We start from the raw sequence: 287,849 nt of genomic DNA, 5'->3' as shown, positions 1-287,849 counted from the left end.
ACTTTAATGTCCTTTCCTGGTGGCACCAGCTGGATCTAAAGCTGGTCTATAATATATACAAACATTGTGTCATTATTGTAATGTCCTTTCCTGGTGGCACCAGCTGGATCTAAAGCTGGTCTATAATATATACACACATTGTGTCATTACTGTAATGTCCTTTCCTGGTGGCACCAGCTAGATCTAATGCTGGTCTATAATATATACACACATTGTGTCATTACTGTAATGTCCTTTCCTGGTGGCACCAACTAGATCTAAAGCTGGTCTATAATATATACAAACATTGTGTCATTACTGTAATGTCCTTTCCGGGTGGCACCAGCTAGATCTAATGCTGGTCTATAATATATACACACATTGGGTCATTACTGTAATGTCCTTTCCGGGTGGCACCAGCTGGATCTAAAGCTGGTCTATAATATATACAAACATTGTGTCATTACTGTAATGTCCTTTCCTGGTGGCACCAGCTAGATCTAATGCTGGTCTATAATATATACAAACATTGTGTCATTACTGTAATGTCCTTTCCTGGTGGCACCAGCTGGATCTAAAGCTGGTCTATAATATATACAAACATTGTGTCATTACTGTAATGTCCTTTCCTGGTGGCACCAGATGGATCTAAAGCTGGTCTATAATATATACAAACATTGTGTCATTAATGTAATGTCCTTTCCTGGTGGCACCAGCTAGATCTAAAGCTGGTCTATAATATATACACACATTGTGTCATTACTGTAATGTCCTTTCCTGGTGGCACCAGCTAGATCTAAAGCTGGCCTATAATATATACAAACATTGTGTCATTACTGTAATGTCCTTTCCTGGTGGCACCAGCTGGATCTAAAGCTGGTCTATAATATATACAAACATTGTGTCATTATTGTAATGTCCTTTCCTGGTGGCACCAGCTAGATCTAAAGCTGGTCTATAATATATACAAACATTGTGTCATTACTGTAATGTCCTTTCCTGGTGGCACCAGCTGGATCTAAAGCTGGTCTATTATATATACAAACATTGTGTCATTATTGTAATGTCCTTTCCTGGTGGCACCAGCTGGATCTAAAGCTGGTCTATAATATATACACACATTGTGTCATTACTGTAATGTCCTTTCCTGGTGGCACCAGCTAGATCTAAAGCTGGTCTATAATATATACACACATTGTGTCATTACTGTAATGTCCTTTCCTGGTGGCACCAGCTGGATCTAAAGCTGGTCTATAGTATATACAAACATTGTGTCATTAATGTAATGTCCTTTCCTGGTGGCACCAGCTAGATCTAAAGCTGGTCTATAATATATACAAACATTGTGTCATTACTGTAATGTCCTTTCCTGGTGGCACCAGCTAGATCTAAAGCTGGTCTATAATATATACAAACATTGTGTCATTATTGTAATGTCCTTTCCTGGTGGCACCAGCTAGATCTAATGCTGGTCTATAATATATACAAACATTGGGTCATTACTGTAATGTCCTTTCCTGGTGGCACCAGCTGGATCTAAAGCTGGTCTATATTATATACAAACATTGTGTCATTACTGTAATGTCCTTTCCTGGTGGCACCAGCTGGATCTAAAGCTGGTCTATAATATACACAAACATTGTGTCATTACTTTAATGTCCTTTCCTGGTGGCACCAGCTAGATCTAAAGCTGGTCTATAATATATACAAACATTGTGTCATTATTGTAATGTCCTTTCCTGGTGGCACCAGCTAGATCTAAAGCTGGTCTATAATATATACAAACATTGTGTCATTATTGTAATGTCCTTTCCTGGTGGCACCAGCTAGATCTAAAGCTGGTCTATAATATATACAAACATTGTGTCATTACTGTAATGTCATTTCCTGGTGGCACCAGCTAGATCTAAAGCTGGTCTATAATATATACACACATTGTGTCATTACTGTAATGTCCTTTCCTGGTGGCACCAGCTAGATCTAAAGCTGGTCTATAATATATACAAACATTGTGTCATTACTTTAATGTCCTTTCCTGGTGGCACCAGCTAGATCTAAAGCTGGTCTATAATATATAAAAACATTGTGTCATTAATGTAATGTCCTTTCCTGGTGGCACCAGCTAGATCTAAAGCTGGTCTATAATATACACAAACATTGTGTCATTACTTTAATGTCCTTTCCTGGTGGCACCAGCTAGATCTAAAGCTGGTCTATAATATATAAAAACATTGTGTCATTAATGTAATGTCCTTTCCTGGTGGCACCAGCTAGATCTAAAGCTGGTCTATAATATATACAAACATTGTGTCATTATTGTAATGTCCTTTCCTGGTGGCACCAGCTAGATCTAAAGTTGGTCTATAATATATACAAACATTGTGTCATTACTGTAATGTCCTTTCCTGGTGGCACCAGCTAGATCTAAAGCTGGCCTATAATATATACAAACATCGTGTCATTAATGTCCTTTCCTGGTGGCACCAGCTGGATCTAAAGCTGGTCTATAATATATACAAACATTGTGTCATTACTGTAATGTCCTTTCCTGGTGGCACCAGCTAGATCTAAAGCTGGTCTATAATATATACAAACATTGTGTCATTACTGTAATGTCCTTTCCTGGTGGCACCAGCTGGATCTAAAGCTGGTCTATAATATATACAAACATTGTGTCATTACTGTAATGTCCTTTCCTGGTGGCACCAGCTAGATCTAAAGCTGGTCTATAATATATACAAACATTGTTTCATTACTGTAATGTCCTTTCCTGGTGGCACCAGCTAGATCTAAAGCTGGCCTATAATATATACAAACATTGTGTCATTACTGTAATGTCCTTTCCTGGTGGCACCAGCTAGATCTAAAGCTGGTCTATAATATATACACACATTGTGTCATTACTGTAATGTCCTTTCCTGGTGGCACCAGCTAGATCTAAAGCTGGCCTATAATATATACAAACATTGTGTCATTAATGTAATGTCCTTTCCTGGTGGCACCAGCTGGATCTAAAGCTGGTCTATAATATATACAAACATTGTGTCATTAATGTAATGTCCTTTCCTGGTGGCACCAGCTAGATCTAAAGCTGGTCTATAATATATACAAACATTGTGTCATTACTTTAATGTCCTTTCCTGGTGGCACCAGCTGGATCTAAAGCTGGCCTATAATATATACAAACATTGTGTCATTACTGTAATGTCCTTTCCTGGTGGCACCAGCTAGATCTAAAGCTGGTCTATAATATATACAAACATTGTGTCATTACTGTAATGTCCTTTCCTGGTGGCACCAGCTAGATCTAAAGCTGGTCTATAATATATACACACATTGTGTCATTATTGTAATGTCCTTTCCTGGTGGCACCAGATGGATCTAAAGCTGGTCTATATTATATACAAACATTGTGTCATTACTGTAATGTCCTTTCCTGGTGGCACCAGCTAGATCTAAAGCTGGTCTATAATATATACAAACATTGTGTCATTAATGTAATGTCCTTTCCTGGTGGCACCAGCTGGATCTAAAGCTGGTCTATAATATATACACACATTGTGTCATTACTGTAATGTCCTTTCCTGGTGGCACCAGCTAGATCTAAAGCTGGTCTATAATATATACAAACATTGTGTCATTATTGTAATGTCCTTTCCTGGTGGCACCAGCTGGATCTAAAGCTGGTCTATAATATATACACACATTGTGTCATTACTGTAATGTCCTTTCCTGGTGGCACCAGCTAGATCTAAAGCTGGTCTATAATATATACAAACATTGTGTCATTATTGTAATGTCCTTTCCTGGTGGCACCAGCTGGATCTAAAGCTGGTCTATAATATATACACACATTGTGTCATTACTGTAATGTCCTTTCCTGGTGGCACCAGCTAGATCTAAAGCTGGTCTATAATATATACAGACATTGTGTCATTACTGTAATGTCCTAGATCTAATGCTGGTCTATAATATATACAAACATTGTGTCATTAATGTCCTTTCCTGGTGGCACCAGCTAGATCTAAAGCTGGTCTATAATATATACACACATTGTGTCATTACTGTAATGTCCTAGATCTAATGCTGGTCTATAATATATACAAACATTGTGTCATTAATGTAATGTCCTTTCCAGGTGGCACCAGCTAGATCTAAAGCTGGTCTATAATATATACACACATTGTGTCATTACTGTAATGTCCTAGATCTAATGCTGGTCTATAATATATACAAACATTGTGTCATTAATGTCCTTTCCTGGTGGCACCAGCTAGATCTAAAGCTGGTCTATAGTATATACAAACATTGTGTCATTATTGTAATGTCCTTTCCTGGTGGCACCAGATGGATCTAAAGCTGGTCTATAGTATATACACACATTGTGTCATTACTGTAATGTCCTAGATCTAATGCTGGTCTATAATATATACACACATTGTGTCATTAATGTCCTTTCCTGGTGGCACCAGCTAGATCTAAAGCTGGTCTATAGTATATACAAACATTGTGTCATTATTGTAATGTCCTTTCCTGGTGGCACCAGCTAGATCTAATGCTGGTCTATAATATATACAAACATTGTGTCATTACTGTAATGTCCTTTCCTGGTGGCACCAACTAGATCTAAAGCTGGTCTATAGTATATACAAACATTGTGTCATTATTGTAATGTCATTTCCTGGTGGCACCAGCTAGATCTAATGCTGGTCTATAATATATACAAACATTGTGTCATTACTGTAATGTCCTTTCCTGGTGGCACCAGCTAGATCTAAAGCTGGTCTATAATATATACAAACATTGTGTCATTACTGTAATGTCCTTTCCTGGTGGCACCAGCTAGATCTAAAGCTGGTCTATAATATATACAAACATTGTGTCATTACTGTAATGTCCTTTCCTGGTGGCACCAGCTAGATCTAAAGCTGGTCTATAATATATACACACATTGTGTCATTACTGTAATGTCCTTTCCTGGTGGCACCAGCTAGATCTAAAGCTGGTCTATAATATATACACACATTGTGTCATTACTGTAATGTCCTTTCCTGGTGGCACCAGCTGGATCTAAAGCTGGTCTATAATATATACAAACATTGTGTCATTAATGTCCTTTCCTGGTGGCACCAGCTGGATCTAAAGCTGGTCTATAATATATACAAACATTGTGTCATTACTGTAATGTCCTTTCCTGGTGGCACCAGCTAGATCTAAAGCTGGTCTATAATATATACAAACATTGTGTCATTACTGTAATGTCCTTTCCTGGTGGCACCAGCTAGATCTAAAGCTGGTCTATAATATATACAAACATTGTGTCATTACTGTAATGTCCTTTCCTGGTGGCACCAGCTAGATCTAAAGCTGGTCTATAATATATACACACATTGTGTCATTACTGTAATGTCCTTTCCTGGTGGCACCAGCTAGATCTAAAGCTGGTCTATAATATATACACACATTGTGTCATTACTGTAATGTCCTTTCCTGGTGGCACCAGCTGGATCTAATGCTGGTCTATAATATATACAAACATTGTGTCATTACTGTAATGTCCTTTCCTGGTGGCACCAGCTAGATCTAAAGCTGGTCTATAATATATACAAACATTGTGTCATTACTGTAATGTCCTTTCCTGGTGGCACCAGCTAGATCTAAAGCTGGTCTATAATATATACAAACATTGTGTCATTACTGTAATGTCCTTTCCTGGTGGCACCAGCTGGATCTAAAGCTGGTCTATAATATATACAAACATTGTGTCATTACTGTAATGTCCTTTCCTGGTGGCACCAGCTAGATCTAAAGCTGGTCTATAATATATACAAACATTGTTTCATTACTGTAATGTCCTTTCCTGGTGGCACCAGCTAGATCTAAAGCTGGCCTATAATATATACAAACATTGTGTCATTACTGTAATGTCCTTTCCTGGTGGCACCAGCTAGATCTAAAGCTGGCCTATAATATATACAAACATTGTGTCATTACTGTAATGTCCTTTCCTGGTGGCACCAGCTAGATCTAAAGCTGGCCTATAATATATACAAACATTGTGTCATTACTGTAATGTCCTTTCCTGGTGGCACCAGCTAGATCTAAAGCTGGTCTATAATATATACACACATTGTGTCATTACTGTAATGTCCTTTCCTGGTGGCACCAGCTAGATCTAAAGCTGGCCTATAATATATACAGACATTGTGTCATTACTGTAATGTCCTTTCCTGGTGGCACCAGCTAGATCTAAAGCTGGTCTATAATATATACAAACATTGTGTCATTATTGTAATGTCCTTTCCTGGTGGCACCAGCTGGATCTAAAGCTGGTCTATAATATATACAAACATTGTTTCATTACTGTAATGTCCTTTCCTGGTGGCACCAGCTAGATCTAAAGCTGGCCTATAATATATACAAACATTGTGTCATTACTGTAATGTCATTTCCTGGTGGCACCAGCTGGATCTAAAGCTGGTCTATAATATATACAAACATTGTGTCATTACTGTAATGTCCTTTCCTGGTGGCACCAGCTAGATCTAAAGCTGGCCTATAATATATACAAACATTGTGTCATTATTGTAATGTCCTTTCCTGGTGGCACCAGCTAGATCTAAAGCTGGTCTATAATATATACAAACATTGTTTCATTACTGTAATGTCCTTTCCTGGTGGCACCAGCTAGATCTAAAGCTGGTCTATAATATATACAAACATTGTGTCATTATTGTAATGTCCTTTCCTGGTGGCACCAGCTAGATCTAAAGCTGGTCTATAATATATACAAACATTGTTTCATTACTGTAATGTCCTTTCCTGGTGGCACCAGCTAGATCTAAAGCTGGCCTATAATATATACAAACATTGTGTCATTACTGTAATGTCCTTTCCTGGTGGCACCAGCTAGATCTAAAGCTGGCCTATAATATATACAAACATTGTGTCATTACTGTAATGTCATTTCCTGGTGGCACCAGCTGGATCTAAAGCTGGTCTATAATATATACAAACATTGTGTCATTACTGTAATGTCCTTTCCTGGTGGCACCAGCTAGATCTAAAGCTGGTCTATAATATATACACACATTGTGTCATTACTTTAATGTCCTTTCCTGGTGGCACCAGCTAGATCTAAAGCTGGTCTATAATATATACAAACATTGTGTCATTAATGTAATGTCCTTTCCTGGTGGCACCAGCTAGATCTAAAGCTGGTCTATAATATATACACACATTGTGTCATTACTGTAATGTCCTTTCCTGGTGGCACCAGCTAGATCTAAAGCTGGCCTATAATATATACAGACATTGTGTCATTACTGTAATGTCCTTTCCTGGTGGCACCAGCTAGATCTAAAGCTGGTCTATAATATATACAAACATTGTGTCATTATTGTAATGTCCTTTCCTGGTGGCACCAGCTGGATCTAAAGCTGGTCTATAATATATACAAACATTGTGTCATTACTGTAAAGTCCTTTCCTGGTGGCACCAGCTAGATCTAAAGCTGGTCTATAATATATACACACATCGTGTCATTAATGTCCTTTCCTGGTGGCACCAGCTAGATCTAAAGCTGGTCTATAATATATACAAACATTGTGTCATTACTGTAATGTCCTTTCCTGGTGGCACCAGCTAGATCTAAAGCTGGTCTATAATATATACAAACATCGTGTCATTAATGTCCTTTCCTGGTGGCACCAGCTGGATCTAAAGCTGGTCTATAATATATACAAACATTGTGTCATTACTGTAATGTCCTTTCCTGGTGGCACCAGCTAGATCTAAAGCTGGTCTATAATATATACAGACATTGTGTCATTAATGTCCTTTCCTGGTGGCACCAGCTGGATCTAAAGCTGGTCTATAATATATACAAACATTGTGTCATTACTGTAATGTCCTTTCCTGGTGGCACCAGCTAGATCTAAAGCTGGTCTATAATATATACACACATTGTGTCATTACTGTAATGTCCTTTCCTGGTGGCACCAGCTAGATCTAAAGCTGGTCTATAATATATACACACATTGTGTCATTATTGTAATGTCCTTTCCAGGTGGCACCAGCTGGATCTAAAGCTGGCCTATAATATATACAAACATTGTGTCATTACTGTAATGTCCTTTCCTGGTGGCACCAGATGGATCTAAAGCTGGTCTATAATATATACAAACATTGTGTCATTACTGTAATGTCCTTTCCTGGTGGCACCAGCTGGATCTAAAGCTGGTCTATAATATATACAAACATTGTGTCATTACTGTAATGTCCTTTCCTGGTGGCACCAGCTAGATCTAAAGCTGGTCTATAATATATACAAACATTGTGTCATTAATGTCCTTTCCTGGTGGCACCAGCTAGATCTAAAGCTGGTCTATAATATATACAAACATTGTGTCATTACTGTAATGTCCTTTCCTGGTGGCACCAGCTAGATCTAAAGCTGGTCTATAATATATACACACATTGTGTCATTACTGTAATGTCCTTCCTGGTGGCACCAGCTGGATCTAAAGCTGGTCTATAATATATACAAACATTGTGTCATTACTGTAATGTCCTTTCCTGGTGGCACCAGCTGGATCTAAAGCTGGTCTATAATATATACACACATTGTGTCATTACTGTAATGTCCTTTCCTGGTGGCACCAGCTGGATCTAAAGCTGGTCTATAATATATACAAACATTGTGTCATTACTGTAATGTCATTTCCTGGTGGCACCAGCTAGATCTAAAGCTGGTCTATAATATATACAAACATTGTGTCATTATTGTAATGTCCTTTCCTGGTGGTACCAGCTAGATCTAAAGCTGGTCTATAATATATACAAACATTGTGTCATTACTGTAAAGTCCTTTCCTGGTGGCACCAGCTAGATCTAAAGCTGGTCTATAATATATACACACATCGTGTCATTAATGTCCTTTCCTGGTGGCACCAGCTAGATCTAAAGCTGGTCTATAATATATACACACATCGTGTCATTAATGCCCTTTCCGGGTGGGTGGTGGAACCAATCGGAAGCTGGTCTATTATATACATTATACCAACAAGTTTGAAACATTTTTACATTCAAAAAGTATTTGTTCTCGATGTGTTTTGTATGTGACCATTTCACTGTGTTCCACTGGCACCACATTGGGTTCACTGGAGCACATTGTATTACATACGAAAAGATGATACTGGCACCAAATAGGGTTCACTGGAGCACAGTGTATATTATTACATATGAACAGATGACACTGGCGCCGAATCGGGTCCACTGTATCGCAGTGTGTACGAAAAGATCTTAAAATGTATGTAATATATTTGTATTTTATATCATTGTGATCTACTGGCGCCAAATAGGGTCCACTGGAGCACATGCAGTGTATATACAATAAACACACGAACAAATATCAAAGTTTAGTGATTTGAATTATATTTGATATCAATGTGCTCCATTGGCGTTAAATCAAATACAAAAATACATTTATTTCTTTTCTCTTTCAAGGTAAAAAAATACAAATATAAATATATATATATAATAAAGAGGCAAAACCCAGGAAGTAACAACATTTGAAGGTCTCCCTCCAAAAAACTTGTGACGGGTGGCCAGTTAAGAAAAAAAAAACAAACAAGTTGTAATCATGTTAATGTTTAATTTAACATGAATAAACAAACAGGACAAACAAGAAAAACACTCAACAAGACAAGATAATGTTAACACTATGGAATCACATAAAACCAAATAAATGTGTTTACTTCTTTTTTTTATTTAAAAGAAAATATTTTGTTGAAGGTGTCATTTTAATGGAGATCGGTATATAATTTGGTGCCACTTATATAACGGATATTATGTTGCATAATGTTAATTTGGTAAGTGGCGGGTGGAGGTTACAAGAGGATCTAGTGTTATAAGTATGAATGTTGTTGTTTTTATGAAGCTGCAAGTAATTTTAGTTGGAAGTAGACAATTGACGTTCATAATAGACGAGTGCACTGTTGGAGGATATATTGATGTTCGGTTAACGATTTAAGATCAGAGAAAAGCACACTAATGTGATCTAGGCGTGATGCATCAGAGATGAGGCGAATTGTTTCTTTTTGAAGAATAAGCATAATTGTTGAGGTTTGAAATATAGTTGTTTGCCCAGACAATATTGCACTAAGAAATAAAAGGTAAAATAAGTGAACAATAAATAATGCAAAGGATTTGTTTGGATAAGTAAAAGGAGAGATGATATACAATTCGAATATTTTTAGATATCTTTAGTTTCGATGTCTTTAATATGTATTTAAGTTTAACGGTTTTTCATCTATTTCTACTCTAATAAATTTGGTATGCTTAGCAAGAGGAATTTTATGGGTAGCGAGGTAAACATTATGTGAGTCATTATTCAAGTCTTGGTGTCGAAAACCAAAAAGCATAAATGGCATTTGCTAATATTTATGGAAAGTTTGCTTGCATTGAAGTAATCATTAACGTTCTTCAATTCCCTATTCAAAGTTTTAAAAATAAAATCAAAATCTGTGTGTGACTACAAAGTATGGTAGTGTCATCAGCAAAAATTTAATGAAATGCTTAGAAAGGTTGATTGTTTCTAGACTTAAGGAAAATATTGGTAATGTAGATAAGAATCAATTTGCATACAAGAAAAACAGAGGGGTTGACGATGCTGTTAATTCTTATCTCCATGATACATATCATCACCTTGATTTAAAAAGAAATTATGTACGGTCTATATTTTTCGATTTCTCCAGTGCTTTTAATACTATTTTACCACATGTTTTAATTGATAGATTATTAAGTTTTAATGTCTCACCTCAGCTCGCCAAAGTTATATATAGTTTTTTGATTAATAGACCGCAGATGGTTAAGTGCAATGGTATCCTATCCAACAAAGAATCTATCAGTGTTGGAGCTCCTCAAGGATGTGTTATTTCTCCAATTTTGTTCTCTTTTTATTCAAGTAGTTTTAATATTTTAAGTAAAGATTGCAATATTGTAAAGTACGCTGTACGATACTGTAATTAGTGGTTTTCTTTGCGATAGTAAGCATAATGTAAATAAATTTGTTAATGAAGTTTGAAGATTTGTAAATTGGTGTGAGGATATGAACTTAATACTTAATATTACTAAAACCAAAGAGATGATAATAGATTTTCGTAAAACCGCAGTTGAACATAATGTAATAACTATTAAAGAAACCGAGGTTGAAAGAGTAACCCAATACAAACTTAGGTACTATAATTGACAACAAATTAAATTGGGAGTCAAACTCTCTCATGATTTCCAAGAAGGCATCTCAAAGGCTCTATTTTCTCAGAAAACTCAAGCAAATTAGAGTTGATAACACTAGTATTATTCAAAGTATTTTATCTTTTAGCATTGGATGTTTTTATGGTAACTTTACTGAAAATGATAAGAAAAATATTGAGAGACCACGTAAAATTGCACAACGTATTATTAAAGCTGATCTAACGACTTGTTCATTTATCTATGAAAAGAGTATTTTTAAAAAAGTAAACAATATTATGAAAGACCCCACTCATCCGTTACATTACTGTTATAACTTAAATAGATCAGGCATTAGGCTACGACCTCTAAGAGCAAATCTTTGTAGAACTAGAAAATCCTTCGTTGTAAATAGCATTCATATTTTTAATTCTATATTTAATGCAATTTTTAAATAGTTTTACATTTTTAACAGTATTTATAACTTTTTATCTTGTATTTTTATCTGTTATAATACTGCACGTTTTAAATTGTTGCAATATTGTTGTTTTAATCTACCAAGCAAAGTGGATTTCCATTTTTATGGACAAATTAAATTTCTTGAATCTTGAATCTTGAATCTTGAATATAGAGAGAAAGGATGTCAGCATTAGGTAAACCATTGATATACAATAATGATAAAAAAGAACGACCTAATTGAAGTAGGCCTAAACCACAAACAATAGGTTTTAAAATAAGAACAAACATTGTTGATATATACTGTATGTGCATTGAAGTCGATTGGACATATAATCTTTGAATAGGTCAAGAGTAATGCCAGGATACCATTAGTTAAAGAGATTTGAAAGTAAAATAGTGTGATCAAATTGAGTCCAATGGAGCATAGTGTACATACAGAAAGATAGTACAATTTAGTGACTTTTCACTGTGCTCCCGCTGTGCCAAATTGGTTCCACTGGAGCAGTTACACCGTAGTACTATTTTTATTTTAAAAGTTTAAATGCATAAATGGCTCTCCGTATATAATAAGTAGAGAATGCCAGTTTCGTCAGCATGACGATTTATTTTCCGAAAGAATGAAAGGTGTAGGTGTGTTGTGCATTCTTTGGTGCAAAGGGATTAACACACCCGGAAATAACTACCGACGCTTAACAATCTACCCATGAAATCAGACATTTCGTTTTAAAACTCTTCATGGTATCTTCTATAAGATAGAATGGAACAGTAACTACAGTTACTCTCAATCTAAATTCTACGCAACTGCATGAGACAGATAGGATAAGGTAGGTACCACCATGGAGGAGAACACAAAGTTGTGCAGCCGATGTTCGTGCTGCTGCTGCTACAGAAGTCATCTTGCAGCTCTCTAGAGATCAAAGAGGCGATTGATGCTCCCACACTTTCATTGGTAAAATCATAGAGAATATCTCTATGGTAAAATGTAAAAATCACACTCCCATTATTCGTATAGCGTGCGCACTAACTATGAGAGGAAAGTAATATTTTTAGCGATGTAAGTAGGGTTCCAACTAGGACACAACGCAAGCCCAAATATTACTAAATCTTTTCCTCATCTTTTATCATCTATTGACTCTTTCCTTCATGATAATAATCTTTAATTCTTTTTTTTTGTATATTATATTTGTTCTTTTTTTTTCTGTATACTCGCAGCTTTTTACTTTATTTGTTTATAAAATTATATATTTATTTTAGTTAAGATCATGGGACTGCTGACTCTTGTAGTTACAACTTACAGTAATCGTATTACTTAGCAGTCCCTGACCAATTCATCTTTGTAGGCCTACATTGTATATTATGTTTTGTTGGTCAAATAAATAAATGAAATGAATGCAAGCGAGTTCATCAATGACAAATTATTTATAGTTCAATTACTCCAATGCTTGTCATTGGTCAATTGCGTTGTGCTTATGTCGTACGTTTCGTTCGTCCTAATATTCAGGGTCCTCATGTATTTCCGTAGGATTTTAATGCCCAAAGTGAGATATTTCACTTGATTTCACTTTATTATGGTGCTAGGATACCAAAAATGCTAGGTAACAAATTTTCACGATCCCGTAACCATGGTAACGGCCCCAAGTTCAAAATGGCGACCAAATGGCCATATCTCCATAACCCTTTTAAAACTTAGAAATTAAAATTTTACATTTTACAGTAAATTTTATTTTATGTGGGTTCTTCCCACTTTTATTTCCATTACATGTTCCTCTTTACATATTTTTACTCTTAAACACATTTTCATTTCTATACACTATATATATTATTCTATTATTCTATTTACAATATTTGTTTTTATAATCTGTTTACATTACATACAACTTTTGTTTTAAAGTTGTATTCATTTCTTACATATTATCACTCTTTCCATTTTTTTTCCATCTGTTTAACTTAGTACATTTACTAATATTGCATTCCTCTTTTTATATATATCATTTTGAACACATTTTCGATTAAAAGCAAACATTATTTTCCTTAGTAACATAGTTATTTTTTTACATCATCTACATACATAATTTATACTCGTATACATTTCTTAATACAGATTATCTAGTAACCTATTTTATGTTAAATAAATCCATCCATTTTAACATCTCCTCTGAGTTTGTCTCATTTTATTTTTTATCTGTACAAATTTGGCTTTGGATTTATATAATATATATGCTTTATTTGTACTTTGCATAGCATGCTCATTGAGTTTGTGCACTCTTTGTGTTCATAATCAGTGTACCATGTCCCACATAACTGACTCAGCCTATACAGGTATTGTTTATTTTTAATGTCAGGTAATTAACAAAAGTATATAGGTTGGGTGTTAATACAAGCCTGTTGTTTATTTTGAGTGTCTAATATTACTATTTAACAAGAGAGTCCATAGGCTGGGTGTTAAGCCTGTTGTTTATTTTGAATGTCTAATATTACTATTTAACAAGAGTCCATAGCCTGGATGTTAATACAAGCCTGTTGTTTATTTTGAGTGTCTAATATTACTATTTAACAAGAGAGTCCATAGGCTGGGTGTTAAGCCTGTTGTTTATTTTGAATGTCTAATATTACTATTTAACAAGAGTCCATAGCCTGGATGTTAATACAAGCCTGTTGTTTATTTTGAATGTCTAATATTACTATTTAACAAGAGTCCATAGGCTGGGTGTTAATACAAGCCTGTTGTTTATTTTGAATGTCTAATATTACTATTTAACAAGAGTCCATACATATTGAATGTCTAGTGCTTTTAGGCGAAATAATATTTAGTATCACTTTGTACCATATGACAAATATTGTTAATATTTATTTTTGTGGTCAATCTATTGAAACTGATAATCAGTAACCCTAAACAATTAGCATTATAGATAATAAATAATAATTGATTATTACGTAAAACTATTTGAACCCTTAAAAACTTAACTAATGCCTAAAAAGTCTCCAGAGAAGAATTATTCAGAGAGAAAATAAGAAGAGAAGAGATTACATAATTTACACCTTGCTTTTCCTATTTTTTTTTTCTAAGTCATTGGCACACAAATACTGGTAAATGAATACGCAGTATGTCTTCAATTGAGTTCCAGTGGTATGTTGTTTTTATTTTTTACTTCAAATCAAGCAAAGATTTGATGTATACGCTAACATTAAAAAATATAGAAATAATTAAAATGTAAATAAATGAAAAGATGGGATTTTTAAATTTTATTTTAAATCCACCATGAGATTCATTCTCAAATGTTACTTTGACGTGCATAATAATTGAAAAACAATGTGAAATGAGTTTACTAATATAAATTATTATACAGCAGTATTTTTAATGTTTTCTTTTGTGTCTATAGGCCTATATTGTTTATTTATGGCTGTGCCTGAAAAACATCCTTGGCTGAATCAAGTGTAACCAAGCATAATTATTTAAAAGATTAAAATTAAATTAATGTTCATATGTTACACTGAAAATAAGAATTATAAATATTATTATCATTCTCATCAAATCTCTGGTAATACAGTAATGCATTATTTCTTGCATTTTGACAGGTACGATTTGAAACAAGCTGTGCATAATGGGGACTTGAAAACAATTGAACAAATTTGCAAGAAACATCCAGATATTTTAAAAACTACTGATGAGGTATATAAAAAGAATCATACATTATGCATAGTTTAGATTTACAGAGAACGTTTCCTTTTTACAAAACACACTTGTGTGAAATGACGTTATGCTATACATTTATTGGTTGTCTATTTAGCACTTATCAATTACTTATATAGCTGTTATTAATATTATTGAACTTATGATTATAATTTTGTTTATCAAGGATGGAAACACTCCACTTCATTTGTGTGCGAGAAATATATATTGTACCTTGGAAATAGTGAAATTCCTCATACAACAGCATGGGGCATCATTGTCATTGCAAAATAAGGTAATTGTTTTATTTACAATACACAATTACTGTATGACAGTACATACACAAACTTACATACATTTATTACATACTTTTTTGTTGTTGGCTATTTAGCATTTATCAATTACTTATATAGCTGTTATCAATCTATTGAACTTATTATTATGATTTTATTCATCAAGGATGGAAACACTCCACTTCATTTGTATGTGATTATTAGTATTAGATATTGTACCTTGGAAACAGTGGAATTCCTCATACAACAGCATGGTGCATCATTGTCATTGCAAAATAAGGTAATTGTTTTATTTACAATAATACACAATTACTGTATGACACTATACATACACACATTTACACATACTTATTACATACTTATTTGTTTTCTTGTATTGGATTAACAAAAAAGAAATAATTTACTCTTTTCAAAATGAAATTATTTTCACGACTAAGTATAACAATTCATAAGATTGCATAAATTACTATAAGACTAGATGGCACGCTCGCTTCGCTCGCGTACCATCTAGGTCGTGCCCACAGATGGTTCTCGAATACACAGTATTTCCAGCGAGAAAAAAATGGAGATTTCAAATGTACGTACCGCAGGACTATAATACATTGTCGTTTACAGAAACGAATAAATATACACAATGATTTATGTAGTCAACCAAAATTAGCACCCTGGGAATTACTTCCGAGAGAGAAACAAAATGAGTCAAACAAACCCAATTTGTGTTTTGTATGTAACATTAAGGGTTGAGAGATGGGGGAAGAAGATAGGTACAAAGAGGAAACATTTTAAAATATATTCTTATCCACTCAGTAACGAAATATTGTTTTTAATGTTTTATAGGCCTATAAATAATATACCACTAAATACAGTAAAACATTTACGATTTAATACGGTATTTTGTTAAAACTCTCACTGTCATAGTCGATTGAAATAGTAAAGTACATGTAACGATACACCACTACGACGTTTATATATTTTTAAATTATTAATTAATACAAACGTTGAGAAGCAACTGTCAGTAATAACGTTTATTTATTTGTATATTATATGTTTATAATCTAACAGTAGGGCCTACCCACACTCACAGTAATAAAGTTTATTTGTATATATTTTTATACAGTATTACATCTAACAGTACCAACACTCACAGTAAGAAATTTGCGATTCAAATTGCGATCAAAAGTGGTTAATACCTTAACAGTATTGTACAGCATTGCAATACTATTTATGTTTATTCTCCAAGGGGGCCCATAAATCTAAATCTATACCTCTATGGTTAAACCAAATAATTTGGAATGTTTATTTGTATATTATATGTTTATAATCTAACAGTAGGGCCTACCCACACTCACAGTAATAAAGTTTATTTGTATATATTTTTATATTACATCTAACAGTACCAACACTCACAGTAAGAAATTTGCGATTCAAATTGCGATCAAAAGTGGTTAATACCTTAACAGTATTGTACAGCATTGCAATACTATTTATGCTTATTCTCCAAGGGGGCCCATAAATCTAAATCTATACCTGTATGGTTAAACCAAATAATTTGGAATGTTCCATTCATCACAAATCAATACATTTGTAAAAACGTATATTAAATGTATCAAAATAGTATTTTTTAAAGAAAATCGGCCTGTCTTCAACATTATGATGCTGTACTCGAACTGTTCAACCGGTTTTCAGCTATTAAAAACAATTATCGTAGGAGGAGATAGGAAAATGCGAAGCCTCCTCGCATTTTTGTGGCGGGTATTTTTCAAGATGGACATCCATTAGACAGTGTATACCACGATCGGAAAACACCCCTATTTGGGGCAAATCGTTGAACCTAAATTCGTTTTAATCGTCAATAACTAATTATCTAACTTAATTTAATTAGTAAACAGGGTAACATCAGGTGGTTAAAATCAGTACCGAAAGTACGAACCAACTTTATATACCATCGAGTAAAAATTCTAGAAGTAAGGCGCGATTGACCGAATTTTGCCCTTACGTAAATTTATATATAGATACTGTAACAAAGGTAGACAATGACGTAAATTATAATGAACTTAACTGCAACAAATTTACTACAGGAATAAGTTGCAAGAGAATACACACAGCATACTTTACCATTTGTGATGAGATGTGTTTTGCTATACATTTATTGGTTGTCTATTTAGCACTTATCAATTACTTATAGCTGTTATCAATATTATTGAACTTATGATTATGATTTTGTTTATCAAGGATGGAAACACTCCACTTCATTTGTATGTGAGAAATATAAATTGTACCTTGGAAATAGTGGAATTCCTCATACAACAGCATGGTGCATCATTGTCATTGCAAAATAAGGTAATTGTTTTATTTACAATAATACACAATTACTGTATGACAGTACATACACACATTTACACATACTTATTACATACTTATTTGTTTTCTTGTATTGGATTAACAAAAAAGAAATAATTTACTCATTTCAAAATGAAATTATTTTCAAGACTAGGTATAACGATTCATAAGATTGCATAAATTACTATGTAAAGATACTGTAACAAAGGTAGACAATGATGTAAATTATAATAAACTAATAACTGCAACAAATTTACTACAGGATTAAGTTGCAAGAGAATACACACAGTATACTTTACCATTTGTGATGAGATGTGTTTTGCTATACATTTATTGGTTGTCTATTTAGCACTTATCAATTACTTATATAGATTTTATAAATATTATTGAACTTATGATTATGATTTTGTTTATAAAGGATGGAAATACTCCACTTCATTCATATCTGTGTTATCAATATTGTACCTTGGAAATAGTGAAAGTCCTCATACAACAGCATGAGGCATCATTGTCATTGCAAAATAAGGTAATTGTTTTATTTACAATAATACACAATTACTTTATGACAGTACATACACAAACTTACATACATTATTTTATTACATACTTTTTTGTTGTTGGCTATTTAGCATTTATCAATTACTTATATAGCTGTTATCAATCTATTGAACTTATTATTATGATTTTATTCATCAAGGATGGAAACACTCCACTTCATTTGTATGTGATTATTAGATATTGTACCTTGGAAACAGTGGAATTCCTCATACAACAGCATGGTGCATCATTGTCATTGGAAAATAAGGTAATTGTTTTATTTACAATAATACACAATTACTGTATGACACTATACATACACACATTTACACATACTTATTACATACTTATTTGTTTTCTTGTATTGGATTAACAAAAAAGAAATAATTTACTCTTTTCAAAATGAAATTATTTTCACGACTAAGTATAACAATTCATAAGATTGCATAAATTACTATAAGATACTGTAACAAAGGTAGACAATGACGTAAATTATAATGAACTTAACTGCAACAAATTTACTACATGATTAAGTTGCAAGAGAATACACACAGCATACTTTACCATTTGTGATGAGATGTGTTTTGCTATACATTTATTGGTTGTCTATTTAGCACTTATCAATTACTTATATAGCTGTTATCAATATTATTGAACTTATGATTATGATTTTGTTTATCAAGGATGGAAACACTCCACTTCATTTGTATGTGAGAAATATAAATTGTACCTTGGAAATAGTGGAATTCCTCATACAACAGCATGGTGCATCATTGTCATTGCAAAATCAGGTAATTGTTTTATTTACAATAAAACACAATTACTGTATGACAGTACATACACACATTTACACATACTTATTACATACTTATTTGTTTTCTTGTATTGGATTAACAAAAAAGAAATAATTTACTCATTTCAAAATGAAATTATTTTCACGACTAAGTATAACAATTCATAAGATTGCATAAATTACTATAAGATACTGTAACAAAGGTAGACAATGACGTAAATTATAATGAACTTAACTGCAACAAATTTACTACAGGAATAAGTTGCAAGAGAATACACACAGCATACTTTACCATCTATGATGAGATGTGTTTTGCTATACATTTATTGGTTGTCTATTTAGCACTTATCAATTATTACTTTATGTAGCATAAATATATTAAACTTATGATTATGATTTTGTTCATCAAGGATGGAGACACTCCACTTCATTTGTATTTGCGTTATGAAAAGTACCTGCATGATACCGGATCTAACTTAGAAATAGTGACATGCCTCGTACATGATGGTAAATCACTATCATTGCAAAATAAGGTAATTTTTTTTCACAATTATACACTTACTGTATTTCATTCATTTCATTTCATTTATTTATTTCACTTTACAAATATATAAATATAAAGTGGAGGAGCCTAAAAGAAAGCAAAGCTTGTGGTGAATAGGCTCCTCAAAACAAAACAAATAAAATATAAATAATATAACACAATTAGAAACTCCAAAAAAACAACAATTAAACTAATATCTTTTCTCTAACACAAGTTTAACATGTTTAGAACTAAAAAAAACAAGTGAAAAATAGATTATATAAATTATTTAAGAAATATCAAATATGTCAATAATAAAAGAATTTACAAAGAACCTTCAACCAATAATAGTTTAAATTGACGTTTAAATAAAGCACAGTTATGAGATTTTTTAAGAGATAAAGGAAGAGAATTCCAGAGTTTAGGTCCAGTATATACAAGGGTATTCATTTTAAGTCTAGTTCGAGTAAATGGCAGGTGATACTGATCTTTTTGTCTTGTTTGATGAGTGTGGTATTGTTTATTTTGAGTGAATTTACTGGATATTATAGGTGGTAAGTGTCCGGCGGTTAATTGAAACATGATGACACCAACATTAAATCTATAGAGATCCTCAATTTTTAATATTTTATTTTTTTGAAAGAGATCTTGGGTGTGAGCACGAAAAGTTACCCCTGAGATAATTCTGACAGCTCGTTTCTGGATTAATAAAATTTTAGTAATAATTGATTTTGAAGCATTTCCCCAAGCAAGAACACCATAATTTAAGTACGATAAAATAAGAGTAGAATATAAAATATTTAATACTTTTTGAGGAAATATTGATTTCAATTTATACATCATGCCAACATTTTTTGATAATAATTTGCAAAGGTAATTAACATGAGCTTTCCAGTCAAGTCTGTCGTCAATAAATATACCAAGAAATTTTGTGTTGGTTATTTGATTAATAGGAACATTGTTGAAAATAATATCTTTTGGTAACATACTATATTTGTTACTAAACAACATAAAATTGGTTTTTAGCATATTTAGTGATAGCTTGTTTGCATGTATCCAAGTAGTAACCTTTTTTAGTTCTTGATTAACGATGTCACAGAGATGGATCATCATGTGAATAAAACAGACTTGAATCATCCGCAAACAGTATTGACGACATGACATTAGATATATTATTGAAATCATTTGCATAAATTATGAAGAGAAGTGGGCCCAGAATCGAACCCTTGGGGACACCACATGTAACAGGTCTGCAGCTTGATATGACAGTACATACACACATTTACACATACTTATTAAATACTTATTGGTTTTCTTGTATTGGATTAACAAAAAAGAAATAATTTACTCATTTCAAAATGAAATTATTTTCACGACTAAGTATAACAATTCATAAGATTGCATAAATTACTATGTAAAGATACTGTAACAAATGTAGACAATGAAGTAAATTATAATGAACTTAACTGCAACAAATTTACTACAGGATTAAGTTGCAAGAGAATACACACAGTATACTTTACCATTTGTGATGAGATGTGTTTTGCTATACATTTATTGGTTGTCTATTTAAGACTTATCAATTATTACTTTATGTAGCATCAATATATTAAACTTATGATTATGATTTTGTTCATCAAGGATGGAGACACTCCACTTCATTTGTATGTGAGTAGAAGCTATCCACAACCTACCTTAGAAATAGTGACATGCCTCGTACATGATGGTAAATCACTATCATTGCAAAATAAGGTAATTTTTTTTCACAATTATACACTTACTGTATGACAGTACATACACACATTTACACATACTTATTAAATACTTATTGGTTTTCTTGTATTGGATTAACAAAAAAGAAATAATTTACTCATTTCAAAATGAAATTATTTTCAAGACTAGGTATAACAATTATTCATAAGATTGCATAAATTACTATGTAAAGATACTGTAACAAATGTAGACAATGATGTAAATTATAATGAACTTAACTGCAACAAAATTACTACAGGATTAAGTTGCAAGAGAGTACACACAGTATACTTTACCATTTGTGATGAGATGTGTTTTGCTATACATTTATTGGTTGTCTATTTAGCATTTATCAATTACTTATATAGCTGTTATCAATATTATTGAACTTATGATTATGATTTTGTTTATAAAGGATGGAAACACTCCACTTCATTTGTATGTGAGTAATAGATATTGTACCTTGGAAATAGTGAAATTCTTCATACAACAGCATGGGGAATCATTGTCATTGCAAAATAAGGTAATTGTTTTATTTACAATAATTACACAATTACTGTATGACAGGACATACACACATTTACACATACTTATTACATACTTATTTGTTTTCTTGTATTGGATTAACAAAAAAGAAATAATTTACTCATTTCAAAATGAAATTATTTTCAAGACTAAGTATAACAATTCATAAGATTGCATAAATTACTATCTAAAGATACTGTAACAAATGTAGACAATGAAGTAAATTATAATGAACTTAACTGCAACAAATTTACTACAGGATTAAGTTGCAAGAGAATACACACAGTATACTTTACCATTTGTGATGAGATGTGTTTTGCTATACATTTATTGGTTGTCTATTTAAGACTTATCAATTATTACTTTATGTAGCATCAATATATTAAACTTATGATTATGATTTTGTTCATCAAGGATGGAGACACTCCACTTCATTTGTATTTGCGTTATGAAAAGTACCTGCATGATACCGAACCTAACTTAGAAATAGTGACATGCCTCGTACATGATGGTAAATCACTATCATTGCAAAATAAGGTAATTTTTTTTCACAATTATACACTTACTGTATTTCATTCATTTCATTTCATTTATTTATTTCACTTTACAAATATATAAATATAAAGTGGAGGAGCCTAAAAGAAAGCAAAGCTTGTGGTGAATAGGCTCCTCAAAACAAAACAAATAAAATATAAATAATATAACACAATTAGAAACTCCAAAAAAACAACAATTAAACTAATATCTTTTCTCTAACACAAGTTTAACATGTTTAGAACTAAAAAAAACAAGTGAAAACTAGACATGAAACTCGTCACTTTGACGAGTTAGTTATCCGCACGACAAACGCCACGAGCACGTCATACGTTGGAATATTGCACACGGAAAAAGATTATGGCATTATGACCTGGACTGAAGAATATGATTATGTTGTTATTGCTGAATTCTGTTATTTTGTGTCATATAGTATACACAGTATAATCTGTATACTGTACATATCACAATCACATACAGTGTAGAATAAGGGAAAATACGGGACCCGCTATTTATTCCAATTTTTAACATGCTGACGGTTTCAAAATGAAACGCGAAGGTAGCAATTTCGGAAGGAAATTATCTCAGCAACAACATATTACCGTGTACAAGAAATTTGAATACGTGAAATATTGATGTGCGCTCTTTTAAATGTAATTAATTATAACGCAAAAGATGAAAATACGACTTTTTTTATATAACTGGCCATATGATGACGTCACAACATCCGATTAGCAAAATGTTCACATGATTTCGTATCTACAATTCAATAGCTTCCAGAAAACGTTTTAATAATGATTATCACATTTCATTCTTACGAGCTATAACAGATTAAATTTTACTGTAAATATGAAATTTATGCCACACGTAATTTAAATTTTTAGGCATGATGACGTCATAAAAATTAAAATATTTTTAACTCATGCGTAAGATAGTTGATTGACCTAGACAATATTAAAATCTCAGAGAAAAAGGATTACAGATAGGCGTGATGCGCTCCATTGAATATGATGAGCAATAACGAAAGAGACAAAAATCCTATATTTTACATTCGTGTGGCAATACGATGACGTCACAATGTCCGGTTAGCCATATTGATTCATGATCCGATTTCTACAACTCATCAACTTCCAGAATATGTAATTAAAAAAAAGTTCACCTCGTTGTTTAGAATCTATGACTGTTTAAAAAAAGGCATAATTTTGACAAATTTTTGAACTTTTTCATAAAAAACGCACGTAAAATATCCAATTCAACGTGCCCGTATGAAGTAATTGTAAGTCGAAATTGTTTTAAAATTGGTAAAATTACTATAAAAGGCTGGAAAAACATAATTCAATAAAAAAAAAATACTTTTAGCGCTACGTGCGCACCACGCGCATAAAATTGTTCGCGCGCGTGGGAAATTTTGACATGGTCAAAATGTCATGATCAGCGTAGAAAGTTGATTAAAAATTAATTTTGCGCATTTTGAATTTTAAATGCGCGTGCGCGCGTAACTTTGTGTAAAACACGCAATTTTTTTTCCACAGAAAGTTAGCGCATGATATAAATTAAACTTTTGCTAAGTTTCAATTTAAATTGTTATATGGTTTTAAATCTATGTTAAATACGCGAAATTCATAAAATCGTGCGTAAGTCACGTTGCGCATTTCTGACGTCATTCACAATAGGAGGTACACAACTTCACGTGAATGCCCATATGTTGACAAAGTTATGAAATGTTATGTTTACACGTTTTTGAGATACGCGAGATACAAAAATAGAGGAGAAATGCGCGTGCGCGCGTAACGTCTTGTAAAACATGGCATTTTTAATCCACAAAAAGTTTGCCCTTGATATGACTTAAATTTTCACAAAGTGTCAAAACAAATTTATGCTTGGTTTTTAGTCTATGATCAATCATAAAAAATCATAAAATCGCACGTAAGTCACGTTGCGCAACTCTGACGTCATTCAAAAATAGGAGGTGCACAACTTCACGTAAATGCCCATATGTTGACAAAGTTATGAAATGTTATGTTTACAAGTTTTTGAGATACGTGAGGCACAAAAATGGAGGAGAAAGAAATAAGAAAAAAAGTAACAGGACGATTACAAGAAGTTATCCGCTACTAAGCGGATAACTAATTATCCGCTACTAAGCGGATAACTAATAATACAGAAAAACTAGATTTGAACTCGTCACTTTGACGAGTTCGGGTTATCCGCGCAAACGCAACATGCACCTACTTAACCATATGAACCTCGACAATTATTATTCCATCCTATGACATGAAATAAATATGTTTACAGTGCTGAATTGTACCTATTTTGTAGCATACATCATATTACAGTGTTTACAGAATATGCTGTATATGTTATATACAGTGTAGCATAGACGATATTACGAGACCCATCTTTTAAATCCAATTATTAACACGATGACGTCATCAAATCGACCTATAAAGATAACAATTTTAGAAGATAATTATCTAAATAATTACATTAATACAAATTTTAAGAAATTTAAATCCGTAAAATACAGATGCGCGCTCTTTTAAATGTGATGAACTATGACGCAAAATATGAAAATACGACTTTTTGTATTCAACTGGCCATATGATGACGTCACAACATCTGATTGGCAAAATATTCACATGAATTTGTATCTACAATCCAATAGCTTCCAGAAAACGTTTTAATCATGATGATCACTTTTTATCCTGACGAGCTATAACAGATTGAAATTTACTGTAAAGATGAAAATAGGTGACCCACGTTATTTACATTTTTAGAAATGATGACGTCATAAAAATTAAAATATTTTTAACTCATGCGAAATATAGTTGATTGACCTAGACAGTATTAAAATATCTGGGGAAATGGAATACGTATAAGTGATATGCGCTCTATTTAATGTAATGAGCAATAGCCAAACAGTCAAAAATCCAATATTTTACATTCGTGTGGCCATACGATGACGTCATAACATCCGAGGGATAAAGATTCTGCATGAATTCATATCTACAACATATCTGCTTACATATTAAATTAAAAAAATTGGGGGTAACGGTTGATCCTGAGGAGCTATAATAGATTCAAAGTAAGCATAATTTTGACAATATTTTGTCACTTTTGCAACTAAAACGCACGCAAATTGCCTAAATCAACGTGTTCATATGACGTCATTTTAATTTGAAATGATGTCAATCTTTTTTAAAATGACTAGGAAAGGCTGGAAAATTACAATTCAAGAGAAAAAAACATGATTTTCGTACTCCGTGCGCACCATACGCGTAAATATTTTCGCGCGCGCGGTAATTTTTGACATGCTCAAAATGTCATGATCAGCGCAGAAAGTTGGTTAGAAATTAATTTTGCGCATTTTGAAACTTCAAATGCGCGTGCGCGCGTAACTTCTTGTAAAACATGCCATTTTTAATCCATAGAAAGTTTGCCCTTGATATGACTTAAATTTTCACCAAGTGTCAATACAAAATGACTTTTGGTTTATAATCTATGATCAATCGTTGAAATTCATAAAATCGCGCGTAACTTACGCTGCGCGACTCTAACGTCATATAATGAAGTTTCCTGCACATCTACAGCTACAGGTCAATCTTATGACAAAGTTATAAAAAGTTATGTCTATAAAAATTTGAGATATAGCTGCAACAAAAATCTGGGAAAGAAAGAAGAATAAAGATGAAAAAAAAGATTTTTACAATAACAAGGGTTATCCGCAACTTACTAGTTGCGGATAACCAAAAAAAAAAAAATGATGATCCCATACAATCACAAGGAGTTATCCGCCAAGTGCGGATAACTAAATAGATTATATAAATTATTTAAGAAATATCAAATATGTCAATAATAAAAGAATTTACAAAGAACCTTCAACCAATAATAGTTTAAATTGACGTTTAAATAAAGCACAGTTATGAGATTTTTTAAGAGATAAAGGAAGAGAATTCCAGAGTTTAGGTCCAGTATATACAAGGGTATTCATTTTAAGTCTAGTTCGAGTAAATGGCAGGTGATACTGATCTTTTTGTCTTGTTTGATGAGTGTGGTATTGTTTATTTTGAGTGAATTTACTGGATATTATAGGTGGTAAGTGTCCGACGGTTAATTGAAACATGATGACACCAACATTAAATCTATAGAGATCCTCAATTTTTAATATTTTATTTTTTTGAAAGAGATCTTGGGTGTGAGCACGAAAAGTTACCCCTGAGATAATTCTGACAGCTCGTTTCTGGATTAATAAAATTTTAGTAATAATTGATTTTGAAGCATTTCCCCAAGCAAGAACACCATAATTTAAGTACGATAAAATAAGAGTAGAATATAAAATATTTAATACTTTTTGAGGAAATATTGATTTCAATTTATACATCATGCCAACATTTTTTGATAATAATTTGCAAAGGTAATTAACATGAGCTTTCCAGTCAAGTCTGTCGTCAATAAATATACCAAGAAATTTTGTGTTGGTTATTTGATTAATAGGAACATTGTTGAAAATAATATCTTTTGGTAACATACTATATTTGTTACTAAACAACATAAAATTGGTTTTTAGCATATTTAGTGATAGCTTGTTTGCATGTATCCAAGTAGTAACCTTTTTTAGTTCTTGATTAACGATGTCACAGAGACTATCTGGATCATCATGTGAATAAAACAGACTTGAATCATCCGCAAACAGTATTGACGACATGACATTAGATATATTATTGAAATCATTTGCATAAATTATGAAGAGAAGTGGGCCCAGAATCGAACCCTTGGGGACACCACATGTAACAGGTCTGCAGCTTGATATGACAGTACATACACACATTTACACATACTTATTACATACTTATTGGTTTTCTTGTATTGGATTAACAAAAAAGAAATAATTTACTCATTTCAAAATGAAATTATTTTCAAGACTAAGTATAACAATTCATAAGATTGCATAAATTACTATGTAAAGATACTGTAACAAATGTAGACAATGATGTAAATTAATGAATTTAACTGCAACAAATTTACTACAGGATTAAGTTGCAAGAGAATACACACAGTATACTTTACCATTTGTGATGAGATGTGTTTTGCTATACATTTATTGGTTGTCTATTTAGCATTTATCAATTACTTATATAGCTGTTATCAATATTATTGAACTTATGATTATGATTTTGTTTATAAAGGATGGAGACACTCCACTTCATTTGTATGTGTATTATCAACATTGTACCTTGGAAATAGTGAAATTCCTCATACAACAGCATGGTGCATCATTGTCATTGCAAAATAAGGTAATTGTTTTATTTACAATAATTACACAATTACTGTATGACAGTACATACACACATTTACACATACTTATTTGTTTTCTTGTATTGGATTAACAAAAAAGAAATAATTTACTCATTTCAAAATGAAATTATTTTCAAGACTAAGTATAACAATTCATAAGATTGCATAAATTACTATGTAAAGATACTGTAACAAATGTAGACAATGAAGTAAATTATAATGAACTTAACTGCAACAAATTTACTACAGGATTAAGTTGCAAGAGAATACACACAGTATACTTTACCATTTGTGATGAGATGTGTTTTGCTATACATTTATTGGTTGTCTATTTAAGACTTATCAATTATTACTTTATGTAGCATCAATATATTAAACTTATGATTATGATTTTGTTCATCAAGGATGGATACACTCCACTTCATTTGTATTTGCGTTACAAGTACGATCCAGAACCTAACTTAGAAATAGTGACATGCCTCGTACATGATGGTAAATCACTATCATTGCAAAATAAGGTAATTTTTTTTCACAATTATACAATTACTGTATGACAGTACATACACACATTTACACATACTTATTAAATACTTATTGGTTTTCTTGTATTGGATTAACAAAAAAGAAATAATTTACTCATTTCAAAATGAAATTATTTTCAAGACTATGTATAACAATTATTCATAAGATTGCATAAATTACTATGTAAAGATACTGTAACAAATGTAGACAATGATGTAAATTATAATGAACTTAACTGCAACAAAATTACTACAGGATTAAGTTGCAAGAGAGTACACACAGTATACTTTACCATTTGTGATAAGATGTGTTTTGCTATACATTTATTGGTTGTCTATTTAGCACTTATCAATTACTTATATAGCTGTTATCAATATTATTGAACTTATGATTATGATTTTATTCATCAAGGAAGGAAACACTCCACTTCATTTATATTTGTGGAATGAACATTGTACCTTGGAAATAGTGAAATTCCTCATAGAACAGCATGTGGCATCATTGTCGTTGCAAAATCAGGTAATTGTTTATTTGCAATAATACACAATTACTTTATGACAGTACATACACAAACTTACATACATTTATTACATACATTTTTTTTCTTGTAATAGATCAACAAAAAGATATGTATAATTTATTCATTTCAAAATGAAATTATTTTCACGACTAGGTATAACAATTATTCATAAGATTGTATAAATTACTATGTAAAGATACTGTAACAAAGGTAGACAATGATGTAAATTATGATGAACTTAACTGCAACAAATTTACTACAGGATTAAGTTGCAAGAGAATACACACAGTATACTTTACCATTTGTGATGAGATGTGTTTTGCTATACATTTATTGGTTGTCTATTTAGCACTTATCAATTACTTATATAGCTGTTATAAATATTATTGAACTTATGATTATGATTTTGTTTATCAAGGATGGAGACACTCCACTTCATTTTTATCTGCATTATCGAATATACTTGTATGATATCGAACCTAACTTAGAAATAGTGGAATTCTTCATACACGATGGTAAATCACTATCATTGCAAAATCAGGTAATTTTTTTTCACAATTATACAATTACTGTATGACAGTACATACACACATTTACACATACCTATTACATACTTATTTGTTTTCTTGTATTGGATTAACAAAAAAGAAATAATTTACTCATTTCAAAATGAAATTATTTTCACGACTAGGTATAACAATTATTCATAAGATTGTATAAATTACTATGTAAAGATACTGTAACAAAGGTAGACAATGATGTAAATTATAATGAACTTAAACTGCAACAGTGGAGTTGTGGCTTGGTGGTTATGATGCTTGTCTACCACTCCAATGGTCCTGGGTTTAAGTCCCGTCACATGTCAGGATTTTTTCTAAGGACCAAATTACCCCACTCCCAAAGACTTGTATAAGACTTTGTTTATGTAGAGCATCTTGTGTATATGTTTGTCTTGTGAACCTCTGAGGGTCCCTAATGATCAGCAACAGCTGGATGGATCACCCTCATTAAATATGGTTAAAAAAAAAAAATAAATAAAAATTTACTACAGGATTAAGTTGCAAGAGAATACACACAGCATACTTTACCATTTGTGATGAGATGTGTTTTGCTATGCATTTATTGGTTGTCTATTTAGCACTTATCAATTACTTATATAGCTGTTATCATATTATTGAACTTATGATTATGGTTTTATTCATCAAGGATGGAAACACTCCACTTCATTTGTATGTGAGTAGTAGATATAACCCTACCTCAGAAATAGTGAAAGTCCTCATACAACAGCATGGGGAATCATTGTCATTGCAAAATAAGGTAATTTTTTGTTTTCTTATATTGGATCGAAAAAGAAATAATTTACTCTTTTCAAAATGAAATTATTTTAAAGACGAGGTGTAACGATTCAGAAGATAGCATAAATTACCATGTAAAGATACTGTAACAAAGGTAGACAATGATGTAAATTATAATGAACTTAACTGCAACAAATTTACTACAGGATTAAGTTGCAAGAGAATACACACAGCATACTTTACCATCTGTGATGAGATGTGTTTTGCTATACATTTATTGGTTGTCTATTTAGCACTTATCAATTACTTATATAGCTGTTATCAATATTATTGAACTTACGATTATGATTTTGTTCATCAAGGATGGAAACACTCCACTTCATTTGTACCTGCGTTATCAACATTGTACCTTGGAAATAGTGAAAGTCCTCATACAACACCATGGGGCATCATTGTCATTGCAAAATAAGGTAATTGTTTTATTTACAATAATACACAATTACTGTATGACAGTACATACACACATTTACACATACTTATTACATACTTATTTGTTTTCTTGTATTGGATTAACAAAAAAGAAATAATTTACTCATTTCAAAATGAAATTATTTTCAAGACTATAGGTATAAAAATTCATAAGATTGCATAAATTACTATGTAAAGATACTGTAACAAAGGTAGACAATGATGTAAATTATAATGAACTTAACTGCAACAAATTTACTACAGGATTAAGTTGCAAGAGAATACACACAGTATACTTTACCATTTGTGATGAGATGTGTTTTGCTATACATTTATTGGTTGTCTATTTAGCACTTATCAATTACTTATATAGCTGTTATCAATATTATTGAACTTATGATTATGATTTTGTTCATCAAGGATGGAGACACTCCACTTCATTTGCATGTGAAAAATATATATTGTACCTTGGAAATAGTGAAATTCCTCATACAACAGCATGGGGCATCATTGTCATTGCAAAATAAGGTAATTGTTTTATTTACAATAATACACAATTACTGTATGACACTATACATACACACATTTACACATACTTATTACATACTTATTTGTTTTCTTGTATTGGATTAACAAAAAAGAAATAATTTACTCATTTCAAAATGAAATTATTTTCAAGACTATAGGTATAAAAATTCATAAGATTGTATAAATTACTATGTAAAGATACTGTAACAAAGGTAGACAATGACGTAAATTATAATGAACTTAACTGCAACAAATTTACTACAGGATTAAGTTGCAAGAGAATACACTCTGTATACTTTACCATCTGTGATGAGATGTGTTTTTCTATACATTTATTGGTTGTCTATTTAGCACTTATCAATTACTTATATAGCTGTTATCAATATTATTGAACTTATGATTATGATTTTGTTTATCAAGGATGGAGACACTCCACTTCATTTGTATGTGGGAAATCGATTGTGTACCTTGGAAATAGTGGAATTCCTCATACAACAGCATGGTGCATCATTGTCATTGCAAAATAAGGTAATTGTTTTATTTACAATAATACACAATTACTGTATGACAGTACATACACACATTTACACATACTTATATTACATACTTATTTGTTTTCTTGTATTGGATTAACAAAAAAGAAATAATTTACTCATTTCAAAATGAAATTATTTTCACGACTAGTACTAGTAGTCCAGTAAAGATAAGTAAAAAATAGGGTGAACCTAGAACAAATTGCAACAGAATTTTTTTTTGTTTTGTCTGGTAAATATGGTTCAAATGAATATCATATCCAAAGTTTACCAAAATCGGACATCGGGAAGTGGGTTAATTAGCATAATTTCAAAATGGCCGCCATTTGCTATTTTGAAGCCTCATATCTCTCTAACGGTTGGATTTAGACCACCTAGGTGCATTACGAGTAGATATAAATGTGATATTAAACATTCTAATTAGCATATTTATATTTCCATATGACGTAATTATGACGTCATATGGTAGTTGTGACGTCATATATTATGTTATAACTGTTTAAATGACATTATACTATTCGAACAATTTAGGAACTGCAAGAAAACATGTTTCTTGACATTCTCCTTGTTAAAATGAACATTATTTCCAAAATCGGACGTCAGGAAGTGGGTTAATTAGCATACATTCAAAATGGCCGCTATTTATCATACCATTTTGAAGCTCCATATCTCCTTAACGCTTGGTTTTAGACCACCTAAGTGCATTGAGAGTAGATATAAATGTGATATTAAACTTTATAATTAGCATATTTAAATTGCCATATAACGTACCTATGATGTCATAAGACATATGACGTCATGTATTTTGTCACAATAATGACAATTGGCATTATTCTAAGGGGAAAATATAGAAACCGAAAGGAAAAAATGTTTTTAATCTCATGAAAATAGTACAACATTTACCACATCCAGGTTAAGATCATGGGTAATGGATGCACGTAGTCTTCCAAAACACTTCGACGAAATTAGCATTATGTTAGATACCATAGGTCGTGCGTTTGATGTACTTGGTTTCTCGGAAACCTGGATAAATAAGAACACGCCAATTGACTTATTAAATATCAATGGATACAATATGTACACTTGTAATAGAGAAGGTAGAGTCGGTGGTGGAGTTTGTCTATATTTAAAAGAACAAATCAACACCGTAACACGTGATGATTTTGTATTTAATGATAACTCCATTGATTCACTTTTTCTAGAAATAATAAACACAAACGGCAAAAATACTATTGTAGGTATGTTGTATCGACCACCAAATTCAAACGTCAACTCATTTAACTCTGATCTGGAAGAAATCTTACATAAACTTAATCGCGAAAACAAAAACTGCTATATCTTAGGAGATTTTAATCAAGACTTATTAAAATATGACATTCAAAAAACAACACAGGAATTCACAAACATTATTTACTCAACATCTTTTAATCCATTAATCAACTTACCCACGAGAATAACATCGTCTTCTGCTACAATTTTAGATAATATTATTACAAATGATGATAACATTTCGCATTGTGGAGTAATAGTCACTGACATTACCGATCATCTACCCATTTTCATGACAACACACTTGTCATTAAATACTAACACACAAGCTCCAATTACAAAACAAAAAATAATTAATGATACAACATTAAATAACTTGCTTATTGCTATTTCTAATGAGGATTGGGGTGAACTATATTTATGCACAGATACCAATACATCATATAACCTATTTATTAAAAAACTATCCAATCTCATAGATAATAACATACCTACAAAAAGTAATAAGCCAAATGGTAATACAAAGAAAAAACCATGGATCACAACAGGAATTTTGATTTCAATAAAAAAGAAAAATAAACTTTATAAAAAATACCTTAAAAACCCAACACAATTATTAAAAAATATATATAAAAAGTACAAAAATAAATTAACTCATTTAATTAGAATTCGGAAAAAACAATATTATTCCAAAAAACTGGATGCAGCTCGACACGATTCAAAGCAAACATGGAAAGTTTTAAATGAAGTTCTAAATAGAAAAAAATCGAGTGTTAAGCCAAATGAGGTAATTAACCATAGTAATAAAACTTTGGTATGTGATCCAAAAGGTATGTCTGACGCTTTTAATGACTTCTTCTCCAACATTGGAAATGAATTAGCAAACAAAATACCAAATGTAAACAATTCTGACTTTAAACAATATATGAAAGAGAGTCAATCCCAATCCATATTTTTCAATCCTACGAATGAAGAAGAGGTCATTGAAATAGTTAGTCAAATCAAAAATTCAAATTCAGAAGGTGTTGATAACTTAAGTAATCGCATTCTAAAACATATTATTGCTGCTGTGGCATCTCCTCTTGTACATATCTTTAACCTCTCTCTTGAGACAGGCATGGTCCCTGATAGTATGAAAGTAGCTAGAGTAGTTCCAATTTTTAAATCTGGCAATAAAAGTGACGTCAGTAATTATAGGCCGATCTCTATTCTGCCTACCGCTTCAAAAATTCTTGAAAAAATTGTTCAAATTAGAGTAAATAATTATATCACAAAGTTTAACATCCTTAATAATGCACAATATGGTTTCAGAAAAAACAGTTCTACTTTTATGGCCGTTATAGATCTGGTTGAACGAATAACCGATGCGCTTGATAAGAAAAAAAATACCATCGGAATATTTATTGATTTGTCAAAAGCGTTTGACACCATCAACCATGATATACTTCTTAAAAAATTGGAACACTATGGCATAAGAGGCACGGCCCTTAAATGGTTTAGAAACTATATTAGTGGAAGGAAACAATTTACGTCTATTGATAACACAAGTTCGTGTTTGATGGATATAAATTGCGGTGTACCACAGGGTTCAATTCTGGGGCCTCTACTTTTTATTTTGTACATTAACGATGTATTTAATTGCTCAAACTCGTTATCTTTTGTTTTATTTGCTGACGACACAAACATATCTGCATCTCACGAAAACTTGGATACGCTCATAGAACTAGTTAATGGTGAACTAAAAAATGTTTCGGATTGGTTCATGTGCAATAAACTATCAATCAACGTTAAAAAAACTAATTACATAATTTTCCGCAATCAGCGAAATCCAAGTAATTTAGAGAATGTAAATATTTATGTCAACAATAAAAGAATAGATAGAGTTAAATCGACTAAATTCCTTGGAGTACATATTGATGAATTTCTCACATATAAGAACCACATCAATGTTACAGCTAGGAAAATATCTCGATATGTAGGCATACTATATAAAGTAAGACATTTTTTACCAACCTATGCTCTCTGGACAATATACAAATCACTCATTGAACCAGTATTAAATTATTGCAACATAATATGGTGTAGCACATTTCCAAGTTATTTAGATGAGTTATTTAAACTCCAGAAAAGGGCATTACGAGCTATAACATGGTCAAAGTTTAATGATTCAATGACTGAATGTTTCTATAAATTTAAACTTCTTAAAATTGCGGATATCAATAAGTACCAAATTGGGCTTTTCATGTATAATGTTACTACTAATCAGGACGTGCGTTTTTCATCGCTCTTTATTAAAAATGGTTCTTACCATAATTATAATACAAGATCTAAAGACAAAATGAGACTCAGAAAACGTAATCGTACTTCTACTAGTTTTACTGTGTCATGTGTGGGACCCAAATTGTGGAATGACTTGAATTACGAACTACAAAGTACCAAATCAATATATATATTTAAATCATTGTTTAAAGAACATTTATTATCATTTTACAAATAATTTTAAAAATTATACTTGTTGCAGGATTTAGCTTTTTTTTTTTTTTTTTTTTTTTTTTTTTTTTTTTTTATTATTATTTATGTTTTAGTTTTTTAGGCTAGTTAGGGACATAGGGGGACACAACTAATCAAGCTCTTTTGAGTTTTTATGTGTTTCCTTTTCATCTTTTTTATGTTCTCATATATTGTTGTTGTATATTTTCATGATAGAGGATGAATAAAGAATATTTGAATTGAAGGGTATCAGAAGTTATTCGGCCACTCTTCACAACATGCAATAGAACATTCCAGTTAATTTTCTGCAACTGCAACTTTTTATAACTGCATATATATCTCATATATCTCATATATATTTAAAGAAATAGGATTCTTAATTAAGTAATGAGTCTGGGATTTAATAATTCGACCCCATCCTAAATATGGAGTTGGATCACAGTAAGTTTCCAATCCAAAGTACATACATAGAAAATGTAATGTTGGCGCCGTCAAAATACTTCCACCATACATGTAGGCACAGCAAGTCTACTTCATTGGCTTTTCTGATGTCTTTTTAAATTTTGGACCAAACAGTTCTTGCTTAGAATAGAATGCATCCCCCTGTTTCTTTGCAAGTGCAGAGCATTACAAAGATGTTGCAAATTTGCTCCTTAAGATGTTTTCTTTAAGTACCAATTATTCCACTATTTTTTGCTTCTTCTGTCTTAACTTAAAACGCAATCGCTTTTTTTAATTAAGGCAAAGTAAGATATTTAATAGATCCCCATCTGCATTCAAAGTTTCTATTCCATTTTTCTGACATTTTTTGTCAAGGAAGTTGAATACTGTCTTGTCGAAAAATAAAATACTGTAATTAGTAGTGGCAAGTTTGAAAATTACTGTATTACCTTAACAACCCCTTTTTGGATTCCGTTGATGTGTATCTTTTAACTGATGGTTCTTCACCCTAGTTAACACTAGGATGAAGTGTCCTTGTTATATGCTCATTGAATCGTGGAAACAGCATTCAAAAGATAAACATTATATAAAACATCATAAAAAGTTGTTGTCTCATAAATGATCGACACCAAACAGATGCAATGAAATAGCAAATTTGAAAGAGCAGAATGGAGATGCTGACTATACAGAAAACTACAGTATGACATTTATCATTTTCATTTCAATTGAGATGAGTTAGTGGGAATGATGGGTTTGAATAGCCTGATCCACAATCAATCGCCTCATTACAATATTTTTTTTATTCCTTTACCAATTTAAAGAGATAAAGTTCTAAAAGATGTAGTTTTAGAAAACACAAAACAAGATGTGCGCTTGAGTACAAATCAGTTTCGGAAATACAGTTGATGATCACCTTTCATACGGTTCTGTAGAATATCTATTTTCATAAGATTTTGTAAATGGAAACTTAATGATAAATTTCAATGGTTTTTACATGTATATCTACTCGTAATGCACATAGGCTGTCTAAACCCAACCGCTAAGGAGATACAGGGCTTCAAAATGGTATTTTGAATTTATGCTAATTGACCCTCTTGAAGTCTGATTTTGGTGAACTTAGGATATCATGTTCATTTCAACAGGAAATTGTTAGAAAATTGTTTTCCTGCAGTTTCTAAATTTTTTAGCATGGGATAATGCCATTTAAGCAGTTATAACATAATATATGACGTCACAACTACCTTATGACGTCATATTTACGTCATATGGTAATTTAAATGTGCTAATTGGGAAGTTTAATGTCACATTTATATCTACTCGCAATGCACTTTGGTGGTCTAAAACCACCATTAAGGAGATATAGGGCTTCAAAATGATATAGTAAATAGCGGCCATTTTTAATTTATGCTAATTAACACACTTCCTGACGTCCGATTTTGGTAAACTTTGGAAATTATGTTCATTTCAACAAGGAGAATGTTAGGAAACTTGTTTTTCTGCAGTTTCTAAATTGTTCGCATAGTATAATGTCATTTAAGCATTTATAACATAATTTATGACGTCACAACTACCATATGACGTCATAGGTACGTCCTATGGAAATTTAAATATGCCAGTTAGAATGTTTAATATCACATTTATATCTACTCGTAATGCATATAGGTGGTCTAAATCCAACCGTTAAGGAGATATGGGGCTTTAAAATAGCAAATGGCGGCCATTTTGAATTTATGCTAATTAACCCACTTCCCGATGTCCGATTTTGGTAAACTTTGGATATGATGTTCATGTTCACCATATCAACCAAATAAAACAAAAAAAAATTCTGTTGCAATTTGTTCTATGTTCAACCATATTTTTACTGGACTATAGGTATAACAATTATTCATAAGATTGCATAAATTACTATGTAAAGATACTGTAACAAAGGTAGACAATGATGTAAATTATAATGAATTTAGCTGCAAAATATTTTAGAACACACAGTATACTTTACCATTTGTGATGAGATGTGTTTTGCTATACATTTATTGGTTGTCTATTTAGCACTTATCAATTACTTATATAGCTGTTATCAATATATTGAACTTATAATTATGATTTTATTCATCAAGGAGGGAGACACTCCACTTCATTCATATCTGTGTTATGAACATTGTACCTTGGAAATAGTGGAATTCCTCATACAACAGCATGGTGCATCATTGTCATTGCAAGCTAAGGTAATTGTTTTATTTACAATAATACACAATTACTGTATGACAGTTGTTACGACCACTTTTGGCCTAGGCCGAAATACCTAAATAAATAGCAACAACGAGGCTTGGAACAAACAATAGTCGACACTCAGAGTATTATGCAAAGAGCACGAGCTCCATTTATTTCCTTTCACGAAGCACAAAATACATAACAACACAATTATAGATACGTATGATACCGAGTGGTTGGTTTGCCTGGCCATCTGTACACATCACAACCTCCCCATTCTTATCGTCCTGCCTCGCTTCCAGTCTCAAGCACAGTTCTAACCGCAAGCGTCCTTAGCTGGCCCTGTCTCCTGAGTGACTCCCTTTTTTGTATCCCACACCCAGCACAGCTTTCCAAAATACCGCGCACCACCATGCTCCATTCTGATTCGTCCACTTGACCACCGGCGACTTGATTCATTTGCATGTGACATGTGACACCTGACTCTCGTCACACGTAACACTCTCCCCCTTAAAGTTAGTTTTTCGTCAGGAAAACTTTTGGTGCCTCCTCACCAACCACTGGTATTTACAAAAAAATCTCTAATTTATTACCCAATTTCAATTTCACATTACATCATATATTATCATTTTATTCATCTACTTTTTTTTTTTTTTTAACACTTCAATTTTTATTGCATTTCCTACTTTTTCTTTACCTTAGGGCTACATATCACTATTTTAACTTGTATTATTTACTATTTTTTTTTTTTTTCACACAAGTATACATACATTTTTTTTTTATAATTCTTAATTTTACACATCTTTATTCATTTGCATTACATTCATAACATTATATTCATTTGCATTACATTCATAATATTTATGTTCATTTGCATTACATTCATAATATTTATATTCATTTGCGTTACATTCATAATATTTATATTGTTCACACCCCACGAGACAGAGCGTCGGCAATCACATTTTCCTTTCCTTTAACATGCTTAATCTCAACATTGTATTCTTGTAAAGTTAGTCCCCACCTCAGCAACCGCTGATTTTTATTTCGCATTTTATAAATAAAGGTAAGTGGGTTGTGGTCAGTGAACACAAGTATTGGGTCTACGGTAGTGCTTAGATATACATCAAAATGCGTTAACGACTCCAATAGTGCCAGACATTCTTTCTCAATAGTCGAATAATTCATTTGATGTTTACTTAATTTTCTAGAAAAATAACATACGGGACATTCTATCCCATCAACGTTCTTCTGCATGAGAACGCTACCAATCCCCACATCACAGGCGTCTACATACAAACGGAATTGTTTCTTAAAATCCGGTGCTATAAGGATTGGTTCACACATTAGCATAGACTTAATTTTCCTAAAGGCACTTTCACATATATCTGACCACTTAAATTTTACATTCTTCTTAAGCAATTCTGTAAGAGGACCTGCTACGCTAGAAAAATTGGGACAAAACTTCCGATAGCACCCCACCATCCCTAAAAACCTCATCAACGATTTTTTGTTTGTGGGTGCTGGGTACCGATAAATACTCTCAACCTTAGCCCTGATGGGTCTAACCCTTCCCTGCCCCACAACATGACCAAGATACGTAACCGTAGCATGACAGAATTCACTCTTACTTAAGTTTACAGTTAGGTTTGCTTGTGACAAAGCTTTAAACATTTCATTTAACTGTTGCATGTGTTGCTCCCAAGTTTGACTGTATACTATCAGGTCATCAACATACGCCTCGCAGCCTTCTACGTTAGCTACAAGTCGATTTACCATTCGCTGAAATGTCGCGGGCGCATTCTTAAGGCCAAACGGCATCACCCTGTATTGATAAAGCCCGAACGGGGTACAGAAAGCAGAAATTTCCTGGGCGCGCGGCGTTAGTGGCACTTGCCAGTAGCCTTTTAAAAGGTCAAATTTACTAACAAATTTTGCGTTCCCCACCTTATCTATTAAATCTTCAATTTTCGGAATTAGATACGAGTCTGTTTTTGAACAACGATTAACTGCTCGCATATCCGCCACGAGTCTATATGAACCATCAGACTTGGGAACAAGCATGCATGGCGAACTCCAGTCGCTTTTACTAAGCTCAATTATACTATTTTTTAACATATATTCAATTACCTTATGGAGATACTTCATTTTAATTGGATTCACCCTGTAAGGATGTTGCTTAATAGGTTGTGTATCCCCAACAATGATATCATGGATTGCAGCATTTGTTACACTAGGGGTGTCAGAAAAGATACCGTTCCATTTATTCACCAGTGTACTCAATTGACTCTGTTGTTCTATTGATAAATGAGTTAACTTTTGTTGTAAATTGTTCATTACATCAGAGTTGCTTAGTTTTAAATCATATTCCTTGCCCTTTTCTTTTAAATCATTGTGAGAGCCACCGTCATTGTTACAAGCTACAGCCGCACAATTTGGTTTTACATCGCTAGAACCATGTTCGGCATATTTTTTAAGCATATTAATGTGACATAATTGTCTACTCTTCCGTCTCCCTGGTGTATTTATGACATAATTTAGATCATTTATTTTTGAGTCGATTTTGTATGGACCGTGAAATCGCGCTTGCATTGGGCTCCCCTGAATGGGAAACAACGCCAGAACCTTGTCCCCAGGTTTAAAAACCCTGCTTTTTGCATTTTTATCATACCAAGTTTTCATCTTAGTTTGTGCTTTTACTAAATTTGCTTTAGCAATGACGGTCGCCCTGTTAAGTTTATGCCTAAAGTCACATACATAATCCAATAAATTTACATTATTTAGTTCTCCCTGGAGCCACTTATCTTTCAGCAATTTTAATGGTCCCCGCACGGAGTGACCGAAGACCAACTGAAATGGGCTGAAACCTAATGTTTCTTGTACAGATTCTCTGGCTGCAAAAAGAACTAAATGTACCCCTTCGTCCCATTCCCTTTGAAACTCTACACAATATGCCCTTAACATGTTTTTTAACGTTTGGTGAAATCTTTCTATAGCACCTTGAGACTCTGGGTGATACGCACTAGATGTTGATTGCTCTATGCCCAATTGTAACATAATTTGTTGGAATAACCCTGATTTAAAATTAGTGCCCTGGTCAGATTGAATTGATGTAGGCAAACCAACTAATGTGAAGAATTTAATTAAAGCTTTGACTACCGTTGCTGCCTTAATATTTCTAAGTGGGACTGCTTCGGGAAAACGCGTAGAGCAGCACATAATAGTAAGGAGATATTGATTTCCGGACTTTGTTTTTGGCAATGGACCAACGCAATCTATCATAACTTTGCTGAATGGTTCCCCAAAAGCGGGTATTGGCTTAAGCGGTGCTACCGGAATTTTCTTATTTGGCTTTCCCACAACCTGGCATATGTGGCACAAACGGCAATAGTGTGATACTTCCTTTTTAAGAGATGGCCACCAGAAATGTTGAATAATTTTATCATGTGTTTTTCTAACACCCAAGTGCCCTGACATAGAGTTGTCATGGGCTATGCCTATTACATCGTCGTGATAGACTTTCGGGACTACAATTTGATGTACCACAGCCCACACATCATGTACCTGTGCATGACGTGGCCTCCATTTTCTCATAACAACGTTATTTTCTTTATAGAAGCAGACCGGTAGTTTTGCCGCCTCCTCCTTAGGTAACACCCTAGACCCCAATTTCTGTATAAATGAATCATCTTCTTGTTCCTTGATCAACATTTCTGTACTTAAAGGCTCTCTTTTTCTACTTTTGGGTTCACCTGACCCTACATTTAAGGAAGCGTCCTTAGCTGGCCCTGTCTCCTGAGTGACTCCCTTTTTTGTATCCCACACCCAGCACAGCTTTCCAAAATACCGCGCACCACCATGCTCCATTCTGATTCGTCCACTTGACCACCGGCGACTTGATTCATTTGCATGTGACATGTGACACCTGACTCTCGTCACACGTAACACAGTGCATACACAAACTTACATACATTTATTACATACTTTGTTTTTCTTGTATTAGATCAACAAAAAGATATGTATAATTTATTCATTTCAAAATGCAATTATTTTTAAGACTAAGTATAACAATTATTCATAAGATTGTATAAATTACTATGTAAATATACTGTAACAAAGGTAGACAATGATGTAAATTATAATAAACTTAACTGCAACAAATTTACTACAGGATTAAGTTGCAAGAGAATACACACAGTATACTTTACCATTTGTGATGAGATGTGTTTTGCTATACATTTATTTGTTGTCTATTTAGCACTTATCAATTACTTATATAGCTGTTATCAATATTATTGAACTTATGATTATGATTTTATTCATCAAGGATGGAAACAACCCACTTCATTTGTATGCGCGTAATAGATATTGTACCTTGGAAATAGTGAAATTTCTCATACAACAGCATGGGGCATCATTGTCATTGCAAAATAAGGTAATTGTTTTATTTACAATAATACACAATTACTGTATGACAGTACATACACACATTTACACATACTTATTACATACTTATTTGTTTTCTTGTATTGGATTAACAAAAAAGAAATAATTTACTCATTTCAAAATGAAATTATTTTCAAGACTATAGGTATAAAAATTCATAAGATTGCATAAATTACTATGTAAAGATACTGTAACAAAGGTAGACAATGACGTAAATTATAATGAACTTAACTGCAACAAATTTACTACAGGATTAAGTTGCAAGAGAATACACACAGTATACTTTACCATTTGTGATGAGATGTGTTTTGCTATACATTTATTGGTTGTCTATTTAGCACTTATCAATTACTTATATAGCTGTTATCAATATTATTGAACTTATGATTATGATTTTGTTCATCAAGGATGGAAACACTCCACTTCATTTGTGTTTGGGGAATAAACATTATACCTTGGAAATAGTGATATTCCTCATACAACAGCATGGTGCATCATTGTCATTGCAAAATAATGTAATTGTTTTATTTACAATTACACAATTACTTTATGACAGTACATACACAAACTTACATACATTTATTACATACTAGTCGACACTCAGAGTATTATGCAAAGAGCACGAGCTCCATTTATTTCCTTTCACGAAGCACAAAATACATAACAACACAATTATAGATACGTATGATACCGAGTGGTTGGTTTGCCTGGCCATCTGTACACATCACAACCTCCCCATTCTTATCGTCCTGCCTCGCTTCCAGTCTCAAGCACAGTTCTAACCGCAAGCGTCCTTAGCTGGCCCTGTCTCCTGAGTGACTCCCTTTTTTGTATCCCACACCCAGCACAGCTTTCCAAAATACCGCGCACCACCATGCTCCATTCTGATTCGTCCACTTGACCACCGGCGACTTGATTCATTTGCATGTGACATGTGACACCTGACTCTCGTCACACGTAACACTCTCCCCCTTAAAGTTAGTTTTTCGTCAGGAAAACTTTTGGTGCCTCCTCACCAACCACTGGTATTTACAAAAAAATCTCTAATTTATTACCCAATTTCAATTTCACATTACATCATATATTATCATTTTATTCATCTACTTTTTTTTTTTTTTTAACACTTCAATTTTTATTGCATTTCCTACTTTTTCTTTACCTTAGGGCTACATATCACTATTTTAACTTGTATTATTTACTATTTTTTTTTTTTTTCACACAAGTATACATACATTTTTTTTTTATAATTCTTAATTTTACACATCTTTATTCATTTGCATTACATTCATAACATTATATTCATTTGCATTACATTCATAATATTTATGTTCATTTGCATTACATTCATAATATTTATATTCATTTGCGTTACATTCATAATATTTATATTGTTCACACCCCACGAGACAGAGCGTCGGCAATCACATTTTCCTTTCCTTTAACATGCTTAATCTCAACATTGTATTCTTGTAAAGTTAGTCCCCACCTCAGCAACCGCTGATTTTTATTTCGCATTTTATAAATAAAGGTAAGTGGGTTGTGGTCAGTGAACACAAGTATTGGGTCTACGGTAGTGCTTAGATATACATCAAAATGCGTTAACGACTCCAATAGTGCCAGACATTCTTTCTCAATAGTCGAATAATTCATTTGATGTTTACTTAATTTTCTAGAAAAATAACATACGGGACATTCTATCCCATCAACGTTCTTCTGCATGAGAACGCTACCAATCCCCACATCACAGGCGTCTACATACAAACGGAATTGTTTCTTAAAATCCGGTGCTATAAGGATTGGTTCACACATTAGCATAGACTTAATTTTCCTAAAGGCACTTTCACATATATCCGACCACTTAAATTTTACATTCTTCTTAAGCAATTCTGTAAGAGGACCTGCTACGCTAGAAAAATTGGGACAAAACTTCCGATAGCACCCCACCATCCCTAAAAACCTCATCAACGATTTTTTGTTTGTGGGTGCTGGGTACCGATAAATACTCTCAACCTTAGCCCTGATGGGTCTAACCCTTCCCTGCCCCACAACATGACCAAGATACGTAACCGTAGCATGACAGAATTCACTCTTACTTAAGTTTACAGTTAGGTTTGCTTGTGACAAAGCTTTAAACATTTCATTTAACTGTTGCATGTGTTGCTCCCAAGTTTGACTGTATACTATCAGGTCATCAACATACGCCTCGCAGCCTTCTACGTTAGCTACAAGTCGATTTACCATTCGCTGAAATGTCGCGGGCGCATTCTTAAGGCCAAACGGCATCACCCTGTATTGATAAAGCCCGAACGGGGTACAGAAAGCAGAAATTTCCTGGGCGCGCGGCGTTAGTGGCACTTGCCAGTAGCCTTTTAAAAGGTCAAATTTACTAACAAATTTTGCGTTCCCCACCTTATCTATTAAATCTTCAATTTTCGGAATTAGATACGAGTCTGTTTTTGAACAACGATTAACTGCTCGCATATCCGCCACGAGTCTATATGAACCATCAGACTTGGGAACAAGCATGCATGGCGAACTCCAGTCGCTTTTACTAAGCTCAATTATACTATTTTTTAACATATATTCAATTACCTTATGGAGATACTTCATTTTAATTGGATTCACCCTGTAAGGATGTTGCTTAATAGGTTGTGTATCCCCAACAATGATATCATGGATTGCAGCATTTGTTACACTAGGGGTGTCAGAAAAGATACCGTTCCATTTATTCACCAGTGTACTCAATTGACTCTGTTGTTCTATTGATAAATGAGTTAACTTTTGTTGTAAATTGTTCATTACATCAGAGTTGCTTAGTTTTAAATCATATTCCTTGCCCTTTTCTTTTAAATCATTGTGAGAGCCACCGTCATTGTTACAAGCTACAGCCGCACAATTTGGTTTTACATCGCTAGAACCATGTTCGGCATATTTTTTAAGCATATTAATGTGACATAATTGTCTACTCTTCCGTCTCCCTGGTGTATTTATGACATAATTTAGATCATTTATTTTTGAGTCGATTTTGTATGGACCGTGAAATCGCGCTTGCATTGGGCTCCCCTGAATGGGAAACAACGCCAGAACCTTGTCCCCAGGTTTAAAAACCCTGCTTTTTGCATTTTTATCATACCAAGTTTTCATCTTAGTTTGTGCTTTTACTAAATTTGCTTTAGCAATGACGGTCGCCCTGTTAAGTTTATGCCTAAAGTCACATACATAATCCAATAAATTTACATTATTTAGTTCTCCCTGGAGCCACTTATCTTTCAGCAATTTTAATGGTCCCCGCACGGAGTGACCGAAGACCAACTGAAATGGGCTGAAACCTAATGTTTCTTGTACAGATTCTCTGGCTGCAAAAAGAACTAAATGTACCCCTTCGTCCCATTCCCTTTGAAACTCTACACAATATGCCCTTAACATGTTTTTTAACGTTTGGTGAAATCTTTCTATAGCACCTTGAGACTCTGGGTGATACGCACTAGATGTTGATTGCTCTATGCCCAATTGTAACATAATTTGTTGGAATAACCCTGATTTAAAATTAGTGCCCTGGTCAGATTGAATTGATGTAGGCAAACCAACTAATGTGAAGAATTTAATTAAAGCTTTGACTACCGTTGCTGCCTTAATATTTCTAAGTGGGACTGCTTCGGGAAAACGCGTAGAGCAGCACATAATAGTAAGGAGATATTGATTTCCGGACTTTGTTTTTGGCAATGGACCAACGCAATCTATCATAACTTTGCTGAATGGTTCCCCAAAAGCGGGTATTGGCTTAAGCGGTGCTACCGGAATTTTCTTATTTGGCTTTCCCACAACCTGGCATATGTGGCACAAACGGCAATAGTGTGATACTTCCTTTTTAAGAGATGGCCACCAGAAATGTTGAATAATTTTATCATGTGTTTTTCTAACACCCAAGTGCCCTGACATAGAGTTGTCATGGGCTATGCCTATTACATCGTCGTGATAGACTTTCGGGACTACAATTTGATGTACCACAGCCCACACATCATGTACCTGTGCATGACGTGGCCTCCATTTTCTCATAACAACGTTATTTTCTTTATAGAAGCAGACCGGTAGTTTTGCCGCCTCCTCCTTAGGTAACACCCTAGACCCCAATTTCTGTATAAATGAATCATCTTCTTGTTCCTTGATCAACATTTCTGTACTTAAAGGCTCTCTTTTTCTACTTTTGGGTTCACCTGACCCTACATTTAAGGAAGCGTCCTTAGCTGGCCCTGTCTCCTGAGTGACTCCCTTTTTTGTATCCCACACCCAGCACAGCTTTCCAAAATACCGCGCACCACCATGCTCCATTCTGATTCGTCCACTTGACCACCGGCGACTTGATTCATTTGCATGTGACATGTGACACCTGACTCTCGTCACACGTAACACAGTGCATACACAAACTTACATACATTTATTACATACTTTGTTTTTCTTGTATTAGATCAACAAAAAGATATGTATAATTTATTCATTTCAAAATGCAATTATTTTTAAGACTAAGTATAACAATTATTCATAAGATTGTATAAATTACTATGTAAATATACTGTAACAAAGGTAGACAATGATGTAAATTATAATAAACTTAACTGCAACAAATTTACTACAGGATTAAGTTGCAAGAGAATACACACAGTATACTTTACCATTTGTGATGAGATGTGTTTTGCTATACATTTATTTGTTGTCTATTTAGCACTTATCAATTACTTATATAGCTGTTATCAATATTATTGAACTTATGATTATGATTTTATTCATCAAGGATGGAAACAACCCACTTCATTTGTATGCGAGTAATAGATATTGTACCTTGGAAATAGTGAAATTCCTCATACAACAGCATGGGGCATCATTGTCATTGCAAAATAAGGTAATTGTTTTATTTACAATAATACACAATTACTGTATGACAGTACATACACACATTTACACATACTTATTACATACTTATTTGTTTTCTTGTATTGGATTAACAAAAAAGAAATAATTTACTCATTTCAAAATGAAATTATTTTCAAGACTATAGGTATAAAAATTCATAAGATTGCATAAATTACTATGTAAAGATACTGTAACAAAGGTAGACAATGACGTAAATTATAATGAACTTAACTGCAACAAATTTACTACAGGATTAAGTTGCAAGAGAATACACACAGTATACTTTACCATTTGTGATGAGATGTGTTTTGCTATACATTTATTGGTTGTCTATTTAGCACTTATCAATTACTTATATAGCTGTTATCAATATTATTGAACTTATGATTATGATTTTGTTCATCAAGGATGGAAACACTCCACTTCATTTGTGTTTGGGGAATAAACATTATACCTTGGAAATAGTGATATTCCTCATACAACAGCATGGTGCATCATTGTCATTGCAAAATAATGTAATTGTTTTATTTACAATTACACAATTACTTTATGACAGTACATACACAAACTTACATACATTTATTACATACTTTTTTTTCTTGTATTAGATCAACAAAAAGATATGTATAATTTATTCATTTCAAAATACAATTATTTTCAAGACTAGGTATAACAATTCATAAGATTGTATAAATTACTATGTAAAGATACTGTAGCAAAGGTAGACAATGATGTAAATTATAATGAACTTAACTGCAACAAATTTACTACAGGATTAATTTGCAAGAGAATACACACAGTATACTTTACCATTTGTGATGAGATGTGTTTTTATCAATTACTTATATAGCTGTTATCAATATTATTGAACTTATGATTATGATTTTGTTCATCAAGGATGGAGACACTCCACTTCATTTGTATTTGTGTAATGGAGAGTGTACCTTGGAATTAGTGACATTCTTTATAAAGCAAGGTGCATCATTGTCATTGCAAAATGAGGTAATTGTTTTATTTACAATACACAATTACTGTATGACAGTACATACACACATTTACACATACTTATTACATACTTATTTGTTTTCTTGTATTGAATTAACAAAAAAGAAATAAGTTACTCATTTCAAAATGAAATTATTTTCAAGACTAAGTATAACAATTCATAAGATTGCATAAATTACTATAAGATACTGTAACAAAGGTAGACAATGACGTAAATTATAATGAACTTAACTGCAACAAATTTACTACAGGATTAAGTTGCAAGAGAATACACACAGTATACTTTACCATCTGTGATGAGATGTGTTTTGCTATACATTTATTGGTTGTCTATTTAGCACTTATCAATTACTTATATAGCTGTTATCAATATTTTTGAACTTACGATTATGATTTTGTTCATCAAGGATGGAAACACTCCACTTCATTTGTACCTGCGTTATCAACATTGTACCTTGGAAATAGTGAAAGTCCTCATACAACACCATGGGGCATCATTGTCATTGCAAAATAAGCTAATTGTTTTATTTACAATAATACACAATTACTGTATGACAGTACATACATACATTTACACATACTTATTACATACTTATTTGTTTTCTTGTATTGGATTAAAAAAAAGGAATAATTTACTCATTTCAAAATGAAATTATTTTCAAGACTAGGTATAACGAATCATAGGATTGCATAAATTACTATGTAAAGATACTGTAACAAAGGTAGACAATGATGTAAATTAATGAACTTAACTGCAACAAATTTACTACAGGATTAAGTTGCAAGAGAACACACACAGTATACTTTACCATTTGTGATGAGATGTGTTTTGCTATACATTTATTGGTTGTCTATTTAGCACTTATCAATTACTTATATAGCTGTTATCAATATTATTGAACTTATGATTATGATTTTCTTTATCAAGAATGGAAACACTCCACTTCATTTGTATGTGAGTAGAAGATATTATACCTTGGAAATAGTGAAATTCCTCATACAACAGCATGGGGCGTCATTGTCATTGCAAAATCAGGTAATTGTTTTATTTACAATAATACACAATTACTGTATGACAGTACATACACACATTTAGTAATACTTATTAAATACTTATTTGTTTTCTTGTATTGGATTAACAAAAAAGAAATAATTTACTCATTTCAAAATGAAATTATTTTCACGACTAAGTATAACAATTCATAAGATTGCATAAATGAATTACTATGTAAAGATACTGTAACAAAGGTAGACAATTATGTAAATTATAATGAACTTAACTGCAACAAATTTACTACAGGATTAAGTTGCAAGAGAATACACACAGTATACTTTACCATTTGTGATGTGATGTGTTTTGCTATACATTTATTGGTTGTCTATTTAGCACTTATCAATTACTTATATAGCTATTATCAATATTATTGAACTTATGATTATGATTTTGTTCATCAAGGATGGAGACACTCCACTTCATTTGTATTTGTGTTATGGAAAGTGTACCTTGGAATTAGTGATATTCTTTATAAAGCAAGGTGCATCATTGTCATTGCAAAATAAGGTAATTGTATCATTTACAATAATACACAATTACAGTACTGTGTGACAGTACATACATGAACTTCAACATACTTATTTCATACTTTTTTGGTTTTTTTTTTGTAGTGGATCAACGAAAAAGAAGTAATTTTACTAATTTCAAATTGAAATTATTTTCAAGACTAGGTATAACATTTCATTAGGTTACAAAGATAATTCTTAATATAAAATATGGTTACAGTAACTGTAACCATATTTTTTCTCATGATAATGATAATCAATTAATCACTTCCCGTGACTTGTTTATCAATAAAAATACTGTAATTAGGATTATTTACTGTATTGAGAATGGTATAATATCATAATATGAATAATATATAGTATATATTGTAAACCTAACACAACAGAGTAAAATGTATTATTATTATTAATGTGTCAGAAAAATATTTTATCTAGTTTTTTTTTAAACTTCATGATTATTATAATTATATAAAGATTTTTTCAGTTCTACTTTTAGTCTTTAACTATTTGTAATACAATAACAACAAACTAGCAAATAACATAATTTACATCATAAAATATATAAAAATGTATCATAAATTGATTACGGTAGTTCACTAAAAAGCAGTTTGCCCTTTGATCATCGCATTGCCTTTATAGACTTCTTTCTATAATATGGGTTCTATCCGATTTATCTCCGATTTCCTTTCCAAAGGAAAAGAAATAAATTTACACACACCATTATATGCAACTTTGTAGTGTGAAGAGATATGGATATTTTGGGTGTACCACAAATAGATTTGGAAAGGGTCCCTACCATACCTTACCAATATGTTTTTATTGTTTAACAAAGATACCAATATATTAAAAAGTGACAATATGCGTTTTTAAATTATTATTATTCATTTGATGTCGTTGAATTGTTAAATTTAAAAATTACTTTACTAATAATAAATAAATACAATAAAGGAGTTTGCTATTTAATCTGACTTTGAGATAGCATGAAATCACCATTGGTTTAATGGTACAGTAGTGTCTGTATATGAAGCATACTAGCATGTGTGTCTCTTTCACACATTATTAGCATACTAATATGTGTTTATTTTCATATTTATAGATATCATAGTCTACTATTGATAATGGTTTTTTATTTGATAAGGGTGTCTAGATAGACTCAGTAGCCAATATTATCAATTCATATTATTTCTTAATACTAACTAAAACATTAATTTGTTTATAGGAAGGAAATAGACCAATGGCTGTTTTAGAAAATAATACTAGATACACAGACCCAGATGAAAGAAAGAAGATTTTAAAATTTGACTTTGACAGTAAGTGATGCCTTACTTTGTTATTTTTAACTTGTAGGAGGTTATTTATGAACAATAAAAATTTATTTGAAATTGTTTAAAATGTTGATATTTTTATATTACATTTATTAATTCCAGCAGTATATTCCAATCGTAAATAAGCTTGTTCACTTTGACCAAAAATTGGATTGAAAAAAATAAGGATTTACAGTAGCCTACTTGAACAAAATTTTATTTTTTCTTTAAAGCAAAAAAATAATCATATTTGTCGTCTGTCAGACATTATTTTGCTTGATAAGCGAAATTATTATTTTTGTTCTTTTTTTTTCTCCACGAAAGTGAATAACTTTATTAAAACTGCATAATGGCTTATTCAAATTGTTCATGTTTTGGGGGGAAAAATACATCTTTGACAAAATTTAAATTATTTATCAATGACTATTTAGATGTTAATATTATTAGGTTGTAAGAGGTTATGTAAGAAAACAAATAATAAAGTAAATTTGACATTTTGAAAGTGTTATAATATTAATGTTTTTATATTAGAATTATTAGTTCCAGCAGAGATATATTCCAAGGGTAAATATGCTATTAAAATATACAAAGATGAGCTTCAAAATGGTGAAATTGCAGTTGTGAATTCAAGATGTATGTTTCTTGGGAAAGAAGGTGCTGGCAAGACTAGTTGTGTAAAGGCTATGCTTGGTAAAAGGTAAAAATAACCAGGGAATACTAAATACTTTTCCCTGAAAAAATCGATAAGTGATTCCATGTTGAATTGAATTGAATTTTCAGACAGAATTATTGAAAACTTAGAAACTGTAAAATATTAGTATTTTTGTATTTTTAAAATTATTATTTGTTTTATTACCTTTACTCAAATGCATAGTTGTATAAAGTAAACCTATGCTAGCTAGGATTGCCTTTGTGACAAATGGCTCCCACAAAAACACAGAAATGAATATAAGTGTCAAATGTCATTTTATTCAATAATGACGCAAAATAGGGAAGCACTCAATTCTAAATTACATCTAAACATATGAGAGTATTGTGCTTCCCTACAAAAGGCGAGTCACTCTCTACCTTAAAACATAATAGTACAATATAATAGTAATAATATTAATAGTTAATATAAATTAGTAAATTAATTGATCACATAGATAGATATAACTTAACGGGAAACTAAAATTAGTTAATTAAACCTCGTAGTTAACATCCACCATATAAAGTTAGATATAAATGATATAATGATAAATGCTTGATAGTGGGTGCCAAAAAAGGCAATACTCCCTCCAGAACTTCCGTGTCCTAAAATGGAAGGAGTAAGGGGTGGAGGTGGGAAATTGTGCCCAGCTAATGTATAGTGCTCGTGTTAAGACGGCTATGGAGTGAATGCCTCGCCCTGCAACACAATAACCCCGCACCTAATATAACGAGGTTGACTGTCACTCATTAAATACCAATGTACTCTAAGGAGATCATAAATCATTAGCTCCATGGTCATCAAACACATGCAATGACCCTGAGAGGCAAACCGATCTAAACCAATAAACTAATAAGTGACACAAATGTTTCTTCCTTGGTACTGTCGACTCATAATTTCTGTTTTCAGTAAATAATAGATGTTTCAGTCTTGAATATTCTTTAATTATGTTTAACTTTACTATGCATTATTATTAGGTTTAATTCCAGAGAGCCATCAACAGATGGTATTGTAACAACTACAGTGTTTCAAGCAACAAAGAAGGATTGTAGAAAGTGGAAGAAGGTGGAAGATGTAGATGGTGAGTTAGCATCAAACAAACTCTTGAAACTTTAACAAATAAACAAAGCATTGTTCAATTACATACATAGTATAAAGACAGAATGATTGAACAATGTTAGAAAGTATTTAAACATGTATTTAATTTGTAAATATTGTGTATCTATAAATATACATGTTTCATTTTTCTTGCTTTGTAAAGGTGTTGAACTATCGAAGCAAATTCGTGCAAATGCATTGGAAAAGAAATTAGATGAAGGTAGGCACATATACTAAAATATTAAAATGTTGTCATTTTTTATATCTGCAGATTTATGTATATCAAGCAATATTACCATAGTGATTTTTTGTTATTGTGTTTAAATAGGCAATGATAAAACCTGGGCTAAAGTTGTGAATATTGCAAGGAAAAGTGTTGCAAAGGCAACAGGAAAGGTAGATGTGAGTGACATAACTACTATATGGGACTACGCTGGTCAACTAGACTACTACATAACACACAGGGTATGCTTGTTTAATGCATTGTTTTGAGATAATTGGTGTTGTACTAGATGTGCATCTTTTTTCTTTTAGGTATAGATAAAATAAGTGTAAGAGTTGCTTCTTTCTTAAGGCCCGACAAAACGTCTTGACTTGTTGGTGCTGTCTGAGTTGAATTCTGACAAGACGAGGCCCGACGAGTTGTCTTGTCTATCGGGGATAGTTTTTAGATCGTTGGGAGAACATTAAAAATGTTTTAATTTTCTCGTCGGGCCTCATTGTACGATGCTGTCTGAGTTTGCCTTTATGGGTATACTGTAGATAAAACTAATTGTATTTGTTAACTTCTTAAGTTAAAATAATATATGGAAGTATTATGAACAAACAATGTAATATAGGCCTACAAGCTAAATTCCATTAACCCATTAACATACAAAAAATTGTATTTTTTTATAGTTTTTCCTCACAAATAAAGTGGCGTATTGTGTGGTATTTTGTGTTACGGACAACTTGAATGAATTAGCTAATCCACGAGATTCGTCAATAGTAAGTAACGTTTATTCACAGTCAATTGTTTAATTTAAAACATAACTTGGTATTGATTATAGTTATAATGTTAGTAAACTTTAAATAACAATTTGATTTTCATTTTGATTTCAGGATTCACTCGGAATGACAAATTTGGATATGAATTTGTTCTGGATAAGGTCCATTTATGAACATACTGTGTTACAGCATCTTTCAGGAAACCCCATTTTAATTGATGGCAAGAGCATAGAGTCACCTCCTATCTGTTTGATTGCTACACATATGGACAAATTATCAGGATCACCAACAGAAAAACAGATAAAGGTAATAACTGTAGTATACATTTATATAACTATTCAACAAAACTGAACAGATTTGTAGTATAAGAAAGAAAAGAAACATACTTTATTAGTTAGTAATGTTATGATTATACAATTTCATCAAATAAAGGCTGAGGGGATGTTCATGCAGATGTTTGATGCAATGAAAGGAATGCCGTATGCCAAGCATGTAGATCGTGAAATGTACATGGTGGATAACACTGTAAAGTCACATGAAGGTATTGAAAAACTTAAACGAAACGTTGGTAGATACATGAAAGCAATGGTGAAGAAAGTTCCTGTAAAGTGGGTTAATTTGCAGGAAAAGTTGCAAATAATTGGAAAAACAAGATTGTACATTACCTTGACAGAGGTAGGGGTTGAATGAATTTGGTTTTCAATGTATAGTTGTAGAATTTTATCATTCAACATGTTGTATGTGTACAGAATATTTACAGTACTTGTATAATAATTGTAATCAAACATTGTCAGTAATGCGGACATGAGCAGACTGTATCCAATACTGTGTACTTGTAGTACTGTAGTAGTGGCTATTATTATTGTACTACTAGTACTGTCCTGTTTAATTATTTATTTGTCGAGTGAATTTAGTGTAATAATAATAATAAAATGTCAATTCTGCATTAGGTTTCTAAGATTGCAACTCAATGTGGAATTCTTCAAGATGTACTCACCACTGCCATAAGTTATCTGAATGACACTGGAATAATCATGTACACCGGAACTAATGAGAAATTAAGAAACATTGTGATAACAAATCTTCACTGGATGATTAAAATTTTGATGCAAGTCATCACAGTAGTTGAACCAACGTTTGAAATGGTTAGTAAATGCAAATTATATAATTATATTTTAACATACTAGATTGCAAATAAAAGTAAAACAATATAGTTCTTTAAACTTGGTATTAGTTGTATATCAGTAGGTCTATTGCATTTGGAATCTGTTTGTACTATAATTTTTTGTACACAGATCGATGCAGAAGATCGGAAGCAATTACAGAAGCTATGGGAAAAGCTGAGCAATGAAGGAGTTCTTGAGGAGAAGTTACTACGTTATTTGTGGCGAAACGAAGATGAAGGTCTCTTTGATGTCTTTGTAGAATTAATGAAAGTTTTTCATTTGCTCTTTGAGAAAACAAAGGTACGCACATACTATACACTTTTAATGTTTTTTTTTATTAAATTGTTTAGTTCTTACTAATCACTAATTTATGTGTAATTGTGATGTTTATATTAATAGGGAATTGAAGAAGGTAATCGGGTATTCCTGGTTCCCTGCCGAATGAAAGTTGACAAAAAAGACATTCTGAAAGTCACAGCAGATGACACACAAACTGTATCTATTTATCTGACTCCAACTGACTTTCTCCCTGATGCAGTGTACAACACTTTGGTTGTTGCATTCCTCGAATTGATGACTGAAAAGGGTAGTGATGATTCAGAAGTGTTCCGTAATCGTAGTGATTTCAAATTTAGTAATCACACTGTCAGTTTAGGTTCTGTCAAAATTAACCATGAAAAGGAAAAACCATACGCATTAAAGGTATGAAATAAATTACAGAATTCATTCATTATTATTATTATTATTCAAGGTATTTATTTAATTTATTCAATAAAAGAAACCATACAGGCAGCCAAATTTGACAGATATAAAAACTTTAAATTTAATATACATTATATAATAATAAAATATTAAAAAACAATTAAAATATACATTAAAAGCATAAAAAAGACAATTAGAACAAGTTTTTGTCACAATTTGCATTCAACACCAGATAACTAAAAGATTATATTTCATATTTTTATATATACTAATTATATTACTAGTTTTAAGATTTGGAGCATTGGCATTTAATTATTATAACCGATTTAAGTTGAAATGTAGTGTGTGCAATTTGCTTTCTGTCTGTTTTGCACACTTTTGCTTTCTTTATGATCGTACAGTACATCATAATGCACAAACTATGCAAAATAAATTAAATCGTGTATTATTACCAATTAAATCTGTTGAGTTTATTGTTAATTTTTGTTTAATGAATATCTTCCTTAATAGCTTGAAATATCATGCTGGAATAAAATTAAGCGTCGTGTTGGTACAGCAGGTAATGAGACCGAACAAAAGTTGATATCTGAACCACAACCTAGTGTCTGCATAGAGGTAATCAATATTAGATTATTACTTTTGAACAAAATAACAAACAAATAACACATTTGTTTTAGTTACGGCTTTAAACAGGACCATATTTAAAATCACCATATTTCTGAATTGTGTTATCCTGTATTTTAAATTTTAAAAAAATGAATAAAAATAAATTTAATATGTAACACAAAATTAAATGTCAATCCATGTTTTAGGTTCTAAACTATCTGAAGGAGCAACTGAAAACTGTTTGCAATATATACGAGGGCATTGGCTACAATCTACGTGTGTTATGTACTGCTTGTGAACCATATGAGCATCACTTAATTGATCTTGACAAGTGTTTGCAAAATGATTCTGTTCCATGTGGAAGAAAGAATGCTATGGATACTGCTCACATCAAACACTTTTTTTCAACTGGTGAGTTGTTCTTTCTTTGTTGCTTTATTGTTGTCATCACAGCTTTGTCATAATTACATATCAACCTTTGTTATCGTTAATTGCTAAAAAAGCAACCTCATCTTACAAATATACAATCTCTTGTTTTAATGTGCACCAACGTTATCTAAGGAACACAATACTTGCCAAGATAAGAACTTGTAACAGTCCTCTCTCTTACTATCGTTCTGTGATACTATTGCTGTTCGTCATCAAATTATGCCCACTGTTTATTTTATATAAACATAGTTGTACCATTGACCTACAATAATAGGTCCGTGGTTGTACCAATACACTTGAATTAAATGTATATGTTGGATTTAAAAGCATAAATGCATATACAGACATACCACAAAATCGTTATCCTGTGTAATTGCCTATTTTCTCATCTTTTTAGGTTCCTGGTATTCATAATTCAATTCTACAATTGACCTGATATTGTTGTAATTGTATTATTTTATTTCCAGTGTCAGTGTCAAAATAATACTATTTGTTGAAAATAATTTTCTGATATTTTGTCTTTGTACAGAGTTGTCTGAAGAATCTCAGACCAAACCAACATCTAGTGAAATGTTAGACTTACAAACCAAGTTCAACGACCTCAAATATAATCTTGGCAAACACTATGATGGAGAAAGATACCTTTGGCTGAAATGTTGCTTGTTTGATGTTATTCCTAGAGCAGACCTCACACGTACTGATTTCATAGCAACTGATTTGTTCAATGTGCTCCATGACCACTGTGAAATCAAACCTAATGACGTCACCATCTTATTTGAGGTTGCCGAATTATCAGGTTTGCAGCTTGCTGTAGATCTGGTAAAGCAGTATATGAAAGATAACAACGTCAAAGGTACTGGTGATAAGTTATCCTCTTACCGGAAGCGATTGTTTACAGCATTGAACGAAGTGGGACAAAAGGAGTTACATGATGTCATTGCTTATTATGGACTACGAAGATTTGGTTTTCAAAACATGTGGGACGTGGTTTTTAACTTGGAAAGTGAATTCCTTCTTAAGGATGAACCATCAAAATTAAGTGTGTTTGCAGATCGTATTGGAAAGAAAGCAAGAAACATTTTATGCAAGTAATTTTCTATTATAATATTTTATTTCTGTTCCATGTGGAAGAAAGAAATATATATGGATAGGTATCGTTAGACTGTTATGTTTTATCCTTGTCATCACTATTCATCATTATTAATCAAAATAAAACTATACAAATCCTAGTATTGTGTTATTCCATTATATAGGCCCTACTAACGAACCAGTACGAAAGCCAGAGTCATTGCCAGCGTTAGATCTAGAGCCAGAGTTAGTGGCAAAGCGAGAGTCAGAGCTACAGCCGGTGCAAGCACCAAAGCTAAAGCCAAGGCCAGAGTCAGTACCAAAGCGAGAGTCAGAGCTAAAGCCAGTGTCTGCGCCAAAGCTAAAGCCAAGGCCAGAGTCGGAGATAAAGCCGGTGCCAGCAACAAAACCAAAACTAAAGCCAAAGCCAGAGTCAGTGCCAAAGCCAGAGTCCGAGATAAAGCCGGTGCCAGCGCCAAAGCCAGTACCAAAGTTAGAGCTAAAGCCGGTGCCAGCAACAAAACCAAAGCTAAAGCCAAAGCCAGAGTTGAAGCCAAAGCCAGAGTTGAAGCTAAAGCCAGAGTCAGAGCTAAAGCCGGTGCCAGCACCAAAGCCAAAGTCAAAGCCATAGTTAATGACAAACCGAGAGTCGGAGCTAAAGGCGGTGCCAGCGCCAAGGCCAGAGTCCGAGCTAAGGCCAGAGTCAGAGCTAAAGCCGGTGCCAGCAACAAAACCAAAGCTAAATCCAAATGCAGTATGGTTTAGTGGTTGACTTGTTTGGTTCTTATTTTAATAATTTCCATGGCTCAATAATTCTCTATATACTTCTGTGCAAAAATTGTGTGTAGACATAGAGGCCTACGTAATAAAAAGTTAGAGGCTTGATAATTGATATTTTGTTGTTATAGATGTTGTATATAGGTGAAAGTACTGTAGAGGTTTTTGATTTAGACCAAATTGTCTTGGTAATTGACAGTTGGTATTGTAACTATAGGTTATTTTCTGTTTAAAGCACCCAGAAGCCACCACTTTGAAGTTAAGAGATGAAAAGGGTAGTTTAGCACCCAAGCCCAATCATAACTTGACCAACCATAGAGTAATATAAATAAATATGCTACAGAAATAGAACTGGAAATCCCAACAAACATTGTACCATAGTATTGTATTTATGATTATCTCATTGTATCTCTGTAAAGTTCACTAACCATTTAGGATTATCTCATTGGATCTCTTTGTAAGTTCACTAATCATTTTTTACTCCTTAATGTTAAAGTTGCGTCAAACTGAATCATTTCAATGCATCATCATTTTGTATTACTCATATTGTGTTTCCAACATTTTTTTCATAGACTTCCATATACATTTAATAATCTAAATAGCAATCATATCGATATTTTTAATGATAGACTTGGTTATTTTAAGAGGATGATTATGTGTTCACTTCTTGAACAGCCTGCATAACCTGTTTGATTAATTGAAATTGTTTATGGCATGCCGATCTATGTTTTATATTTATATATTATCTGTATTTTATTGTTAACCGTTTTGATGTTGTATTGTTTTATGTTTCAAACCGGTTAGTGGCGGTATGTATAGCTGTTGGTTTTGACTGAATAAAATAAAACATAAAATGTTAAAACATTATTGTTTGTCGTATTAAATGTGTATGTCCAGAATATTATTTATATTTTCATAAAATAATTTACATAAACTGTTTTTTTTTCTGTTGCTAGTGCATTCCTATTTACCATCTAGGCTTACATCCAAGCTCAGCTCATAGCCAGGATATTTATATGGAGTTTTTTTTTCACAAATGGAGAACAATTAATTGGTGTAAATACATTATACAAACCACTATAAATTCACATTTGAACATTTATATTATAATTGTTATCATGCATAAGTTAAATCATATTCTTACCATCTAAAATAAGTTTACACTTATCACCTAAAGCTTGGTTCCCACTAGAGTATTCATGGATACTCAAATACAGTACATAAGAAAATAACATTGGACATAATTAGCAAGACTTTTCAGGCAACAGAATGTGTGCCTTTAATTCAGAACCTAAATTTATTATACAGAAAAATAAAACAAAAAAATATAAAAAGCAAAAATTACATAGAACAACAAGCAGAGAAAAAACGCAGGACACTATCCTGGCGGATTGTCAAAAAGCAAAAATATCGCTATAAAAGACTCTCCAGATAGTGCTGGTGGCAAAATAACATAAACAAGGTTAAACATTTAACAACCTGGTAACATAGATAGAATTTATATAAAACAGAATAAAAATTGCAATCATTATAAATAAACATGTCTGTGATATATACCGGAATCTCATCCCACATCCGTGGAAATGAAATAAAAACACAATAAAAAAAAGCATTAGTACGAGACTTCTCATGTCTGAAAACAAGTTTCTCACTTCTACGTTCAACAGGTTTAGGTAGCAAAGCACCATCAATTAGGGAATCTGTACAGAGGCACTTCACAACAAATTTAACACGGATGAATTTAAGTCTATTATAAATCGTTGGTAATTTTAGAGTCCGTAACCTTTGTTCGTACGGCCGCATGTCATAATCCATGTGAAAAAAACGTGGGAAGCATGATCGTGTAAAGCGTCTCTGAAACATTACATTAATTTTGTATACCTACATTAAAGTAAGATGCTTCAGACTACTGGATATCAATACATCTTTATGACACCTAGATTCCTGTCATTTAATTGGACAATTGTGGGTCACATGATAAAATGTAAGTGCCCTATAAGAATAAATTAATATTCCTTAGTAATTTTTTTTCTACAAAATGTACTAGATTTATTATATTGTTATAAATTGTGATAGTATTCTTGTTGTTTATATAGTGCTCAGATTAACTGTATTGATCAAATTAAAATAATATCAATTTCTTTTTTTTTTATCTTGCAATCTGTTCAATTTCCTTCTTTTTTGTTGATGTCATGCTTGAGTTTTAAATTTGTAATTTCAATTTGTAAATTACTTGTTCAATTTTGCAGCTTTTTGTTGGCCTTATGTAATAAAAATAAACTTCACCATGTAGTTGAAACTATGACTGTTTACAAAAAGGCATAATTTTGACGATTTTTTAAAAACTTTTTCATCAAAAACATGTGCGAATTGTCCAATTCGAAGTGCTCGTATGACATGATTTTACATCAAAATTGTTTAAAAGTTGGTAAAAATACTCTAAAAGGCTGGAAAACATAATTCACGCGGAAAAAGATGTTTTTAGCGCTACGTGCACACATCGCTCCCATGCTTAAAATGACATGAAACACGTAGAAAGTTGATTAGATATATTGCAGGCCAGTGGTACTTCCATGGTGGTCCTCAATGAAACTTCATTTACCTAAGCACTCAATGGATGTTTCACCACAGACACAATCTAATACAGTATTTACTTTAAATTTATATTTCAATGGCAATGGAGTCGCCAATCAAGTTCAAGTTTATATTTTACCAAAATGTATCCAGTAAATCAAAATGAAGTAGAAAAACATCAACTGTATTCAATTTCCTGGTGTCTGAAAAAGATAAAGAAAGATAAAACACATTAATGATTACACAGACATTGTAACTGTTATTGCTTGAAATAATAAGATGGTGTACACACGACACGTTCTGACAGTTTGTCCGCTGTTTACTTACTTGCACTCGGGACAGTAATAAAACACTGTTTGACCTTCATCAGCTGACCTCGTCTGACGTGTGTGAAAATGAAGTTTATCATGACCACACTTTACACAAGTTCTTTCAATCTGCACAAAAATAATAAATAATTATTGATTGGTACATCTTTATTTTGTGATTTTTAATTAAGGTGAAAACATTATTATTGTGACTTTCAAATCAAGTGAATTTTCAAACATATTTTTGAGATAAATTTGAAATCTAAACTCTGTCCACACTATCAAACTAGTTTGACAAAAAAAGTGTGATATGCCAATATATGGTAGTGATATAAAATCATCATGTCCATGGGCACATTTTTTTGTCACATGAAGTTTGATAGTGTAGAGCTAGCTTGACACGCATACTTACTAGTGTTCCATAATCTTTCTTTGTTACTGGCTCAGCTGCTGCCGTTGGATTTTTGCGAGTGTTGACATGAATGTGCGTATGATACACCACATTTTTAAACTCTTCTGCAGAAACAATCATCATCATCAACAAATCAACATCATTTTTTATTTCTGTCTAGTCTTTCAGTTTCAGACGCAGTATTGAATTTAAAATTGGATCAGTTCAGTAATTAAATTGTTTAGAATTTAATTAATTTAATTCAATATTTTTTTATTTATTATATTTTTCAAAACGTTTAAGACAGGGCCTTTAATATACTTTACATAAACAACAGAGTAAAAGTGTTTTAAACTAGCCTACACTAATTTAAATACATGTGTATTCGCCTAGGGCGAAACGACCTTCTGACACTCTCTGGCATCACCAATCGATTATCAGCACTGTTGGACGGTCTGGGAGCAGGCTCACGAATCACTAACCACACAGACTCTATACAAACCTCTTGCATCTGTTTCATAAGAGCAATTTCTACATGATATCATAACACTTCCTTTTATAGGAAATGGAAGAATTGTACCACAACGTGGACAAAATTCTTTAGAGGCGCAATAAACTTCGTCCATTTCTTCTCTCAGAGAGGCGTAGAGAGAGCTGAGAGCACATGTGTGTTAATTAATAAACAAATAGCGCCCTCTATAAGATCTGCAATACATTGCATATGGAGCGCCAAAAGCGTAAAAAACTTCTTTATTTGGAACATCACAGTAAGATAATTACAAGACGCTGCACTTATTTTACATAAAACAATTGACTGAAAATTCTACACCTCATCTTCATGAGCATTCACATTTGTGCACTGTTCAGCCAAGTTACCCAAGTTATTGAATAGAATTGCAGGAAAAAAAAACACAAATGCTAAACTTAAATTGTTATCAATTTATTTTGACTTAAATACAATCACTACACTCGTATATTGCACTTAAAGACTAACAATACTGTAATTAAATATTTCAATTGAAATTCATATTATAAATTAAAATCAATTGGAATTACAACCACCATTATAAATAGCATGAAACTAAAAAGAATTTAAGTACACTTCAAATAAGGTCATATTTCAAGTTTACCACCATAATAATAATAATAATAAACACGAAGGTTTTACGCAAATTTTAATTATTATATAATTTGATATTTAGAAACCAATACTATACTATATATCAAGAAATAAATTCATCAAAAATATTTGAACTTTAAATATAAAAGGCACTAAAATGCAAGAGAATACATAGCAAGCCTATAAATATATTTAAAAATAACCAATTATTGTTCATGGACAGAGTAACCACATTCAGCAAAATACTACACTAAATTACACTCATTTACATTATTATTACATAGATGGTATAGCAACATCTTATTATTATTTCAGATTATAAATACAGTACAAGATTTACAATAGGATTATCTGTAATTGACTCCCTAACTGTGACCTGGGCCCAACAGCAATTTGTGAAAGTGACTACCTAGCTTGATGAAAATCATTGGTTAATGTTTCCCCCTTCATTCTTTAGTTCTTGGTGCAGTAATATTTTACAGCACAATAAGTTAATATAATCATGGAGTAAAGAATATTATTATTATTATTCTTTACTCCATGATATAATAATTACATTATTTTATATTATTGTTTTAAAATTAAATAAGTACTGTAATTCTCTGCCACATAATTATACTGAAACTGGATTGGCTCTCAAAAAATATATGGTAATGAATAAATATGTCTTGAAATGCCAAGGTAACTACAAGTGAAATACCCATTTGTGGATACAATTGCATTAATAGCAATAAAAGTTATTCATTTGTTCAGCTAATGAGCATCGAGCTTCAGCAAATTTAAAATTAATTATATAATACTTTTTAAAATTGTGTCAAAGGTCGTATTAAAGGTTTGCTTGGTGATTGAACACTAGTCAAGTTAGGTTTGCGGTAAGCGTGTCCAAAAAAAATAAAGTAAACATCATCTGGAGTTATGATTTGTAACCATAGAGGAAAGGAGAAAATCAATTATGAGCCTCTTTCATGTGTTGTGCAAACGTGGTAATAAATAATAATAATAATAATTTGAGTGGTGAAGGTTTCAACTTTTATCAAAATGTGATCATTTTAGAGGGTTGGGGTGGGGGCAGATTTTTGTGTAACACATACTGGACCAACATGTACCAAATTAATTCTTGGATTCTTAAGACTGGTTCCCACTTGGACACAACGCAAGGACATAAATACACCACAAGAAATTTGACCAATCATGACGCTTTGGATCAACCAACAGTTGCTTGTGATTGGTCAACTTGCTCTTACGTCATTGTGTTGAATTCAAATAGGAACCAAGCTTTACTCTTTAGTTACCCTAAACCTAAACACCACATCATAAGTTATTACTTTCATTTGAAAGTATCTACTGCACTACAGTATGTGTATCATACAAGCACCTTAAGTCACGCATAATATATTACAATAACATTCTTTTAGTATTGTCAAATTTCAACTTATTTACAAATTTAAAGTTCATAATCCTATCAGACTAAAAAAATAGACTATTGATTGAGCCATTAAGACAAAGCTATATTAACAGCTATATATAGAAATACAGTAGTTGTCCCTTGGTTACAAGATGGCGCAAACAGAAGTAGTATTTTGGCTACAAGATGGCGCAAACAGTTCCAAATTGTATGAACAAGCATATATAATATACCATAGCTAAAATTATTTTCTCTCTGAAAATATTACACTAGTTGCACAAACCTGAATATAAATTGAGAAATCAGCTCATTTAAAATAGTTTAACCCAGATACTGTCATGAATTTCTCAATGAAGATGTCCGAATCTAAGAAGGCTATATGAGCTGCTCGACCAATGAGTGAATTCGCTGACGACTGCAATGCATGATGGACGTCATAACGCACAAGTTCAACCTCTGGATTGTCTATTATTGGTTTCATGATGTTGTTTAGCATTTCGTTATATACCGTTCCTAAAATTCAAAGCAGGTACAATATTAGGACTACGTCGGAGTAGGGCAAACATCTGACCAATTATTTGGGCACAATATTAGGACTATGTCATAGTATGGCAAACATCTGACCAATTACTTGGGTACAATATTAGGACTACGTCATAGTAGGGCAAACATCTGACCAATTACTTGGGTACAATATTAGGACTACGTCATAGTAGGGCAAACATCTGACCAATTAGTTGGGTACAATATTAGGACTATGTCATAGTAGGGCATACATCTGACCAATTAGTTGGGTACAATATTAGGACTATGTCATAGTAGGGCATACATCTGACCAATTACTTGGGTACAATATTAGGACTACGTCATAGTAGGGCAAACATCTTACCAATTAGTTGGGTACAATATTAGGACTACGTCATAGTAGGGCAAACATCTGACCAATTAGTTGGGTACAATATTAGGACTACATCATAGTAGGGCAAACATCCGACCAATTACTTGGGTATAATATTAGGACTACGTCATAGTAGGGCATACATCTGACTCAATTACTTGGGTACAATATTCACTCACTCACTCCCTAAATTCTTACCCCATATATACTTGTCTTTGACAGCAGCTTTACATTTCTCTACCCTAGCAGAATGCAGTGGAACGTAGCGATCCTGAGATGAACCAACAAGCAGTACCTTCTTAAATAAAGCAAACCCTGAAAATAAAAAACATGCAAAAACACATCAATGTAACTTTAGGTAAATCATACAGCAATTTAAGAACCTTATCAATAATGTGTTCTTAATCTCTGTCTACATGTGCCCATATATGGACATGATGATGTTATCACTACCATATTTGATCGTGTCCATATATGGGCACATCACATTTTGCTGTCACATGTTAAGTGTGATAGTGTAGACAGAACTTAAAAGCTGATAGTCTTTCGGTCACCATCTGCTGATGTTGGCCTATGTTTTGCTAATTGTTATTCATATTACATACAGAGCTGTAGTATCATGTATATATTATTTTAGTGTACCTGGTTTCTCACTCAACTGGTACAGGAATGTTTGTCTAGGGTCGTGATGGTCCTTCAGTGTCATCTGCAGTAAGGAAAATGATTTCTTCCATTTCTGCATGAACCACATACCTGTAGAAGCAAGCATGGATTAGCATGATTCTCATATCCTGGGATTCAATCTGGGGCTAGAATCCAGTACCAGTGGACTTAGTGGTTATGATGCTTGGCTACCAATTTAAGGGTCCTGGGTTCAAGTTCAATCCCAGCATTTTTTCTAATGACAAATTATAACTCCACTGCCAAATACTTGTAATAAGACTATAAGAGTGTTAAATATTTACCTGTATTAACCAATGTACTGCTGTTAAACAACTGTCCAAGATGAGGTCCTGACAATGACAAGAATGTATAAAGCTTGTCAAGCCATGGCTCAAATTCTGCTTTGGATAACGCTGACCTCACTATTAATGTCCCGAGTGAATGTCCAATAAAACTAACAGAGAAAAAAACAATTAAATGTAATAAAAATGAGCATTAATTCTTCTGTGGCTTTGAATGATATTATATCTCAAAATAAATAAATTGGTAGGCAAACCCTTAAATATACTTTCACTAAGCCTACACAGGCCTAATTACTTTAATATACTAAATTTAATAGTACTTTTGTCAAGGAGTAAAGTGTTCAATGCGAGAATCATTTGCATTTTTTTTCACATCAGAGTTCTAGTAAAGGCAATTAAACAGGGTGTGCAGTGTCTATTAAGGGACGTAGATGTGATCGTGCCGCAGATAAACCCCTTCATCTCCGGAGCTTAACATCCTGTTGTAGATTGCTTTAGGTCTAGTAACCAATATATCAGCTTTACTTACCTTATTCTACTTGGTTTCAGCCTGAAAACATCGATGTGATTTCTAATTTCTCGTATTAATCGATCTGTCATTTGATCAAATCCTGCAAATGTATCACCCTACCAGAAAAAAAAATATTGTTCATTCACAATTTTATCACTTTTGAATTTTCAGTGCATTTTTTGGAAGATAACAATAATATTAATAATATAATAACATTAATAATAACAATAATAATCTCTGTCTACACTATTAAACTTTATGTAACAAAAAAGTGTGATGTGCCCAAATATGGTAGTGATATGCTCAAATATGTTAGTGATATGATATCATCGTGTCCATATATGGGCACATCACATTTTTTTTCACATAAAGTTTGATAGTGTGGACAGAGCTTAATAGCAAATTCATTTCTTTACTTGATTGCTTTCAGACATAAGAAACTCAAATTTCTCTCCGGGCAAGCCAAGTTCAATGTAAGTGCGAATCAACCTCAAGTCAGCGCGGTTGCCATCCAGTCCATGCACACATACAATTAAATGCACATCTATGGCTTCATCTTCATATTCAATCTCATTGGCTATGCTGAAGTATGGAAGTGTTGATGCTCTGTCTGGCAAGTCACTGTACAGCTCAAATGGAGTGGTTCGAATCTTACGGTTTATGTCTTCTTTGGCAAATTCAAAGCTTCTAATGAAGACATACAAATGATTTGATGTTAATAATCAAAATTGTGTTATTCATTTATTTAATTTTAATTGAATGCAATACAGTTGGAGGTTACTATTGCACAGACCTGTACTACTGTACCGTGTATTCCATTACCTTAAAACATCACTAAAATTCACTACATGATTTACACACTGTCAATGTTTATAAGAGTCTAACAATGTATAAATACTCTGTGTGAGCATTCTTAATAAAGTTTTTATTTTTATTTTTAATGTTAAATTTTTTTCAATATTTTGTCACTTTTGTTTCAAGTTTATCACCTCAACTATCTCTGTCATGTATTTAAAAAATTTAAAAAAAAACAAAAAAACATTTGTTTGATTCAGTTTGTACCCTTATTTAACGAATACACCTGTTTCAGGCAAGGAGTGCCACCTATTAAAATAATATAGTACTATTAATTCTAATCTATATTATTACTACTATAAACAATATAATGTAATATTATTATTTTATGCTTCATTACTTACATATCTTTCTGCCTCCTATTTTCCTTCATCAGTGATAGCCTAGCATCTGGGTGCAACTTTTGCGGTTCTCCAACTGCTACTGCCGTCGACTCGCTGACGACCGCTTCGCCGTGATGTCGTTCCTTAACAATACAAGGCTGCGCGTAATTATTAACATCTGGAGAGCTGATAAACGGGAAGCAAGAAGAACATGACGTTTCTCCGGAAGAAAAATCCTGCGCAACGAAGTTGCGTTTACAAGGATTAGTCCGTGATTCTTTCGCACCTTCATCATTTGAAATTACTTCTGGAGTATTCAAGGTGCTTTGTTGTATTTCCTGAGTGTCATTCTTTGGCATTTCAAGGTCAAAGGTCACAGTTTCACCTTCATTCGTGCAGTTATCATCCACCAACGACAGGAAGACATCACTAATTTCAATCTCATCGTTGCTTGGAGTAAACTTTTGTCCAGAAGAGATCAAACAAGCTTGGGAATCAAAGCGGTCCGGTGAAAAGCTCAACCGTTCCAGTCCGTCTAGACTGATTGCATGTTTTAGTTTACCCTTTCTCTTAGAGCCAAATCCTGATTTTAACATGTGCCTTCCGCCTGAAGAAAATCTACGTAACGCGCTTTTCTTTCGTTCTTTAGGTTCCCCATTGCAATTGATAGGAGATTGACAACGGCGTTCATTACAACCATTTGAAGGGGGTATACATGTGTCACATGGTACTGGTTGTACTTCATGATTGGTGGACACATCGTCCAATAGTAAACTAGGTAATGATACCGATGCGGACATTGAAGAGTCATTGTGATGGTCGGGTGATGTATTCTCTTTGTAGTGATTGGATACGTCATTTTCAAGACATAATGGAAAAACAGATTTTCGTAAACTTCCAATGATGCTTTTTGATTTTTCTTTGAATGGTTTTTGTTGAACTGGTTGATTTTCGATAAGCTCTTGTTTGTCAGCTGATAAATTATAGTCATGTAGGTCCACATCTACTTCCATTGCAGAAATCACATGACCTGAAATGAAATAATACAATCAAAGATTAATATAGATTAATAGTGGGGTAAATTTTGTAAAGTTTAAATATTAGATTTTTAAAGTATAGTCAAATATGATTCATCTTTACAAGACAGGATCTCCAAATTATTACATATAAAGACATGTGTAAAGCTCTGTCTACACTATCAAACTAGTGTGATCTGCCCAAATATGGTAGTGATATGCTTAAATATGGTAGTGATATGCTTAAATATGGTAGTGATATGAAATCATCATGTCCATATATGGGCACATTATAAAGTTTGATAGTGTAGACAGAGCTTTAGACTATTCCTTACCTCTACCAAATGCCACAGAATCCAAATACTTTTCCTCAAATACAATTGGTTGATTTTCATATCTGCCATCTGTCTCCTCGCATTCTATTGGAAGTGGGGGTAGTTTGCAGTAGTACTCGGAACATTTGACCGCGGCCATGGTGCTCTGATGCCCGGGTTCTTCAAGGGCCAGTGCCATCTGCTTTGGCCGGGATGTCGTAAAGAAAAATTCTGAAAATCTTTGTATCTAAAATAAACACAACATAAATAAGTTTGGAGCGAATCTAGAATATCATGCTACAGGCTTATGGTAGTGATTTTCCCAAATACGGTAGTGATATGCCCAAATGTGGTAGTGATATGCCCAAATGTGGTAGTGATATGCCCAAGTATGGTAGTGATATGCCCACATATGGTAGTGATATGCCCTAATGTGGTAGTGATATGCCCAAATATGGTAGTGATATGCCCAAATATAGTTGTGATATAATATCATCATATCCATATATGGACACATCAAATTGTTTTGTCACATAAAGTTTGATAGTGTGGACAGAGCTTAACGATGACTACATTCTACACTATCCTAAACTCATTTGAGGATACCTGTCTCATAAGCCTCGATCGCACTGGATTTAATTTGGCTAAATTAACTGTCACAAAAAAAAATGGTAAAATGAACTGCATACAATTATCCAAGTGCGAACAATGGTCAAATTTACCAATGACCTTTGGGTAAAGTTACTATTTACCAATGACCTTTGGGTAAAGTTACTATTTACCAATGACCTTTGGGTAAAGTTACTATTTAACAATGACCTTTGGGTAAAGTTACTATTTACCAATGACCTTTGGGTAAAGTTACTATTTACAAGTTGAGTGTGAAGGCTTTAGATTTACTCACCCTCATTTGATGGTATTTGTCTCTAAGATGTACCACTATGCGTTGATGGCTAACCATAATCTCCTGATACTGGGTCCATGTCAGTGTTACCTCTCCAGATAGCTGACCAAAGCTGGAACACACAGCTTCAACTATATCCTCCTCACATTCAAGGCTCTAAAATAAAATGCATCAGAATTCTTATGGACAATGTTACAGAAAACAGCAGTCACACTATCTTTTTAAATCTATGTCTACACTATCAAACTAGTGTGATATGCCCAAATATGGTAATGATATACCCAAATATAATACAGGTAGTAATACACCCATACATATGGTAGTGGTATGAAATCATCACGTCATATATGGGCACATCACATTTTCTGTCACATGAATTTGAAAAAAATATGAAAATTTACCTCAACAACTTCACACATATTCTCTAGATTTTCTTCATAATCAGAATCATCTTTTGAAACAGAATAAATAACTTTATTGATCAACAATACATCATATAAATATAAACATTAATAAAATACAGTATTTATAGGCCCTACAGGCTATCAAGTTGTCTTCTTTCAATTAAATTTGTTTCAACAATCGATTTAATTTAATTTAAAATTGAGAGAAAATGTATTTGTCTCTGAAATTTTACAATGGACATAATATACAGTACTATTATGTAAATTAATTTTACTGGCACAGTGTATTTCTCTAATTATTCTGAATACATTAAATTGTGGTAATAAATTTGGAAAATGTTGGTATTTATAAAAACTTCTGGTTTTTGGATAACTGACTGAGTTAGGTATGGTGTTGTCTGTTTTTGTTATACTACTTAGAATCTGTAATACAATATATTCATTCATTCATCAGTGAAAAAATAATTCCATTTATTGTCATATGCATATAAAATATACATAGACATTTTGTTATATTCAAATATTTTATAGTTTGCTCGAAGACATGTAGACAGAACATAATTATAAAAATGTACAAAATAAAAAAAATCATATTAAAGGATTGTATTTTGAAAACAAACAATAACTGCCATCATTGCACAACATTACTATACATAAAATATACACGTTCCCATAATCTTTGTAATTAACTCTAAGCTCTGTCTACACTATCAAACTTGATGTGACAAAAAAACGTAATGTGCCCATTATGATGTCATATCACTACCATATTTGGGCACATCACACTTTTTTTGTAAAATTTGCTTGATAGTGTAGACAGAGCTTTAGGAAAAAACAACAAATAAAAAGGTATGTTGAGACAGTCGGTTTCGCGACATGTGGGAATGCAACCTACTTGACAGTTTATATGAAATTTGTTGAGAAATTTCACGCCAACAGCAACCTCAAACTTGACATGATACATACCTAGTGTAATTCGTTGATCAATCGGTAAGTATGTTGATAATTGATTGAAGCTAATGGCTAGGTGGCGCTTTGATTTGAGTAGAGCGGTGGTTACATTACGATACACCTGCAGAGCTTGTTTCTTAGCCTCAGGTGAAAGACAGTCCTCCATCTATCAATTAGTGGGTACAGACGTGTTTCTTATTACTAATTTCATTAAAATGCAGTAAAAAATGCTACAGTTTTTCTACTTTCACATTTATAAACAACATTTATAATTTACCGTACTTGTTGTAAATGTATATACATCATTTATAATGTACAGTACTTGTTGTAAATGTATATACATCATTATGGTGAATGTTTATGAGTTATAAAAGGGAAACTATTTTCATAGAGTTGACAATTTTATCATAAAATATTTTTCCCATTCATGATGAAAATGCTTACAAACATCAATAAGTATTGTAAAAGCAAAATTATTGTTTTGGAATATTATTAATAGACAACCTCTTTAACAGTTTCATCATATTTTACAATATGATTTATAACAAGTGAAAGTGACATTTGGTACAAGTGAAAGTGACATTTGGTACAAGTGAAAGTGACATTTGGTACAAACAATTGACAGAACTGATGATGCTAATTATGTGCGGTCAACCGTGACCGCCTGGTGACTTTCTGGTCAACAAATATCACAGGATGTTTCAACCACTATTGCATTTGTATAACAGTATATTAGAAGCTTTCGATTTGCGACGGTCGATGATCAAACAACATCATGTTAGTTCACTGTGTGCGTACCGAGACATTGGAACGTGTCTCTGCACTCCTCACTTTAACGTAGGTTTGTTTGATGGTTTCTAGGTTCAGGTGACAAACGACCATACATCATTTGACCTGACCCAGGTTCGTCCTAAATCATTGAAAATCTTAAGTTCCATATTTACGGCCGCTATTAAACGAGATCATTAAAATATAACTATAACGCAGAAATAAAATTTTCTATTTAGATTTTAAATTGTTTAGATATTGAAGAAAATTTAATTAAATCAGATAACCTAATTAAAAAATGTGAAAATCAAATTATGCTTAAAAATACAACGTAATGTAAGCAGGTCTAAAAAGGCATAATTATTATTTTCATATAATACAGTGAATAATAATGAAACAGGGATCCATATGATTTTGCATTACTTAGTCTGAAAATCCGTTATTAATATTATGGTATTCATCAAGTTTTTAGCTCAAGGCTGTTGTAAAGGAAATTAATTGGAATGAATAGATATAAACAAATCAACACCACGGTTGCAGGAGCACATCGGAATTAAACCATGGAGGAATTAATTGATTGATTGAATATATATTTATACTGGGTAACCTCTTCAGTCAAAGACTGGTCTCCCAGAGGGCCCAGTTGGTGATCAGTGGCTGTGATATACTAATACACCGGGGTAACCCCCTACTCGTCTCGAAAGATGTACTAGGTTCTTTAAAGTGCACACGAGCTAGATGTGTACACTGGACCTACGGTTTATAGTCCTTATCCGAGAAGACTCGTTCTACCACCAGAACCATGGAGTGAGTGAGCCTCAAACCCCTGCCGATGTTATGGCTACGTAATTACGGTTCCACTGTCTTAACCGCTCGGCCACTCACTCCCATGGAAACCTCCATGGTTAAACCAATCATATTGTTAATTGAAAAGATATTACATATTTATTATAATATGATAACAAATGCATCCTTGATTGTGATGATTGATGATCAAACGATTATTTTTCATTTATTTATTTTTTTATTTTATTCAATCAAAACCAACAGCGATAATAACCGCCACTAACAGGTTTGATACAAACAAAGCCAGGACTGTTTAAAGCACCTTGATTGGTCCTAAAATTGATCAAGGGCTTCTCTCATCCAGTACAGACCTTGACCAGAGGAAAGGCATGGCCCAATATGTCTGAGGCAGATACTACTGCCATAAGAGTCAGTAAATGATTATGATCAACTGATTATGATCAATTAATGATTGTGATCAAATGATTATGATAAACATGATGAGTCATATTGTTCTTGTTATTTAATTATTATATTTGATATTTTTGTGTGCCTACCTAACATATTCTTAAATGATTGCTATTTTTTTATTTGATGATGTCATAATGACGATAGTGATAGTAATGTGTTTACAGTGATTAGCCTTCACAGGATTGTTTATATTTTGTGTAATGTACTGTACTACAATACAGTACATACTATTATTAATTGATTATGTTATTTATAACGTTTTCAAACCTTCATAACAATATTTTCAGTGTGCTCAATAATTGTCCTGCTATCTATCAGTTCCATAGAGTATTATTAAACGATGATTCTTTGTGAAAAAAATGGTATTTAACACTCTGATGAATAATGTTAATTGTAAGAATGCATAATTTAGAGATAATAAATCTCTATGGTATAATTAATTCTAAGAATACATCTATTTGATGGTTTTACCATGTATTTTGAATAACACACTTTTAATCATTGAAATTTACAATTAATTCTCTCCTACTGTAATACCAGAGGCACTGAAAACCCAAAAATTATCCCAAAACCAAACTTTTCTTTTAGGCAAATTGCGAAGAATAACCATAAAGTGAATTCATTCATTCTTAAAGGTGGCAATCACCGTTCACAAGACAAACATATACACAAGATGCTCTACATAAACAAAGTCTTAATAAAGCTCAGGTACAGGCATGAATTTTAAATATAATATCTAGTTAACTGTACATAAATCAAATATTTGTAACAGAAATCAAATTAAATGAATTTCCCTTATGGTCAAATACAAATTTGGCAAAATTCTGCCAAACAAAACGGGAAGGTAGGTAGGTAGTTAAACCTAATGTAATAACATGTTTGGTGACTCCATAGAAGGTGAAAAAAGATGGTCGATATACGGTGGATAATTTTTGCTATAGCATGAAAATAAAAATCTGAAGTTGAATAAAAATACCATAAATGTAAAATTCAAGTTATATTATCTATATTTTAATAGTCATCTGATAACATTTTTTACCACACCATTTATTTTTTTATACCTTTTTAAAATGCCTCTCTATTTACAAAATTTGTGTACAAAAGAATAGAGATTTTACTGTGTAATTTGAACTATCCCCCCACTGATAAGAAAGTGCTTATTTTCAACAAGCTCCTGTAACACAAATAAAATCTAAAAAATGATGAAACATAGGAGAAACTATAGATCGATAATTATTGGAATGTATGATCAATAGATATTTTTTGCCCGCACCTGGCCTTCAATACTAGTCTTTGGGAGTGGAGTTGTAATTTGTCATTAGAAAAAATCCTGACATATGACAGGACTTGAACCCAGGATCCTTGGATTGGTAGCCAAGCATCATAACCACCAAGCCACAAAAATCGAATATTAATTTCAACAAGACTCTCTTACCCCATTCTCTGGCAACTTGGTACGTGGGCCAAACAACACAGTCTCTAAACTTGGTATTGGTACTTGTCTAGTTGGTGAATTTGTTGAACTAGAAAACTTTCCAAAGAAACCACTCTTAACTGGTCTGGGAATACTAGAAAATATTTGATTAAATTTTATGTTAAAAAAATCTTTTACCACATCTTGATGTATAGAGTTGAAAAACATAACAAGCATACAACTGTAAAAAACTGTAAATTAAATCGCTCGAAATGAGTGAATTTTGCTCAAACCTGTATTCAAATTCACTCCATACATTATACTCTTTCCACAAATTCACTCTACATTTTTCCACAAATTCACTCTACATTATACTCTTTCCACAAATTCACTCCATACATTATACTCTTTCCACAAATTCACTCCATACATTATACTCTTTCCACAAATTCACTCCATACAGTATATTCTAGTCTTAGTACAAATTCACTCCATACATTATACTCTTTCCACAAATTCACTCCATAAAGTATACTCTTTCCACAAATTCACTCCATACAGTATACTCTTTCCACAAATTCACTCCATACAGTATACTCTTTCCACAAATTCACTCCATACAGTATACTCTTTCCAAAAATTCACTCCATACATTATACTTTACTACAAATTCACTCCATACAAAATATAACTCTTGATACTAAATTCAGGCCCGTATCCAGGGGGGGTGCGTTGGGTGCAGACGCACCCCCCCAAGTCCCAAAAGGTCCACTATTTCCTCGGTTGGTATTTTTTCTTGTCTTGTTTAACTAAAGACAATATCATTATATATATACAAAATTTACATTATCAATGGTATAAATACAAAAATATGCTAATATAAAATGAAAAAATACCGGTAATTAAATTACGGAATCTGAACTGACTACAAACTCGATGTAAAACATGCGCAGTCGATCATGTGACGACAAGCAATAGCTTAGCGCTTCATGTACGCGGTACGCGGTAAAGTGTTTGCTGGAGAAATACAGACAATTTAACGTCAGGGAACACGTGTACTTTTTGTTGGGGAATATAATATACAGTAAAAAGCGTTCGCGTTCACTTCGTAGCTAGCTTCAGCGCCTAGAAAACCGCGACGTTTCATTGACCGTGAGAGTACGTCAGAGTGATATTATGCACTTTATATGCATTCATTATTTCCAGCGATCTAACTTACTACCAAACAATAGCTAGGTACGCACTTGTCTGGCGGTATCCCTTTGTACGAATCGTTCAACGTTGGGTCGAGACGCGTGATATCAAGTTTCATCCAGGGACCAAAATGTGTAATGTGTTATTTTCCAGGCGAAGTTTACCGACGGTTACGTCGTGTACTGCGTCGACGTACGCTACACTACAGCAAAAACGAATTATGTTAATTGTTCGTTTGTTCACCAATTTTTTAATTTACAAGTAACCTTCTGTACCGTGGGGCACCTAAAATAAATTTTTCATCCATTACTAAACAAAAAAACATGCCATTTTCGCTTAGCCAACATTATAGCTATAGTTATTACATTTTCAATATCCTGTATGTCATGAATTTCTCACCACTCGGAAGTCCAGATGGTACGCATGCATACACCTGGGAGGAATAAACTTTTTTCCCCGACTGAAAAAGGTCTACGCTTGCGTTTTTTAAGCCTCTAGGCCTGATGTTTCCAAAGTATAAAATGCAATTTTTTGAAGACCTGCAGCTCTAGTTTTAAACATTTTCTTAGCTCAGCCCCAACAATAAAGCTGGTCATATTTCGAAGAAGTACATTTTCCGGGACCTAACATCTCTATTTTTCAAACATTTCTTAGCTCAGTCACAACCCATGATAGGGACTTATATATTTTTTTTCATGTTTTGAAGTATAATACTGTAAGTCCAATTTCCGGGACCTCCAACTCTATTTTTCAAAATTTTCTTTGAACTTATATTTTTTAAATTGAAAAATATGGATTGAAACCGTCATCGCGCATCGTTTTTTTGCACGCAGTATTTTATTTATGCATTATAAAAAATGGAAAAAATGGCTACCCTAAATCTGATTAAAAAGACCTCAAATGACGCTAGAACGCGTTGCTTCCGGGGGGCGAAGCCCCCTGGACCCCCACCGGGGGCCCTTGGCGGCCCCTGGCCCTCAGCCTTGTGATGCTCGCTTCGCTCGCATAGCCCCCTCGTCGGGGAATGTAGCCCCCGCGTCGGGAAGATCCTGGCGCCACCCCTGCTGAGTTGGCCTCATCATGAAAGCGTTAAGTTCTGGTGTCCATCGTTCAACTAGCCCAAGCCACAACAGAGAGTCTTACATCAGTCTTTAGAACGTCAAATAACGCAAATTTTTCCAGGGCCTTCGGCCCCTGGACCCTGACCGGGGGCCCTTGGCGGCCCCCTGGCCCCCAGCCATTGTTGCTCGCTTCGCTCGCACCCCCCCATTATTAATGCTGCATACGGGCCTGAAATTCACTATACATTACATTCTACATGACACAAATTGTTTTTCATATTAGCTACTACAGTAGTGCTTAACATAAAACAATATTATGACCTAGTTATTCTAGGGGAAAGAACTTTAGTGTTACACTTATGAACAATTTATGTGATAGCGTCTAGTTAATGTGTGTCATTTGTGGGATGCTTACATAACTATTAACTATCTACAAAGCATGTCTACACAGTAATTCAACTACATCAATTTATGAAACTAGGGTAGTCACAAACATTCAACATAAATGAAGTACAACAGTTCATTTTGTAAAATTTGGTTTGACAAAGGTTTGTAAAGCTCTGTCATCATCATGTCCATATATGGGCACATCACATTTTTGTCACATTAAGTATGCATACTTAAGCTCTGTCTACACTATCAAATTTTATGTGACAAAACAATGTGATTTGTCCATATATGGACATGATGATGTCATATCACTACCATCTTTGGGCACTTTTTTTGTCAAACTAGTTTATAGTGTAGACAGAGCTTTAATAACCATTGATATTTTAAACATCATTTGTTTTTGGAATCCTTACCTGAACATGGCCTGATTGACACCTAGGAGAGCCGCATGAAAAGTCAAGGAAGCTGCTGATAGATGAAAGTAATCAAACAGAACAGATGCATGTGAGTGAAGTCCACGAGCTGCATCTATGTGTAACTTTAGTGTACGTGTGCTTGATAATTCCAAGCTGTCTGGACTTGTCGGCCTAAAAACAAAGAACACTATTTTACAATCTTCTACTATTTTTTATTCAATACTGTTAAAACAGTTTGTCAATGACAACAATAATTAAGTTCACCCATTTTTTTTTTTTACATCTTTTTTTGAGGGGGGGGGGGGGACTGTATCATGCTACATTAAATTAAAGGGGAAGACTATTATATAGAAAGTAAAAATAATATAGTATGAATAAATTGTGGCATAAAGTTGTTCAAGTAAAAATTATTCTAAAAATCAATCCATTTAGAAACTGTTGTCATGAGATTCTATTTGTATGTATTCAACTTTATTAATTTCTATCAACATAAACACAATACAATACAAAAATGGTAATATACTGTATAATAATGAAACAATACAGGAGTGAGTGGCCGAGCGGTTAAGACAGTGGAACCGTAATCACGTACCCACAACATCGGCAGGGGTTCGAGGCTCACTCACTCCATGGTTCTGGTGGTAGAACGAGTCTTCTCGGATAAGGACTATAAACCGTAGGTCCAGTGTACACAACTTGCTCGTGTGCACTTTAAAGAACCTAGTACATCTTTCGAGACGAGTAGGGGGTTACCCCGGTATATTAGTATATCACAGCCACTGATCACCAACTGGGCCCTCTGAGAGATCAGTCTTTGACTGAAGAGGTCACCCAGTATAAAGATAAAACAAACAAACAAACAAACAAACAATACCATTAATAGAAGATCTTGCAAGAATAATTTCTTGTCACACATATAATGAATAAGTAGATATTAAAATTAATACGGTAGACGTTTTCTTACAAATCAAAGTTGATCGAGAAAAAAACATTAACTGTCAGAACTTACACCTCATCAGAGCAGCTAAAATAAAGTTCCAAAATAAGCTGAATATCAGTGGAATTTATACTCTCCTCAATCTTAAAAAAAATGAACAATGTGTTAAAATTCAGAACAATTTTGTTCACAAGTTACCATTTAAATGTTATTTTCTTATCTAAAAAAAGCTATGGTGTGTATGGCCATGTTAATGCGTAAATGTACTGTGAAATTTCAGATATCATCACCTGCATGAAAGAAAATCACACATTTTATCTGATAGTGGTAAAACCAATTGTATTCATAATTCATATTATATTTTATATATCAAAATATTTTCTTTAATAAAACTGAGGCAATTTACTGAAAAAATTACATTGAAATAAAATGTAAAAACAAATAAAATGATTCCATGATTACAGTAGTTCATTTTTTTGTGGTTGTCGGATCGAAAATTAAATACGAAACCGTGTACACAGAAAGGAAAAAGAAATTTGTTTCCCTGATTGAGATGGCAAAAGCTCACTATTAAAGAAGTAAATATTACCTTGTTACTGTCCACTAAATGGTAAATTTTAAACACAGCAACGTCTTTCAATGTCACTTCTTCATTTTTGTAGAGAATTTGAAATGTTTTACTGACTGCAACATTTTCATATACGCATGGAGGTGTGACCATCTCAATATCTGTAAGAATAAAAAAAAGTTCAACAATGTAGTTTTATTTCAAATGTGACAAAGATGACAATGGCATACCATAAAATAAAAAGTATTGGAGACATTTGTCTTTTTGGGTTGAGCGGTTAAGGCAGGGGCGCCGTTTACCATACCCAAAGAGCCACCCAAAGAGCCAACAATATCGCTCCTATTTCTTGTGGTGGAACAAGTTTTCTCGGATAAGGACTAAAAAACATAGGTCCAAGTGTACAGAAACCTGTGTGCACTTTAAAGACCCCAGTTTATTTGAGACAAGTAGAGGGTTACCCCAGTGAACTGGTTCACAAAATAGCCCCTGTAAAAAGGGATTACCACCTATCTGCTAGGAGAGTGATTAATTTACTATTGGTAGTAATCCTTGGCCACATGTGCCAAAAGACATAATAAACAAAATAAAAAATATACTATTAAAAAAACTACCATGAAAATTATTAAATATAATTTAGAAATTTAGTTTTTATTTAGTAATTTATTCATACTACCAACCCTCAATGTCTTTTTTCTATAATATTTTCATATACTGTACAATAATAAACTAAGTTCGTCACAATGACATAATCATATCTAAAGGCATAATACTGATGATAATGAATTCTAATAACTAATTGACTGGTTTATGTTATTGTAAAAAAGACTCAATTGAATACAGCTGGCTACTAATGCACTGAGCATGAGCAGATGTTACTGTGTAATTATCAGTGAAAACAGATGAGAGATAGATAAACAATTACTTGTCTACACAGTATACTAAGCAAACCATCCTTTTCATTTAACACTTTTTTCATCCTTTCAGGAATGTTACTGTAAAAAATTTGCCACAAAATTTGTCAGTGATTTCTACATTCAATTTATTAATACAGTACAATACAAAATTCCTTTAATATCCAAGAAAATTGAGCAGAGATAATCATAAATTATTTTATATTAATAATTATATTTAAAGCATCTTTAACTCATAACCTCTCACTACGGCTTTGGATAACAAATCATTTAATTAAGATAAATCTCACGTTTGCAGTACACCACATGTATTAATTCTGAAAAGAACTGTTGAGTTTCTCGATGTTTTGATCAATATGCTTTGATTCTCACTCCTGAGGACGATCAAAGCATATTGATTGAAACGTCGAGAAACTCAACAGTTCTTTTCAGAACTAATACACGTGGTGTACCGCAAACTTTATATCAACATTGATTACGCCATGCAAACCTTCAAACAATACAAGATAAATCTATTATTTATACATTAATCTAATAATCTTTAAAAATTGTAATCTCTTTCAAAACACTGTCTTTAATCAACAGTAGCAGTTCTTCTGTTTAATGAAACCAATGACAACTTTCATTAAAGGAGGGTTCCAGGCTTTAAATTAAATTAAAAAATATAAAGAATCTGATCTCATGAATATTAATTAGTAAAAGCCAATGAGCTTCCCTAAGCTGTTGAAAAAAAGAAATTCCATGAATTTTTGTTTTATTTCTCATTACTACTTTATCTTTATATTTATTTTTTATGTAAAAATAAACGATATTTAATTTAAGAAATTTTAAAACCAGAATCCCCTTTAAATACTTTTGTTAGCTTGAATCCTGGGAATTGAAAGGCGTGAAACCAGATAGGGTTTACAATTACACTGTACAGACTGGTTGAGAATATACTGTACAGAGTTACTAAAAAAACGAAAGGTGTTAACTGTTATATAAATAATTGCAATTGATTTTTGCAAGCCTACTCACATACTGTAGCAAAATGATCAGCTCTGATTTCATACCAATGGTGCTTTACATTATTTTTAATTTTCAAATTATTCAAAAGTATTAGCCATAACCCAAACAATTTTGACCAAAACTTAAGATGAGGCACCTCTTAATCTTATCATGGCCCTAATTCAATTTTACTGGCCATCATTTTGTCATGAAATGTGAATTTTTATCGGCCTCTTCTGGATTTTAATGGCCAATGACCAGCAGACCGAATAAACCATTGACTACATAATATTATAAAATGACATTTTGTACATGTGTAAATTTACACTCATTTATGTCTAGCAAGATTGACAAATGAACCAATATACTTTGTCTATTTGTTTATATTCTACCTTAAAGTTCTAGAGACAAAAAAGGTGTAATGTGCTCAAATATGGTAGTGATATGCTCAAATATGGTAGTGATATGCTCAAATATGGTAGTGATATGCTCAAATATGGTAGTGATGTGCTCAAATATGGTAGTGATATGCTCAAATATGGTAGTGATATGCTCAAATATGGTAGTGATATGCTCAAATATGGTAGTGATATGCTCAAATATGAGACATCATCATGTCCATGGGCACATCATATTTGTTGTCACATAAAGTTTGATGCAGAGCTGTTGAGTATTGTGACAGTGTTGACAGAGCTTTACCTAAAAGCTTTGCATAAAAATAATTAAATACTACACAATTTGACATACTGTAAAAGCCTGGCCAAATAGTCCAATTATTATTTCAACATATTGCTGGGACTTTCTTCCAATTTAAAATGTAAATTATGTGAATTGACTGAACAAAGAAAAAAGCGATGTAAAAAGGAAGCATTGGATTTATTTGTCCTTAATTATGAATCCATTCAACATAGCACACTTAGAAGTGATGAACAAATAGATATGAATCTATTCAACATAGCACACTTAGAAGTGATGAACAAATAGATATGAATCTATTCAACATAGCACACTTAGAAGTGATGAACAAATAGATATGAATCTATTCAACATAGCACACTTAGAAGTGATGAACAAATAGATATGAATCTATTCAACATAGCACACTTAGAAGTGATGAACAAATAGATATGAATCTATTCAACATAGCACACTTAGAAGTGATGAACAAATAGATATGAATCTATTCAACATAGCACACTTAGAAGTGATGAACAAATAGATATGAATCTATTCAACATAGCACACTTAGAAGTGATGAACAAATAGATATGAATCTATTCAACATAGCACACTTAGAAGTGATGAACAAATAGATATGAATCTATTCAACATAGCACACTTAGAAGGGATGAACAAATAGATATGAATCTATTCAACATAGCACACTTAGAAGGGATGAACAAATAGATATGAATCTATTCAACATAGCACACTTAGAAGGGATGAACAAATAGATATGAATCTATTCAACATAGCACACTTAGAAGTGATGAACAAATAGATATGAATCTATTCAACATAGCACACTTAGAAGGGATGAACAAATAGATATGAATCTATTCAACATAGCACACTTAGAAGGGATGAACAAATAGATATGAATCTATTCAACATAGCACACTTAGAAGTGATGAACAAATAGATATGAATCTATTCAACATAGCACACTTAGAAGGGATGAACAAATAGATATGAATCTATTCAACATAGCACACTTAGAAGGGATGAACAAATAGATATGAATCTATTCAACATAGCACACTTAGAAGTGATGAACAAATAGATATGAATCTATTCAACATAGCACACTTAGAAGTGATGAACAAATAGATATGAATCTATTCAACATAGCACACTTAGAAGTGATGAACAAATAGATATGAATCTATTCAACATAGCACACTTAGAAGTGATGAACAAATAGATATGAATCTATTCAACATAGCACACTTAGAAGTGATGAACAAATAGATATGAATCTATTCAACATAGCACACTTAGAAGTGATGAACAAATAGATATGAATCTATTCAACATAGCACACTTAGAAGTGATGAACAAATAGATATGAATCTATTCAACATAGCACACTTAGAAGTGATGAACAAATAGATATGAATCTATTCAACATAGCACACTTAGAAGTGATGAACAAATAGATATGAATCTATTCAACATAGCACACTTAGAAGTGATGAACAAATAGATATGAATCTATTCAACATAGCACACTTAGAAGTGATGAACAAATAGATATGAATCTATTCAACATAGCACACTTAGAAGTGATGAACAAATAGATATGAATCTATTCAACATAGCACACTTAGAAGTGATGAACAAATAGATATGAATCTATTCAACATAGCACACTTAGAAGTGATGAACAAATAGATATGAATCTATTCAACATAGCACACTTAGAAGGGATGAACAAATAGATATGAATCTATTCAACATAGCACACTTAGAAGTGATGAACAAATAGATATGAATCTATTCAACATAGCACACTTAGAAGGGATGAACAAATAGATATGAATCTATTCAACATAGCACACTTAGAAGTGATGAACAAATAGATATGAATCTATTCAACATAGCACACTTAGAAGTGATGAACAAATAGATATGAATCTATTCAACATAGCACACTTAGAAGGGATGAACAAATAGATATGAATCTATTCAACATAGCACACTTAGAAGTGATGAACAAATAGATATGAATCTATTCAACATAGCACACTTAGAAGGGATGAACAAATAGATATGAATCTATTCAACATAGCACACTTAGAAGTGATGAACAAATAGATATGAATCTATTCAACATAGCACACTTAGAAGTGATGAACAAATAGATATGAATCTATTCAACATAGCACACTTAGAAGTGATGAACAAATAGATATGAATCTATTCAACATAGCACACTTAGAAGTGATGAACAAATAGATCAGCCATTAAGAAATCTTCTTCAAGAATTCTGTAACTTATATTCAGTTATCACTCAAGTATGGCACGCCAACCTGTCATTTATTCAAGCAATAGAGATATCTTTATTTCCAAATAAATGACAACTTGGCGCACCATACTCAAGCACAGTGAATATACACTTGTTACTGTAAATGGTCAGCAGACAAATAAATGCCAATTGCATTTCAAATCTTCACTAGCAGACTTAGCACTCATAATTTTAATTCCCTGCGGCAACCTAGGATAGGTTTCAATCTAGAATATTATGATTTAGTGAGTGTAAGTAGTAATTGTATTGAATAGCAAAGTACGGAATAGTGAAATTCAACAGCTTTTGGTGTCATTTAAGACCAATAACACCCTACTGTACCACATCATTTATCATTATCTGAATATAAATTCACAGGTATACACCTCTAACCCGCCCACTGATATACTGGAAATTAATTCCTTTTTTTCTTCTCTTTGTATACTTGTTCCTTCATTGTTCTCATTCACATATTAAATAAATATCATAAATATACACGTACTATCAAAAATTGTTATAAAAATAAAAATATATTAACGATAAAAAAACTGGGTTTTGTCGTCGTAAGTACCAATTTTAGTATGTTGCAGTCTATTGGATCGAATCAACAAAAGAGAAAAATTCTCTCCTATAATATTAGGATCCCAATAAAATTACTGTATTTATGATAACAAATAGTATTTGAATTTAAATCACCTCTATTCCTCCCATCATCATGTCAATATGTATGATATCAATTCAACTATTACACTCTTTATTATAATATCAATTTCCAATTTCCTGGTGTGGTAATTATTTAAAAAATGTTTATTCAGGTCTTAAAATAGCCAACCTGCTTATTAAAAAACAAAAATATTGACTAAAAAATAAGTGATTATATAAAATTATACCAAGCAAAGCAAAAGCATTTGTAATGACATTACAGTAAGGCAGTCAAAATAAACCCCTTACAGTATTAAGGTGTCCCCTATAAGGGTGTCCCCCTTAATACAGTATATGGGTATCACCTTTAATAAGGATGTCCCCTGAATAAGGGTGTCCCCTTTATTAAGGATGTTCCCTTGAATATGGGGTGTCCCTTTAATAGGGACGTCCTTGAATAAGGATGTCCCCTGAATAAGGATGTCCCCTGAATATGGGTGTCCCCTTAATAAGGTGTCCCCTGAATATGGATGTTCCCTTAATAAGGTGTCCCCTGAATATGGGTGTCCCCTTAATAAGGTGTCCCCTTAATAAGGTGTCCCCTGAATATTGGTGTCCCCTTAATAGAGGTATCCCTTGAATATGGATGTACCCTTAATAAGGGTGTTCCCTTTATTAAGGATGTTCCCTTGAATATGGGGTGTCCCTTTAATAGGGATGTCCTTGAATAGGGATGTCCCTTGAATATGGGTATACCCTTTGTAAGGATGTCCCTTGAATAGGGGTGTACTGTACCTTGAATATAAGTGTCCCCTTATTAGGGATGTCCCTTGAATATGGGTATACCCTTAGTAAGGATGTCCCTTGAATAGGGGTGTACTGTACCTTGAATATAAGTGTCCCCTTATCAGGGATGTCCCTTGAATATGGGTATACCCTCAGTAAAGATGTCCCTTGAATAGGGGTGTACTGTACCTTGAATATAAGTGTCCCCTTATTAGGGATGTCCCTTGAATATGGGTGTCCCCCTTAGTAAGGCTGACCCTTGAACAGGGGTGTACTGTACCTTGAATAGGGGTGCACTGTACCTTAAATATGGGTGTCCCCCTTAGTAAGGATGTCCCTTGAATAATAAGGGGGTCCCAATGGAGGGGGGGGGGGAGAGTTCTACTGTCTGTTTTACAAATATGATGAGATGCATGATTAAATAAAGTAGCACAGCAAATTGCTTGTATTCATGTTTTATTGCCTGTAAATTAAAACGACTGTAATCAAGAAAGCAATTATTCCTAATTTATGTATAAAAACAGGAAGCTGTCAAAATGAATTGCATGCAGGTGAAAGTTATTCATGAAAAATATTACTTTTTCGATTTAACATCATACAGTACATACTCTTAATTTGGCAAGGAGTAGAATCTAATAGAATAAATTCATTTCAATTTTCATTTTATGTTTTTCTTGACATAATGCTTTTACCATTAAAGTCTATTTTGATTATCAACTCTAATTTTTATAATTATTATTAATTTAATAACTTTTTTCGTAACAAATTTCATAAAAAGGGAAAATTGTATATATATTTATTAATGAGGTTGACTCAAAATAGCCAAGGCTGACATGCACGAGGCTCTCAAACCTTAAATTTAAACATGAACGATAAAAACACGAACAAAAAAAAGAGCTTAAGATTATTTGTTGGTAGTGAGTACAACCTACCTGATTGGCGTGGCAACGTAACATCATACTTGAAAGGTGACCTTGGTGGAACTTTCAGATACATTCTCATATGATAAAATCTTTAAATAAAGAACACATATTTTATAATATATTCATTAATGAACTGATTATTTTTTCCGAAAAAAAATGTTGTATTGTTTTTTTATAAATCAAATATGAAATTGTTATAGATTAGAATACATTTTATGAACCTTTATTTTATTTATAAGGAGATAGATCTATGATGATTAGATTAGTGATGATTAGTGATGATTAGTGATGATTAGTGATGATTAGTGATGATTAGATAGATATCTATGTTGTTTTTGTTTGCTTTTAATTTTGTATGTTTTTCTTTGTACTGTTAATGTCATACGATAAAATAAAAAAAAAAAATACTTTTTTCAACTTTTTTTTTCTTCCAAACTATATTGAGGATGACACAAACAACAACATTTACTGCAATTCTTTATCATTAACGCATTATCCATTCCCCACCAGGAGGACATTTTCAAGTGTAACCTTTTCCCGAAACCACTGCGATTATTTATGACCTACAGATGCCTACCATACAATATTGGTAACAACAAACATACAATGTTATTATCGTTTAAATAAGATTTTCATTCAAATAATCAACACTAAATATTAGTAGATACAGTAGATATTTTATAGTTGTGTTTGCGTGAATAAATTAAAATATTCTGATTCACATGCCCACACATATTGATGTTTTCAATACAATGTGAGAGACTTGACAGTTTACAAAGTTGGTGCTCTTCAATGTCACTAAACAGCAGTCCATTGGCTACTGTAGATAAGAGACATTAAGATTATGCCTTCCAATAATGACAAGAAAACAGAAAGCTTGAATACAATAATTACTTACCGGTATATTATTATTATTATTATTATTAATAATTATTATTATTTTATCCAAGTCTCTTACGTGTATTGATGAAGGGCTAGTGTTGCCCGAAAGCTCTGCTATTAATTGTTCTGGCTGTTTACTATATTTTCGATTTAGCTTTTTGCTTATTTTATTTTTTTGTATCTCCATTGAGATCCAGCCACTGATAGATATACCCACAGCATTGTCATTTTTTCAGTGCTTATTTAAATTTGTATCTCCATTGAGATCCACAGCATTGGCATTTTAATTTGCCTTTGGATTTATTATAGTATATAAGTATATATTTATTATTTATGAGTACAATATTGAGTTGAAATTTATATTAATATTTATGCTGGGTAACCTCTTCAGTCAAAGACTGGTCTCCCAGAGGGCCCAGTTGGTGATCAGTGGCTGTGATGTACTAATACACCGGGGTAACCCCCTACTCGTCTCGAAAGATGTACTAGGTTCTTTAAAGTGCACACGAGCTAAATGTGTACACTGGACCTACGGTTTAGTCCTTATCCGAGAAGACTCGTTCTACCACCAGAACCATGGAGTGAGAAGAGCCTCGAACCCCTGCCGATGTTATGGCTACGTAATTACGGTTCCACTGTCTTAACCGCTCGGCCACTCACTCGAAAGGTTAGACTGTCCTTTTGTTCTAATTCTTGAACAATTTGCCACAAAGTAAACAGTTAAACATGAAACACAAGAGGTGCAGACTATAGTGTACATGCAAAATGTCACCAACCTCACAAATCATTTAAAAGAGAAAATATGAAAAGGTCCATAAAAATGGAACTTGTATGCATGGTGCAATAAAGTTAATTCTGAAAGGCAAGTGAAGTTAAACAATCAAAAGGGCGATTTACCTATTTCATTTTCTATTTCTTATCTGTGTTTGTTTGTTTCTGTATGGTATTAAAATAAATAAAATACACTACATATTATAACAGTTTAAGGGACTTACCCTCTTTGAAACAGGTCAATGTTATGAAATTTAGACAATTCCACAGACAACTCAATAGTGGCCTGTAAATCAGCCATCTTCAGATTGGTTTAAAACTGTGGAACAAAAATACCAATCTAATTTTTAAAGCTCTATCTACACTATCAAACTAGTTTGACAAAAAAATTGTGATGTGTCCAAAATATGGTAGTGATGTTGACATCATATGTCCATATGGGGGTCAGTACATCACATTTTGTTTTGTCACATAAAGTTGAATAGAATAGTGTAGACAGAGCTTAATCATAAGATCATAAACAATTAGTTGTTAATTGTTAACTAAAAAACATTTGCTGTAATCATGTTATCTAAATTTATTGTATTATTATATTGGAGGCTGTGGAGAAAAAGAAATGAGAGAAACAAGACATTAAAATTACACTACAAGCATTGGGTATCAAGTACACAAAATAGTTATTAAAATAACTATAGTACTAGTAGGCCTATATTATACTATATTATAGTATAGACATGCTATTATTATTAATTAATAATATAGGCCTAGGCCTATATGCCTGTACTAATTAATTATGCTTAACTATTCATTTTTTAAATAACCACATATTCACAACAACACAAAAAGAACATTTCAATTTTGTATTAAAATCTACTGTTTATGTTACACAGAACTAGGCTTACAAACAATCAATCCCAATAGGCTTACCCTCTAATACGCAGCTTCGTGATGATGGTATAGTACAAAGCAATAAAATTAATAGGCCTAGCTAATACTATTAGTATATAGTAATATATTAGTAATAGGCTAGGATAATCCATAAGTGGTACGGTATAGCCTAGACCTAGCCTCGGCTAGGCCTCCTATCCTATCCGTATTGCAGATTATAGCCAGACTTACCAGTGGATACCCGGTGGTGGATAGAGATGTGTAGGTAGGCCTACTCTGTCTGTAGGTGACGGTTTTAAAGAGCGTGTGATACTTCTCCTTCTTCTTGCGGTTGAATGGAATGACATAGGATGAAAGTTTTGAAATGTCATTTCTTAATAAAAATAAGAATTTCTCATGTTTTTGATGTTACGTAAACAAGGCGCTGAATTAGTCAAATTTCCAAATTGGTCGAGACATTGGCATCTTAATATTGTTCTAGCCTAGGCCTCTCTATGTAATAAACCTATTCTATATTTATTTGTTCCCAATTTTCTGAAAATAGAGGGCGCTAAACATAAAATTTACAACATCAAAAATACAGAGGTACGGTACTGTATTTAAAGCGTCATTTCGACGATCGAGCATTCTCTACTTCTACGGTGCGCCATTTATTTATTTATTTTTTTTTTTTTTATTTAATACGCATCCAACAGCGAGTAGCTCGCCAAGGATGGATAAACTATTTTATAAAGTATCATGCTTAAAAATTATGCCTCATTTGAGGGAGTGGAGTTAAAGAGATGCGAGTTGTTGGTGCTACAGTAGGTCAGGATTGAACCCTGGACCTTCGGATTAACCACCAAGCTACATCTCCAATATCATTTGTTCTGTTGTAAGAAAAATCTAGAATGGCAAAGTTAGCCTATAAATTGTAAAAATGTTACTTGAATGAAACGCTTCTTCCTTGAAGCCATACTTCTTGTACAGTTGTCTGGCTTCATAATTCAATTCAGTTGTCGTTTAACGCAACGTGTTTAAACCTGTATTTCTTGCCAGTGCGATTTCCAAAAGCTTCTTGCCGACACCCATACCTTTAGCTTTCTTCTTCACGTGAATCGCTTCAACTCCGCAACAAGCGGCTTTGACTTAATTCATTTCGGTTATATGCACACAGACCCAATAATTTCTCCTTTGTAGACTGCTAATTTATAACAACATCTCATATTTTCTAAGTGTTCTTTTAATCCTTGTTGATCCTTTTTTGTCTCATCTTTTATAAAATTGTTAATAAGATGAATCAGTGTCAAACATAACATAAAGCAATAAAAAGAAAATGCTCCAATCGTATATATGCCTTTATTTACTTCCGAAATAGAAAGTACTACGGTAACTGGTCCAGTGGACCAATTTTAGCACCGGTGGAGGACAGTGATATAAAATAGAAATAGCTAGACACTAAATTTACTATCTTTTCGTATGTTAATACACTGTGCTCAAGTGGACCCAATTTGGCGCCAGGGGAGCACATTATATAAGATAGAAATAAGTTACTGAATTTTAAAATCTTTTCGTATGTTAATAATACACTGTGCTCAAGTGGACCCAATTTGGCGCCAGGGGAGCACAGTTATACAAAATAGAATTAAGTTACTGAATTTTAAATCTTTTCGTATGTTAATACACTGCTCAAGTGGACCCAATTTGGAGCCAGGACTGTTTGGAGCCAGTGGAGCACAGTGATATAAAATAGAAATAAGTCACTGAATGTTAATATCTTTTCGTATGTTAATATCTGACAGTGAATTACAGTCAAAAGTCATAAATACCAGAAATGTTCAAAAAATAAAATAAAACGCGCAGCAAAGAGAGTTTCGGTAGTTGATATTTAGGGGGCGCAATATTACTGACCTCGATCGATTGGTTGACAAGATTGTGCATTCATGCGTGATAAGCGCATGATAAGCGGCGGATTGTGTTTTACAGCACATGACCAAAACGGGGTTATGTAACTTGAGAAGAATTTCCTTCATCATTATTAGAGAGAGAGAATAAAACTTAATTGTGTGTGTCATATTGACGTATTAGAGGTCACAATGGATCTGTCAAAGGTTGCTAGTAACCTTCTGAAAAGTGTATCTACAAAAGAGGTATGTAATTAATAATCTAAAAGAAAGCAAGCAGCAGTCGAAAGAACTATACTAGGCCTAGCTTAGTTAGCTAGCTAGGCCTTGTTAGAGTAGGCCTTCCTACTACTAATACTATAGGGTGCAGGTCAAGTCGGCCCCAAACCGTCTCGGCCAAAGTCAAGTCGGCCCACGTCAAGTCGGCCCCAAGTCAACTCGGCCTCAAGTCAACTCGGCCTCAAGTCAACTCGGCCTCACGTCAACTCGGCCAAAAACTAATCGGTCAACTCGGCCACAATAAAGTATGGAACGCAAAAAGTGCTTAATATTATTACGATTCTTACTATCCACGTTTTAAAAAAATGAAGAAATAAAAAATATAATATCATATATTTATTAATTAACAATACTGTAAATTTGATTACTGAAAAGGTACACATTCTTTGAAAGGTTTTTCTACATATTTAAAAAATAATTTTATTTCAGAATATGATGATGTATGTTATATCCAAAATTGTTATATATGTAATAGAGATGGGTTGTAGCTGTTCTGATATGATTTTGTTAATGTTATGATTTGTTAATTTTTTAATTATATTATATACATGAGAATTATATATTATTTAAAATGTTCGGGTGGCTTCCATGCATGCGGCTTTTGGCCTTAATGGAAGTCGCCCTGGTCCTTTTGTATATTTTTTGCTTTGTATTTTTGTTTCTTTTGGATCAAATAAACTGATTTGTGACTTGTGACTTGTGTGTCTTATAAAAAAATGAACTCATTGTCGATATGAATAGAAGTACCCGCGTGTTACCAAAAAACACGTGCAGGTACCGTATTTAAGGAAATCGAAGACGGAGGCCTACGTTCCACCATTTGGCCATAGAAAAAATGATCGTACATCGTTTTTGTGCATGATTTGCGTTTTAAAAAAAAGGGGAATCCCCCGGTCAGCGAAAACACGTAGCAGTTGTAGATATCGAAAAAGCTGGCAAACGCGCAGGGAGGCTCAGCTAAGAAATTTTATTAAACGTAAATAATTAAAGGAAAGTTGGTGAAATCATTCCTATTTTTTTTTGCTAAATATATTATTGTCTAAATAATAATATTAATTAAAAGTCAGAATTATTCATAGTTAAAAAAGAAGAAATATTATTTTATCAATCCCCTTCATTTGCACTTTTTGCGTTCCATACTTTAACGGGGCCGAGTTGACCGATTATTTTTTGGCCGAGTTGACGTGAGGCCGAGTTGACTTGAGGCCGAGTTGACTTGAGGCCGAGTTGACTTGAGGCCGACTTGACTTGGGGCCGACTTGACTTTGGCCGAGACGGTTTAGGGCCGACTTGGATCGAAACCATACTATAACCAGAGCTAGCTACTACTAGGAAGGGCAGCTGGGCTAGCTAGACCGGATTTCCTGCGAGCTGTGATTGGATGTTTTGCGCAATTTGAAATTGTTGATTGTTAATACTGTATTGTTATAACAGAGTAGTAGAAATAGTACTATCTGTCTACTATAAGAGTACTATAGTAATATTATAAACACTGTACAGCATCAGTGGTCTAGCTAGAGTTTTATTTACACAGGCCATGTAGTCCAGTCAAAAATCACCCTCACCATGGTATAAGAACGTACCCTAATAAAATTTCATCCGTAGGTTCTATGTATATAGGTAATAACATTTCTTGATGTTGCGTCTTGCAAAACTTGGGATTTTACGAGAAAATTAGACTTTTATACCCAATTTATAACTACCTCATGTCGTATTATTGTGTACAGCGAATGCGACGAAGCGTGACTGAAATTACGAGACGCCGTTTGCGCCCGTTGAAAAATGCATTAACAAAGCTAAAAACCTACAAAATTAATAGTTTATACAATAATTTAAATATAGTTTACAATAAATTGTATAATAAAATACATAACATATAAAGAAAACTCAAGTATAATCTCAAATATTTACAGATATGTGTTTAAAAATGTACAAATCAAAATGGCCTTCCATAAAATAAAGTGCGCCCTCACTCGTCATACTTTTATCGGACTTGTATGGATGGTTATACAAGGCATTAATATTACGAAACCCGATGCGGTTTGTTCGTTATTGCCTCTGCAAGAGGCAGAATATTATATTTTCACAAATATATTTCTAGTTTTTATCATAGAAAAAAAGAATTGTATATATTTAAACATACAACCTCCAGTCTACCATCATGATGGATTAAGTGAAGCGCCGTATTGTATATGCTATAGCGTCATGATCTTCTAGTTATCTGGTTATATTCTGGACATTCTTTTTTTCACAGCATTACTTGCGTGGATATCACAATGCATTTGTTTATTCGCGATTATAGTCAATATTAATTTGAGTAAGAATCATTTTTAAATGACAGTCCATTTCGCATATACGATATAATAAAGATTTACATTAATAAAGTACTCTGAAATATTTTCTCATTGGTTATCCGCAACAAAGAATCCTTGTGATTGTTAGTTTTGTTTAATTTTCTTTGAATTGTTTATTGGCATCCATATCGTATGATGTGTGAGACAATTTCGTGTTTTAGAAAATGTAATCCTGCCACCGAAGATTCTTTCTGTTCGAAGACTTCTGACGGATAACTGTGTTATTCTTTTACAATTAATTAATTAATGTTCATCTTCACTTTTGGGAAAAATAGCCTACATCTTTTAGGTTTAAAACGTCATTTATAAGTATTTGAATAAGCCAACAAATTAAACTACTGTGTTCTCCCAAGCTTTTTAAATTTTCTAAATGCATTAAAATGCGTCGGACTCGGCGGATAACAATATTTGAAATAAATGCATATAAAACTTTTTTTCTGGACTTTACTTTTTTGTCCCAAGTGAGAACTTTCAGGCCGTGGAGGTGAACCGATCGTTTATGACATACTTTTGTGTATAAAATGTCCAATAATAATTGTAGGACTACTCTCAACCAAAACACTTTATATTAGAATGTATTTAATATACGTCACGTCTTAAAAAATTGGGAGAATTGGGTAATACAGTATGTCGTTTCTCGCGAATCTTACATCACACTCCAACATTCTCACTTTCTTTTATTTAGTGAAATGTGAACGGTGGAAAAACGGGAAAATACTTTAAATTTAGAATGCTTTGAATTCTGGAAGACGACTTCGAACTTAAAGAATCGTCATGAATGACGTTTATTGGCTCAAACTTCACACATCGGTACGATGTGAAGGCCAGACGGATTCAGAGAGGATCAAACCGGCTCCTCCTCCCCATTGGCAGTGGGGGCATCGGCGGGTGAAAAGGAAAAATGATAAATGTTGATTCAGACGAATGCCAACCAGCCCCTTTGATACGCTCTTAATAATTGTTGGAAAGTGAAAGTAGGGCTACTTGAGGTAGGGGGCCTAGTATCTTTCGTATAGGCCTACACGAAATGGATTATCCTTAAATGATTGGTTCTTACTCTAATTAAGATCATAATCGCGAATGATAGTTCAAAATATGCAATGCATTGTGATATCCACGCAAGTAATGCTGTGAAAAAAAAAGAATGTCTAAAAATAAAACCAGCAAAACTAGTAGTAGTAGATCATTACGCTTCAGCAGATATACAAATATACACTTAATCCATCATGATGGTATACTGGAGGTTGTAATGTGTTTAAATATATACAATTCTTTTTTTCCATGATAAAAATTAGAAATATATTTGTGAAAATATAATATTCTGCCTCTTGCAGAGGCAATAACTAACAAACCGCATCGTGTTTCATAATTAATGCCTTTTTTAACCATCCATACAAGTCCGATAAAAGTATGACGAGTGAGGGCGCACTTTATTTTATGGAAGGCCATTTTGATTTGTACATTTTTAAACACATATCTGTAAATATTTGAGATTATACTTGGGTTTTCTTTATATGTTATGTATTTTATTATACAATTTATTGTAAACGATATTTAAATTATTGTATAAACTATTAATTTTGTAGGTTTTTAGCTTTGTTAATGCATTTTTCAACGGGCGCTAACGGCGTCTCGTAATTTTAGTCACGCTTCGTCGAATTCGCTGTACACAATAATACGACATGAGGCGGTTATAAATTGGGTATAAAAGTCTAATTTTCTCGTAAAATCCCAAGTTTTGCAAGACGCAACATCAAGAAATGTTATTACCTATATACATAGAACCTACGGATGAAATTTGATTAGGGTACGTTCTTATACCATGGTGAGGGTGATTTTTGACTGGACTAATGTCACATGGAGCTATCCATGGTTAGGCCTTTATTTTATCCTTTTTTTAAATCACAGGCTATCCTTCATGACCAATAGTGCCTTACAAAAAAAACATCCCTCTTGGAAAATGATGAGAAACTATGATGGTCAATAAAGAAAAAAAATGGCACCAATTAATGCTACGAGAGTCCTGAGCACTGACCGCTCAGCCATCTGATTGGCTTACGATAAAGCGATGTCATAACCTATTACTAGTATATTTAATTTTCAAACATCTATTTTTCAATTGAATTGAAGTACACTATTGATCTTCGTAAAGATAGACACCCTGTATTTTTCAGACCGTGACAATGGGATCGTTGTGGGAGACACAGCCATGCATTTTTCACTTCATGAGAAGATTTGGATGATCTTTGTGTAGGCTGGGTGCCAGAGAACTCAGTTCTCTTAAACCCCAGCTTGACGAGCACAACGTTCGTCTTATTGGAGTGGGTCTAGAGGAGCTTGGAGTAGAGGATTTTGTTGCAGGCAAATACTTTGATGGTGGTATGTTTTGAAAAGATTTTTTTTTAAAGCAAAAAATACTGTACTATGCCTTTCTTGTTTGGCAATGCTTTTCATAAATACTCATGAGAGATTTCATTTTTCCAAGCTATGCAAAAATAGTTTGAAAATGCTAGAAAAATGATATGAAAATACAGTTTCATCATGTTTGTCGTATACAAATTTATGATGGTCATCTATAGGCTATTAACCTAGCAGATAACTGAATAATACACCAAACATCAATCAATATTTATAAGAGTTTTTTTTTTTTGCCTTTTAGTTAACTGATTCATGAACCTAAAACCAGAACAAATCCCACATAACTGCATACTTTTATATTTTCAAATTGTTTATTTAGAATTGTATATAGATGCAAAGCATGAAACATATCAAGCACTTGGTTACCATAGGTTCTCATGGTGGAAGATCTTAAAAGCTCTCTTTAGCAGTAAACTTAGGGCGGAACTTCAAAGAGTAAATATAATATTTGTTATTCTACTTGTTGATTATTTCAAGGCTATCTAACAATAGGACACTAAGCTCGCCTTACCAAGATAGGAACTTGTAACAGTCCTTTGATCTTATGTCTGGCTGCTGCGACATTATGCCAATAGTACTGTACTATGTACATATTCCCCCGCGGCTCTCTGTGTCTGTTAAGGGCCGTGGAAGTGATTGTGTTGCAACCCTTTGATCTCCGGAGCTCACTATCATGTTATTAGATTGCCTTGATTATATTCATACCTGATAAACTTTACCCAAGGATGGTTTATAGACATAATTTTTTTAATTATCATTAATTTAATTATCATTAATTATATTTTTCTAGGCCAAAGAAGAGAAGATTGAAGGTGATGTAAAAGGCGAAAAATTACAAATTGGTGGAACACTGATTGTCAGTGCAAGTAAGTGTTTCAGATACTGAGGGTCAGGGGTCATATTTTCACCCCTACAGGTGGGCAGTGACCCAATTACTTAGTGTTCGAACCCCACCCCCCTTGACAGATCCTGGCTATGGCCCTGAACCTCTATTGTAATCCATTCTAAGTAAGTGTTTCAGAGACTGAGGGGTAAGGGGTCATATTTTCACCCCTATAGCCATCATCAACCACCAGTTTGTATTTGTCTAATCCATTCTTACAATCAATTAAATAATATTTATATTGCAGTCAGTATATAAAAATATATGATTAGATATTTACAATTCATAGCCAAGATAATGATAGTTCTTTTATTGACTTTAGTTTCACTGATTATTAACAGTTTTCTCATAAAATAATAAATACACGAAAACAAATTATTATCAACAGTCAGAGGTATAAGATCTATAGTCTATTAAAAAGAGACTTAAAGACCTAAGACGTTATTACATTAAATAAAATACTTTGTTAATGGAGCAAGAAGGTATTAAAAAGCAACTAACATGATGATGCAGTTGAGTTGTTATCAATTAATTTATCTTTTCTTCAGAGGGAGAGAAAGTACTTCTAGACTTCAAGCAGTCTGGGCCTGGAGATCATGTTGCCCTTCAGGTTATACTAGATGCCTTGGACATCAAAGGCAAGCCACCCGTGCAACCATCGGATGAGGGTGATCAGCCAGCATGTGAAGGGGGCGATTGTTTTCCAGAAGGTGCTAGTGGTACAGAAAAGAAAGAGGCCAAGGTGGAATGTAGCGAAGATGTTTGTGCACTGTAGTGATGTGTAGCATGTTTATACTAATACTGTAATGCTCACAAAAATGTGATATGCCCACATATGGACATGATGATGTCATATCACTACCATATTTGGGCACTAGTTTGATAGTGTAGACGGACCTTAATGTTAATCTAAATTCTATAATTATAACTTTATTGATCGTGTGCTCAATTACTTGTTACATGCTTTTTCTGATAATTGTGTTGATTTTATCATTATTATTATATTAATCACATCAACACCATTGTCATAGTGTTCCTAGTTTGGGCTGCTTTACACCTGGCCAATATATTATTCCATGACACTTCACCAAATAACCATAACTAATGTTGTTTCAGAGGTTTATATTTATAATAAACAATATATAATTTTAAACCCGGAGCTACACTTTAAGGTTAAGTAAATACACTAGTCCGTACAGTAAAGCTTGGTTACCACTAGGACGCAATGCAATGACGTAAACGCAACGCAAGCGAGTTGACCAATCACACGCGACTATTCGAATAATCTATTGCTTGTGATTGGTCAAATCACTTTGCGTTGCGTTACGTCCTTGCGTTGCGTCTTAGTGGGAACCAAGCTTAAACTTGTTTCATAGCAAAACAATTTGCTCTTCAAGTAAATACGTCGCCAAAGTCTTTCTATCAATCATGTTAAAAAGACTGTATCTCTATTATCAGTTTAAAGCTTGGTTCCCACTAGGACGTAACACAAGGACGTAAGCGCAACGCAAATAATTTGACCAATCACAAGCAATGGTTTATCCGAACTGTCGCTTTGTCATTGGTCAACTCGCTTGCGTTGCGCCCTAGTGGGATCCAAGATGTAATGTTACATGTGATTTATATACGTAATATCGGTATTAATAAAATAATAATGTCTTTGAAATTTAAATATGTAAATAAAAAATGTTAATTTTTGTAGTAAGTGATGACATCTTTTCTATGTCAATGTTAAGTTCAAGGCGTTTTGTGTAACGTATGATATTTGCACGCTAAACTTCTGCGCAGAAGAACGTGCGAATTGATGGATTTTTGTCACGTGAAACGTACTTCGCTTAATATGATATAGAAAACGAATTTGTATTGCCAAATTATGTCAATAAAAAAAAGAAAACCGTTTATTGTGTTTATGTGAAATTATTGTCTTGAAACTTGCAAGCGTTGTCATTTAATTTAAATCGATTTAATCACATCCTGACAAATCGCGAAACTAAAATAGACTCTCAAAAGTCTTTAAAATATAATACACATCCATCTGGCCGTTAGATGCACTATATAATATTGTGTCGACATTTCATTTCATGTATTTGTCTCAAAACAATTAAAAACAAAAAAATAAAATACATAATCATAATAAATAGCCAGAACATGAGACAGTGCACCCCAAGAGTGAACTAAATCACTGTCGGGTGGGGACCCTTAATCATAAAAACATCCCACCGAACGAACGTTTTTAAAAACAAAAAGAAACAAGTTTTAAATAATATTACTGTACTAAGCCTTGTCTAATCAAACTTTATGTGACAAAAAAATATGATGTGCCCATATATGGCATGATGATGTCATATCACTACCATATTTGTGAACATCACACTTTTTTGTCAAACTAGTTTGATAGTGTAGACAGAGCTTTAGGATGAACTATTATTATGCACGGCTCATCGAAATGTCAGAACGTCACGACCCGAATAATATTACAAGAACTTTCCAGAAAAGTCTTCCAGTAAACGCAAAAGCTGTTCCAATAACGAGAAAAAACCAAGCTGCACCAAAAGTGTAATAGCCAGGGCCAATATGAAGATGTGATGGTAACTTAAAAGCAGCTCCTCCTATAAGTGGTGTCCTGAAACTGACAGGGTATAACAGAGAAGCAAGGCTGTACAATAAACAAGAATTAAACGCTAGCTTCCTTGCCACTTTCGTTCGATGACGTCTCCAATGCCAATTGTAAATATCATAATAGATTATAGCAGTTACTACGATCTGGTTGATTAACCCGAAGAAGACAAACAGAAAAGTGAACAGCCATTCGTTGGGTAGATCTTGCGGAATCGAACACACGAATCTGCGACCAAATATCTGCTCACAGGTTTGAAATATTCCAATTGAAATAGTCGAGCTGACGATCCATGCGTGAGAGACTGAAGGAACAAACAACGATATAATTGTTGTCAGTATTGAAATTGTGTATGAAAGGGCCACAATAAATCTGTATACCAATACATCTAACAATCATGGCGTTATTAGGCATCCATCTATTCACTCCTTGGGTATTGACAAGACGCCAATAGGTACAACACTGATTCGCAATTTTGGGAAAATTACGAGCCAGCGAGGCATGCAATTCATGCAATTTAAACAGAACAAAAAATTATAAAATACAATCAGCGCGAGCCACACACAGCATAGCTTTAACTCTATTCCACCGACAAGCGTGGGAATCGAACCCACGACATTCGTGTATCAACACGACGCTCAGTTGCCTGAGCTAACCGGGCATCTTGCTGTTAACAAGGTTAATATGCATATTTATGACGTAATGATGTACGTAGGAAGTACGTACAATACTATTGTCAGCTGTTCAGTCATGTACGCCTTTGTGGCGTAACGGGTAGCTCTGATGGTTTGCTTGCTTTGAGTGCTCTCAGCACTAGATTGGGTTCTAACCTCTATACGGATTTTTTTGTGTCTTTTTTGAATGGAAAATAATTATTGTATTATATTATTTTTGTTTCTTTTATTTTGAAAGAGAGATATTTAGAGGGTAGCAATCCTCCAACCTGTTGCCAAATTAGCCTCAAATCGGGTTTGGGTTCATTTCAGCCTCGATTACCATTTTTACATATATTTTTACATTTTCTAGAAAAAGAAGTTCAAAAACATAAAAATGCACTAATTAGACTCAAATCATAGAAAAAACAACTCAAAGTAGGTTAAAACGAAGCTTCATTACATCATTTTAATCGTTACGTCATAATCTGCATATTCATATATGAACGTCATTTGAGAACGAAACTAGTATTAATCTATAGCTATAAACAAGATGCATGACCGGTTAGCTCGCCAGGTGATTATATAATACTGTTTTGTTGAATTACTGTCATCATAGACCACATGAAATGCATGAATTGCATGCCTCGCTGGCTCGCACATTGTCAACACTCTACCGTGGTTGGGGTTGAGCTAAGACAATTTTGTAAAATAGAGTTATAGATAGAGATCGATATATAGGTAGAGCTCAGCTAAAAAAATTGCCTGAAATATCATTCATATGGCAACAACAACTGGAAAATTCCATCCGAATCTATGATGGTCCGAAAGTTGAAGATGGGTTCATTATTAAAAGCAAAATTGTTTGTAGCATCATCCTATGATTAAATATAAAATAATGATATCACTGCAAAACGTAAAAGTACTGTACGTGTGTGATACGAACACCCGATGAAATCAACCATGGTTCAGGTTGGTACCCGGGTTGGTACCAATGAAAAGAGAAGTAGAAAATCAAATACTTACGACTAATTCAGTAATTCTACTACTAGCACACACTATAAATATTAAAACGGATCTCTATAGGCAATTCTATATTCATAATGTGAGATAAAACTCCATGATAAGACCGTCAACAGCTTCCAAGATAAATATCGTAGTGCTTCTGTGTTGTGGGTACTTGAGATATAATCTACCGGATAAACTAAGCCACATGAAATTGAACTCCTGCTGATGGTAGGCGCACATTCTTGGCACCGTCCCAAATCATAATTTCCTGAAAACACTTATCTTATCTTTTCCTAATGTTGTGTAATCTTCCCTAATATAGTAGGCCTTATTGTCTGAAGAAAACAGACGTAGAGGAAAATACAGTAAAATCATATTTATTTAATATAAATTCTTATTATCAAAGACATTTGATATGGAATCGACGTCATACATATGATAGTTATCAGTTCCACCTAATACAAGATTTAATTTGGTGTTCAGGTCACCAGAGATAAAATTGTCCCATACATCTAATTGATTGATATCGATTAACATATATTCTAATTTGGTATATTCTTCAATCCTTATGCCATTGAGTTGGTTACATGTGAATAGAAAATGTTGAATATCTTCTAAACCATTCTTACACATTTTACAGATACCATCATATTCAGGAAGCCACTTTCAACTCCTGTGATAAATCGAGAGATAGGCTACAATCAATCCAAGGCTACATGATGCCTTGGTGGCTTCCTGAAAACAGGTAGGAAGAGGTCCTAGGCCTATATAGAAAATTCGGATTACCCACAACAGATAGGCCTTTATATCTGGAAATCTCGGAGTCTATTCCTAAATCTTTTAAAATAATGGAATATAGGCCTACTAATGATAACTCGAGAGATACAATCCAATGCTACTATTATGCCTTGGTGGCGGTGTTCTATTAGTGTCCTCTGGCCTTGAACTAACTATCAGTGGAGGTTGCCTAGCAACATGATTCGATGGTATTGTACAGAATGTATTGGTTTTAATTACGTCAGAAATGGACAAAATAATTTAGCTCAGTTATATTTACGGTCATTTGTGTGGATTATTGTATATATATAATATCCAAGAATATGTTGTATAATATTTGTTCATGGCAATAAGGGCTAGATCCCCGAATAACTAGACCAATATCGATAGACTAAAATGGTAAGTAGGCACTTTCCTTTTGAAATCATATATGCTAAGTTACTGTGCTGTAATTACAGATTAGGCTTACGTACGTGGGTTATGCCCTACATGTTGATATATCAACGGTGGCGTATCATTTTAGGCTATACGTGGCTACCTATATTAATTTTAGGAAACGTTAATTAATCATGATAATTAAGTAGGCCTATGGCATAGGCTATTATCCGTCGATTGAGAATCAAGTTCTACCGATTTCTAACTCGAATGATGACGGATCTCTACTACGCAATCACGTCGTATGATGTACATTTCCCAAAGACTGATGAAGATTAAATTATCTATTTGAACCAAACAATATAAATAGTCATCTCCAGGGTGTCTTTGTACTTTACTGAACGTTACTCTGACAGTTACGTTCTTCTACACTATCAAATGATGATTCATCGAGTCCATATATGGCCACACATGACATTTTTTGTCCCATTAAGTTTGATATTGCATAGACACTAGCGCTTTACGAAATGATCGTGACGCGCTGAATAAAGATGAGTTCCCAATAAAACAAAAATTGCAGCAATTTTTTTTCTGGTTGGCCGGAACCGGATGTCATGATTTAAACACATTTACATTACAATTTTACATATATATTTACAGATATGAAACTGTTCAGAGATTGAAAGTAGAACATATCACATGACCAATCATTTAAATCTAAAGCTCTGTCTACACTATCAAACTTTATGTGACAAACAAGTGTGATGCCCATGATATGCCAAAATATGGTAGTTATATGACATCATCATGCACTATCAAACAGACAAAACAGTGAGATGTGCCTATATTATGGACATGATGTCATATCACTACAATATTATTTGGGCATGTCATGGTTTTTTGTCACATAACGTTTTGATAGTGTAGTTTGATTGTTTTAACCAAGATTTTATTCTTCAAAAAGAATTGCATATTTTCCAACTTTAAATCACATTTTAATTTCTTACAGTTTTGAATATTGTGCAACATTCGTCAATCGAAAAAACGATCCGAAATTCCAGGTGCACCGTCTCTCGAATTAAAAAATATCGTTCCCCACATAGAGAATTAATTCACTAAATTGCAAAAAAAAAAATGGATTCGTTTTTGATAGGTGCTGGTATATCTTATACAATGGCTTCCATACTCTGTGCAATCAGTCTGGCCATTCCAGAGTGGGTTGTGTCCACTGATCTAGGAGACATCAATCTAGGCCTATTTGTACAATGTCAGCAAATCTTTGGACGCGAAGAACAATGTAGATCCACCGAAAGCCCTATCGCATGGACTATAACAACTCTGTTAATTATAGCTGGCATGATGCTTGTTTCCATAGGCGCAATACTGGTCGTTTTAACTCGAAAGCAGCCATCTTTGATAGTGTATCCCAAGTACTTTGGAGTTGCAGCGGGAATTCTCTTCTGTTTGGCGATTGTACTCTTTCCCGCGGGATTTGATATGCCAGTCATCGGAGGAACATCTTTCCTTCTTCCGTCAACTGCTAAAGTTGGAATGTCGTATGGACTTTTTTGTATGGCCATAGCATGTACAATGATTGGTTCCGCCTTGGCACTAGGGAAAATGTACTACTCGATTATTATTTTCAGATAAAATAGAGCTGAATCTCTCACGCTATAATTAATTGTCAAGGAATCATGCGTGTTTTGTTATTTTTTTTTTGTTTTTGCGCAAAAGAGTTTCATGACGAAACGCAAGGACCGAACACAAGTACCCGACACAAGTAATTTGACCAATCACAAGCGGCAGGTCGAATGTATGGCCATAGCATGTACAATGATTGGTTCCGCCTTGGCACTAGGGAAAATGTACTACTCGATTATTATTTTCAGATAAAATAGAGCTGAATCTCTCACGCTATAATTAATTGTCAAGGAATCATGCGTGTTTTGTTATTTTTTTTTTGTTTTTGCGCAAAAGAGTTTCATGACGAAACGCAAGGACCGAACACAAGTACCCGACACAAGTAATTTGACCAATCACAAGCGGCAGGTCGAATTGTCCATGACTGGTCAAATTACGCGCACGTCAACCTCATGTTGTTGCGTCCTGGGTGTGAACATGGAGCCGATGGAGCACCATGGTGGAACTAAGCTTTAGAATAGCATGACCATTGTGAGATCAGGTTGAGCAATATTAAAAACTGTGAGCTGCCCCGTGAGGTGCATTTGCCGATATTTCTGCAATAAAAATATTTGTTAAAGTATGTCAACTTATTTAGAATCCGACTTAACTAAAAAAAAACTAGTAAAAAGTATTCATGAATTCAAGATTTAAATATTTTTGTTGAATTAAATTCTGTAAATAAGAAAAGTAAATGAGAAATGAAGTATATTATTTTATGAAAATACTGTGGGTAACGGAATTATAGGTAGTTTTGTAATTTGTATATAAATGAAACCAGAAAAAAAGTCATATAATTGTAATATCATGGACCTATACATTAAGCGTGGTTCCCACTAGTAGCGACGCAACACAAGGACGTAACGCAACGCAAGTGAATTGACCAATCACAAGCGATGGCTTATTCGCTTGTGATTGCTAACTGTCTATAACTTCGCTTGTCATTGGTTAAAACGCTTGCGTTGCGTTTACGTCCTTGCGTTACGTTCTAGTGGGAACCAAGCTTAAGTATCTAATGTATAGGTCCATGATAATATAATGCATCTTATAAACTGCACTGTATCATACTTATTTGGTGTTGTACATGTAAACGAAGTATATTATTTTATGAAAATACTGTGGGTAATAGGTAGTTTTGAATACAAAAGAAACCAGAAAAAATCTGGCATATTATATTGTAATCCTATAAACTACAATGTATCATGATTAACGTCCGTAGTGTTAAGCTTGTTTCTCACTAGCGATGCAACGTAACGCAATATACGCAACGTAAGCAAATCCCCTTCCAATAAAGCGTGGTTCACACTAGCGACGCAACACAAGGACGTAACGCAACGCAAGTGAATTGACCAACAAGCGATGGCTTATTCGTTTGTGATTGCTAACGGTCTATAACTTCGCTTGTCATTGGTTAAAACGCTTGCGTTGCGTTTACGTCCTTGCGTTACGTTCTAGTGGGAACCAAGCTTAATTATGTTTTCCCCACCTGCGTGAAACCAAACCTGCGATGTTTGCAGCACTATTGCGTCGTCGGTTCCGACTTGTGATTACGCAATACAGCACTTTGCGTCGAACGATACGTCGTTGCGTTGCGTTCTAGTGGAAAACACGCTTTAAATTGAATGTGTATGACGTACGGATTACGGATTATTTGGTTGGTCATCTGGACATATACTCTGCAACTTGTGTCGAAGAAATCGGTGATAAACTGGTATTAATTTTGAATAAACATTCCTTAATAAAGATTACTATGAAATCATCTTAGTTTTGCATTTATTTCTTAAAACACAGATCAGATAAATTCATTCCTTAATTTATCAAATGTAAGTATAATAATAATTTGTTAAATACTATTCAGCCAAAATATAAAATTAATTAATTTCTTTAATTAATTTTTACTGTTAAAATTTATTTTGTTTTTCTCTCAAAAATAAATTCAAATCATAATTAAAATCCTTCTTTTTAAAATTTATAAATTTTTAATAAATCGTATTTTTAAACGAAAATGTTTGTTGACCAAAGGGTGGAATGCTAAAAGTCATAAGTTTCATCAACATTACTTATAAAGCTCTGTCTACACTATCAAACTTTATGTGACCAAAAAATGTAAAGTGCCCATATATGGACATGTCATGTTTCTACCATTTAGGGCACATCACTCTTTTTTTTGTCAAACTATTTTGATAGTGTAGACAGTGTTTTAGTAAATATTGTCACTATGTGACGGTTGTGATCTTTATGTATGCATATCTGTATTGAAGACTTTTAGAATCACGAATTAAGACAACAGCGTGTCTCTCTGGTACCTTTTGCTGCAAAAGCTTTACTAGGCCCACAAAGCTGCAAAGACCAACAGAGCAACCAACCCCAACCGAGAAAGCCTGGGCTCCATTCGTAACATAACCAATGATGGTTCGACTACAGCAATCAATGTTTGTAGATATTTCATCTGTTGTTGATGTCTGTAACTTTAAAGCAATTTCTTTATCAAGTTCAGATTGATGACCTTTGACATCCAGTTCTTTCTTATCATGCTGGCCTTTCTTATGTTTTACAGATTCACGTTTCTTTCCAACTCGTGGCGTTGGTGATCCTGTGTGTTTGGGTTCAATTGGTCCGGGGGAAGATGGGTTTGATTCCAACGCCTCCAAATCTTCTTTACTCGGCAGGCAAATCATGGAAAACATTGAGGGTGCACCTCTATTCAACATACGCATTATTACAAATACGAGTGACGATTTTAACTTTAAAAATGTCTCATTGGTGAAAACTGAGGCAATGTTTTCTTTTAAATCTGCTTGTGTACTTTCAGTTTTACGCTGTTTTTCTTTTACAATCTTTTCATACTTTGTAGATGGCTTAAAACATTTACCAATACACTGATTTTGTAGTTGATACAAATGCTGGTTACTTCTGAGAATAAATATATCAGTATTTTCTGATTCTGGGTTCAAGTCTATCAACTGCTCATTTTTTTCAGCACTACTGAGGTCTTTCCATTCTGCATTTGTTCTCCAATACACCACAAGTTCATCCCATGGATGACTAAATGGATTCTCCGTTCCAACCTTTGAATAATTTAGACGTTTAGCTGGAGGTTTCTTCATGTAGCTTGTTACCAGTTCTTCACGAAGACTCTTAGCATACAATTTACCACTTTGTGTGTCTGGATAATCTAGCGGAAATTCTGGTCTTCCCTGCTGCAGGTGTGAGCTGCTTGCTTCGCGTCTGGCACCAGCACGGGCACCTCTGAAATAGAATGCTACCCAAAATTCCAATCCCCATCCACTAGGAATAATAACATCAAAACCAGCTCCGTATCCTAGTGTGCCAAAATTAGGACTACCATACTTGTCTTTGGACAATGTCTGAGAACCAGGGTTATGCAGGATAAGCACAGGAATCCTTGATTCTTGTCGGCCAAGATCTAATGGTGTCCCAGGCACTAACTGCTCGGATCTCATCTGGTTGATCTTATGCTGGGAAACCTGGGTGTCCTTAACCTGCTTCCTGACATTATGATCCCAGATAGGTGACCAGGAAAGTTTGTCTTTTTCTAACAGATTTTTTGTTGTTGATTCTATAAAGAGAAAACACAATGCATGATTATTAACACATTGACTGCCAAGGCATTTTCCGTAATTTCTGTCCCAGTGCCAAGTCCCGTTTACATATTAAATTACAGTTTGAAAGTGTAACATCTGGTCACAGACTATCATGATGGGGTCAATATCTGACCCCCATCCTCTGACCCACCCTATCATCGAGAGATAAAAACAGTAAACCACACTGAATCATTTCATCCTTTATTATTTTTATTTACTATTAGCGCAATTTATGACATGTTTGAGATGATTATATTGAGTGTGAGGGCGCCATCGTATCAACCATATTCACTGCATGAGGTAATAAACACAAACAAACATATGACATTTATTTTTAGATTATCGTTTACGTACATCATTCATAAACTGCCATGCGATAATTCCTGTTCCAATCACCACTGCCAGCGATTCTACATACAATACAAAAGTGCTACGATTTTGACGTAGTATTACGTCTTGGCAAGTAGCGACACGCAATTTTTGACGTATAAATACGCCGTGGCAGTGAACGTGTTAACAAATAAGTGTAACACCATACAATATTACAATATACCTTCACTTATCTTTGTAGTATCTATCATTGCCTGCATTCTCTTTCTTGGCAACAAGTGACGTGGATCTCTCGCAGTTAATCCCATCATGCAACAGGATTCTAATTTACTTGCAATATCAACATTAGACATACCCTCCCATAAAATGGATTGTTCCTTGTAAGCTGCCAATTTATCAGGATCCTAAATTAATATACAGTAAATCAAACATTTTATTGTTTATGGAAAAATGATAATGTAAATTGGGCCTTTTTTTGTTGGAAGAGGAAAACTGAATATAGTGTGAATAAATTACCACCATTTTCTTGCCACAAATACTTGGTTAAATATCACTGCTAATTAGAAGCTTTTTAAAAAAAAAAGGTCTATAGAGTAACTCGGTGACTGAGACTGTTTGGTACAAAAGCCTCTAGGCCCTGCATCTCTTCCTTTAAAAAAAAACATCCCTGGATATGCAAATATAGTGTGCAGTACCACTTAAATGATTACTGGGGTGTACGGAGCAACATAAATAGTTGTATGGTATCAATTATCAGCTCAAGCTTCTACTGATGGGTTATTTGGCATTAAAACAGAGTTGACTATAAAAGTGTAGCAGCAAATATTTTAGCCTAATAAAAAATGTATTATTTTTACATTTAACAAGAAGCTTAGTGTCTAGAAGCTATATTACCTTTATGTAAACTTTGTTATAATGAATAATAAATGCTGTGATAGCTGCATTCATTATTCATATTATTATTTTACATTTAACAAGAAATAAACTGAAAAGGTGTTGAAATCACAACACAAATTTAAGTTCTGTGATATATTATAATTCAATACAAAACTTTTACTAAAAATGAAACAAAAATAATGAGGAAAAAAAATATTAAAAGCAGTGAAAGCAGAGTGTCCAGGAGCTATATTAACTTAATGTAAACTTTGTTATATTGAATGATAAATGCACCTGTAACTTTATGTAAATTATTGTTATCCCACAGCAGCAGAGTATTTGCCTCCAGGTAGGGGTGTAATATCATTCCCCTTACTGGGAATCGAACCCAGCCTTCATACTCTGTGTAAGTGGCTCAATGTTTATTAATTGGAATTTATTAAAAAAACAAAATTTAATAGATTAAAGGGACTATTTATTTACTTATTTTTTTTATTATTTTTATTTTAACTGGTGGCCATGACCTAAAGATTCTCTGCAATCTTATTTTGGTGACCTATCACACACTGTATTATTACTTATATACTTATATCTTTCAATTATTTGTCTTAAGCTTGGTTCCCACTAGAACGTAACGCAAGGACGTAAACGCAACGCAAGCGTTTTAACCAATGACAAGCGAAGTTATAGACAGTTAGCAATCATAAGCGAATAAGCCATCATTTGTGATTGGTCAATTCACTTGCGTTGCGTTACGTCCTTGTGTTGCGTCGCTAGTGGGAACCATGCTTTACTTTGTATTAAAATGTGTGTGGTAAACAAATAAAAGAAAAAAAACTTAGATGAGAATGTAGAAAATGTATATTAGGATTACCATCTAATTAAAAGTATTAATTATATACTTTTTATATTATATAATCTTTTAAAAGTATTTAGAAAAATGGCATAAGTAAATGACATATGTATAAATTTATTTAAAAAAATAAAATTCATTATACATACCAAATATTGTTCCTCCCACCAATGACGGTCCTCTACTGTCTCCGATGAACACGCGACATCAGCGACTTTCAAAGCGTCAATCAAAACGGAACGTGCGAGGGGACCTTCTAAATGAAATCGCACCAGTTCGGCACGAAGATCATTTATTGAAACTGAAAATTAACGATATTTTTCTTTTCATACAAATAAACCTTAATTTATGGCAATATTGGTATACTGGCTGCAAAAGAATTTAATTACATGATATATTGCTAATCTAAAGCTCTGTCTACACTATCAAACTAGTTTGACAAAAAAAGTGTGATGTGCCCAATATGGTAGTGATATGACATCATCATGTCCATATATGGCCACATCACATTTTGTTTGTCACATAAAGTTTGATAGTGTGGACAGAGCTTAAAGAACAATTTTATTGGATACGTTACCATCTATGCTACCTTCTGAACACACCCCCTTTATCTCTGCAATTGTTTCATCAAAACAAGCTGGATGTAACCATAACCATAACTGTCTTGTACTTCCATCAGAGGGAGTAGTTCCATCTTTTATAAGAGCATTCCACATGAAGTCTGTAGGTCCAATAGCTCTATAAGGGTATGAATATTTCTTATATAATATAGTTCTGCCGTGATGAGATCCATTCAAATACCTTTCGTCTGATATGTTGATACCTGCAAATAAGAACATTATAGAAATACAGAAATATTATTAGTGGCAAATGTAATTGAGTTTTAGTGGTTTATCAATCTAAACACCCTGGTTATGATGGTCAACTATGCTAACTATCTAAGACTCTTACAATACTGTGCTTACAAAATTTAGAGGTGTTCATAGTGGAGCTGTATCTTGGCGGTTAACATGCTTGCCTTCCAATCCCAGAGTCTGAGGTTCAATCCTGACCTAGTGCCAGGGTTGTACCTCACGACTTTTTCAACTCCACTCCCTAAGACTTAGTTTATAAGCACGATAAATTATAAAATACTTTATCCATCCTGTTATTGGCGAGTTACTCGCTGTTGGATGCATATGAAATAATAAAAATAAGAAGAATTCCTACATTTATTGATTATACTTTGTAGACAATGTATGTATGTATGATATTAAATATCTAACCCGTTTCTTTGTTTGTGATACAATTCATCACTTTTAAAATGTTCTCTTTTCTTCCAACCAATTCAACTACACCACCGTATGATACATCCTAAAAGAATTTAAAAATCAAAAGTAGTTTTAAGGTCAAAATTATACACACAAAAAAAAACAGACAGACAAACAGACAAACTTACCTGCATCAGACAATGTTTAATAACTGATCTATAGGCAGCTCGAACCCCTTTCTCGTTTGAATGCAGTGGAATTCTGTGGCCCCACTTATCTTCCATTTTAAATCGTTTTGCATGCCACAAATGTGTTTCTAACCAAATGAACTTCCTCTGGCGTCGATTAAACTCACTGCGCAAGTTGCTTGGTCTTCTACGGTGGCGCCGTGATCTTTTCTTGGCCGGTTTGCTGTCTTCGATATCAGCGCCCTCTTTACGTTTCTGCATTGGTTTACTTTGTTTCATCTTTAAAATTAAAATGCAGAGACAATAGTGAAGTTTTTCGGATTAAATATAGTACAATGGTTATAAAGTAAGTTATTAAAAACAATGTTGCTTTAATATACCTCTTTCTCCCCTTGACTTCTCATACTACGAGGAAGTCTTTTCACATTATGACTAACTGCTCTCCGGCGCATATGGCGTGGTAATCTCTGGAACATCCTCTTTCCTTTGCGACGACCGTCAAGTGCTTGCATCATAGTATTTATTTCATCTGCACGGCTTGAGGCAAATTTAGCCACATCAATTACTGAGATTTTTTAAAAAGAAAATGTTTGAGATATTAAATTTTGTTTTCACAAATTATTGAAATTATACCAAATAATTTATGGTACGCTCTGTCTACACTATCAAACTTCATGTGATAAAAAAAAATGTGATGTGCTTATATAAGGACATATTGATGTCATATCACTACCATATTTGGCCACATCACACTTTTTTGTCAAACTAGTTTGATAGTGTAGACAGAGCTTTACTCTTTGAATACCTTTTTTAGCTACAGTACAATACGATTGTGTTTTCATAAACAGTAAACAACGACTGTATTGTTAGCTTTTTCGAATACCTTATAATCACTATGAACAGCAGGCTAGATTTTACCATGATTTTACAGAATACAATATTAACATAATAAATTCTGCATTTCATATCATCGTTTTATCATTAAAATAAATGAAGTTGCATACCTGTTGTGATCTGCTCATTACCCTCGTCATCCATTTTAGACATTCAACGCTGAATACACACTGTAGAAATGTATTTATATGACTGCCCTCCTATAAAAAATACATTTTATTTTTATACCAGCCAGGGATAAAATTATTTTAAATAATTATATCATCAAAATTGTATCAATATCAGACACAGTAGGTAGAGTCGTTTTACATGCAGATAATATACGGCCGGCTTTATATTGCCCAAGACGAAGTCTTAAAGTTATATTATCTTAAATTACCTCTATTAAGAAGGTACTGCTGCTGGTAAACTAGCCAATTTAGGCCTGCTATAGTATAGTGCTAGGCCTAATTTACAATCCTTAGCTACTCTACTCGGTCAGGCTGCAGGTTAGCTTGTTTGGGAGGTTTCTACTAGGCCTTCTAGTTAGGCTAGGCCTCTATATAGATAGCCTCAGCTAGCCTACCTAGGCTTGGTTGGCCTACTACCTAGAGAAGTAGTAGTAGTACTAGTAGGCCCTAGTAGCTAGATAGACTAGAGCTAGGCCTAGGAAACTAAGATTTATAGATTATATGTTTCACAATATGTCTACTATATTGGACTAGACTAGAATGGTTGGCAATGGTTATACCAATAGCAATTTTTGTTTTTGTTGGAAAACCTTATCCCCGGTCAAACAACACCGGTGTTCGTCCGCCGCCGCACGTTTTTTCGACTTCCGGTCCCCGATCCCCCGATGACCGACCCCAGAAAAAAAATATACCAGCGCCCTCTATTTTAGTAGAACACTTTCAACTACTGTACTAGAGTTATTAAGCAGACAGAACTAGAGTTTCAAATAAATTGTCGCAACTCGGACGTCAATTTTTAGACATAAAGATATGTCCAAGTTTGAAATGCTCACAAGAAACAAAAAATTGTGTGGTTATTACGGTATTTTACCATGGATTAATCAATGTTTATACTAAACTTGTGGCCAAAGAAAACTACATTAAATTCCAAACATTAACAATTTATTAAACACTACTGTACATGTATATACACCAAAATACATTATAAAACAATTTGTAAAATTAGACCAGATGATTAAAGTTGCTCAGTAAAGCTTGATTCCCACTAGAGACGCAACGCAAGCAAGTTGACCAATCACAAGCGATTGTTTGAATAATCCGTCACTTGTGATTGGTCAAATCACTTGCATGTGTCTCTAGTGGGAACCAAGCTTTACAGAAACATTTGAGGTATAATTTTCTGATAGTTCATAGTATACGCTTTCTACAGAATTGTAAGTGATCTTTTCTTTAGACTTTTAAAGAAGTGCAAATTGAACAAATCAAAATTATTAAAGGTGAGTAAGTAGTACTATTTACATCAGAGCAAGTTCTGATCCGTATAAATATTTTATTTGTTGTAGATTATTAATTATAAACATAAAAAGAAACATTTCTAAATATAACACAACATTTTTTAATACATTAAAAAAAAGAATTAAAAGAAAAAAAATAATTCGTCTAAAGCTCTGTCTACATTATCAATTAACTAATTAAGTTGACAAAAAAGTATGATGGGCCCAAATATGGTAGTAATATAACATCATGTATATGAGCATTTTTTTGTCACATAAAGTTTAATAGTGTAGACAGAGCTTCATATAATCAACCTACACTAGTAGTAAAACATTTGTGAAATGAAAAAATGATAATGAATGAAGAAATAAATTCTTGTGGTATATATTGCATTTCATTATTGGAACGGAAGGCTTGTATTTAACCACCAATAATCATGATAAATGATGTTGAATTTTAGACATAACTTCCAAACAGACTATTTTCTTCCTCATCCTCATCATCTACATCTTCCACAGTTTCTTCTTCATCTGAGCTGTACAACTTTGCTTCTTTATGTTGTAGACCAGTTTCATCATCATCCTCATCACTTCGTTTTCGTTTACGACTTTCGTTTGCTAGTTCCGTGCTTTTGGTTTCCGACTCGTCATCTGTGCCATCATCAACTTTTTTTCCAAGAAGATCCTGAAATAAGAGATATGTTGCAGATAAAAATACAGTAATTACAAATATTGTTCAATTGGGCGACATTTGCTTCAAATTAAACATTTCATTCCAAGCACTTTTCTGAAAGGAGTGACATGCTCAGGAAATAAATGTATTAAGCTCTGTCTACACATCAAACTAGTTTGAAGAAAAAGTGTGATGTGCCCAAATATGGTAGTGAAATACGCAAATATGGTAGTGATATGACATGTCCATATATAGGCACAACATTTTTTGTCGCATAAAGTTTGATAAGTTCTGTGTAGACAGAACTTCATTTATTTTCATCAAGCTCGATCATGAAATGGTCTCATCCATTCTGCATTGATTGTGGAAAAGTAGGTGCATTTAAATGAATCGACAAAAATGTAAAAAACGGACAAATTAATCTTACCTCAATGATACCTGCAAAGTATTCAGCTTGATCGGCTACTTTCTTTAGTCGGTCATAATCGCACTTTAAATTATTCAATTCATTATGTAACTGAAATTTAAAATAATATAGTACATATATGAAACTAATAAAGTATTTTGTATTATGGCATTAATTAAGCTGGGTGCTTCAATGCTACAGTTATCAAAACATTAATTCATTTCCAATAAATTAGTAGGCCTACAATGCAAAACGTCCTATCCCACAATTAAGATTTTCAATTTTGGTTAAGGCAGGGGCGCCATAAACCTAAAATCCTATAAAATAGGTTCAAGCCACTCTTCAATTAATGTTCTGGAGGTAGAACAAGTCTTCTCAGTTAAGGACTTAAAACTAGAGGTCTAGTACATCTTTCAGAAGAGTAGGGGGTTGCATTGCTGTGTACTATGTAAATAAACTCAAAATAAACCGCAGGAAAAGCCTCACATTTTTGTTTTCTTCTAGAGTAGCTGCAAGCGCTGTTCTTCTCTCCTCTGCAATTTCTTTCCAATAGCTCTCTGGCGCTTCATCTGAAAAGAAATTAGTAATTAACATGCTGTGTTTTTATCTGCTGTTTGTGATGTCTATTGAAAGAATTTTCAGAAAATGTATATACACCAAAATAAATCATGAAACCAATCATTTAACGCAAAATGATTCCCTATAAATTAGATTAAATATCAATGTTTTTTGATAGAGCATTAGGCTATTGATAAAGTTATGTCTTGTAGTTAAACAATACAATATCTAGTAAAAGGTTACCTTTAGTCATCATTGCATAGACATCATTGTTGTCAGTGGTAGTTTTTTTCTATAAAAAATAAAAATTTGTAGCAAATAAAGATAAAAAAATATAGAATTCAAATATAAAATATACAATTTCAACAATATAAAATCTTAAATTTATTTATTAAAACACAAAAACTGTCAACATAGAAATATTTATTCTAAAGTTTCTCAGAGGACATTCAATTATCTATAAAGCCCTGTCTACACTATCAAACTAGTTTGACAAAAAAAGTGTGATTTGCCCAAGTATGGCAGTGATATTCCCAAATATGGTAGTAATATGACATCATGTCCATATATGGGCCCATCACATTTTTTGTCGCATACAGTTTGATAGTGATAGAGCTTAAGAAACAAGCAAATATATATAGTATAATAAATTTCTTCCCACAGCCACAGAAAAATATGAATGTTTATTGACATATTGATGCAAACATTGTTGAGTATAATTTACGAATAATTACGATATACAAAACAACCTAAAACAAAAAGAGAAATACGAGATAAAGACTGACCTTAGTTTCATTGCTGCTATCATCTGAACTGCTAGGGTTTGTGGGATCCACAAAGATACCTATGCTGCCAGATGTCTTACTATTTGACTTTGACTTTTTATTACTGCTTTTTGACTTCTGTTCCTTCACTGCCTTTCTTTCCTTTTTGTCCAAATTAGAATTGCCAACTAAATTTTTTTTCAGATTTTTGATATCCTAAAATGAAATCAGAATTCCATGCCTTAATCGAATATTAAGCTCTGTCTACAAACACTATAAAAAATCCATGGGCACATCACATTGTTTGTCAGACAGATTTTTACGGTAGCTTGTTTCAAACTTAAAAGTCAGCTTATAAGGCATGGATTTGAAGACTTCAACAAGCAAACCAACACTCTATATGAACCAAGGGCCTGGGTTTCATATGAAATATATACTAACCTGATCATTCTGAGGACTCCTGCCAATAAGACCATCTTGGTTACCAGCAATGGGTTGTAATACTTTCAACGATTGACGTTTATTTAAAAGCAATGGTGATCCCTCTCCTATTGACTAAAAAGAAAAATATTGTTTTACGAGTGCTAACCAACATATTCCAGAAAGCACAATATAAATTTTGATAATAATTTTTATCATTTGTTTATCCAATTCCTTTAAAATTATATTTCAAGTTGAACTGGTTTAATATTGTTGATATCAATGAAATAAAATGATTTTCATTTTAAGTGGATATTTCAAAATATAACTAGAAAATAAACACAAGTAATTAAACACTATAACCCATTATACGACCCCCGGGTGGATGTCTGATGTTTGTCATACCTTATGAATACCATGACGCACCAGTGCGTCAAAAATATGACTTGCCATTAGTGGTGAAGTGACAAACTCATTTAGACGCACTGTGACCATGTTGTTTATGATATGGTGGGTGGTAAAGTAATGGACATTGACACACCATTGCTCATTGATGCGACATACCATCTATGTTTTTGATGCACCCTTCTCTGCGTCAATAATTATTTGTAAATGACACACCTCTCCCGGGGCCATATAGTGGGTCATACAATTAACAAGTGCATAAGTTTACATTGAATGTTTTTCGTTTCCTGCCTAGCAGAGTGCTACTTATTTCAGTTTCTGGTCGTGGGGTAAACATCTTATTTGAACCATTCATGGTTGTCATGCAGTTTGAAATAAATCCTTGACCAGCTGGTTTCTGATGAGAATAATTATTAGTTGTTATAAAAAGTGCATACTGCATGGTCTGTGTAATTATTTTAAATCATTTTCTTTTGGAAAAATTGACCATGTGTCTAAGTAAAGTATATCTATTGGGGGGATGAACCATATGTCTAGTTCTCTGTGCCAATAGACTACAGAGTGAAGATGCAGCAAAGACGACCTGGTCGTGCAAATAGGGATCTTTGGTTTACAATTTACATACATGCACACATTAATTAAGCTTCTAGGCCTAGCCTAAATTGATTAGGCTAATTACAAATATGAATGACTTGAAAAAATATACTGCAAATATTGGAAAATCTGTTTAAAAAAAGAAGAAAATAGTTATAAATTATACAAAAATTAAAAAAAATTATATAAAAATAATATAAAAAAAACATTTAGCCTAACTAAAAATAAAATAAGAAATGTTAATATTTAAAAATAGGCCTAAACTAGATAAAAAAAAGGATCAAGTCATGTCATAAAAATATAAGTTAATATTTAAAAAGTGTAATGGCTAGGTCGACTGGTATGGTACCACTTGACCAAGGTCGAGGAGCTCTAGCCTAGCCCAAAAAGATGTAGTAGACTAGCCGCTTGAAGATGAGGCCTACTACAGTAGCTAGGCCCTCTAGCCAGCCCACTCTCGAAAATGTTACACCCAGAAATACAGAAAAAATACAGAGTTTTAAACATCTTACTGGTTTATTCTTTGTTAACACTTTGGATTGAGGTTTTGAAAATGAGTTTTGTTGAATTGCCTCCATTGTAATGGCCGAATATTTAAAAAAACCAAGTGAATTTAAGAGCAACAAAATCGTGAGACAAGAAGCAAGGCAGAGAGAGAAATTCAATTTAAATACCCCGGCAAAATTGTGACGACGACGGATACGACGACACGATGAAGACCTCCCTCTTTAGATTTAGATTATGCTGGTGAACTTTGCAGAATTCAAAAACAGTTTTGCTTTAAAATGATATAATTATAATCATTGATTAAAATTTAACTGATTTAAAATTCCGATAAAACTAGACGAATTAATACATATTTCATTAATCAATTATTATTGATTTTATTAGGTAATTATTTTGATAGAAAGATTCAAGATTCATCACCCACCACACACACACAGCAGAAGTTCAATTCTTCTTCTTCGGATAATCTTATTCTTGGTCACGGTCTTTTGTTGTCATACAATATACGGGGTAAATAACACGTAATTAGCATGTAACAAAGCTAATACTAGGCCTATATGCATATCATTAATATAAATCACCCCAGTAAATATACAACAATTCATATAGGCCTATTATTAGTTAAATGGCTATAAAAAGACATAGGCCTAGGCTAGGCCTATTATTATTACTCTAGCCTAGCTAGGCTAGGGCCTAGGCTGCCGGCCTAGCTAGCCCTCTCTCTAGTAGGGCCTACTAGCCTAGCTAGTTAGGCCGGGCCTATCTAGGCCTAGTAGTAGTAGTACAGTAGCCTAGCCTAGGCCTGCTGGATCTCTCTCTCCCCCCTCTGACTACTGAGAGTGAGAGTCTGATCTGAGTCTGGCTGAGCCTATACAGCCTAGTACTAGTAGGCTAGCTAGGAAGGAGGTTTAGCTAGTTGTGTCAGTCACTACAAAAGGCCTAGTATAGTAGGATTACGGTCGAAGCGGCCGCCAACCAAAGCGGCCGCTAGTTCAATAACGGTAATTTGTATGGAACGCCGTGTGCGCTTTGATTGTCGTTGTTTTGTCATTTTTGATTGTCATTGTTTCGATCGACAGGTTTTCTTTTCCTCGGACGTAAATAACAACCTACATTATTAATATTATGTAATATATTCTCTTTTTTGACAGATTGAATGTGATACCTTCTTTTAAACGAAATGGCGAATCGATGATTACTTACTTTAACTGTTCTAAATGATATATATGTTTAATAAAGTCAATAAAAAACATTGTGGTGTTTTTATTGTATAATATATAATATGCCAATTATTAAGAATAATATATATATATTTTTTCAATAAAATATATCAAATCAAAATATATATATTTGTTATTGTATATTAATATATTAGTAAAGTAACTACTGTAAGTAGTACGTGTTCGCAAACATAATTTAATTAAAATAACATGATGACATCAATTTATTTATTTAATATCCTAAATTGTTTTATACCTTCAGATATATAAATATTGATCAATTTAAAATTAGTTTTAAATACTAAAATAAGACGCAAGTGTCTGTAATTAATTACGTGAATTTCTGCTAATAACTCGACTGGCGGCCGGCCAGGAATAGTGCTGTAGAAGGCGGTCGCGTTTTCGTCTTCACGTTGCTTCATTGAAAACACAAACAATGTATTACAATGGAATAACACTTAAATGTATAACACATTCAATAAAAACAAGATTCGATAGTACAGTGTAAACGAGATATAAAAATTCGGCAATAATACCGTACGTAAATTATTAATGCAATACTGTATGGATTCGATAGTATGTAAATGAGATATAAATATTCGGCAATACCGTACGTAAATTATTATATTGCAATACTGTAAAAAGATTCGATAGTATGTAAATAGGAATAGTGCTGTAGAAGGTCGCGTTTTCGTCTTCACGTTGCTTCATTGAAAACACAAACAATGTATTACAATGGAATAACACTTAAATGTATAACACACCCTATTCAATAAAAACAAGATTCGATAGTACAGTGTAAACGAAATATAAAGATTCGGCAATACCGTACGTAAATTATTATTGCAATACTGTATGAAGATTCGATAGTATGTAAATGAGATATAAATATTCGCCAATACCGTACGTAAATTATTAATGTAACACTGTATAAAGATTCGATAGGAGAGTGCTCAAGAAACGTCGGGTCAAGAAATATAAATAAACAAATAAATAAATAGTACGTAATAAATGAGACATAAAGGTTCAATAGTATGTAGATTATGATGCAAACGTAAATTATTAATGATTCGATAGTATATAATGTAAATATATTTAGTTAGTTAATATTAAAATACAAATAAAATATACATTGATTTATCCGCAGGCAAACTTAATTATTATAGAAATATAAAGATCGATAGTACATGATTTGGCTTATATTTATTGGTTTGACCATACACACAGCTGTAACTCAACTCGCCATAGGCCATGGCGTTGACAACGACAATCAAAGATTAAAGCGCACATGGCGTTCCATACAAATGACGATATTAAACTGGCGGCCGCTTTGGTTGGCGGCCGCTTCGACCATACTCCGTATAGTATACGGTGGATTATTACCTTGTTGGCCTAGCCAAATTAGTTGAACCTGCCCTCCCTGTGTGTGTGTATAGTATGTACTGCTGCGGCTAATATTATTTCTGTATGCTTCTTAGAAATGATTACAAAATTGAATTAAATCAATTTTATGCAATAAAAAATATATGTTAGAATATCAAATTTATTTTAAGATCATAATTTTTAATTAGGAGTATGTCAGTAATCCTTACAAACAGTCAGGAGACGGACAGGCAGACAGACAGTAGTGTTTCAAATGACCATCAAAACGGTGTAGAAAAGACAAGTGGTACTATTGATAACACCAGCGGAGTGCAACAAGACTTGGTGATCGCTATCAACAACGTTGTGTGTTCGTTTGGTTTACGATGCCATCTTAATCTACGTAGGATAGCAACTACAGGTGAAAATGTAGAGTACAAACGTGAGATGGGTGTAAGTATTTTATATATATTCGATTATAGGTTTTACGCTAGGTATAGAACTATCAAACTAATTATGTTTGAATATATTATTAATGTTTTAATAGTATATACCATTAAAGATCAGAAAAAGAGTTATATAGAATATAATAACAAAATATTTTTCCTTTAGAATTATGTTTTTAAGTAATTATATTTAAAAATAATGTATCCACAAATTAAATAAAAGTGGGAAGCCCATAACAAACACCCACAAAAAATGAATATCTTAATTTTTTTTCCTTGTAAGATAAAAGTTTTGAATAAAACTGATCTGTTTAATCAAGAAAAAATGTATTATTTGTTTATTTGTAGCATGTTGTGATGAGAATGAGAAGGCCCCGGTCTACAGCAACCATTTGGTCATCTGGTAAAGTTACCATTGCTGGTTCTGACAGGTATAGTACACCTACGATAGTTCAACCAGGAAAGAGTGAAATATTACATGACCGACTTCTATTTAGGACATTGGGTTATAAAAGTTTCTCCTTAATATGTGTTATAATCCTGTATTAAGTATCAACTTGGCCATTATTAAAATTTTTTTTTTTCAGTGAGGCTAATGCAAAGGTATCAGCAAGAAGGTGTGCCAGGAAATTACAGAGGTTAGGTTTTAAGGTGAATACTGTCAATTAAACTTTACAATCTATTTCATATTTGTTTCCATTCAAGTAATAAATGTTCTGTATTAAGCTCTCTACACTTTATGTGAAAAAAAAAGTGATGTGCCCATATATGGACATGATGATGTCATATTACTATTATATTTAGGCATAGCACTACCATATTTAGGCATAGCACTACCATATTTGGGCAAATTGTTTGTCACATAAAGACAGAGCTTTAGTTGAATGGTAACAATATTTCATTCTTTGAAAGATTAAAAAAAAGTTATTAAATTATTAAGAATGTCTCTGTGATGCGTTGAATATTGCATGAATGAAAACTATAACTGCTCTGCGCCACTTCTACAATCTGACCTTTTTGCATGACCTAGCCCTCAACATTTGTTTCAATATAGAAACAATGGATTAATTGTATATCTTTGCTTTACAACAGTAGGTATGTTATAAAACAAAAATCAGGAAATAATTTCATTTGGATCCTTGAAGAGAAATTTATCTTTTTTGTTGATCCAATATATCAAAAGTACTAAAAATAGTACTTACAACTGATTGTTTGCGAAACGTTGTTAGATCTATTGGATCAGCAAAAAAGATAAATTTCTTTTTTGTTATATTTAACTAGTGGCAATATCCCAATTAAACTCTTTCATTTTTTCTCTATACTATGCTGAATATGACATTCAATGATTGATTTTTAATATTTCTATATCCTTAGGTTCGATTATGCAATTACAGGGTAGTGAATGTCTTGGGTACATGTATATTGCCATTTGGTGTGCGTCTGCCAGAATTTTCCATGTCGCATACAAAAGAAGCAAGGTTAGACCGCTATTATATTAACCAGAATTAAGGCCATGTCAAATTGTTCATTATTTGTACCATAGCACTCATAAACATTCATTATTTGTATAATGATGGATTGGGTGAACATTTCATCTTTCACATCATGAAATTATTTGTACCATCGCTCTCTTAAACATTCATTATTTGTATAATAATGGATTGGGTGAACATTTCATCTTTCACATCATGAAATTATTTTTACCATCGCACTCTTAAACATTCATTATTTATATAATATTGGATTGGGTGAACATTTCATCTTTCACATCATGAAATTATTTGTACCATCGCACTCTTAAACATTCATTATTTATATAATATTGGATTGGGTGAACATTTCATCTTTCACATCATGAAATTATTTGTACCATCGCACTCTTAAACATTCATTATTTGTATAATATTGGATTCGGTGTATATTGTAGCATTATTCAGATTCAAGATTCAAGAAATTTTATTTGTCCATAAAAATGGAAATTCACTTTGCTTGGTAGATTAAAACAACAATAAAAAACAAACATAAATAATGTTTCAACAATTTAAAACGTGCAGGTTTCACAAGTCATTATGCTTTTCTTGCACCTACATAGGCTGCGTTCTAATGTGAACCAAACTCAATGAATTACAGTTGATTTTATGATCATTTTTAATATTTAATCTTCTAATCTACGGTACTTTATTATTTCATAGTTATGAACCAGAATTACACCCAGCAGTAACGTACAAAATTAAATCAATAAAAGCTACGCTCAAAGTATTTTCAACAGGCAGTGTTACTGTAACAGGTATGCTTTTTAAAAAATAATATCTCACCTCACAAGATAACAGTGGAGCTGTAGCTTGGTGGTTAACATGCTTGCCTTCCAATCTCAAGGTCCAGGGTTCAATCCTGCCCTAGTGCCGCCAGGGTTGTAACCCACAACTCTTTCAACTCCACACCCTAAGCCTCAAATGAGACTTAGTTTATAAGCATGGTAAATTATAAATGAAATGTATCCATCCTGTGATTGGCGAGATGCTCGCTGTTGGATGCGTATGAAAAAAAACATATAAGCAATAACATTTGATTGGGCGGATTTCAACATAAGTTCACATCGGTGTGTCATCGTCACTTGAACCTAGACACCACCAAAACTGTTGCAAGGAATAGAGTGAACCAGTCCAGTGTCCCTGTATGCTTACAATGAATTAACATGACTATTAACTTGTACCTTGGATGTTGATCGTTGCAAATCGAAATCTCACTATTTACAATATGTATATTTTATCATACTGTTTTTCCACTCAAATACTTTTAATATCCTTCCTAAAATATCAATTGTATTGGACTACTACCATCTTTGGGCATGTCACTACCATATTTGGGCATATCACTACCATATTTAGGTACATCACATTTTTTTGGTCAATCTAATTTGATAGTTTAGACAGAGCTTTAATTACGAAACATTGTTTAATGTTAACCATTTCAGGTTATGGCTAATTGAAACTCTTAATTTATTTAGGAGAAGAATTAAAATAGTCATAATGTATTTTAAAGGTTATTTATAAAGTAGTGTTTTAAACTATTTTTGACAACATACAGTAAATTGATAAAACATTGTGAACAGAATGAAGTATTTGATACATTGTTTATCGACGGTTCAGTGACACATACACTTACCGTTAAAAAAAAATTAACAGTGCCCTCGTGAGCTTACGATATCAAATTAAAATGTTATTGTATCAGTCAATTCGGAGAAAAGTGTATCAGGTGGCTTATATGATTATGAAATGAATTTTTAAGAAAGTAGTGAATAAAATATGAAGTATATCGTAACTTGAAAGTAGGCCTAAGTCATCAAATTTTTTTTCTAATTTCTCTTGCAACATTTCTGTGTTGATTGACAATCCTAACACATGATTTAAAGGTAGATTTTATGTTTCTATTTTTGGATAGAAATAAGTAGCTTAATGCTAGAATTTTGAAAACTGAATACTTGTAAGGGCTGTCATGCAACATGCGAATGATTTCCGCGAGATAACGGCCTGTAAAATGTTCACTTTCTTTCTTTCAATTTAATCATAGATTAGTTATAGTTGAAAAATCATCAAACAAGATAGTCATAAATAAATAAATAGTACAGCGAAACGAATATACATTATTGATTTTACCAGTATTAAATGTAATATATTTTTACACCTTGCGTTCGTCGGCACTATCATTCGTGATAGCGATGCGTACTTAGTCTTGGTTACAGTATAGTGATTTCCGTACTTGGTTTTTGTTACTACGGACTGTGATCCTTTTTTGTAATGTTACAATTTCACAAGATTAATTGCAAATAAAATAATCTTAGTGCTACTTCTCAATCACACAAGATATTAGATGGCTTTATAGATGTCTTGTTGGTTATATACTTGTATTAGTTTGTGATGTACTAAATACACACAGTCTACTTCCACTATTAATCATGTCATGTTTTCTCATTCTCTCTCCATGGCTTACTTTATTTTTCCATTCCGTATGTATTGGGGAAAAGTTTCTTGCGCTTCAAATCTTCCACTAAAAAAGTCTTTCAGTTATAAACCACTTTTTTGGGGGATTTTAAAGTACCGTAGTTTGGTTGTTTAATAATTTGGTTGTATTGTGAATTAATTAGCTGAGAAATTGTTTAAGATTACTTGTAATATTCACATCATATTTTATACACTTTCCAGTTTGGTATCAACTTTTTTGCCAAATTTTGTTTTTTTTTGTCACTTCCATCCAAACCAGTAAGATTTGTTCACTTCCATAATTGTTCAGAAATAATGTAAAGTACAAATACAGGGAATTAACAACAATTATGTATTATTTTATATGCATTTACCCAAAATCTGTTCATAACTAACTTAGGCTAATACTGTATTTGTTTTCGCTATGTTTTCAATCTAAAACACTGATTTATAACTCAAAACCAAATATACCAAAGAAATTATAATATACATTTATAAATTTTTTTTTTACTGTTTCTACCTGAATTATCATTCATGTAATATGATAGGCGTTGACAAGTTGTAACTGCTTCTTGATTTTCATTCATACTGATCTATCAATATCATTATCAAATAAAAAAAAAACACATAGTTTACTTGTTTCCAGAGCTCAGCATTTCCTGAGTCCGGAGTCTAGGCTAGGCTATGCCTATAAGCCCTTTTTGAAAATACAGTAACATCAAATCTTGAATACGGCGCAAATTTTAGAGGTGGTTGGACCATGCCTGTTCGAGAACTGACTTGAATTGATTAGTTGATCTTGAAGATACTACATCCGCCAATAACGAATCCATAGTATCTTTTCGACCAAACGAGTCCCGGACTCCAATTTGTGCGTGAAAACTTAAATTTTAATTTGAAAGAATGACCATGTGTTCTGACATCTTCATCATTGTATGCACTAGTGTACACAGTAAACAGTTTTGTTCATTGTTTTCATTCTAAGAGCACATCAAATTTGTAATGTAATGTAACATACATTTTAAATCAATCTCTTTGTAGGGAAACGATATTTCAGTTAGAATAAAGAATATATAGAAAAACACAAATAGGTTTGTAATAAACAAGCTCATTTTAACCCTAACAATGGCACTTGTACAACTAGTCAACTGCAGTATACTTTTGTGAATAAAAATATAACAAAACCGTATTAGTAGGTTATAAGTGTACTGATATTGCTTGTACTTTTACCAAATGAAGTACAGTATAGTCTGCAAGTAGTACAATACTTACAGTACTGAATTTCATTTACACAGTCCTTAGCTGCGTAATAAACTGGGTTATAAACGCAAATCTCGACCAAGATGTGCTAGTTAGAAATGTATTTTATGAGAAAGCTATAAAAATGTACATTTTAATACTTGGATTTGATTGAGCAGTACTTGTATTTCACTATATCAAAATGTTATTTGCTATTATGAACACATTTGCTGAATTTATGGTTAAAACAAACTGTACCAATAGGCACCAGAAAATGATAGCACGTTACAGTAGGTACTAAGGAAAGTGAAGATAGCGTTGTCATTCATATAAATACAAATTATACCCTTTTTACATCACCAAACAGTGGCAGATCCAGGATTTTGAAATTTTGGGGCGGGGTGGCTTAGAGGGGGCCCTGGCTGGGAGGGCTTACTTCCCCTCCCCCTTGAAACTTCCTCTGTCTACTGTAGCCAAACACACAGCTCTCATATAACGTGTTTTGTTTGGTTTGTGCCCCAGTGTGTATTTAACTACAGAGTTTTATTACAGTAGCCAGTGTGAAAGAATTGAATTCCATGAAAGCCAAGATAAACTCATTTATTTTTCATAATAATTGGATAACAATTTTTATGCACAGTTATTAAAATGTGAACAAAAAATACATGTGTGCCAACCTGACTGTAGAGTTTGAGATGTTTTATGTCTATTTCTACAAATTGACAATGACAATTGACAGTAATAATGTTATCTTCTCAGAATTCCTATTGAATATTATACTTACAGTAATTTGACAATGTGCACATGCTTTGTGTAAGTAATCTTATTTAATATTTTTTGTTATTATGAACTTTTGATAGAGTACACACGACACCTTGACTACATCGAAACCAATAGAGTGCGGCAAACATCTGCACATTCTCTTCTAATCAATTCTCTCCCGTCCTCACTAGCTTAATTAATGTTCTGATAGCTTACGTTCATGTTCCAAGTTGTAATTGGTGCAAAAAACAAATTGCGCTGTCAATTTAGTTGTAGTACTGTAATCAGTACAAAAAGAATTTTACTTTGAAAGTCGTGAACTTACAATGCACTATGAATGTAGTTAAATACACTCATAAATAGTAAATGACCAACTAAACTGATCCAGGCTAAATTACTGTCAGTTTAAGTATTTTAATGATCTGTTTTCAATTATTTTGCATAAATTTACTGTTATTTTTGTACTCATACTTTAACATTTAAGAGTAAAACGTGTTTATAGCTAGAAGTTGCTTTTTTCTCCAATCGTTTAGCAGTCAACATGTCACTATACGTTCATTCAACATGTTTAGGTACATGTTTAGCGTTGCATGCATATGATTTACTGTGGCAGAAAAAAGCTCCACACATGAGCTCCACACATGGCAAATAAAGTTAAACACGTTTAAAACCTAAACGTGTCTTTATATTGCTCCACATGTTTAACAATTAACACGTTATTGATGTGTTGAGTTGGATACAGACTACATATTTAGAATGTAATTTAGAAACTAAACATGTTCATATCTAAACATGGAAAAAGTGGGTACAAAATACATGTTTAAGATCTAAACACTATTTTTACAATGTAGTAGACTAGCATCTGACGAGCAATGCAGTCCTCTTGATAACATTCATCTAACATTGTATGGCTTGATCCTACTTGGTCAGATAACTTTTGAGACAAAACAAAAGGTTATTCTGCTGATAACTCCTTGATACCATGCGCTATTATTCTTCTCATTTTGACTCCTTTACTCTCCATCTTCTTTCATCTGCCCACCTGCTCAATGTTAAACATTTCCTGCTTTAAATGCATTTCTTTCCTCCAGCGCTTTTCCCATCCATTTTCAATTTATAATTTTATTAAAAATATATCAACATGTAGGACACACTTTAAGACTCAATGTACCAATTACATTTGAAGATTAAATTATTAAATTGAAAATATGTTTAAATCCTCATTTTGAACACTGCTATTCAACTAAGGAGGGGGTGGAACACTTTCTCCCAAAACAAAGGAAATAAATGTGTACTGTTTATTTTAATACTACAGCAAACCCGCGCCGCTATTAAGGGGACACCCTTTCTTTCTGTCATGGAAAGGAACTGGTCACCCTACCACATAATGCCAATGCTTAGTACAATGAGCTCCTAACAGCTCATTCCCCTACGTTCTACCACATAATGCCAATGCTTAGTACAATGAGCTCCTAACAGCTCATTCCCCTACGTTCTACCACATAATGCCAATGCTTAGTACAATGAGCTCCTAACAGCTCATTCCCCTACGTTCAGAATAAATACAGGTCTTGACTTTACCTCCAATGTATACTGAGGGCCTCATCAAGTCAGATTTACTGCTGTAGCTGTTAGAGCTACAGTACCCTGGTAAAACAAAGTTGAATAAATAAATAAATACTGCCCTGAATTATTTAAAGTTCTAGAAATTGTTGATTCTTATCTTATATAAAACTAAAATCCTCAGATTCTTATAAAATGATCGAACACTCTAAAGCGTACATATATATTTTTTATTTAGCTTTAACCTTGTTCTTAAGTTAAAAGTCCAGTAGATATTATAATGGAGGTGCTGTTTGAAATGTCATGTGTAATATATCTTGCTGTCAATTGTCCTGAGGCTTCATCATAATGAATAATAATTTTTTTTTTTTATAATCTTTGATTACCTTATTTATGTTTCACATACCCATGTGCGTGATATGTTTATAAGATAATATAGCTTGTTTTATTGTTTAGGAATATAGAATTTCAAATGCTCATTAAATTCAGTTTATTGCTGTTCATCTTGTACACACTTTTTTTTTATTGATCCTTTAATATTCTTGCTTTTTCATCATCATCTTGGACCCTAATTTAATATTTTTTTTTCTTTTAGTTTCTGATTCAATACAGTATAACTCCTCCTTTGGGACACCCCCCCCCCCATTCACAGATACTATATTAATAAGTGACTTCGATAACTCCAGAGGGAGCCATATTTAAAAGGTCAATCGGGACACAAATTTTCATCTAGGCTAGCGCGATGATTTAAATTTACATCCATCGCACTAGCCTTGCGCCTAGATAAAACTGTTTTGTCCCGATTGACCTTTTAAATATGGCTCCCTTGGAGTTATCGAAGTCTATTTTGAAACAAATGAGGGAAATTAACACTCCTATCTTCAGTGGATATACTACACTTTGTTGGGTCCTAAAGATGTCCCTCTATTAGAGGTTCATCTGCTGTATTATGTCTGCTAATAAGACAGCCTTTTTATAGTATTGAGCAAAATAACGTGACAGCCATGTTTAAATTAAAAATGTTTAAAATACATTTATTTATTCAATAATGGCATATTATTGTACAATATAACATACTGTAGGTGTGTACTTAAAGGAACATGGTGTCTAATAAACCATCATTTAGGGTCTTCTTTAGAAGAAATCAAGTTTCTTGTCTCAAGAAAGAACCCAGATACAATTACAACTAAAAAAATAGATAAATATAATATATAAGTTGACATACACATCCATATAAACTAAAAAAAATTGACTATTTAAAATAATAAAAAAAATAATAATAAAACAAAAACGATGACAATAAAATAGATATATTCAGTGTACTGCAATCATATAGTTATATTTATATTAGTATTTATAAAGAAATAAGTTTGTTTGTTGCATACAAATGTCAAATTCTTATTTCAAATTACAGAGATGCAACAATATGTACCATTCTGTATTTCAATTTACTTGTTTTTAGGTTGCATGTCATTTTCATCTTTTATTTGTGTTTATTGTTTTTTTTATATATTTTATTTATAACTACACTTTACTATGAAGGTCAAAATCTTAATTATTTATACCTGACATTAATGATATCTTCTATTGTATCTTGATTTAAAACTAAAGATCAAAATGCCATAGACTTAAATACTGGTATTACCATCAATACATTTACTAGATGGATAGATTTTAATCAAAGCAAAGAATCTGGTTAATACTGTTGTAAATCACGGCATAAACAAAAAATGGGATAAATCACAGAATTGACATTTTACGTACTGGCTCGAAAAAGGGATTTGAAAACAGATTTTAAATGGAATATATTATGTAGTTCAGTCAGTTAATTTAAAACTGACTGAATGCTGAATATATTTAATAATATTTTTTAGTCATTGTTTTGAGCCTACAGACGTACAGGAGGGAGTTTTTGTGCCCAAATATGGTAGTGATATGCTTACATATGGTAGTGATATGAAATCATCCTGTCCATATTGGCTTTAGATTGGACATAATTTTTTTTGTAAAGTAGATGACTGTGTTTCTTATCTTTTTTATACTAAAATTTCAGCTACTACCAGTGAATTTGTCAAATTGTTTAAATTTCAAAATCATTTAAAAACATTCTAATACCATGGGTTTAAGTTGTTTTATTTAAAAAAATAATCTATAATATAAATGCTAAGTATAACGTTCTATTTGTTATTTTACTAATTTTAGCCTCGTTTAATTTTGATAGGTGGCTAATGCATACAGTAATCTCTGTATTAAATAAATATATGTGCGTTTAGCCCCGGATTGGATTGTATTGATTTTAATAGCCATCATCTCTCCTTCCAAACAGTTTATTCTTTTATTTTCATGATTTTTACGATTTAATTAATAATAATAGCGTGATTTTATACAGCGCTGATAAACAATCATTCTCACAGTGCTTTATATTGTGCTGGGTACAGCAGAGACCATATTTATTTTAATTACAGTACAAATAACCTTCTTTAAATAAATGTGTCAATTTCCATCAGTAAGTACACCCAGATTTTATCTGAAATCTGATTTTTGTTTTTACGCGCAAAGTAGTTCATAAATATTCTTTTTGTACTAATGTACTTTGTTGTTTTTTGATGCTAGTAGTAATAAGACAAGTTCAGTCACATTCTTCTTTTAAATCATTTTAGTTGTGACACTCAAGAGCCTGTTTTCATTAAGTATGTTCAATAACTATCAGACATGGTTTAGATTCACATTTAATGTGAAAATTAATACTGGAAATCATCTACAATAATGTGCTTTGATATACAGTTAGATGACACTTTGGGAGTAATCTTGAAAAAGTTTAAATTAAATAACTTGGTTGTTGATACTTAGCTGTAGGTGACATAATTATGTTTTCCTTTTATTTTGCTAGTAACAATATGAAAACTGTAACATTATATTATTTCTATTACATGTGTCTATCAAGTGTGTTTAATTATTTTGTCATTTAATACTTCCTTCATTTGTCTACATACATTATACAGTGTCTATACAAGAAGATATTCCCATATTTTAAACTGTTTTTGTCCATGAGATATTTTACATTGTTTGTATTAAACAAAACCAACACAAAATTCAACGTATCAACAAATCCCAGGCTAGAAAGGATGTTTAACAACATCATGCCTACTGTATATTAAGTTATTTCAATTTGATCTATTCAAAAACCATCAAGACATGAGAATTAATTGAAAACACCATTGGTAAATTAATTATAGTACTGACATCTGGTAAAATAAATTTGTTTACACTGCTTCAATACAATTTAACCACTTTTATACCGCTCTTTAAAGCTCTGTCTACACTATCAAACTAGTTTGACAAAAAACGTGTGATGTGCCCAAATATGGTAGTGATATGACATCATCATGTCCATATATGGGCACATCGCATTGCTTTGTCACATAAAGTTTGATAGTGTAGACAGAGCTTTAAGCATGTTCTGTTTGTAATACATTTTCTGATATTAATTTATTATAAAACATCACTTTTTAGCACCAGCAGTTGCCAACATACAGAGAGCTATTGAAGAGATATACCCACTAGTACTGACTCACAAAATGCCAAAACCAGCACGAAAGGATGGGGCAAATAAAACGGCACACGGGTACAACAAAACACTGGTGGTAGTAGAAGACGATGATGACGAGTCAAGTACCGATAATAGGGACAGTGACAGCGAAGATTGAGTAACAAAGGACAGTAAAAAGCAGTTGAAGGAAATATGAATTCTGTTTTTAGATGCGATTTTCTTTCTAAAACTGTTCTTTTCAATGGACGTGTCTAGTGATATGAGGTGTATTATGACCAGCACGCATGGTTTAAAAACTTTCTCTAAAAATCGGAGGGAAAGCACCTCGTCTTAGGGAGAACATGATGATGTATATGCATAATGCAGACATGGACACAGATCAAACTATTTTTTGTCAAGTATTGGCTGAATGTATACCTTGTGACACTGGGGCCCTCCGTTCGAAACATTTAATAGTTGAGATAGTTTAGAGGGTTTAGTTACATTTAGGAAATATACTCTTTACAATCAGATCTTTAGAGAAAGTTTTTGGAAAAAAATCACGGGGCCAGCACACATTTACTGTTTGTTCAATACTCTCTCAAATCTGAAACATTAATTGCAACTGATTATTCACATTAAAGAAATAATTTCACAGTATTGCATTGGCTGACTATTTTAATTGCACAGAATTGTATAGTTATTAATTAATTATTTTTACATATTTTTTATTAAGAGTGTTCCATATATTTATTTATACTTGTGTAGGCCAATTCTGTAAAACAATAATTTCTTTAACATAGTATAAAACTGACTCTAAATAACGAGAGGCAATTTCTTTATAATTTTATAATTATAATTTATTAGTATTAATGATTAAATATTATTATTAATCTATATTTTTATAGCCTATGTAGTAAATGTACATTTCTTATTAGTGATTATGAAACTATTGCGAATCTTTCACACATTTGCCATCTATTGCAAATTTACAAAAACGTTGTTTTATCTGTGCAAGGAGAAATTTGACCAATCACAAGCAAAGAGTCATTCAAACTGTGGCTTGTGATTGGTCAGATTACTTTGGTGTTTGTTCGTCATGGAATCCTAGTGGGAATAAATTAAATTTTTTAGTGTTCAATTTCCTATTCATTAATGTGATCCAATATTGAACTGATTTGGAGATTAGGTAAAAGAAATGGACTGTCGCAATTCAGATATGAGTATATTGTATGAGTCTATTTTTAAAAACACCTCAGATCAATGAAGTATTTCATTATCAATGAAGGGGGAGTTCAATTCAATTCAATTCAACTTTATTTAACCATGGAGGCCCAGATCAACACATGGTTGTTTTCCTGTGGCCATACACGAATAAAACAATACAAATTCAAACAATGTTACTGTTAAGACACCTGTACAATGCACACATCTGGAGAAGTCAAGAAATAGTATTATTTATAAAGGACAAAAAACCATGTTGGTTTATTTTGTATGACATTGTTAAATAAATAAACATTGATGTTTTCAAGTTTAGTTATGATCTTTTTAGTGTTTGTTGCAAATAAAATGTACTGAAGAGTAATGGATTTTGTAACAATGAGTTTACTGCAGTTGCTGCAGTAACCACATTGTCTACTGAAATAACGTATTTTTAGTTAGTTTCAACGTACAGGTTTATGAGGGAGTCACTGTATATAAACAGTGTGTATTATATGATTTATGAAAAAAAGCTTACTAAATAATTACATAATATTTGTTTAAGAGTAAAAAAACCGGAACTGCAGTTACTGCAGTAGAATACTGTATTGACATGGTCCCTAAATAAACTGCTTGTTTCACATGTTTTATTACTGTGAAGTTAATGTTTGAACCAATAAACTGGTTATTTCAATAAATTTACAGTCAATATATGTATACATTAATCTGTAATTATCCGACAGGTTTCAAATAAAAATACAAATTGGAGTTAAAAATACGAGTTTTTATTATTATTGTATATTTTATATATATATATGATATGTTTTTATAAATGTAAATACATATTGACCTACTTTTGTGATCGTTAATGATCATTTATTCGAGTTCAGAATATAAAATAATAATTTTTATATTAAAAATATCATAAGCTGTAGTCAAGTTGTGTAAAACTACCAGGCCCACGGCAAGTACAATCGATAAGTTGGCTTAGAAATAAGATTCTTTTTTTACTCGATATGATGGTGATTGATTGAACCAACAATGTATGTCAAGTCATATGGTAACTTTTTTAAGAAGGTTGAGAACATTATGGGTAAACTTAATTAATCTATGCATTTTATTAGTTTATATTTTACATTGCAAACGAAGTTTAAACACTCGACAAGAATATTTAATGTGACACGATGTAGGACATTATATTTGATTTGTTTCACACTTATAGGAGAGTTGCTTGACCCATTCCCCACCGTAACAATAATGTCAGCATAGACATATCCATGATACTGCATAACATGTGTTTTTCATGATTTGAGTCATCAAAATAGTTTTAAAAGTATGCCTTAATAAATGTTCCATGCTTTTACAAGTGTGTTCTAACAAATTGTGATATAACAAAGTACACTTCAACAATGTAGGCTACACTCTAATAAAGTGTAATCTAACAACAAAGTACACTCCAACAATGTACACTCTAACAATGTTTGTACTCTCCCTGAAAGATTACACTCCAACAAAGTACACTCTAACAAAGTGTGCTCCAACAAAGTACACACTAACAAAGTACACTCCAACAAAGTACACTCCAACAAAGTACACTCCAACAAAGTACACTCCAACAAAGTACACTCCATCAAAGTACGGTACACTCCATCAAAGTACGGTACACTCCAACAATCTAGGCTAGACTCTAACAAAGTACACTCCATCAAAGTACACTCCAACAAAGTACACTCCAACAAAGTACACTCCAACAAAGTACACTCTAACAAAGTACACTCCATCAAAGTACACTTCATCAAAGTACGGTACACGCCAACAATCTAGGCTACACTCTAACAAACTAATCTCCAACAAAGTGCATTTAAAGTGTGCTCTGAAAAAGCTCACTCCAACAATGTCTAACAAAGTTTGCTCAAACAAAATAGCACTCCACCAAAATTGACTTTGACAACATGTGGTCCAACACATTAGTACATGCTCTTATAAGTTTGCGAACTTGTGAAGTTGTTTTTCATTACAATCCACTTACATCCATTTAGAATTCGTATTACCTCTATAATCGTATTATAAATTAGTAATAGCATTTATTGATGAAATTCCATATTTAGAAAAGTATATACGACGACCAGACTTATAAGCCCTATACTTTACGAGCTTCATTTCACGCTTGGAAAATAATATTTTTTTGTCATTTATTGTTTTTATTTTGCGTAGGCTGTTAATGAGATCTGGATTAGAAATGTTTATAGGCAGTCATAAACAAGTAACCTTCAGATATATTAATAATTTAACAACTACCAATCGCTATTATTTATAAACCGAAAAAAACAAATATATATTCTAAATACAATATACAGTAGCATAAAATGCAGGCCTATGCATATCAAAAGAACAAACCAAAATATACAGAGTGAACAACCAAACATGCATAGGCCTTATAGGCCTAAACTAAATAATTATTATAATTATTATTTTGTAGATATAACACTAGAAAATAGAACAGAATAGTATCGTATAGATGAGTACATTGATAAAGTAATCTGTTTACCAGGAAAAAGTGAAATTACATATAATTCCACTCTTCTTGGTTAATTACTATCATCATGTAAATTAATACGGATTTAATAGTGTAAGTGTAAATTGAGAAATGACCTGTGACTTGCAGCCTACTGAGCTGAATCGCGCACAGGTGTAAACGAAGCGAAACTTTCTTCGTGTCGAGTTCTGCCACCAAACGTCGCCAATTCGTCTTTCCACAACGACAGGAGCTACATTGACCAGTACACCAGGGTATAACCCCCTACTCTTTCGAAAGGTGTAATGGATTCCTTAAGTGTACAATATCATATACATTACCAGGCATATTCATGAAACATTCGAATTGTAGTTCTATTTTTAATGTTAATGTTTTCATGTGTAGTTTTCTTAAAGTTCATTTTATTGGAATTTTAGTAAAAGGGCGTTGAATATCAACTGGTATCATTTTGTCTAGTCTATGTTCTAGACGGAGTTTTGACTTAATGTTAGGAAAAAAATACATATTTTGGCACATATGACGTTTCATATTTGAGCTCGTATTTTCAGGCAAAAATCGACTAACATAAAAAAGATTTGGGACAAGTCTACATTTTGTCCAGCTGTAAGTTTACCTTATCTAATATCGTTGAAATAAAGCAAAATTGATACATTCTTTGGCTTTGATTAAGGCATTTACATAACAATGAACTGCGAATCCTTCATATTTTAAAATAAGACATAATTTGATATACGTCATTGTTGAATTGACTCTTAATGAACTTAAAGACATTTAACAATATTAATTATTTTTTTGCCTAATTATGCGTTTTTATTCGTGGAATGTGCGTTTTCATTTTATGTATAGATTTAAATAAACCACAAATATCCCTGTTATGTTCGTAGAATATGCGTTGTAATTTTATGTATAGAGATATTTAAATAAGCCACAAAGGTCCGCAAAACAATATTTTTAAACATTTGTTTAATGTCACATAATAGTTATTAATTTTGACCAAAAATAAAAACATTGAAATATTGCAAAAAGAATTTTGTAACTGATACTGTGTATATAGCCTAAGTGTTCTAAAAACTAGCCACTGAGTCTACAGTTCAAAGAACAGAAATTTGCTGATAAGTTGTTGAGTCACGTTAAAGTTCTGTCTACACTATCAAACTTTATGTGACAAAAAAATGTGCCCATATATGGTATATAGTAGTGATATGTTTAAATATGGTAGTGATATGACATCATGTTCATTATTATGGGCACTTCACATTTTATTTTCACATAAAGTTTGATAGAGACAGAGTTTACGTATTCTTATATAACTCTCCCCTCCCGGCCCTCCATGCTGCAATGAATTCAGAAGCTTCTTCAATGTTCTGTAGGCATAGACCTAATTTTAACATAGCTACCGTTGTCTTAAGTAACACTTTGACCAATGCTTACACATTTTGCCCGAACTACTGGCAAACACGACAGCTACTCAGTTTGATAATAATCTGTCTAATTAGTCTTTAATTACATTGATATTAAACTACTACTGTTGAATGCTCAAGAGATGATTGTCATATATCTTTACGTTTCAGATTTCTACAAAATACTAATTACAGTAATTGTTCTTAAAGATTATCACCAAAAAAAAGTAATGGATACAATCACACTTTTATTAAATAAGTGTTTTTTTCGATTCAATCTTTGTTCAAATTGAATAACAATAACTATACCTATACATAATCATAAAAGAAATACACACAATTATTCATGAAGGCAATACACATACGGGGTACTAAACTACACATGCTCACTATACCGTACCCAGACAAGAATGAATGGTGCGCGAAATAGAACGCGCGCTTTAGTGTAACAACGATGATGAATGTGAGATGATAAGCATAAGTAGTACATAGTACAAAAATACAATAACATATCTTTATAATATGAGTCTAAATTTAATAAAAGTTCAAACATGATCAATTGGAACTAATCCGAGCATATAGTAGATAGTACAAAAATACAATAACATATCTTTAAATGAGTCTAAATTTAATCAAAGTTCATACTTGATCAATTTGAACTAACCCGAGTTGTCAACTTAGCAAATAAATCTGTGTATTTAAAACTTTTGCGAGCAGTAAATATATGTCTAAGTGCTTCACCATTTTCTTACCACACGTCAGAATTATTCCTAAGTATAAGAAAACAAACATCATCATTAAAAAAAAGTCTAGATTTTCTAGTTGTTTTTTAAAAGTTATAATCTGTATCAATGGTTATATAAAAATAAATAATAATTTCATTCTAGTTTGTTTATTCTCTCTTAGAAATGAAAGTATACATTATTTTTAAAAGAGCAAATTTCAAATTTGTTCAAATTAACAATTTGACATTTCTGAAATATAATCACTCCCAGTATGTATTTTGTTGAGTACGTCATTGATACCACGTGGTGAAACATTAATTTTTATTAATTAATTAATGTAGAATAACTCTGCTTGCATTAAACAATGCAAAGAACATGGCGATGAACAAGACATAAGCAAAGAAGAAAAAACATTATAACTATCAAAAGAATGATTAAAACAATACAAAAACGCCTAGATTTCAATTGAATAACAGTTGGCCTATTGCTATACACGGCGTTATATATTGCATTTCATGTATAGTATAGTGTCGCTTCTTATTATTGCTTTTCATAATTAGTTTACGCGCGCGTACAAACGTCAAACGACTATTGTACGCACGAAAACGTTTTATGGCTATTTTATGTGGTAAAGTTCAGCATGTAGTAGGCCAACGTATTCTTTTTTACGGTCTTATAACTATTATTGTGTGATACAGAATTTCATACACTAATAATAATAAAGTAATCGAAGCTAGTTTATTGTTGTTGACGTCATCAAATCATATTTTAGTTTGAACATGGCAGATAATTTTTAAAATGTGTTTAAACTTTCAAAGAGTATTTCAATATAGATACAGCTGCACTGCACGTTCAAAAATTGATTTGATTAATATAACCTTCTTTATTATTTCATTTTCTTTATTTTTATCGTTTCACATTAGTGGCCATGACTTAAAGAGTTAAACTTTGAGAGTTATCCTTACTTAAGCGTGGTTCCCACTAGCGACGCAACGCAAGGACGTAACGCAACGCAAGTGAATTGACCAATCACAAGCGATGGCTTATTCGCTTGTGATTGCTAACTGTCTATAACTTCGTTTGTCATTGGTTAAAACGCTTGCGTTGCGTTTACGTCCTTGCGTTACGTTCTAATGGGAACCAAGCTTTATAATTGTTTTCCCTCGCCTGCGTGAAATCAAACCTGCGATGTTTGCAGCACTGTTGTGTCGTCGGTTCCCACTTGTGATTACGCAATACAGCATTTGGCGTCGATACGTCGCTGCGTTGCGTGCTAGTGAGAACCACGCTTTAGGCAAGACACTTTACTTACGTTTGTCTCTCTCAACTGCCGATTAAACAAGTCATGGGAGTATGTATGTTTCCATACGTGTTTGATCCAAAAAGTGACCTGGGTAATATTGCAAAGAACGAACTATTATCAATATTATTAAGGCATATAACGTTTTTGATCTCCAAAACGGTGTGATGCCATTTCGACAAATCACGTTCACCTTGACAGAACTATATATTAAGCCTACAATTTATATTAATTGAAAATAATTTTAGAATGAAATTAAACTTCATCTTACATCATAAATCGCCATCAATTATTTAAATAAAACAAATCTTTGGAAATATTTTTAAAGAATGCCGCTAGCAAAATATTCTGAGCCGGATTTGAACGTTTTCAGATTTGAATAATTTAGATTAAATAAATTTGTGCCAAAAAATGTTTAATATCCTGATGTTAATAACACTAGTTGATGATATTTCTAATTCTGGAATTGGTGTAAATACAGGATTCCCTCCAATTAAAGACCAATGTACCACAGCTTCGGATGATCGTCTATCTTTTACCACTCTATGCTCTTTTAATTAGGAACCATGGTTTGAGTGGACACAATATTTTCCTTCAAATGTCCCCCCTCTATTAAAAGACCAGTTTAAAATAAACGTTTAAAGTTTATATAGTTTAAGGGTAAAACAGCCATTGAAAAATTTGCAGAAAATTCAACAAAATATTGCAGTTATTTTAACACACACAAATGGACAGGACAAACAAACCCGAATTCACACTACACGCACCCGTACCTTTGGAGTTAAAGCCCGGGTAGCTCCGGGTATTATGGACGTAAACGAAACGCAAGCAAGTTGACCAATGACAACCGACAGTTTGAATAATCAATCGCTTGTGATTGGTCAAATCACTTACGTTGCGTTACGTCCTGGCGTTACGTCTCTAGTGGGAACCAAGCATTAGTGAGTTGACTAATCACAAGCGATGGATTATTCGAATTGTCGCTTGTAATTGGTCAACACGCTTGCGTTGCGTTTACGTCCTTGTTGCGTTGCGTCGTAGTGGGAATTAAGCTACCCTTTATTCTGTTTCGCGGAACGGAAGACGGTCACACACATTTCGCCCCTGATCTCCTAGTGGGAACAAAGCTAATACTTAGTGGTAGGCTATGTACGACGAAGCTAGATTTTCAAAAAGAAAATTGGAGACAAATTCATTAAAGATGCTAATAAGTATCATTGATATCGATGTTGATACCATGGGATTTGACAGAGTGACATGTGTATTAAAGCCAGATACAAAATAGTATTAAATTAGTAGAATTTGATTGCATTTTCGAATGCAGTAAACACGACGCTGTTGAAGATGTCATGAATATTTTGTATATTTCACAAGAGGTATGAATAATATTTAAAAAAATTGCAAACGTATATATAGGAAGTTGTCGTCGGTGCTATGGGTGTTCGGTGCTATAGGTGTTCGTGGATGGAATTGGCACGTGTTTTACAGCTCTTGCTGTATTGGTTGAGGGCTGTCGATGTTAAGCACTGTCTACACTATCAAACTTTATGTGACGAAATACATATATGAATATGATGATGTCATGTATCACTACCATATTTGGGCATAGTATACTACTATATTTGGGCACATCACAATGTTCGTAGTGTAGTCGAGTTTGGTAGTGGACACAGAGCTTGTATTTAGATACTAGGGGTGTGAGTTCGGTCGTGTTGCCAAGCTGCTTCGTTAAAACGCTTCTTATTAATCACGTGTTCTTTTTTTACTACTACACATTTTGATTACTGTAATTTACATTCATCTTATAATTTTATTTGTTACAAAACAAATCCTCAAAGTTAGGCTCTGACGTAAAACCGGTTACCATATAAATAATGCTTGGCTCATTCGTGATTGTAAATTAGATTATATTGTCATTTTAGGAGACAAATGAAACCGACTGTTGCACCTAGTAAATGTTTAAAATCTGTAACTCAATTTTATTAAGATATAAACAATCCAAGTGATAAAATGCATCTGCTGTTTGAAAGCTAATCCGGATTGAAAACAACTGTTTTTTGTACGTGCTATAAATAAAAAAATAAATATTAAAGTGTATTGAATATAATATAAGTAGTTCATTACGTTTGCAAGATATTATATTATACATTGTTCTGGAACGACTGCTCGGTCTACATTATCAAACTAGTGTGATGTGCCCAAATATGGTAGTGATGTGACATCCCCGTGTCCATATATGGACACATCACATTGTTGTTGTCACATAAAGTTTGATAGTGTAGACAGAGCTTTAGAAGTTAATAAATGATGATGTGATGAAAGGGTTAGAGAATCCATGGATAATGCTGAAGACCATGAATTCATTTTTTTTTTGGCAGGTGGGTGGGGTTGAGGCCAATCACGTCGATTGATCTCATAGCAAGTATAGACTTCCTATATCAAGCGGAGGACTAGACTCCACCATTTGAAAATAAATTTATTATTGAACTTGCTCAACGTAAATGTTTTATATGCGGAGAATTTTTAACGAAGTTCAATGTATAATCACAATAGAATCAAATGTCGTGTGATCATATTAATCAATCATCATCATCATCATCATCATCACCATCGTCGTCGTCGCCGCCGACCACGTCGTCGTTGCCGCCACCGTCATCGTCGTCGCCGTCCTCGTATTTGTCGTCGCCGCCGTCCTCGTCGTCGTCCACATCAATCATTAGGCCCTGTGATCACAAAATTTGCCATTATTTACTATACTTAAAAAATAAATATAGGCCCACAAGACTGGTTTTAGTCTACCGTTCCACTATACCAATACCAAAATAAAGACAAGTTTCTTTTCAAAATTCGTATAAAACATACTTTATCTGCAAAAAGCATCTTTATTCATGTGATTTTCGAAATAACAAACATTCGTATAACATTACAACATTTTACACTAACTATACACATTCATGACGTGAAACACGTAATATCAATTATATATATACACTCAAAAACCTTATCGCACCACTTTCCCATTTTAAAACAACTTAAAGCTCTGTCCACACTATCACATTTTATGTGAAAACAAAATGGGATGTGACCATATATGAACATGATGATATTATATCACTAGCACATTTAGGCATATCACTACCATATTTTGGGGCATATCGTACTTTTTTTTTGGTGAAACTAGTTTGATAGTGTAGATAGAGCTTTAGTTCGTAACACTATAACTGAACAACCTACTGCAATTGCAAGTTTGTTCAGCTTAAATCTCGTAATAATCCCACCTGATTCTACAGCTGTCATTAAATTGATTCTAACTGTCTATTTACAGTCAATTAAAACCTTGTCTAGGTACGTTATCTCTGTCAGAGGTTTATCTGCAGAAAGTAATTATGTGTATACCCGTCCCGCGGCTCTTATTTAACAAAGTCAACACATATACCTTATGAGAACAATGTTTCAATTATTAAAAACACTCACATAATGTTCACAATCAATATACATTGAGCAGAAACGAAAAATGTATTATTTAACGTTTATAATTTTATTTCTGTTATTTACAAAATAAAACACGCCTCAATAAATATAGCACTTACTGTTACATAACTTAACGTATTTACAACTATAGAGATTATTATTAATGACTGGTTTGTGCCGTTATATATATCCAGCGTTTGCTAATAAAGAAATAATAAAAAATCCTTACAAAAATATATTGCAATTAAGTTTATTCCGATTGTAATTTTCATTAAAATCTAAAAAGCAATTGGAGGTAAAACTAAATACACAACACGTTTATTAGAATCGATATTGTATAAATGGACGTGAATTAAGCTCACTATATAAAGATCCCAATCGTAACAAATATCGATAAATAGATATATGGTATGTTTTATAATTCAATTCAATTCATTACCATTTATTTAGTCATCGTTTATAATTACAATTTCAGTATATAATAGTTCTTCTATTGCACGAGGAGGATAAACGCTGTATTGGTTAATAATGGAATAGGCTAATTACTACTTCTATTGCACTGCAGTTTTTTAGAAATGGGTAGGTTTGGAGACTTCTTCCAACCAAAAACCATGAACTGGTATACGTGCGGCCAAAATCAGAGCTGGAAGAATTAATAACTAAATGAATTTTCGTTTTTGATTATCCAGATCACCCTTTTAATTCATTAAAAAATTAAAGTTTTTTTATTTGTTGAATGGAGGAATATTTTAATTCGTTGAAAGAAGCCTGTCCTATTTAACTCGGCTCAACCGTGTAAATAGTCAATATAACTCATGAGCATTCAATAGTCTCCTCATTCAACCGACAAACATGCATTATTGTGTTCTGTTAGGTTTATTATCAATGTTGTTGCAAAGGTTTTTATTTTATAAAAAACATTTGTTTGAAAAACGGGATCCACCCTTTAATTTGCAAATGTGTTTTACTTTGGCGCTTCGATTATCCTAGCATGGAGAATTCTCCATGATCTAATGATTGATTAAAAAGACAAACATTTGTGACAAACAAAAGTATATGAATAATGTTTTATTCTTATACTTCATGGCACCAATGTCTACAGAAGAAGAAGAAGAAGTGAGTGAGTGGCCGAGCGGTTAAGACAGTGGAACCGTAATCACGTAGCCATAACATCGGCAGGGGTTCGAGGCTCACTCACTCCATGGTTCTGGTGGTAGAACGAGTCTTCTCGGATAAGGACTATAAACCGTAGGTCCAGTGTACACAACTTGCTCGTGTGCACTTTAAAGAACCTAGTACATCTTTCGAGACGAGTAGGGGGTTACCCCGGTGTACTAGTACATCACAGCCACTGATCACCAACTGGGCCCTCTGGGAGATCAGTCTTTGACTGAAGAGGTCACCCAGTATAAAGATAAAACAAACAAAACAAACAATACAGCGTTATAAAATGAGGTAGACATTATATAAGAGGGTATAATTGCAAATACAACGGTCATAGCCAAGCATATTCCCAATGTTACAGAACAAAGAATTAAGAACTTGGTGCTAATATTACCCCTCCAGTACACACCACCCACACAATTTAGTCTGAATGATGGCTACCCGTATTTACAAGATTATTATAAATTATTGGGTCATTTGAACGAGAAACTAAAACAATAACACATGAATGTTACTGTCTTTAAAATGATACATTATGTGATGTCGGGTGGAATTGTCCACGGAGGAGTAGCCGGATGCGCACACATTACGTCATACGCGCGTACGTCAAAATTATCTGTAAACTAAAATCTAATCTGCAAAAACTTTTTTACATATTCCCAGCAGTTAACCCTCAAGTAATTAAATTTCTCAATAGGCTTAGCGATTTAATATACATAATAGATTAATATGCATTGTGATTGGACGTTCGATACCAACAGAAACAATTTGGAAAAACAAATTTAAACTGTCTGTACGGCCGTATACGAATTGTGCGTTCGTCGACTTTCAAGTGCGCTAGATTTCTTGCAGGACATACCCATGTATTCCGTAGTTCTGCCTGGATCTGATAACATGTCCTGTCGCTTCTTTTGACTTCGTCTACAACAGCATAAACATAGTGCTTTGAACTCTTCCCTGAACTTGGCTGTAAAATATTTAATAAAATAGGCTAAATTTTATACTTAAAGATGTATTGTCTCCCTAAAAAAAATTGTTTTTTAATTTGTTTTGTTGAATATGCCATTTTATTGTCATATAATATTATTTACTTCGACCAAAAATTGGATCGAGAAAAAAGTTTTAGATTGGATTTTTGGTTGAATTTAAACATTTATTATGTTATTTCATAAGTAAAAACATGATTTGTTTTCGTTTTTTTTCTTCAGAAGTGATTAACTTTATTAAAACTACAAAATAACCTATTCAAAGTCTGATTTAATTAATCTTCATTTTTCATGTTATTGGGGGACAATACATCTTTAACTACTTCTTAAGAGCTTTGCGTCAGGGAGCTAATTGGTCAGATGTTTTGGTCTACTATGACGTAATTGTACTTTATGCTACGGTGGTCCCGTCCGAGACTTTCCGCCAGTATTCTCGAAATAAACTTAGCAAAAGTCAGAGTAAGCAAAACATCTGACCAAAAATATTATAACACATGAATTGACTCTGACGTGCATTTCTTTTTTCATCATTTGTTTTAGGAAGATACTTGTTTTGATTTCTTAAACAAAATATAATTAACATCATACGATACATCAACATTGTTTTGACAAAAAAAAAGAAAATTACATTCGCCATTAGTTACAGGTAATTACTTCCGGTTATGCAAGACGAAATATTTAATTCCGGAGATGAAATAAGTGGACCGATACACGTGTACAGATCGAATCATTTGTATACGATTAATTACATAGATTTCAAAGGGAAATCAACAATCGACAATACGATTAAAGTTGTATCATAAATTGCTTCCTTTTTAAAATCATTGATCATATTTCATAAAAATGAACTTTTTGAACTTCGGCCTTTCATGAGTTGCTTCATTTCTCTGTTGTGTTTACAATAACAAAATATTAGAATGTGTTTACATAATAAAAAAGTAAACTGTTATCTGAATAATTTCATTTTTTGGTTTACGCGCGCGCGTATCAAACTACGGGAAAGGGCACTTCTTTCGGATCGAGAAATTGGGTAAAGCGCCCCCATAGTCTGTGCAGTCGTTGGTGCAGTATCACCTCTTTTCCAATACCCTATAGGCCTATATCAGCCGATACTGACATAATTTGACTCTAAATTAGAGATGTACAATTATTAATAATCCTGCTTACCGCTTAAGAAATTGTAGATAATCGGGTTGACGGCACTGTTAAAATACATAAACCAGTGAGTGACTGTGTTCAGTAATAGCATCAATTGGATGTCACTGTCGTCGAACAGGTTAAAGTCATCAAAAACGCCAAAGAGTCTAATATCAAAATAAAAAGGAATAATATACTACAATTCTCTCGTACCATGAGTACAAATCTGTTCTCTATTTATCCCCGTTTATGCATTACGTCATTCATTAATTAATCACGCATAACAGATATTGTAACTAGCACCATCACAATACTATTTTACATCACGTTTGGTTTATCATTAGAGTGAAATCGAATTATATAACAAAACTCCACGTGTGAATGAGTGTCATTATGGACCTACTGTATGGTGTTAATTAGCTTTGAGAATTTCTTTTTTAGACCGTTAAATTATTGCCAATGATACACTTTTATCACTAAAGATGAGATTTAGAATCCTTAATATTAGCTTTCGATTTCGGTAATAGTAATTAACTTATTGTGCACACGCGCACAGGGACATCGAGATGTGCTTCCTCATTCGATTCCTCGATACAGTCTTAGACTTCTAGGTCCAGTCGCAACACAATAAATGCATAGTCGTATTATGTTACTGTAGGTCGTCGTAGATGTTACTGTATGTCCTCGTAGATGTTACTGTAGGTCGTCGTATATGTTACCGTACTGTAGATCGTCATAGATGTTACTGTAGGTCGTCGTAGATGTTACTGTAGGTCGTAGGTGTTACTGTAGGTCGTCGTAGATGTTACTGTAGGTCATCGTAGATGTTACTGTGGGGCGTCGTAGGTGTTACTGTAGGTCGTCGTAGATGTTACTGTAGGTCGTCGTAGATGTTACTGTAGGTCGTAGGTGTTACTGTAGGTCGTCGTAGATGTTACTGTAGGTCATCGTAGATGTTACTGTGGGGCGTCGTAGGTGTTACTGTAGGTCGTCGTAGATGTTACTGTAGGTCGTCGGAAATAGAACTCCATACTTACTTAAGAAGGTTCATAACATGTGTCATAAAATAACACAATGCGAAAAGGACAACAACGACTATCAACATCCGGGCCACTTTCTTTCGATTCTCTGTCTGTGTTTGGGCCGCACTGGTAGAAGAAGTACGTATTTTCTTGTCAGGCCTAAAAGAAAATAAGTTAAAGTAAAAGAAAGTAAACAAAACACAAACGTTTTAGGAACAATGAACAAAATATATCTAAACTTATTTAAATTTATAGGGATAGAAAACATTCTACAATAAAAATTAATGAATTCATCTTTAAACGGAAAAAATCAGGAAAAGCCGCACAGACAAGATTCGAAATCCTTCTTGTCAGACGCCCTACCATTAGATTAGGGTTTGGTTAGTGGGGTGGGGTATGCCGGGGGCGTTATGATAGGCATGCTATATATTATCTATTACGGTTTGGCTGACATGCACGTTCAGTCTCAATGGAAGGTGATATGGCAGGCCCTGAACAAATACTGACCGTGAGGGGGCGTATAGAGAATTTCAGACTTATTACACACTCTGTGATGAAATGTAGAGATTAGATCGTGATATTTGTACAACCTTACTGCACTTACTTACATTTTACCAGATGTTTTCTCCTCAGTCGGTATCCCTGACCACAGCGTACGACACACCTTGGTGTACGCTAATGTTATGATAAACAATGGAACAATATATAATTCCAGTACTAGTCCAATGTGATACAGCTTCCGTAGTGTTTCGTTACTCCATTTCTGTACCAAATATCAATGATATAGTATACATTAGGCATATGGCAATTTCTATATTGCCGAAACCATAAATAAAATTATTATAATTTTATATAATAGATCATGTTCCCGCCCGTAATTTAAGTAAAAACAATATCTCTTTTGTTCCCTTTAGTAGAGTCAATGTACTTAAAAATGGATGATGCCTGGCGTATAAAAAACCTGGTGTGCTAGTCATTATTTTTTTTTCTCTTTAGCTGTATCCCACATTTAATTTTGAGGCAAAGTTGTCATTTTTTTTGGATATCGTAAATTGTATAATTACCTCACCACACGTAGTCAACCAAACCTTCTCGTGGTATCTTTTTAAAGAATCTTCTTCAATTTCATGAACAAAGTAGACGGGCAAGGCAATAATTATTGCCAACATCCAGGCTATAGCTATAAGGACAACGGTCCTAGACCGATTGATCTTGTACTTGAATGGGCAGCAGATAGCAAGATATCGGTCTAGAGCAATGAACGTTAGCGTAAAGATAGACACACCAACACAAACAAGCTGTAAATATAATTAAAGATAGTGACATTTAATAATAAAGAAGTTTGATCGCAAACATTATGTCATGATGTTGAGAGGGGTTGATATTTAGCTAATTCATGAGCTCCTAATTATTATGTATGTTTCCGAGCGGTTGAAAATACATTTAGAGTAAGAGTTAAGGGTGAATCTCCATGCATGTTGTGGCGTTGAGAGTGAATGATCTCAATGTTGTGGTGTTGAGAGTGAATGATCACGATGTTGTGGCGTTGAGAGTGAATGATCTCAATGTTGTGGCGTTGAGAGTGAATGATCTCAATGTTGTGGCGTTGAGAGTGAATGATCTCGATGTTGTGGCGTTGAGAGTGAAGGATCTCAATGTTGTGGTGTTGAGAGTGAATGATCTCAATGTTGTGGCGTTGAGAGTGAATGATCACAATGTTGTGGCGTTGAGAGTAAATGATCTCAATGTTGTGGCGTTGAGAGTGAATGATCTCGATGTTGTGGCGTTGAGAGTGAATGATCTCGATGTTGTGGCGTTGAGAGTGAATGATCTCGATGTTGTGGAGTTGAGAGTGAATGATCTCGATGTTGTGGCGTTGAGAGTGAAGGATCTCAATGTTGTGGTGTTGAGAGTGAATGATCTCAATGTTGTGGCGTTGAGAGTGAATGATTACAATGTTGTGGCGTTGAGAGTGAATGATCTCAATGTTGTGGCGTTGAGAGTGAATGATCTCGATGTTGTGGCGTTGAGAGTGAATGATCTCAATGTTGTGGCGTTGAGAGTGAATGATCTTGATGTTGTGGCGTTGAGAGTGAATGATCTCAATGTTGTGGCGTTGAGAGTAAATGATCTCAATGTTGTGGCGTTGAGAGTGAATGATCTCAATGTTGTGGCGTTGAGAGTGAATGATCTCAATGTTGTGGCGTTGAGAGTGTATGATCTCGATGTTGTGGCGTTGAGAGTGTGTGATCTCAATGTTGTGGCGTTGAGAGTGAATGATCTCAATGTTGTGGCGTTGAGAGTGAATGATCTCAATGTTGTGGCGTTGAGAGTGAATGATCTCAATGTTGTGGCGTTGAGAGTGAATGATCTCAATGTTGTGGTGTTGAGAGTGAATGATCTCGATGTTGTGGCGTTGAGATCGAATGATCTCGATGTTGTGGCGTTGAGAGTAACATTAAAATAAACATCTCCATTAATCAACAACATACAATTACAATTTAAAATATACATTATATTAAAAAACAATTATTAAAACTGAAATTTAGAACTGTCTGATATTGAATAAAATAATATTGCCCCGCGAACATGAATTGTAGTAAATTGCATTAGTCCCGGTTATTTAAAATATTTACGAGGTAGGGAATGGGGCTACGTTTGTATCGTTCTGTTTTGGCACTGGGAATCGTATGGTGTTTCCTATTTCTTAAATTGTACTTATGGGTTTCTTCTCTTAGGGGCGGTAACCATTCTTTAAATTTAGAGTTAAGTAAAGAAGTACCAAAATTAATACATAATTCGGTTCTTCGTTCCTTAAGGGGTTTAAAATCAAACAAGCTGCTTCATATGAGACATAATTGTGACCTAAGATGATTCGACACGCACGTTTTTGTACTCTTTCAATAGCATTGGTATGTTCATCGGTAAGGTTTGGGTGCCAAATGTGTTTTTATGTTTTCTATCTGTAGATGTGATTTCAAATTTCTTCCTATTATATTATTATTTTAAATATCAGCAACCACCCACCTGAATATACGATATAATCGAACAAGCGGTAGCTCCAAAGAACCACGTATGAGTAACCTCATATGTAACTGTCCAGGGTACGCATAACACAGTAACGAGTATATCGGCAATACTCAGGTTCACAATGTACATATTGGTTACTGTACGCATTTGTTCATTTTGCAATACGGTGATGCAAACTAAACTGTTACCAATGATTGAAAACAGAAACACGATGATGTATGAGGAGATTATCATCCATTCAAAAGGTCCAGGATGTACTTTCTGTCTCACAGTGTCCATGATGTCAGCTAAGTACTCATCACTGATCGTTGAGTAATTATCATAATAATAATAATATTCTGTAGAGAAAAGAACTTCCATTATTTTGTTTCATTTTATTAATTTTTGTATAATATTTACAGGTACGTTTATATATATATATATATATATATATATATATATATATATATATATATATATATATTTTGAGTGGTTTAAGGAAGAGCTATCTAACATCGGAACACCGAGTTCGACTTGAAAGACACATAACAACCATTTTGATCTTGATGTTGTGTTTATTGTTTTATGTTTTTTAAGGGTCCTGCGAAAACAGAAGTGTAAACTTCTCTATGCAGGATCCTTGCCATCATTTATGCTATGAAACTGTATTTATAAATGATGAGTAAATAAATGTGAATGAGAGTGAATGAGAGAAAGCTTGGTTCCCACTAGGACGCAACGTAAGCGTTATGTCTTTCATGGCTTCAACATATCATACAAAATTATCATCAATTTCAAATCAAAATTATTGTTACAAACTAAATATTTAAAAAATTAAGTTTAATAAAATCAGACTAAAACCAAATAAAATGTTAACTCGTCACACTGAAACAGTTTAAATCTGTTTTAAAGTCGAATTTTCCACTAGGAAAATTTGTTTGCGCGAATCGTATTCATGTTTCCATCTTCCAAATCTCATTTGGAAGATGCGTATGAACTGACGCTTTCGATTCGCGTAAACAAATTCGTGGAAAATAAGCTTTATTACAATCTTTTTTATTGTAAGCGATGTGAAGACTTATTCATATTATTCTAATGTGATTATAAACGTTATATCTAGAATCAGCCTTTGTACGTGTCCATCTATCAGTAGACACGTTTGTGTTTAAAAGTGTAGACGTTTAAATAGATGGCATTGCTGACTGATAGTTGCTCACTGTTTTGCTAACATTATACGAGATGCGTTAAGAAGACAACTTACGCGTGTACATCACTTGGTTTATTTCCTGTCAAAATAAACGCTTTCAGTTTAGGGCAGAGTGAACTATTTCATCAACAAACATCCTTGCTAGATTCAAACATTATCTAATCGTCAATGGTTACTTCGATGAGTTCCAACCGTTTGAGTTGAGCACAGATCCCAAATCATTGTGTGCGGCGGTAAAAGATGGAATGTGATCCACCACTTTAGACTGTGGCCAAACCGTTGATTATAGAAGCGGTTCGATTTGTAATAACAGTAGGCCTATACCATATATTAATATTCTACGTATACATATAATCATTTTACAGTGTTAAAGGGTAGTAGGCCTATGGCAAATTCATTTTCTTAGTCTTATCGCTTTAAGCCATAGGCCTAAACAAAATGTCAACAAAGTGCTAATTATAATAAGAGAAGAGTAAAATGTCACTCATCCATGTTATAACTCATTCTAAGTCTTGCTTATTCCGTAATTAATTTGAGTGTCACTGTCTCCAGATTATATGTCTAGTATCATAGGATACACCACATACGGTGATACTGTAGTATGGTAAAGGCTTTGATACAGGCATCAGAGGCCGAAGAAATGTCACATAATTTCCTATCCTGTACAAATTCTAGACACTGTACCTAGAATATAGGTAATGTATTAATTTATCAAAAATACCAAATCGTTGACTAAATTCAATGAATCTAACATTACACCATGTCTATACCCAAACTAGTTTGACAAAACAAATGTAAATGATATGCCCATGGACATGATCATGTTATATCACTACCATATCTGGGCATACCACTACCAATATTTAGGCACAATATTTTTTGTCACATAACGTTTAATAGTGTAAACAGAGCTTTAATCATATCAATCATAATATATACTGTAGGCCTATAAGAGACAATTGTATACAATAGGGCCTACTTGAATTCAATCTTGAAAGGGTTTACAAACGGTTTATTAAGAATGTATGTGTATAAACAAAGTACAATACTTATCACACTATTTAAAAAAGACTGATATGCTCAATGCTGCGGTGCTGTCGTATGTATTAACTTGCGAAATCAGGCAGCTAGCCTTACTTCCATTCGGTAATAACTGTTATTTCATTTAATAAAACTTGGGAAAGACCGTCGCGTCACGGCGGCCCTCAAGAAATATCTCTCACACTAAATTTACCGAAGTGAACCACATGTTTCGATTAAGCTTCGATTGAATAGGAGGATAAAAAATAATTAATGTTATATTAATCATAATGTTTAGTTTAATGTCTTTATACCAGCTATGTTTTTTAAATATTCTATACCGATGGAAACAAACTTTCAATTCAATAATGCATGTTAAAATAGGTCTTTCTTTTTTAGTTCACACTTGGACGCAACGCAACGACATCAACGCAACGCCAGTGCGTTAACCAATCACACGCGACAGTTTGGGTGATCTATCGCGCCGTCGTGTGCTTACATCGTTGCGTTTGAGAACCAAGTTTAAGTTTGTCATTACTTTATTTTAATACTTAGGCCTATTGTATTGCTTTGGTGAACAGCACCACCAATAAAATCTGAATTCTATTGTGCTTCTATGAATATTACGTATTAGTATAATATTGTTGTAATTAGGCTCTATTTGTCTTAAATGGCGGATGAGTGGATGATCTTAAGTGGATGGGCTTCTGTAAACAGTACATTGAAAATCGACTTAACCTGGATTTATGTCGATGTGATAATTGTAACTGAATGTCCACTAATTGGTAAAAGTGTAATTAAAAATACGAAACCAATGACGCAGTCAAAGGTGAAGGGCTGCACACAATATAATATAATCACAACATCAAACTTAAAGATGAAAAATGAAGATTAATTATATCAGACTTTGAATAGGTTATTTTGTAGTTTTAATAAAGTTAATCACTTCCATAGAAAAAAAAACGAAAAAAAAAATGTTTTCACTTATAAAATGACAAAATAAATTTGACAATTTTCTGCTTTAAATTACATTTTTTCAGGTAAATACATTTTTTGTCGATCTAATTTTTGGTCAAAGTGGATACCTATTATGTTACATTAAAAGTTGCACAGATACAACGCTGCGCTCATGACGTAATCAAAGTGTTGCTTCTTATTATTATATGTGATTAAAGAGAAAACAAGAAATTACAAGGTTTGTTTTTGGATCATAAAACAAACACGTTGTTGACTGAGCACGAACCAAATATATAATTTATGACAAAATTAACGGAGATGAGGCCAATCATTACTCTGGCTACAAGCAGAAGTACTGCAGTAACTTATTACCTTAGAAGATTAACCCTTCGTCGTGTAGGCACTTGTATAACGATAATCTTTTCATATTAACGTCATGGCGCAGACAATAAAATAACTTTTAATTTATTTCTAATAAATAATGTATCGATCCAATTCAACATTAAACAAAATGAACCAACATTTTATTACTTTCTGTCAGAAAACAAATCGTATTTTAAATTATCGTTGGAGTTCACGATGTTTTTAAATTGATACATGCAGTAGAAAATCTCAAAAGGCCCAATGACGTCACTAAGACTGATTATTGCTTTGAAAAGGTTACATTAAGGTGAAATTGTGTATCATTCTATAAATATTATTACTTGCGTAAGTCAATGTTTTATTGTGAACTTTGACATGTCACGAGTGTCTGTTGGGTCAGTATTGTCAATGTGGTCATCCGCACATTTTCCCCAAAATGCGTTTTATGAAAATGTGTGAGATTGCAAGATACGTCCAATATAACTGAACTTAATAAATAACAAACTAAAAAACTATTTCTCACAACGTAAGGATTGTTTTGACCATTATTCAATAATACATTTATAGTATTTTACCCGGCCTTTGTTGACAGCCAACACGAACACATTGTTTATTGAATAGGTCTTACACTACAGACTACTACTGTCTCATAGACTCTCTTCTACCAGACGTGCTACAGGGTTTGCGCATGCCCAGTTTGAGTTTCAAAAATTCCGAACTAACTTGAATATGATAGGCCTACAGAAGGAACTTTGAAAGGAAGACTAAATTTAAAACCCATTCCCAAAAGTTGGTAAAAATAATGCATATATAACGCTAAAAACATTAAACCAGGTAATTTCTTGTTTTAAATATGCGTTTTATGATAAATTATTATAAAAAGAGAGAAACAATGCACTGAACCTACCTAATTAGCTCGCGGTGAATGTGCTTTCAGAGGGACGGTCTTTAGGCCTAGCCTAGCTAGGCTTAGTTTTGTAGGCCTAGCTGGTAAACAAACGTAGGCACTACGAACATCGTACGCTAGCTAGGCTTAGCCTGACGTTGTGTAGTTGCTGCATTAATTTTCTTTCTATTTTTGCCAGAATCCGTTGATACCCGGTATTTTCGCTAAAAAGTTAGGTCGATCCTTAACTGTTTTGGCCTCACGATCGATCGAAACGTGGTGAATTACAGAAGAAAAAATAAAATATCAATACGCGCGCAATGCATGTTGGATTTATAGCGCGGGCCGCTTAAATTATTAGAATCAACTTATTTTTCACATTTGTTACCGTTTAAAGATGAAAAAAAGTTATTTCAATAGAACCATATAGTATTTATTTTCACATTAAATGTAGTTTGTGCCCGGAGTTTGTGACCTTAAATTAGATCTAAAAAACATAGGGAATGGGACTTTAAGTAAACCTACTATATAAGTCAGAACTAAACTCCATTTACTCATAGCTTTGATCACTTCTAGGCCTTCTAATAATTATTTCAATAATTGAAGTCGAACTGTATACATTATGCTGAAGTACAAAAATCATATCGTATAACGTAATGGTGTTGATTTCTTTCTTTTACTTCACGTATCATTCATTCTTTAAATTAATTGTGATGATGAACCTTTCGGTGCTTCAGTGGTAAGTGTTTAGAGATGACAAGACATAATCAAGACAAACGTCTTAAAAGCGAATAATTACATTAACGATGTATTATGTTTATAAAATGACAAAATAATCGCAAAAAAACCTTGAGAATAAATCATGATTAGTATCCACATTGTCTTACCTTTGTTGATTTTTTATAATGCAGAAGAATTATTAGTATAGGCCTATATTCAGGAGAGAGTGAATTTATATATTTTTTTCCCTCACAGTTGTTATCAATTCATATAGTTGATGGCATATCAAACATATCCTGAGTTTGTTTCTTAGAGATGATATGCTATTACCACATACTCCCTGACACTGGGGAAATACTGTAGGCCTAGTATGTGCACGAGATACAGCAATGATAATCGGCTATCTTAATTGGGCGACTTTTTCTCATCATTTTATATCATTCGTACGTGACTTAGATTTTTCTTAAATAAATACACATGCTTTGTGTTTTTCAATTTTTTTTATCCCCACAATTTGTAAATCTTTATTCCCTATTATCTACTATGGAAGTTTTAGTAATAATTACTATTGTTATGGACTAGCTTATTGTACAATTATTATTATCACTATTGTTATACTAGCCTATTGTAGCCACAAGTATGTCCTAACATCTATGTAGAGTTAATATAGGTCTAGGCATTTATTGAGACTTTAATGTTTGTAGAACATGTCAGAAAAAAATAGAGAATACACATACGGAATGTTGAACTTATTATACCATGTCTACTGTTACTAAAATACCAACTGCGGTTTTAAATTCAAATTTGGCGACATGTCTGGCAAAGACAATAACAGATGACGTCACATAAAAATGAAACATCTTTATGAATATAGTTCAGACTAAGATACGGATACAGATGTTAAGTTAATGGCTGTAAATTGAATGCCATCAATCTTAGTATACCATTAATGATTTCCATTCACACAATAGAGATTTTCTGAGGCGACATAGAATACATTTAAAGACCGTATACATATTTTGCTGCTATAAAGGGCCTATAAAATTATATTATAACATAATTCCATTTGTAGCATATATAGTGCAAATATTCTTTTAAATAAAAGATGTTGTATTGTCCCCCTACAAAAAATAATTTAATTTTTGGCTGAATGTGCCATTAATACTGTACCACAAAAATAGTTATTCACTTTGACCAAAAATTAGATTGAAAAAAAGTTATTTACCTGAAAAAAACTGTAATTTACAGTAAAAAAAATAGTTGAATTGGCTACCAGTCCATGGGGTTTTAGTTTAATTTAACCGTTTATTTTGTCATTATGTTTATGAAAACATAAATTTGTTTTCATGTTTTTCTATGGGAAGTGATTACCTTTATTAAAACTACAAAATGGCCTATTAAAAGTTCGATTTTAATAAACTTTAGTTTGCAAGTTTTTGGACAATACATCTTTAAATGAATGAATATATTTAACTTCAAAATATTAAAGACTGCAAACAAAATAAATCAAGCGTACCTTAAAAGCTAAATGCTAAAATACTCTAAATTAGTGGTGACGTTTCTGTAACTGTATGAATATTAATGAAACAAGTATATGTTCTCTAAAAATGACACACTAATGGAACACTGAATGCAACCCGGGGTTTAATTGTTGAGTTTAATGACGTTTGTGAACTTTTATATAAAGTATAACTCTCTTTCTCTATTAAAATGACAAGTTTGACAATGACAACACTTTTCAGTCAAATTTAGAAATTCTAAAGAGACGCGTTGTTAATTGAATTTCAGTCACATTTGTAACTCCTTTCCCTTCACCTCCTCATCATTTTTTTACCTTATATTCCTCCTTTAATATCTCATCATCATCCTCTCATGAACCGTGACGTCATGATTAATAATAAACATAATGTTAGGTTGATCTGGGAATAATTTAAATTGTACGACTGATGAATAATACGTCATCACACTGTTGATGCAGAACAAGTATTAACCAATTGTTGCAGAACAAATTACTAATATAAATTATTCCAAAAGGATTAATCTATTGATACTCTATTTATCAATCAATTTGGAATTAATCGACGTTTTAAATGTTATTTTTTAATTCCCGCACCAAAGATTAATCATGATTTGTAATTGGCAATTTATTCCAAGCCTGTCTGTATAATCGTCGCCATGTCAATTACATATTGCCAATATGATGTTTTGAGAGTTCATACCTCTGGATTAATGTAATGTAATGATAAATTAAAATGTTCCCTAATGTTGTCTTTTTTCCAATGAACACCCGTTAATGCCCCAAATAGTTTAAATATACCAATACTCTTTCTCTTTATTGTCGAGCGCATAGAGACATCGTTTATTTGCGCTATACAAATCTATCTATTATTATTATACTAATAATGATGATTAGGAAAATGTGAATAAAAACTACGATACGCACATTATTATAGTATTAGACAGAGACAGCATAAAGTGTACACGGTCAGACAACAACTATCCATCTTATACTGTAGACAAACATGAATTGTTAAAGTTTCAAACACGCGACTCAAACAAAAAAGCCAGCTGTGAACAACGCCAGAACGAATAATAACGCGGTATTACGTAATAACAGGAGGGCCATGCAGTATGCAAATGCGGGGAAAATTAAATTTGAACTTCTTGCTTGGGTTACATCTTAGTCCTAGACCTATCAGCTGTTCCTTGTTTTAACATGAATTTAATAATGTAATTATGTCTCGACAATTAAAAAAATACTTTATTCTTGCATAAGGAAGCTTAATAAATGTTGTGAGAAGTATGTGGCAAGTTTTTAATGATTGGTTCCCATGATACGCAAACGACAGTTCGAATAATCCATCGCTTTTGATAGGTCAATTTGATTACGTTGCGTAGTACGTCTAGCGTTGCGTTAGTGGGAACCATGCTTTAGTGATTTTACCAATCACAAGCGATGGATCTTCCGAACAGTCACTTGTGATTGGTCAACACGCTTGCGTTGCATCTACGTCCGATTGTTGGTGCTGCCTTGTGTCTTTGCTAATAAATAATTCTCAGTTGCACGACACATATTTCTAAGTTAGTAAAGTTATCACACAATTGGTTCATACGCATGCGTACAGTATAGATACTTATTACCCATTGCTCAGAGTGTCAATAATCAACACACAGGGCATGCAATTACAGACGCAGAAGTCAGAATTTGATTATGCATAATAATTATAACTGATGACGAAGTGGTGACGTACAACACTGCGCGTTTTATGCTCATTACACTGTTTGTAGGTGATGCCGCGAACCTGGACCTATTCATTTTTTTAAAATTTTGTATCTTAAATTCGGTGATGACACCTTTTGATTAATCAATTAAATATGGATTGACAGGATCGGAATACATTATAATGTTTGATTTAAACACAATATCAGTCGTTAATCATGTTAGGCGTCTTTGCATCTTGCCTTGATCCTTAAATGTATATTCCTAATCCGTAAATACGTCTTTTAAAAGGAAATGAAATTTACAATCTAAAGTGTTTTTGAAGGTATGTCAAGATCAAATATTAGTATTTATTACATTTTACTTTAGAGTTGAAATAAAAAAAATTGTAGTTCCCCTTCTAACGTTTTCCAGCTTTGCAAAACGTAAATTGAAAGTAAGCGCAACAACATAAGACGAGTTGACCAATGACAAGCGAAAGTTCGAATAATTCATGGCTTGTGATTGGTCATATTACTTGTATTGCGGTTAACGTTCTTGCATTGCGTCTTAGTTAGAATCAAGCTTTTATTTAATCGAAACCAACAGCAATAATTAACCGCCACTAACAGGTTTGATACAAACAAAGCCAGGACTGTTTAAAGCACCTTTATCGGTCCTAACATTGATCAAGGGCTTCTCTCGTCCAGTGTCCACCTTGACCAGAGGAAAGGCATGGGCCAATACGTCTGACGCAGATACTAGATGCAGGGCCTAACAGGACTCCAGCTCCGTTTCCAGCACCCGATATACCAAGATGGTCTCCCATCCAAGCTCTAACCAGGCCCAACGTTGCTTAACTTCGGTGACGAGAACCGGTGTTTCAACGTGGTAAAACTGGCACAATTTGTACGCGCACGTCAAGTGACGACACAGACAGGCAATCAGGGAAAATGGTGAACTTTATTTTTAGCATGCTAAAATTTGTTTTATTCAAATTGAGTTAATGGTGTGTAGAATTAACTACATTATAGTGAATTTAAGAGACAGCAAACTGCCCATTTAATTCCTTTCAGCTAACTTTGCTATTAATCCTGAACTTTTTGACTTTACAGAATCATTAATATTCAATTTAAATAAAATCAACATAAAGTCTTCTCGGATAAGGACTATTAAACCGTAGGTCCAGTGTACACAGTTTACCTGTGTGCACTTTAAAGAACCCAGTTCATCATTTGAGACGAATAGGGGGTGAACTGGTTCACAAAATAGGCCCTGTATCAGGCCTTAGAATAGGCTTATGTTACACTAGGTGCACAACCTAAGGCCTGCCTTGCTCGTCTAACAATTCATATACAATTTGAATATTGGAGTAGGCCGATGTAAACGACAATACATGTTTTATATTATATTCAAAATGTTACAAGTTACAAATAAGCAAGATCTATAGATTTAAATAAGCCCACACACTGAGCATTAAGCAATACTAGGCCTATTTTATCTTTAAATGATCAAAATAGTCGAATATTTGTAATCTTTGTTGGTTTATGATATTTAAAAGACTATAAAAAGACTCATTTAACAGTGAGTGTCTAAAACCTGACGCGACACTAATGTGTTCACTGTCGACTTGTTATTTGTTCACTAATACAAACATGTAAAGAACTATAGGAATAGATTCACTATTGATATCTATAATTAATAAGAACAGAAATAACCTCTCCTTTGGGGAAACCCTATATTCATGAAATTTATGAGAATAATTAGATATCATTTTTCGCTTAAAAAAATCTAGTTTAAAGTTTAGTTTAAAAAATCAATGTTCGGAAACTGATTGCTGATTTCGAATGAAATATGCCTATTAAAACAACTTGATTATAGCAATTCTTCTGAAAATAGTATACATCAATAATAACGGGTGTTCCCTTTAATCTTGCTTGTTAAATTAATATTAATTGTGTCAACGTATAATCAACGTCCTACATCCTAAATTTAAAGCACTATCAAACTTTATGTGACAAAAAAATGTGATGTGCTCATAATATGGACATGATGATGTCGCATCACTACCATATTTGGGCATATCACTACCATATTTGGGCACATCACACTTTTGTTGTCAAACTAGTTTGATAGTGTAGACAGAGCTTTAAAATACAATCAATTGAATTATTATTGATATTATCAACATTATTTAGATATTGAATATCAAATTTCAATATTCTGTGAAATAAGTCCCTAGCCCTAGTTTGACCTTTTTTATTATTCAACTATATTCATTTAATGTTCATTTTGATATAAACATCAATATTTAATAGAAATTGTTGCTTTTTTACTATAATAAGGAAAGCGTTATGTCGCCATGTGACATATTTTAAATAGTAAAAGATGCAATCCCAAACGCATGGTCGGCTCAATTTACGACTGTGATTCAAAAAGCCAGTTGTCTCCTTCGCTCTACGTGACACGGACAGTTTAGGCTATTCTTCTAGTTTTATTCACATTTTGCAATTGGAGTGCTAGATGTCTTCATAAAGCTGTGATAAGTCCATTATTTTGTTGTGTTAACGTAGTTTTAAAGCAACATTAAAAGCATATAAATGAACATAAACGACGTTTCCTTTTGGTCACTGTTCCAACAAATTTACTTTATTGTCAACCACATTTCTGTACTTGTGTTAGTAAAGTAAAAATAAATTAAGTGGTTAGTGCGAATAATAAATAAATATAATACTCTACACCACCACAAACAACCGTAATATAATAATTATAGGGGAACCATGCATTAATGGCTACAAAATGGCCTAATAAAAGTTTTTAACAAGATTGTTAAAATCCTCATTTTTCATGATTTTTAGGGACAATACATTCTTTAAAATAAAAAGAGCAGCATACACACGGCTAAAAACAACGTTGTCTAGTAATTGTTATAATATGTGGGTGCTAAAAGTTTTAAAAAATGGAAAAACTATTAGCATAATACATGAATTATACGGATCCCGCATGTTTGTTGTGACACAACATTTAATGTGAAAGTATATTATAATAACGATAGTTTCAATATAAAATCAACGCGAGTTAACCGCTTTTTAAGCAGAATAAACATTAATTACATAATTTAATAGCATTACTAGTATAGAGAGAATTTGAAGCGTTCGTTTTGAAGATTAGTCTAGGCTTACATTCAAAATGTTTTATAAATAGAAAGAAGCAGTTGTCTATATTATAAGTCGATTAGTGTTGATCGACAAGACCTAACAAGTTTTCTAATGGATTATATATAAGCAAATCAGTTTATTAATATTTAATATATTTATTTATGTATTATGTCCTGTATAATATACAAAAGATGAAGCAAAAACATATTTTTCAATTTTTTACAATATCACTCATGCGCAATATTCAATTTTTGGCTGATGGCAGGTTTTTATATATTTTGAAAAATGCATCTGAAATATAGACAAATTTAAAAATTTAAAATTAATCATGTTAACACTTGATATGTTTATATTAACGTGGCATTGAAGTTGTGCTTGTCTATGATGATTAATTATTGTATTAATACCCGATGGATTGTAAGCTCTAGTCTATAGAATACCATCGTACTGCATAATGAACGAACGTAGATGCCTATTTAAATGGATTAATTTTGCTTCAACTTACACTATCAAAGTATAGTGTAAATGTTACATATTAAGTATAGTTAATAGAAGTTAAAAAAGATGTATTGTCCCTTGAAACACAAAAAAATGAAGGTCAAAATATTCTAAATTTAAAGTGGCCATATCAAAGTAATATTAAAGTTATTCACTTTAAGTCGAAAATTTAAGCCAAAACAACAAGTTTACGTAATTAACAGGTAAATTAGTTTGATTACATTTCATCTGGAAAATCGTCACGAGCGAAAGTAAACAAAGATTTCAAACCATGAGTACGCATTATGCATATGCTAAATTAGGATTGTTTACAACTTGTCACGGTTAAGAAGGTATTTTCACCCCGATTTTCACACAGATCATGAAGAAGTTTTATGATTATGCATACAGAGTAGCCAAACAAGCGCGTTTCATTATGGGATATGTTTGATTGAAAACTTTGACTGGAAGTCAAAGTTATTTTTTTAACAAAAAAACGTCTGTATTTCAGTTAATTTTTTTTTTCTCGAAAAATGTTTGGTGATAGTTAATAACTATTATGATACTTCAAAATGAACCACCTTTTTTCGAAATCTTTTATTTTTTATTTTTTTGGAATTAGTCAAAGAGACAATACATCTTTAAGTTATCAATGCACTTTCTTCTGTATGAGACCTTGAATTGGTAACAGCGTTTATAAATAATGCATATAGGCCTATACTTGTGTTGGATCTTCGACATGGTCGCCAGATAACTCTTTTCGGTATATAGGTGTAGAACACCAATAATCCGGTGGACTAGGGAAGAATCTGTTGTCTTTTCGGTAGTTATATTGTAGAACACGAATACTCCGGTAAACCAGAGAAGCATCTGTCACTCTTCTTTCGGTAGTTATATAGTGTAAAACACGAATACTCCGGTAAACCAGAGAAGCATCTGTCACTCTTCTTTCGGTAGTTATATAGTGTAAAACACGAATACTCCGGTAAACCAGGGAAGAATCTGTCGTCTTTTCGGTAGTTATAGTGTAGAACACGAATACTCCGGTAAACCAGGGAAGAATCTGTCGTCTTTTCGGTAGGCCCTATAGTGTAGAACACGAATACTCCGGTAAACCAGGGAAGAATCTGTCACGTTTCGCCGAGTAAAGGTTATTAACTCGGGACCGTGGTTCGTGTGTGTCTAATTTGAGCACTTGAGAGCAAATAAACATTGTTATATCTTCTTGACATGCATCGTAATTATCATTTTGTACTCAGTGTCATCGTCATCATTATTCGTATTATTTGATGATCATCCAAACTTTCACTATATTTATCGTCATCAGTGCACTTTTCTTATCGTCATTATTCCTCTGTTCATATGGTCTAACCCGTAGCATCGACGTTGTCATTGTACACCTTCTCCTTTCTTCTTCTTCTTTTGCTCTCGTCCTCCCTATTCCCGACATCTTTGCTGTTCCCTCATGACATGCAATATCTATTCCGTAGTGGCATTGACATCTTTTATCGCAAAATATTTAAACAGTCTTTTTCTTAGTAGGGCCTACTCCAATTTTGTGTAAACATTGTTTGACTTTCTCTTTTTTAGCATGATTCATCGTCTTCTTATCTTTATAAAAACTGTGTCGTCATAATATCAATCTTCTCTTATTCAATACCACTGCTATATTCATTAAATATACATATTATTGTTTAATTACAATGAAACGTATTTTCTATTACCGAAATTGTTTTCTAAAACCGGATTTTAAGAAAGCTAACGTGACTAAAAAATGTGACAGATTGGATGAGCATAGCATGTGAGCATACCCTTCTGATCAATTACACGTCATTTAATGCAAATACCAACTTGTTTATCATATCGTAACAATCGGAATTAATATTGTAATAATAGCACTGATTCCTATTGCATTTGAATAATTTCTGAATAATTTTCAGCCTTTAATGAATTATCTTTGAAAAAAATGTTCTGCCTAATTTTATATTTACCTATATTAATTTCCTAATAATTTCCAGCCTTTAAGTAATTAGCTTTGAACAAAGTTGTCTGCCTAATTGAATATTTACCTATATTAATTTCTGAATAATTTCCAGCCTTTAAGGAAGCTTTGAAAAAGAATGTTCTGCCTAAATTTATATTTACCTATATTAATTTCTGAATAATTTCCAGCCTTTGAGAAGGCTTTGAAAAAAATTGTCAGCTTAATTTCATATTTAACTATATTAATTTCTGAATAATTTCCTGCCTTTGAGGAATTAGCTTTGAAAAAAATTGTCTGCATATTTACCTATATTAATTCTTTTTTTGGTATAAACCTCGCTTATTAAAGTACACAAAACTAAAACACGCTAATGTATTCCTAAACATGTTAATATCTAAACACGTTTCAGGATAAATGTGTGGAAAAAAGCGGGTAAAAAATACATGTTTAAGATCTAAACACTATTTTTACAGTGTATAGGCATATTTTATAACATATATTGTAAAATAAAGATAAAATTTGTTAACATCCCCACGATACTGGAAAGTAATATCAATATTTGAGAGAAGAAAAAGTATACTCAACAGAAACTGCAAGGTTTTTAAATTTGGCCATCTGAGAAAGTGAACAATATATAAAGAAATATACAAAATAAACAGAAAAAATGAATTACAAATTATTTTGATTCATTATTCTTTAGGTAGCTTTATGCTCACGTCATCATAGTCTCGAACGGCGGTTTATAAAACTTATTCTAGGACAAATCATTATCCACAATCCTTATTACAATTGAAGCAACATAATATTGATATTATACGCAAATACATTTTGTCCAATGATAAAAATGTCATCCTATTCACAGATGACACAATATAATAATAAAAAAAAATGAAATAACAAATGGGATTTCAGTGAAACGAAACAGTTACAGTTGAATAAGATACCTGCGACATCAAGTCGATACGAGTTATGAACATGCAAAAATGTGATATATTCTTATAAATTTCAAATATAAAAAGAAAATCAAAATAAAACTTACCGCTATCCATGATTTTTTGTTGTTGAACCAAAAATGAAAACCAAAGGTTTAGATTTACGCTAATCAATGTTTTAGAACTCGAATAGGGCCTAATTATCCTATTAAAGTATCATTAATTACAATACTGTTTGTTAACTAGCTCCAAGAGTCTGTTTTGTCGTCTTACAATTTAAGAATGATCCGCCGGGTAGTGATGGCGTGTGTACCATGGATTTGTAGGCGGTACGAAGTATCAGCGAATAGGAATGGTTATACTCGCACGAACTCGAATAGCGGCAACATTGCGATGATCATATCTTTAATTAAATAGAATAACGCAGCTAATAAGGATTCCAGGTATGTTCTGTCATTTAAATATGTGTTTCCTTATGCGATGCTGCAATAGCGGTGATGATGATGACTTTAATAACTATAATGTGTGAACAGTGTCTATTCAATGCTGGATTTTGACTTTTGCTGAAATATTTGATTGAATAGTATTATTACAAGTGCTTGCATCATGTAGAACCATTAAATCTCTTTCCTTTTACACATTTATAAATGTAATCTTATATTTGAATAATAAAATAAAAGTTTCGGTGAGTATTAAAAACATGTAGGCCAAATTACAGGATCAAAAACGTCTCATCAACGAATGTAATACCAAGTTTCACATTTTTGGCGTGAGGAAGAACATTTCTAAATTCCTCAATGTTGCTAAATAACAAATATTGCTACCTTCATTATTAGATAGTTGTAGACCCTATGAGTATTCAGTTTGATTTTTAAACTACGTTATTAGACGTACACTCTAAATAGATAATTATTTATCTAACTAATTTTATGCTAAAATAAATTTCAACTGACTAAAAAAAAAATCATTTTTTAAAAAATGTTTTAAGTAGTTTATCAGCTGCGGATTTTTTCAAAAGCTTTTCCAACTTTGTTTTTTAAGTTCAATGGAATAGTAACAATTTTGCTAAAATATATTTAAACTAAATAAAAAAAACATTTTTTTAGAAATTGTTGAAGTATTTTATTTGAGCTGCTTTTACGGTTTTTTTTTTCGATAGCTTTTCTAACTTTTGTACGTTCTTTGTTTTAAGTTCACTGGAATAATAACAATTTTCGCTTATATTATTTGAGTTTATTGGTTCCTTAATGGTTCTTAGCACGTTGTTGACATGTATGTGTGTGATTAAATAGATTGCGATTTTGTTTTCTATTATTGTATTATTAAACCGTAATACTACTTTATTTGTAGCGATGGTGCTAATCGAATACACCAAGTGTGAACATCCTATTATCAAATAGATAGCTAACAAAACAATACACTTAACAAATATTTACAATATTCCCACGATAGTTTCTCTACATTTTCACTGTGAATTTGTTGCAAAACAGTAACAGAAGTTGTTGTTTATTCATGAGGATGGTACTGACTGTGTCATTTGTATGCGTATTACAAGCTTTCAACGACTTTTTCTTGCAAAGTGGTGTCGAATTTCTCGGATTGCTGCAATACTTAACGGCGCAGAACCCAATTAGACTTGCCAATATCAAATGTAAATAGCTTAACAATCAATTTGGAATCAGTCAAGCGTTCATTTATTCGTATTAAGTACTCGTAACGAAAGGGATAATTAAATGAAATAGTGTTATTGAGTAATAGTAGATAGTCAAACATTGATGTATCTTATAATATTCTTTATCTCATGTTTACCTAAACTTGCATTTATTGTTTTTAGAATAATTATTGTATTATTATTATTATATTATAATAAATGTATTCATTAGTCTGTGCATACTAGGCAAAGTGTGTTCTTACAAATTAGTTGATTTCGTTTTGTCACGAGTGCCGTACGGATGTTTTGGGTGTATTTTTCCCAATCTTGAAAGCAGTATAATTGAACGCTCAGCTTTTTAAGAATTGTTGTTCCAAGGCGGTTGACTTATAGACCTCACCCAAACTGTTATTATATGTATACATTATACACAAAATCTTGTATATAATATTTCAATGAAGAGGTAAAACATAAATATAATCTAAACATTAATATAGCTTTTCTTTTATTTAAAGATATATTGTCTCCCTGAAAATTGTTTTTGTTGTTGTTGAATATGCCACTTGAATGTCAATAGTTATTCACTTGAACAAAATTAGATTTAAAAAAATGTATTTTGCTAATCAAATTTTAATTAAAAGTTTTTGGTTGAATTTAGCCGTTTATTTTGTCAATTTATAAGTGAAAACATTACTTTTTCAGGGTCTTTTTTTCTACGGAAGTGATTCACTGGGTTAAAACTACAAGATGGCCTATTCAAAGAGTCTGATTTAAATACGGTAATCTTCATGTTTCATGTTTTTGGAGGATAATACATCTTTTAATCATAAATATTTCAGTTTTAGACTATCAATCACACATACTCAAAATGTTTTTTGGAGGGGAAAAAGCTGTTCTTTCTTGCAGAGTACAAGGTCATAATTATTATATTCGCAAGGAGATTAATTAGTTACATTGAAACTAGTTGAAACATGAAACATGAACTGGTGCTTCATTATGAAGGATTTCGTTATTTAAAAAAACAATACAACTAATTTATAGTTAATAATAGTAACTACTGGGATGGTTTACTGTAAAGTTAATTAAATCAGACCAATGGTCAGATGTATAGATGAACTCCGTGATCTGGAGGTTATGGGTTCGAATCTCTTCTGAGAGATTTACTTACGAATTATGTATTAATTATTCTCAGTGTAGACCTACCGGTACTGAAAATAGTAAGTAAGTAAGTAATATTTGTTTCTTCTTTCAAATATAACGTTAACATTATTGACAAAGAAGTATTAAAATAAATTATTAATATTCCTTTGATTAAAAAAAAATTTAAAATATGCTAAACGGAAGAGGCCAGAGCACATGAAGTTCATAAACTGTATTTCTTCAATTGACACTTGTGACTTGCTTCATTCATTGACATTTGACCAATCATTAAGGGGGAACAACATCAGGATGTAGATTGTTTGTGGCGGAATAAAGAATCTGCCTAAACTATCAAACTTTCCAAAAACATGTGATGCGCAGATAAAAAAAGTGTGATGTGCACAAATTAATATGGTAGTGATTATGCCGAAATATGGTAGTAATATGACATCATCGTGTCCATATTATATGGACACGATGATGTCATATAACTACCATATTTGTGCACATCACACTTTTATGTTAAACTAGTTTGAACTAGTTTGAACTAGTTTGAACTAGTTAAACTAGTTTGATAGTGTAGACAGAACTTTAGTGTCGCACAGAAACCTACAGAAATACAAGCGCACGTCTACGGTAGAAACGATTATTTTGTTTATGGTTTTATTTTGCAGCATCATGGTCTAATTCATTTACAGAATGTATTTGACATACGACGACATGCTTTGATAAGTAGACACACAAATGACGGCTAGTGTCCACAGTAATTTTAGTAGCACACCATCACCTATTTATAGGTTTGTCTGATAGACAAATTATTCTTGTACAAGTAACAACAATCAAACGAAGGGAAATTACACTCATTGTATATAAATCTGGTAGGTTAGTGTAGAGACTATACAGTGAAGATTTCCGACTCTATGTTTGTTTTACTTGTGTTAGGCGAATTCACTCTTTATGTTAGGCCTTTGGTTCAACAGATTACTCAATTAAACATAATGTTAGGCCTAGTAGTACAATTCGATGTTTTGGACTGATTGATTTTATTTTATTTTAACCTTTTGGTTCTGTAAGCGGATTTAACAAGTTTTAACCTGTCGCAAAAAGATTATAAGCATAAGAATGTAAGTCCCTGATCTCCTGTTCGCTCGCCACTCATATCTCACTAACGGATCATATACCAGGTCTATATATATTTTATGAAATTAAATAAAAATTGAAAAATTTTGTATCGTACGGAATCGAATAGCAGATAATGTTTCTAATTTAATTGTCATCCTTTCTTAGGTTCATTGTGTAGCCACGTGACCTTTTACTGTAGAAGTATTGTGATGTAACTATCAGCATTCGATGCGGTCCAGTAAAACAATATTTAAGATAAAGAAATAAAGTAACCGTAAAGTAAAAACATCCTTTACTATTAGCATAATAGGGAGAAGCTGCTTTATTTTAGGTAGGCCTAGCTATCTATTCACATGTTTGGCTTCTCCCCCTTATTGACACGTCACTGCCTTTTTTTTTCTTGCCTGTGCCTTGTAACTGAACTTAATCAAATACAAATAAACGTGTATATTAATTACTTATACATTTATGTTAAGTCCGTAGACCTATCGTGAGAAACGAAAGAGTTAATCTTAACAGATCACCTAACATTAGATTGTATCCATTACGGATATAGTTACTAAATAATAGTTATGACTTATTATGATGAATATTTTGTCGTGATAAGATCTTTGTCATTAATTAGGATTTTCGAAATGATATTAACTATAAGAACTATTGGGAATAAAAGAAATACATAATCCCAGTTGATTAGGCCAAATAAAAAACGACGTTAGTTTCACGTCACGGGATTATAATTTTCTTTTTAGATTGAAGTTTTATACATGCGAATTCTTGAGTTAGGAGGTTTTATTACGTGCAATAAAAGAGTGCAATACTTCAGGACAATGATGGGCCATGGAGGTATAATGTATACATACATGGATGGACAAGCAGGGCTAAGGCAACCAAGGACAAGAAATAAGGAAAAGAGGTGGCAAATCCAGAATTTGACGGAGAGATGACCCGAGGAAATCAACAATTGGTTGATCTTTATAGCAAAAAGGAGAGAAACAATGGAGAGCTTTGGAGGAAGGATATGTCCTGCAGTGGACTGTCAAATCCTGAAGAAGCAGAACAAGAAAGAGTGGGGCGTGTCTATTCACAGTGACAGAATACTAGGTGTGCGATCTGAATTAACGTGACAGAGACGCGCATGCAACTACTACGCGAATAAGTCATTATGAATGACGCTTGTACTCAACAGCTTCGTTTAGGCGAATGACGGAAATAGAAAGCTCAATTTTAACACATGACGAGTTTACTTAAGTGCAAATAGATTAAAAATTAACGGCCATGATTAGTAATGCCTGCAGACAGATAACAACGCTGTCAATGCCATCATGACTACCGTACTCAAAATAAATGCTAAAATTAAGAATATAACATATGAGCATTTTGAAATGATTCGTATTTGCATATATAACGCCAATGAACACTTTAGTCTAAATCATTTAAAATAAGGTGAATGGTTATTCCTAATTAAATGATGTGATTTTTTTAAATTCAGCAATCTAAAGTACAAGGAACGGAATTTGTATAATAATAGTTAGAGGCAAATATCTAGGATGATAGATCAAAAAAACTTGTCGTAAATCTGAATTCTGCAATTTTTCACAGTTCAACGGTCCCCGAACGAACGGTTGTATGAAAGACTTTATCATTATCATCATCATACCTAGTTTAAACATTTTTTTGTTTTTATATCTATTATTAGAGGACCTATTTTTGCAGGAAAAGTTGAGAGATTGGCTTTGAAACAATAACAGTGACGTCACGGGTGTGGTGTTGCGCATTGTCAGAGAGCCATCATTGAAGTTTCTATACAAAGAAAATATATATTTTCAAGTTTTTGTTTTACTAATTGTACAAACAAAATCAGTGATGACAATTACTACCATAACTTGGGAGATACCCACTCTTTTTTAATAGGCAACTTGTGCAAACGCTGGGCCACCGGTTTAATGTCTTAAGATATAATGAAGACCAACTCCGGCTGGGTTTTCTGTCAATTCTTTTTAACGTTACATCATGGAGGTATACATCGATTCCTTCATGATTGAACTCAAAATGTTTTTAACTTACAATTATGACTAAATAATTGTGCGTAGGCGCGCCTCTATCAACTTATACGCGCGGGAAGCACGTCATCATTTACGGTTTGTTTCTTGGACAGCGTATGTTTGACACTTTACAGTGTATTTGATTGTTTGTAATACTATATACGTGTTTTCAGTGTTCTCCCTCATCGGTTTACGTGACAAATTTCCCAAGAGGTTACGTACTTCTCACCTTTTTGTTTGTGACCTGAATATATTGATTTCTAAGCGATATATGAATATAAATAAATTGATGTATTTCATTATTTTAATTTGATTTATTCTCTCCTCCAGCATCAAAAGCTCCGAGAAAGAAGAGGACTAGGGCATCATACAATACATAGTGAGGACCACTCGAGACACGTTCGCTTCCACAAGAGCGCGTTGTATAGGAAAGAACCAATTGACTTGTTTAACTATACTATAATGTGTATATACTATATAAATTTAAACAATTACAATACGATTTTTATAGATATTACCAGACGTAGTCTGGTCTGTCTGCGACCGTGAGGGTGCAAACATTGTAAATGCGGAACTAACCTCCCTCCCTCCTTTAACTAGCTGCTATTATATAGGTTCCACTGCAGAAAATTGCACCGTATATTATCTCTTATTAGCCCACCATGGTTTAGGCGGAGCTAAGAATTAAAAAATAGAGCTGCTAGAAAATCCCAGAAAATTGAAATCATTATTACTTGAAATTAGTACGAAATATTAATTCATTTCATGCAGGACTTCGACATCGGCATCTTTACAAAACGGTCTATTTTTGTCCCTAATTTTTATAACAAGGGTTTTTTTAAATTGAGGGCGCTAAACAAAAAATTACGAGATCGAAACAGTTTTAAGCCACAGAGAAAAACAGAAAGGTGTGCTCTCCCTGCCTCAGCCACTAAGGCCCTGCCACAGCCTTGGGGTCATTTCCACCACATCATCATCAGATGCATTGCTAGTGCTGCCTCATAATGTGTGGTGGAAAGGGGGACGTATAATTCTGTGAACAACCCCAAACACGTCAGTTGCTCGCATATCTTTACCTCTATTCCACCGACCTGCGTGAGAATCGAACCCACGATATCCGTGTTACTAACACGACGCTCAGTCGACGGAGCTAACTGGTCATCTAGGTTTTAACAAGGTTAATATGCCTATTTATGACAATGAATTACGTATAATGAAGCAAGACTATTTCCAGATGTTTAATCATGTAATTTGTGGCGTAATGGGAAATGCTCTGTCTTGAGTAGGCCTACTTTCAGCTATGTCTTCGGTTCAAATCTCTACATATCTTTTTTTTAAAGGAAAATAAATATCGTTTTCTTTTATTTTGGAAGTGAGATATATTTTTTCCCTCAAGATGATGTTCATGAATAGCCTGATGAAGCATAATGACGATGAATTACGTATAAATACGCGCGTATAAATAGGCTATTGTCAGCTGTTTAGTTTGTCATATACTTTTGTGGCGTAACGTAACATAACAACGCATGGCCGTCCCTGTACCAAAACTGTAGTGTTTAAAATAGAGCTGCAAGATCCCCGGAAATGATACATATATTTTGAAAGAAAATATATAAGAATCTTCAGTACGTAACCACCATACTTTAGGCTGAGCAAAGACAATTTTGAAAAATAGAGCTGCTAGGTTTCCGCTAATACTCTAAGCGCAAGTTGGGTTCGAAACTCTGTGGATTTAAAAAAAAAATTTTAGCTAATCGAAGAAAATTGTGAAAAAATAGAGCTGCTTGGTCCCCGGAAATTGCACTTATACTTTGAAATATGAAATGAAAATTCATGCGAAACATGAGGGTAATTAAACAGATCAACATTATAAAATATGAACTTATGGTGTATGAAGCAGAGTTTTTAAATAGGGAAAAAACCCACCTAACACTTTGAAGTCGCATCTGGGTGATTAGTGTAATTGTTTTATGAATTGTGCAAATATTAAACTTATTAATTAGGCTTTTGTGTGTGGTTCGCGCTGTTTGTATTTATTAATTTTGATCTGTTGAATTACCCTCATGTTTTTCGCATGGATTACTGTGTACAGGCATTGTATTCCTCACTGGCTCGCAATTTGGAAACACTCACGATGGCATATTTCAAAGTATAAGTGAAATTTCCGGGGACCAAGCAGTTCTATTTTTCACAATATTCAGCAGCTAGGAGGATAAGGGGGTGGTGGGGGTTCTGATGTGCGTGGTTACTAGCTAACACCTTTGGCCTCCATTGATTGAGTGTCAAACCCAACTCTAACATGAACAAATAAATCACAATACATTTTCGACTTTAAAAATAAACCCATTATGCAATAAAATTGTACGCTTGCGATAATCGAGAACTCCAACACTGGTTCTATACGGAAAACATGAAACTATATTGGAGACATACGATATACTACAGTTATGATATCGAGTCCGTTCTGAGAAGTTGATTATGCACTATCTGTTGATCAGTACCCATGAGTAAAGCCTACAACAAAAGAAACAGGACAGAACACTACACCCGATCCGCCGTTCATTTATTACACAGTTCTCATTATTATTTAAAATACTGTATTATAAACAAAATCACATACTAATATAGTACGTAATAGAAAAAAAAATCACATATCGTACTAATATAGTACGTAATAGAAAAACAAATCACATATCGTACTAATATAGTACGTAATAGAAAACAACTCAAAAGTTTAATCCAATAATCAAACAGAGTACTTTAATCTATAAAATAACACTATTTGGCAAATTGATAAATTTTATTGTTAAATTTTGATGAATTAAAAAAAATTATTTTGGCTAATTAAACGATAAGTAAACCAATAACTCACTTAATGAAATTTAGTTTACTTGCTTAACTACAGTATTATATTGCTTTATATTATTTTTCTTAAATATTATATTGTTATTATAAAATATATTATCTTACTGTTTAACTTAATGTTTAAATTATCCACAGCATTGTTATTTTTTTTCCGTTACTTGCTTTTGAATTTAAATTGACTTGAAAATAATAGATTCTGTATTTCAATTGAATAAAAATAATGACATCAATCAACAATCAACAATGATATCAATCAAGTTAAAAAAGTTTGTAATAATGGAAAATTCATGTTAAAGTGCCCTGAACTTGCAGCAACAAACACATACAAGTGTCCACATTGGAATACACTGAGATATGCAGATTTAAAAGGTGTTTTGATCAACGTTGCGTTTCTATACTCGATGGTTTGTAAACTGGGGCATCTGATGGAGCGAGTTTTTCTCGACCACGAAAAATATCAGCTGCCTTCTCAGCCATCATGGTAACAGGTGCATTCAGATTGCCAGTGGTCACATTTGGCATTATTGAGGCATCCACAATGTACAGGTTCTCCATTCCAAATACCTCAGTTCTTTTATTAACAACAGCCATTGGATCTTTTTCACTGCCCATTTTGGCAGAGCAAGACGGATGGTATGCAGTCTCTCCATGTTCTCTTACAAACGCATCTAGTTGTTCATCCGATTGCATATCTACCCCGGGTAAAATCTCTTTCCCACGATATGCTGCAAACGCATCTTGTTCAAAAATTTCTCGTGCAAGTTTGATGCATTCTCTCATTTCCCATCGATCGTTTTCTGTCGACAGATAATTTGGATCTATTAACGGATGGTCTTTAGGGTTTTTGGATTGGAGCGCGATTGTCCCGCGACTTTCTGGTCTTTGCGCTCCAACGTGTACTTGAAAAGAATGTTGTTCAGGATTTACCCGGCCATGATCTTTGACAGAGGATGGCAGGAAGTGGAACTGGATATCTGGATATTCTACACCAGCACGGCTTCGGATGAATGCAACCGCTTCTAGATGAGAAGTCGCTCCTAAACCAGTTTGGAGGAGAAACCACTGGAGGCCAATCTTAATCATGTTGTGAGGAAATTTCCACTGTGCTTTATAAAGGGAGACTGGCTGTGAGCAAGCCATCTGAACATAAACTTCTAAATGGTCTTGCAGGTTTTGTCCAACTCCTGGTAGATGGTTAACAACTGGAATGTCATGTTTCTTCAATTCATCTGCATTTCCCACTCCAGACAACATCAACAGCTGTGGCGTGTTTATCGACCCACAACTTAAAATAACTTTATCTGCTCGTACAGTTTTAATCTCCCCACCCTGTTTGTACTCCACACCAACAGCTTTAGTTCCGTCAAATAGAACCCTTGTCGTAAGTGTTTTACTAGTGACCTTTAAGTTTGACCTTTTCAGAGCAGGTCGCAAATACGCATTTGCTGTACTCCAACGAATGCCTTTGTGAATTGTAAAATCCATAAAATCAAATCCTTCGAATTGATATCCATTATAATCCTGAGTACGAGGGTACCCTGCTTGTTGCCCTGCCTCTAGAAAAACGTTAAATAGTGGATTATTTGTTTTACCGCGCGACACATTCAGCGGTCCGCTTCCCCCTCGATATTCACTTTCACCTGACTCATGGCACTGAGCTTTCTTAAAGTACGGCAAACAATCGGCGTAGGACCAACCTTCAGCTCCGGCCTTTTCCCAGCCATCGTAGTCTAAAGCATGACCTCTGACATAACACATTGCATTCAGGGACGATGACCCACCCCAGACTCTACCACGGGGTTGGTACATCTTTCTACTATTCATATGTGTTTGAGGGACAGTGTGGTAAAACCAGTTATACTTATCATCACACAGAGGGTAAACTAACGCAGCAGGCATGTGGATCTTCCAAGTGTAGTCTTTAGGCCCAGCCTCTAGCAACATGACATTGTTAGATTGATCTTCGGTTAGACGGTTCGCAAGAATACAACCTGCTGACCCTGCTCCTACAATCACGTGAGAGTATTCCTGAGAACGATTTGAAGTTGTTGAAAATGAACGAGCCGGCGTATTAAAAACGCCATGACGCTGTGGCTTATTTGGTAATTGAGAACTGCGGTTGAGGAACAGGCTTGTAAGACCTTGAATATCATCAATGACATAATCTGCAGATTTGTGCAAATCTTTCTTCGTTGAAACGCCACTCAGAACACCTATAACAGAAAGGAAAAATTTATTAAGTTGAATTAGTGAGTGGATGAGCAGTTAAGACAAGAACAGTAATCTATAGCTATAATATCGGCAAGGGTTAAAGGCTCACTCACTCACTTCATAGTTCTTGAGGTAGAACTTGAAATATTCTCAGATAAGGACTAAAAAACTATTAAGTCCAGTGTACAAAAAATGCTTGTGTGTGCACTTTAAAGAACCTGTACGGTACATCTTTTAAAACAAGTAGGGGATTACTCATGTGTCGTAGACAGATGAGAGAACGTGACGTGGCCCTTATTAGAGAAGAAGCATGTTCAAGAGTGTAAATTTTAAGTCCACAGCGCCATGAGCAATGATCGTTGGAATGGCGATATACAAATGGACGTTATCAATATAATTTTTCAAAAGATATTTTTCCTTTCATAATCTATTTGTACTGTATGTATAGAGTGTGTCAATCTTATTTATAAATTTAAATATTTCTAAAGTAAAATAAAATTGTTTCTTACCAACAATATTTCCGAGGCCAGCATTGATGCCAAAGTTGATGTCCGTCATTGTGTCTCCAACCATAACGGTCCTCTCTGGTTCCACGCCTAACTTCTCACAAATAGCAAAGGCAGCATCTGCATTAGGCTTGGGGAGCAGTCCAGGATCATCTGAACAAACAACCATGTCAACCAGATGTTCAACATCTATCACTTTGAGAGTGTTTATGGTCCCTGCTCTTGTATCTGCCGTACACACTGCTATTTTGATCTCTTGTTCCTTAATCTCGGTCATTAACTTGTTTACATCTCCGTGCGAGACTAACACATTTGCGTCTATTGTGCCCATCTCTTTGTAGCAATCTTCAACAATTTCTAAGCTACGATCGACGCTGATGCCTTCGTCTTGGAGAAGCTGGCAGAGTTGTCTTTTGATGATCTGTGACGTACTTTCCGCCAAAAGACCTGGCAGGAGTCTGTCCTCTTTTGGATCATAACTTAGCAAATGATGTATTTTTTCTTCCAGATTAAGGCCTGTTTTCTTTATAAATCTAGAACACCAGAAATAAACATTATAATATGAACTGTACATTTAAAATAAAAGTTAAATTGAGGAAGGAAAAATGGAAGTGCAAGAAAAGAAATTTTCATTCTCCAAAATAACAAGTTCAAAAAATAATAAATCAAATGCTTTAATATCTTGTTTCTTTCAATTTATCTGAAATAGGAGACAATGCTAAAATAAACTATCAAAAAAATATATGAAAGCAAAACATCTGTATTTATGCATTAAAATGTAATATTGATATTTGATGATGAATATTAAATAATTTCAGTCTGACAGAAATTATTAAATGCACATGTGTTTGTTTTAAGAAATTAAATATTAATGAAAATAAATAATAATTAGCATTATCTCAATAAATAAACAATTATAATTGTGTGTCAGTAAGGTGGGTTATAAATGCTTTTGAATTTGTAAAGCGCAGTTGATTTTTTGAATGAGGGGTGCTTATTTTATGTCATTGGAAACCTCTCCAAACTCTGAAAATGAACAATTATAATTACAACTGAAACCCCAACAACTCTTGTAGTCAGATGTTCTAGTGAATGTATAGAGATATGGGTCTTGGGTGGATAATTGAGCAACTTCATTTCCATTGAAATACTCAAGTGTAGCACAGAGTCTCGACAAAAGCCTCTCCTAATCAAATCCTACTGTCTGGCTTGTCAACCCTGTTTTTTACTAAAGGTAAGATAAGATAAAAATAAGATATAAACACACAGTACCTGTCTGTTGTGTCTTTGACCCATGGTGTCCAGATAGAGTGACAACAGATGAGAGTGCCATCCTTGTCAAATATGATCAGTTTTGGTTTTTTTTGGTTAGGCTGCCTTGTACTCAGACATCTGATAGCAGTCTGTTGAAGTAGCAGACGACATCTTGACCTATGACTTGACCTTAGGCTGGGTAAACATGTTGCTTTTAGACCTTTGACAGAAATATATTAATATTTAACAATTATTTTAAAATCATTGAAAACAAGTGTAAACTTTCTAAAGGTTACATTCATATCAATACAAATGTGCATTGTCATTGTATATTTTAAGTGTAATCACACTCTTGCAGTAACAATATGCCAACATTAGATTATAAAAGATTACTTTTTTATTTGTCACGGTTTACATGATCAGGACATTAGTGCAAATCATTAGTTTGATTAAAATCAGCAAACGAGACTCATGGGGCTGGCCACGCCTTGCAATTTGCGCTTAATACAATGTACAGTAAGAAATATGCTTGGCCTAGACCTACCCAGGAATATAGATTTCCAGGGAATCAATAAAATAATTAGGACAATTTTTTGGTGTCCTTCCTTACTGAACAATAATACAATACACTAAAAATTCTGTTTAAAAAAGCCTAACTTTTTATTTTTGATTTATTCTTGAAAAATGTCTAATTGGGATATATATATATAAATGTAGTTTATTTACTATAATTAAACATTTTATAATAAACACAGAATCAATTTGTTTAATAAATATACAGCATGGAGTACTCCATGATATACAGTAAATAATATCTTAATAAAGTAGTTCATATAGAGTACTGTAGTTCTTTAATCATCATTGAGACGGTGTCCAAACATAAAATTATATGGTGTTTAGTGCTACAGTAGTAGTATAGCTTAGTAAATTAGTCAATCAAATTAAATGAACTAGAAATAAGACTTTAAGGCAACAGTGTAATTATGCTGGCTGAAGATTATAAGGACTTTTCCATTTGGAATCTGAGCAGTTCACAGATGAATGTTTGAATGTCATACAGTCGACATAGTGGACATGCAAATCAAAATTTTTGGTTTGGATAATAAACAAGCTCACATTTACAGACTTAGTGTCATAGTAGCACTTAGCAAAAACTTGATATACTGTATGCTTTTATTACAAGTCACTGACCGGGGTGTTAAAAAAACTCCACTCCACTTTCTATAAGACTTTGTTTACAGTATGTAAGTCTTGTGTTCATTATACCTTTTTTATCTTTATCTAGTTCTTGTGTTCATTATATATATACAGTATATTTTAAAACAAGATTCCAAACTTTAAGACAGTGAATTAATAGCTTATGGTTATCCTTGACAATTTGCATAAATATAAAAGAAATGAACTAAAAGGTATTGTTGTAAGAGGCTTCCACTAATCTTTTGTTCAAACATACAGAATTCATCATAACACTGTAGGTCTGAACTGGAAGATAATGTACACTAATACTCTGTCTACACTATCAAACTTTATGTGAAAAACATGTGATGTGCCCATATATGGACATGATAATGTCAAATCACTCCCATATTTGAGTATATCACTACCATATTTGGGCACATCACAGTTTTTTTTTGTTAAACTAGTTTGATAGTGTAGACATAGTATTAGAGTGTTGTAGCTGAAATAATGAATTTATGCATGACCCTAATTAGCCATCAGTATCTTGAACAGGATGCACTTGACTTACAGACCATGGCCCTTTGACTTAACAGGAAACAGAGAATCCTCTACGTTCATCTCAAAAAAGATTATTATTAATATGAGAGTACCTTTCACTCAGTCCACCATAGAAAAATAAGAAATCTACGATCTGAGAATGTTTCCAATCCCTGGGATTTTTTCTATTGTTGCCAGAATATTCCTCAAACGCAATAAATAAATCAAACACTTTAACTCAACAACAAAAAACTAATGCAATCTCACACAGGTTAATATTTTATATACAAGACTCAATGTTACATGTTGTGAGTGTGTGTTTATTTTTTATTATGAAAAAAGATTTTAAAACAATTTTACCTGCTTTGCTAGCCTTCGTTAGGACCCGTAACATCTTTTATAAATATGTAATGAGTGGTAAATCTAAAAAACAATAAATAATAGGCTAGTAATACTAATATTAGGCTTACAAATGATGTTTTAGGTGGAGGGACGGAAATCTAGTTTGGCACACACACACCTTAATACTACTAGCTAGGCCTACAGTATAATAGGCCTTCTTAGCTAGGCCGAGCCTCTTCTCGAGCTAGGTATAGGCCTAGGTAGTCTAAAACTCCATACATATTAAATAAAAAGAGGTTAGGGGCCTAAGCTAGCTAGGACTAGCCAGCTAGCCTACTAGGGCCAGGCCTAGGCCTAGCCTACTAGGCTAGGCCTCCTAGTAGGCCTAGGCCGGCTACCTAGACCAACTTTCTTGACTAACTAAACTGTAGCTAGACCTACTCCTAGGCTATATCTAAGAGTGGTTGATCAGAAAAGCTTCAAGCATTTCAGACACTTTACCCCAGCAAACGATTTTTTAAGAATAATTATTTGTTACCAGGTACCACCATCAACCAATCCACCAAGTTGTGTTTTACGTACCTCGTAGAAGGACCATTCAATAGTCCACGGCGGCCGGTGACATTTGGATACGGTTGATTGGTTTTGAGGTTTTTTTCACGGCTGATTGATTTTGTACAAGAAATTCTTACATAGCGCCCTCTACAGTATTATGTTTCAAGAAGAAACAAGACACACATGTTCGGTCGTGTTTTTGGTTAAAAATGCAGGTTTCAAATGCAAATGATGTTAAAATTTACAATCTTAGTGTTGGTAAATCTTTACCAGAGGTATTTAAAAGCCTGTATATTTTAATTAAATACTAATACACAAGAAATCGACTGGGCCTGCCTAGTCTAGCCTAGTAGTAGTAGTAGTACTCTAGCTAGGAGGCCTAGCTAGCTAGCTAGTTAGGCTAGGCCAGGCCCTGATACTAGTACAGTATTAGGCCTAGCCTAGTAGTAGTAGAGTAGAGAGGGCCAGGCCCACTACACTACCTATTTTGGTTATCAGACGATCTGGACCACTTCACGGATGATCGGGCCCAGACGATCAGGCCCACTTCATTCAAGATGATCGGGCCCAAAACATTCTTGGAAAATTTTAAAAGATAACTATGCGAATAGTGAATACAAACTACACAATAACAACAATCAAAATCAATCACATTTATTCATAAATCGAAAGTATTGGTAAGAAATTCTTAAAAGCAGTAGTCTTAAGACTTAATTAGGGGAAAATTATGATAGAATCAGAAAAAATCTAATTAACCTTTTTAATTAAAATCTTGATTACGCAAGAAAAGCACGACACTAGCACTAGGAATGAAAAATGATGATGGCACATTATTTTATATAACACAAAAGACTATCGGGCCCAATGCTAAGACGATCGGGACCAACTGGTAAGACTATCGGGCCCAACGTGGTTCTGAAAACACTGGACGATCGGGCCCAACTGGTATGACGATCGTCCGTGGTCCCGATCGTCTGTTCCCCCTATCCTAGCCTAGCTAGGCCTAGTAATTACTGTAGGTAGTACGCTAGCTAGATAGTAGTACTTTACTTACTACAGCTGAATGCTGGACGATTCGGCCCAAAGCTTTTTTTAAGGAGTTTGGAACTAGGCCTAAATCATGTAGGCCTAGGCTGGCCTAGGAGGCCTATAAATGTATGTATACCGTAATCTAAATAAAATGTTAAATAATTATTTCGGACTGCCAAGTTACAAGCAAGCAAGTGACACATATTATTTAATTATTAAATATGACTCTGTGACTATAAATTGTATGTAATTTTTGAACATTTTTTTTAGTGGCTTTCAGATAGAAAGAAAAGGGCTCTCCTGAAATCTGATGGAGGTGAGTAAATGCACCAAGTTCCTAAATTCAGAAGTATTACAAATAAAATGTAAACCCCTGCTGTGTCACAATTAAAAACTAAATCTAAAGAGTGGTATTTGTTATGGTATAAGCTGCTCTATACACACACACACTAAAAATTGTCCACAAGAAATCAAATGAAATGGTCATCGATCAATTTTTTCATGTGAATGAAATATGGCCTAAAGCTTGCTTCCCACTTGGATGCAACACAAGGACGTAAGCACGACATACGTAATTTGACCAATCACGACATGGTCATTTGTGAATGGTCAACTCACTTGCATTGTGTCTATACCATTGCATTGCATCAAAGTGGGATAAAAGCTTTAAAGATATAATTCATGAATTTCTTTAACATTCTTTTAAATTGACACAACAAGAACATTCAGATGGTTTTATTAATCATTAAATTTTATATTTAGATATTAGAAAACGCATTGAGTTAATACAAGACTTTACTATGCCTACCGTAAGTACAGGTATACAGATGACGCCGGATGGCCAGTACGTACTTGTAACTGGAACGTATAAGCCACGTGTGCGGTGCTACGACATGTCACAACTCTCCATGAAATTTGAACGTTGTATGGACGCAGAAGGTAGCGTCTAATTCTCAATAATGTTTTGTTAAATTTATTTTTGTATAATTTACGTTCTAAAGCTCTGTCTACACTATCAAACTAGTTTGACATAAAAATATTTATTTAAATATGGTAGTGATATGCCCAAATATGGTGGTGATATGACATCATCATGTCTATATATGGGCATATCATATCTTATCTTTTTTGTTTTTACTGATGATTTTTAGAAAAGATCATTTTGTTTGCTACATCATTGTATTTCATTTATTAAAATAATATTATTTTTAATATATAGTGATCAAGTTTGTTACTTTGTCTGAAGATTACTCAAAGGTAAAGATAGTTTCAAGTTTATTTAGGTCCAGATTGATTTTATTTATTTTATTATAATATTGTGATTTTTGTTAATCCTATCCAATTTGTTAACATTTCTCTTCAACTAGATGGTTTTTCTACAGTGCAATCGTTGCGTAGAATTTCACGCACGTTATGGCAAATATCATCAACTACGAATACCAAAGTTTGGACGAGATATGGTGTACCACAAACCGTCTTGTGATCTGTTTCTTGTTGGAGCGAGGTAAGATTTTATGAATATTCATTAAACATTTTTAATAAGATTTTCTCATTGGTGTATTCAATTGTTGCTTATTTTACTACAGTAGAAATGTGATCATAACATATATATATGTAGTATTATAAATGAAAAGATGAAGATTTGATGTTACATTTAAATGTGATTAAATTTTTGTATTTTAAATGGATTATTACTATTTATTATTTCTGTCGTTTGCATTCGGGATGAATAAAAAATTTAATTGAATATGTTGAAATATGCAATCATATTGCAATATCTTATACACATGTATTATGCTTTATAATTATTTACATATTCTTTTATTTATGTGATTAGCTCAGAAATTTTCAGAATTAACCTAGAGCAAGGTCGTTTTTTAAGTTCATGGGTCACAGAAGCAAGGTGAGTTAAAATGAAAGGAAGGTGACCGTAATTCCACATTAAATCAACCCAAAATGTTTCTCAATATCTCAGGATTTTGTTCACATTTTGGAATTTTTTATAAGCTACTGAAGTTCTATATTTATTTCTGGACATTTTACATAGTACAGTAGATACTCAAAATAATTTGACATAGAATTACTTTATGGGTTTAAAGGTTTTAATTATAGCATTGAACATATTGTTAATCTACTTTATTTTCCAGCTTTTTAAACATGATGTGTAAATATCATAATAAAATATAAATTGCATATAAGCAACAACAAATAAAGTAGGGCCTACCAGCACTTGAAAAAAATTTGAAAGTTGTATTGCTATCCATTTGTTTTACCCTTTTGTCAGTGGGATAAACGCTTGTGAAGTCAATCCAGCCCACCATCTATTGGCAGTTGGTACAGCTGAAGGACGAGTTGAATGCTGGGATCCTAGGGTCAGAGGTCGTGTTGGTATTCTAGACTGTGCCCTCAGCAGTGTTACAGAATCTGATTCTGAGTAGGTGTTTTAATTTAGATGTTATTTTATAGCTCTTTCTACACTATCAAAATAGTTTGAAAAAAAGTGTGATGTGCCCAAATATGGTAGTGATATGCCCAAATGTGGTAATGATATGACATCAGTATGTCCATAATGTATATGGGAACATCACATTTTTTTGTCACATAAAGTTTGATAGTGTAGACAGAGCTTAAGTTTTGATTACAGATTACTTTAATGTTCAATGCTATGTCTGGCCAATACTAATTTTAATGTTAAATTTGTAATGTTCTAGTGTTCATCGGATACCCTCAGTTACATGTCTCAAGTTCCAAGATGGCTTGCACATGGCAGTGGGTACAAGCACTGGGCAAGTATTAATGTATGACATAAGGGCAACTAAACCGCTGTACATCAAGGACCATCAATATGGGCTACCAATCAAATCCATAACCTTCCAAGACTCTATGGAGTTGGTGCTATCAGCTGATAAGAAGGTCGTCAAAATGTGGAATCGTAACACGGTAATTGTCTTTGTCAAATTTGCCACAATGATCTATGCCCCAAAAGCTCGGACGCGTTCGAATTTGAGGGGAAAAGGTCATAGGTCAAGGTCACAACTAACAAAAAACTATTTTACTGCCTAGAGACCACATTTTTTTCCGATTCTCACCAAACTTAGCTACAATGATCAATGACTCACCATATAATTGTGGTTAAACTTTGAAGGGTCGGTGTCAAAGAAAAAGGTCCACAAAAAAAAGAAATAAATTAATAATAATAAAAAAAAACTCAGCGGGACTTGAACTGTGAGAGGCTGGATACATAACCATTACACCAAACTCTCATCCACAACTTTTTAGTGTGCAGTTAGCTTATTTACACTTAGAACTAATAAAATATATATATATATATATATATATTTTTTGGGGACATTTTATGTAAGGGAATTTTATAGTAGGCGGAGGTGGGTACTCTCGGAGTACCCTCTAGTTTAGCAATGTATTAATTAAAAACCAGACAGACAATTACAATCTGAAAATTTGAATTTTAAAAATTATCGTACCTTACCAAAATCAGAAGGAAAACAAACCTAATGACCACTCGGACATTGAATGTACAACCACTGTGTATATGTAAACCTCTGTCTACACTATCAAACAAAAAATGTGTGATGTGCCCAAATATGGTAGTGATATGACATCATGTCCATATAAGAATATCACATTTTTTTGTCACATAAGGTTTGATAGTGTAGATAGAGCTTAAGAATGAATAATATTATTATTGAAAATTCTATTCTAAAACCACACTTCTGCTCTTTGACATGTTGCATTGATGCTTCAATACCATATTGAGAACACTTTCTACAATAAACTACTACTTATAAATAACCGTATATTATTTTGTTTGTTGCAGGGTAAACCATTCACATCTATAGAAACAGAGAATGACATTAATGACATGTGTTTGGTCCCCAACTCTGGATTAGTTTTGATGGCCAATGAGGCCCCAACCATGCTTACGTACTTTGTACCAGTAAGAACAATTATTTCTGATTATTATATAAATAGTAATTTTCAAAACCAAACTCCATAAAAAACTGGAAACTCTCATTTTGATTTTTTTTCATAGAAGTGCTGTCAATTTTTATTTGCGTTTTTTTTTTTTTAGCATTCAAAATCATGTTTTGTTTGTTCTTGTTTACTTTAGTCTCTTGGCCCAGCCCCTCGGTGGTGTTCCTTCCTCGATAATCTAACGGAAGAACTTGAAGAAACCACAATGAACACAGTTTATGATGATTACAAGTTTGTGACCCGCAATGATCTTGACAGTTTAGGTAAGATGGCGTCATTTTAAGAGGGAGATATAGTTTCCCTCACTCCTAAAATACAGTCTCACATATAAAGTGGGGTAAATTTTGACAACAAAATTTCTTTTTGATAAATTAAACTTATAATATGCAGGGAATTTAGCAAGATAAGTGCCCTCAATGTTTTGTTTTGATTTTATACCCATACTCTTTGGCTTTACCCTCTATTACAGCTTTTAATGAAGCAATGTATTTATATAGCAGTTGGCATCATATGTAAAGATGTATAACTTGTTTCTTTGTTGTAGGCTTGTCAAATCTCATTGGTTCTAACCTCTTACGTGCATACATGCACGGTTACTTTATGGATATTCGATTATATCACAAGGCACGTGCAATAGCTGATCCGTTCGCTTACGAGGAATATAGACGTAACAAGATACGTGCAAAGATCGACGAGGCACGCAAGAACAGAGTGAGAATAAACGTGAGTTAAGGTTTTTTTAGTTTCTAGATTTTTGGTAATCATAAAATGAAAAACTGATAAAGGTTGCGAATTTAAGGGGAGGTCTGACTTGTCTATATTTAATAGTATAATTGCTAATCTGAGGAGAGCTCCGACATGTATGAATTTAATGTGAAAGTTGAAAATTATGAACTTTTATATTTTTTTAATTAATATAATTTAATTATGATGTTTTGGTCTATAATTTGTTAATTTTTTGTGTTAATTTTCAGAAATTACCAAAAGTGAATCGTGACCTTGCAGCAAAGATTTTAGAACAAGAAGAAATTATTCCAAATAATAAGAAAGCCAAGGCAAAGGTAGGTATTTTATTGGTTTTCAAGTATTTAATGCTACTAATGTGTGTACAGTATATTACAAATAGCAAGTTTTACCTGTGTTGAATATGATGGCTTATGTTTAAGCAATTTGAAAAAAGAAAAGGCTTTAGATTAAACTTTGATAAATAAGCGTTGGTTGATCATTTGCAGTATTTGTTTTTCTTTCAGTTTTATTTCATCTCTCTTTTTAGAATATATATATATAAGGGCTAGTGTTGCCCGAAAGCTCTGCTAACTGTTCTGCCTGTTTACTTTTTGATTTAGCTTTTCGCTTTTTTTTTTTTGTATCTCCATTGAGATCCAGCCACTGATACCCACAGCATTGTCATTTTTTTCAGTAATTTGCCTTTGGATTTATATATATATAATAAGATATAATTTAAATGGAAAGAATAACCAAAATAGAGCAAAACTCACACATAGTTTTGCCACCTTTTTACAATGAAAATTAAAAGTAAAATTTACAAACATAATGTTTTTGTACATTTGCAGGTTGACGCACAGAAGAATCTCCTCACAGACGATCGTTTCTCCGCAATGTTTAAAGATTCAAACTTCCAAGTTGACAAAGAAAGCGAAGAATTCAGGCTTCTTAATCCGTTGCTGGCGCATCAAGATAAACAACGAATAAAGAAAGCTCGCAAAATGGAATTGGAACAACAATTTCAAGAAGTACAATCACAGGTATGTTGTAGGAGTACATCATGATGCTCTCTGTGTACACTATCAAACTAGTTTGACAAAAATAGTGTGATGTACCCCAAATATTGTAATGATATGACATCATCATGTCCATATAAGGGCACATCACATGTTTTTGTCACATCAAGTATGATAGTGTTGTCAGAGCTGATAAACTGTGTAAAAAAACATTGCCTTAAATGTATTAAAAACAATTCAAAATTGATTTGAGTGTCTTGTGAATAAAATGGTAATTTGAATGTGTTATGATAATATATACCATAATATATTGATTGTCATACAGTTTTTAAAAATTTATTTGCAAAAAGTTTTTGACTGATATAGTTTAAAATTAAACCTTCATTCACGTACACATATTCACGTACTTCATTTCACGTTCATAAAAAAATGGAAGTCTTATTGCTAGAGGTATTGCGTTTATAATAATAACAATAATAATAATTTCCAGTCATGAAAAATAAGCAGAAGTAAGAATAGGCTAATGCAGATTCTACACTCACTCCATGAAATAGAATTTAAAAATCATCAATATAATAATAATAATATCCTGGATTTATACAGCGCCTAATGTTGTGAAACCTCTAAGCGCTGAACATTATTACCCCAGTCATTTTTTTGGATCAAACACGTATGGAAACATACTCCCATAATGCAACTAGTAATCAGCGCAAAGTTGTATATATATTGTTATAACAAGTTGTATTCTAATTTAGATAGTATGTTCTTTCTTTCAGGAACAAGAAGGTCGTCCAAGTGACGAGGAGGATGATTACGAAGATTCAAGTTCTGATGACGACGATCGCAGTTGGCAACAAGAAGTCAGAAAACAACATAAATTAATTCAGATGGAAAGGAAAATGGCGGCCAAAGACAAATCAGAACCAAAATTTTATGAAATCAAACAAGGAGAAGAATTCCAAGCAAAAGGCGTCGACAGACAGAGAAAACTAAAGGCAAAGTAGGTGGAATTGATATTTTAAATGTTGGTAACGTTCAAAACAAGAGTGTTAGATTTTGAAGTTGCTTTCATTAGATGTTGATATTATTTACTTTTAAGCTCTGTCTACAAACACTATCAAACTAATTTGACAAAAAAAGTGTGATGTTCCCAAATATGGTAGTAATATACCCAAATATGGTAGTGATATACCCAAATATGGTAGTGATATGACATCATCATGTCCATATATGGGCACATATTTTTGTCAAATAAAGTTTGACAGTGTAGACAGAGCTTTATGTGTGCGATATCAGTTTTATTATCACAGAACTGATTTTAAAAGTGGATCAGAGATATAAACAGTACATTATGTAACATATTGGCTATTGCAGTACATTTATTTTAACCTATAGTGTATTATACAAAGATAACAACAGTGTTCAAATATTGAGATGACATTTTATTTTACATACCATAGCTTGACAGATATACTAGTTAAATTGAATTAAATTTATTTGATAAAATTAATTGTGTGCTATGTACAATTACAGAACAAGTCTTGCTGAGAGAATAGAAGAAGAAAAACGACAAGGTGTGGTTGTTTCAACAGGCAATGCTCTAGGCACTAAGCAGGTCACCTTTCATTTAAAAAAGGTAAATTATATGAATGAATATTATATATCATATAGATAGAATTATGGATTTATGAGATTTATGGAGCAGGACACCAGAATGAATGACAACAGAGAGACAAAACTCATCGTGCGAGAAACTCTTGTGGAACTAAAGTTCTGTCTACACTATCAACTAGTTTGACAAAAAAGAGTGATATTCCCAAACAGGGTAATGATATGCTTAAATATGATATGACATCACCATGTCCATATATGGGCACACACATTTTTTTTTCACATAAAGTTTGATAGTGTTAGACAGTGTCTGTTTTTCGAAAGTTTCTCTATTTTTCTATTTTCACTTTTTCAGAAAGTAAATAAACAACATAGACTGGATTCGGAAGCCCATCATGCTGAAAGGAGGAAAATAAGGCGGTCAGCGAGTGGACTCGTAAAAAAAAGAGGAGGCAAACGAAGCGGAACAGGATGAATGTCCAAATATGGTGATGGGAATCAGAAGAAATGTGGCCATAGATGAGTGGATAAACCTGCTGATGGCCATACAGCCATACTTACATATGTATGAATGCGATTCGGTCTAGGCTGTGCACAATGCTGACTTCACATTGATGAGAAGACATGTCAATAAAAGCAAAATGTGTATAAGAAAGTGATCAGGTTTAGTTCTAACCATAGAAATATCAGATTGTAAATGGCTTGGACGCTGCTCTGTGTAAACATGCCTTAAGCTCTGCTCTGTCCACACTATCAAACTTCAAATGTGATGTGCCCAAATATGGTAGTAATATGCCAAAATATGGTAGTGATATGACATCATCATGTCAATATATGAGCACATCTCATTTTTTTGTCGCATAAAGTTTGCTTTATGCAATGAACTGGAATATAACTGGACACATACTCTGTGCTACTTTTAAAGTAAAAACTAACCTTACCAGATTATAGGTGCTTTTTATGCAAAGAATTCACAAACTGTGATTTGTAGGTTAGGGTGGTTGCTATATTTAGTTACGTCAAATATTCCAGGCATAATTTTAATACGGTGTTTTTATTAATTTAACAATAATTGATGAATTTTATTCTAATATTTTTATATACAGTTGTATACTAATATTATGTAATATGTATAGAGAGTTCATTGAATTTGTTTGCTGCTGTCAACATACATGAACCATTAGTGCATGAAACTAAAGCGTATCCTTGTCATTTGATTGGTTAATTTCATTTCACATGTCATGCATTAATTTCTTCCATTTCAACAAACGAATCTGTTTTTTTGTTTAAAAAAATAACCGTGGAGAATATGTAATGTGCACCAGAAACGCATGTCTTTTTTATTAATCATAAAATCTTGTACAGTCCAAGCAGTAGCTAGGCCTACTACTGTAATGTCAGAACATACAATGAACTATTTTATAAATAAAAAAACAAATTAATGATTGTTAGCTTTATTTTATTCCTTGAAGAATTAAAATTATAAAAGTATAGTATAATGTATACAATTAAATATATTTAAAACATTGGGGAAAGTGTTAAGGAAAATTTGCACAGAAGGGCGGTAAGCGGAACCCACGTACTACCTTGCTTCACGTAGAATCTCTATCCTCAGAAGAAACCGCCCGTCCACTCCGTGCTTTGTGTAGATGATCATAGGAATAACATAGATTCTATATGTTTTTATTACCGTTACCGCTCATCTGTGTAAATTGGCCATTAGGTCGTATACTGTAGTAGGGTATAATTTTGTCCATTTCACATTTTTACACAATTTACACATAAACACTTTCTTACATTATAAAATTATACTGATTGAATTTGCAACAGAAAAATATTTTATAAATATTTGTTTGAGACTAATGTTGTTTTCACATTATATAAACACATTTTGAACAAAAAAAAAAACTTATTACAAGGTGTTATTCATCAAAGATCACATGACCAATGTAAATGTTGAGGTAAACTTTGAAATCATTTAAACTGTTAAAGTTTAAAAAAAACTGATTGGTAAATATTAACAATGCTTCACATAAACATATTTAGAAGTGTCTATATGCTATCTTGTTTCCCTCTATTTCCACAAGTTTTTCCTCATACTATCTCTATACATACATGTACATTAGACTGATGTACTGTATACTGAAAATACACAATAACCATGCTTTTGACAAGGTTGATATACTGTATGCCTCATCGGTCCGAGGAAAATCAATTAAAACCGGTTTTACAATTATCTAAGATACATATTTAAAATATCTCTTTACTCCGAAAAAATGAAAGCCACATAGTTTGAATTGAGATACTAAACAAGCAATTTTATTTTTTTCTTAAGTGTAAAATTTGTTTTGTGCTTTAAAATTCATTTATTTTATCAATCACAGTATCATTATTATGCCTGATGTGAGATTCATTCAAGTACCAACAAAAAACTCCATATTTAAATGATTTTTATTCATTATTACTAAATCCTTTATAAAAGTATCCCACTTTGCTTCATATAATAAATTTATCTAGATACAAAATTACAAAACATAAAATCTTACATATAATATCTCCCTAAGTGACGAAACGTAATAAAGCGCCCTCTTCAAATCATGTTTGCATAATCCCGCAAGCATATATAATACACCTATTGACTTCGTATATTAATAATTATTAACAGCTTCTCACTAAAGAGAAATTCCAGGTTTAATATTGTTAATATAAAATATAGTAATCTTGACCACATTAATAAAAACACAATGCTTTTTATTCGATGTGCAGTGAAGCAGAACATGGATCGTAGCTATTGATAACATTTATATGTTTATAATTTGGTCTAGAACTGTATACGAATTTGAGAAATTTTCATAAAAATAAACATTTGCATTGGTAAAAGTGGCCATCATTAACACACTCACATCGGAATAATATTAAATTCTTAAACTGGTGTTCAAAAGATTTCAATTTATAAATGTGTACAAAGGAATGTGGTCGTAATTGTAATAAATAGTAACAATTTTACACCTGGAGTTGATCTTCAAATAACATTCAAATATTATTTTAAACTTAAATAAAGTATCAACGCCAAAATACCAGCAACCACAATTAGGATAATGAATATACAACACATTTTCTTCCTGGCCTTTTTCTGTAAAAAAAAGAAGATATTTGAATTAAACAGTATGGTGTGCTGGAACCAATATACAGTAATACAGAATCATTTTATTCTAAATTGACCTTTTGTGTGACATTGTATGACCTGGTTATAAATTTAGCCTGTTTAAGTCTTTTAGAAGAAATGAAGGTCCAATGTACACATCTGGCTAGAACCCAGTGCATCTTTTGGAAAGAGTAGTGGGTTACCTCAGTGTTCTGGTGCATTTCAGTCCTTGTCGTTTACCACTGAGTTGGGCAAACTACCCTACCAGTTCAATCACTTTGTTACAGAAACCACAACAGTGGCCCTACAGTATGTTCCTATGGTGGTGAAACGAAACTACTCTACACATACCTGGTATTTACTAGCAGTGATTAGTTGTTCATTTCCAGACTCTACATTGGTATCAGCATGGTCAACATTTGCTTCTATGGAGTCTAGGTAGAAAACAAAATAACACTTTAATATAATCTCTTTCATTATGTTTAAACATCGCACATATCACACATGTTTGCCACTCTGTGCAATTTTTAGCAAGTATGTGTATAGGCCTGTGTGTGAATAACATAATATATATATTCCTAAAATAAGTCCTAATTTATTTATGTAAATTTCACAAAAGGTACGTACCAATCATCTCTCCTTGTTCAGACACAATAGCACTTAAATCTCGGAAAATTTCATTCACATCTAGCATTGCACCCTGGGAAACAAATTAAAAATTGTAATGATTGTTTCCAAGATAAAAAAGTATTTAAAAGTCTTAAGCGCTGTCTACACTATCAAACTTTATGTGTCAACAAAATGTGATGTGCCCATTATGGACATGATGATGTCATATAACTACCATATTAGGGCATATCACACATTTTTTTTGTCATACAAGTTCGATAGTGTAAACAAAAATTCTAGGTAGCAGATAAATATTTTTGGCAGTGATGTGCTAAGTGGAAAAATCTTGTGGATTAGGGTCAAAGTGCAATCCAATTTGTTGGGTTTTGGATGCATTTTGATCATTTTCTGTGTTCTTTATACTAGGCCTATAGTTAAAATTTTTGTCTGAGAAGACTTTTCCACTATGAATATTCACATCTAGTTCATATAAATATAAATTTAATTGGCCTGTATATAACTTGCAACCATGCAGTAAATGGTCAGCTACATACCTCAATTTGGCGGATACGTTCTTCTCTTTCTTCAATTATTGCATTGTCAAAATCTATGATTGCTTCTTGTTGTTGAAGCTGTGCATGTTGTTCTTGTCGTCGGTTATCGGCCATTAATGATGAATTCTCATCTGAATATTCTTCAGGCTAAATAAAAATACAAAAAATATATAATAAAAATACCATATTTAATATAAGCCATCATTTTATATGCCCCAAAATGTTATACTTAAATCTATGGAGCTTTTTGTAGTGGCACCATTTTATTCCTTCTGAGAACAGGTCAGAATTTAAATTAGCAATGTTATTAGTTGACAAATATGTACAATGCACAAACAAATCAACTGGCATAAATTATTATAAATATTTTATAGAACCACCATCCAGTTTAACTTGTGTATATTTTCTTTTAAATATATCTTAATAAATGTTTGTCTTGTAAACAGGATGGCTACCTTTAAGAAGGATAGTGATTAATTAAATGAAAAAAAAAGTATTGCTATGACTTACAATGTTAGGTTTTGGAAGTGTTGGACAGGACCTCATTTTGGCCATGATTTTCTGAAGACAAAAAAAAAACATGAAATATATAATAACTGCAAACTAATAATTAATTAAACACCTACAATCGTATCATAGTTATACAAATAATGAATGTTTTTGAGCTGAATTTGCAAAATATTTGTTAAAACATTGTCGGTTGAGATGGCCTTTCAACAAATAAAAATACTAATTTTTTACATTAAATCGATACAAAACATTCATTATTTGTTTTATAACACACCTACTGTTCTAAAGTAAATTTACTCACTGTTTACATCTTAAACCATATGTCAAAGGCTAGGCCTGATAAAAGGATGCGGCTTAGTTTTAGCAGATGAGTACGGAGCAGTTATAGCCAGCACACACTACAAGTTTGATTTGGATCACTCATTATTCACCAGCCAACCACGTCAAACAAAATTCTCAAAATGCTTACAAAAAACTGAGCAATAGTACCTCTTTGTTGTATGGGAGAAAATAATGCATGGCATATGAAATCAACCAATCAGATGGCAAGGACACACTTGGTTGTGTAAAACTCTGTCTACACTTTCAAATTTGATGTGACAAAAAAAAATGCCTACAGTATATGGACATGTCATCACTACTATATTTGGGCATATCACTACCATATTTGGGCACTAGTTTGATAGTGTAGATTTACAAAGTTGAAATAAATATCATATAACCATGTGCTCCATTTTTCAGATTTTCATATTAAGAATTTCTTTTTCATTTATTGAATCAAATTCAACCAATTTTAATCTTGTTTTTCCATCTATTCAACCAACAATATTCCACCAACAATATTCCATTCTCAAAGTTGTTTTTATTCAAATTTATGTGCATTTTAAATTTCAATTAAAGCTTTGAACTACACATGTTAAATTACTCTATTATTACAATAATAAAAAGAAGTGTGAATATTTATTTAAAAAGCAATTTTAAATGAGTCATACCGTCATCATAAAACAAAGATAACCTTGCTTATAATTCCAGATTTAACAATGTGTTTTTTTTTTATATCCAGTGTATTATTATTTTTTCTTCATTAATTGTCATGACAGAAATGAAATTTCTTGCGTTGGCAGAAAACGGCTGCATTAGGATCAAATTTAAATATGAAGTATGAACACCAGGCTAGTATTCTGGAGGACGTAGGTTCGAGTCCCACCTGAGAATTGAATTTGTAAGTGTTCTCAATGTACTCACTACATATTTCAAATTAAGGCATGTTGGTCAGTTCTTTATTTATTAAAAATAATTTTATCTTTAATAGATCACCTAGATTTATTTATTTTTAAGAGTCAATGCTGTTTACATAATACTATATTTATTTGTAAAATATAATTTGATTGATAATATGAATGTTAATTTTTTTTTTATATTTTGATATCTACATTTTTAAGCAAAAATAATTTTCTCTTTTTGAGAATTTGTTTACTTTTTTGTTTGAATAATTATTTACATTAACTATTTACTGTACTAACCTTTTGAACTTCTCCATATCGTTTAACTGTTTCGGAAAAATCATTTGCAAGTCTGTCACATTGTAACCGTTGAGGCTGAAAGAAACGATAAATGCTTGTTTTTATCAATCGAACATGAGGCATAGTGGCTTGGTTGATTGAAGCTTTGTCTACACTTTATGTGACCAAAAAAATGTGATGTGCTCATATGGACATGATGATGTCATATCACTACCATATTTGGGCATATCACCACCATAATTGAGCACATCAAATTTTTTTGTCAAACTAATTTTATAGTGTAGACAGAGCCTTACAACCTGAAATTAACCAAGTTAAACAAAAATATGCACCCATCCCCTTCCCCTGGCAATTCGTCCAAGGTATAGTTTAGTGGGTACTTTGTGTAGACACTGTAAAAATATGTTAGAACAGCTTCTATTCTAAGCATTGGATATGTGGAATAAAATGTGCACACATTTCACTTAATTATTAAAACATAAAGTGTTAATTGACATTAATTAAAATCACCAACTGTGAAAAATACATAAAAATCAACAAAATAAAATAATTCAATTAAAAATACTGCAATACAGAGACATTTTTATCTGTAATTAGTAATTCAATTAAATTAGATACAAATTAATAGTGTTTGCACCATTAGATAAAATGGTAAAGTTATTATTTTGTTTTTAGTGTAAAAAAAAAGATATTATATTAATTACCGTACAGACAATGGAGGGTTAAATTAAATTTACTAACTAAAAATAAGACATCTCAATTGAAAGTAAATCCAGTGAGTTAAAATAATAGTACAGATGAAATTGTTAACATGCAGCAAGCTCTCCCTACACTATCAAACGTTATGTGATGTGCCCATATATGGACATGATGTCATATCACTACCATATTTGAGCATATCACTACCATATTTGGGAACATTACATTTTTTTTGTAGTGTAGACAGAGCTTTAGTTTCAATTTTTCAACACTCAATAAGCACATTAAAAAATACTTAAAAACTATTATAAATGATACCTTCGCATCCTTTTATGGTCAATTGAAAGAAAAAAAAAGTATTAAACATTATTATTTTCTTTTTTATTAATTGAAATACTTCAGTTTTGAAATATTTAAATTATGAAATGCAGACCTACAAACTTAAAAAAATGAAATATTGGGAGGACTTATAAAATGATTTTTAAACTATAGAGGGTGCTATAACATTTTGAAAGATATATGAAACCATAGAGGGTGCTATTAAAAAAATTAAAATATTGGAATAAAGGCCAAAAATGGTCTATTTAGAGCCTAGTAGTTGTAGTAGAAAATTGTTTATACATTATGGGGTTGTTCTTTTTGTTTTTCAAAAAAATGGAATAAATTGTATTTTAGTGGGAGAGCAGGAGATGTCAAAAGATATCGGCAGATTCCTAAAATTAATTGGAGAGTTGGTAGGTCTGGTAGTGCATATTGTTCTTACCTTTGAAGCTGTTGTTGATATTTTCTTAAGATTACTTAAATTTACAGTTGTTTTTGTTACAACTGTCTTTGTCCCTACAAGAGTATTTTGTCTGTAAAACAAAAACAACTTTCATTTATATACAGTATACATACATTCTCTTCAAAATGCAAACATTATTGCAATTATTAAAGTACTTTAATTATTTAAATACTCTCATTATGTGTTGTGGGTGGATAGGGGGGTTCTCTGTTTAATAAGTTGGATGGTAGAGGTTGAAGGTCCCATCTTAATTAAAGGTGGGCTAAAGCCGATTTTCGACTAGGCGAGTTTGTTTGCGCGAATCGAAAGAGCCAGCTTATAATAATGCATTTGTAGGGAGGAATTTGGAAGATTGAAACATAAATATTTATGTATATAAGCTGGTGCTTTCAAATCATATGAACAAATTTCTCTAGTGGAAAATCAGCTTTAGATGATGTTAGCGATTTTCCCACATGAAAGATGTTCTTTAAATAAATATTCAAAATATGGGTGTGGGGTGAACATAAAAAAAGTCAGTATTATAATATAAAGTTTAAAAAAATGTTTACATTCGATCTCTGACTGCCAAAGAATCATCAGGAGTTCCAATTTGACGAACTGATTTTTCAAGTTGTGATACTAAAAAATATAAGAAATTAAATATGAGTGCAATAGGAGATCTACTACTAGATAGTAATTAGCTTTTTGAGCATCCTGTCTCTGCCTGCTTGAATTTGTGTTTCTAATTTTTGTCTTGTTCCTTGTTCATGTAATATATTGTATTATTTTTATGTATTTGAGGCAAAAATAAATGTAATGAAAAATCATTTTAACCATCAAATGATATCAAAAATTCTTAAATAACTCTAAAGTTTAAACAAAATATTTATTCCAATTAAACTTAAATGATTCTATGCACACCACCCGCCCATAGATTTCCTAAATTGTAATGTAAAAGATAGGATATCAAATTAAGGTCAGCCCTTCATTTCCCCATTTTAGCCCCCATCCCACCACCCCCTCCCTATTTCAAAATCCTGGATTTGCCACTGTGTAGTGATAAATACCAGTAATATAACATAGTAATAAAGTATTTGTCAGCACATATTGGATTGGTACAGTGGCAAACCATATTTTGATAAACTATGCTGGTAGATTAAGACCTGCAGTCTGCTTTGTATTATTTACACTATAAACATTATTTAATAGTTTGTACATTCTTTGTTTTCTATAATAATACAGATCTATATATTGTAGAATCAGTTTTAAATAATACAGTTTAGGATTTTATATAGTAAGAGAAATAATTGTATAAAAAATTGAATGGTGTCCAATAAAAAAGCAAATATTCTTCACCAAATTATGTTTTATATATATTTAATGCATGAAATATGTTGTAGTAAAATTCCACTACAGTACTCCAGTGGTTTTATGAACGCTGTCACTACTGATGTACCGTAATATAATAATAATAATAATAAGATTTATAGAGCGCACATATCCACAAAGTGCTCAAGGCGCTTGTGAAAACCATGAGAAATGCAACCATGAAACTAAAACAAAACAAAATTTTGCAAAACGGAAAAAAAAAGGAGACCAATCGAACCCACCTCACTGCTTCCGTTTACCGTCAGCCCAAGGGTGTCTGGGATTGGGAGAGTTGACTATAGTACGGAAACAAAATCTCACACATTTTCAGTGATGTCATGTAGTCTGGGTTCCAGACGAAGTTTTGACTTAATATTAGTAAATAGATGAATATTTTGGCACATATTATGGTATTCCATACGTATACTACTTAAGCTTGAAACTGTATTTCAGACAACATCGAAAAGCCTCGAAATAACTACAGACTTGGGGCAAGTCTATGATGTCATGCAAAGCAGAAAAAAAATAAAATAAAAATGATTTATTTAAAACTACTTACCACTATTATTAATTTTGAAAATCCCATCGCTGACTTGTTTTACAATTGATGCAAATTCGCTTCCACCTACATAATTATAATTATAAAAGTAAAACTTTCATTAAAAAAAATTCAAAAAGACTAACTTTGTTGATTTACTGTACTATTGGCCTTTTTTTTTAAACATGATACCAACTCAAGGCAAGAGAAAATTTACTATCATAATAATTAAATAATTATATAATTCATCAAAATCCTGTACATATTTCAAAAAGGTTAACTGTACTGTACCATCTTCACTAAACTGGTTTCTACTTCCCCCAAAAGCACCATAACCAAAATCGCCTTGCCTCGACATTTCTGAAAAAAAGAAGCATTGTTACTCCTTAAGCTTTGTCTACTACACTGTAAAACTTTATTATGTGACGAAAAAATGTGATGGGCCCATATATGGACATGATGATGTTGTCATATCATCACACCATATTTGGGCATATCACTACCATATTTGGAATATGGAATGGAATGAACTAGGCCTAGCCTAGTAGGATGCTAGTCAAGTCGCCCCATCGCAAAGTCGCCCCATACAAAGTCGCCCATTACACAGTCGCCCCATCGCAAAGTCGCCCCAAAACAAAGTCGCCCCGACACAGTCGCCCCATCGCAAAGTCGCCCCATCGCAAAGTCGCCCCAACGCAAAGTCGCACCATCGCAAAGTCGCCCCATCACAAAGTCGCCCTATCGCAAAGTCGCCCCAAAACGTCAAAAAATAGTTTACAAGTGCGTAAAATGTCGCAATGATACACAAAATAACACGGAACGTGTAGGCATAAAAAGGGGAAGCCCCTCCATCATGTAGTCTCAGGTCACACGATCGGCACGCACCCCCATATCAGAGAGGAAGCCCCCGACTAATCACTCCGCGGTCGCACTCGTGCTAGCTTACCAGGGGGAAACCCCCGTAATTACTCCGCCGTTGCCGCGCTACAACGCACCATCTGAAGATGGGGAAACCCCGCCGGAGTTTTACGATGATATCAGTCGCGTTCGAAATCGGTCGCGTTTAAATTTGGTCGCGATAAAATGATGTTATACGATCTAGATTATTTTTACTTTGGTCGATGAATATGTATTATTATTATTAGGCCTATATTAATAATTTGTAAACATAGTTTAAGATTATAATATTATCCAGCATATTAATGTCATTTAACAGTACATAATTATTTAAATGTGAAATATTTTATAGGAAACGTAGGCTACGTCTGTGTCTTTTATTTTATATGCAACAAATTACGTAAAACAATTTATTTATAAACATTCAGTTTACTATTATATACATAGTATTACGTAATAAACATTGATTGTAAGCCTGGAAAGGCAATCCCATCATTATATCCATTATAAAATTGCATCATATCACCACTATATGTTGTAAATGATGACGTGCGTGTGTGTATTCGTCGTACGTCCGTGTACGTACGTATTATTCCGTGCCTCTTCACGGTCTTGTTTAATTTAAAATTAAATAAATACCCGATATGAGGATATTTATTAGGCATGATAATTAGAATGTTCTAGGCCTAACCAAAAGGGTTGAAAAGAATTTCTTCAGTAAAATGATCATTGTGCTGTTGAATAAAAGGCGACTCGCCATCTGAAACATTCTCTGAAACCAATCGGAGCTGCGCCGTCTTTCTGTGCTGACCGTCGGGGATTCCCCTTTTTAAAAAACACGCACACGATACTGTACGATGGTTTTTCCATGGTCAAAATGTAGCGTTTTAATTTTACTAAAATACCTGCATGTAAAACAATCATATTGGCGATGAAATCCTTTTTTTTTTATTTCTTTATTTTGAAAAGTCATTATAAAATTAAGACACATAGCCTAACTTGTCAATAAATGCAAAATGATCAATAAGTAGCCTATAACACTCATTGTCTTACAACACTGTTATTGTTTTAACTACTGTAAATCTATAGGAAGGCCTAGGCTACTACACATTTATACATTTATTATATTATCCTAAAAAATTAGCTGGTATCCACGCGTAGGTTGAAGAAAGATTCGTAATTGTGGCTCTGGTAACTAATTTTAAAATCATATTAAATTAACATTTTCGAAACTATATATAAATCAGGGATAATCTTTTTAGAACTTTCAAACAAGGGACTATTTTTTTAATGATTTTTAAAAAGCACATCACTCCATTAAAACCTGTAAAATAAAAATTAAAACACAAATTATGATAGGATAAACATTATACTGTAGGCCTATACGACATTAGCGCGACCAAAGTAACAACGCAATCGATATCAAACGCAACCAATATGATTAAAACCGTGGGCGACTTTGCGATGGGGCGACTTTGCGATGGGGCGACTTTGCGATGGGGCGAATTTGCGATGGGGCGACTTTGTAATGGGGCGACTTTGCGATGGGGCGACTGTGCCGGGGCGACTTTGTTTTGGGGCGACTTTGCGATGGGGCGACTTTGTATGGGGCGACTTTGTATGGGGCGACTTTGCGATGGGGCGACTTGACTGGATCCCGCCTAGTAGGCCTAGCTAGGCCTACCCTACAGTAGTACTACTAACTATTATTATGGTGATTGTAAAGTTAGCAATCTTTGAAAATCTATGAAAACATGGATTTGTCATGAATAAATGTTTTACTACCTTCCTTTGTATTTTATTTAATAGAATAATTATATAATTACAATTGCCGTAGGCCTAATATATTTTTCTAGCCTAGGTAGGCCCACACAGGTACGTAGCCTTCGTGATGGCGGCGGATGTCCCGTTTGTGGCGGGCCGTTTATAGTTTTTAGATTGGCTGGTCGCTTTCAGCTAGCTAGCCAACTAAATATTTACCTAGGCCTACAGAACTAAAGTTATACAATTATCGGTTTAGTTCGAAACTTTATATCACCAACTCAGTGTACCTTGGCCCTACCTAGTAGATGCTAGGCTAGTCACAATCTCGCCAAACAGAACTAATCCGCTGCTGATGAAGAGTGTGTATTGTGTGTGTTTTTCTTGTGAAAAATAAATCATCACATGACTGACACTTGCTTGAATGACCTCTCTCTGACAGGTGAAAGGTCAAAAAGGAAAAACAGCGTGTATAATGTGTCCAACTTTGCTATAATGCATTATAAACTTTAAAAAGATGGTTCAAAATGTTCACTTACTTAAAAGATTTCTTTAGAAGGCACAGACGAAAATTTGTGTTTGTTGGTGTTTTGTCAGCAGGTATTTAGCTAGCTAGGCCTAGCTAGCTGCTACTGCTAGGCTAGGCCTACTTTACTGACTTATTTTTAGTTCATGCACTGCATGCTGTGCACTGCAGTAGTACTAGTAGAGTCAGTGTGGTGGTGGTTTTGTTATGCGCAATTTGAACGATTTGCGCAATTTGAAATTGCGCAAAAAAAATCCTTGCGCAATTTGAATTGAAACATGTGTTTCAAATTGCGCAAGCAACGTATTAAATTGCGCAAGTAATCTGCAAATTGCGCAAGGTTTTTCGACAGATTGTGAAATCATGCACACCCATATTTTTATAGTAATTTCTAAGAATGATTCAAAATTAAAGATAAATATCGCATTTCCTTATTTTAGTAGTGCAAATATTGTTATAAGTTAGCATACCGTCGAAGAACCGACGAAGGAAAACGAAGCGGTGGTATTCCACCAGGCGGGCGCGGCGCGGGCGGCCGGCTATACTACTCTAGCCTAGCTAGGGTCTGGACTACTGATACTGACTAGGTTACATGGCCTAGCTTAAACTAATATTAAAAACTTAAAAAGTGAGTATTAACATTATCTTCATTGAAATGGTCTTATTCTAAATTTTAAACTCCTCTGCCTAGGCCTAGCCTAGCCATGTATGGGAAAATTTACAGTTCGTTTTCAAATTGCGCAAAGGTGTCATATTGCGCAAGAACTATCTTGCGCAATTTACAAATTGTGCAGCGCAATTTAAAATTGCGCAAAGATTTTCTTGCGCAATTTGAAATTGCGCAAGTTGATTGCGCAATTTGAAATTGCGCAAAAAAATCCTTGCGCAATTTTAAATTGCGCAAGAATTCTTTGCGCAATTTCAAATTGCGCAAGGATTTTTTTGCGCAATTTCAAATTGCGCAAATCGTTCAAATCGCGCATAACAGTTTTACTTACTTTTTAGGTAGGCCTCCTCTAGACTAGTGGGCCTAACTAGGCGTAGAGGCCTAAGTAGTAGACGCCTAGGCCTACTGTTTAGTTAGCCAAGTAAGTTACACTAGCCTTTCAAGCTAGTAATTTAATTGGCCAACTAACAAAATGTTGTAGGCCTATCTATAACTATGTTTAGCCGAGACAGATGACAATATTAATAATAATATCCTGGATTTATATAGCGCCTAATGTTGTGAAACCTCTAAGCGCTGAACATTATTAAATATTACCCGGTCTTTTTTTGCATCAATAATTATAATTTATTATTACTTTGATTTTGTTTTTCTATTTAAATAAGCATCCGTATTTTTGTGGAAGTATGGTCAACAGCGATTGAAGGAATGGCAAGAACGTGAGGCTGCAGAGTGTTTGGCATTTGCCAGGAGACAGCATCACTTTGACAGTAATCAACGGACCTGCAATATGACAGGTATTTATTACGTATTATGTTTTTTATAAATAAAATTAATCAAGATACTGTCTACAGTACATACCATATTTATTTTTTTGAAATATGTCCCGCTTTGAATAAACTTCCCACCCCTCCCCACTCAAAATAAATACCTGCCCATAGAATTATTTTGACTCAAATAAATAAAAGCCCCATAATAATAATATTTTATTTATTTTTACACTCATGGAAACTTTTTTTTTTCAAGGAGTGTTATACACTAGGAAATTGACAAAAACGTCATCAAATCATTATTTCACTAAATTTGTTTTGTTTTTATTTTCATATTTAATTTTTAGTTCTGTCGATGCTTCCTACAATCAGACAATCATTACATAAGATGCTTGATTCAGACGATCTAACACAACAATTGAAAAACAGGTTTGTTTTTATTATAGCAGAGAATGTTTTTGTTGATCCATGAATCGATTGTAGTAAAATGATACTTACATTACAACAACGTTTTAATTACCTACCCATATTATATTTTTAATATTTTTTTTTAGACCGGCTAATAAACTTGAAATATGGGAACAATTCAAGATAATAAGTAAGTCAAATAAAAGTCAACATTTTTTACCTTCAAAAACTATAATTTAAAGCAAAAAATATTCAGATTGGCTGCCAGCCAATTGTTATTTTTTGTTGAAATGAACTGTTTATTTTGTCTTTTTATGAGTGAAAACATTGTTTTTTTTGCATTTTTTTTCTATGAAAGTGATTAACTTTATTAAAGCTGCTATTCGAAGTCTGATTTTTTTATTCTTCATTTTTCATGATTTTGGGGGACAATACATTAAAACATAAATTAAAATAATATGTAAATGCTATATTACTTGATAGATAAGATAATGGGTGTACTGTATTCACTTTGTACTTTAAGATATATAATATATTTAAACAGTATTTCGAGGATTCAAATTTATTAATAAGATAAAAGATTTTACGATTTACCATTTCAAATAAAAAATGTATAACATATTTCTGAATGTTATGTTACACCAAATAGTGCAGTGTACGTATGAAACGCCATATGTGCCAAAATATTTATCTTTTACCTCCGTCTGGAACCCAGACTACAGTGTACCGTACATATAAATGTATTTTACTTTGTAACCTATTTGTCTTTGTAGGCTTCAGTCGTCCAGTCGCTGCTGTGTATAGTCTGTGCATGGTGATTGTATTTCTAAGAGTTCAATTGAATGTTCTAGGTGGATATATGTACCTGGATAGTTTCCATGGTAACAATGGCACTGTAAGTTCCTTCCTTGTTCAATTTATAAGTCCTAATGGGAGATATTAAAAAGATATGATTAATTTTACCCTAAAAATGATATATCATTTGAGAGAAAATTATCATTCCAATTTATTAATTTGTCTAAATTGAAAAATTTACCAGAAATAATTAGATAAGAAGATGTATTTTCCACTAAAAAGTCAGATTTAAATATGCCATTTTACAGTTATAATAAAGTTATTCACTTCTGTAAAAAAAAAAAAAAAAAAATATTTCACTTATAAAAAGACAAAGGAAACAGTTAATTTTAACAAATAACTATTGTCTGACAGAAAATCTAAGTAGTTTTGGCTTTAAATTACATTTTTTTTAGGTCAATAATTTGTTTTGGACCCAAGTTTGGTTAAAGTTAATAACTATTACCTGTCATTAAAATGGCATATTTAAAAAAATGTGAACAAACATTTTTTAGGGGAACAATATATCTTTAATTATAACAAGATTAATAACTCAAATGAGAAAAAAAGTCCATGTAAATGCACTTTGTATTACATTATTAAAAGGGAAACTTTGTTTTTATAACCACAGACAGCGAGCCAATCGCAGGCAACTCCTGAAATCCAAAAACAATACTTGGCAACCATTCAATATTTGATGGGAAAGGGTAAGTAGAATATTCAACTGTCTGTAAGTCTGTAATGCAAATTATTATAAAAATTAGTAGACATCCTTAACTAAATTATTGATAACATATGAATAAATAATGAGGTTTCTCTGCAAAACTGTTTACTGTATGTTGTTATATATATCGATGCTTCCTACAAAGTTCTATCTACACTATCAAACTTTTTTTTAAAACAAAATGTGATATGCCCATATATGGACATGATAATGTCATATCACTACCATATTTGGGCATTTGTCAAACTAGTTTGATAGTGTAGATAGAGCTTTAGGCACAATGTCACATTATCACTACCATATTTGGGCACATCTCACTTTTTTGTCAAACTAGTTAGATAGTGTAGACAGAGCTTTACACTTTGTTTCCATTTTCAGGTATACAAGACATTGTTGCTGCCACTCAGCAAGCAGTTGAGCAATGTATTGCAAAGTAAGCTTAGAATTAAGTGAATTAAGAAAATGAGCTCTTCTAAATGTACGCATTGATTTACTACACTTAAAGGACAACTTTACCTATTTTGACAACGCATTAAGGATGTACATATTATGATTTCAGAACAATTGCGAGATTTATGATATCGCAACGTGCGCTTGCCGTACAGCCATCGTTAAGTGTGCTTAGCAAAATCTATCTCATCATTTTTACTGTTGTTAACATACAAGAGATAGGTACCTGTCATTTCAATTGCTAATTTGACCTGCATTAGGCTTAAATTTGCCAAAATGTTTAGTCTACTATTAAAGAAACACCTCAATATTCAGATAGGCAAAAGAAACAATAACAAAATTCAACATTATCATTTTTTAGGATTTATTTAAAAATATGTTTGGTCGAAATGTTCGTGCTCTTTGTTCTTCAGTAATCACATTGCTTTCTTTTTTTATACAGAATGTCATTAAAAGAGAATCTACAGTTGCAGGATGTTGAGTGCATTGTGGGTAAAATTCGAAGGAAGCTTGAAATTTGGGATACAGATGGTATGTAGCCTAATTGTGTGTGATCATAGCCTAATTGTATATGATCATAGCCTAATTGTGTGTGATTATAACCTAATTGTATGTGATCATAGCCTAATTGTGTGTGATTATAACTTAATTGTGTGTGATTATAACCTAATTGTGTGTGATTATAACCTAATTGTGTGTGATTATAACCTAATTGTGTGTGATTATAACCTAATTGTATATGATCATAGCCTAATTGTGTGTGATTATAACCTAATTGTGTGTGATTATAACCTAATTGTGTGTGATTATAACCTAATTGTGTGTGATTATAACCTAATTGTATATGATCGTAGTCTAATTGTGTGTGATCATAACCTAATTGTGTGTGATTATAACCTAATTGTGTGTGATTATAACCTAATTGTATATGATCATAGCCTAATTGTGTGTGATTATAACCTAATTATATGTGATCATAGCCTAATTGTGTGTGATTATAACCTAATTGTGTGTGATTATAACCTAATTGTGTGTGATTATAACCTAATTGTATATGATCATAGCCTAATTGTGTGTGATTATAACCTAATTGTGTGTGATTATAACCTAATTGTATATGATCATAGCCTAATTGTGTGTGATTATAACCTAATTGTGTGTGATTATAACCTAATTGTGTGTGATTATAACCTAATTGTGTGTGATTATAACCTAATTGTATATGATCGTAGTCTAATTGTGTGTGATCATAACCTAATTGTGTGTGATTATAACCTAATTGTGTGTGATTATAACCTAATTGTATATGATCATAGCCTAATTGTGTGTGATTATAACCTAATTATATGTGATCATAGCCTAATTGTGTGTGATTATAACCTAATTGTATGTGATCATAACCTAATTGTATATGATCATAGCCTCGTAATTTGTTTAAATGTCATTGACTCAAGATTAAAGGTGTTCACAAATTCGTTCTTTTCTCCCAGATTTTGGTAACAGTACTACAAGTTTGGCAAAATATTTTCTTCCTCCCGAGGATGAGCATGGTTTAACAGATAATGAACTTAAGTTAGATGATGTAACACTAGATGACCAAATAGAGAATATAGAAGAGGCATGCTGTTTACCACAAAATGAATCCATGCTTCACAGGTTATCACAGGAAACAAGAGATATGATTGAAAGGTCAGCAATTTGTCACAAAATATTTATTGTGTCCAAAAAATATATGCGCAGCATGGTTCATGTTTTTACCAAGAACTAAAGCTTGGTTTTCACTAGCGACGCAACATAACGCAACCTGCGTAACGTAAGAAAATGCTCTTCCAGTTATTGTGTTTGCCCCTGCTTGTGTGAAATCAAACCTACGATGTTTGCAGAACTGTTGTGTCGTCGGTTCGCACTTGTAATTACATAATACAGCACTTTTGTCGATACGTCGCTGCGTCGCATTCTAGTATCAACCGCGCTTTAGTAATATTTAATTTAAATTTTCTGATTTTAGGAAAGCAAAAAAATACAAAATATTGAGTGAATCATGGACTTAACATGGTGTGAAGCAGTTTCATGATAATTAGTTTGTTAGTACTTGTCTGTTTGGTTGTTTCTTTTCATGTTCTTGCTTACAATATTTTCTTGTGTGGTATTGCAGCCTTGTGTGTTTTTCATTATTCCCTGATGCTTACTGGACATATATCTTACTTGTAATTTCTTCATTTAGAAAACAAATTAATTAAATAGCAAAATTAATTTATATATTCTCTTTCTGTTCAGTGCTGATTTTTGCCTCGTGTTGAATGCATGTTTGGACACTGCCTTCACACGTCTCATGGATAACATTGCCTGTAGTTTCAAACCTAAACCAGAGCAAAAACCTTTCGACGTATTATCAATAAGGTATTAGTCAAATTATAGTTACAATATAGTCATAAGTTTCCAAATACAATCATTTCAAACCTTATTTTGATGTTTTAGTGAAGCAAAGGTAAATGTGGTTGTCACCGTATCTTATGGTTTGTGAAATAAATTAATGCCATGCAGGACAGACATACAGAAAAAATCTATTATATATACATTTATGTGACACTAAACATTATTAACACTATAAGCATCAGATTAGACTTTGAAGAGCTTTTACATAGTTTAAAGATCACTGTCATAGATTAAATTTATATGAAAATTTGATTCTGATTTCGTTTTTGTTTTCTACATTCTTATTTTAGTCCTTGTGATACAAATCTACCACTTGCCAAATTGATACCGATCATGAATGGACAGATCCATTTCATCTGTGGGGACAGCCCTAACCACTTTGTGCAGGTAAGTCCATAATGCATCATAAATGGACAGATCGATTTTATCTGTGGGGACAGCCCTAATTACTTTGTGCAGGTAAGTCCATAATGCAACATAAATGGACAGATCCATTTTATCTGTGGGGACAGCCCTAATTACTTTGTGCAGGTAAGTCCATAATGCAACATAAATAGACTGATCCATTTCATCTGTGGGGACATCCCTAATCACTTTGTGCAGGTATAAATGGACATGAAAATAATTTTTGTAGGAACTATTGTTAATGGAATGTGTGAAGGACTTTGCCGCAAACGTGTATGAAGCTTTCAGCCAATCAAAACAGAGCACTGCAATACCATGAAACAAAGCAGTTATGGCTTCAAACCTTTCAAGTGAAATCAGATATTACAAACAAACAAAATGGCATCAATATATCTGAAATATATTTTAGGTTTAAGTTTTGATAACAAACATTGATGTGGCCAGAACAATGAATCATTTGTTGTTGATGTGTGATTATTCTACACACAATGTTACCGTTGGAAAACTAAATCACAACCCTTGAATGCTGTTTAAGTGTCTTCCTATTATTTAGGTTTTGTTGTGATGAAATTCATTTCTATAATTCAGTATACACGGTGACGATAGACGCACTCCTTTGTATTCCCAATACTCTGCTATGTTTTAGCTAGATGGTAAGCAATGCAGATCTAACCAAGTTTAGCATGCAGATAATCTTTTTGAAATGTTATAAATGTCATGTTTCGTAGTGATAACATTCCTCCCAGCCTGTAAGAATCAGCACACACACTATGTATAGTTTAATCAATTAAGAAAAGTAAAGATTATATTTCGTATAAGAAAGATATAATATTTCATTAATGCATTATTGTCACTTCAAAATGACAAAAACTCAAATTTAACATGATTATTATAAGATCAACATCGTAAGAATATTATACACCAATTGATTTTTTATTTATTTAATTAATGAGAAAAAAAATTAAAACATTTTTTATTAAAACAATTGTATACAACTCTGTCTACACATCAAACTTTATGTGATGTGCCCAAATATAGATATGATGATTTCATAACACTACCATATTTGGGCATATCACAACCATATTTGGGTACATCACACTTTTTTTTTTCAAACTAGTTTGATAGTGTAGACAGAGCTTAAGATAACTGGATAACCTTTTAAACTTCATTTTATACTGACAAAAGAAACTAATGGAGCCTTAGCTTGGTGGTTAACATGCTTAATCTAGTGCCAGGTTGTTACTCACCACTCTTTCAACTCCACGTAGCCTTAGCTTGGTGGTTAACATGCTTAATCTAGTGCCAGGTTGTTACTCACCACTCTTTCAACTCCACTCTGCAAACCTTAAATGAGACTTAATATTTATAAGCACAATAAGTTATAATTAATAGTTTATCCATCCTGTAATTGGCAAGTTTGTGCTCGCTGTTGGATGCATATAAAATAAAAAATAAAAAGACAATGTTAAACCACAAAATCTTTCTATAATAATCAAGGTAAGCCTACAAGATCATAAGCAAATTAACATAATAAATGTACAAATGTTCAGATGAATTCAGATTCTTTATGTTGAAATGAAGTATTGTAATAAAAGTAATGAGACAAGCAAAAAAGCACAAAACTTTTATCATAACTTGGTATAACCTGGTACAGTATAACATATATAATAATATGAATACAAGGGTGATAATCAATTTATGTTGCGCAATAGTACAATCGAGAACTTAGTGTTGTTCTGCCGAGAGTCGCTATCCAGTCGAATTTGAATAACAAATAAATAAATAAATAAAATAATAAATAGAATTTCTTCTATTATTTTATATTTAAGTTATGAATACATAACTATGAATATTGAAACCCATTACAAACTAGGCTTAGACCTGTTTCCATTAGGTTCATGTATATTATTCAATAATTATTCAATCAAAATAATATTAATTTAATTTTCTTTATGATCTAGTTATTAATCAGCAGTAGACATAATTTACATCTTTCAGAATAAAAAACAACTTAACATAAAAATATGTTTTGATTTAACTCCTTTTATAGATCAAATATTTTAATGTTATTGTTTTCGGTTGTTATCACTGGTTGGTTTCTCTCCTACAAATTAATTTGCAATACAGTGAATGATCTTAAAAAATCGTTGCTGAAATTCACTGAAAGCCATGGCGTAAATAAATGGATTTATTGTTAAATTAAAAGCAAATAACAGAAACAATATTTCAGAAATAATATGATGAATACATGAACATAAGTGATCAATTAGTAAACATGTATAGCATGGCGTGACTGTTATATAAAATACTGCGATAACCACAAGAAGAGTTGATAAAAGATGTGTTTTTCTACTACGATCATTGTGGTGTGGTGATGATGGACTACCAACTGCCGATCTTCTGAATAGCTTCCATAATATACGTCCGTAACAGTATGTAATAGTTGTGGTAGGTAAGAACCAACCAAGAAATGTTGAAATCAGAAGAGACAATGTGTCCACTTTAGTGACTTTTACATACTTATCAATTTCGATAATATCCACAATAACACCGATTAATCCCGGTAGGTATGGAATTATAAAAGAAATATACAGCACCCTTTTCTTTAATGATTTGTGTCGACGATAAACATACGGATGTACGACGGCAATGTATCGTTCCATTGTTATTACAACCAGATTGTATGAAGATGTTACTGTTATATACCAGAATATAATTGTTAACAGAGTTTCAGAGTTATACCGAGGATTACAACCAACAAAAACAGTAAACGCTATAGAACCTACAAGATCAATGACCGACTGATGAAGTAACAACTTGATTGAAAAAGACTTCTTAAAACTTCTGTTATAAACAAACACAAAAATGACTAACAAGTTTGACAAGATACCAATACTACTTACAACAGCACCGGTGACAATAATATATTTATCAAGTCCTTCTGATGAGTTTGAAGAACAATTCATCCTTAACTCTAAATATAAGTTGATACGTTTTGGTGTAGAAAGCTGTACCTCAACTTGATAAAAGAAATATTTCTGTCACATATCAGAATAATAAACTGTTCTCACTTAGCCGCCCTACTGATACTTTGCTGGATCAAAAGAAAGTACTTCATTTCTGTTTCTGACCTCACCGATAAAGTTCCGACACTTTTATATATTAAAGTTGCTTCTATTTTTGACTCGCACTTTTCTGTATCTCTTTCTAATCTAAGCTTGGTGGGCGTTAAGTTTATTTAAAAACCACTGACAATAGTAAAAGCTGTAAATCTCTATAATGCTTTGTATTTCAATTACAAAACAATACTGTACTAATAAATTATTTAATTTCACTTAATACACTTCACACATATACGGGTAAATTATTAAACGACTGTTGTGTTATTCTAATTACTTCGGTATCTTTTAGTCGCGTCGTGCAACGCGACTCTACAGCTCACTATGTCGGTCGGTTGGTCGGTAAACACTAACTTTCAAGCACGCGACTGTAGCCATATATATGGCCTTATTTCTGTTCAGTTTGCACTTATGATGGGATACGAGATACGCCCGGAACATTATTGTCATTTATCATACTTCTTAGTTTGTTTTTTTTATTAGTGTTCTTCGTTCCAGATCAGTTTTTAGTCGCGTCGTACAACGCGACTCTACAGCTCATTATGTCGGTCGGTTGGTCGGTAAACACTAACTTGAGCACGCGACTGCAGCTATGTATATGGCCTTGTTTCTGCTGTATACCGGTTTTGCTCTCTTAATCAATAATATTTAACAGTAGACCAAATGCTGTTAATGAAGCATAATTCATATTTAACCATTTCAAATTACTTAACGTTGTATTGTCCCCTTGAAAAAATAATCATTTAAATTTTTTTCTTGAATAAGCCATTTTAGTTTCATATAATAGTTATTCACTTCGACCAAATATTAGATCCAAAAAAATGTTATTTACCTGAAAAAAACTGTAATTTAAAGCAAAAAATAGTCAAATTGGCTGACAGCCAATGGATTTTGGGTTGAATTTAAAACCATTTATTTTGTCATTTTATAAGGGAAAACATTATTTTTTTCGTTGTTTTTTCTACGGAAGTGATTAACTTTATTAAAACTACAAAATAACCTATTCAAAATCTGATTTAATTAATCTTCATTTTTCATGTTTTTGGGGGACAATACATCTTTCAAATTATGGTCAATAATCATACAGTAAAAACATTTTTCCCACTGTAGGCCTACATACAATCATTCATTATAATACTAGAATTGAAATATTGTTTACATTTGTAAACATTGACTAAAACCATAACAAATTAATTACAAACAGAAGGGTCGAACAATTTCAAAATTAAAGGCACAAGTTAGACAGCAAAGTTTCAAACAAATTACTTAAGAACATAACAACTAGTATAGATACTTTAATACATTTGATTTTTATAAATTACACACACAACATTTATTTGATCCAGAAAGAAAAAAAATATCATAACATTAAAAGCAAACAATGTAGGATCAGGGAGACTTTGATGAAGGCCAAATGCTGCATGCATGAAAGCCACACAAAACTTAAATAATATAATACAGACCGTGATATTGAAATGTTGACCATTCAATAAATAAATATACATTTTTTTTCAACTTAACAAAATTGTTATAGATAGGCAAGTATAAATTATTAATAAAATTAATAATTAATTAATTGAGATAGTTTTAAAAGCTAAAGGTTTGTTTATAGATGTGTACAAATCAATGACACTGAATTTCATAAGAGGTTTTATTTAAAATAGTTGATACATGCGTATTTAGTTTGAATCATCTTTCTGCGTTGAATTCTAGTTCTTGTCTTTCTTTCTGCTATAAATTAATAAGTCTATAGTTTTCTTTTGCGATTAAAATAGGCCTAAATGTATAATACAATTTATGATCTTCAAAAGTTCTTGCTGAAATTGATTGAAAGTTATGGTGTAAATAAACGGATTGATTGTTAAATTTAAAGCAAATAACAACAACGATATGTCATAAAGAGTAAGATCAACGCATGTACACAAATGATTAGCTGCACAACATATATAGCATGGCGTAGATGTTATATAAAACACTGCGGTAACAGCAAGAAGAGTTGATAAAAGATTTGTTTTTCTTCCATCGTTTTTTCTTTGCTGTGGCTGTGATAATGGACTACCAACTGCTGATCTTCTAAATAGCTTCCATAATATACATCCATAACAGTATGTCATAGTTGAGGTAGGTAAGACCCAACCGAGAAATGCAATAATCAGTAAAGAAATGATGTCATTTTCACGTAAGTTAGGAACCTTTTCAGTCTTAATAATATCGATAATAACAGGGATTAATCCTGGTAGGTATTGTAAAATAAAACATAAATAGTACAAGATATTTCTTCTTGATTTGTTCTGGTGATAGATGTAGGGATGCACAACAGCGATATATCGCTCAATTGTTATCACAACCAGATTGTATGAAGATGTAACTGATATATACCAGACTATACATATGCATAAATAGTAAGTTTCGGAATCATAATTGGGGTTATAGATAACAAAAACAGTAAACGCTATAGAACCTACAAGATCAATGAAAGACTGATGAAGTAACAACTTGATTGAAAAAGACTTCTTAAAACTTCTGTTGTAAACAAACACAAAAATGACTAACAAGTTTGCGACGATACCAATACTACTTACAACAGCACCGGTGACAATAAGAGATTTATCAAGTCTTACGTCTGTTAAGTTAGTATCCGAACTTGTATTCATACTTAAATGATATTCCTCGAAAATATAATATGTATTTATAATTGCAGATTATAGCCGACACGAATCGTTTGAAGATCTAAGAATCACTGTTCATCCTTCGTTTTAAACACACCTCTATGACTTGCGTTGCTGTATAACAGTTGCCTTCTCGATTTTATTAGTAATTTATGTAGTTGAAAGCGTCATTTTGATTTGCAATTACTACTAAGTGCATTTCCATTAGTTAATACTGAATTATTAAAAACATTAAAAGGATACAAGTAAATGGTTGACGTTAGGCCTACTGCCATTCATTCATTGCGGTATATTGTAGATACCAGGGAAGAGTTAAATTACAATTTAATGTAATTTAACTCTTCCCTGGTAGATACATACACTTTTTCAAAGCAATAGCTCTAATCTAATTATGCTATGAATTTGAAATTTAAAAATCCGTCTCTATAGCAGCTTTGAGGACATGTCCCTGTAGTATATTCATGCCAAAGCTCAATACTACAACTAATAAGGAAGGAGTAGTACTTTATAAATCGCACTTTTTTACTCGATAGTGTCCAGATGGAAGAAGAAGACGAGAAGATAAGAGAGTAGGCCTACTATACTCGGGTACCCCGAGTAAAAAAATCCAAAAAGTTAAAATCACAATAGTAAAATAATACTGTCGCAAGTATAAGTGACGGGTTTTTAACCTGAACGAAAAGGGTAATCTGCATAAAACTATTCAGGTGTATCCCCGTAGTTATTGCACCTCACATCACATCAACCTTTAGGCAATGGAGGTGCCACAAAACAGATTGATCGTTGTAAGTAAGACACTCATTAATTGTAGTACTATATACTTTTGTAACTAAGGTAGGCATACAATGCATTTCTATGCTAAGGTATAACTGTGCTACACGTTGGGCTATGGAGTTGGTAACAATACTGGCTAACCACCCATTGTAGAAGACCAATCCATGTATACTAAAACATTATGTATGATACGATTGTAATTGGCCAAGAAAAAACGTCATAAAGAAGTGAGTGTTTGGACAAAGAAATAAAACATGTTGTTGATTACATTATACACCTGTATATACTTTTAATTGTATCTATATCATAATTATCTCTATGGTCTTATTTATATTCCCATTCCGATTATACCATGGATGACCAAGTTTAGTTAAATTTGAAATTTAAAATGGCGGCTAAAGGGGTGGTCGAACAAAATTCCACCTAATTTTTTTTAATTCGGCAACTCACGAATAACAAAAGTTAGCGAATACAATCTATTTTGGGCTCAATTATTAAGCTCGAACTAGTTATCCGACCGCCGTGACTATAATATATTTTGTTTGATATTCAGTTTATATTAAATTGATATAATTTATTCTTGCCCTGGATTATTATTATTCGATGTCTTTTATTTCGGAAATATTTCATTCATAGGCCTATTAAAAAGAAAAAAAAAAATTGCAAACTCAAATTATAGCTTAAATATATAGAATACTTCTCCATCTACAATACATTAATTTTGAGCTATGGAGCATATTTTGCAAACACATGCGACAATACGTTGTATGAAACTTGTACAGTCACATCTCTAATATTCAGAAACTTCAAAATAGAGCTCTCCGAACTATTCTTCAAGTTCCCGTCCTTCCCGGCAACTTTTTAACACCATTTCTACTCTTACCGTTTCTCAACGTGCTGACTATCAAACAGGCTGTCTTGCTGTCACGATATTACTGCCCGACACAAACACAAACTAGTAATAATAATATGGTTAAATTATTTTAATAGTTCAATAAATACAGTTCGTTTCACACGGATATATTCAATGCACAATAACAGTCCACTTGACTGTCTATTTCGGCGCTCACAATGAAATGTTCCACAGTGTTCCCGTGCTGCAATGATCATTAGAAGACTTTATCTTCGACGTGCCTCTACACTACATCGTATTACAAATAACTTTATACGGAGATCAGCTTCTCCTCCGACCATCTATACTAACATAAAACATGCATTTTCTAATATTTAAGATTCCATAAGTAGAACACAATTATACCAATACATAAATAGTTTACCATTACTCTTGATATAAAGAATAAAGAATAAAGAAAATCATTTATTGAATGAATCAATTATAACGATAGTAGTACTCTCACGGTCCTTAATTCCCCACTTTGGCTTATTTGAGTTCACAGTTTTAACGTGTAGCATTCGCTACCTTTATTTACGTACTCTGTTGAATAATGTGCCTTAGCTAAGGTGTACAACAACAACACTCTCTTAGCCCACATCTATTCTCTACGACCAGTACTGTGCAACCTACTAAACTCGTGGTAGAACATTCTATCCTGCTAATTTGCATAACAAGTGATACCGTGTGTGCAAGTGAGCATCCAATCAGAGACTGCCACTTGTTGCATACATAAATATAAAGAGTGTTCTGCACTACTCAACTTCTATCGTATTGTAAAAAGATCGTAACGTAACTGAAAAACATAAATCGGACTTATCTATCGAGCCTCTAACAATCTCGCCCCAACTAACATCTGCCGTGGGCTTGCCAGTATTACTACCAATGGAAGAATGGCTACCCGGCAACTTTTCAGGGGTGATCTCGTTTTTCCAAGACCTCAGTGTAAACTTTTTAAACATTCTTTTAATTATAAAGGACCTATACATATTTTAACTCTTTGAACGTTTTAATTAGAAATTGCAATACTTTTTTAAATTGTAAAAGTAAATTTTATGCTTAACAATAGCTCTTTTTAAATTTTTATCTTTCTGGCCTTTTTACATTTTTGCCTTTCTATTGACATTTTATATTTATTCTTGAATTGAATTTTAACTATTGTAATATTTTTTAAACTTGTTTTTATGTCGTATTGTTGAGGCCCCTCAAAATTAGCTTCCGCTGGCTGGGTCACCCTCTTGAAATATGGTTGAATAAATAGATAAATAAATAAATAAATGAATAGATAAATAGATCCAAAGGCAAATTACTGAAAAAAAAATGACAATGCTGTGGGTATCAGTGGCTGGATCTCAATGGAGATACAAAAAAAAAGCGAAAAGCTAAATCAAAACGATAAGTAAAACAGCTAGAAAAGTTAGCAGAGCGTTCGGGCAACACTAGCCCTTCATCAGTGATAAATAGATAAATAGATAAATAGATATATAGATAAATAGATTTTCGCATCTACTCCTTAAAAGAATGGACGCCATGTTCAATTCAATTCAAGCTAACATTTATTTCTTTCAAAACAAAATAACAATAAACTACTGCTTCTAGAGACATACGGCGCAGAGCATTGTTATTTAAGTGTTTACCATTTCGTTAAAACTGCGCCGATTGCAATGTCTCATATCATCACCATTGTCAACAAGTTCCTTTGTGCGAAAATGCGCAATGTTCAAAACATATCTTGAATAAGGTGTTGCGGTACGCAAAAGCACAGTACGTGTGAAGCGGCTATCCGTTTGTGGATGAAAAAAACAATGAAATAAAAACTCTCTTATAAATGTCAATTACTATTATCTTATTGTATTGTTTAATTCGAAAGCTATAATACACCACGAAATATATAAATATGCCACAAATTTCCTCAAATCACCATTCTTCAACAAGTTTTTAAATAAATCATTGCAATGTAAAACAGATACACTGTTATCTGATTGTTTTATCCTGTATAAATATATTATTTATTATTACTATAATTATTATATCGTCTCGCTATGTTACCTATGATTGGATTAGATCTGCGCTTTGATGGGGCTATGTCCTACATAACCTGGTTGCAAGATAAACACATTTTGCACCGCGAAAGAAGATGCCACCAGAAATTTGTATGTACATCGCAAACAGAGCATGTAAGTAAACTTCTTTATCAACTTCCGTCATCTTATGTTATTATTCTTATTATTCAGCTGTTTTATTTTTATGCATCAAAATATTGATTTAAATTCGTGATCCTATAGGTTATTCTTGATAATTAATACTATGTTATTCAGCTGTTTTATTTTTATGCATCAAAATATTGATTTAAATTCGTGATCCTATAGGTTATTCTTGATAATTAATATAACTATGTTATTCAGCTGTTTTATTTTATGTATCTAACTATTGATTTAGATTCGTGATCCTATAGGTTGTTCTTGATAATTAATATAACTATGTTATTTAGCTGTTTTATTTTATATATTTTTATTTGTCTGTAAAGGGAATTGCTTAGTATAATGTAATGTCTCTCTTCTTTAGGTATCGATACTGTAGCATGGAGATGCAGCAAATGCAAATTTGTACAGGAAAACTATGAAATATGGTTAAAAAATCTCACCATAATGCATTTCTATAAGGTCTCTATATGAACATATTATTAAAAGTCAAGAAAAATCCAGGTAAGGAAAATAGTTTTTTTAAACAAAATGGCCGCCAAAGGCGAAAAGGCCTAAAAAAGGACAAAATAGCATAAATGATGGATCTAATTACCACTTTATAACCATTTTTACAATACTTTATATATTTCTTTACAGTTTCGAAGATCTGAACTACAATACACATTATTTTAAGTGTTGTTAATTAGAAAATGGCAAATGTTTAAGTATCTAGATTATATCTCTAAAAAAACGCAGTCCGATCCTATGCTTAATGCATAGGACTACGGTGTCTAATAAATCAGTTTATTTACATTTGTACTGTTATAACAATATATTACAACATTTGTGGTGCCAGTGGGGAGGGGTATAGGGATTGGAGATCATATGGGAAGGGTGAGGGGATTCTGTCGGCCCCCCTCTCCCACCCCCTCTCCCTTACGGGAAGGATTGGCCATGTTCGGGAGTAGGCCTATATGTAGACAATATGATATTTCCTAATATAAAACAATACCCATTGAGTGGTGTTTCAAGGATTTTCATTTTAAAGTGACTAAAACTACTACTACTACACAAATGTTCTTATAGTACTCCTTACCATATTACTGTGATTGTTCAAAATAATATGTATTCATATGTAAATACACAACAGCAAATAACAATTAAGACATGCTTCTTTTATTATAGATTAATAATATATATTATTAGAGTACGGTCTAATTAATTTAGTTTTTCTTGTAGAATGGCCGGGGCAGGGAAGCTGAAACACTCTGGGTTTTTGGACTTGCCGACACATCGTACAAGCCTGCTTTGGGATATATGGAAGTGGTGGAGAACCGGGCAGCTGCAACTCTTCTACCAATAATTCAGGAACATGTGAGGCTAGGCACCATCGTGTATTCGGATTTATGGAAAGCGTATTTAAATGTTGTTTTTTTTCCATTTTTAACGAAAACTTGCTTTTTTTTTTCGCAGCGCATATGCTTTGAGCACTATGCGCTATATAACTTTAAATTTATTTTTTATTTAAGGTTGAAGACATACAAGACGTCGCAGAACATCAGATGGTGAACCACAGCAGGCACTTCGTCGACCCAGCCACTGGTGTGCACACCCAGAACATCAGATGGTGAACCACAGCAGGCACTTCGTTGACCCAGCCACTGGTGTGCACGCCCAGAACATCAGATGGTGAACCACAGCAGGCACTTCGTTGACCCAGCCACTGGTGTGCACACCCAGAACATCAGATGGTGAACCACAGCAGGCACTTCGTCGACCCAGCCACTGCTGTGCACACCCAGAACATCAGATGGTGAACCACAGCAGGCACTTCGTCGACCCAGCCACTGGTGTGCACACCCAGATCATCGAGTCGTATTGGAACCGGGCTAAGCTGAAGATGAAGAGAATGCGGGGCTGGAAGCGAGAGTGGTTACCAGAGTATTTGGACGAAAACAGTTGTGGTGGGAGCGGTGTGATTGTAAGTCGGCAGGTAAAGAGGCATTTGCCAACATTCTTCTACATATTTCACAACATTATAGAGTGTAGGTAATTTAATTGTAATGTAGTATTTAACATGTTTTAATTCCGATTGTAATGTAGTATTTAATATGTTTTAATTCCAATTAAAATATATTAAATACCGGTACTGCAATACAATCGGAATTAAAACATCTTAATTTAAGATGTTTTTAATTCTAATTAAACTGTAGTATTTAATTTAGTTATATTGTTTATAGAACCGATTGTAATATATATATATATATATATAATGTTAAAGGGTCGTTATCCGATCGAGTTAAAGAACAATAGCATAAAAGCCTCAATGGTCTAATGGTTAGGGCAACTGCATATCAAGCAGACGGTCCGAGTTCGAGTCTCGGTTGGGGCGACTTTTTCTCATTCTCACAGATTTCCTCATCTTTATCGTTTGAAAAATTAATTAAATAATTTTCAGTGTATCACCGGGCGGTTTGGAATTTACGAGAATGTTAAAGGGTCGTTATCCGATCGAGTTAAAGAACAATACCATGAAAGGAATTTACGAGAATGTTAAAGGGTCGTTATCCGATCGAGTTAAAGAACAATACCATGAAAGGAATTTACGAGAATGTTAAAGGGTCGTTATCCGATTGAGTTAAAGAACAATACCTTGAAAGCCTCAGTGGTCTAATGGTTAGGGCAACTGCATATCAAGCAGACGGTCCGAGTTCGAGTCTCGGTTGGGGCGACTTTTTCTCATTCTCACAGATTTCCTCATCTTTATCGTTTCAAATTAATTAATTAAATTTCAGTATATCACCGGGCGGTTTAGAATTAATGTTCATTGCCTAATTGCGTTTATATATATATATATATATATATATATATATATATATATATATACATATATATATATATATATACATATATATATATATATATATATATATATACATATATATATACATATATAAATCCAAAGGCAAATTACTGAAAAAAATGACAATGCTGTGGGTATCAGTGGCTGGATCTCAATGGAGATACAAAATAAACTCCCGTCAGACAATAGGTCTGACGGGAGTTTTTAATTTGGTAACGCCAATGCATTCAACATAATATCTTAGGAAACAATAATTTTGTGATCAAGGAAGAGTGATATGATCGATAATTATGCTTCGTTATATTTGAACTCATTAAAGACGCAGCCGACAAGGTTCTTTTGCCAGTTTGTCCTATTAGATGGGCTGTCCATTATTATTGAAATCAAATTTATAACCTGGCTTTAATTACATAAGCTTATTTATATAAGATCTTGCTGAATTGAATCTTTACCTGTACACGTATGTCTATAAAATGTACATATGCATTAAGATATTGTCTACTATAATTCGTCTTACCTAAAGGTCACTATTTACAACTCATTCTACAACAATTGGTAATATTTAAATAGGGAGGTATTCGAGCTTATTTTTAATACAACACTGATATAATCCAATTGGTGACGAGTAATTTCTTTGACGCATGCTTTAAAAACGTATAAAACGACCGTTGTTAGGCCACGATTTAATACAAATCGCATAAATAGCACATATTTTTGTTTTCGTATTCAAACCGACACTATGGCTGAATTTAAAAATGATACGTTGGCTAGCATAGAATGGCAAGATCCAATGCCTCTCGTTATTTTGCGATGGATTGTTGCTTCATTTGGTGTCGTTGGAAACTTGGTAACTTTGGCTGTGTTTCTCTACAACAGAAGTTACAAAAAGTCTTTGTCGGTGAAACTAATTGTAAATCAGACACTGATTGATTTCTTGGGATCTTTGATGTTCTTGTTGTTTTTTTGTTCCGATATAATTAAAGGAACTAAATATTGTAAACTTCATTTTTTCTTTTATATGTTCGCAGCAGCATCTACATACAACTTTGTTACACTCACGATCGAACAATACTTAGCGATAGTTCATCCAATATTCTACCGTAAGAAAACAGCAGCTGGACGACTGGGTAAGACCTATTTCGGCATTATTCTATTACCCTATATTTGTGGTTGTCTTATTTCGCTGTTTGTTTTAATAAATGAAGATTCTGAGCCTATATTAAACAAATGTGAACTAAAAACTAACAACGTAGCTTTGGTTATTGTGATTTCAAACTTTCACCAGTCTGTACCAGTCTGCATCATCCTGTATTGTTACTTGAAAATGTATTTCGAATTATCGAAAACCAGCAACTCAATAGCCCCGCAAACAGGCCAACCAAGTTTCAGGCGAGTTGTCCATTTAAATTTGATAAAAACACTTTATTCAGTAGCAACCGTATACATTTTAACAATAACACCACATGCTATTTGCACGCAGATTTACATATTATGGAATGATGATCTTAGGAATACTGTGTACCACGTATCTGCATTGTTGTTGAATCTCAATCTAATGATTAATCCGTTTATTTACTGTACATGTTATAAAGAATTCAAACGTGGAGTTGGTAAAATAAAACAAGACATTTCAAAGATCAGTACCAATGGAAGAACTCAAGTCGTCAGTATATAGCTCCTTACAGCTGCACGAGTTCAACACAGGACACGAAATCTCTCTCCAGGTTCCGTATCTATGGACGTGCGATCATTTTTGCCACAATTTTCTGCTTCTCGCTTTTGTTAGCAGGTACACTTCTTATTGAGCCTCTGGAGGAATCCGTTTTTAGTAAAGAAGAGGTCATAATTGCGAAGGAAATGTGGTCGAAAAATGTCGAAATATTAAGATGTATTGTCCCCCAAAAACATGAAAAATAAAGAATAATAAATTCAGACTTAAAATAGGTCATTTTGCAGTTTTAATACAGTTATTCACTTCTGTAAAAAAAAATATATATATATTGTTTCACTTATAAAATAAAAAGACAAACGAAACGGTTAATTTTAACCAAAAACATTGTCTGACAGACAATTTAAATATTTTTTCTTTAAATTACATTTTTTAGGTAAATCTTTTATTTATACTTTTTTTTTCTCTTTTTTCTCTTTTTTTTTTCGGTGCGTCAGTTTTTTTTTCACTTTCTTGTATTCCATATTTATACTGAATACAGCAGCATTTACATATAACTTCGTTACACTCACGATCGAGCAATACTTAGCGATAGTTCATCCAATATTCTACCGTAAGAAAACAGCAGCTGGACGACTGGGTAAGACCTATTTCGGCATTATTCTATTACCCTATATTTGTGGTTGTCTTATTTCGCTATTTGTTTTAGTATGAACATTCTGAGCCTATATTAAACAACTGTGAACTAAACGCTAACAACGTAGCTTTGGTTATTGTGATTTCAAACTTTCACCAGTTTTCACCAGTCTGTATCATCCTGTATTGTTACTTGAAAATGCATTTCGAATTATCGAAAACCAGCAACTCTGTAGCCCCGCAAACAGGCCAACCAAGTTTCAGGCGAGTTGTCATGCTATTTGCACGCAGATTTACATATTATGGAATGATGATCTTAGGAATACTGTGTACCACGTATCTGCATTGTTTTTAGTCTCTACAGCTCACTATGTCGGTCGATTGGTCGGTCGGTAAACACTAACTTATATATGGCCTTGTCTTGACACAGTTTCATCTAGCTAAGTCAAATTTTCAGAGTATATTCCTTATGACCAGGACTCGATGTGGTTATGTTTTTCACGGTGCGCAATCAAGAATTACGATACGTGGTCTACGCACGATTTAATCATATCTTCACAAGCATGAATCACAATTAAATACAATTTGGTACTCGTAGATTTGAGCTCATATTTCCTCATTTGGCAGTACAATTACGTGCATAGCGCATATAACGCATGCGTACGCGCGCTTACAATTTTCAAAATTGTCAAATTTATTTCGAGAAATTAGAGTACGTTTCAGGCAATTTTAAGTGCGCAGATTTTTTCACGCGCACCTCACGTTAAACGTTAATACGCACTATGACTATTGAAATTCAAGAAAATTTGTTTTTAAAACTTCACAAATAATTTTCAAAAGCCAGTGAGCAGGTCTTAAAGTAACAAGTAAACTGAAATTTTATTTTCTCGAGAACTACTTGTCCAAAAGGCTTATAATTTGTGATTTGTAATTTTTAAAACATAACTTGATTTAATGTACCGGATTTTTATATACGAGTAGTTTAAAAAATACTATTTCTTTTAAAATCCACCCGCTTGTTTTTCACGTTGCTGTTCCATTGTTAAGCGTGGTTCCCACTAGCAACGCAACGCAAGGACGTAACGCAACGCAAGTGAATTGACCAATCACAAGAAAAGTTATAGACAGTTAGCAATCACAAGCGAATAAGCCATGCGTTGCTTTACGTCCAGCTTGCGTTGCGTCGCTAGTGGGAACCACGCTTAAGTCAAATGAGACTATTATTAGTTGATAACTAGTTTTTTAGTACCACCAAATGTGTCTATTTAAACTTGGCAAAATAAAATGTTGCCAAGTAAAAATACTACTTGTATTGTTTGTATGTTAGTTAGCACGATAACGCCTACAATTCTGGATTTTTCGGTGTTGGTAGGTATATATTTTGAGACCATAAACTTTGCTTTAGTATCAGGCCTAACTTCAGAAATTAATAACAAACTTGAAATTATTTTCAGACCGGCTAGTGTTAAAAGATAGGAAAAAATGTTCAAACGCCGGCGAGCAGTCTTGAAGTAACAAGTAAACTGAATTTATTTGCATTTTATCGAGAACTACATGTCCAAACATTTTTGGAAAAGAGCCAATAAGATTTTAGAAATTAGTTGGGTTCTTTTTGTACTCCAGGGGCGACAAACTGAATTTGTGTGTTGTCACAGACATTATTTTTAAGCTGCTAGATGTAATGGAATTTACTTTATGGAGACGGCGATACATCGATTTGTGAGGTGAATATTTTCGGCTAGCGTAAGCCTGGTTTCCATTAAAATCGCTACAGCGTTTCCATTAAAATCGCTACACGCGCAGATGTCGCCGACGCAATCGGGAAGAGTCCCCGATTCATCGCAGTCAAATCGGCAAAGTTCAACCATGTTCAACTTTGCCGATTGTGTCGGCGATGAATCGTACGGTGGCTGATTTCCGCCAAAGAATTTTTTTTTTATATAATAATACGGCGTTATAACGCCCTTATTAGGGCGTGTTATAACGCCCTAATTATACAATCCGTTCACACGTACATGCACATGCGTAGTACATCAACAAACCCAGAGCCATAAAGAGTTGCGACTTTGAATGGATTGAATCAATTTGTTTAAAGGTTTTTGTTAAAACAATAATAACATTATTTTTTGATGATTTAAAAAAAAAAAAATAGCTTTAACCCATTTAATTTAACGGCTCTGGCTGGCTCTACGCGTTTATTTTGTACAGCGATTCTCTATAGTAATGCATTGTTTTTACATTTTGTTGTTTAAAATCATCTTTGCAGTAACTTTAAGATTGCGTTATCTTAACAAAAACCTTTAAACAAATTGATTGTTTTTATATTTAAAACCTTGTGAATGTTATACATTTTTTAAGCACATGACTCGACTCCATACACAACATAGGAATAGTTGGACACAAAGATGGCCAGTAATGTACCACGTGACTTTCTAAAATCTGTGAATGCGCCGAGAGGTACTGCGCATGTACGTGTGAACAGATTGTATATTTAGGGCGTTATAACGCCCTAAATTAGGGCGTTATAACGCCCTAATAAGGGCGTTATAACGCCGTATTATTATAAAGTAATTTTTTTCTTTGGCGGAAATCAGCCACCGTAGAATCGTATACGCGTACCAATAGTCCAGATCCCTATGTCAAAAAAAGTGCCTTCGTGTGCAGATCATGGGGAAAGTGTAAACATTATGTTTTATGAATATTTGAATCATGCTGGTTATAAAAACCCATGTTGTCAAATTTCTAAAATTCATCTTTGACCTCTGACCTCAATTTGAATGTTTTGACCCATTGAAAACAAAATGGTCATATCTTTGCAACACGTAGATTAAATGAAATAATTTTAGTGTCAAATTATTTGGGAGATGCATATTAATATTCGTTCTAATGGAAAAGTTTGTCCAAAAATGGCTGGAAGTATGATTTTTGGCATATTTGACCTTTGACCTACATATCATATAACTCCGTAACTAACAGTTGGACAAACTTTAAATAGGGCTCAAATTAATCTGTAGGTATATGTTTCTATTCAGTCTAATAAGAACTTTTTCAAGAAAATGACCCAAAATATTTTTATTGACCTTTGACCTGTACTGGTAGTACACATTTCTATAATCTCAAAAACTATTGGCCGTAAAATGGTTGTTTTTGTGAAATGGTTCGAAAAATTTACATTTATATGTTGTATAATAACAGCAGTTGTTAGAAATGTAAAAGAATTTTATTTATGATCACTAACTTTGTAATTTATTAACATCACTAGCATTTGTTATAATATTAAAATGTATTATATTTGCTGATTTTAAGCACATCACATGAATTTATCAGAATTATGTGTATTTAATATAAAGTTTTTTTTTATATATAAGGAAAATTTAATTATCTATCAAATAAGACTATTTTCAAATTATTATGGCTAAAACTTAATTAGATACGGGCAAAAAAGTGTATTTTTACTTGTGTGAACAGCGCCCTCAATCTTTATTTTTTCCCTCAAAATACCACATTTTTATGTGATTTCATAAACTTAGCTGGTTGTAACTTTTTAAAAGATTTGTTGTCAGTGACGTGTAACTTGCATACACCTTCTACCATATACTAAGTAAGATACCGAGATAAAATGGAAACAATATTTTTATAGCTTGATATTTTTCTTGAGGTTATTACATGGTGCACGCTAAAAAAGATTTTGATTTTGTGCTAAAAATCCATCTTTTTCGTCCAGTACGATAATCTTGTTCAGCCATTCTTACACAAACAGCATATTTTATTGGAAAGATAATCATAATATCTATCCAATAAAATATGAATTTTGTGTATTAATATCTGCTAGATAGCTTTTATTAAACCAAAAAGATGGACTTTTAGCTCAAAATTAAAATATTTTTTGGTGTGTATCATGTAGTAACTTCAACAAAAATATCAAGCTATCGAAATATTTTTCTCAATTTTTTTCAGAAACTGACCTAGTACGTTATAAAAGTAGTATGTAAATTACAGGTTACTGTAAAAAGTCTTTAAAACAAAGTTATAACCTGTTAAGTTCAGGAAACCACATAAAAATGTGGTATTTTTGGGAAAAAAATGAAGATTGAGGGCGCTGTTCACACAAGTAAAAATACACTTTTTTGCCCGTATCTAATTAAGTTTTAGCCATAATAATTTGAAAATAGTCTTATTTGATAGATAATTAAATTTTCTTTATATAAAAAAAAATAAACTTTATATTAAATACACATAATTCTGATAAATTCATGTGAAGTGCTTAAAATCAGCAAATATAACACATTTTAATATTATACCAAATGCTAGTGATGTTAATAAATTACAAAGTTAGTGATCATAAATAAATTTCTTTTACATTTCTAACAAATGTTGTTATTATACAACATATAAATGTAAATTTTTCGAACCATTTCACAAAAACAACCATTTTACGGCCAATAGTTTTTGAGATTATAGAAATGTGTTCTACCAGTACAGGTCAAAGGTCAATAAAAATATTTCGGGTCATTTTCTTGAAAAAGTTCTTATTAGACTGAATAGAAACATATACCTACAGATTAATTTGAGCCCTGTTTAAAGTTTGTCCAATTGTTAGTTACGGAGTTATATGATATGTAGGTCAAAGGTCAAACATGCCAAAAATCATACTTCCAGCCATTTTTGGACAAACTTTTCCATTAGAACGAATATTAATATGCATCTCCCAAATAATTTGACACTAAAATTATTTCATTTAATCTACGTGTTGCAAAGATATGACCCTTTTGTTTTCAATGGGTCAAAACATTCAAATTGAGGTCAGAGGTCAAAGATGAATTTTAGAAATTTGACAACATGGGTTTTTATAACCAGCATGATTCAAATATTCATAAAACACAATGTTTACACTTTCCCCATGATCTGCACTCGAAAATACATAGGGATCTGGACTACAAAGAATATTTAGCGCTCGAGTACTAGATCCCCGATAAATTCTAGCGTTTCCATAGAATCGCTACGCTCTGTCGTGTAGCGAATGTATGGAAACCAGGCTTTAATAAGTGTAAAGCAGTCAATAAGTTGATTTTTATTAGACCATAACATTAGTACTGGTAAACATAGGCCCAATCTTTATATATGCCTAGGCCTATTAAATATGTTCAACATTTCAAATTAAAGGTTGGGCCTACAGTTATTCATGTGTACTAAGAACGTTGTGGTAATTAATAGTTGCTATTAGAGTTATGACAGCTGTCTATCATGAGCATTGAAAGGTCACAAAGTTCATCTGACTGGATTCATGTTCGTTGGAACATGGAAATCTAGTCTATTAATTACAATTCTTACATAACTTCACAAAAAGGAGAGATCGATCGCTTTAGACAAAGTAATCGCTGTGCTAAATTATACGTACACTGTCAAGGATTAAACACTGGGCATAGTGCATCAGATTTACTTACTTGATGCACTAACCGTAATAATGTAAAAGTGTATAAAATAGAGGAAATAATTGTTTTTCTTCTTTCCTTACTATTATATATAAAAATACAATGGTTATAGGAGTGAGATATAAGATATATTGAAAGTTATTTAATGTCAGTTGTATTGTATTGTAATATTACATTAATCAAGTGCAATGCATTGCAAACGAACATTTTATTGATGAAGAAATAAAAGTGGGTCGAACCTACATAAGACAAAACAAGTAATCGCTGTAAATTGTCTACAACTGGAGATCTAGTGATTGAGATTTCGGCCAATTGTTTAATGAAATTATCCCTCAAAATCACGAAAAGGGAAGATTAATAAAATCAGACTTAATTTGAATTAGACCATTGTGTAGTTTTAATCAACTTCAGCAGAAGTTTCACTTACAAAAAAATAAACGATTGACTATCCGTAACTTAACTCAGTTTCAGACTGTCAAGTGTGTTTTTATACCGTTTACCCTACGCTTATATGCAAATGCGATGAATTCTTAAAAGATATTTTATTCGTTCTTGTTATGTATTTATTTTCTTCATAGCATTTCTCTTCAACTTGCAATTAGAACATTTTGTAACTTTGTAAGCGTTTAGAACCTGATCTGAAATTGTCCTAATACTGGTATGATGGATGACGTCAGAGTTGATCCGCGGTAACTTACGCACGATTTTTATGAAACTCTGTTAAAAATAAAAATTCAATTTATGATAATTAAAAAAACAAAAGTAACTGTAAAATAAAAATATTGTAATATGCAATAAATTACGCGCTCACGTGCAATTAAAATTGTATTGCGTCGCTTTAATTTTTTTCAGTTTGAGATTGTTCTTCGAACTTCAACCTGTCTGTGCTCCGCGCGATCGGTTGATAGTAAATTGACTAAGTAGCTAGTGTCTGACGTTCTTTTTGGCATAATTACATTTCTTTAAAAGTGCACACTGGGGACAATCATATATATTTTCCATATATCTTAAATCGGTGGTGACGTAGGTTAGGTCTTTACAATAATTATATTGACCAATTAATGTATCCAAGGTAATTGGAATCCTGCTCCATCAATGTTCTAGTTTACCACGTCACTGACAACAATCATTGTAATAATGATTACATAACGATGGTAGGCCTACTAATTGAAACCTTAGTGATTATTTTGTGTGTGATAATTTAATTTGACACTGATACGCTGCTGTTCACTAAATTAAAAAGTATTCCAATTCGAATCGTTCACTAATGCGCATGCGTAGTCATATTTTCGTCTATTTGACGCGAAAAAAAAGTCACTGAGACTATATACTTACGAAAATAATAAGTTGATATTAATGAATGTTGTGTCATTGACAAACATTTTAACATTTAAAATACCATTTTGCAGCTATACTGTAATGGAAAAATGGAAATTTTTTCTATATAAATTCAACTTAAAGATGTATTGTTCCCCTCAAAAAAATAATTATTTAAACATTTTTTGTTGAATATGCCATTTTAATGTCACAAATAGTTATCTACAAAAAAATTATAAAAAAATTAGATCCAACAAAAAAATGATTTACCTGAAGAAACTGTAATTTAAAGCAAAAAAAATAGTCAAATTGGCTGCCAGCCAATGTACTTTACAATGAAAGTACAATGAAAATTTAAAATTATTGGAGTTTCAGAGACATGGAAAATAGACAATCCAGAATTATTGCATTTAAATTCTTATTCTCTTGAACATAACTGTCGGGAAAATAGTAGAGGCGGTGGGGTTGCTGCATATATTCACTCTTCAATTAAATATAAAGTTCTTCCCTATACTGTTCCAAATACTGAATCTTTGTGGTTAGAGGTTTCAGATGGTAATAACTTTATTATTGTAAGTGTTATTTATAGAAAGCCAAACACTAGTATACATGAATTTCACAACGGGTTAATAAATGTTCTTAATTCTATTAAAATAGATAAACATCAATGTATTCTGCTAGGAGACTTTAATATTGATCTGTCCAAATCGGACGATGATAAGTCGATAGATGAATTTTCGTATAAGTGTAAGTGTATACTTAATTTTTACAGACGTCTTCTTCATCCTACAAAATAACCTATTCAATGTCTAATTTAATTATTCTTCATTGTTCATGTTTTGTGAGGACAATACATCTTTAATTATTCATTATTAACTTAAATTTTAATTCTATAAGAATTGCTTAATATTAAGTAACAATTCAAACAATTTCCATAACAAAAACTCGATTTTTAAATACAGTTAGGGAGAATATAGAAAAATCAGCACTGTGGTAATGCTACAAAACAATATAGATTATCTGATAAAAATCCTAGAAAGTAGGCAAAGTTTTTCTATTTTTCGCCTGACTGAGTAATGTTACTTTTATCGACGTTTGTGAGACAACCTACTGTATACGAAGCAAATGTCCTATAAGAGTGTAATAATTGCAAATATCTGTAAAAGATACCGGTAGTGCTATCCGCCGAAAGACAGTTTACGTTGATGTACCGCAAACCAATACTGTTTAGAATGTTCTATTAAAATACGTTTTCTATTATGGATTTTATAATCTAGAGTTTATGAATAGTAATTATTTATAAATAACTATATGCTCACTCCTGCGGACGTTTGTTGATCAAAACGTCGAGAAACTCTACAGTTCTTTTCAGAACATGGTGTACCGCAAACTTTATATCAACAATAATTTGTTAATTATTTATTTATTGGAATTTCTGCTAGAAACATACAATAATAGTAACACATAATACAGGCAAGTAAAAACCAAGCATTGAACACAATTCTTGTTAGTTAATTCAGAACAATGCCGAAACGTAGGTACAAAACATCTACAATCTAACTGTATTGTGTTGTATAGCCTACAATATCTACAAGAACGGTACTAACTATACAGACACTCTAATTGCAAAACAAGAAGTAAAACAACATCTTTGTTAAATGAACATTTATTTTGTGTAAATTCTCTTCGAAATAAATTACCAATTCACAATGTGCGATAAACATGTTATTATGTGTTTTACATTCTATGTTTGAAATGACGTATGTATGTATGACGTATGTATGTATGACGTATGTATGTATGACGTATGTATAGTACATTAATTTACTATATGTACACTCACATCCTGTTTACATCATCATCGTACTTATATAATACCGTAACCATTGAAACAACAAGTAATCAACACGTTATGTAACAACATCCAGTCAAAATGCCAGAGCCTTAAACCTGTTTTTTTTAACAAAATAAGAAATTAATTTCTATTTCAAACTAATTAATACAGCAGTTAATTCCTCGATTAAACATTTTTCAATTTTAGAAATAAATAATAATTAAATCTTCATAGATTTCAGCCTTGCACGACAATCATAACATTTAAGGGTGTGACGTAATACTCATCGGTTACACTAGACATTATCTGAAATTTTAGTCTATTATCGGTACAGATATCATAAGCAAATCCCATTACATATTATCACATTATCACATGTAACACCTGTATCACCCAAGTCTATCACATAGGCTTAAAATACAGTCACCGTATCTGACACTGTATAATGTCCTTATGTCCGAATAGAACAAAACACACTGTAATGACCAATGCTTTAATAGTTTTAAAACTCTTCTTAATAACTATTGGACCAATTACATTCCTTGGAAATTTGTTATTTCACATTTATAAATTTATTCTTTTTTTCAACAACTATTTCCATCCCCCGCCGGCCCCTCCACCCCAATATTTTACATAGGGCCACATTGTCTATTGGATCCCCCAAAACGTCAGTCAACAGAAAAGAAAACTGGTAATTAAATGACATGCGATGGGTCACATAAGCTAAAAGCTTTCTAATCACCAAACATCATCAAGCAAGTAAACAGTATACACACTACTATGTTTAAAATGTCTATATACATTAATCATATTATTTATCATGTACTGCGCATGTGCGTGAACGTCATAACTATAACCATGGTTAAGAACCAATCTGAATAACAACAGAGACTTTATTAACAATGTTCTTTGAACTCTTTAAAAAAATTTGTTTTCAAACGATCATCGATATGTGTTAATAACATAGCATATCCCTCTGTATCTGGTATACAATTATAAAAACATAGAAAAATGTACATAAAATGAGATAATGTTTATTGCATAAATTGAAGCAATATTTCATCATTGAGATCAAGGATACGTTATAATATGTAACATTTTAATCAAGATATATTTTTTTATTCGGCTTAGATGCTTGATATTGAATCTGTCAATGACGTTCCTCCACTAAAAAATGATCATAATACTTCTATGAACATTACGGAATTAATTTACAACATATTTGTATTTATAAAAAAAAAACCCTTAAATTATGAAAGTAATAATTAATTAATTTCACATATCGAATTTTTCTTAAATTTACAATAAAATATACCAACATCATAATCATTACATTCATTTATGATTATATGGTAATTAATAACGTGTGCTTTTAAATAACAATTACATTGTAATGGATTGGGTTTGGTTTTCATCATGAAAGCTGGACAGATCCTGCCGGCCGGTAATGTCGTTTCGAATTTTTGTGATCCCGCGTTTAAATTCTGTGAAAGTAAAACAGTAAATAAAGGGATTAATGCACAGGTTGCTAGCGTTCAATAGTACGGTTATTTCATGCAGAATTATAGAACTGAATTCGAAACATCTACATATGTTGTACACCATGTAGAGAGTGAAGTTTGGTGTTACAGTCACAAGAAAGGCAATGGCCACTAAAACTAGGGTTAATATCATATTGCGTTGAGTTCCTTTCAGTTGGCCACCCGCATTGCCTGTCCGCGGTTCGTTGGTTGTATTTCGGATTTTCGCCATCTTCCTTAAATTTAGTAGTATACGGGTATAACAATACACTATTACAATGACCGGAAGTAACCAGTACATTGTAAAGATAAACACGGCAGACAGCAGTGCGGTAAGATCACTTGAATAATAGTATTTGCATTCTCCTTTGCTCTCCGGATTAACATCCCCAATAATTAAGACAATAAATGCCGCAATCACACCACATGTATGAGGTATGATGAGTGTGGTCACTTTTCTTCGATTAAAACTTCGCTGTCTGTACGCAATAGGATGAACAACAGCAACGTAGCGTTCGATCGTCACCATAACGAGGTTGTATGAAGATGTTGCTGATAAGTACCAGTAAAGGAACCGGCTTTTACAAAATAAGGTTCCATTTTTGCCTTCGGGTGCATCGTTATTATAATATATAAGGAACATACAGCAGCCCAGCATGTCGACCGTCGTTTGATGAAGCAGCAGTGCATGAGACAGAGACTTTTTGTAGGTTTTGTTGTAGATGAAGACAAACATAACAAGAAAATTGACAATGACTCCAACTGTAGTTACCAGCCAGCGGATTATTATCAAGGCGACCGGATCTTCAAGGTCGTCTTGTGGATACGTTGTCATCGAGCTCGTCGTTGATGCCATTGCCTGTTACAAAAATGAAAACAAAGACGGTTATCACCACTATAGGACGGTTATCACCACTAGGACGGTTATCACCACTAGAACGCCGGTTATCGCCACAAAGATGGTTATCACCACTAGGACGACTATCACCACCAAGACGGTTATCGCCACAAAAACAGTTTCCCCACAAAGACGGTTATCCCCACAAAGACGGTTATCACTACAAAGACTGTTATCACCACTAGGACGGCTATCACCACCAAGACGGTTATCGCCACAAAAACGGTTATCCCCACAAAGACGGTTATCAAATATCACCAGTAGGACGGTTATCACCACTAGGACGGTTATCACCACAAATACGGTTATCACCACAATAAGACGGTTACCGGTATTATCCCGACTAAGACAGCTATCACCACTAGGATGGTTATCACCACAAAGACGATTATCACCACAAAGACGATTATCACCACAAAGACGGTTATCACCACAAAGACGGTTATCACCACTAGGACGGTTATCACCAGAAAGACGGTTATCGCCACAAAAGTTAGTAAATTATGCAGATAATTTTCCAATAAAATTATAATAATTTACGGTATAAAAATCGCGTGCCAATGAGACTAGTTAAAACACATTTCAATTATATTCACCCAACATCTTTACAGTAAAACTGAATAACAATTATAAAAAAAACAAAACCAATAGATGAAATAAATTAACAATATAAAAGGTGACAAAGACCAATTCACATCAACGTTTGTGATTTCGGATGTTTAATTTGTCACAAACGTATTTCTATACAGTATACAGTATTACCTAAAAATAATTGAGGCAAATTCCATACGACCGATATTTTTGTAGGTTTCCGCTGCGGAGGTTCTAATGAGATGTGAATTCATAGCGTTGGTTATATTTGTATATACATATATATATATATTGTATTTTCCACAAGCGTCATGACAGCAGCTTGGTATAATGTGGAGAACCAATCAGTATAGCGAATATACCACCTGATGCCTCAATTACTAGCGTAACATTTTATAATTAAATTTCATGCTTGTAGAATCATTTTCGGATAGTTTCAAAATCTGAAGTTTATATTCAACAGTCATTAAATATAATTAACTTGATTTTGACCTTGATATTAATGTATTGGCTTTTTATTACTTCAATGCACGCTAAGATATCGAGAGAAATAACAACCAATTTTTATAATACGATAAGTTCTTAAAAACAATTCTTGCAAAAATGCATTATTGATTGGATGATACAGCTCACTATGTCGGTCGATCGGTCGGTAAACAATAAATCAAATTTGAGCACGCGACTTCAGTCATGTATATGGCCTTGTAGAAAATCGTATTCATATCAACACAATTGCCAATTTGTCAAACAGAGAAGCGTTATTTTTAGGTACGATTTTAGGGAAATACCACGTTTGTTTGTTTTTGATTTTATTCAGATACATTTATATATATATAGCGTCCTGTCACAAGGTTCTTTATGCGTCCTTAAATACTAAACTGCAGAGATCAAATATAGTTTCTGCAACTGTGTTATATCTAGGTAACTTTAAATAAATAAAATAATAGTAACAGAGACTTTGGTGTTGTAGGTTTACTTTTCGAAGTGAATTTCTTTGAAGTAATATTTCAATACATGTTATTGGGTCCACTTTAAAATAATAATATGCGTAATTTATATTAATAATTTTATATTGATATTGAATCATGCTTCTGTTTGTATGCATTGAGTGTAGATGTGGCTAAACATTTGACACACTAAAGCCTGTTTTCCTGTCGACGTTATTCGACGCTATCGTCGTTGATCGTTAACAGTTTAACGACGATCGTTTGAAAACGATCAAGTTTAAATGATACCGATAGTGAGTACCTTTTCCTGTAAATCGTTAACATTTCAATGTTTACATAAGATCGCCGATTATTGTTAACGATAGCGTCGAATAATGTCGACAGGAAAACAGGCTTTAAAGTCTACATGTTGCTGAAAAGAATAAAATAAATAAACAAACAAACCGAGGAAAGATCAGCGTTTCTAAATACAGACATTTATCAATTTTAATTGTAGATATAAAAGCTTTCTTGTGATTTATCTGCAATATAGTATCGATTTTTTTCACATCTTTTCAATTGTGTTGTCTATGATGTCATTACAATGAATTATCATGTTTTCTTAACAAAGGTAAACAGATAATTGGTACGGATTTTGCAAAGCAATGGCATAAATAGATAAATCTGTCCTTCAACAAACCATCTATTCTTCTTTGGTGACAAAGATTTATATTAAAAAAATACACTGAACAAAAATATCCAAATATCGGAAACAGGACAAAAACTGCAATGAAGACTTTTAGTTTCAGAGTTACCGAAAAATGTTAAATATTAAACTATATATAAATGAAACATGATAAGAGATGTTTCGATTTAAAAGGAAAAAAACTCTTCTTTGATGAGGAACTTATAAAATGAATTTTGGTGAGCATTAAACTGTACAGTGCCTTACTATAAGTAATAAACATGATAATGCGTAGCAATTTTAGACTAAGTCCAGAATAGACTTATAGATAGAAAAATACCGTGAAAAATGTTTTGAGGGGAAGGTTTTAGGGATACAAAACAATAATAAATAATGATAAAACGTTAAAAAAATTCAACAAATTTAGCAAATTTTATTGTTTTACCCGAATATCTTCTCTTAGTCTATTGGCCATATAATTTGGGGCCTTTGTTTTTAAAAAGACTGCGCAACAGGACCGCATGATTGATGTGTAGCCTAAAATGAACATGTTCTCTTTATATTATTATTATATTAGGCCTATATCAAGGTGATGAATATGAATAATAATAAGTTACATTCAAATCACATTTTTAAATACACATGTCTTAAAATGATCTTAAAAGATCTTTTAAGACAAGTGTATACGTACTTATATATATTCAAAACAAAATTAATATACGTTTAATTACAATTTTCGGCATATTGAAACCAATTTATCTATCCCTAAGCCAAACACACATTTTAAAAAAACTTAGCATTTGATATCACAGTGAGGAATATTATATAAAAATCGATGATTTTAACTTTAGCTACCAGTGTTGAATATTTATCAAATAACATACTACTCCTAATCCTCATCTAAACAATCTAGAATGATCCTAAATATTTAAGATCTAACGTTGACTACTCTTGTTATTTATATTAGGCATTTTTATACTTTTCTTTTATAGAAAAATTATTACATAAATTAAGATATAAAAATATGAAATGAACGATAACCTACCGTAAAGTCGACGTATGAAGAATGCGAAAACCTAATTGATTGTAGGACACTTTGTTCGTATAATTGCAAAATAACGTGGATATAACCAATTAGGAGGCGCTTTGAATGCCATCGATGATGAAGGCCAACGTTAGTCTAAGTAAGGAGTAGGAAGGTGGTACGTGCCGAGTAAATTTGATACAATATGTATTATTATTTTTTAGTATAAGGCGATTAATGAGGTAAAATAATTATCGCTACAGGCCTTGAGCGTCGAGAAAATTTATGTATGTAATTTTCTAAATGTTCGATAGAGCAGTTAAGATATTATTAATTTTGGTGCGACGAATTCCAATGAATTGGTAATTTCCGCTCATCGCACTTGATGATTTTAACAAAACGATCAAATTTATTTAATAAATTGTTGAGGGCAACAATTGTTTATACATAGAAAGTTTTCAATTTTTATGTTTTAAAGACATTCCTAGCGTGTTTATAATTTCAGAATTAATATACGTGGTGTACCGCAACTTTATATCAACATTTGATTTCTCCACAAACCTTCAAGCAATATAATGTTAAAATAATTTTTAAAAAGTGACTCCACTTATATGACAGATTAGGTTTTGAGAGGAGAGGGAGGTTAAAACAACAGAAAACTTAGGCTACACAGAGGCTAATCCGCTATGTAAGTTGAGACACCATCCTTTATTTGCATTTTCTGTTAATAAATGTTAGTGTACCTGTTACAATATGCTAAGAAGTACTGTATGTTCTTACTGCTGTTTTAACTTTTTACATAAATACAGTGAAATCCGCGTGACGCAGTAACCGTAAAGCAAGCACATTAGTTAAATTATCATCATTTATAAATGGACTAGATGATATGCATGTTGGATAACATTAAATTACTTTAATTAGGCCTGCTGTCGCGTATCGGCAGTTTTGTCCACTTTGGCGCTATTATCAAATCGGTTGGTGGCGTACGTTGGAATGTACATGTAATCTGCATACCATGAGTCTCTTTGTTATAATAGTTGTAGCATTTTAATTTCACGAAAGAAAAGAAAGATATTTGTATTATGTTTTAAGATTGGTGTGGTTGGTAACGTGGTAAGTAGATATTTAAACTATTCTACCTTGATGCTGTTGCATTTAATAATAATACCGATCATTTTGTAATTAAATGGCCTTACTCTATAATAATAGTACCGTAGTTTGTTGACTTAATGGTTGGAGTATATGTCACGTTTTAGTGGCGTCAATAACGACATTACAATATCACATGGTATCATATAATTTGATTTCAATTTATTTTTCAATCATACATTGAAAATTCATCTATTTAAATGCATAAGTTTATTTAATATGATATCAAACATTTATAAAAATTCATTAGTTGATTTAAAATGGTGTAAATTTATAAAAGTTATGGCAAAAAAATTATTATTATACATGATATAAACAATCAATCTTACCCTTACTTACACAAAACATTTACAACTTTATATATACACACAAATACAAGATATATTACAAATTTAATTTGATATCCCTACGATATTGCAAGCATTTAAGACAGGCAGCTGGCCTGCTTACGGTTTCTGACGGTTATCTACACAATCAGGCCTACTTGTTTAGTTTCACGTTTTGTTTTCTTTCCGGGAAATGGAAGGCACTGCACTGCACTGGGTTTTTTCCAATTTGATTATTTTTATTGAAGCACATTACCTCATCTAGAGTATAACGCATTTGAACAATAGCGTTTAAGTTATGATGTCGTTTTCATATTTTAAAAACATTCAATAACTGTAATTGGACAAGCAAGTATAACAACGACATCACATTGTGTTTTGTATTTCAGCAAATCTTCAATAAATTACAGACCATATTAAAAAGTACTCATATCAACAATTAATACCGCAATGCTTTATGTCAAAAATAAAAAAAACAATAGTATTATAATTCTTATCATTTCTTTGTCGACTTATATTAAATACCGAATGAGTAGACCTACGCGATTATATTGATTAATAATTAGTATATTATTAAACGTTTTTAAACGTTTTAAATCGTAATTCTATACCGAAAATAGACGTATTTAATCGCTCGCTTTACTACAGTTGATTGTTGCCATATCGATGATATCGTCTGAACTAGACTTATGTTTTAGTAAAACTTTAACGCCTTGTTTAAAATCTCTGAATTTAAATGCATATATAAATGGATTAATTACTAGGTTAAATGCATTCAGAATAACGGTAATGTCGTGAATTAGTGACGAATGTAAGTTTAAACAATTGCAGAAAGAATAAATTATATAATAGATTATATTTGGAGTTAATGTTATCAAGAACGCTAAATAAATCATCAGTAGAGTATTGATGACATTTCGTTCTACTTCGTCGCGGCGCCGTTCTTTCAATTTGTGTTTTCTGGATGCGTGACTCCTGGACGGTAAGCTGGTATTCTTGGCTCTTTCGTACAATGTATATAATATACGTGTGTAGCAGATTGACATGACCACCACTGGTATAAACCAGAACGTGAGGAAGATGATTGTAGCAGACCATTTAGCTATGATTTCGGATGGAAAAAAGTAGTCACATGACCCAGGATATTCTGGAACAAAATCTGCATATATTGGAAGTTGGATTCCAGATAAAACTGAAATAACATGCGGCGTTGATAGAAGGAATCGACGTTTTTTCAAACTTTGACCTTTTCTAAAATATTTTCTGGGGTAAACTACTGCGATGTAACGTTCAATTGTTAAAATAAGAAGATTCTGTGTTGAAGCGGACAGGAAGTAGAAAAAAAAAGTTCGGCATCGGCAGATGATTGAACCTCGAATATCAGTGTATATGGGAAAGTTGTAAAACAGTGGAAAGAAAAGACAACCAAAAAGATCAAGTATGGATTGATGAAGGATCAGCAGGTGTGTTATAGATTTTTTGTGGAGATTGTTGTACAAAAATACAAATGCGACCAGGAAGTTAGCACCAACTCCTACAATACCGATAACGTATCTCATACTGACGATTATTGGTCTTTCATGCAGCTCATAAATTGTAAAGTTTGTAAATTCCATCTGAAAAAAACAATTATTTTTAATACATTAACAACCTCTATATGTATAACACCATTATATTTATTTTGTAATATAATAAAATATTATTTTAATTGTAAATCAAATTGCTAACATGTTTTTTATAAATGTTGTTTTGTCATTTGAAATGTTATGCAAGTGTCAGGTCCATACAGCATAATAGGGAAAGGGACAGTGAGATAAGAACAGAGAGGAAAAAATCAAATTTCAAGAACTATAAAAAAAAAACTGTAAACAACTTAATGAACTTAAACAACAATTATATATCTTATGGCTATACAATAATTGGAGAAAAATGCTATTCGTAATTTAAATTAAAAATTTGTCGAGAAGTTCCTTCCATATACATCTGTAGGTTTTTAGTCGCGTGCAAACGCGATTCTACAGCTCACCATGTCGGTCGGTCGGTCGGTCGGTCGGTCGGTTGGTCGGTTGGTCGGTAAACACTCAAATTTGAGCACGCGACTGCAGCCATGTATATGGCCTTGTTACCAACATCTTATATGTAAAATAGTTTTTATACTTAAAATATGTTCTATTTGCTATCTCAATAATACAAATTTAAAAGGAATATTGGAATTTCTTTTATTTATTTATTTTGTTAACAGTATTATAACATTAACCAAGTGACTAAGATAAATTGTCAGACCAAATAATATAAGTAGCTTATAGATGTTTTTGTAAATTTACTTAAAAGAAACTTCTTTTCTCTTTTAGCCAGCCAATGAGGAGGTTGGGATGTCGCTTTAATAATGTCTCCTTATTTTACACATTTTTCGATTACAATTCCTTATTTAAATATATAACAATGGTTTAAATACTAACCTTGGCTGTTTTGAGAATTGTACGATACCGGTACAGTCTAGATGCATGGATGTGGACACTCAATCTGATATATCTTATAACAACGTTTTAACTGACTTCCAAGAAGTAATATTTTCTCTTTCAGTGGTACTTAAACTATAATTATTACAATAATAAATCACTTTCTGCTTAGAGATATCTCTATAAAATGGCCGAAACATGAGGGCAGAAATGAAGACAGAATCATATAATCGTATAAAATGAAACTATGCACAGCTTAACAGTCAGTTTAATTGCTCATAATGGGCCTTGCATAGTTTCAATACTATTTTCTAAGTTCGAAGAAGTTGCGATCGAGTATTAAATCTATACTATAGATTTGAAAGTGAAATAGAGTCTATTAGGCCTATTCAATGATTTATTGTGGTATCATTTTCTTATTTCAACCTTTAATTATTGTATAGCTATAATACAATCAATTAGCATAGATTGTTTCTATCACAACATGGACAATTTCATGTCAATAAACCCGTGAATACGCCTTTCAATTACCTGCACGTTCAGAAACATAATGGGCAGGCACAGAATGACTGTTAGACTTAATAGCTACGTATGTCGTTGAAAACGAAAGTTTGCACAATATGCCTGTGTAAAGGTGTACTATTTCCTTGATCATTTCTACTTAAATTATCCGTGTGTTCTGTTTTAAATTGATATTCCTTTTACATTTAATAAAACTAAACAATATTTAGTTTTATCAGTAAACATACGGTCTTAAGTAATTGGATAAAGTACATTGAATCTTTTTTGTTACATCGAAAACAGTACTTACTTCCTTGTTCTTGTAAAGATGTATTGGTTTATTCTTGTATGGGGCGCTGTTCTGGACAAAATAGTGTAAATAAACACAAGCATTTTGTTGACTACCGATTTTAATTTTTTTTTTTACAAAAGGCTTTCATTCCTACGGTTAAATAATTTTTTGGGAAATAAAACAAACAATATCTTGACAAAATATTTATTTTATTGCCAAACTGATATTTTATCAAAGAAATTGGCATCGTTCCAAACTGCACCTCGTAAACAATGTTTTTAGTAAAGTATTTTTAGTTATTTACAAAACATTGTGGTTTTTTTAAACTAGAATAATGACAGTCGTTAATGAAGGAGGAAGTACATATTAGTTTATTCAAACACCAAAGGGGGAAGCTAACGGTAATAAATTAGGCTTATTCTTAATTTTGATCTCAATTTTACATTATTCGGTCATAATATAGCCAGTAAGTAATTTTTTTTAATTCAAATGTATATAATTATTTTTTAAATTTTTATGGTTTTATTTTTAATAAAGTATTATACTGATATAGCTGTTTTCACGTATATTAAATAAATTCATCATTATTCCGTCTTTTCGTAAAAAAAAAACGTTATAATAAATATTATACTTATTGTAGATTGCCATGACTACTTGTGATAACTTGAACATAACTGTAGAGGAAATCTCTGATGAAGTGGAGCTTGCTCTCTCCATCTCGCGCTATACTTTAACGATCATCGGTGTCATTGCCAACCTGGTTGTGATCATTGTCTTTATAAACTGCAAAATCTACCGTAAATGTTTCACGTATACTTTGATATTTCAACAAGCATTCATTGATTTGATAGCATGTTGCTCCTACCTCATCTTGTTTAACTACAACGTACCAGACGGCCATGCTGGCGTTGTATACTGTAAATCTAGAACTTTATTCTGGTTATTTGCATCTGGATCGACCTTTAACCTCGTGTATATATCCATTGAACGGTACATTGCAGTGGTGCATCCGATGCGATACTGGGCGAGAGGTGAATGGAAAAACAAAATGCTACCTCAATTGTTTGTACAATTTGTGTTTTCCGCTCTTGTTGTTTTTCAACTTTCAATTTTTAGCAGGCCCGATGACTTAAGCCCAGGCAAGTGCAGGTATTGTCATGGTAGTGAAACTGTGCGTGTGATCTCTGGAGGCTCCATATTCCTTTTAAATTGGGTTATCCCAATTTCAATAATGATGTTTTGTTATCGACGAGTTTATGTGACGATGTTGAAACATTCCAAGTCAAAAACAAAGTGGAGGAAAACACCGAGTTCCGATCAAACTGATGCAACAACCGAAGACACCGCTACCGACACAGAGCAAGGTACTGGAATAGATTTGAAGATCGATAGAACGTCTAATTCGACTCGGTACAGTAAAGCACAGGTGAACTTTGTGATAACTATGGTTATCAGTGCATTCGTGTTCTTATTAAGTATTACACCTTTGTTAGTATTGTATTTTGTGTACGTTCTTTGCGACTGTTTTGATTATGATCGACATCCCTTAAGACAAGCAGCAATCATATGCTTTGTGTCAAGTTTGGCCGCAAACCCTTTTGTATATGCATTTAAATTTAATGAGTTCAAGTCAGGCTTTAGAAAAACTTTCTTTCGTCGCGATAAAAAATAAGATTAATAATTATGCCTTTTTAAAGTGTATGAGTCTGAATATTTTAGTAAAAAACTTAAAGTTTAACTTGTATCCATTTTGTACAAAACATACACAACATATAAACAACCCAATTGTGGGAGAAAGTATTGGTAGTTTTAATCTATGTAAATATACTGAAAGAATTAGTTTATTTACAATCTTATATTGTACTGTAATTGCATTTCTTTCACTATCTTTGTTGATAAAAACATTTTGCTAGTACGTAACTCATTTAGTCGGCTAGGAAGAATTGATGGTGAATATTTACATACTTTTTTTTTTCTCTTTTGTGGTTAACCACCACTTTTATTCATTCTTTCATACAAATTTCGTTCACATTGCATTTTCATACATTAAATTTCTGTTTTCTACTTTTTTCGTTATTTTCTGATTTTTACTCTTTTAACCTTTATACATATAGTGGTTTGATTATATGCATACAAAAAACTGTACATCTTAAAATACAAAAATGGATGCCACTTATAAGTTACAACATGCCTAGTGTATTCATATCTTTTAAAATATATTTAAACTGAATCCAGGGATTCTGGCATACAGGTTTTTTAAGTTCAGTTTTAATTTTAATTATGTATATGACGTACACAGCTATTGAATACAATTGGTTTTTTAATTGACATTTACTTCCTAACAGGAGTTCTTTGAACGAGCTACTGCTGTTATCTAGCTTTTTAAATATATTGTCAATTTTTTCCCACATTATTTGATTACGTCTACAATAATAAAACATATGTTTTTCGTCTTCAATGACTCCACAATTGTTACATATGTTATTATTTTTCAGTTTCCAGTTATACAGTTTTAGATTTGTAGGTACAACTCTATTTAGTAATTTGTAATTCAATTGGGCAAATTTCTTAATTTTTTCGTTTTTCACTTTACTTTTCCAGACATCACACCACTTGATATCTTCATTAAATATGTTATTCCATTTAAGTATGCTTTTCGGGGGAATAAAAACGTTATTAACAAAGTTAAACATCTTTTGTTGTCATCTTAATTATATTGTTGATATTGTATTCCAGATTCACATTCATATATTGGTTCATATTTGGCATATTATGTTTAATTATACTTAACCACTCTTTTGGAATAGCTCTGGTTAGAGAAACATATTCAGCTATCCAGTTTTTCTTAATACGTAATTGTTTAATTATTTCTATAGGTTTCATTAGACGATTGAAAATAATTATATCTTTAATTTGATTAAAACCTGCATCTATCTAGTTCTTAAAGAATAGTGGTTTGTTTCTATATTTAATATCATTATTACCCCATAAGTTTTGCTTTATCACTTCTTCATACTCGTTAATTGTACCTTCATTATTCATATTATTAAATTCAACACAACACTTTAGAACATTATAATAAAAAGATGGTATATTATCTAAGCCCATGTTATTTTGAAAATTGATATTTGACATACTTAAAATTAGTTGTTCGGTTCCAAATTTGTTAAAATAGTATAGTGGTAAGATTTTCCATCTTACGTGTTTTCTACACAGTAATTTTCTTGCCCATATCATTTTCAGAGAGTTTATGTGTAATGCGAAATCAGGCATACCTATGCCCCCTTTAATCATTTTACCGATTAAAGTTTTTCTTTTTATTTTTTCTGTTTTTCCATTCCATAAAAAGTTATATATCAATTTATTTATTTTAAAAATAACATCATCTGGTACATCAATTATACATGCATTGTATGTTAGTTTAGACAAAGCTAAACTTTTTAAAATGGTAACTTTGCCAAAAAGGGTTAGGTTTCTTCCTTTCCATCTATTGAGTAGCATTTCTAAGTTTGCCACTTTACTATCCCAATTTAATTCACTGCATTTGTTCTCATTATATCCCACATAAATACCCAAAATCTTAATTGGTTCATTAACCCAATTTAGACTGCATGGTTTTTCAATTTTGTTTACATTTTTGCCAATCCATATAGCGTTGGGTTTTTTTTAATTTAAAGTCATACCAGACGCTTTACCAAACTTATTAACAATGTTTAAACCAATCTCTATACTTTTTTCATTTCCCACAAAGAGTACAGTGTCATCTGCCAGATGCGCAATGCGAACTTCCTCACCATTATCATTGTTAGGTAAAGATATTCCTTTATAGCATTTATCTTTTCTTATATTACACGCCATAATTTCTACTACTAAAATAAAGAGTAACGCCGACAATGGGCAACCCTGTCTTATTCCGCATTCCATTTCAAAACTTTCTGATATCCAACCATTATTAACAATAACACATTCAGATTTACTATAAATTGTATTTACCCATTTTAAAAAGGAGTCTCCAAAATTAAATTTTTTTAGTACCTTAAACATAAAGTCTCTATTTACAGAATCAAAAGCTTTTCTAAAATCAAGGGATAGAATAGCTCCTTCGATTTGTTCTTCTGCTGTATAATACAGAATATCATTAATTAGACGGACGTTTTCTCCAGCGAATCGTCCTTTAATGTACCCCTTTTGGTCATTGTCAACTACATTTTCAATTACTTTATGAAGTCTCATACATAGAATTTGAGTTAAAATGTTGTAGTCTGTATTTAATAAAGTGATAGGACGCCAGTTTTCAAGCAATTTTTTATCACCTTTTTTGTATAATAGGCTTATAATACCACGTTTCTGTGTAGAACTCATTTCATTGTTAAAATAACAAGATCATGTCAAACCAACCTCGCACTGCTTCTTGCTACATCATACGATGCAATTAACAGCAAGAAGCAGTGCGATGTGATTTACACTGATTTCTCTAAGGCTTTTGATTCCGTTTCCCATGATTTGCTTATTTTTAAACTTTCAAAATTTGGTTTATCCGGTTCACTGTTAAGTTGGTTTAAAAGCTATTTAACTAATAGACAACAGCGTGTTGTCATTGGGGGAGAGACATCTGATTGGCTCCCTGTGTTATCGGGCGTTCCGCAGGGCTCGATCCTGGGCCCGCTTTTGTTTAATTTATTTATCAACGATCTTCCTTTAAAATTTAATCATTCCGAGTCTCTTTTATTTGCTGACGATCTGAAATTGTTTAAAGTGATTACCACTCCACAGGATGCTTTTTCACTTCAGGAGGATCTGGATGGTCTCGTGGAATGGACGGAGAAGTGGGGGATAAAACTTAATGCTAATAAATGCAAATATTTATCTATAACACTTAAAAAAAGGCCTGTGCTCTTCAATTATAATCTGAGTGGACATGATCTTGAGATGGTTTATGTATGGAAAGATTTAGGTATTTTTATTGATAGTAAATTAAATTTTTGTTCACATATTAATCATGTGTTGTCAAAAGCTAATAGAATGATGGGCTTAATATGGAGAAATTGTAGGTTTATGAACGACGGCAGGGCACTTTTATCTTTATACAAATCTATTATACGTCCTCACCTTGAATATTGTTCCGCAATTTTCAATTCAATTTCTCCATGTCAGGCCCGTCGAATCGACACTGTTCAACGGAAGTTTGTTCGATTCCTGTCTTATAACTATTATGTTTCGTTTGTTGTCGCTACACTGTACTCAAACAGACGTACATAGGACTACCGTTAAACACAATCCAAATAACATTTATTCAACATATCAACTATCGTGACTCGCGTCCATGTTAAAACCCTCTCTCGATCCCCGCTAGGTGGCGCTAGATCGATATTGCATACTACCACATCTCCCTTTTTCTTAGAGATTGATTAATCAGCTTTATAATTTTAAGTCGCGCAGCAACTAAACTTTAACTTTAAACACAAATTAACATTTAGAGTAAGATCATGTCAATCATTGAATTTCCATCTGTGTTTCAATAAAGGTCCGATATTGTTCATTATCAAATCAGTGTTCAGTGTTTTTATTTTTGGTGAGTGATTATAGATCAGTGTTCATATGAAATTAGGATGTTACATATTCATCCAAATAACGTGGTCTTCGCCGGTTCCGTTGTGGTCTGGTATTTGATGGTGTTGATGCTTCCGGTGGCTTCGGGTTGTTGCGGATGTCCGCTTCAGTTGGCGTTCCCGCATCGCTGGAGTGATCGTGATTGGTTGGAGTTTGGTTTTCCTTCACCTCACCATCTCTCTCCTTTGGTTGTTCTTGCATCATCACATCGTTGTTAGTGAGCTTCCGTGTCATTGCACGATTTCTTCTCACTGTTTTTCCATCCGTATCGATGTACACGGACCTGGGTGCCTTGTGGTATCCCGTGATTGTTCCGTGACGTTTCAAGTCCGGTATATATACTTTGTCACCCGGACTTAGTTGTTCCGCATCTGCAGCTCTGTGACGGTTGTCAAAGTTTCTCTTCATTTCACGTCTATATCTCTCCTCTTTCTGTCTAAGGTCAGTCTGGTCTGGTAGTTTTGGTCGGAGCTCTTCTGGGTGACATGGCACTCTTGTCTTTAGTCTCCGACTCATATTCAACTGTGTTGGTGAATACCCATTTTGAAGTGGTGTGTTACGGTACTGTAGCATTGCCAAATACTCATCGTCACACTTGTTCATGAAGGATTTGATGGTTTGTACTGCTCGTTCCGCCTCGCCGTTTGACTGTGGGAAATGAGGGGATGATGTTACATGTTCAAATCTCCAGCTCTGTGCAAATGCTTTGAATTCGTCAGAGCTGTATTGTGGTCCATTGTCTGAGAACAGGACGTCTGGTATGCCTTGACGACTGAATATTTTCTTCAATTTGGCAACAGTTTCTTTCGTATCTACATTCTTTGTGACAATGCAGACCTCAATGTCTCTTGAGTAATAATCTACAGCAAGTAGATAGTTACGTCCATTGTAATGGAAAAAGTCGGTACCAACTCTAGACCATGGTCGGTTTGGGAACTCTGTTCCTCGCATTGGTTCTGCTTGACTTCTCCTGTATCTTGCGCACATCTCGCAGTTCCTCACAACTTTCTCTATGTCTCTCGATATCCCTGGCCACCATACTGAAGACATTGCATTTGCTCTCATCTTTGTAATTCCTTGGTGACTGTCATGTAGACAACGTAGAATATCTGTTCTGAGTTTTGGAGGGATAACTAGACGTTTGCTCTTTAGGAGGAGGCCTTCATGTACAGAAAGGCTACCTCTTTCTTTCCAGTAGCTGTGCAGATAGCCGGATGCCTCTGATTTCTCGTTCCATCCTTCTTGAACATGGTACATCACCATTTTTAGAGTGTCATCTTTTCGCAGTTCTGACCTTATCTCCTCCAGTCTCTTGTCTGATGCTGGTAGAGTCACCATCACGCTGTTTACGAAACATTCTACCTCATTCCTTAACTTTTCTTCACGGTCGATCTTTTCGTTTGCACGTCTTTCTTTGTGCCTCGGCGATCTTGACAGTGCATCGGCTGTGTATAATAGCTTCCCGGGCACATGGTTTATATCAAAGTTAAACCTCATCAGACGCATTCGGAATCTCTGAACTCGTATAGGGAGTTCGTCAATGTTCTTGGTAGAGAAAAGTGGAACCAATGGTTTGTGGTCGGTTTGGACTCTAAACTTGAGTCCCACTAACAGATCGGCCCAATGTTCAAGTGACCATGTGGTGGCAAGTGCTTCTTTTTCGATCTGTGCATATCTGCGTTCCGTTGCCGTCATGGATCTACTTGCATAGGCTACTGGTCTCAGCTCGCCATTTTCTTGTTTCTGTAGAAGCACAGCACCTAGTCCAAAACTGCTCGCATCGGCTGATATAACGGTTTCTTTTGTGGTGCTGTAGAGTTTCAGTACTTTGTCTGAGCTTAGTTCATTCTGTATCTTGACGAATGTTTCTTGTTGAGCTTGGTCCCAAACCCATTCATTTTCCTTCTTCATGAGATCCCGTAATGGTTTGGTGGTCTCTGCCAGGTTAGGAACGAATTTCATCTGTTGGTTTACCATTCCTAGGAACTGTCTGAGTTCCGTGACATTGGTGGGTGGTTGCATTTTCATAATTGCTTCGATTTTCTTTGGGTCTTTTCTCAATCCTTCACCATCGATTATCTGGCCCAAGTAATCCAGTTTCGTCTGAGAGAATTTGCATTTCGCACTATTTAGAGTTAGACCACTTTTGTCTAATCTCTTTAGTACTGCATTGAGCCTATTGTCGTGCTCTGTCTGATTGCTGCCAGTGATCAGAATGTCGTCCATATGACATACAACACCTTCTAGACCTCTAAGCTCTCGGTCCATCTGCTTTTGGAAGTACTCCGGTGCTGACGATATCCCATAAGGAAGACGTTTAAACACATACCTCCCAAAAGGTGTAATGAAGGTAGTTAATTTTGTGCTTTCTAGGCTCAGCTTCACCTGGTGAAACCCCGAGTTTGCATCGAGTTTTGAGAACACTGTTCCATTCGCCACCTTACCAAGTGTCTCTTCTACCTTTGGCATATGATATAGTTCTCTTCGTACTGACTGATTCAGCTTCGTTAAGTCAACACAAATTCGTACATCTCCATTTTGCTTCGGCACCACAACTATAGGTGCGCACCAGTCGGTTGGTTCATCGATTGGTTCGATAACTTCAAGTTGCACCATCCTCTCTAACTCTGCCTTTGTCTTTTCAAGCAGTGGTAGGGCAATTCTTCTTGGTGTTGTAAGGCAAAATGGTTTGGTATCTTCTTTCAGTTTGATGGTGTATTCACCGTCTAATTTACCAAGGCCTCTGAATAGTCCTGGGTATTCTTCCTTTATTTTCTCCTTTGTAATTGGAGAATTGACGTCAACTGCTTTCACACTATAGGTTCCTGGTATCTCATGGATCAGTCCAAGGTTGCGAATTGCTGGAACTCCTAGCAGTAGTGTTGTTGCGTTCTCGACTATATATACTCTTTCTTCTATCTCCGAGTTGTTTTCATGTTGTTGTTTCAGCTTCATGTCCACAAATCCTCGTGTTTTCAGTGGTGTATCGCCTGTACCCACTAGCGTCTTGTCGGTTGGGAACATTTCTCCGAATCGGTTTTGATACACTATATTTGGCATCACTGAAACTTGTGCACCGGTATCAATACACCATGACAGTTCTTGATCGGCTGCTCTGAGTTTGATGTGCCATCCAGGTTGTTTGTGTGCGTCTTTCAACTGTGACCTGTTAACTTGTTGGACACTAACACCACTTATCAGGAAAGGGTGTTCGTCGTCGACTTGGTTGACTCTGCTTGATCGGCTTGCAGTTGATCTACACACTACCTTATAGTGACCAGTTTTTCCGCATGCATTACAAATTGCTGATTTTGCTGGACAGTTCTGTTTTCCATATGGGTGAGATTTTCCACAATATCCACATTTCTGACATTTCCCCTCATTCGTTTGTGGGCGGGCTGCCTTGTTGTGTGAGTATTGTTTCTTGGTTTGCCCCTGCGTTGCTGGTCTCGGCTTTGTTTTAGGTCGGACTTGGTCAATGGTTGCGGTTTTAGACTTCTGGAGTTCTTGACTAGTTGCCTCTTTCAGTGCAAGGATTCTAGTAGTTTTAGTCAAGGATAACTTTGCACCCTCGTCGTATAATTTCAGCTTGTAGCTGTCGTTAGTACACGAAAATGTTAATTTGTCTCTAACTGCTTCTTCTTGAAATTCCTTTGGGAATTTACACTCTGCCGCCCTTTCTTTCACCGTTGTGACCCATGAATCAAATGACTGGCCTGGTTCTCGCTGTAAGTGATGCCAGAACCGTTGCCGTAACATTAGTTGTGGGTCGCGCCGAGAAAAGTGTTCGTCAAATTTGTTCATTATGACTGTGTAGTCGTTCGGATCCTCAGCTGGGATTTCTTCTTCATTTTCTGGATTTTGCATTGCAGGCTTGAATTTAAAATTTGTGTAGATGTCAATGCTGTTATCGCCTATACAGTTTAGCAACAGACCTACTTTGATTTCGGTTTCTTTCTTTGAGTTCCCTGTTGCTTTGAGGTAAATCTCAAATTTCCTCTTCCACTTGTTCCATGCGTGTGATGGATTACTGCCATCTACAATTAATGTTTCAGGTGGCTTTATGAACGTTGCCATAATTATTCTTATAATTACTGAATAACTTACGGAGTTCAAATCTCTTTAATTCCTAGGCTAGGCTGTGCGGTTTACTGCGTTGTGGTTGCTATGCAACTTGTTTACAATCGTCCGCTGTCGTGCGTCGTTGTGTGAGCGTTCAACCGCTCTCGCTATTCTCGCTAGGCTAGGCTACCGCCGCTGGGGTAGGTATCTCGGAAATCGATCGTTACTGACCTTTCTGAGCGTTGGATGAGTCGATTCAGACACACTTCTGACACCATATTATGTTTCGTTTGTTGTCGCTACACTGTACTCAAACAGACGTACATAGGACTACCGTTAAACACAATCCAAATAACATTTATTCAACATATCAACTATCGTGACTCGCGTCCATGTTAAAACCCTCTCTCGATCCCCGCTAGGTGGCGCTAGATCGATATTGCATACTACCACAATAACTGTGTTAATTTTGCCTTTTCCATTGATTCTGTCAGCAATCGTCGAACGATATCTGATATGGTTTTTTTATATAATATTTTAAATTCTAAATATGACTGTTCATTAATTTCACTATTTAGTTTAAATGTTCCTGGTCGTACACGAAATAGACATTTATTGCATATTCCTTTTAGCCGTGTCGACTGTACTAAGAGGGGACTTTTTCATAGACTACCTTATACATTTAATAATCTAAATAGCAATCATATCGATATTTTTAATAATAGACTTGGTTATTTTAAGAGGACGATGATGTGTTCACTTCTTGAACAGCCTGCATAACCTGTTTTAATTGAAATTGTTTATGGCATGCCAATCTATGTTTTATATATATATATAATTATATATTTTATCTGTATTTTATTGTTAACCGTTTTTGATGTTGTATTGTTTTATGTTTCAAACCTGTTAGTGGCGGTATTTATCGCTGTTGGTTTTGATTGAATAAAATAAAAAAAAAAAAATAAATAAATAAATGCATTTAGAGCGTCACAAACAATGTGTTTAATGTCGTCCCAGAGATGTAAATAAAACTCAACGGTCAAGCCATCACATCCGGGAGTTTTATTTAATTTCATTTTTTTAATTGCATTGGTACATTCATTTAGTGTGGCAATACCTTCACATATCCCCTTTTCTTCTTCAGTTAAACTCGTTACATTTGATTTATCTAGGTAAGTGTTTATTTTTTTAAGGGGTATACCCTTATTTGCATATAGATGCCTATAAAATCTAACTTCCTCACAAAGGATTTCCTTTGTCTTCGTTAGTACTCTACCCTTCTCGTTTTGTAAACATTTGATTTGGTTTTTTTTTCCCTTATTTTTTTCCAGACTAAGAAAATATTTAGTGCTACGTTCGCCCTCTTCAATCCATTTTACTCTAGAACGTATATATGCACCTTTTGTGAATCATTATCATAAATATTTTCCAGCTTTTTTGTTTTGTTTGCAATTTTTGCTTCTATGCGCTCATTGGCAGTACAATCATTATTTAATAAAGAATCATTTAGTTTTTTTATTTCTTTTTCTAGTTTTACTTTTTTTCTTTTTTTTTCTTTATTGATTTTTTTGCCATAGTAGATTGAAACGTCTTTAATTTTGGCTTTTAATAATTCCCATAATACATCTGGACTAAGGTTATTTTCATTGGTTTGAGTTTTTTTAATTACATTTGTAATATAGTTTTGGTAATCAGTATTTTGCAATAGGTTGTTATTAAATTTCCAATAACCTGGGCCTCTTTTGGACTCATCAAAACTGATTTTAATTGAAATTGCTTGATGATCTGTCAAGATAGCTGGTCTTATATCACATGATATTATGTCATCGTGATCAAGAATTTGTTTAGAAGTCAACCAGTAATCAAGCCGTCTGTAAATTTGCTTAGATTTTCTACGCCAGGTATATTGTAATTTTTCTGGATTTTTATTTCTCCAGGCATCTTTTAAATTAAGTTTTTTAATAAAATTTTTAAGTGTAAGAACAGATTTATCTTTTCTGTCTTTACTGTTCTTTTGGTCCCATTTTCTGTCCAAAATACAATTGAAGTCCCCGCCGATAATAATTATATCGTTGTTTAAGTCAACAATATCCAAAATGGTCTCATTTAACTTTCTGAAATATGAGCTTCTTACTTTATAATTGTTAGGAGCATATACGTTTACAAAACCATGCATTTTACCATTAATTTCAACATTTAGAATTATATATCTTCCATTTTTATCGATACATTCGTTAGTAATCTTAAAATTGAATTCATTTAAGAATATTATTGATACCCCTGCACTGTTTGAATTTACATACATACATACATAAATTATTATAGCAGATTTTAATCAATAATTATCATCAGTTCGTTTGCTGTTTTAATTTTAATTTGTAATGAGAAAAAACATGGAATCAAATGAGCTAAACAAATATATTGTAAACAATTTTAAGTTCAGATTTAAGATTTAGTATAAGTTTATGTAAACATAATGGGCGTTGTTAATACAATACTTAATTAAGCAATTCTGAATTCTGCTTAGATCTTAAAAATTATTTTATTCAAAGTTCAATGTAAAGACATTGGTGATATTTCAGCATTTTCATTTAATTACCAGATAGATGTGTTTGATTGAACAATAATTATATAGAGAGGTATCGTATTTCTCTTTCCAAACAAAATATTTCTGAATAGTTTATATATGCTATAGAAAAATAAATTTTACTCTAAATTTGAAATGTGTAGTTTTTCATGAACGAGCATTAACTTAATAGTATACCTCATTTACTCAAACGCGTGTGCATTGCTATGGTGTTCATTATCCGCGAAGGTTTACAAACGCGTGTGTATTGCTAATGTGTTCATATCCGCGAAGGTTTACTATGAGTAGTTTCTATTCTAAATCCGGGATTATGTTTGTATTTTCTGAGATGGCCTTCCATAGCTGCCGTTAACCATACGATGTGCAATCATCTCCATAACGACATGCAACTTTTGCACAATTTTTTCCCGCCGTGGTAAAAACAGTAAATGCACTTAAAACGGCCAGCGGTTTCAACTACCTTAATGATACATGCAGATATCAAAGCAATACTAATGTTATATTAATCTTCATATCTATTTCGCACGTTAAACCAACTTCCTGAATTACTTCATGGTCCGTGCTGTTTATACAATAGATCTGTGGTTAAACGGATTTGTAGTGGCACTTTTAACAAGTATTTTATTTTTCTAAAAATGACGTACGGTACAGAAATAAGGTTGTTGTTCGGCGATTACAGTTGATAGAAAGAATTGTAGTCAACCAATTTTTCTCAAAAGGCACTATACGTGGTTAAAGGTAACGTTCATTTATCATCATTATTAATTGTACATTTGTATTCTATCAATCTATAGAGAATAACATTTCAGAGAATTCGCATTATCTATTTCTTTGAATTGAACAAATAAAATAGCGTTCCGTGTCGAATGGTGTCTTTGTTTTGTCAAATCTAATACCTAGACTATGATGATGTAGTTTCGATTTCATAATAAATAAAACATAATGAATATATCAATATTTATTATTTATTTTACCTGTAATCTATGATTAGCAGCTGCCTGTAATAATTTGTTATATTATCGTAGTTTTAAAATGAGTTCATGGTTTTTTTCAGAATGACGTTTTGCACCAATAGCACTTCATCGGCGTTCGAGCCTAGAGAGGAAACAGACACTTTCTTACAGATAGTGATGTACCTGATAGCAATTATTGGAATTTTAGCAAATATCACAGTTATTATTGTCTTTGTAAATTGTAAAATTCATCGACGATCATTCACATATCTACTGGTCTTCCAACAATCTGTTATCGATTTATATGCCAGCGCGCATTATTTTATTTTCTTTTGCATTCAACCAGTTCCAACTGAAAAAATTAATGATGCTTTTTGTAAACTTGGGACTATATTTTTGTTCTTTTTGTCTGCTTCGACGTTAAACCTTGTATTTATATCCGTTGAACGGTACGTCGCAGTAGTGTATCCACTTAAATATTGGATACGAGGAAACAGTAAACGAAGTATGATAAAACATTTAGGCATTCCATTTCTAGCTGCTTTTATAATAACAGTACAATACGCATTCATAAGTGAAGAGGATATTGGAAATCCCGGAACTTGTGTTTTTTGTTATAGAAGTGAAGGTCTTCAGATATTGTCGTCTGTGAGTTTATTGCTGGCAAATGCCGTAATCCCCATCACCGTCATGACTTTTTGTTACCGACGTGTTTACGTCACCTTAAACAAACAAATGAAAGTTAGAGCAGAGTTAACAATGCAGTCTTTGACAAACACAACACCGTTACGTGAAAGTAGCAATGACGCGCGCGCGGAAAACGCAGACACATCAGCGCAATCGCGTCGAAATGATGACGCTGAGCGTAACTTTATTGTCACCATGTGCATCAACACCGTTGTGTACATCATCTGTGTCATTCCATTGATTTTGCTGTATCTTATCTACACTATCTGCCAATGTTTTGATGTCAACAATCACGTATCACGTGATATTGGTTTGTTATTCGTCTTATCCAATACAGCAGTTAACCCGTTTGTTTACGCTTACAAATTTAATGAGTATAGAGAAGGATTTTCAAAAACATTTTGTCAAAATTAATTATTTAATAAAAACCAGTTTTATGTGCAACTCTTGCAAGCATATAGTGGTAGTTTCTTTTGGTAAATTGGTCTATAAAACAGCTATAATGTGATTGCATTGCTAACTATATGAAATCATTGTACTACAGGTTGTTATGGCTAAACAACTGTAATGATTAATTGAATAAAAAGTTCACAAGAAACATTACAAAATTGATGACAGGTCAAATAGATATTGACAAATTACTGATTTTCTCTTTCGATAAGCATAAATGCATAGCGATGGTAACACTATTATTATTCATCATAACAATATTGTATTTTTATTGTGAAAATAATTAACTATTGTAAGCGGAAGTGCGATATATCACTAAACTCAGTAAATAGTTTGTAACAGCCAATTACAATTCATTCAACATTTATTTAGAATCAGTTGTGCTGCAAATTATTAATTTAAAAACACTTAATTAACACGTTTTAAAAAAATATAATAATTCGCATTAGTAACTTTCACTTGCTTTGTATCGGTGTATCGTAAACATTATCATCTTGAATTTTTGTAAATATTTATACAGACATACCATGCGTATTGGTTTTATCGAGCCGATATGTTAAACAGCGCCATCTGTCGGTTCCTGCATTTGGTATTTCGTTTAAGTTTCTGAGTTATTATTTTTGTACACTATTATTACTTTACTATAAATGGCTTAGACCTGAATAAGTAAACATAAAAATACAAGTACAGTCACTTGAATTATGTTAATATTCTGACTGAATGCTAAGATAAGAATAAAACAGTCAAAAGTGAAAATAATTGGAGTTGGCTTTGATTGACGTGATTTTTTTGTTATCCATTGAAAGTGACACAGTAATTATCTAATCTGATGTGTTAAAATAATGATTAATTGTCGGAACTTTCAGTTGGTATGTGTTTTTTAGAATGTTAACAGGACAATTAATTTGCTGGTAACAACATCTACAGGCGCGAGTACGAAGATAAACCACGGTAAGACAATGTGATCACACAAATCATTCTAAATTCTAATTTAGATCTGTTTAGATGTATTGTTATTCTCTATAATTAAACACTTGATATTAGTCGATTATTTTACTAATTTAAAAGAGAGTTAGCTTGCAACGTGTTCAATCTCTCATATCGTTCTATTTACGTTATTATTGCAGAATAAGATGATAAACTCAACTGATCATACAGGCTTGATAGTATCTCGTATGTTGGCGTGCAGTGTTGGTATCGTTGCAAATTTACTTGTAATTGTGGTTTTCTTGTACAATCGCCTGTTCCGAAAGTCTCTATATCACATGTTGATTCTACACCAATCAATTGTCGACTTTAGTGGATGTTGTCTGTTTCTTGGTTTCTATAACAACGATGCTCCTATCGGAAAAGGTGCTACTGCTTTCTGTAAATCGAGGTATATTTTCTGGTACATGTCTTCCACTTCGATATACAACTTGGTTATGCTGACAGTCGAACGGTATATAGCGGTAATCTACCCGATATTTTACCACACTCGGCACCTCGGAAGAAGAAGGGCAATACCGCTGGTAGCTAGCCACGTGTTGGGCGCACTAGCATCGCTTCAACTTGTCTTTCTTGCCGAAGCTAAGCTGGAAAATCCTGGCGAATGCAAGTACAATTATGGTACAAAAGGAATTCAAATTTTTTCAGGAATTTTTCATTTTACCGCCAATTGGCTGATTCCAGTAAGCATTATGGGTTATTGCTACGCTCAGATATACAAGAGAGTACGTAGACGAAGTGTTGACGATGGTGGCGTTGTTCAAAGGACGCAGACAAATCTCCTCTCTACGCTGATCTTTGTCTGTGTGGCATTTCTGATTACAATTACACCTAATCTTGTACTTTATCTCATCTACTGTATCTGCAACTGTTTCGAATTTAGTGAAATTACTTTGCACGAAGTGACAGTTTTATTTTATACCATTAATCTTTGTATCAATCCGTTTATCTACAGTATCAAGTTTAATGATTTCCAAGTAGGTATTATTAAATTGAAACGTAACATTTGTTTTTACATTCGTAAAGATAACTTAGAATCAGAAATGACGAGTGTAGGGAAAAGCTCTGAGACCTAGTCAATGAATTAAGCTTTCTAGTTTGATACGTATTTACAAAGTGATGACCAATAAAAACGAACGAAAATCGCATCGCTTGTGATTGGTCAAATTACTTTTGTTGCGTTTACGCCCCCAGAGGGCTCACTTGCGTTGTTCACTTTTTAAGCAATTCTTTAAAGTAAAATATTGTATACATTGGGTCTATGCTGCAAGATAAAAATGTCGACAAACAAGTATAGTGTAGGAAGAAGTACATAGAAGTTTTGGTTTATGACTGCTATGTAAATATATTAAACTAACAAATTTACTACTAATGTACAAACATTAACAGTTTTAATTGTTATAATTATATATAGGTAGTATATATTTTTCGATTATTTTGATAGACTAACAATTAGTAATTTTATCATCAAAGAAGACGGTAATTACTATTTTGCGTTTTAATCCTTTAATAATAATGATATGATAACCATGATAAATGTATTTAAAAAAGGCGTTGCATTGTGTTAGACCTATTATTGGTGTATACAGTTACGGTAACGACTTCCTCAAAGAATTGTGTATAACCTTTATGGCATTTGGTGTCGGGAATGTTATGGGGAACATACCTCTGTTAATAACACAGATCCAACCAGTATATTGTAAGTAAGTACATTGTTCTGTAATATATCTATTAAAGATATGTAGGTTATTTCACTCTCTACTAAGTATAATGTTTGGTTAAGTCTATCCGTCGAAAAATGTATCAATCCATAAATTGAATATTGATAGGGTCTTGTACTTTCATTGCGGAAATAAAAATATTCGTTTCCTCAGTATGTTTTATAAAAATCATGTTATTGTTATGAATATTTGTATAGTTAAAATAGTTTAAATAACAAAATAGCTTTTGTAGCCAGAATGAAAGGTTGCTGGAACCAATGTATTGTCTAGAATTTGGTATAGGATATCAAGTGTATTACGTTTTGAAGGAAAACATCACTTGTAATTGTTAAGTAATGTCACAAATCATGGTTATATCAATATACATTTGCTGTGCCTTAAAAAGAAGTGGTTTTTATATTGCAGAACAACATGTCAAACTCAACCGATCATACAGGTTTGATAATATCTCGTGCCTTGGTATGTAGTGTTGGTATCGTTGCAAATTTACTTGTTGTTGTGGTTTTCATTTACAATAAACTATTCAGGAATTCACTCTCTCACATGTTGATTCTACACCAATCAATTGTCGACTTTAGTGGATGTTGTCTGTTTCTTGGATTCTATAATAACGATGCTCCTATCGGAAAATCCGCTACTGTTTTCTGTAAATTCAGAGTTTTGTTTTGGTACATGTCAGCAACTTCAATATACAACTTGGTCATGCTTACTGTTGAACGGTACATAGCGGTAATCCATCCCATGGTGTATCGTACGCGGCAGCTAGGAGGAAGGCGTGCTGTACCGCTTGTAGCCAGTCACATACTGGGAGCCATCTCGTCACTTCAACTCCTTTTTCTTGCCGAAGCTAAACCGGAACATCATGGAGAATGTCAGTATAATTACAGTTCCAGCAAGCATTATGGGATATTGTTACACCAAAATCATTATGGCCGTACGCAAAAAACCTGTGGATGATGGCGGCGCTCTTCACAAAGCGCAGAGGAACTTACTGGTTACCTTGGTGATTGTCTGTGTTGCATTCTTGGTAACCGTAACACCTAATTTTGTGCTTTATCTTACCTATTGCATTTGTAATTGTTTTGAATTTAGTGAAGTTACTATTCATGAGGTAACGGTTCTCCTGAATACAATGAACCTATGCATCAACCCATTTATTTATAGTTTCAAGTTCAATGACTTTCAAGTAGGGATTCTGAAGTTAAAGCGAGACATTTTGCAGCTTTTTCGACGAAAAAAGGAGGAGCAACCTAAAACAGATGTGGAAATGACCAGGTTAGAAAAGTACAGTTCTGCGACCATATAAATAGGTGTAGAATTTCGATAAGCAATTGAATTTATGTTAGCATAACTTTCGATTTATTGATGGCAGAATGAAGTTGATGGTGTCAAAGATTTTCTATAATTTTATATTATACTAAAACATAATTTAATTGAGAATTCAATGTAATATTTCAATAATTTACCTAAAATCGTCATCTTAGTTGATTTGAAGTAATCAAGAATTTTATTTTAAGACAATTCAAGTGTTACTATATATGGTTATAATCTTTATCTTTGCACAATTTTCTTTTTGCAATAAAATAAAACAATAAAATAAACTGATTTATTGGATTTGATGTGTTATCTGTGTTGATGGAATTATCTCCACACCTAAATTTATTTCTTTATACCCTTATTTCCACATGTTATATTTAATTTTTGGCTATATTTAATCTCTGGATAGGAGCAATATCTTTGAAATTAAAACATTTAAATTTTAAACTTTTATTTTCATTTCCTTATATTGATTGTGATGAATTGGAAAGTTTCTTTAATTAAAGCATCTTTGGTGGCGCATTGTGTCGTCTTGCATTACACTATTGTCCACAGGTATTCGTGCGAATTTGCATATCAGGTGAAGAATTACATTGAATTGGCTGTGTGTACGTTGTTTTGGCAGAGGAATTTTAGCTGTTGTGGAAGTACTGTAAGACATGTTTTCGTTCTATTTCTTTAGGATGTGAATTTTTTCCGATACTGTGAGTAGTTAACTTTATATATTTATGTATTACATTGAATGAATTGCTTAGTTGTTCATTTGTGGCAACGCCAGTCACCAATGATTTCTCTATTTTTTATTTATTTTTTAAATTAACTAATTACCTTTATGGTTATCAATGAATTAATAATCTCTTCAATTATTAGACAGCTTTTTCCTATTGGATGGCTTATCGTGTTCAAAGTTTAGTACATTCATATGAATGTTGTGTTATGGAAATAGATATTAAATTTGGTATTTTTCATATCATTGTAATGCAAGATTCTAAATTCTAGTGAAGTGACCATAATGAATGATATCTTGTGATTGTTTCTGTTGTTTGGATCACTGGAATTGTTAGAAATAAAAACACTGAATATTAATACTATTTTGTTGTAGTATCCTGGAGTTGTTTCTGTCATGTAAATCGAGAGTAACAAGAGAGGAATTCCTGACGATCGCACATGGGTCGGTTGACGTTTGGGATGCTCATGAATATTAATAAGTAAAAAGCTAAAGGGCCGCTCCTAAGCTAAAAACAGAATTTCTATGAATTTACCCTGAAATGTATTGTTTTTTGCTTTCTCGTTATTTCTTATCATTTTAACATGCCTATATAATTATAATACTTTTTATGTAGTAAATAAACGATATTTAAAAGTAATTTTAATCCCAGAGTCCCCCTTTAATCGTAATCAATCTGGCCAAATAAATATTGAGAAAAATTATTCCTACAGTTCACTTTCAAATGTTCTGTATTTCGTTTGATTTTGTTTTCATGCCCAAAATTAAAAAAAAAAATCAAACTAAATGTGAATATTGGATTTACAACTGCGTGTTTAGAATAATCAACCAAGCAAGATTTAATCAGGGAAGAGTTAAACTCTTCCCTGATTAAAGTGTATCTCTTTCTACGCTATCAAAAATATGTGATGTGCCCATATATGGACATGATGATGTCATATTACTACCATATTTGGGCACATCACACTTTGTTTGTCAAGTTAATTTGATAGTGTCGACAGAGTTAATAAAGAAGGAAGTACCATGGAGGAAATAAACTGTAAAATAAACAAGAAATATTTCTTACAAAAAACGCTGCTCGCTTACTGTATTAAAAAAAAGTAAAATGAATTTATTTTATTTCCTCAATCTATGTTTACAAAGGAAAAGATAAACGATAACATGATGGATCTCACCCAGTAAAGGGTTACATACACCAAAGCCCAAGTGCATACATTCTTCTTTGAATCAGTAATATCAGTATATTAATATTTGCAAACAATGAATTATTATTGTTATTTAAATGTTATATAATACTCATATTCATAACAAACAGTTTTTTCTGAGCACAAATATTACAAATGCATGCTTGCAATCAACATTTAAATCTATTTATTATGTATTACAGTAGAATCCCCATAAATTATACACTTCGATAAGGGTTTCCGTTTACACGGGAAGTACCGGTATGGTGTACCCTAAATAGAGGTGTCAGATGAAGGGGATTCTGCTGTAATTTTTGTAATCAGTCTCGTGTCTAAATAAAGTTCATATATATAGACTGAAATTATATATTTTCAACACTTAGGCCTGTGTTATAAACTAAATTGTATACTATATATTTTATAGCCTATTTTCGTAAATAATTATTAAATATTTATTATAAATATTTATTTTATCGTAATGTTCTTTTATTTTATTTGAATATAAGAGGCCCCCTGAGACTGACATTAATAGTTCAAGCTGAAAGGGTTAATCTCTATAAATAAAGTTGAAATAAAAATAGAACAAAACAAAAAGTTTATTCGTCTGAGACCAACCACATGGTAGACGAATTACGCAATGTTACGGTACTAATTTCTCGCAGCTCAAAGGTAATTTTATTTTTTATTTTAAAGGAATTTTTTAGTATCTTTGCATTTTGTTGTTGGACTGTCTGCTCACCTTCTATAGAAGATGCTGTCTGTTTTTTATACCATAGGCCTACTATGTTTAAATTTATATAAATTATAAATCATATTTTTATACTAATAGTAGTTTTTACAAAAATGCATTCAATAGGGGTTTTTTTCAATTGTGCTTTTAATATATATTTTTATATTTTTCCGTATGATTTTTTTAAATTCTATTTTTTTTTCAACTTAATTGTGTTTGTTTTAGCCATTTGGTATTTTTTGTTATACCAATAGTACATTTTTACAAATTGCATTCATTATGCCCCAGCCTTTTTCAATTGTTGCTTTAATATATATTTTTATATTTTTGTCCACATCTTCTTTTGGAAATTGTATTTTTTGCACTTAATTTTGTATTTGTAGACATTTGTTGGTATTGTTTTTTTTTTTATATCTAAAGACAGATTAATTTGAACTATTTTTTTTCTAAGTATAATAAATATTGATTTAATTTAACTTTAACAATGTGTAATTTTCTATGTGGATTCTAATATAAATAAATTGAAATACCCTTTACGGTAATTACCATTCATTACTGCAAATTTTCGTGTTCTTCTAATTTAAGTAAAATCAAATATGGACAACTACTAAAATGCGAATAGATTTAATAATTGATCATGCTGGAGTTTTTACCGTGATCTTAGCATTATATTTAAGTGCGCGTATGAGATTGTTCGGATTAGGAAGTGTTGTTGCCCCAAACATTCCATCAACAATGTATTTCGGTCTCAGTAGGTGATTAAGCTGATAATGTTTATAATTTGTTCGAGCCATTTTCCGTGAGTTCCGTCATTGCAGATAAAGCCAAGCTATTGTTTCCTGCACCATGTCATGTCTTATTTACCTGGAAGGGAAGTTTTATCAGAAAACCCTAAGGAAACTAGACAGTGTACTTCCGAGAGGCACCGATAGTATATAAACGTTTGGGTCTCATACTAGATTAATACTTAGCTCAATTGTGTGAATATATTTGAAGACAGTAGTTGTTAAGATAGTTGTTCAGACAGCACAATTGAAGAAGGTTAGTAAGATGTTGAATTCAACATACACGGATTCCACCGGATTAATAGCTGCTCGTTGTATAATATGCAGTGTGGGCATTGTAGCAAATTTACTTGTTATAATTGTTATGATTTACAACAACATCTTCAAAAAATCTCTTACTCACACACTGTTACTTCACCAATCAGTTGTTGATTTCCTAGGATGCTGTCTGTTTCTTGGCTTTTACAACAACGATGCTCCGTCTACGAACAACGCTACATTTTTCTGCAAAGCTAGAGTCATATTTTGGTATATGTCGTCTACATCTACATATAACTTAGTAATGGTTACATTTGAACGATATATTGCAGTTCTACATCCACTGTTGTATAGAGCAAGAAAAGTTTCTCTTCGGAGAAAGATTCCACTTTCGATACCACATTGTCTCGGGTTGCTTTCTTCTCTCCAATTGGCAATATTTGCAGAAGCAGATGATGAACATCCCGGTGAATGTATGTATAACTATAACGGAGAAAAGAGTACAAGAATAATTTCTGGAGTATTATTGTTTACCATGTATTGGCTGATTCCAGTTTCCATTATGAGTTATTGTTATACTTGTATATTATTAAATCTGCGACGAAAACAGAAAGAGGTTGGAAGAGAAAGGGATGGCTCTCGTATTCAAAGGAATCTACTGTATACACTTGTTCTTGTATCCGTCGCTTTTCTAGTAACTGTCACACCTAATTTCGTATTGTATCTAGTGTACTGTATCTGTGACTGTTTTGCGTTCAGTAAGGTTACAATTCATGAAGTAACAGTATTGATGAACACTTCAAATCTTTGTATAAATCCGTTTATATACTGCTTCAACTTTAAAGAGTTCCAACGTGGTATGCGTAAAATGAAACGTGAAATTAAGGAGAAGATGTTTAGTAAGAAATGGCATACACGATCTGTATCCTGTTCAAAGGTCTCTGATAATACAAACCTTGATAATAGACCTTCACAAGTTGTGTCTATTATAGCCGTTAGCTAATGTTTACTTTTACATTTAATTTATATATCACATAGGATTAATAATCTTGTTATTCAGTATGGTATCGTATGGGTATGTTTAATCATCGACACATTATGACCTGTTCCATATGTTGTTTGGAAGATGCTTTGCAATTAAAATCAGTCATTTTCTAAGGCAAATTACAAACAATTTTTACGAATTACTAAATGCTTGAACACTGGTAAGTTCAAGCACCGATGTTTTACTGAAACATGAATATTGGCAGGAAATCGCCAAAAAAGTTTAAATTATAGTCACATGTTGATTGTTGGTTATAAACAACAAGAACATTTGTTAATGTTTATGTTAGATCCACCATCGTGCAGCATCCTCAAGCCATCTAGTAAAGAGCTCTGACATCCGTTGCATCACACTTTTGTGTGGCATGGCAAATCATGTTCGTGGAATGAATTAAGTAATGTGCTGAGGTAAATGAAACTATGTGTGATAACTGCATATGATATCGCATATTATAATTGTTGTGTGGTTTTTATGTACAACTTCCTCCGACTTTAAAGGTTCCTGACATTTTTAAAATGGAATTTATCCGGAACAATACATCAACTGTTAAAGGAATAATCGACATGACCAACTAGGAAGTTTAGATAACTTTGAGTACTAGGAACACTAATAAGCAGTTGACTTACGAATTAAAATTTTAATGCAGAAGGCAACTATACAATTGAGTGGTAATATAGCAGTAAGAGGTGCAACGTGCGTTCAAACGCTGATGAAATGCTAGCACACGTGTTCTGTGCACGCGTTCAAATGTTGATGTAAAAAGCACAATGTTCTGTGCACGCGTTCAAATGTTGATAAAAAAAAGCACCATGTTCTGTACACGCGTTCAAATGTTGATTTTAAAAAGAAAGCACCGTGTTCTGTGCACGCGTTCAAATGTTGATTTTAAAAAGAAAGCACCGTGTTCTGTGCACGCGTTCAATTGTTGATAAAAATAAGCACAGTGTTCTGTGAACGTGTTCAAATGTTGATAAAAAATAGCATTGCGGTTGTATTACGTTCGTTGCCAATGAAGTAACAGTTTATGGATATATACTTTTTTGGCTTATATATGATGAAACATGTCCTCTGAAATGTTCATAGTTAGCCGCAATTATGTTTGGAAACGCCTAACTACATAAACCTCTTTTTCCTGGGTCTAAGATAAAAATTTGATCATTTTAAAGTTAAATAATACCTTAAGTGTCAAGTAATCCTCAACCATTTAGAACCATTTCCGATTTTGATATATACGCTATAACATTTTGTTGCTCTCCTGCTAACATTAAATGTACGGATTATAGGCCTATATTTTTCAGGATGAGGTTCAAATTTAATATTTTCTTAATAAGATAATGGATACCATCCCCACATGCTCACCGTAAAATTACACTTTTATGTTTGTGTTTACTCTTCCTTATCTGAATTTCACCATTATCAGATGTATATCCATTATACAAATTCAAAGATAACGGCAATTAGAGCAATCGGCTAAATGCATGATATTTTGTCTGACCTTCCGTCTTAGTCCCTTTCAATCCGCTTATCGACGCTATTGCTCACCACTAATACAAGAAGTATGTAGAGATTGCGATCTTGATTTCTGTATTATTGATTATTGAAATAGGCTACGTGTAACAGAATTACAAAAAGAAAAAAGGGAATAAAAACGTACTTGGTTAGTTAAAAATGTATATTTAAGTAATTATTGTCTAATGTGTTTCATAAGTAGACCTAATTGTTACAGTCTTTGAATGTACATATTATGTAAATGTGATTCTGTTTAACTTATTATAATCAAATACGAAACAAAATGATGAATTACGAACAATTGTACTGTTCATGGCGGTAAGGTGTCAAAATATGGTTTTCGGTAAAGTTGTTAGATTTAAAAACACATAGGATTGCATAGGCAATGTATCATTAAAATTCGATTGGTTAGTTACGCATAGCATGTCATTCGGTATTCGTTCTACCTAAATCATAAATGGGACATTCTACGAGGTTTCCGTTACCGCTCGTCTGTGAAAATCGCCCTGTGTAGCCTAATGGATAATTAATGCACGTTCATGTTATTGCGAAAATTCAATAGCGCCACCTACATTTTGATTGGCATATAAACAAACAAGCTTTTTTTTTATAGAGGGATAATTTTTAATTTAGACAAACAATAACAATTAAGAACTTAAATTAGCTTTAAATCGTTGGAATGATTTTGATAAATTAATAATACAAGAAAGTGAGGTAATTTGGAAAATCAGTTTCTAGTTCTCTCGCGAGTTAATCTGCGTATCGCTATGGCCTAGACATTGTAGATTAGGCTAATCTACAATGTCTAGGCCTAGGCCAGCTAGCTAGGCCACGTCTACCGGACCCATGTTGTTTAGGTGTTGATATAATTCACAATGTGTCTTAAGCTCTGTCTACACAATCAAACTCTACGTGATTAAAATGTGATGTGGCCATTTATTGATAAGATAATGTTGTTCTATTGTTAGTTGATACGAATGTTCAGCATTTTAGTTCAGTTCAGTTTTATTCGGTTCACTCAAAAAGACAAACATAACATAGAAAAAGCACAAGATAAAAATATTAATAGAATGAATCGAGGAATAAGAAAGTTAAAAAAAAACAACTTAGGCCTATTTCCATTGGTTTTGTTTAGTTTTTAGTACCAGCAGGTGTCATGTGATTTTGTATTATTACCCATAGTAAAGTTGTACTTGGCCCTGCATGGTTAATTAATGAACCACTTATGAAGATGATTAAGCTCAGCTGATAAGAATAAAAAATAGGCAAAAAAAACAAAACAAATTGTAATGTCATGTTTACGAGTTCACATCAATTTAGTGGTTTTCGTATGTGAGTAGGTCACGTGTCATAGCATTATGTAAGGTAATAAACAATTATTGATATGATTTAGCCACTGATCCATAGTAAATTAAAACAAACACGACAGACCATACCATTTCGTGTATGATTGATAACTTTGCATCACAATAATTGAGGAGGATATCAAGTGATTTTATAATCTCAGTCTTTCCAGCTAGGTCAGCGTATTATTGTGACGTCACATTTTATCAATAATAACTCTTGCAAAAGTTCATAAGTTCAGTTTATCTTTTAACTTTGTGTATCGTGAACTTTCACTAACATAAAAACTCGAAAACCTGGAAAAACAATAATTGCGAACGATTTCCAAAAAAGGCCTGAAATATTTTTAAATGCCCTACAAAGTTCCAAACATTTCTCGCGATTAATCTTTAGTATTCTTATTAGCTGAAGATAAAGGTGCTAAAGCCTATATCTTCAAATTTTTTTAAAATTTTTTATTATTTCTTATTATCGACCCACTTTCATTACATTACGTCATTATTTTTATTTGAATTTACATTAGCTTAGTTTTAATTTTACTAAATAAATGATACTATTTATTTCAGGAAATTAACATTTAAAGATATAATGTACCCCCTGAAAATGTTATTTTTTCATTTGTTGTTGAATATGTCATTTTAGTTTTTGGTTAAAATGACTTTTTATAAGTGAAATAATAATTTTTCTTGGTATTTTTCTACAGAAGTGAATAACTTGAACAAAACTATAAAATAACCTATTCAAAGTCTGATTTTATACTGACAATACTTCTTTAAAAATTATGATTTCCTGAAATCAATATTGTTTTAGTAAGTAAGTAAAAGTGAAGTTAGCTGTATGATTCCTATAAAAAAAACATTTAATAATACTGCGTGACCTTTACCGGTTTAGGTTGTTGTTGTACACAACCTCTTAAGACATTGTATATGAAACCATTTCAATATTAACTATCATGATAATTTTAATATCCTCATCAACAAATATTTTTGTTACTACTTCCTCTTTATGTATATATATATATAAATATATTTAACTAAAATGTATCAACTCATGTCAGACAAATATTGCTACAGTATATAGTACTAATTTTAATTCAAATTAGCTTAAGTATCCGTATCCGTCATTTTATGTTAATTGTGTTCAATATGGATGCACCACTTCCTGTGTGTGCCATCGATGTAAAGGTGCAATTTCCAAATAAATTGATTGATTGAAATTGATTGCGTTGAGTGTAAGTGGGACGCCAAGTCTAAAGCTCTGTCTACATTATACAACTTTATGTGACAAAAACAATGTGATATGTCCATATATGGACATGATGATGTCATATCACTACCATATTTATGAATATCACTACCATATTTGGGCACATTACACTTGTTTTGCTAAACTAGTTTGATGGTGTAGACAGAGTTTTACTCTTTTACTTTAAAAATATATATTTATTTAAATCTGCTAAATAACTGTTCTGTTCTCCACTGCAAATTTATTTATTATTTTTTTTTGAAAAATATATATATTTTTTCTTCGAAAATCTGTGTGCCCAACTGCACTGCTTGTAACAACCGGATCGATGATCAGCAAATCAGTTATTTAAATACAAACACATTAATTGGTATCACAATTTTATTTGGTTCCTGACAGAAGTACAACGACTCTTTTATAGAGTCTTACGATTGTTGTATCACGTATGCCTCATCGTGAACTAATGACGTTGTGTACCGTAGTACTATGCGAAAACAAAATAGTTCTGCTTATTTTCAAAATATAGGCCTAGTTCTTACTGCCAAAACAGTTGGTATGATTTCAACTAGCTACCATGGGGGAAGACCTAAAAACCGAATGGTGCCTTGTAGTAGTCCATTTGAGAGTTATAATTTGTTTCGGCCAAATACAATACAATTATAAATATAATACAATTGTAAATACAAAAAGTTTCACATCCATCTCTCATCCAACTTTTTTACTATAAGATTTTTTTTATTGAACGAATCGTTAATGTTTCAATCGGTATGATCTCTGTTATTGTGGTTTCTGAACGGTCACTGGACTTTAAAATCCATCCGGAGAAAATTTGTACAGAAATTAAGTTTGTTTTTATTTAATCCTGTCATCGTCATGGGTTTTGCTATGTTTATTTGTATTGTTTTATCATTTTTTTAAATTGACGAAATAAAATGAAACAAAGTTCAACTCCCGGATGTGAAACTAGCTATTTGTGATTGTCCTAATAATTTTGATATAAAATATAGCCTGTAGGCCTACCTCGCTGCCTTGTGATAGAGGGAGCGTATTGTTGGTCAAGAGGTAACGAAAAGGAAATTACACACTGAACGCTGACCTGGTGGAATCACGGGTTTGGTCAATATAGAGGTTATAAAACCTACACCAAACCAGGATAAAAGGAAATAATCAGAACGGCGGAAATTATGAAATAAATAATAAGTAGCGTGACGTCAGATTTGTACCATTCTCTCAGTTCACATTTGTACGATTTCATCCCACCACGCAAACTGTAGGCCTAAGAGACCAAGAGAACATCGTTAGCATAATTCTGAATAGGCCTGGCTATCTATCAAAATTATATTCCTGGGGAGGTAACAGTGTGCAACATTATTATTTTTTTTTTCACATCTTTTATACATACAAAAAAACACATTTAAACAAAAGCAATATTGCAATTAAAATAAGTAAAGTAAGAAAACAATAAAGCACCCATCCACTACCCCCTTAAGCAAGATCTACAATATTCTTAAATCTGTTTAATATGAACTTAGATTAATTACATCTTTTAATTATGGTTTTATCCTATCGTGGTTTCAAGAATTGTAATTCTACTGTAGACCTTGAAAGTAACAATAAAACAAAACAATAGAAAACAATAATTAATTCCAATGCAAATCCATGTATCAAACTCTTCATGTTTCAAAGATAAGATTTTTTTTTTATGTATTGGTTCACCGACTTTTATTTCTTCATCAATAAAATGTTCGTTTACAATGCACTTGATTAATGTAATATTATAATACAATACAACTGACATTAAATGATAAGTTTAATAGTCTAATTAGTTTCAGTAATTTCAGTTGTGTGTTCTGTTATGTTAAACACCAAGCAAACAAATGCCATGCTCGCTTGTTTGAATGTTTGAAGTCATCATGACAATTAAGAAGTATCTTATCTTCACGATATTTGGCCACAATCTCATTAATAAAAGTCAGTTATCAATGTTAAACAATGACTCAATTAAATATTAATTTATTTTCTTATAAAACCATTAACGTTGTAATAATCTAGAATAAATGTATTTATTTCCTCTTAATAGATAATTAATTAACTATCCTAATTATTTAATCAAGTCATTAACACTGACAAGATAAGATATACCCGAACTTCCTTAACAAAACTTTTTCTTTTAATTACAATATTTGCAGCTGCATATATCATTATAGTGGTGTATCCACGGTCTAACTAAAATGAGGTGCTTAACTTCTCTGATCTTTTGTATTCGAAATATTTCAAATTTCGGCAACATTACAACCCACCCCCAACTTAACAACAACTCTATTGTTAAAGTAATTAAAGAATCTTTTGTGTTGGCATATTTTTAACAATATATTTACACTATCTTAACTTTTTGAAGGTTATCATTATTATTTATAGTATTTAGATTGTCACAGATGAGGCTGGTCTGTATTAGATTTATTGTTTAACATACTGTATGTTTCAATATATTATTTTTTTATTTTTAAATCAACACGGATTGTGGTTTTGAACGAATAAAATAAATAAATAAACAGTAGATCTCATAATTATGTTGAGCCTTATTAGCATAAAACATATGTTTGTAACATACGATATAGGACCAGTTTGCTTGCAGGAATACTTGATTTCTTAAACTAATTCAACATTACAAAAATGTCTTTAAAAAAAACGACCTAATTAAGGTCACATGAAAACTAGCTTGCCGGTGAACTAAAATGCCAACATTTTGGGAAAGTCCCATTTCAAAACTATTTATATAGAAAATCGATCAACAATTTTTTTACGAGGCCTAAATATAAAAAGTGACAAATTGATTGATTTAAGAACCTAGAGGGCGTTACTAATTAATTCTGACCTGTTACATTTTTAGAACACAACACATCAATCATAATCACCAATTTATAATCTGAAAATCAAAATGATCGTGCCAGGTGATTTGTATAAAAGTTAATACCTACACACTATTGAGGCACCGGTGGTATTTGACCTGTGAAGCAATCATAACACTGACATATTTATTGTTGATTGCTTCCGGGAACTTTCCCAGGTTTGGTTACTTATAAACACGAACCAATTGTGTACTCATCATTCCTATACTACATATTTTCATAAACGTTGTGTCTAAAACAAGAGACTTTAAGTTGTGTTGAACTACAGCATTATAAATGTAAGTACTAGCTCAGTTATTAGCAATTGTATAATAATAATAATTGATTAATAATACGGTAAGTAATTAGGCTTAAAATAAGTGACGGGTGTCATTAGAAAGCCGCTAGTATTGTAGAATGGGTTCGTTTTCGGAGGGGCCCACAGTAAGAGAGAAAGAAATGTAGGCCTCATTATTTACGTTACCCGTCTAGTACAAAACCACCTGTTTACACCAGAGAAATCATTTCCCTAATAATAAAATGGACAATGTGTATACACGTACCTAAATAAAAAATTAAGTATCTTGTAAAAATGAAACAAAAAATCCCAAAATCGGAAATAGTTTTTCAATTTGATCCGGTGTTGGACATGTATTGAGTGTCCCATTGTTTTGTAGCTATTGGCTTTCAATATAAACAATTAAAGGAAATGTTAATTTGCCATTGTTTAAAATATAATAATATATAAAGTAAATATTACATACATGACTATCCAAAAATTAAATTAAAATTACTCACATGATGATTTTTACTTTTCATGGTTTTTTAGTTGATGGCAAATCCAAATCTTTCGAGATTTTCTTTAAAGTTCTAGTCACTTACATAATTCACACATTACCTCGTTTGTCAATTGAAAAGGGGAGAATTCCCGGTTCTCAAATCATGCGATTTGCAACCTCCAATACATTTCTAAAGTTTAGATTAATAGTAAAGATTTTTAGTTAGTAGACTGAGCAAAGAGTTGGGCATAACGATCTGGTATTACTGGTAGTAATTTAAATTTATAGGCCTGATAATTATATGCCTGCATTTGATGGTTATAGGCATCCTCCCCTTCCCGCATCCTCATTGTAGTATTTTAATTAAAAGTTTAATGATAACATTATGATGACGTATCCCGTATCTAATTACATAGTTTCAATTGATTTGTACATACGTCGTTATGATATTAGCTAACCACAAGTATAACACTTAGTTATTGCTTAGTAATATTGCCTGCCAGGTTATTGCCAGGGGATGTTTGTATATTGTCACTCGTTGATTAACATAATGTTCTCTTATATTTTGTTATAAGATTAAATATGGATGACAACAACCAAACAATGTCGAACGACGAACCGATGGATCCGCAGCTTCTGATCGCAATTCGTTTTATTATCTGCGGTATCGGAATACTAGCTAATGCATTTGTTTTATTCGTTTTGATATATAACAATATCTACAAGAAAACACTAACACATTTGCTGATTGTTCAGCAATCTGTCATAGACCTGTTTGCCTGTGTGCTTATGTTGTCGTTTTTTACTTATCCCGTTCCATCAGATGCAGGGGTGCCGTTTTGTAAAGCGCTCAACCTTTTTTGGTGCGTCACTTACACATCGACTTACAACTTAGTGATAATAACAATGGAACGATACTTTGCGGTGCTGCACCCCAAGTTTTTTCGCCTTCATTTTCATGATAAAAGAGGAAGATTTTTGTTATTGTTACCGTATATTATCGGTTTTGTCACCGGTATGGAACTGTTCTTTTACGCTACATATGACGAAAATACCGGTGAATGTGCCTATGCTTACGACACGGCATTCTGGGGCGTTTTCTTTTTTATCACTCAGTATTTATTTCCGGTTTTTGTGATGATGTTTTGTTACGTACGGATTTTAATATCTTTACGAAGACGACAAACTCCAACGAGGGCCTCTCAAAATGTTGAATCGATCAGTAAATCTAGCGTAACAAATAAACAACCACGTAACTGGCTACGGAGAGCCCAGCGAAGTCTTATTTACACGATATGTTTTGTCGGTCTAGCGTTCTTCATAACCGTCACTCCTAATAAGATCATCTTCTTTGTCTACATAATTTGTGCTTGTTTTGAACTCAGTGACATAATAATAATCTATGAAATATCAATTGTTTTGAACACGATGAACTTATCCATCAATCCAGTCATATACGCATTTACATTTTACGATTTCAAACGTGGGATGAAACAACTTAAAATTGATGTTCTGAAAATAATGGGGAAAGGCGACGATGCCGAGTTAACACAGACGCCTATGAGTTCAACACTATAAAACATTCTGAAGAAACCAACTTTATGCATAAAAAACAAGCATGCAAAGAGTTTTTACCAGGGTAAAATAATCGCGTCCCCTGATGTGTGGTGGACCAGTGTCTAGTTGTTTTTACTGCCGTGAGCCGAAGGTGCAATACACGACTTTTCCGTGTTCCAGCCACTGACGTTATTTATACCACCGGTCCTCATTGTTGTATTTAATATTTAACCATACGATTGTAAAATAATTATTACTAATCCATTGTTATAACCACAACTAAGACTATTATTAAATTAAGTAGGCTTAACATGATGCTACAAGTATAGACAAAACATATCCAAATCAATAACAATTTAATTTTTTTTCAACAAATGGAAATAATATACACGGTTACCACAAACAAAATATCTTAAATCAATTATTTTATATTAGGCCTATACTCTTTAAATTATCTCTCATCCCGACTGTGCAGCAGAGCGTAATGTCCATTGAAAGTAATTTGTAAAAACATGGTTAACAACCAATCGATTCTCATACGATTTATTGTCTCTAGAGATTTACCGTACAAAAATCGGTTGTAACTCCATTACGATATCATCTGTTTTAGGAATATTCATTTTAGAATTTTATGAGATAAAGTATTGAAAATATAGGTCAGTGGGCAGGCCTATGGTCTATGTTTATTTTATGATTTTTTTTTTTTCATTTGTCGATAAAGGTACATCGATGAATAATTATCAGTTAAATTCCCAAATGTGCCGCAGTGCACGTAGCGTACTATATTTTTGTTGACTAGTCATCATTGAGTCACGTGTTTCTACACGTTTAGGCCTACTGAATGTATATAATGTAGGCGTGTTGTTTGTTTAGTATTTTAACATATATAAGCCTAATCTTATATTATACTATTAATATATGTCTTATAATCATAAGTCAAATGTTCTGCTAATACAAGGAATATCAAAACTCATCACCACATTTAATAACATCAGTCATCGCCATGTAACTAGTAGTCGAAGAATAGAAAGCATCCAAATAAATTCAAAATAAAACTCATCACCACATTTAATAACATCAGTCATCACCATGTAACTAGTAGTCGAAGAATAGAAAGCATCCAAATAAATTCAAAATAAAACTCATCACCACATTTAATAACATCAGTCATCACCATGTAACTAGTAGTTGAAGAATAGAAACCATCCAAATAAATTCAACATAAATACTATTTTAAGAAGAACCTTTTTATTACCAATTAAATGATTGATGATAAACTATTCAAAATGAGAAGAAAACACTAATTCCAATTATGTATTTCATCTTAGATGGTTGATACAAAACCATCAAATCCATTTTCCAAAATATGTTCCAAGATTTCATTCGTTATATCAGGGAAGTCTTCTCTGATTATATTCGTAAATTAATTTTTATGTTTCATATTTTGTATTTTCTAAACTTCTTGTTTATATTTTTGTTTTATAAGGCAAAATATTACCTTTTTTAGTAAGGTATTTGGTAAGGTACTGTATACTGTAGATCTAGTGCAAAATCTGTTCCTTCGATTGTTGCCTACTTTCTATTCTGTTAAAGATGGTCAAATAAATATTATGATTATTACTATTTCTTGTTTTGATTTTGATTGTCAGAACGGTACAAAATTGAGGAAATGTTTAGTTGATAGGATCGTACAAGTTATAACATTCAAAATCAATATTGTAAACTGATAACTCGACTTTCGATTGTTCTTTACATAACAATTTCTGTTTCAAATTGATTGAAGCAAAATCGTCTCCGTAATTAAAAGTAAACATTACATGGCAAAATAATAAGATAAATTGATCTTTGATTTTCGTAAAACAAAAATAAACATTTGTGTTCATTACGATTATACCAATTAGATCTAGTTGGATTTTTGTCGTATATTATTTGTTTGTTTAAGATAAAGGATATTTCTCCGTCTCTATAAAAAAAAGTGGTAACGAATTCCAAATGTGTTGCTAATCAACAGACCTTATATAAGCGTAAATTCAAACTTACTATATAGATGTTTACTTCTATTGTTTAAAAAAAGTTAAAAGGTTTTTGTGTATTTTTATTGTGGCAATAAATTATCTTGTATCTTCTAATTTAAATCAAAATAATTCTCGTTGTAAGTAGATTATAGTGAGTCCCGTAAGAACTTTTTTCAAACAACAAACTGTTTCACTATTTTGATAGAGCATTCCTGGCTTTATTTTTAGATTAGGTAATACATAAATTATCAATTGCAGATCAATTGGATAAGACCTACTTTACTTTCCTAGGAGTTCGTTCACCTTTTATTAAACCCATAAGTCTACTGAGTAACTTTCGACTATCACCAATACGCTTTAGTTTAGACTGTATACATCGACGGCGAGGGGTTTGGTTGTATTTCGTAGTGCTTCGTCGAAGGGTGTGGTCTTATATTTCGTAGTGCTTCGTCGAGGGGTGTGGTCATATATTTCGTAGTGCTTACATCGAGGGATGTGGTCTTTTCAAGTGCTTTGACAATGGGTGTGGTCTTACATTTGGCAGTGCTTCGTCGAAGGGTGTGGTCTTATATTTCGCAGTGCTTCGTCCAAGGGTGTGGTTATATTTCGTAGTGCTTACGTCGAGGGATGTGGCCTTTCCAAGTGCATTGTCAAGGGATGTGGTCTATTATTTTGTAGTGCTTTGAGACTAACGGATATTAGCCATCTCTCATAGTATAGTGGCAGTACTGTTATATATAATTTACCAAACACCAAACGTGTAATTTAGGTAATTAGGTCAATACTTCCTGATATTGGTAAATCGTCAAAGCTACGATAAACTCATTTTTAAGCCAACTTTGTGGAAAGAGAGGACATTTCACTCTTTCCTTGTTAATTAAAATAATTCTTTAAATATTCCTCATCAATTCAAAATCATGCTCATATAATTAACTGCAAGTGCCTTTGTAACGACATCAATAAATTAAAGGCCTTGAGAAAACCTAATCGATTGATCGACATCGTCATCGATAAGATCTAACCATCATGATGACTCGTCGACCATATTCCCAAATTCGGAACAGGAATATACCACGCACTCGTGTTTATGACGTGTTGACCAGTACCGGTGACCTGTTGACCAATATCGCGTATGAATTAATACATTACGAAGGAACAAATTACTCGAAATTGGTCCATGTTGTTTGAATTGATTCAGCTGTGCCCTTATACCATGAATATACCGACAGAGTTCATCCAATTATAGGCGTTGTTTACTGTTCTGATGATGAGAATAGTTTCTCGAAACATGTCACATTCACATTTTAAGGCAATTCGCCTTTTTATTAAATGCATCGTTATAGTCATCCTAACTTATGTATTTCTTTCAATACCAATATCGAATATAAACTCAGGGGAAAAAATATCCAATTAATTGTACATGGAAAATTTACTGATTTTAAATACCCAGTTTTAGGCCTAATTATTCTTATGGTGTGTGTATTTTTAGATTTAATTTCTTTTGAATATCAGTGTATGGGAATGTGTGTAGTAGAGCATGGCACTAAATCTTAATTTAGAGCTGAACAAAATGAATTTGTTTTATGCCGTCCAGATAAGAGAGATCTCAATACAGTAAGTATAACGAATGACGACATCAAGCTAAATTCATTCGCACTTTGGTCTGATCCACCGGGACCAACAATGGATGATTGGAACACGGACTGTTACATTACGTAATCAATCTAATTTAAGCGCCTAGAGTCTGAGCCCTGCATAAAGTAACTCAATAGCGCCATCACATTTTACAGTAACATTCGCCTCGTTTACAGAGTTATTAATAATATCAATACGTACGTGTGTCGATCATTACCACAATCATCCGTTTGACAGTTTGTATTGGATTGGGCAATTAAACCATCGAATCTGCTCGTGTAACTGATGGACTATTTGTAGAACACACTTATAATACTGTACGTTTATTTACTTCCCTTTCTTAATTTTTCACTCTTTCCTGTTTTATTTTATGGGGGAAACTTTAAGATGGTTTTCTAATTTGTTCCCGGATCTTGTTGACATTTTCTTCCTTTCCTGTCACCACTGTTTCCTTCATTTGTTAGTTAAACAGGATTTTGTGATAATTGAGTCACAATTGGCCTCACGCAGTTTAGGACATTAAGTCCCGGAAATTGACGCTTTTTATAAAAACACACCTACCTACTGTCACAATTGTACTGTGATACTTTTAACTTCCGCATTCTTGAATTTTAAAAGAAAATCAGATATTATCTCATGTTTATTTCCTTGTTATTTTAACACTCGTTTGGGAAAACTTAAAATGCCTAGAGGAAAACATTTTTGTTGACCGTAAAAAATTTTCATTTATTTTTTAGATAATATCAAATCTAATAGGAGATTATGTTTGTATAAACGCGATACTAGTTAGCAATATAGTTACTATTTTCTCAATGTGTAATGCACAGCATTCATAGGCCTAAAACATTGATTTGGGACTACAGGAGATGGTGCAGAGATTAAGAACCTTTTCATTCATGCTGATAGTTTGTGCAATTTATTATGTTAAAAAGTTGAATAAAATATGACAGTAAATTAAATATGCAACTTATTAAAATTATTTTAATATTTTCAAAGCTGCTATGCATTGTAGTGTAATCTTTATTTAAATGTATTGTATATGTATTTGAATTATACAGAAAGTACTAATACATGCTATATCATAATTATGTATTTCTCCATTTGTATTGGATTTCCATGACAGTATACATTCAATCAGATCTTTGAACAACAATATACGTCATAGTCGTTTCTCACTACAATTAGCTTTTATGTTTCTGTTTTTTATTGTGCAATATTTTATCTGGAACGTTAGAGGGCGATTGACTAAATATGAGAAATTGATAGGATAAACAGCAATATAAATTATGTGTATAGGTCTATGCTCATTAATGCATTTGTGATTATAATAGGGAAAAATATACATTCATTTATTTAGAAATGGGAGAATAAAAATGTAGGTTTTTTTTCGTAGTATACGTTAAAATACAGGTTACACGTAGGTCCATAGGAAGAGCGCATTTTGGTTGCGACCTACATAAGAAGTGTGAGTAGTCAAGCTTAGATTTTGTTGAATAAAATCGTAACTAAAGGCAAATTTAAAATGACTTTAAAATTAACATCCATCGGTCATCAACACTGACAACATAGCAATATGAGGAATAAAAATTATTCAAAGTTGCAAGGAGAAAAAACGTATACATTTCTACGAATGGTTTTCAAGTCATAATAATAACAAGGGACTGTGCATACTTCTTATATTAATTTATTGAGCAAACACTAGTAAAACAGGTCAAACATAGACAAACATATTTTCGATGATTTATTTTCGAACTGAAACTAAAAATGGTTATGAAACAAGACGAATTTATTTAAATATATATATATATATAAAGTATCATAACTGAATATTGCGCAAGGTCAAGGGAGAAAAAATGGTATTACTAATATCCTAATAATAGTATTTATATATATAGTTGTTCTATATTTGTTACTTTTATTTTCTTGCTGTTAAAGATATATTGTCCCCCTACAAGCTTTGTTTCCACATTTTTTTAATATGCCATTTTAATGTCACGTTAAAAATAAGTGCAAATTAAAGAATACAAAATGGCCTATTAAAATTCTGATTTATTTATCTTAATTTTTCATGTTTTTGGGGGACAGTACATCTTGAATATTTCGTTAATGCAAACATTAAACATTATAAAATGCCAAATATAAATAAATAAGAAATGCATCAATCAAGTATTTCTTAAATGATAACATTATTAATGTTTTTAATTAGAGGATAAAGAAGTATTACCGGTAATGGAAGCCGACGTTCCTGTCACGGTTTCAGCACGTTTTTTCTCTTCGTCTTCATCACAACACTTGCCAGAATATGTTTTGTAAAACTTTTTAACAGTGATTTTAAAGTCATTAAACTTGAAAGCATAAATAACTGGATTAATCATAAGATTAACAGCATCTAGGATTACCGTAATCTCGTGCGCGATAGAAGAGTTAAATTCAAAACACTTACAAATTGTATAAGAAAGATATAAGATATAATTGGGAGTCCAACATAGAAGAAAGGCTATAGCAACGAATAGTAGTGTATACGTGAGGCTACGTTGCGCGGCGTATAAAGCATTTCCACCGCGTCCTGGTGACGATTCCGCACCACCGCTACGTTTTACTCTTTGGGAAAGACCTCTTAGAATATACGTATAGCAGAAAACCATAATTGCAGATGGTATCAGCCAAGAAATGATAAAAATAAACAACCCCGACGCCAACGATGATATGTAATATTCAAACACACACTTGCCTTCATTGTTTGTCTGACCAATTACTGCGAGATGAGCCGCAATTGCCAGTCCGACGATGTGTGGAAGTATCAGGAATCGGCAGTTGGTTTTTCCGTGGATCCGTTCTCTATAAGTTGTAGGATGCACTACAGCAATATATCGTTCAATAGTGACAATTACCAGGTTGTAAGTTGACGCGAACGCAAATAACCAGAAGATGGAACGCGTTTTGCAGAATACTGTACCGGGTGTGCCGACAGGAGCATCGTTAGTGTAATAAACAAGGAATAGACAGCTTGCAATGACGTCAATCGCTGACTGATGTAGCAGAAGCAAATGGGTGAACGATTTCTTGTATAATTTTGCCCATACGAACATCAGAAGGACAAAGACGTTTGCAAAGATACCCAGAAGACCAACTATATAACGTATCGATATTAAGGCAAAATGCTCCGTATCTTTACTGTCATCATTCGGTGTTAAGGTAGTCATTCTAGAAAACAATAAATGTGAAAAAAAATGTTAATATTGTGACAACTACGTGCGCAGTTGAAGTAACCTTGGTTCCCACTAATGTTTGGTTCACACTCAGAGACGCAACACAAGGTCGTAACGCAACGTAAAGCTTGGTTCCCACTAGAACGTAACGCAAGGACGTAAACGCAACGCAAGCGTTTTAACCAATGACAATAATAATAATAATAATAAATAATATATTTATACAGGATAAAACAATCAGATAACAGTGTATCTGTTTTACATTGTGGTCCTGTCTTAATCAAAATATACAAAAGAGAAACTTAATTAAATATAATACATGTCAGTTTTTTTTTTTTTTTTTTTATGAAAAGAAATGAGATTTGTATCTAGCCTTAAAGGACGTAATTGTTGGTGCCGATTTAATATTAATTGGTAAATTGTTCCATATTTTTGCGCCTGCAACTTTAAAGGACGAATTCATTTTACTAAGGGTGTATTTAGGTATTGTTACATTCAAATTTTCTACTCCACGTGTTAAGTGGGTGTGAATATCGCGAATCAATTCAATTTCATTTACTAATCTAATTTGTGCAAGGCCGTAAACACGTTTATACATTAGACATTCTAGGGAGAAATCTCGTTTCTCTTCAAGAGTTTGCCACGATAGGTTCTGGATGAGGTTGTCACCCCTTACATTAATATAATCGAAGTTGTTAGTTACAATTCGAGCAGCTCTTTTTTGATGTCGCTTTAAAATATTTTTGTTTAACTCTGTCGTATTTCCCCAGACTGTTATAGCATAATCACTACAAGGCTGAATTGTACTTATATATAGAGTTTCAAGTAACGGTTTACTTAAACTACTAGCCATTTTACCTAGCATTGTTATTTTATATCCAATATTTTTACTAATACATTGAGTATTTTGTTTCCAAGTTAACATTTCATCGATTACGACTCCCAGATACCTTATACTATCAACTTGTTCTAATTTACTGGTTCCAATTTGTATATTTAAATCATTACTGTCAGCTGTATGATTGTTTCTTAGTAACATAACCTTTGTTTTTTCAGTATTTATAGAGAGGTGGTTGTCATCATACCATTTACCAATGTTATCAATAATTATTTGTAATGAATCATTTACTATCCTAGCAGTATCACCTGAGGTGTAAACCACAACATCATCAGCAAAAACGCTGCAAGTTCCATTTACTATGGACTGCGAAATATCATTTATGAAAATGAGAAACAAGATGGGTCCCAGGACACTTCCTTGTGGAACACCAATATTGATTTCTTTAAGTGTAGATTTGTTATTGTTACAGTATACAAACTGTTTTCTGTTTTTTAAGTAATTACTAAACCAGTAAACAACATTTTCATGGAAACCATATTTGTAAAGCTTAAATAACAAAATTGAGTGATCTATCGTGTCAAAGCACTTGGATATATCTAAGAAACAAGCGCCGACGACCTCTGAGTCATTAAAACTTTCTAACCAATCATCTACTACTCTGTGCAAGCATGTTACAGTAGAATGGTTTTTCAAAAAGGCAAATTGATCAATGTTAATCAAATCAAACAAACTAAGAAAAGAAATGATTTGTTCCTGAACCACTCTCTCTATAATCTTTGCGATATGAGCGAAGTTATAGACAGTTAGCAATCACAAGCGAATAAGCTATCGCTTGTGATTGGTCAATTCACTTGCGTTGCGTTACGTCCTTGTGTTGCGTCGGTAGTGGGAACCACGCTTTAGTGTGAGTTGACCAATCACAAAGCAACACGCTTGCGTTGCGTTTACGTCCTTGCGTTACGTCCTAGTGGGAACCAATCTTAAGACGCAACGCAATAACGTATACGTGTACAATTCTGGCATACTTCATAATCGCGCTAAGCAGCATACACCAACGTTCACTATTTCGAATTTATTTCCATCTATTATAACTACGTAGGCCTATTACGTTACGAAGCAACGATTTTGCCTACATTCATGTTTACTTGCGGTAATTTGATAGAAGTAGCTGCCAAAATGATCAATTTCAGCCTTAATTGTTTTTCCTAGATTAACCTTTGGACAACAGCACCACCACTGTTGATATTATCATAAGACATTTGGTCGGATAGTCCCTAAAATATCATCTACACGAAAGGTTGAGAAGCAAGTCGTTATCTAAATATTCAACTTAATGATTATATATGTAAATACTTTTAGTTATTACGTAATTTGTATAAATGGTGGGAAATCTATGTTAAAGATATTTTTAATTTTAAAGGCAGCAGAAAAATACTTGGTAGTAACATGGACAGATGATTGCTGCCTATGGTGGCACTAATCCCAGTTATAGACATCGTCGTATACATGTTCATAAAGCCTATTCCCACAAGCTCCATAAAGCTCTGTCTTCACTATCAAACTATGGTAGGGATATGCTCAAATATGGTAGTGATATGCTCAAATATGGTAGTGATATGCTCAAATATGGTAGTGATATGCTCAACTATGGTAGTGATATGCTCAAATATGGTAGTGATATGCTCAAATATGGTAGTGATATGATATCGCCATGTCCATATATATATGTGCACATAAAGTGACAAAAAATAAAGTTTTGACAGTGTAGACGGGGCTCTAATTTACGTTTTACACCAATATTGTACTTTTGGTTATTTTGTCGATTCCATTAGAATAAGTATCTTTCGTAGTTTATGTTCTGGAAACAGGTACAAATATTAATTTAATATCTCACGTCAATCGCAAACCGAAAACAAAAACATGACACAAAACTAAACTAAAAACTGTTTTCACTATCAAACTAGTTTGACTAAAAAGTGTGATATGCCCAAATATGGCAGTTATATGATATCATCATGTCCATATATGGTCGCATCACAGTATATAAAAACACTCGAAATACAATAAAGATAAAAAGAAAAAAAATACGTCACATTTATTTGTTCATATGTTCAATTATTTAAAGAAAAAAATATATATTTTCCATGTGGAATTTTAATTGAGTAAGTTTGTAATTTCCATTGCACGTGATTATAGTTACATTAATGTTGATTTAATAATTGTGCTGTAGACAACATATAATGTGAAATGTACCTAATGTGTTTATGTGTCATACTTGAGATAACGTCTTCGTTGCTATAAAGTATTTCAATTTAGATGACTCTGTTAACATGAAACTCCTATTACTATTAAAAACATGTTTTACATTAGAACAATCGAACTGTGTTTATAAGTGCACGAGAACATCAACCATGAGAGCCATTCGATTATTTGTGTCTGGAGCAACCAAGAATATGTTTTTGATTAAACTTTTTTAATTTAGACGTCGTGTCATTAGGATGATAAGTTTATCATTAGTTAAACCTCACAACAATACAATAATGTATACCACTTCGAACTTTCATCCGGGTTAGTAACTCAAATCGGAACCCATTCAAGGTAGACAAACTATTAGTATACCATGTTTTGGTATACTTCGGTATTCAGCTCTTTGAAGTTCTATTCATCGTATTCGAATACATTTCACTTCATTATACATTTTTAATACTAGAATACCTTTTATATTTGTAAATCTCCAATTCAATGCCATCTAATAATATGATTATGACTTCTTTTCAATTCCACATTAATCTTACTATGTTGCTATTTTATATATTTGATACTCCATGTTATTTTTATATGTATTGAATTTGCGAAATATATAAATAAATATAAGTTTTATTATTATTATAATTAGGAAGCCCTTATAACTACAACATTCTGCAAAAACGTATCTGTATATGTAAAGCAATGCTTTCCTTACAAGGCAGTTTAAAGAAGACATTTTTATCTCACTCATTAGAAAATATTATTGAATAAGTATTAAAAAAAAACAATCTGTACCGATTATTAATGTGGCCCTTACATATGATTGCACTAAAATAAAACATGACTAGGCCTATCTTTAAAAAACACTGCTTTTCTGGGTTTTATTCCTATCTCGGAACAAAATTTTGCAAATAATCACATCAAATCGCACAATCTTTGATTTAAAAAAACATGTACATACGTAACACCATCGATAAAGCTTTGTTAAAACTAGGACGCAACGCAATGCACGCGCAATGCAAGCGTAACGCAAGTATTTTGACCAATCACGACGCGATAGTTCGTAGAATTTGTTTAGAGTAGTACTTACGGTATCGAACTTAATATGGTTGTTGAATTTCTCTCCATTGCACCTTCAGTGGCAGTTTACATTTCTTCAAAAAATTATGTTTTCATGATGCTTTGGTATTAGTAGGAACATTGTGTGATGATGTCATAATCTGAAGCCGACCAATAGCAGGAATTGTTCATGCATTGAAGTGTTTTCCATTGTACTTACAGAAGGACGTAATTGGGGAAAAACAAGACTTATTTAGTGTACACGGATGTTATTTAATATTATGTTATAATAGGATACAATAAAGTGATTTGAAAAGAATAAATCTCTAGTCGTTATCAATTATTACTGGACCGGCAAATAGTTCCCCTTCCTTGTTGCAAATAAAGCGATTTGATCACTTTTGAAAGAAACCATAAGTTGTATTATATCAATCAACTAGGCGTACGGCACCGCTGTTATAGCCTGTTTTGATAGCTCTACCATCAACCGTTCGTAACGGCGGAATGTAATTCGAACGTTAAAGGAACTAATCGACTTTACCCTAGTAACATTAGGGGCTTACTTCATAATATTTTATGTCATGCCTTTACCAATCAGGCTACGTTATGATAATCACAATCAGACAATGCGCAATCAATATTTGAACATTAATATTAAAGAGCGAGTTTATGACTGTTAATCTAAAATCATGCCGCCAAGAAAAAGCAATATTAATTATTTTATTTACACACTGTATTTTTCAATTCATTGTTTACAGATTACAGAGTCCTAAGTGAGTCCAATGTAAATCTTGATATTTTTTTTAATAGTTATTCTTATTCAAGACTCAATAGTTACACTTTATAGGCCTAATATTTATATTATTATATATTTATTTCTTGGTAATAATTGCTGTTCCGACATAACATGATCCTTTAGGCCTAACCAAAATCTGATCAAACCAAATTTAAGTTTATTATCAGCAAGCATCATGCAGCCGAACTAGATTCTGTTTGCCTGCTTCTAATTTGTTGCAATAATGTTATTGATGTTTCTTTTAGACCAGGTAATCGACTGCAGTATAAAAATGGGTCTAATATGGCGCGAATTCCAGGTGGGATTGTTGAAATGACTACTAGCTGAGCATACCATTTATGTTCGAATATTAGTTCTTCTCCCATTATGGGCACCAATAAGACTGCAACAACCTGCGGTAAAAAGCACAACATAAAACTTGCAACTACGGTAGCGAAAATTGCAGCTCTGCGTTTTCCACGTTTGCAACGACTTCGTAATTTCATATCAACCATTTTTTTCTCTTGTAGTGATATCGCGACATATACAGTTCCGTAGAGACTCAACATCATTAGTTGCGACGCAAGAAGAATAAACGCACCTGATATAAAACCAATGATGACGGATACGCCAGTAACAAGGAGTTCAGAAACAGTAAAAATAATGCATGAAATCCAAAGAAAGATCAAGGTGTATCGTAACCGCTTCCAGGTAACTTTTGAATGGTATTTTAAAGGCCACAATACCAAGGCAATGTATCTATCCAACGCAATACACGATAATAACAACATTGTCATGTTACAAATAATAGTCAGACCCCAAAAACCGACAGAACCACTAAAACACATACAGATGAGGAACACTCCATACAACGCGTCAACAAACGCAAGATTGAAAATAAACGCGTTTTTCTTGTCCAATAAACGTTTGTTGCGTAAAAATATGAAAAGTACAAACCCGTTAGAAAATAATCCTGCAATTCCGGTAACAGAGAATAAAATTTGATATAAAATCATTTCAGCTGGGCTTTCCCTTAGATCATCAAATACTGAAGAGTTTTTGTCTTTGGAAAATGAAAAAGATTTGACATAATCCACGTAAACTCCGTCTTTTTCTCGATCCATCCCGAACCAGTTTTCAAGAAAATAACAAATACGATGTTCAAACTGTTCA

The 287,849-nt window shown here is 32.9% G+C and overlaps 21 protein-coding genes and 1 long non-coding RNA gene across 26 annotated transcripts; 12 read left to right on the top strand and 10 right to left on the bottom strand.

Annotated features, from left to right (window-relative positions):
- Positions 1–48,439: 48,439 nt before the first annotated feature.
- Positions 48,440–59,771, top strand: LOC140062067 (uncharacterized). Its single transcript, XM_072108111.1, has 18 exons — positions 48,440–48,562; positions 49,494–49,601; positions 50,022–50,126; positions 51,345–51,435; positions 51,961–52,126; positions 53,095–53,198; positions 53,379–53,435; positions 53,544–53,680; positions 54,113–54,202; positions 54,317–54,508; positions 54,635–54,877; positions 55,153–55,347; positions 55,498–55,668; positions 55,768–56,070; positions 56,581–56,685; positions 56,883–57,087; positions 57,635–58,189; positions 58,359–59,771. Exons 1-18 carry the CDS (start codon positions 48,440–48,442, stop codon positions 58,802–58,804), a joined length of 3,396 nt encoding a protein of 1,131 aa, XP_071964212.1. The 3' UTR covers positions 58,805–59,771.
- A 132-nt stretch (positions 59,772–59,903) lies between these two features.
- On the bottom strand, positions 59,904–62,859 carry LOC140062761 (DNA-directed RNA polymerase I subunit RPA12-like). Of its 2 annotated transcripts, XM_072109086.1 has the most exons (5): positions 62,726–62,859; positions 62,245–62,348; positions 61,852–61,961; positions 61,664–61,727; positions 59,904–60,943 (listed from the first exon to the last, which is right to left on the bottom strand). In XM_072109086.1, exons 1-4 carry the CDS (start codon positions 62,847–62,849, stop codon positions 61,703–61,705), a joined length of 363 nt encoding a protein of 120 aa, XP_071965187.1. In that variant the 5' UTR covers positions 62,850–62,859; the 3' UTR covers positions 59,904–60,943; positions 61,664–61,702. The 2 variants fall into 2 exon arrangements, with proteins under 2 accessions (XP_071965187.1, XP_071965186.1); XM_072109085.1 differs by lacking the exon at positions 59,904–60,943 and having other exon boundaries at positions 61,600–61,727.
- A 427-nt stretch (positions 62,860–63,286) lies between these two features.
- On the bottom strand, positions 63,287–90,168 carry LOC140062414 (protein FAM135A-like). The gene is made up of 18 exons (XM_072108625.1): positions 89,923–90,168; positions 89,028–89,122; positions 87,160–87,239; positions 79,916–80,055; positions 79,399–79,469; positions 78,387–78,560; positions 75,350–75,482; positions 71,905–72,055; positions 70,936–70,985; positions 70,535–70,690; positions 69,652–69,877; positions 68,322–69,330; positions 67,539–67,809; positions 67,141–67,238; positions 66,612–66,763; positions 66,289–66,399; positions 65,845–65,961; positions 63,287–65,261 (listed from the first exon to the last, which is right to left on the bottom strand). The coding sequence occupies exons 2-18, from the start codon at positions 89,102–89,104 to the stop codon at positions 65,056–65,058; spliced, it is 3,222 nt and encodes a 1,073-aa protein (XP_071964726.1). The 5' UTR covers positions 89,105–89,122; positions 89,923–90,168; the 3' UTR covers positions 63,287–65,055.
- A 1,482-nt stretch (positions 90,169–91,650) lies between these two features.
- Positions 91,651–99,407, top strand: LOC140062721 (prostamide/prostaglandin F synthase-like). Of its 2 annotated transcripts, none has more exons than XM_072109043.1 (5): positions 91,651–91,820; positions 96,382–96,586; positions 96,945–97,060; positions 97,416–97,491; positions 98,057–99,407. In XM_072109043.1, the coding sequence occupies exons 1-5, from the start codon at positions 91,767–91,769 to the stop codon at positions 98,281–98,283; spliced, it is 678 nt and encodes a 225-aa protein (XP_071965144.1). In that variant the 5' UTR covers positions 91,651–91,766; the 3' UTR covers positions 98,284–99,407. The 2 variants fall into 2 exon arrangements, with proteins under 2 accessions (XP_071965144.1, XP_071965145.1); XM_072109044.1 differs by lacking the exon at positions 91,651–91,820 and adding an exon at positions 95,874–96,014.
- Positions 99,408–102,777: 3,370 nt separating this feature from the next.
- On the top strand, positions 102,778–106,377 carry LOC140062356 (modulator of smoothened protein-like). Its single transcript, XM_072108537.1, has 2 exons — positions 102,778–102,962; positions 103,948–106,377. The coding sequence occupies exon 2, from the start codon at positions 104,073–104,075 to the stop codon at positions 104,586–104,588; it is 516 nt and encodes a 171-aa protein (XP_071964638.1). The 5' UTR covers positions 102,778–102,962; positions 103,948–104,072; the 3' UTR covers positions 104,589–106,377.
- An 84-nt stretch (positions 106,378–106,461) lies between these two features.
- LOC140062295 (ribonucleases P/MRP protein subunit POP1-like) lies at positions 106,462–112,253 on the bottom strand. The gene is made up of 7 exons (XM_072108452.1): positions 112,101–112,253; positions 111,721–111,999; positions 111,548–111,635; positions 110,860–111,105; positions 110,432–110,583; positions 108,777–108,957; positions 106,462–108,198 (listed from the first exon to the last, which is right to left on the bottom strand). The coding sequence occupies exons 1-7, from the start codon at positions 112,233–112,235 to the stop codon at positions 106,835–106,837; spliced, it is 2,445 nt and encodes an 814-aa protein (XP_071964553.1). The 5' UTR covers positions 112,236–112,253; the 3' UTR covers positions 106,462–106,834.
- A 1,456-nt stretch (positions 112,254–113,709) lies between these two features.
- On the bottom strand, positions 113,710–118,538 carry LOC140062596 (uncharacterized). Its single transcript, XM_072108879.1, has 8 exons — positions 118,391–118,538; positions 117,553–117,681; positions 116,901–117,014; positions 116,481–116,675; positions 115,939–115,987; positions 115,624–115,706; positions 115,159–115,248; positions 113,710–114,743 (listed from the first exon to the last, which is right to left on the bottom strand). The coding sequence occupies exons 1-8, from the start codon at positions 118,454–118,456 to the stop codon at positions 114,516–114,518; spliced, it is 954 nt and encodes a 317-aa protein (XP_071964980.1). The 5' UTR covers positions 118,457–118,538; the 3' UTR covers positions 113,710–114,515.
- A 316-nt stretch (positions 118,539–118,854) lies between these two features.
- On the top strand, positions 118,855–132,672 carry LOC140062162 (TATA box-binding protein-like 1). Its single transcript, XM_072108244.1, has 7 exons — positions 118,855–118,895; positions 121,177–121,420; positions 121,762–121,844; positions 122,001–122,064; positions 122,788–122,891; positions 123,606–123,700; positions 132,471–132,672. Exons 2-7 carry the CDS (start codon positions 121,181–121,183, stop codon positions 132,662–132,664), a joined length of 780 nt encoding a protein of 259 aa, XP_071964345.1. The 5' UTR covers positions 118,855–118,895; positions 121,177–121,180; the 3' UTR covers positions 132,665–132,672.
- Positions 132,673–144,328: 11,656 nt separating this feature from the next.
- Positions 144,329–165,577, bottom strand: LOC140062066 (orexin receptor type 2-like). The gene is made up of 7 exons (XM_072108110.1): positions 165,447–165,577; positions 150,455–150,795; positions 148,492–148,725; positions 148,036–148,190; positions 147,443–147,586; positions 146,436–146,572; positions 144,329–145,249 (listed from the first exon to the last, which is right to left on the bottom strand). The coding sequence occupies exons 1-7, from the start codon at positions 165,454–165,456 to the stop codon at positions 145,065–145,067; spliced, it is 1,206 nt and encodes a 401-aa protein (XP_071964211.1). The 5' UTR covers positions 165,457–165,577; the 3' UTR covers positions 144,329–145,064.
- Positions 165,578–174,084: 8,507 nt separating this feature from the next.
- LOC140062717 (choline dehydrogenase, mitochondrial-like) lies at positions 174,085–180,758 on the bottom strand. The gene is made up of 5 exons (XM_072109036.1): positions 180,690–180,758; positions 180,207–180,269; positions 178,149–178,350; positions 176,880–177,409; positions 174,085–176,372 (listed from the first exon to the last, which is right to left on the bottom strand). Exons 2-5 carry the CDS (start codon positions 180,238–180,240, stop codon positions 174,538–174,540), a joined length of 2,601 nt encoding a protein of 866 aa, XP_071965137.1. The 5' UTR covers positions 180,241–180,269; positions 180,690–180,758; the 3' UTR covers positions 174,085–174,537.
- Positions 180,759–180,868: 110 nt separating this feature from the next.
- LOC140062718 (nucleolar protein 10-like) lies at positions 180,869–190,391 on the top strand. Its single transcript, XM_072109037.1, has 16 exons — positions 180,869–181,018; positions 182,043–182,088; positions 182,535–182,711; positions 182,992–183,029; positions 183,140–183,276; positions 183,610–183,675; positions 184,057–184,206; positions 184,484–184,712; positions 185,608–185,727; positions 185,902–186,028; positions 186,310–186,488; positions 186,740–186,826; positions 187,340–187,531; positions 188,284–188,507; positions 189,041–189,143; positions 189,474–190,391. Exons 1-16 carry the CDS (start codon positions 180,953–180,955, stop codon positions 189,591–189,593), a joined length of 2,061 nt encoding a protein of 686 aa, XP_071965138.1. The 5' UTR covers positions 180,869–180,952; the 3' UTR covers positions 189,594–190,391.
- Positions 190,392–190,428: 37 nt separating this feature from the next.
- On the bottom strand, positions 190,429–201,876 carry LOC140062720 (syntaxin-7-like). Of its 3 annotated transcripts, none has more exons than XM_072109039.1 (11): positions 201,779–201,876; positions 199,122–199,190; positions 198,852–198,917; positions 197,494–197,563; positions 196,922–197,012; positions 195,460–195,534; positions 193,937–193,987; positions 193,427–193,573; positions 192,891–192,963; positions 192,615–192,697; positions 190,429–192,251 (listed from the first exon to the last, which is right to left on the bottom strand). In XM_072109039.1, the coding sequence occupies exons 2-11, from the start codon at positions 199,186–199,188 to the stop codon at positions 192,159–192,161; spliced, it is 816 nt and encodes a 271-aa protein (XP_071965140.1). In that variant the 5' UTR covers positions 199,189–199,190; positions 201,779–201,876; the 3' UTR covers positions 190,429–192,158. The 3 variants fall into 3 exon arrangements, with proteins under 3 accessions (XP_071965140.1, XP_071965141.1, XP_071965142.1); XM_072109040.1 differs by having other exon boundaries at positions 201,790–201,870; XM_072109041.1 differs by having other exon boundaries at positions 201,708–201,837.
- A 37-nt stretch (positions 201,877–201,913) lies between these two features.
- On the top strand, positions 201,914–210,701 carry LOC140062719 (peroxisomal biogenesis factor 3-like). Its single transcript, XM_072109038.1, has 12 exons — positions 201,914–202,088; positions 203,347–203,478; positions 203,799–203,880; positions 204,006–204,049; positions 204,633–204,754; positions 205,325–205,400; positions 205,796–205,850; positions 206,310–206,398; positions 207,358–207,556; positions 208,145–208,267; positions 208,594–208,690; positions 208,938–210,701. The coding sequence occupies exons 1-12, from the start codon at positions 202,016–202,018 to the stop codon at positions 209,025–209,027; spliced, it is 1,182 nt and encodes a 393-aa protein (XP_071965139.1). The 5' UTR covers positions 201,914–202,015; the 3' UTR covers positions 209,028–210,701.
- A 22,703-nt stretch (positions 210,702–233,404) lies between these two features.
- Positions 233,405–234,475, bottom strand: LOC140062065 (kappa-type opioid receptor-like). Its single transcript, XM_072108109.1, has one exon. The coding sequence runs from the start codon at positions 234,473–234,475 to the stop codon at positions 233,483–233,485; it is 993 nt and encodes a 330-aa protein (XP_071964210.1). The 3' UTR covers positions 233,405–233,482.
- Positions 234,476–239,844: 5,369 nt separating this feature from the next.
- Positions 239,845–240,783, bottom strand: LOC140062064 (G-protein coupled receptor 183-like). The gene has a single exon (XM_072108108.1). The coding sequence runs from the start codon at positions 240,775–240,777 to the stop codon at positions 239,845–239,847; it is 933 nt and encodes a 310-aa protein (XP_071964209.1). The 5' UTR covers positions 240,778–240,783.
- Positions 240,784–242,873: 2,090 nt separating this feature from the next.
- Positions 242,874–244,144, top strand: LOC140062395 (C-C chemokine receptor type 4-like). The gene is made up of 2 exons (XM_072108598.1): positions 242,874–242,936; positions 243,111–244,144. Exon 2 carries the CDS (start codon positions 243,117–243,119, stop codon positions 244,140–244,142), a length of 1,026 nt encoding a protein of 341 aa, XP_071964699.1. The 5' UTR covers positions 242,874–242,936; positions 243,111–243,116; the 3' UTR covers positions 244,143–244,144.
- Positions 244,145–255,368: 11,224 nt separating this feature from the next.
- Positions 255,369–257,443, top strand: LOC140062758 (octopamine receptor beta-2R-like). Its single transcript, XM_072109083.1, has 2 exons — positions 255,369–255,467; positions 255,784–257,443. Exon 2 carries the CDS (start codon positions 255,785–255,787, stop codon positions 256,781–256,783), a length of 999 nt encoding a protein of 332 aa, XP_071965184.1. The 5' UTR covers positions 255,369–255,467; position 255,784; the 3' UTR covers positions 256,784–257,443.
- A 509-nt stretch (positions 257,444–257,952) lies between these two features.
- On the top strand, positions 257,953–258,882 carry LOC140062063 (mu-type opioid receptor-like). Its single transcript, XM_072108107.1, has one exon. The coding sequence runs from the start codon at positions 257,953–257,955 to the stop codon at positions 258,880–258,882; it is 930 nt and encodes a 309-aa protein (XP_071964208.1).
- Positions 258,883–259,279: 397 nt separating this feature from the next.
- On the top strand, positions 259,280–287,438 carry LOC140062741 (uncharacterized). The gene is made up of 3 exons (XR_011847526.1): positions 259,280–259,505; positions 259,933–259,963; positions 287,207–287,438. It is a non-coding gene; the product is annotated as an uncharacterized lncRNA (long non-coding RNA).
- Positions 264,267–265,611, top strand: LOC140062921 (somatostatin receptor type 4-like). Its single transcript, XM_072109319.1, has one exon. The coding sequence runs from the start codon at positions 264,536–264,538 to the stop codon at positions 265,529–265,531; it is 996 nt and encodes a 331-aa protein (XP_071965420.1). The 5' UTR covers positions 264,267–264,535; the 3' UTR covers positions 265,532–265,611.
- On the top strand, positions 272,756–276,600 carry LOC140062433 (mu-type opioid receptor-like). Its single transcript, XM_072108652.1, has 2 exons — positions 272,756–272,858; positions 273,914–276,600. The coding sequence occupies exon 2, from the start codon at positions 273,921–273,923 to the stop codon at positions 274,914–274,916; it is 996 nt and encodes a 331-aa protein (XP_071964753.1). The 5' UTR covers positions 272,756–272,858; positions 273,914–273,920; the 3' UTR covers positions 274,917–276,600.
- On the bottom strand, positions 280,274–286,689 carry LOC140062740 (kappa-type opioid receptor-like). The gene is made up of 2 exons (XM_072109066.1): positions 285,933–286,689; positions 280,274–281,749 (listed from the first exon to the last, which is right to left on the bottom strand). The coding sequence occupies exons 1-2, from the start codon at positions 285,968–285,970 to the stop codon at positions 280,744–280,746; spliced, it is 1,044 nt and encodes a 347-aa protein (XP_071965167.1). The 5' UTR covers positions 285,971–286,689; the 3' UTR covers positions 280,274–280,743.
- Positions 287,439–287,849: the final 411 nt, after the last annotated feature.

This window comes from Antedon mediterranea, chromosome 11, assembly GCF_964355755.1.
Source record: "Antedon mediterranea chromosome 11, ecAntMedi1.1, whole genome shotgun sequence".
Lineage (NCBI taxonomy): Eukaryota > Metazoa > Echinodermata > Crinoidea > Comatulida > Antedonidae > Antedon > Antedon mediterranea.
This window is presented reverse-complemented; position numbering and strand designations above follow the sequence as displayed.

Excerpts from the sequence above, each read along its gene's own strand:
- LOC140062067 (XM_072108111.1), top strand. The coding sequence starts at position 48,440 with ATGATTTTGTTCATCAAGGATGGAGACACTCCACTTCATTTGTATTTG. Across the intron at positions 54,203-54,316 it reads ATCCACGAGATTCGTCAATA|GATTCACTCGGAATGACAAA; the intron begins GTAAGTAACGTT and ends TTTTGATTTCAG. Across the intron at positions 54,509-54,634 it reads CAACAGAAAAACAGATAAAG|GCTGAGGGGATGTTCATGCA; the intron begins GTAATAACTGTA and ends CATCAAATAAAG.
- LOC140062761 (XM_072109086.1), bottom strand. The coding sequence starts at position 62,849 with ATGGACGAAGTTTATTGCGCCTCTAAAGAATTTTGTCCACGTTGTGGT. Across the intron at positions 62,349-62,725 it reads TTATGAAACAGATGCAAGAG|AAGAGTTTAAAAATGTGGTG; the intron begins GTTTGTATAGAG and ends TTGTTTCTGCAG. Across the intron at positions 61,962-62,244 it reads AGAAAGATTATGGAACACTA|ATTGAAAGAACTTGTGTAAA; the intron begins GTAAGTATGCGT and ends ATTTTTGTGCAG.
- LOC140062414 (XM_072108625.1), bottom strand. The coding sequence starts at position 89,104 with ATGGCTGATTTACAGGCCACTATTGAGTTGTCTGTGGAATTGTCTAAA. Across the intron at positions 75,483-78,386 it reads GTCAATCAGGCCATGTTCAG|TATTCCCAGACCAGTTAAGA; the intron begins GTAAGGATTCCA and ends AATATTTTCTAG. Across the intron at positions 72,056-75,349 it reads CCAAGTTGCCAGAGAATGGG|ATGGAGGACTGTCTTTCACC; the intron begins GTAAGAGAGTCT and ends ACTAATTGATAG.
- LOC140062356 (XM_072108537.1), top strand. The coding sequence starts at position 104,073 with ATGGATTCGTTTTTGATAGGTGCTGGTATATCTTATACAATGGCTTCC.
- LOC140062295 (XM_072108452.1), bottom strand. The coding sequence starts at position 112,235 with ATGATGCAAGCACTTGACGGTCGTCGCAAAGGAAAGAGGATGTTCCAG. Across the intron at positions 111,636-111,720 it reads TTAAACATTGTCTGATGCAG|GATGTATCATACGGTGGTGT; the intron begins GTAAGTTTGTCT and ends AAATTCTTTTAG. Across the intron at positions 108,199-108,776 it reads TACTACAAAGATAAGTGAAG|AATCAACAACAAAAAATCTG; the intron begins GTATATTGTAAT and ends TTCTCTTTATAG.
- LOC140062596 (XM_072108879.1), bottom strand. The coding sequence starts at position 118,456 with ATGGAGGCAATTCAACAAAACTCATTTTCAAAACCTCAATCCAAAGTG. Across the intron at positions 117,682-118,390 it reads TGTTAACAAAGAATAAACCA|AAACCAGCTGGTCAAGGATT; the intron begins GTAAGATGTTTA and ends TATTCTCATCAG. Across the intron at positions 116,676-116,900 it reads GGAGTCCTCAGAATGATCAG|GATATCAAAAATCTGAAAAA; the intron begins GTTAGTATATAT and ends ATTTCATTTTAG.
- LOC140062162 (XM_072108244.1), top strand. The coding sequence starts at position 121,181 with ATGTCAGTAATCCTTACAAACAGTCAGGAGACGGACAGGCAGACAGAC. Across the intron at positions 121,421-121,761 it reads AGTACAAACGTGAGATGGGT|CATGTTGTGATGAGAATGAG; the intron begins GTAAGTATTTTA and ends GTTTATTTGTAG. Across the intron at positions 122,892-123,605 it reads TCGCATACAAAAGAAGCAAG|TTATGAACCAGAATTACACC; the intron begins GTTAGACCGCTA and ends ATTATTTCATAG.
- LOC140062066 (XM_072108110.1), bottom strand. Across the intron at positions 146,573-147,442 it reads CATGTTATGAACCTTCTTAA|ACTCTTTGGCGTTTTTGATG; the intron begins GTAAGTATGGAG and ends TTTTGATATTAG. Across the intron at positions 145,250-146,435 it reads TATCTACAATTTCTTAAGCG|CCAAGTTCAGGGAAGAGTTC; the intron begins GTAAGCAGGATT and ends AATATTTTACAG.
- LOC140062717 (XM_072109036.1), bottom strand. The coding sequence starts at position 180,240 with ATGTTACGGGTCCTAACGAAGGCTAGCAAAGCAG. Across the intron at positions 178,351-180,206 it reads AACGAAGGCTAGCAAAGCAG|GTCTAAAAGCAACATGTTTA; the intron begins GTAAAATTGTTT and ends TTTCTGTCAAAG. Across the intron at positions 176,373-176,879 it reads TGGCCTCGGAAATATTGTTG|GTGTTCTGAGTGGCGTTTCA; the intron begins GTAAGAAACAAT and ends TTTCTGTTATAG.
- LOC140062718 (XM_072109037.1), top strand. The coding sequence starts at position 180,953 with ATGCAGGTTTCAAATGCAAATGATGTTAAAATTTACAATCTTAGTGTT. Across the intron at positions 183,676-184,056 it reads TCATGGGTCACAGAAGCAAG|TGGGATAAACGCTTGTGAAG; the intron begins GTGAGTTAAAAT and ends CCCTTTTGTCAG. Across the intron at positions 188,508-189,040 it reads CAGAGAAAACTAAAGGCAAA|AACAAGTCTTGCTGAGAGAA; the intron begins GTAGGTGGAATT and ends GTACAATTACAG.
- LOC140062720 (XM_072109039.1), bottom strand. The coding sequence starts at position 199,188 with ATGTCGAGGCAAGGCGATTTTGGTTATGGTGCTTTTGGGGGAAGTAGA. Across the intron at positions 197,564-198,851 it reads TTTCAAAATTAATAATAGTG|TATCACAACTTGAAAAATCA; the intron begins GTAAGTAGTTTT and ends TATATTTTTTAG. Across the intron at positions 195,535-196,921 it reads TATCAACAACAGCTTCAAAG|CCTCAACGGTTACAATGTGA; the intron begins GTAAGAACAATA and ends CGTTTCTTTCAG.
- LOC140062719 (XM_072109038.1), top strand. The coding sequence starts at position 202,016 with ATGTTCACTTACTTAAAAGATTTCTTTAGAAGGCACAGACGAAAATTT. Across the intron at positions 206,399-207,357 it reads TGAAATTTGGGATACAGATG|ATTTTGGTAACAGTACTACA; the intron begins GTATGTAGCCTA and ends CTTTTCTCCCAG. Across the intron at positions 208,268-208,593 it reads TTCGACGTATTATCAATAAG|TCCTTGTGATACAAATCTAC; the intron begins GTATTAGTCAAA and ends TTCTTATTTTAG.
- LOC140062065 (XM_072108109.1), bottom strand. The coding sequence starts at position 234,475 with ATGGCATCAACGACGAGCTCGATGACAACGTATCCACAAGACGACCTT.
- LOC140062064 (XM_072108108.1), bottom strand. The coding sequence starts at position 240,777 with ATGAGATACGTTATCGGTATTGTAGGAGTTGGTGCTAACTTCCTGGTC.
- LOC140062395 (XM_072108598.1), top strand. The coding sequence starts at position 243,117 with ATGACTACTTGTGATAACTTGAACATAACTGTAGAGGAAATCTCTGAT.
- LOC140062758 (XM_072109083.1), top strand. The coding sequence starts at position 255,785 with ATGACGTTTTGCACCAATAGCACTTCATCGGCGTTCGAGCCTAGAGAG.
- LOC140062063 (XM_072108107.1), top strand. The coding sequence starts at position 257,953 with ATGATAAACTCAACTGATCATACAGGCTTGATAGTATCTCGTATGTTG.
- LOC140062921 (XM_072109319.1), top strand. The coding sequence starts at position 264,536 with ATGTTGAATTCAACATACACGGATTCCACCGGATTAATAGCTGCTCGT.
- LOC140062433 (XM_072108652.1), top strand. The coding sequence starts at position 273,921 with ATGGATGACAACAACCAAACAATGTCGAACGACGAACCGATGGATCCG.
- LOC140062740 (XM_072109066.1), bottom strand. The coding sequence starts at position 285,970 with ATGGAGAGAAATTCAACAACCATATTAAGTTCGATACC. Across the intron at positions 281,750-285,932 it reads ACCATATTAAGTTCGATACC|AATGACTACCTTAACACCGA; the intron begins GTAAGTACTACT and ends ATTGTTTTCTAG.